This window comes from Periplaneta americana, chromosome 1 (assembly GCF_040183065.1).
Source record: "Periplaneta americana isolate PAMFEO1 chromosome 1, P.americana_PAMFEO1_priV1, whole genome shotgun sequence".
NCBI lineage: Eukaryota > Metazoa > Arthropoda > Insecta > Blattodea > Blattidae > Periplaneta > Periplaneta americana.
This window is the reverse complement of record NC_091117.1, coordinates 102101397-102346910: the sequence shown is the minus strand read 5'-3', so window position 1 is coordinate 102346910 and position 245514 is coordinate 102101397. Positions and strand designations below refer to the sequence as shown.

The following is a 245514-nucleotide window of genomic DNA, read 5'->3' as shown; positions in this document are numbered from 1 at the left end:
GCAATAGATTGACTATCATAGGAGCTATGACATGGTAATGTTTAACGTGTGGCAAATAGCATCCTCACCTACAGCTACAGCTACTGACTACTCTCCACTGATCGCCCGCACCAGCTACGGCAGCATTCTCCCTCTCCCTTCTGCACCATGGTGCATGTTCTGATACACTCCTTACCCAATACCCATTTCAGCAAGGGCTGACAACTACTGATCTAACAGATCTTTCTCTTTATAAATTCACAGCTAGGGTTGCAAACCTTCCCAATTTTAGAGAGAAATTCCTATTTTCATATTTGTTATCCTTCTCCCTTCTCCTGTAATAGCGAGAGGACCCCTTCTCAACATTCATCCAATATTTGTAATTCAGTGGCGAAGCTTCCTTAGAAATGCTGGAAGCACTGCTTTTAGGAGAAATAATATTTATTTTATATCTTTAAATTCATTTGGAAATATTCGCCATGTTGAAATGAAGATCACAACCTCATGTAATGCAGTGAATGCCAGCCAGGAACAAATGACCAGTGTTGCAAGCTCTACCAGTTATAAAATCAGAATATTCAAACATGGAAAAAACCGTAGACTGCAGTAGAAATTTCAAGTTACAGATTTTAAATTTCTATAATAAAATATAGCTGATAATTTCACAGCTGGTCTCAAGCAATTCAGTCTCATACAGGCCAGTTTTAGCCTTCTTCAGTAGCGAATGTGTTACATTAAATTAATGGTATTGGAATTTTGACACAAATCTCTTGACAACCAACACAATGTCTTTGCAGGTATTAGGTACGTATTCAATGTTCAATTATTACTAAGCTCTGATATGGCCACTATCATTGTATAAAAGACATTGTATGTGATTATGGAGCGAAGGGCATTGAGGGGATCGAAACATTCGTGAAGAGGGGTGACACACTCTGCTAGTTCGTGGAATCAACACCAGTCAATTTACAACGGATGGATAGTAGTCTGTTTCTTGTTTTTGTTTTAATGAAGTTCACTGATGAAGACACTCGTTCCACTGTAGCATTAACTTCGACAGGAGGGGGAATATTTGAGGAGTGTAGTTTCAAGAGCAATCTTAGCCCAAAAAATTTAAAATTGAGATATAAATTGATTTATATCCTGTTTGTACTTCTGCACTTTTCTGTTGAGTTTTTAAGTACGAAAATAAATTTTATCCCCTTGAAATTTCAATGATAATTTTGAGTTTACTTAAAGATTGAATCAGGTTTTATAACTGTACCTTGCTATTTACTCAAAACTATGTCAGACGGACAACAGTGTCTTTGAATCTGAATGCCTCATTTATTATGGATCTCATATGATTTTTTCCGGACATCATTCCAGAAATCTTCAACTGTACTGCTACTAGGGACACCAACTTTTTTTTGAAGAAAATACGGGAGACTAAGGAATCTGTTCGGTTTCGCCTCGCGAAATTGTTATTATTATTATTATTTTTTTTTTTTTACAAATTGAAAAAATTATCTTTAGTTGAAGTTGATTGCCATTTTTAGTTCTCAGTTGATTATATGTGTCGCGCTCATGTTTTAAATATCTGCCCACTTATTGTTCATGAGAGAAAACACCATACCTCTCTCTGTCACCATTGTTACCTGGTAAGCTTAAAACAAAACCCACCAGTTTTTTTTCTTCAAATTACCAATGTTAACATTTTTTATTTTAACATTATCAGAATTGAAAACCATTTCTGCCAAGTATTTACCTTCTATATAGACTGCACATTTTAATTAATCTCTAGAACAACAAAATTCATTGTGTGAATCATCTTCGTTCATGGCAAAATTAAATATTTGAAATAAAGCTTCTACATTAGTTCTTTAGTTGAAGTTGATTGCGATTTTCAGTATCAGTTGATTATATGTGTCGCGCTCATGTTTTAAATATCTGTTCACTTATTGTTCATTCTCCCTTCTAAAAAGACTAGCAGGAAAGAAATGGGGATGCTCTAGGAATACTTGGAACACTACATACAAAATGTTTATACAGCCAGTGCTGACATACTGCGGAGAAATTTTAATTACTTCACCTTTCATAAACGACATAGAATATGTTCAAAACCAAGCTCTCAGACTCATTACTGGTGGAATCAAAACAACTCCAATAGATTCTATGAGACTCCTCACTAACATTAACAGCATCAAAATGACAATAGAAGAAAAAGCACTGATTCAATATGAAAAACTTATCAGATTACCAGGAAACAATTGGCATTCATACAGTCCTCTCTGTAGATTGAAAACTCAAAAAAGTTTCATATCCATTGTTCAAGAATTAAAACAGAAAATCAATATCCCGAATTTAAAAGAAAACTTACAAATTAAATCAAACCCTTTAACTCTATTAAATATAGAATATAATCTAAATTTAACAGAAGAAATACTGAAATCAGAAGTAAACACTGAAATACTGAAACAATTGTCTTTAGAGACAATTAATATTAGGTACCCTCCACAAAACTGGCTTCATTTATACACCGACAGATCCTTGATCTCCAGAGAACAAGGTGCCAGTGCAGGTGTTACGTGCTGTCTCTTCTCACTTTATAGATCTCTTGGATATGGAACAGCAAGTTTTGATGGTGAAATCATTGCAATAAGGGAAAGTCTCAGGAATCTTCTATGCCACATCAATAAATTTAGGAATGCAGTTATATTGTCAGACTCCAAAGCAGCTATTCTATCAATAGTCTCTAAACACACACCTTCATCTCAAACAGAGAAATAACTAAAATGCTCTCTCAATTAATATCACTCAATAAAAGAATTGTATTCCAATGGATACCATCCCATTGTGGAATCCTGGGAAACGAGAATACGGATGCTTTAGCAAAGAAGGGCAGCACTGCTACTTACACACCTGTTACTAAATCTACGTATTACTCTGTGAAAAGATTTATTAAATCTACATACTTAGACTTCAACAAACAAAATTTAATAACACAATCCCAAGGGAAAAAATGGAACTCTCTGCATCAAAATCCACAGTTAATTCCCGATTTACCACGAAAATCGTCTGTAGCTGCATTTAGATTGGCAACAGGCCATGATTGTTTGGACAAACACCTGCATAGAATTGGAATATATCAGTCCCCTAACTGTCCAGTGTGCAACTCAAACCAAGAAATGGATTCGGAACATCTCAGAATCTGTGTTTCAGTGGCTGGTCATGATAATATCTTTGAAAAATATTGGAGTGCAAGAGGTCAAATGACTTCATTGTCAAATGCCTGGCATTAGAAAACAACAACACTTATTGTTCATGAGAGAAAACACCATACCTCTCTCTGTCATCATTGCTACCTGGTAAGCTTAAAACAAAACCCACCAGTTATTATTTATTTTTTTTTTTCAAATTTCCAATGTTAACATTTTTTATTTTAACATGGTCAGGATTGAAAACCATTTCTGCCAAGTATTTACCTTCTATATAGACTGCACATTTTAATTAATCTCTAGAACAACAAAATTCATTGTGTGAATCATCTTCGTTCATGGCAAAATTAAATATTTGAAATAGAGCTTCTACATTATGAAAAAATAAGGGAAGAAAATACTCGAAGAGAAGAAAAATACGGGAGCCACGAGACTATTGAAAATTACTGCCAAATACGGGAGATTCCGGGAAATACGGGAGGGTTGGCAACCCTAACTGATATTAGAGACCCAATGTCAGTGTTACATAACAATCACCATTCTGTGTCAATTTGTTGAATTTCATAAATTAATAATAATAATAATAATAATAATAATAATAATAATAATAATAATAATAATAATAATAATACACGCGTATAATGTTTGCGTTAATATACATACCATTTTTGAAGTAGAGTTATCCCTACCTACTGGGAGAGAGCATTGTTTAGACTTATTTTTATATAAATGAAAACAAGAGATTTCTTTAAATTTTTCATTCAGCATTTGATGTTCAACATTTTATAAATGCTTGAAACTGAACTAAAGTAATTTGAATGTGTCAAATTCATGATCGATGAGGCAACCCTCTGAATTCATGGCAATAACTTCACGAGTTTCTGCCTTTTATCAAATTTTAAAGGTGTAATACATATTGTGCTAGTGAAGTCCATGTGTGCAGAAAATCTATATGCAATCCTGAAGAAAGTGATAATACTCGTAACTTTGGAAGAAATAGAATTTTATGGTATTTGTGTTATTAGTGATAACAACAGTATCAACAGGAAATGTATGCAACTATTTTCTCAGAATAAAGAGCTAAAAGTGTATATCCTCATCTCGTTGATGAGAGTAGGCCTATGTTCTTTGTTTTTGATTCAGTGCACATTTTAAAATGCATCAGAAATAACTGGCTTAACCAAAGAGATGAACAAATTTATATAAATTTTCCTGATTTTGTGTCAGAAAATCAACAGCAAGTGTTAGGAAACTACAAGAATTAGAGTGTGACAAACTTGTAAAATATGCGTAGGGCCTATAGGCTATGAAGACATTACACCCATCTTCAATGGAAAGGCAAAATGTTAAACTTGTGCTTCAGATTTTCAATGAAAATGTAATTCAAGGTCTGAAAATTTCAGGTGAGAAACATGATGTAAGGAAACTGCATTGTACATTCAAATCATGTTAGATTGGTGGGAGATTGTGAATGTAAAAACTTCAGGCAAGGACAAGAGATTAAATAATGTCTTAATGTGTTCTATTTCAGGGGAAAATGATGAACACGTCCAATACTTGATTACATTTTTGAGTTGGCTGCATAAATGGAACAAAATGCATGCAATATTGTGGAATCACTGTCAAATGAATCCATGAATAATGTAATAATTACAACAGATGATTTACTAAGATTGGTAAAATATTGTCTTGAAGATGTTAAATTTAAATATGTTTTGCTTAGAAAGATTCAGACAAACTCGCTAGAGTGTAGGTCCCACAGTACAGACAACTTAATGGTTCCCAGTACAATGTTTCTATAAGACAAATACTTATTTAGTTCTCAATACAGTCAAATCTAGGGGAATAAAGAAAAATATTGTTATAAAGGGATGTATTCTTATAAGGAGGGTTTTAAAAATAAGAGTTAAATTGGTAAGAGGCTTTCTAATCAGCTTACTTGGTGTGTATATTATGGTACAAAGTGTTAAAATTATCAATGAAACCCTCTTAATATGCTGCCCATTGTACTGTACTACTTTTTGAAAAAAAAAAATCACTTATATCAGTTTGTTTCAGAACTCTCTTCACGGAAATTGACACACATAAAGACCATATTAAATTCAAAGACACTAAGTGCTGTACTCTTCTGGAACATCACTAACACTAGATAGGAACTGCTGAAGTCATTCACACGCTGCCCAGTGTATTGTCCTACAAAATTTTTGAAAAAAAAAAAAAAATCACTTATGCCAGTTTGTTTCAGAGCTCTCTTCACGGAAATTGACACACATAAAGACCTTATTAAATTCAAAGACACTAAGTGCTGTACTCTTCTGGAACATCACTAACACTAGATAGGAACTGCTAAGTGATTCACATGCTGCCCAGTGTATTGTCCTACAAAATTTTTGAAAAAAAAAAAAAAATCACTTATGCCAGTTTGTTTCAGAGCTCTCTTCACGGAAATTGACACACATAAAGACCTTATTAAATTCAAAGACACTAAGTGCTGTACTCTTCTGGAACATCACTAACACTAGATAGGAACTGCTAAGTGATTCACATGCTGCCCAGTGTATTGTCCTACAAAATTTTTGAAAAAAAAAAAAAAATCACTTATGCCAGTTTGTTTCAGAGCTCTCTTCACGGAAATTGACACACATAAAGACCTTATTAAATTCAAAGACACTAAGTGCTGTACTCTTCTGGAACATCACTAACACTAGATAGGAACTGCTAAGTGATTCACATGCTGCCCAGTGTATTGTCCTACAAAATTTTTGAAAAAAAAAAAAAATCACTTATACCAGTTTGTTTCAGAGCTCTCTTAACGGAAATTGACATACATAAAGACCTTATTAAATTCAAAGATACTAAGTGCTGTATTCTTCTGGAACATCACTAACACTAGATAGGAACTGTTAAGTGATTCATATGCTGCCCATTGTACTGTCCTACATAAAAAAAATCACTTATTTATATCAGTTTGTTTCAGAACTCTCTTCACGGAAATTGACACACATAAAGACCTTATTAAATTCAAAGACATTAAGTGCTGTACTCTTCTGGAATATCACTAACACTAGATAGGAACTGCTGAAGTGATTCATGTGCTGCCCATTGTACTGTCCTACATTTAAAAAAAAAATCACTTATATCGGTTTGTTTCAGAGCTCTCATCACGGAAATTGATACACATATTAAATCCAAAGCCACTAAATACGCAATGGTCAGTTAAACTGAGATTTCCATCAAGTAAGATCACATACTTACTGTATCACTTGGCAACAAACATTTCATTTTTACCAGGCTTTATCATAGTAGAGAGAGAATATACTAACATACACATTAAAGTATATCGTTTAATAAAGATATATTGCAATAGAGTGAACTGTATTGGGTCACTAATAACTGCTATTCGGTCATGAACCCTTGAAAAAGATGAATATCCCATTGGAATGGGAAGGAATTAACAATAAAAAAAAAATTAAACATTTACTTCAATAACAAATTTATTAGCCTAAAACCGAGGTAATAACAAACTTCAAAAATAGTAACATGAAAATATAACAATAAAATAATGTGACAGCCGAAAGTCGATCGCGCGTCCCACAGAGGGCGGGGAGCACGAGAGACGGGCAGCGCGGTGAGGGAGGTTGTGTGCGCATCTGGTGCATGGGCATTTGCGGTGTGGTACGAAGCAAAGGGGACGCAAAGCTGCAGGTGCTTCGCTGTGTGAGGTGAAGGGGGGGGACGAAACCTCCCGAACAGAATCGTCCAGGAAGAAGCAGCGAGAACACAAGTCTGTAGAAGTAGAAATTTCGAGCATCGTAGTTTCTGGAAACTATGGTTTAGTGATAAAAAGGAGATGCGAAGAAGGAGCCAGCCAGTCAGTTGTTGTTAGTATTGGACAGCGAATTGAGGTTGTGAATCAGAGCGTCAGGAGTCTAGAGTTCGACACGCGAGTGAACTTGAGCAGCATCCAGGCGGAAGCAACGCAGTTGGAAGACTTGAGTTCGAGTGCATTGGACTGGACTGCCTCCAAAAGTCTTGAGTTCGAAGTTCAGTGGACTGACTCTGCAAGTCTTGGGTTCGATATACTGTGAACTTGAGTGACTGAGCTATTAGCCAAGGCAAACGAACTGTGAACTGACAGTTTTGTGTTGTAAATAGTGCTTTGTGAACTTTAGTTGAGATTAGGAGTGAATGGTCATTGTCGTCCATAGAGTGCAATAACGAATACGGTGTTGATATGTGGAGTTTATTTTATTTTATTGGGTTATTTGATACGACGCTGTATCAACATCTAGGTTATTTAGCGTCTGAATGAAATGAAGGTGATAATGCCGGTGAAATGAATCCGGGGTCCAGCACCGAAAGTTACCCAGCATTTGCTCGTATTGGGTTGAGGGAAAACCCCGGAAAAAACCTCAACCAGGTAACTTGCCCCGACCAGGATTCGAACCCGGGCCACCTGGTTTCGCGGTCAGATGCGCTGACCGTTACTCCACAGGTGTGGACGATATGTGGAGTGAAATACCTATTGTTGATGGGAGTGTTTAAATTCAGTATAGAAAGTGATTATTGTTGTGAATAAAAGCAACATTGATGTGTGAAATAAAAGTCACAATATATATATATATATATATAAATCTGTACCATGGGGCGATACTATGGTACTAGTGTAGAGGCGATACGAGAATGGCTCATGGAAAATCGAAAAAGGAATAATAAATTCACCCACATTCACTATTAAAAAACCCCATAATAATTAATGTAGATTAGTCAATGAAAACATGAAAATATCATACAAAATTCTAGAGTTGGTTACATACATAAGATACACAACTATAAAGTAATTCCTTGAAACATAACTCAATTCAGGATCTCAGTCACATCTGGTATAAATCTATAGAATTCTGAATAATATGGGGCAGTGAATCTAACATATAAACAGATATGAAAAATTAGTGAATGGAAGTGAAATAAGCAATATGAATACACGAAACAAAATAGACTAATAATAATAATAATAATAATAATAATAATAATAATAATAATAATAATAATAATGATGATGAAAAATGAAGTGCAAATGAAATTGCAAACTCAGAGTTAAATAAAAATAAACCTCTCACGATACTCTTAAGTCGAAACCCATGGCTTGCTGTTCTCCAAAACCAGCAGTCCAGTAATCCAAGACTGTTTTTGATGTCGCCCCACTGAAATCCTACTCTCTGAGAGTAGAACCCGTGGTCCCTCTTTAAGAAGCCTCATGTCTCACTGATGTCCTATCTCCAACAGACATGCCGTCCTATCTCTGACTCTCTGCAGAGTCCATCTCTCACTGACATCTCATCTCTGACTGACACGCCGTCCTATTTCTGACTCTCTCCAGAGCCCGTCTCTGACTGACTACCAGCTCCACTTGACACGCCGTCGTATCTCTGACTGACTTTCTGCTCCACTGAGTCACTTCACTCACAAGAGCTAAAACCCAACCAATGACAAACAGAAAGAAATTTTAAATTTAACCAATCAAAAAGACATTATGAACCGAACCAATAAACAACAGAAAAAACCCGGAAATAAACTCGTTCTCCACATACGTATAAGAAGATAAAAAAAATAAATAAAACAAGATTGGGCAAAAGACATCTAGCGGGGAAAGAAAGAAAATAAGGAAACCAGCCATGATGGATGGATAAAAAAAAATCAATACTACAGAAATAGAAGAAAAAGACAGGTTGGTCCAAAATATCGGCACAAGAGCATATCGTTATATCGGGAGAAATTTTTACATTGAAGGAATACATTTTATGCGGAGAATTATATTTTTAATTGCAATAGAGGGATTTATCGTCATAATGATAATCATTATACGGAGATTTGACTGTACATGTGTCCAGCTATAAGCTGATTATACGATGTCCACAGTAAATTAAATAAACAATTTTCCAGAACTGTGGATTGGTGAGTGGTTTTTTTTATTCTTTCCTGCAGTTTATGGTTGATGTTATTACAATGAAGTAGGATGTGTTCTATTATTTCTTCTTCTGTTAAAAATTTTTTTTACATAATGGTGACTGATAATTTAAAGCAGTGCAGGTAAGCTTCCGTAACAAAGTGTCCAATTCTAGCCTATGCAACAAAAGTTTGTACGTGTCTGAGAACATCACTGTAGATTTTAACATCGTTGGGTTTAAAATTTTCCATAGTGCTCTTCCTGTTTGTCCACTTAACCAATCTTCTGTCCATTGCTTATTTATCATGTTATGAACATTACTTATTATCAGGGAACGGATTTATATGGACTAAAAATATATGAAATATGTAAATATATATGTAGTTATTTTTACCAAAATATGGAATTAAATATGGATTTTTACCAAAATATGGAATTAAATATGGACTTAAAATTATAAAAAAATGACTATGTACGTTAAATATTGGTACATTTTAATCAAACTAAACAAAAAATATAATGGACGTACCTTATCTTCCAATGTAGTTTCAACAAAACACAATTTTTATTGTCTGTTACCATAACAATAGGTTACAAACATTTCTTTCAAGTGCTGAAAAGTGAATCTTCTTCTATTGTCTCTGAGGATAGATTTATACTGACTAAAAGAGCGTTCGACGTCACAAGAAGTAACTGGTACATAATTCAATTTCACAATGTCTGCTGGGGATAAGTCCAAGTTAATCTTCACTGTTGATTCACCACTCATCACAGCAACAACCTTTTGTAGTTCTTCATATCCAGGGTTTTTTGAAAGTACAGTGTCCACCTTAGCTCTTACTGCATCTGCAACTTTACCTCTACCACGATTCAGTTGTTCCACAGTACTATTTATAATTTCAAAACTTTCAGATAGTGAAAGGTGCCTATTTTGGAGACTTTTGAGCGTTTTTATGATGCATGAAAATGTATGCTGAATGTGAGCTAAGTCATTCTTCACACTTATGTCACAGGTAACTGTTTTCGCAGTATCAATTGAGACTGCATCTTCAGAGTCCAATGCAAGGAGAACATTGTTAATAGAGTCTATATGTTCGGCATAATATTCAACTGCTTCTAGCCATGTACCCCATCTAGTTAAAATTGGCTTTGGTGGCAATGGAATTTCAGGGTACATTTCTTTCAACACGTTAACTCTACTGGGAGCTTTGAGAAATACTTTTTTCACTGATGAAATCAACAAATCTACTTTAGGGAAATTGTCTCTGACCACTTCTGCCACACGATGAAATGCATGCGCCACACAAGTAAAATGAGTCAATTTAGGATATACAACAGATAATGCTTGTCCAGCTTTGACCATATAAGGGGCAGCATCGCTAATAAAGAATAACACATTATCGTACATAATACCCTTTGGCCACAGGATACCCATAGCTTCGTTGAACAGTTTAACTATAGTTTTGTTATTGCACTTTTCTAGAACATCACAATGTAAAAGAATTCGTTCAGAATATTGTTCACTTAACAAACCGATAACTACATTACCAACAAGTCTACCTTCTTTGTCGGGAGTCTCATCAATGGAAACCCAAATTGAACTATCTTTAATTTCATCTCTTATCTTCTGTATTGTCTCATCGTAGATGGATGGAGCATACGTCTTCCTAAGTGTTGACTCATCCGGGATTGTATGTTGAGTATATTTTTCAAGGAATTCCCTGAAGACCTTATTCTTTAGTTTGTAGAGAGGAATATCAGCAGAGATGAGAGAACGGCACAGGTCGATGTTAAACTCAGATCTTACATTCGATGTTGTTGGTTGTGTTAAAAACAATTGTCTCTGCTTGGAATTTAGTTGTTTGTTGGCCTGATGTTTACTAGTTGTAATGTGTTGTTGCACCAGGAACTTTTGTGTAGATGATACTGCACACTGACACAAATTACAAAATAATATTTTATTGTCAGTTGATAAACCATCTTCTTTAAATTCTGAAATGTAACTTGTTAGTTTTGATTTTAAATTGACTGAATGACGTACTTTTGGCATATTTACCGTCTTTATAGTATGATTTACAAAACTGAACCTATGTGTACTCTGACTGGCATTTAACTGTTGAGCTGCACAACTGAAGTCTGTTAAAAATTTTAAATTAAATTAATACAGTTTTGTAACTTACTTTCCCATTGTTGATAGGACTGCTAATTTTCAAATAACTCTGATGTTAAAGGGATTACTGAACATGTGTTTAAATCTCTATTGTTGAAATGTATTTTTAAAAGTTAATGGAATTTTGTTTTGTTTTATTGTTAAACCTAATATAATATGGACTGTTTTATATGAAATATGGAAAATATATGGAAATTAACGAAAATATGTACTAAACTCTAAAATATGGAAAAATATGGAAAATAAAAGTAGGATTTTTCAACCCTACACATTGTGAAACATAAAGATAATGCAAAATATAAATTATATTAGCTTTATAAGTAAATATGTATTTACATATAAATCCTTTCCCTGCTTATTATTCTGTCAAGGGAATCTGTAGGTTGTGGTATTGGTAAAAGGTTTAATGCAGTTTTTGCTATTTCACCTGCTATCATGTTACCTTGCACCCTGCAGTGGCCTGGTATCCATTGAAAGGTGATATATTTACCATTTTTAGAAAGCAGATTTATTAATTGCACAATAGGTATAACTCTGAATGCATAAGCAGTTGGTGTGTATTTGATTAGTGTTTGAAGGGCTGGTTTTGAATCTGTGAATATGCATATTTGTCTATAATAAAAAGCTTTGCAGTATTGGAGAGCTGCATCAGTAGCAAGTAACTCTGTGTCAAGGCTTGAGACAGAAGAGCATGGGATGAAGTACTTTTCATGTGTTGAAGGGATGTAGTATCCAGCTCCAGACTTGCCTTCTTCAGATAGTGATCCGTCTGTATATATATGAAAGTGATCATCGTATATTTCGTTGAGCATCTCAAGTACTTCTGCCTTTAATATTTGATTGTTGGTTTGTTTTGTATTGTTGCTTGGCACATCTTGGTTTCTTTCATTCCCAGGAAGGTATGTCATGAGCCACTGGGATCTTTGCTATATTGTGTTCATTATGGTGGGTGCTTGACTGATTGCATATCTGAAGGATTGTTTTGGAGCTTTGGGATCTGGATTCGATGCATGTAGTGGATGTTGTGGTGATGTTAACTGTAGTTTTTTTTTTTAATTTTATGAATATTCTTTTTTTCTTTTTGTATATGGTAGGTAAGAGGTTCAACATTCAATTCAATTTCCATAAAGTTGATAGGCGTTGTTTTGGGACATCCTAAGTAAAGTCTTAGTGCCGAGTTTTGTATTGTTATCAATTTCACTATATTTGAATGTGCTATATGTCCCCATATTTTACATCCCTATATTAATTTTGCTTTGATATAATATATGCAAGATAGAATTGCCTCATGACTAAGTTGTCCGATCCCCACTGCCTGCTTGCTATAATTTTCATACACTGTTGTATGATTTTATATAAATATGATATTTTCATAATCATTTTCCATCCAGTGTGATGCCAAGAAGTTTGGAATTTCTATTGAATGCTAATTGTTCATTATTTATGGTTAAAGTTGACTGATAGTTTTTAAGAGTACTTTCGTGTAAGAACTGTGTATTCTGTTTTCTTTGAAAAAATGGTGAGATTCCATTTAGAAATTATATTTAAAACCATTTGTAATCTATATATTATTATAATGTACCGAAGTACATATGATATTTCCATGCAGGTATTCTGCGTTATCATATGACGGCGCTTATTCCGTCTGATCCCGGCCAACTAGTCACTCATTACGAGTGAACCTCAGCACATGTGTGGACTTCGGTCCTAGGTTCATAGATATCTATGACGTAGTGCAGAGGGCGGCCACTAGAGGGAACCCAAGAGTTGGAACTTAAAACTGAGACGATTCTTCCGATGCCGGGGTGGAATCCGGTGTGGCTTAGTGGATAAAGCGTCAGCACGTAGAGCTGAAAACCCGGGTTCAAATCTCGGCGCTGGAGAGAATTTTTCTCCATCGCATTTGTAATCTGCTTCTGGCAACTTCTGGGGTAAAGTGTGTGGACCAGATAGTGATGACATCTGCATAAATACTCATTTTTATGTCTGCAGGTAACTGTGTTGAGATCTCGTACAACATGACATTAAACAGAATTGGATTAAGAATAGAGCCCTTGAAAATTCCATTTTGTATTTTCTGTAGTTTAGATGTTTTGTTGTTTACTCATGTTTTTATGTATCTTTCATTCAAAAAATTGTGTATGGATCTTAAGATTTTCCCTCTGATTCTTATCTTCATTATGGATTTAGGAGGGATTCTGTCAAAGGCTGCTTCCTAATGTAACATTGCAGCGACTGTAGTTTCTTTATTCTTGAATCCAGAATATATACTTTCTGTAAAATATGAAACTACATCTATTGTGCTCTTTGATGATCTAAAACCGAATTGCTAATTAAGTAAATTTTCAGATTCCAGTATCCATGTTAGTCTTCTATTGACTATTCACTCTAATAATTTTGAAAGGCATGATGTTAAGAATATGGACCTGTATGAGTTCTCTTTTTATTAGGTTTCAGTAGAGGAATAATAGTTGCTATTTTTCAATCTTCAGGGTAATGTCCAGTTTCCCAGATGTTATTGAAAATGTTAAGTATCTCTTGTAACAAGGATTCTGATGCATTCTGTAACATAGCATTATGAATCAGGTCATCTGCTGCTGCTGAATTCTGACATTCTTAAATATCAATCATTAATTCATCTTTGATGATCATGCTGTCAGCTTGATGTTTGTGAGTGATTAAAAAATGTAGGATGTTGCCTGACAGTTCTTGTTCTTAGTAGCAGTGTCTGGGATATGCAGTTAGTGACGCCTTCCCACTCCTAATTGCTACTTCATTCGGTCCAAAGCATCTTCTTCTTGAAGTCCCATAGCACTGAGGACCTCTCAAGTGCTGCAATACCATGTTTTTCTTGGCGTAACCCGCACTCCTCTTCCATTTGGTGACCAGTCAAATATCCTTTAAGGTCAGCGTTGTTGATCCATCCTCCCTAGATGTCCGAACTATCGCAGTATTCTTCTTTCAATCCTTTCTAGAATTGTTTCTTCTGCCTGCATCCATCTTATTTCTTCATTCCTGATTCTTTGCATCCGAGATACTCCTGCACTCCTTCGTAAATAATCCATCTCCACTGCTAAAAATTTTCTTCTACATTCAGCATTCGGAGTCCATACTTCACAGTTATAACAAAAGACTGTCTCAACCAAAGTTTTTCCTATAAGTATCTTAGTTTTCCTGGCTATGTAAGTCCCATCATATTGAATTCAAGGCTCCCAAAATTATCCTTGTCTCTTTAATTCTAATTTTAATATCTGCAGATCCTCGTCCTTTCTTTTTAACTGTAGTGCCTAAATATTTAAATTTATCTACCTGCTTAATTGGTTCTCCATTAGCAATAGCAATTTCATATTTACTATTCGAATTAGCGACCAAATATTCTGTTTTTATAATATTAATTTCCATTCCATATTCTTGATATTTTTGTACAATTTCTTAAGCATAAATTCTAGGTCATCGTCATCTTGAGCGAAAATCACCTGGTCATCTGCAAAATTCAGAGTGAGTAAATAATCATTACCAATAGGTATACCCATTCCTCTGCAAATTCTCTTCCAGTGTTGTACCTTTTTCCAAAAATAAATTAAATAGCAATGGTGAAAGGCTGCACCCTTGTCTTTAGACCTTTAGTAGTGCAGAAGGATTGTGATAACCATTTACCCTGTTTAATATATCGTTGTCGTTCCTGCAATAACTCCTATGTAACATATTTATCGATTTTCAGATTTTTGCTCTCTTAAATAACTTAAATAGTGACACAGGACATAATAAAATCTCCTATATGTAATTATACATCTTTGTTTCGAAAATGTAAGAATTCACAGCCTCCTATGTATGGCTGCCATAGGATGAATAAATGTGTTTTTCCTTCCTCCTGAAAGATTTTATAGTTTGCAGGAACAACGACGATATGCTTGATTATTATTGTATAATTCTTGAATAATATTTATAAGCCAATTATCTAATTGCAGATTTCTCAGAACTTCCCATGATAGGTGTCGTGGAACAGAGTCATAGACTTTTTCCAAGTCATTGGAAGCCATATGTATATTCTAATTCTCTAGATCTTCTCTTCCTTGTAATTTGTTGCATCACAAAAATCCATACAAGATTTTCTTTGAGTAAAATCATTCTCTTCTTCACTAATAGTATCCCTGATTGCTCGTTCCAATTTCCTTTTTAATATTTTACTAAAAGGCCTCCTCATTTAACAGTAGACACTCAATCCTCTGTAATTACAAGGTTCTTTCCTGCTTCCCTGTTTGTAAATTAATGTAATATGAGGTTTTCCATTCAGTTCTTGTTCTTCCTTTGTCACATATTTTTGCCATGTCACTGTATTTCCCGACTCTTCAGCATAATGTCTGCATAGTAGTTTAGCTTTGTCATGATCATCATCAATGATATTTTGTGTATAGTCTTGCAAATGAGTTATTGTTTTGTAGGAATCTCCTTCTCAATGGCTTTAAATCGTTTCCACACTGTAGATGATGGAGTGTGTGAATTTATTGAATTTACAAATTGTATCCAGCTTGTCCTTTTGGCTTGTGTTACAAGTTTTATTAATTTTACTTTTGTTTTGTTGTATTTTGAACGAGCTTCAGGTGTTTTATGTTTTAGCCATTTTTTATGGGAAACAATTTTTTCCTTCCTTGCTCTAGTTAGATCTTCGCTCCACCAAATGTTCAGAGGTTTATTAGGTTTTTGTTTTATTATGGATATGTTGTGCTTCGCTGCTTCTGTAATGACTTTAGTGATGACTTTGACAACTTCTTTCTCGGAAGTATTTCCTGAAGGTGATATTCTTAATATATTTTGGTCTACTTGTTTTCTAACAAAATTCCCAATCTGCCATCTTAATTTTCCATCTTGTTCATGGTAAACTCAGTGATGAGTGGGTTCCTTGTTTAATTTCTATTGTTGTAGACAAATTGTGTAATACAAATAATTTGAAGTGAAAAAGAAAAAAAAAGAATACAGTCTTCGATGTCATTCAAATTAAAATCAAACATATTTGGTGAGAGAAAAATGACTGAGAAATGTTAGCCTACATGTGAATGAACACGGTGTATAATTGTATGAAGATGACATGCCTATATTGTTTTATTTATCAGAATATTGCCGTCATTCCTTCTGAACAAATTAAATAGAGTATGTTGTAAGGAAATAATTGATTAGTTATCAATTTATCGATGCTGATGATGAGGCTTAGTCTAAAAAGAAACAAAAGTAGAGGTAGGTTCTTGCATCCTCGTTACCAATTGTCAATTTTATAATAGTTTTCAAACTTTGTACTGTATTAGAATCCAAATTTCTTAAAGTCAGATATCAAAGAGAGGTTGGATTTAATACGATAATGCAGATAATAAATAAGAAAGATATTCTCTGGGAACCAGAAATATGTGCAAATGGATACAGTGCAGAGGATGTGTGCAAGGAAATGGTTTGGGTATCAACCAACATTTCTTTGAATAAGTATTGCAAGAAAGAAAATGTGTCAATCAAAAGTTAATCTATGAGAAAGCACTCTATTTTCTGTAATAAGCAATAATATTCATTTAAATTTCTCACAGTCAACACCCAGTTTGTTATATGTAAAAGAATATCTTGTTCCTGTTAAACTGTACATAATCCAGAAATTTGCTCCTTTCCTCATTACTTAACATTTATTTATTTATTTATTTTTTTTTGCAAAACTGGCAAAAGTGAATTAAAATGCTGTTCTTTTTGTTTGTATTCCCCATTGTAATTAATTATCCTATATACATTTCTATCTTATTAATAAAAGATGATTTATTTTAAATATTTAATCATTTATCCACAAGTGTGTGTGTGTTTAAATTTTGATTTATAAATAGTTTTAATAAAATAAAGTTGGTTATTCTGTATTGTGAATAATTTATTTTAAATTGTTAAATTATGATACTTTCAGCCACACAAAATATTTTATTGCAGGCAAGTTTATGGTGTGTACAAATAAAGTGTGGTAATTAGCCTATTATTTCATTGTCATACAGTGGCGGCTCGTGTGTATTGAATTCAGGGGGACTGCATATAAAAATTAACCATGCAACTTACCTTATTTAAAGATTAGTTCCGTGGGCCTTGTCTAGCAGGTTGCAAACTTTCGAATCATCTTCTTATTAAAATCCGATATGTCATTTAACATAGTCTTTACAATGGAAAACATAGGTAATGCGGTCAGTCTCTCTTCTCTCATCGTATTTCTAAGATAGAATTTTACTCTCTTCAAACACGAAAAGCAACATTCTGGTTCGGAAGTTGTCATTGGTATGGTGATAGCTATGCGTAGTAGGTAGTTTCACAACTTCTGAAAATGAGGCCTGCAAGTTCTCAGATAGAAGAAACTGCAAGAGCTTGACTGCGTCACTGATATTTCTGAATTCTTGTCTCTGATACAACACAGTGAGTTCCGTTTTTAGTTTGTCTTTATAGAACATTAGAAAAAGCTTCACACATACATTTAGTTCATTTTCAGTAAATGAGCTTTTGTAGCATTCAAATTTTTCTTGACAAAGAAGAGAAGATAATATCAAATGATCTATGAACTGGAATCGGGTGTTAGCGTGTGTGATAATGAGGTCACACACTTCCTTGACTGCTGCAACCCTTGTCTGAATCCCTTCGACCTTACGACGCTTTTTAGGGTTTTCATTTTCACAGATCTCGCTGCTCAACTGTGCACTGTTCTGCATTGTCCGTATGGCATTAACAAAGTTTGATATGCAGAGTCGGCCTTGGTAGCATAGTCGGTTGCGGTTCGATCCCGGCCCAGGTCGATGGCATATAAGTGTGTTTAAATGAACAGGCACATGTCAGTAGATTTACGGGTATTTAAAAATTCCAGCACACCAGCGACGCTGATATAACCCCTGTACTTGCGAATGTCGTTAAATAAACCATAATTTAATTTTTTTGTATGCAGCTTTGAACCTTAGAAATATCTAACTGGCGATGTTGTAGTTGGTTGTATAATATATCTACATGATACATCAATAAATGAAAAAAACTGAGCCAGAAATTGAATTCAGGATCTTCAAGGATATGCACCAGGGTGCTTGCCTCATTTATTGTGATGCTGTTAGATGTTTCAGATTCCATTATGGTTTGAAAACATTGTTGTTTTTGTTTTCTAATGCCAGGCATTTGACAATAAAGTCATTTGACCTCTTGCACTCCAATATTTTTCAAAGATATTATCATGACCAGCCACTGAAGCACAGATTTTGAGGTGTTCCGAATCCATTTCTTGGTTTGAGTTGCACAATGGACAGTTAGGGGACTAATATATTCCAATTCTATGCAGGTGTTTGGCCAAACAATCATGGCCTGTTGCCAATCTAAATGCAGCTACAGACGATTTTCGTGGTAAATCGGGAATTAACTGTGGATTTTGATGCAGAGAGTTCCATTTTTTCCCTTGGGATTGTGTTATCAAATTTGGTTTGAAAACATTCTAGCAATGGCTCCTTCTTCTCATGAACAACATTTACTGTTCTTATTTTAAAACTCCATCTTGTTGCTCCAGCTGATGGAATTGTCTTTGAAACACATTAATCTAATACAGACTGTGTGAAGATCGAGAAAAGAAAACAGGGATAGGCTTACTGGATAAATCAGCAAAAAATATACGAGCCTTTGTATTTTGTTTAGCGGCTCTTTCCATTATGAGATTCAATTGATGGGCACTTAATTTCACATTTCTCCTGAATTGTTAAGGTACTGAACTGAATAGACTGTAAATATTGTACAGAATTAAACATTGTTGCACTTGTTATACTCACAACATTAAAGAAAATGTATTTAAAACTGTGCGCTACTGACAAAGCTGCTGCAAATTTTGCAGCACCTGGAAACTCTGGATTCATGGCGAGGGGGAGCAGGGAGAGGGGTAAAACTAATGCGCAAAGCATCCGAGACGACACTGGCAGCTCCAGAGAAGGAAGTGGCTTCACTAACGACTGCGTGCATGTCAATGAGAGTGAAATTAAAAAAAATTGGAGCCGCTAAATAGAGACTGTATAATAAATGTATTTCACAACATAAAACGAGATAAGATCCACAAATGTCTGCGGGTGCTGCAGCTCCACAGCCCTCCTTCGAAAGCCGCCCCTGTTGTCATATGATTGCCTACCATGGCGGCCATTTTTTTCACCCTCTTTCGCCACTTTGGGAAACAGAGAAGCCACGTGGGCAATAGACTTAACAGCTAAGACTTTAGTGGAATCTAAGACTAAACTTCTAATGATCTGATAATCTAAACGTCAAGAGGAAAACGAGCTATTCTCTGGTTCACTGATTATAACTCAAGGCAACATAATTTAAAAATTATAAATTATAATGGTAAATAATTGATTTTGTCAAAAATAGTTGCACCTTTGCGCCAAAATAGGCTACATATTTTCTACAGGAAACGAAAATCGTGGATCCTGGTACTCGAATTTTTCGGTCTCTGCTGATCTTAAATGTTCAGGTTTAACATAACAAGCAAGGACAGTTCGTAAGGCAGAAACAACAATGGCTCTCAAATAATGAATTTGGGGCTTTTCTCTTTGCAATTGTGTATTCCAGAACATTGAAAATGGGTAAAACAAGCTCAAGATGTAACTTATAAGTGTAGCTTATTTTAATTTCGGATGCGAACAATTTGTCTTGTGAGGCAGATGGGTGAAGAAAAGAGTGAGGATATTATATACTGGTACACTGTTCTAACGTATGAGTTTTCTGAGTACAGTTACTGCCACACTGTCTGTTGTGAAAATTCAAATCTTGGAAATTTAATGCAGAAAAAATTTCCAACAGAGTGATAATTTAAGAATAATTCGGCACTTTTTATGTACCTCTGTGCGTGCTTGTTTAAGAGAATAGGAATTCAGAAAATTTCTACAAAACTTTTAAGAGAGATAGCTGGCGACCTGCAACATATCAAAGGAGGGAAGTGTCCTTTTGTCAGACATTCTCAGCTAGCAAGAAGTGGCCAGTGATCTTGGTGTTGACTGTATGTGGTTGGAGTAGGTGTGTAGTGCGCTCATAAGTAATTTTGTACGTTTTATGGTACCTGTGTGCATGCTTGTTTAAAGAAATAGGAACTCAGATAAACACTGCGAATCTTTTAAGAAGGTCTTGCTTGCAGCATGTAATGCATTAAAGAATGCTTCCATTCATATTGCATTTCAATAAATGTTTTGTTGAAAATACGCTGCAAAAGGACAAGAAACAGCAGATTTTATTAATTTTTCGATTTCCAGAAGTAGATCAGTAAATTTCTAAAAAAGCAGGAGATCTATTGCAAAATCAGTAGGCCTGGCAACACTGGTATGGCCACTTGTCTGAATTGAAAGAGAGAGAAATGGGAGGAGAAACTTTAAAAGGTACACGAAAACGCGTCCTGGCAAGGGAAGTTGAGGCTGAGAAAACTGAATATGTGAGCTCCGAGTTTCGCTGCTCCACTGAAGAAACTCTAGAGAATTCTGAAGGAAAAAAGCCGAATATGGATGTATCCTAATAGCTACCACATAAATGGGGGGAGGGAAGGGGGAACTGTTATACAAGCTGACTGCAGGATCAGAAGAAGAAATGCTGAAAGGTGTAAGACTGCATAATGAAGAGTACTTCCACTTGTCTCTCTGCTGACTTGCTTCTATATGCTCCAGCTGAGATTCGTCATGTCGGACAGGGAAGAGGGAGAGAAAACTTCTTCCATAAGCGCCCCCTTGGGAGTTTCAGTGGAAACAAGCATCTGAGGGTCGCACTGCAGCATGCTGCCATTCAGCGGGTTTACTCATCCTCTCAAGTAAAGGAAGCAGGAGTCGTATACAGCTGGCTGCTGCCATATTTCAACCAATTAAGTTTTACAAAACTAATGCTAGGACATTCGAGGTAAGGCCGCAAGAACCATAAAGAATGAATCACAACAAGGATGTGACGTTATAGCACAAAATTTCTATACAGACTGTTAACAAATATATGGGAAATCTTTGAGGAATGCATAGAGGACCTAAAATAGCTGTTTCTTGTTTTTTTAAGAGGATTCGGGAATTTACTTCATGCAAGTAAAGAGACAGGTTTGGAAGTAAATCCCAAAAAGACAAAGTATATGATTATGTCTCATGACCAAAACATTGTAAACCATTAATTGTAATCTTATTGTTCATGTTATAGTTGTAATCCCCTGGTAGAGGGGCAGAGAAGGCCTGACGGCCTTATCTCTACCAGGTTAAATAAATAAATCTAATCTAATCTAATCTAATAGTACGAAATGGAAATATAAAAATTGGAAATTTATCCTTTGAAAAGGTGGAAAAGTTCAAATATCTTGAAGCAAGAGTACCAAATATAAATGATACTCAGGACGAAATTAAACACAGAAGAAATATGGGAAATGCCTATTATTATTCGTCATACAGTCTGCTCTCGAATAGTTGAAAGTTAGAATTTATAAAAGTTATATTACCGGTTGTTCTGTATGGTTGTGAAACTTGGAGAGAGGAACAGAGGTTAAGGGTGTTTGAGAATGAGGTGCTTAGGAAAATATTTGAAGCTAAGAGGGATGAAGTTACAGGAGAATGGAGAAAGTTACACAACGTAGAACTGCATGCATTGTATTCTTCACCTGACATAATAAAATTAGGAACATTAAATCGAGACATCTGAGGTGGATAGGGCATGCAGCACGTATGGGCGAATCCAGAAATGCATATAGAGTGTTAGTTGGGAGGCCAGAGGGAAAAAGACCTTTTAGGAAGCTGAGACGTAGACAGGAGGATAATATAAAATGGATTTGAGGAAATGGGATATGATGGTAAAGGCTGGATTGATATTTTTAAATTTTTTTTAGTTGGTTATTTAACGACGCTGTATCAACTACGAGGTTATTTAGCGTCGGTGAATTAGTGATAACGAGATGGTATTTGGCGAGATGAGGCAGAGGATTCGCCATAGATTACCTGGCATTTACCTTATGGTTGGGAAAAACCTCGGAAAAAACCCAACCAGGTAATCAGCCCAAGCGGGGATCGAACCCGCGCCCGAGCGCAACTTCAGACCAGTAGGCAAGCGCCTTAACCGACTGAGCCACGCCGATGGCTGGATTGAACTTGCTCAGGATAGGGACTGATGGCGGGCTTATTTGAGGGCATTTGTAAGTAAGTATAGAGGACCTAAAAATAAGCATAAAAGTTCAAGTAAATATATAGTCAATTATTTCCCTTTGTCTTTTTTTTTTTTTTAAATTACAGGTACTTTCTAGTTCGTACATGTTTACTTATTATAACTTTACTTTTACATATTTGTTTATAAAGTCAATGCAGAAGTCTACAGATACTGTAGTGATCAACTTTTGTTTTTTGACTAAAAATAAAATTCACGCATGCTCTTAATTCTTCCATGGAATATTTTACATTAATAGAAATCTCAAACTGAATAACCCGCTATTTTCGGACGACATAGTTCATTCTTTCAGATTCGGGGGATAGTTTTCCTTTTCAAAATCAGAACCCGGGACAGATCCTTGCACTTGTGCGCCCTATGTAGGTAATGATTGTCCAAGTCCGACAGTTGGTTTGGGTGACATTCATGAATCTGATGCTGACGGTGATCATCCTTCATCAGTCCTAACAACTGGATCCCATCCCCAGACGAGTATCTAATAAGCCTCAGGACCTGGAGTCCTAAGCCCTTCCTATATCAGCATCGGAAATCCATACTACACACAAATTCCACCATCACCTAGCTGGTGATTGAACCTGTGGCACCTAGATGGAAGACCAGCATGGTAGTGGTTGAGTGAGATGTGGACGGGGATCATGTACAACGTTCTGTGCATGAGTTTCTACTCCTGGAAGAATTATATAGCACAGAAATTTCAATGTGTAAATCAAAGTCGTGGCATTTAGAAAAAAAAAAAAAAGAAATCCATTCGTAGTAAAGTATGGATGCATGATAAAATAATTCAAAAGTATCTTGGTATCTACAATAATTAAAACAGTGTGATTCACAACTTGGTTGACATATTTTGTACTGGTCATTCCAAGCTGTCTGTAAGACTTTGTGACAGTAGCTATCGGAGATTTCATGAGATGTGTCTACTTTCATCTATTAAGAATACATCATTCGTACTGACGAGGAGCAAGTGAGGATTCTTAGATATAAGGATAAAGTTAGGCTTGGAGAATGTTCCATTTACTACAATTCTCGCATAGAGAAGTGAGATTCGTGAATGCTTTCAATCTAGGAAGTTTACTCCTTTTATGCTGCGTATATGCAACGATAAGAGTTGTTGCTGTATCGAACCAGGAAGAGTAATTTTCTGCCATTCTCATGGTATGTTTAACTCGAAAAATTATTTTTTTGAGTTGTTGTCTTTTTGAATTGGCCTGTCAATTTATGCAAAACTGAGACAGACATGCACAAAGCATCTTCTTCAGAAATGCATTTCAGAGGGAAACTGGGACAGATCAAACACAAACGACCGCCCTTATAGCTTTGTGTAGTAACAACTAGGCTTTAATTGTCTCTCACATATGTACAAACAATGGACAACACCATATTTACATACAGATGTAGTTTCAGTTCGCACTGTGAACCAAGTCCTTATTCACATGTATGCAGGCAACCTGTATATGAAGGGAGTAACTCAAATAATAATTATACAAAACTATTTTTATAATGACAAATTAGACATGAAGATTACCACAAATATTTACAGACACTGAATTCCATGTTCAGTAAATATGAATAGAGATTTCACAAAAATGTTGACAATTGACATAACGTAGCAGCACATTCAACAGTGACGACGCTGGAGAAACATCGTATTATGATCGAACTCACAGTCTTGGCAACCTCGGTTTTGTCTAATGTTGTTAGTGGCAACAGTTAGCACTTTTGTTGCCTACCAACAAGTTTCTTCCATGAAGGAGATACTGTAGGGTAGCTAAAAACATAAATAATGAGAATTTTATGACCTTCGCACTAAATAGGCATCATAAAAATAATTATTGCGGTCAAAACAAGAGTGTGATTGATTACCAATGTCATCACCACGAACTTTTCGAGCTGTTGAAAGAAACAATAACAACTCTTTGTGACAACCATATCTGTGACCATGCTCCTCTTACTGACATAAAAAGTCATTCTCTGACAAGTTCTAACTTAAAAAATCCTTGACATATTAAGAATGCTTGAACAAAAAAATAAATATATAACTGATTAACTTGACGTAATAACAAAACAGGAAATCAACACAAATCAATTTTCTCAATATCGTACATATCACCTGCTTTTTCGTAATATAATATTCTGGCGACTTTAGATTATTGCGAATGACTAAATGATGATTACTCTGTTTACATATCCTTAATATTTTCTAATAGCCTGTGAAACTGAATTCCACACTTGCATAGAATGTTCAAATTCATTCTAATAGAATTGTTATGATATTTCAATGTTCAGTTATACCATACAATGGCAGGACATCCTGCTACTTTTCTGTACAATATTGTTTAAACAATCACTTCCACTTTCTAATGCCCGTAGGAATTAGTTTCCTTTTTCTGTTTTGAAATCAGATAGTGTACAGTATCATTCTGTAATGATAAGTGACATTTTATTCAACACTTAATATTTTTGAGAAATGGAACAATTGAAATACCGAGTTTCAGTTTATGAAAGAACATACAGACGAAGAAGAAATACTCACCTCATATTATATGAGCATGGCGAAGCAAGGACAGATCCTTATATTATTTTATTGCCATGTGAAGAAATGTTATTTTATTATTAAACATCACAATTAAAGAATCTTATCATGAAACAACTCTTCAGCAGATATTGATAATGTTTTACAATTCAAGGAGTATGGTAACATAGCTGAGGTGAGTTAGTACCAGTACCCAAAGATCTCCACATTCATACACATGCTCTGCAGACAACTGAATGGCAAACATTTGACAAACACGTAATGCTCTGTTTGCACAAAAACAGACCACAATAACAGCCTCATAGCCTCCACACTGCAGGGCACTAGTGCCATTGTAACTAGTAGCAGTTTTGAGTTTATAGGTGCACTGCTCTTCCACTCTGTATCATGCATGACATGCATCACTATAACATTTCTAACCTGTTTGTTATCTAATTATCCTAATAAAAACTACTTCGTAATTTTACATGTGGGAATTTGCATATCAGAGACACCAATTTGTTTCTGCCTAAAGAACAGTCATGAATCATATTGCGTAATTTCAAGAAACAATTCTACTTGTTATTATTGTCCAAGTTCTTATGTGTAAATAACACAACCGAAATCAAATCTTTTATATGCCCTAGACCTCCAGTTAAGTATTCCCATATACTGTGGGAAGCTTATAAGCCTTAATAGCAAAGAATTACAATCTTACAATTTCTACTCCAACATTAATCTTCATTTCATACAAGGTGATTCTACATGTAAAAAAATGCACGTGTCTAATTGGCTGCAGGACAAAAAACCTCTTTATGGCGCCTAGAATGCTAAGCTAATTAGTTCCCAGTCTGAAAACACAACCTCTTCTACATTTTCGGAGACTTAATAGGAAACTGGTTTTTCCTAAATACGAAAAGACAATACAGTATATCAATCAATCAATCAATCAATCAATCAATCAATCAATCAATCAATCAATCAATCAATCAATCAATCAATCAATCAATCAATCAATCAATCAATCAATCAATCTTCTTCTTAATGTATCCAGCTGTTTGCTGACAACGTAAAGTCCACTATAGACTACTATAGTCTATAAAATATAGTATATGAAGCAGTTGAAAAATTAATTACTAACTGTGTGAAGAAAGAATATAATTTGTAGGCAGGACGAGGAGGGATGTTGTTGGAAATGAGGCATAATAAGATGGCATGAAGCTGCGTCACCACTCACAACATAACCCAAATACAGGAAATGGGAACAAAGGAACCAATCTGTGGTCGGGGTGTGACATGATTTTGTTTGTTGTTGATATGCAGAGTCACCTTGTATGGAATTAAGACTATATTTTCGCAGACAATCAGATTCTACTAGCAGAAAAAGAGGCTGACCTATAGTGGGAAATAACTTATTTAAATATATTATAGTAATGAAAGGAAACATATAATATGAAAATATCCAACAGTAAAACAAGTCAGGACGAAAATAAGTCAGGGTAAAGGTAGCCATATATAATAAAGTTATTTGGGATGTAAAATATCAATAGAAACGAATGTGGACATAGATCAGAACATTATAAATCAAGAATAGACTAATGGTTGTATTAAAAATAATTCTGGAGCAAGTATGAGGAAGGATGTATAACAAAGAATATATAATATACTGTCAAAACCAGCTCTCAAGGACGCCAATAAAACATGGATATTAAGAGCACAAGATAAGCAAAGATTAGAAACAGCCCAAATTATCTTTATGAGAGCATTGTGTGAAGTGAAAAACGTGACAGACAGAGAAATGTCGACAAGAGGAAGAAACAGGGAGAATTCAACATCGTGGAAGATGTATAGGTCTATCAGGCAATGGAAAGAACATTTGCTTAGGATGTCATTGACAAATATCCTCAGCAAGCACTTTTTATAGACCTACAGGACAGAGAGTTTTGGGTCGACCTCGTAGAAGGTAGAACAATCAGTTTTAGCCTTGGAACAGGTCATTTGTGGCCTAAATATTATTTCTGAAGAAGGAGAAATTTCTATATGAAAAATATAAAAAAGCAAACACGAGAAAAGATAGATAAAACTTGTCGAAAATTTTCTGTATCGCATGATGATTTTGATAACAAAGGTCGTTAAAGTGGATAATTAGGTAGGCCTACAGAAGCTTTCAACTGTGCTGTTACGATGAGAGCCAATTGAAACTAAGTATACAAACATGATGAACATGATATTTACCTGTGGCATCGGTTTTTCTCTCTCCTCAGTAATTCTTAATATTACTGAGAGATAGCACCACTGTTTGTTACAAGGTTAGGTAGGGTTTGGTGAGATATATTAGTATCAATTAGACGCACTGTTAGTGTTAAGGTTAGATAGAGTTTGATGACGGTATTCATACATTAGTGACAAGTAGGCCCACTATCAGTGTCAAGGTTAGGTAGGGTTTGGTGAGGAGATATATTAGTGATAAGTGCTTTGCGCAAAAATGATACAAGTCCATTATCCCCTGATATAATATTAATATAACATAAATGAGGGAGGTTGATCTTGCATAGGATAGGAACCGATGGCGGGCTTACGTGAGGGCAGAAATGAACCTGCAGGTTCCTTAAAAGCTACTTGTAAGTAAGTAAGTAACAATATAAATGAGGGGATAGCTAAGTGACATGAGGCCGAAGTATGTGACAAAGTAGGTTAGTTGCGGGGATATTTAACCCTTTATTAGACATGTAGGGTACAGCTGTATCCCACTGCTTTAATTCAAATTATTAAGTTCTCTTGAAGCTCAACTGATGTCTATATATTATTTTTAGTTTATTTTCGTGTTCTACATTGCAACTGGTACATAAAATTAGTGTTATTGTTACGATATTCATTATATTGTTCAATAATATTAATGTCTAATCTCAGTATGTGAATAAACTCAGACTGAACACTGAAGTACTGTTATTTGAAACTCTATAGATAGTCATAATCAACTTCTTCCTCTTCTTTTTCATTACCTTGGTTCGGTTTAGGTCTTATAAGACCTGTTTCTTTGCAGCTCTTGAGGGTGTTCTTGATCTTGCCACCTTTGTCTTGATCAGCCCAAATCTCTCTTGCCTGTAGGTTTGTATTTTAGAGCTAATTTTGAGATGCAGTTTATGTTCATTCTTTCATTTTCTATGATGAAATTTGATATCATTGTATTATCTATTACCTATTTTTAATTTCTTCCAGATGTTGTAGGCTATTTTTGAAGTAGCTTCCCGCCAAACTGTCTATAAGAGATTTGTTCTACTTCCATATTTGAAATTGTCATTTTCGTGTGTAAAAATGAGGGGATACACCTGTACCACAGTCTAGTATATACAGTCACGAAGCTCAATATGTAGTAAATATGCATCCATAGATAGTTGCTAACCACTAGGATCGCTAATATCGCCTCATTACAGATAATGCGAAAAGTATTGGCACAGTCTATTGTTCCTAGCACCCTCACAACTCAAGCTTCATGACTGTATATACTAGATTGTGCCTGTACTCCATGCGCCTAACGAAGGGTTAAGTGACGTGAGGCTGAGGAAAATATTTCAATGATTTAAGTACATTTTCTCTCCCGTATATAATGTGAGCAGATACCTTATTTAACCCTGCAATGACGTCTCCTAGCAAATTACCAATATTTTCGTTTCTCAGATTAGTGGAATTCTATGATATTCTCTTGGCCACAAAATATTTTTTCTTCATTTTGCTGTGATAACGTGTTATATCTTCGAAAACGTGCATTTTTGTTTTTTGAAATTTATTTATTTATTTATTTATTTTTTTAATTACAAATTCCTTGTTATACTCCGTAAATCTTGCACTTGACTGGTTCAGTGATTCTTAAAAAATATAGTCATGCATTTTACTAGCAACATTTCGATTCTCTTTTGTTTGACATGGCTCAGTACATCCCAGTGATAAGTGGCGAGCGTAGTCAACGTTGTTATACTGTCTGAATTCTCCACTTGTTCCACAAAGGTAATGCCACAGTCTAATATATACAGTCGCGAAACTCAATACATAGTAAATATGCATCCATAGATAGTTGCTAATCACTAGGATCGCTAATATCGCCTCATTACAGACAATGTGAAATAGTACAGGCACAGTCTATTGTTCCTAGCACCCTCATAACTCAGCTTCGTGACTATATATACTAGACTGTGGCAATACATACTGACATTCATAGGTTTGTTCCACCACGGTTCAGAATCGATTCTGAACTACCTGCTCATGCGCAGTATCTCATATGCTTTCCAACAAGACTTGAACTGATTCTAAACCAATTTTGAACTTCCAGTTCCCTGTTCCAAAGTGCTTTGGAACTCGTTCGGAATGAGTGAAATTTGTTCTCGATTAGAGCAGGAACTGGGAATTCTGAACTGCTGACGCATGTGCACATGGTTTAATCTGAGGTTGAGGTTAAAATGCTTCGAGACTGGTCAGGTTAAAATTAAAAAATAGTCGATCATGAGTGATTTGGAAGGTGATAGTGATATATATTATGACGAATTAATATAATTTTAATATGAGAAGAAACTCTGAAGGTCGTAAAAGAACAGTTCAAGAAACGTTCCAACAATGTCAAATCTCGAACTAGTTCTTAGAATGTACTCAACTAGCACATGCGTCGAAAGATGTTCGGTATCAGTTCGTAATGCATTCTGAATTGCTTGCTGAAACAAACCTATTATTAACAATAAAATGAATATTACCCGTACTGAAAAAAAGATCATAACAATACAATATTACGTTTTATAAAACAATGCCATATATCACAATAATGGAGAGAAAATTTACACTAGTGAGTCAAGTAAAATTGTTACATTTTTTCCCTAAAATAAATATCAAAGGTTACTTTCTGAAACAAAAACTACGTTGGCATCTCTGAAGTGCATTCCTGCAACCCAGTCAGGTTTGTGCCTTGATCTCTTGTTTCTACTGTACATATTGTTTTCCAAAGCAATAGTGCCACAAAACTGTGTTGAGTCATCAGCATAAGTTAAAACCATCACATCATTCAATAATTCATCAGATAAAATTAGGGGATAAAAGCAATGGAAAATCTACGAAAAGTTGAGTCTATATTAATAATTTATTTAATAAATGTAGTTTAATACGACAACGCATACTGAAAGATGTTACATTTAAACCTTTCAGGCCAACTGCAGTCAAAAAGGGTAAAATTCAAGATTCTGGAACAGAAAGTTAAAAGTAACCAGACTGTACATTTTACATTAATTTTTTTTTGTCTCACATATAAACGAATGACTTATAAAAAAGTATACCATAATAAGATATTTTATAATCATACATATTTCAGAAATTAGCATTTGCATAGAAATACTAGTTGGCAGTGATAAACACTTAAGCTAATAACAAATTATGGACAATAGCTTCAGGCAAAAAATTTCAAAATAATTTATTTCTGGAAATGATGAGTGTTTTCGGAAAAGTAAGGTAACAACAGGAGTAAGCATTGTAAGTACCACTTTCCTACTTTCACATCCTCCCCTCCACAAATTATGAAACCACAGATGAATATGCTACGTCAACTGCGAGGTGTGGTTTTATCCAGTGTGTAAGCTTGTAAGCTATGGGAACAGACCACCAACATTGGCAAACATCTTGTACTCTTTTGATTTAATTAAAACCAGGTTCACTTTATGCGCATAGCAATGGACAAATATGATGTAATTAAATTTAGTTTTAACCTAAGCTTGTAAGCAACCATGTTACCCAGACATAATCATAGTAATGCTTAGTGTCATATCTGTGATTTTTTTTAACGCTGATATTCCTTTAGAGTTTCAAAAACATGCTCAGCTAATGCCAACACTGCGCAGTTCTACTGAAAGTACTGAAACCAACTAACATTTCTCCTGAATGTCAATGGTTTTGTTAACAACAATGTACAAACTTAGCATTTCTGTGTAATATCAGTGGTCCTTCGGTTATGTTATAAGTGCTATAAACAGGCATAATTGATCTCTGCAAATCTGACTTTCAGGTAAAAGCTCCCTGTGAAGCAGGCTTGAATAATGAACATTGATCTCTGTTTTAATTTCCGTTTTCAACACCTGTGAAACTGAATTGATCAAGTTACTTCTAATACAATATTTTTTTCTTCTATTCCCCATTGACAGGCAGCATTTCTTAGTCCGTTTGCTAACTGAAATCTTCATCTATGAAACGACAGTCTCACACTATCAGTGATAAAACAGCTCGAGTCTATTGCAGTGGTGTAGCCAGCGTGTGGGCCAGGTGGGCCCAGGCCCACCCAAAAATATGCGAATTTTTTAGTTTTTATAGAAAATACTCAACATTAAAACTAAACCATGGATCCAAAGCAATAGTTACAGTCGATAGCATTAAGGTAAGAAATCAAAAATGCGTTCATTTCTTCAAGAGCCAATGTAACTGTGTTGGGTTGGGCCTAAAAAATTGTCTGGCAGGGATAAAAAGAAGAAGCCGTGGAGGCTACTGAATTGTTACATCAGCTAGAAAAATTTGACATATTATTTTATTTGGTATGTTTAGACAATATTCTTGCTCTTGCAAATTCATTATTGGAAGCAGCCAGTCTCCAAAAATGGATATTAGTATATGTTCGTCCTTCATTAAGGCAATGATATAAAACTTACCCTGCATATCTGGCCCATCCAAAATAATTAGTCTGGCTACGTCACTGGTCTATTGGTTTTATGATTTTAAGACTAGTTACAGATAATCATAAAACAAATGTGAACATGATGAGACTATCCAACAGAAAGACAATAAATATTAGAATTAGTGACCCAAATAATCCATAACAGCCTCTCTTCTTAGCTTTCGACCAGTGCCACATTTTGAAAAATACAAGAACAGCTATTTTACAAAAGATAATGTATGATGGAAAGAAAGAAATTGGCGGCAGTCACATTAAAAACTTACATAAAATGCAGTCGAAAGAAATAGTTAAACCAGTTCCTTTCCAGTAGAAAACATGTAGCACCAACCAATTTCGAAAAGATGAATGTGAAAAGGGCTAAAGATATATTTTCTTCTGAGGTAATAACTGCTCTGCAATGTTTGACAGAGAACAGCAGCCACTTCAAAGCGCAGGGTTTTCAAAGCTGTGGTGCCACTATCACTTTTCTGAAAATTATGAAGAAGTGGTTCTAAATCCATGATGTGAGAAGCACTTCTTTGCAGCACTTAATGCCAGAGAAAATGCACTTTTTCAATATAAGTGACGAGAGACTGGAATGGTTAGTTTATTTACTTGGTTATTTAACGACGCTGTATCAACTAAGAGGTTATTTAGCGTTGATGGAATTGGTGATAGTGAGATGATATTTTGCGAGATGAGGCCGAAGATTCGCCACATTTGCCTGACGATTGGGGAAAACCTCGGAAAAAACCCACCCAGGTAATCAGTCCACATGGGAATCGAACCCGCACCTAAGTGCAACTCCAGATCGGCAGGCAAGCGCCTTAGCCGACAGAGCTATGCTGGTGGCTGGGAATGGTTAGAAAATGATTTTTCATCATACCTTGCAGAAATTAGAAATGCAATAAGCAGGGAATGGAATTTTTAAGAAAAAACACCTATGAAGCTGTTCTCCTGACATCTTCCTCCACTGTCCAGTGAACGAAGTATCTGCTTTCATCTGGCTTCCATTTCGTTCTCACACAAGCACTTAATAGTGATCCTATAGAGCATTTCTTCAGTAAGCTGAGACAGATATCTGGGAGTAATGACATGTTAGACTGTAGAGCAGTAATATTTAGCACGAACAGAATATTAAAAACTGGATTAACTACCGAGAAATAATAAGAGAATTCCTATAGTGATGCTTTCGTCAGGAACTAATCTACAGAAAGTTGAGACTTCGATTCCAGAAAGTGTGATGTCTATATTAAGCAAACTTCACCAACCTCCATTTAAGTAAAGTTGTTTATCAATAAACTTTAAATAAATTCATTGACCAAAGGTTAGCGACATACTTTAACTTATTATAACTCTATACAAAATTTAAATTTTCACGCCTTAGATTTGTGACAATGCAGTTGGCGTTTCTGACTTACATTGGGGGTTTCGTAGTACAGCAAATACAGAAGGCAATCGAATGTAGACTTGTCAGCTGGCTTGCAAGCAAAATGCAGTTCACTTATGATCTACCTAATCTACAAAAGAGATATTTTTGATAAGATACATTGTCCATCTGAAATGTTTGTGTGATTACTAAGAACAATTTTCAAATTTTTGTGCGAGGCTGCAAAGTTGGTGACTTGTGAAACACTATCTAAACTTACTTTTACTGTGCTTCGATAGTAGTCTTTACTCAAATGCCCTGCCTCTTTGGACAATAGTCACATGAAAAATTTTAGCATGTTCGTGTGTAAATTTGCAATTTCCATATTTCTGAAAATTACTGCTTCAGAAACAACAGAACGTTTTTTTAAGTATGTTAAATTTCTGAACTCAAAACCAACAAGTCTGAAAATATTGTGAGTGTAACCTGCCTCCATACTGTCAACGTCAAGTTGAGCTGCGAAGGACATCAATGTAGTGCTCTGAGGTGAGTAGTGGAGAAACTTTGCACTATTTCAATGTACGGACTTTAGGTCAAAGTGAGAAGGCATATAAGAATAGCAGATGGCGATGCTACTATGATGCGAGCATGAACTTGATGGAGGCCTATGGCGATTGGCTACCATTTTGGATGTGTGCGAAAATTTCCGGGCAGTAAGCCTTTATCTTGCAACTCTAATATGCTAGCGCCCTGATTTTGGTAACAAACGAAAGCTCTCGTTTATATCTGTTTTTCCCTTCACTTGTACATGTGACCTGCTTGGCACATGGACTACACCAAGTAGCAGAGAAAATCAGAGTAGAATTTTCGAAAATAAACAAACTGATCTCTTGTGTTAAGAAAGTCTTCGTGAAAGCTCCATTAAGAGTGTAGGCTTTTCGGCAGAACATTCAGATGTTTCTCTTCCTCCAGAACCTGTCCTCACTCGCTGGGGAACTTGGCTGACCGCTTGACTACTATGGTGAACACTTTCAAGAAATCAAAGAACTTGTAGCAACTTTAAGGATAATGCAGTTTGTTATCCAAAGCCAAGAAAATTGTGGATGACTCTAGTGTTCATAATGATTTGGTATATGTCAAATCCCATTTTACATTCATTGCAAACTTGATTACTGGTCTCGAAAGTAATGGAAAATTTCTTTATGACAACTTGAGCTACTCAACAAAACAAAACAAAACAGAAGCTTTGTGAAGTACCTGCAACTGCTGGAGAAAAGGTGAAAAACAAGTGAATAAGGTGTTGCAGAAAAACACAGAACTGAAGACTTTATTCACTGCCGCTAACATTTTGATGGGAAAGGATAATGAAGCTGAAATTGAATTAACAGTTCGTCTCGTTCCAAATGTAAACTATTGCCCCGTTTCTTCAGTCGATGTAGAATGCTCTTTTTTGGCTTAAAAATTAATTCTAAGTGACTAACACTATAACTTCTTTGTGGATAATTTAGAAAAAGTGCTGATCATCTACTGTGAAGCAAACTACGGAAATGTGATTGATGAATGAAACACACTAACATAAAGATAGAATGTCTTCATTTTATGTATGCATGTATAGCCTACCCTTGTAAAATGTGAAATGTGTGGCAGTTTCTTTCAATCCTAGAATTCTGCATTAAATAAATCTTGAATCTTATATTAGTGACATTCTTTAACAAAAAAAGTCTATTTTTTATTTTATAGAGCTTAAATAAAGGAGTTTAAGAGCCTATTTTAGGCACTTAAAATGCCACTTTTTAGGGCCTAAAATTCTGCTCTCTACTGATATCCTACAACAATGGATTCTTTGCATCACTGCATTCATCTATTCATAGCAGTATACAAATCCAATGGATACAGAGCCAATGTAACGAAAATTAAAAAAATTTACGTAAGTACATGAACGATTTACAAATGTTATAATCTGGAGTAAGTTTTTTTAGGCTTTTATTGTTTATTTATTTATTTATTTAATACTTTACACTTGTGCTACATTAGGCATTGCAGCCCGGAAGAGCAGAAGCTCGTGCTCAGATCCAAAATTCAATTTATAACATAATTAAATGCCCAATTACTCTTGTGTTCAATAAAATGTTTTATTTCGCATTCATTTATTTTATCAATAACTAATTTAATTAAAAATCGTATAAATTCTAGAGATGCTACAAGCAATGTCCAATTACGAAAAAAAAAAAAAAAAAAAAAAAAAAAAAAAAAAAAAAAAAAAAAAAAAAGAGAGAGTTTCCAACTCTCAGAAACTAAGTCTGATTTCAATTTGCTGGGGATAATCAAAGAGGTGAAACACTGCTACAGACAATAACATAATATGTTTTATATTCAACTGACAAATTATGAGAGTGATATTCCTAATTGGAAGACAAAACAATACAAATCCATTGCACAACAGCCGTGGAGGGCCAAGCCCATTAGCAACTGCTGGCCTCACGTCTACATGGTGAAAGACAATCCAACAAGTACAGGGGCAAGCTAGGCTTGGCACAATCATCGCCCCCAGCTGTTATAGCCGGCTTGCAAAATCGGATTTCGGTACTCAATGTAGTTCCGCACATTCACCACGATGCTGGATGGGCACCAGTACCATACATTGGCCGAGATTTCATGACAAAATTTCTTTCATCATGAAGACTCAAACCAGCATTCTTTCCACAATGTTAGTTCAAAGCATGACACTAGGCATTCCTTGAAATAATAACTTAAAGTATGTTACGTTATTTTTCTGTTCCCAGCATATATTAAAACCTTAATAACATATCTTCCTCCCTAACAAAATATTATTTACCACCATTAAACACGGCACCCTTTAGTAAGATTTTTTTTTTCCTTCAGAGGAGGGCCCATAGGCAAGTACTGCTTGTGCAACCTTCTTTATTGGGATTATTTTGAAGTTCTTAGGATCGCTCATCAAGCACGTGATTCACTTTCTGGTGCCATCTTATCGATTCAGCCACAGCATCCAGGTCTGACAGAGTCTGCGTGAACAGAAACGCTTCTCTGCCTCCCTGTGATGCTCCTCTGCAGCCTCCTCAGGTCGATGGCATCTGTTCGTAATTCACATGCATGAATCTGCAGTATCCTTAGCCAGAGAGACATGTCACCATCAATTCCACGACTCACCAAGGCACCATCTATCTGAGGGAGCTACACTCCTCCTGTCTACTGCAGTCTGCTGATTGAAGCCCCTGCAACTTCTCTGGGATATGTGCAGCTCCTGCAGACAGATGCAACCTGCAGGTGAATCCTGGAACTACATCCACCATGTCCTCCTGGTCAATCTGTAACTACTGAAGATGATTAATGAGATGATGCTAATGAAGGCAAAATGAATCCGAGATCCAACGCCGAAAGTTACCCAGCAATTCTGCTTCAAGTGGTTGAGGAAAACCTCGGAAAAAAACCCAACCACGTAACTTGCCCCAACCAGGATTTGAACCCAGGCCCACTCGTTTCACAGTCAGGAAGGCTATCTGATACTCCACAGAATGTCTTTCCATGCAATGCTGTTATACCAGATCAAAAATGTATCTCAAATCCAAGATTTTGTAGTTAAGTACTTGTTCCAGAGAATGCCTCAATTGCAGCTGATGAAATTCCATTCTAATTTACCATTAATTCATTGGTTTATTAGCTTTGACCTTAATAATATCTATTAAAGATTATTTTTGTAAATGTTACCACTTAAATGTTACGGTATCTGAAATGAACAATTGAAGACCTCTGTGCAAAAGCTGGTCAAGTCCAGAAATTAAAATTTTACAGGAGATAAAAATAACGTTCTGCAAAAATTGAATGTGTATTAATTTGAAACTGTTTTTTTACACGATAATTTAGAAAATTAGTGAGTATTTTATGAGGTTACAATATTCTTTTTCGTACATAGATTTTTTTTTAAATTATGTACTATTGTACTTGAATGTTTTCTGTCCCGAAAATACAACAGATTTCTTTGTCATGCTTAAACTTCATTTATTTCTCATTTGAAAATAAATCTAAGAAATTTGCTTCATTCTCAGGTGAGTTCCCATTGAGTAATTGATCAATGCATATGTTACATAAATATTTCCAAACATTAATATTCTGTAATGTGTTATACTTTCCTACAGGCATCTGATCTTGGAGACCAAAGCTGTAGTTAAAGTTGGTATTGAATATACAGTATACTGTAGGAAAAGAATACTGACTTATCGTCCAGATAGCAGGAAAATCTCGGAACAAGAATCAGCCGGACATACCTGTTTTCTTGACGCAAATCATGAAGCAGACAAGTCCTTTTCAACTGAAGAGATTTTATTACAAGTCAAATTTGACAGATTCTTGTACCCAGGGTTGGGACTTTACGCGTAAAAAAGGTTATTTAGATTACAGTAAAATACGTGTAAATAATGCGTAATTAACGTAATACATGTAAAATACGTAAAAACCTACAAGAACTTTTAATTTACTCTTTCTTTGTTCAGTTTGTGATAAAAATTTACCATTTGAATTGCCAACAAAAATAGTTTATAATTCGAGGCTATAACCCATCTGACGAAACATTGAAGTTTTCAGGTGAGGACGCTCGTGTGTCGTGAATGTGATCCGCTCAGTCTCGATGCTTGGCGAGTCAGGTGAAGAAATGTTGGTACAGTATGACAATAAAAACATCAACAGCTGTTATGAACATAATCAAATACAATTACCAATACCATAATTTAATTTACTTTTTCTGTCATATGTATGGTATATACACGTACCTTATTCCAGAAGTAGCTGTATGTCCGAGGCAGAGGTCTCAATTTCATCTGCACTATCAGTTGAACTGCCTTTGTCTGCTGTATCTGTGCCCCTACCTGGCCTATCATAATCCATCTCATCTTCATCACACTCTTCATCACTACTCACAATGCCTATGTTTATTACTATCCTTTCAACTTCCTCTTCCATTAAAGCGTCACAACACCAATATTCGTCCTCGATATGTTTAACAGAGTGACAGCATTTTATCCAGTCTTCTTTGCTGATTTCGCTTATTGATTGTGCGGTCATTTGTTTCAAAACTGGCAGGGAAATGGAACCAGCATTTTTAGATTCTATGTTTTGTTTCACCAAATTCCAAACAAGTTCTATTGGGTTTAGGTCACAGTGATAGGGTGGTAGTCGGAGGACAGTAAACCCATGGCCCATGTTCTCTTAAAATCCTGTCCACTGTGTATACAGCTTGCGGCTTGTTTTGTCTGTTTATATCAATTCTCGTTTGGTTACTTCTGAGTCTGCAGTGAGATTTAATTCTTTAACCATGAAATTATGTCCGCTTTTCTACAGGCCATTGTTGGTACTTTATTTTCTTGTACTGTGTGATAAGATGCATTATCTAACACAACAATGCGTTCATTTCATCATGATAATATGCAGATTGAGATTTGGAATCATATATCAACTAGGCCCCTTCGATGAATCCCATTTCACCACCAGCATGAACAACAATAGCCCTTTACCCAACACTTTGGTTTACATGCACACCTTGCACTTCATTACGCTGCCAACACTTTTTTACAGTATAATGAGTATGGACCCATGTTTCATTGTATAAACAATTGGCTTCTTTGGCCCCTTTTCGTTTTGTTTTAGCATTCTCAGGTATGCTGCACGACATGCAACAATGTTCGACCACTCCATTAAAACATGTCGCATGTTTTTTGCATTTCTTAAATTTGTATCCCATGATTTCAGCTGCCTCCGGAATGTATCTTTTCCGCCATTAAACTATGTCTTTTCCTTAACAGATTTCAGAAGCTTGCATAGGGTCGGAATTTCTTTTCTCTTCTCATAAAACTCCAAAAAAGTTCTGCGGATGACACATTTTGCAAAATCATCAAGTACAATTTCCTTGGATGTGGGCGGTTTTTACCAGAAGTTTGAAAATTGTCCTCCAATGCACTTTGCTTCCTCACCCTCCTTAGCTACAGTATAATATGTAATGTTCTTTCACTCTTCCCCACCGCTGTTGCTGTTCTTTTCACAGCGTTCGTTAATGGAATGATAAGACTTTTCTTTTTCTCTTCTTTACAAAATTTTAGCACATTGTATATAATCTTTCTGCTTTGCAAGTGTAAGCTTTCGCGTGACGAGTGTCTCAAAGGAGTTTCCATTTGCTCTTGTGTACACACACTTCCGATACTGACTAGCAGACTGAACAAACTGAACTGAGGCATTTCTTTACTGCAGCACTGTGCATAGTACGTCAGAACAGGGTGACGTAATGTAGTATCGATCGCATGTTTATGTCTAAGCTTACTATACCTGCCATCTGCAATGATTCTTCAGATGGGTTATACCAATTAACGTTAAAAAAATGGAGACCTTAAGAAGATTTTGCAGTACATACCGAATGAAATGAAAGGTTTATACACAGAACTGTACACATGGCCTACAACCAACAAAGATAGTAATGATAGTGGAAGCGAAGATTGAAAAAATAAGTTTATTAATGTTCTGACGTACAAAAAGTCTATTCAGCCATGCTGCCCAACTCTTTGATGATTAGTCATTTACCACATAAATTATGTTTAAATCATAATAATTATCTTAAACTGTTATATTACAAAAAGGCCTTTATCACTAGAATCGTTTATTTTTAAAACCCAACAAGTGACAAAAACAAAACTTTAGTGAAATCAATAAAAATTATTTAGTTTAATTAATTTTATTTTAATTGTGAAAATGTATTTAACAAGTGATATTAATTGCTAAATGTTAGGTTTATTCACTATTAGTTGCCTTTTATAAAATATGTAAAGTCTCCCAAAAAATAAATTAGTTAGGATGTTATGGGGTTTTTCCAACAAGCAAACTGAAAGTAAGCAAAGCAATGCTATTTTTCTAACAAGTGATGTTGAACTCGCTCAGGAACATGCAGTTCTCAAACTTCGTTAACTGGTACAGCTCCCATATGTAAGTGAACACACAAAAAATTACCTGCCGATACAAATTAATAAACTCTTAAAACTTATTGGGAATGTTGGGTGGAATGCATTGTTCAATATCCCTCCTGAGGTGTTCTTTCTGCAACCCGCTCATTGCTAGAGCATGGGGCAGTGCGGAATCTGTCCTATCACTGCATGCAGTGTGATTCAGCTTGTCTTCAATTTCTTTTACAAAACATAATCCAAAGTATGAATGTCTGTTACTTATTCAAGACACAGTGATTAGTGAGTACTTATTTTACTCTATAAATGTGTAACATAAGTGGCAATGCTCAATTGAGTGAATAAAACACAAATGCATTTTACACATGCACACCGAACTAGCGCACTTATATCACAATTATTTTGTTCACAATTTGTATTTATATTGTCAAGGCAAAACTGTTGGTGTCAGGAATTCTGATGGTCTTTATAATGTATAGTGTGTAGCATGAATATTTTATCATGTTGCGAAATTTAGTGCACAAAACTGACAATGCAGGAAAGATTTTAATTTCAACATATTATCCCTGTGGAACAGTTCAAATTTTACACTTTCGTTTGACGATTTTAGTTCAGACAAGCAGCGATAGAATGATTTCCAATTACGGAAAAAGAACTTATTCAGAGGCTGAACTATTCCCATCGTTCCGGATGAATCTGAACTAGTTCAATTATTTTACCAAGAAGAATACTTTCTAGACACGCTGTATCATTCTATGCTGTCCACAAATCCAAAATCAAGGCGAACTTATCACCTGTAAATGGAAAGAAAGTTCTTCGTACCACTCCTTTAGTTCCTTTTTCCCCCCGTTTTTTTTTTTTTAAGCCTTAACAATAATGTTTTCAGTCTTAAACATTTTTTTGGAAACTATAGGGCCGAAAGTTCCTGCCGGTTCTTGCAATACAATAAAAAGTTTCGGAAAGAGAACTCCATCCATACTTATGGTACACATAATCGTGTAGGAGTGAGTAACAGCTGCAATAGACTGGACCCTGCTATTGGAATGCTATTCATCAACAAAAGACAATGTGCGTTTGATGCTCATTTCCTTTTCAAAGCCACTCTAATCTGCATTATATATAGCAGAGGGTGAATGATGAATAAGTTTATGTTTTGTTGCATTTAGAAAGTCATCTACCGATGTCTGTATTTCTGTCTCATCCTTTGCATGCCAACAGGAGACGAATTTCGTGATTTTTCTGCTTTTGATCTTGTAGCATTTTTTTAAATCATAAATCCTGGATCTCGAAGTCTTAAATGTACCCTCTGATAATATTGTTCTTGAAATGTCTACCGACCACACGTTTAAATCAGCATCAGATACAGTTTATTTATTTTGTCTGCCATGCACAAATCTTGACAATAGTGCTTCATACATGACCTTTTTGAACTGTACGGAATGTGGTTTTACATCCTCTATATTGTAATTTCCAAAGATACAGTTGCTGTTCCGACGTAACTGCCTGAAAACCTTTTCCGAACTTGCTAACGAATACTTCTTTTTACCACTTTCATTCAGCTAATATTTTACTGCTTTTGTCTTACAATCGGCACTTACACTCTTTGCTGCTTGTTTCTGTGAACTTGGTGCATAACTTGACGATGATGATTATCAAATAGAAAACAAAAAGTAGAAATAAATGTACCAAATAGTCATAAAGTTACTTATTCAGAATTTAGAAATATTAAACATGGTGTTCCGCAGGGGTCAATTTTAGGTCCATTGTTGTTTCTAGTTTATATTAATGATTTAGCCTTGACCATAAACAATTCATCCCATGTAATTTTATTTGCAGATGATACAAGTGTAATTATTTCAAGCAAACAATACGATCATTTTATAAACACTTCTAATACAGTGCTGAATCTAATGAATGAATGGTTCCATGCAAATAAACTAGCACTTAATGTTGATAAAACCAGTGCAGTCAAATTTAGTACACACAATAGTGCTCAGGTTTCCTACAGTATTCGATTAAATGGAACTCATCTCAAAGAATCTATAAGCACAAAGTTTCTTGGTTTAGAATTGGATAATCACTTGAACTGGAAAACGCATATAGAATGTATTACTCGTAAATTGAGCTCTGCCTGTTATGCATTAAGATCCTTATCTACTATTGGTGATATAAACTTACTTAAAATGTCATACTTTGCATATTTTCACTCTGTAATGAAATATGGATTAATATTCTGGGGTAACTCGTCTGAAGCTAAACACATTTTTGTTTTACAAAAGAAAGCTATAAGAATAATGGCCGGTGTGCATAAAAGGACCTCATGCAAAAATATTTTCCGAAACTTAGAAATCTTGACTTTACCTTGTGAATACATTCTTTCCCTAATGCTGCTGTATATTAAGAACCAAGATAAATTCAGTACTAATCAAGACATTCATCATTTTAATACAAGACATAAATCAGACCTTCATCTACCCTCTGTTAGTCTAAGCTGTTTTAAAAATGGAGTTCGCTATTCATGTATAACAGTCTTCAATGCACTGCCTAATTATCTTAAAGATTTGAAGAACAACGAGAAAAGGTTCAGAAAAGAATTAACCAAATTTCTACATACTCATACCTTCTATACAATTGATGAATTGTTTATGCTTGTGAATTGAATTATTCTACTTAAATGACATGTACAATTTTATATAGCTCAACTAAAATATGTTTTTATATTGACTTAATCTGTTTACTATGTATTATATTTTTTTGTTTAGCATAACTGATGAATTGTATGTACTGTAAATTGAATAGTATACTGTATAGGTCAACTGATGAATTGTTTAAGCTTATAAATTGAATTAATCTACTTCATATGAATTGTATAGCTTAACGAAAATAAGTTTGTAAATTGAACTAATTTGATTGTATATGTTTGTATAGTTTGGCTGATGAATTGTATATGTTCTTAAAATGATGACTAGTCTGTGTAGCTCTACTGATGAATTGTATATAGATCTATTGTAAATTGAATGGTAATATGTATAGCTCAACTGATGAATTGTTTATGATTATAAATTGAATTAATCTATTTGATATTAATTGCACAAATTTGTATAGCTTAATGAAAGTATGCTACTTTGTATTGTATATATTTGTATAGTTTTGGCCGATGAATTGTATATGCTTTAAATTGAATAGTAATCTATATAGCTCTACTGATAAATTGTTTGTGTTTGTAATTTGAAGTAGTTTGCATGATATGTATTATCAATTTCTGTATATCACAACTGGTTGAATTGTTTATGCCTTAAATTTAATTAACTTGTTTTGTATTATACATATAGCTCAACTTATGAATGATTGTTTGCGTTTGTAAATTTAATAATCTGATTGGCTATGTATTGTATACTTTTAGTAGAGCCATCGATGTAGCTCAGTCGGCAGACTCGCTGGGCTGCTGATCCGGAGCTGCATTCGGGCTTGGGTTGGATCCCCCTTTGGTCTTTGGTTTCTTCCGAGGTTTTCCCCAGCTGTGGGACTGAAGCCGGATGGTCTATGGCGAGTCCTTGGCATCAACCCCTTTGATTTGATTACCTGGTTGGGTTTTTCCGAGGTTTCCCCCACCAAATGGCAAATGCCGAGTAATATTTTGGCGAATCCTCGGACCTCATCTCATCTCACTACATCTCGCCAAAATGTAAAAAAAAAAAAAAAAAAATGTAAAAAAATGTAAAAAATTGCACACAATTGTAAAAATTGTAGAAAATTACTAAATTGTAAAACTATAAAAATTTGTAAAAACTGTAATTGTAATATTGTAAAATGTTGACTTGTTCCACATCTTAAAGCTTCATTGCTCATGTAAGATCTATGGAATAAAATAAATAAAAAAAAAATAAAAAAAAAATGAAAAAAAAAATTGGTGATGAAGTATGATAATAATCCGAATCACTATCAGATCTGTTAGGCTCAAATTCTACAGATGAGGAATGGGGGTTCTGGTTGTGGGTATTAAATTCTGAAGATGAGGTATCAATGCCACTTTCTTCATCTGGAGATTCTTCATTAGTCATCTCTAAAGTCTCGTCAACAGTGTAATTCGCCCCAAATGGATGATCTTCTATAAATTTTATAATATATTCTGCCATTTGTCTCTTTGTATAGTGATTTCACTTGCAGCACAATTACACTTGCGAAAATAATTTGTCGCACATAAGAAAACATTGACAGGATTGAACGATGTTTGAGAGTACATTCTTATGTCCCACTGATAGCACTCACTGCTACAAACTAACATGCGGTCGTGTTTATTTGCACCCTGCGATGCAGTGGCAGCTCACCTACAGTCAGCTGATAAGCCACTCACGGCCAATTATTATTTTAGCAGCTGTATCACATTCACATAGTAATTTCAGACCTTTGCATTGGGTATCGGCAGGTAATTTTTTGTGTGTTCACTTACATATGGGAGCTGTATTAGTTAACGAAGTTTGACGGTTGTACCTTTCTGAGCGAGTTCAAACATCCCTTGTAAGTATTAGAGTGAATGAAAGAAAGTATCAACAATGTTATAATCTATTTGAAAACTACAGTATAAAATTACAAAAAAAAAAATTACTTTTTTTTCTGCTGCAACAGACAAGATTTAAAAGGAATAGAGTACCTAATTGATGTTTAGATTGTCAAACTAATAAATGTTAATTTCAGTTGCATTTCCTTGGGGAAGGGAAGAGAGGAACGTCTTCCTCACATTTTTTCTGTTGAAAGTAAATACCAAATAAAATATGTGCCTTGAAATTCGAGGAAGATTCGATCATTTTTAAGTTCACAGCTATCAGAAAACCTCGGTTAATCGAGTTTTAAATTACGTGTGCTCATGTGCTGTGCGGAAACTGTAAGAAGAATGCGAGATTGTTTGTGAGGAGGAAAGTCAATTCTTTCCTCCTTTACTGCAGTTAACACACATAGCGGCCAGAGAAAGAAGGAAAGTTTTAAAGCAAGTAAATGAACTGATATAGAGGAGATCTTCCTCTGATTCTGTGCATGGGCGGGAAATAATGTAGCAGACAGAAACTGACTGGTAGTGCAGCAAGCTCGCTACCGATGCCATCTAGAGATGTTGCATCCAACCAGACACATAGGAGGCATAATAAAAACAGTTTTAAATTATAAATCAAATATTATTCATTGCACTTTATATAGGTTTGAAACTTTCGAGGATATTTGAAAGTTAAAGTCAGGTTTACATAAAACAAAGAGGAAGTAGTTCTATGTTAATATCGCAGATCTTCTGCCTCCTGAAATTCACTTTCATTCGTCGTCTACTAGATTGGGCGACAGCCAAGTTGTCAGTTTTGTACAAATATATTTGAAATTGAAAGTACTACGAACTACATTATTTTTAACATAAAAAATTAATCAGCCACTAGCAGCTCACTAAAACCTTAAATGCTTAAACTATATTTTAACAATAATGGTAGTACGACTTTACAAGAACTGACATTCTTCAAAAGCATGTGATACTGAATAGAAATTCAAATATAATTAATTTTAGAAATATTAATTAAAATTACAAATACACGTAATAACCACATGTGGCAACACTTATCACGTGAGTGCAATGTTCTCGCTTTCCTAACAGATTTCCATTCCCACTTCTGTAAAACGGTTCTGGTTATATGTTAATAGCTAGTCTCTTCCAACACGTGTGATGCTGTAGTGTGCGCGAAGTTGTGAATTTCCTTGTAATTATTAATTTGTGCAATTATTCAACAATGGATGGAAGCGAAAACATATTATATTTTGGACAATTTAGGAAACTCAGTTTACAAGAACAGATTATTGCTATACAAAAGGGAAGGCCAACCTCAACACTACCTGGGGCCTGTTTCTCAAAACTCACGGACTAGTAATACTAGTCTGTACAGTAGTAATAATAGTTTGTTTTACAAGTCTGTGTTTCTAGAAACTACAAGGGTAAAGTAGTAGTTACCAGTTCACAGACTAGTAATATTGGTCGATTTCACCAGTTCCTAAGAGATTCTGTTTCTCAAAATGCTAATCTAGTTGATTATACTAGTATTCCACAGGAATATTCCTACAAGACTCTAAAGACTGGTGATTTCTATATTATCAGTTACCAGTGGCAATCTTTCTCAGATAATCAAAACAAAATATTGTAGTAATTTTTTTAATATGTGGTTTAGTGATTCCGATTGAAGTAGTAAAGAAGTTGTTGTGAGAAGAGCTAAAACTATATCGAGAAAGAACAATTATTATTCCTTTACGGGAGCATTGTTTAAATATAATGAATGGTTTAAATAAAGTGCTGAAAAGCTTGGAGAGTTGTTCAATATAGTGGGACCTGCCATAACAAGACAAACAAATAGAAGTCATGCATTATCAGCAAAGCTTCAAATACAAATTGTTCTACAAATCGGGATGTTGATTATTTTCCAATGCCATCTGGTTTTTCTGCCCTAGACCAGCAACACATGCAGAATTTTTTTCCTAATAATCTGATACCAATTCATCAACTGCAGTAATTTTTGCTGGCTTTCTTCCTCCACTGCCAGTTCTTCTGACATTGTCAACTTTAGCCTACAAATTAAATACAAAACGACACTAATTTACAAATAGATCAAACGTAAAACTGAAAAAAAAAAAAAAAAAAAAAAAAATTAGCGAATTTTTCAAGTCATAAGTAGCATTCATGTCGCCAGTAGACCCAGTAGCTACATAATGTGTTCATATTATGATACTGTGAACTTGAATTTGTACTCGTCAAAGTTGCTTTCTTAATGTTGGGCCAGTAAGTGTCCCTAACGTATGCATAATCTTTGTTCTGAGGTATCAGTTCCATAGCCTCACATATTACAAATTTTTTTGTCCATTCGTTTACTTTATCATTTTTTGTTACTATGCTTGAAAAAGCACCAAATAATATATCCTTTGATTCATTAATCATATTGAGTATAGTTAATTTGCTTTCAATTGATGGAATTTCAAGAAAAGAGAGAAGTAAGAACCAAAACACAAACAACTTAGCCTTCTAAACTCAAATAACAATACCTACCAATTTATTTATTTATTTATTTATTTATTTATTTATTCTGGTGTAGTTAAGGCCATCAGGCCTTCTCTTCCACAACACCAGGAATACAAATACAATGGCTATAAACAAATGAACTCAATCAGTTGACTAGTGAAATAGATCATGTGACTAGTGAAAAATTGTCACAAGTTAATAGACTGGTAAAATAGTTTGAGAAACAGAATCTACTAGAGCTGATGAAATATACTCTGGTAACTAGTAACTGGTGAACTACTAAACTAGTATTTTTGAGAAACAGGCGGACGGTAGGTTATTACTGTTCACTGCACGGGAATTTTGTTGTTTTTAATCTCCTTTTCGTCCAACTAAGACTTTCGAGGTCTAAGCAGAATTCAAAGAAAGATAATATTAAAAACATAGTTATTCACACATATTTCGGTTCCATGATGAAAAATATAACAAAAAGGTATCGGAATGCCGTTCCAAAGCGTTCCGTCAGAAAAGAGCACTAATAAGAATTTCTATGTAGTGTCGGACATCCAGTGGTGTAAATAGGTCAATATTAGCACGCTATCTAAAATAAAATAAAATAAAAAAAAAAACAACAACTTGAGTGACATTAGAAAAGAAAACAAAGGTATATGTCAAAAATCTTACCCTGTCTATTCTGGTTGTCCGATAAAAGATTTTTATATCATTTTTGGAAAGTCATCTATTTAAATTAATGTGAAGTTTGTGCTTGGTGGGTTGCATAAATTTCCCTATACGTGGCCTTATGGTTGACAGACCAACATGTAAATCATCTTCAAGATGCAGCAGTCTGTTGTTTTGTTTAGAGTTCACTATTTTCATGGTAGAAAGTATGACGTTGGAAACTGCAGTTCTAAATGTCTTTTTAGTTTATTCGGCACCATCGACTGATTTGACAAAACATTTCCGCATATAAGATACTCGAGATTTTATTTATATTCATCTCCATGTCACATAAAACCATATTGCAAGTATTCATCACTGTAATATTTAAGAAACGCAGTATGTTTTTGTGAACCCTGAAGGGAACTTTCGCTCACATTACTTGAATTAGCATCTAACCCAGAACTTGATTCAGATTGATTAAAAATTTGTCCATAAAAATCTAAATAAAGCACTTTTGATAAAATAATCGAACTATCACTCGCTCATACGCATGTACTGAAACTGACCAATATGTTCCGACGATTCTAAACTCTGTTTATTACTAAGTGGGAAGAGTAAACCAATTACTAAGCATTGTTGGAGGTGTTCACTTTCATTCGAATTATCACCAGGCAAAAAAATTAAACGGAGCATTGTTGTTTTCACATTCCATTGGTAAATCTGTCTCAAAATAAAATGTACCATATCAAAGATTTCATTGTAAATAAAAAAATTCGTTATCAAGAGACTTCTTGGATGGCATAACAAATATTTTTCAATTTCAAAATTTCGCGACAAACTCCATGGAACTGAGCGACACACCGGTGTGTCGCGACACAGCAGTTGGGAACCACTGCGTTAGGGACACTTACTGGCCCAAAATTAAGAAAGCAACTTTGATAAGTACCTATTCAAGTTCACAGTATCATAATATGAACATATTACGTAACTAGTGAGTCTACTGCCAATATTAATGCCACTTGATGAAAAATTCACTAATATATATATTTTTTTTTAAGTTTTACATTTGATCTATTCATAAATTAGTGTCGTTTTATATTTAATTTGTAGGCTAAAGTTGACAATGTCAGAAGAACTGCAGTGATGGAGGAAAGCCAACAAAACTTACTACTGCACTTGATGAATTTGTATTAGATTATTATGAAAAAATTCTGTAAGTGTTGCTGGTCTACTATAGAAAGACCGACATTGGAAAGTAATCAACATCCCGATTTGTAGAGCAATTTGTATTTGAAGCTTTGTTGATAATGCATGACTTCTATTTGTTTGTCTTGTTATGGCAGGTCCCACTACATTTAACAACTCTTCCCTAAACTGTTCGTTATATTTAAACAATGCTCCCACAAAGGAATAATTGTTCTTTCTCGTTATAGTTTTAGCTCTTCTCACAACAACTTCATCACTTCAATCAGAATCACTAAACCACATATTAAAAAAAACTACAAAATTTTGTTTTGATTATCTGAGAAAGATTGTCACTGGTAACTGATAATATATAAACCACCAGTCTTTAGGGTCTTGTAGAAATATTCTTGTTGAGTACTAGTATAATCAACTAGATTAGCATTTTGAGAAACAGAATCACTTATGAACTAGTGAAATCGACCAATATTGCTAGTCTGTGAACTGGTAACTACTATTTCTACCCTTGTAGTTTCTAGAAACACAGACTTGTAAAATAAACTAATATTACTACTGTACAGACTAGTATTACTAGTCCATGAGTTTTGAGAAACAGGCCCCTGGTCTTATATGTAGTGCATGTAGGTTAATCTATAGCATGTTTATTTCAAGAAAGTGTCATTTTGTACTGTTAACTTCTTTCTTCCTCTTAAGAAATATGCAGGGCCGCCACTGGTTAGTTTATTACTCCGTGTATAAAACAGTTTTCTACAATACGTATTTTACATGTAAATTACCCGTAAAATACGTACAAGTAATTTACTCGCCCAATCCTGCTTGTACCAAAATATGCAGCATATATAGGGCTCCTACAAAAGATCTTTCCGGTTTCGAACACATGTAATTTACGTTCTATGAATCTGAGGTGCATGAAAATAGCACCAATGGAAAGAGAAACTCAAAAAGTTCAGTTATGGCAACATTGTTTTCCTACCTGGTAACAATGTATCATAATCACTGCCTGCTGGATAGCATCTTATTGATGCGTAACTGCCTGCTCATTCCTCTTGCTTAGCATTGAGTTTCGCGTGGACCATTATTGTCCAGTTTCGACACTAGAGTGCAGCAAGTAACTGCCGTTTGTAGGGCTCTGAGTTCTGCAGTCACAACTGGCCTACGTCTATGTTCATGATACAACGGAGTGGGCTATGGAAATTCAGCTCTCCTTGGCAACGGTTTTGTTGTGAATTGTTTTGTATCTTGTCTGACGAGAAATAAAAACTGTTCTTGAGTTTCATTTACTCAGTATATTGTATTCTAGCTACAATATTGGTGACCCCGACGTGATATGAACACGCACGAAGATACAGAGCAAAGTTCTTTACCAACTAGTAGTGGTGACAGAGTCGTTGTGTGTGCACAACGTATTGAGAAGCCTCCTCCATTCTACAAGGACGATCCAGATCTATGGTTTGCAGTAGTGGAAAATGCTCTCAGTTTCGCAGGGATTACTCGAGATCAAGCAAAATTCCAATATATAGTAACAGTGATCATACGTTTATTCCAATTATAGCTGATTTAATTAAATCTCCACCAGCCACGGGCAGGTATGACGCTATTAAAACACGTATCATTGCCGCTTTTGCTGAACCAATCAACAAAAGACTCAATAGATTATTGAGCGGCATACCTATAGGAGAGAAACGACCGTCGCACTATCTACAAGAGCTCAGAAGTTTAGCTTCCGGTCATTTAGGTGAAGAAGTCCTCAAGTCACTCTTCTTAGCACAACTAGCACCCACTATTAGAATGTCTTTGCTTTGCAGAGAAGAGGATAGTTTGGACAAGCTAGCATTTTTAGCTGACAAGATGCAGGAGACGAACGTAACAACTCAAATGTCAGTAGCTCGGCAAGAACCCTTTATATTATCGACTATTGTTGACGAGGTTACGTAATTGAAAAGCAAAGTAGACGAGTTATGCAAATTGTCAAAGTACAAATCTCCTCATCTTAAAAATAACGGCGGGTCGTCATCCGATACCCAACGAAGTAAACTTTACAAGCAGAAGAAAGATAAAGTTTGCTACTATCATTTTAAGTTTGGAGCTAACGCGAGACGATGTGTACAGCCTTGTTGCTGGAGCTTAGAGAAAAATTCGGAAAACTAGTGACGTCGTCTGGAATCGAGGCGGTCCATGACGAGAGATTTAAAAATCGTCTCATTGTTACAGACAAGATTAATCACTTGAACTTTCTCGTTGACACGGGAGCTGATTTATCTGTTCTTCCCTGTTCTAAGGCAAACTTCATCGGTAAGCAACCAGCTGATTTCAAACTATATGCAGCGAATGGGTCAGTCATAGATACCTATGGCGAGAGGCTCATTACACTGGACCTTAATCTAGGACGCCAATATCCATGGAAGTTCACAATTGCTAACATTTCTCAGCCTATACTTGGAGCTGATTTTTTGAAACACTATGGCATTCTAGTTAATCTCAAGCAGCGAAAGCTTACAGACCCTTCAACGGCCAGAGCTACAATTGGCAAGTTAACCACAGTTACTTTGTCAACCTTTTCTACGATAGCTAGCGGAAAATACGAGCTGTTATTGCGAGAATTTATTGACATAACTAAGGTTCCGCCATTTATTGGTCCAGCAAAACATGGTGTGGAACATCACATTAAAACGAAGGGCTCACCTATCAAAGAACGTGCTCGACGTCTTACATCTGAGAGGCTTAAGGTCGCTAAAGCGGAGTTTGATTATATGCTATCTCAAGGTATCTGTACTCCCTCGAGCAGTCCCTGGGCTAGTCCTCTTCATCTCGTTTCTAAAAAGAACGGAGGATGGAGACCCTGTGGGGATTACCGTCGTTTAAATGCTACAACTATCCCTGATAAGTATCCAGTTCCTCATATACATGACGTAACTCAACGGCTAAACGGTTGTACCATTTTCAGTACTCCTGACCTTACCAGAGCCTATCACCAAGTACCCATAGCTCCAGACGATCGCGCCAAGACAGCAGTAATAACGCCCGTCGGTCTTTTCGAATTCAACGTCATGACCTTTGGATTACGCAATGCTGCGCAGACTATGCAACGTCTAATGGATAGCGTACTTCGTGGACTTGACTTCTGCACGTGTTACATCGACGACTTATTGATAGCATCGAAAGACGAGGGGCAGCATGAACAGCATCTTCGTCTTGTTTTCCAGAGGTTGCGTGAACATGGACTTTCTATTAACTTATCCAAGTGTTCTTTCGGCGTCAGTGAAGTTAACTACTTAGGCTACACAATCAATAAACATGGTGTTAGGCCGCTTGAAGATCGTATTAAGGCAATTGCAGAATACCCCAAACCTAAGACCATCGCCGACTTGCGCAAGTTTCTCGGTATTATTAATTTTTACAGGCGTTTCCTCCGCAATGCGGCGCAGATACAAGCCCCGCTACATATTCATCTTCACGGTGCAAAAAAGAATGACAAGCGTCTTATTACGTGGGATAGAGAGGCTGAAGAGGCATTTGAGCTATGCAAACAACAATTAGCAAAAGCAACTCTCTTAGTTCACCCACGGGACAATGTTACTCTAGCTCTTCGCACGGATGCTTCTAATATTTCTTCTGGGGCTGTGCTCGAGCAGTACAATTTCGGTCGTTGGGAACCTTTGGGTTTTTTCTCTAAGAAACATACCAATGCGGAAATTAAATACAGCACATATGATCGTGAACTGTTAGCAATTTACAAAAGCCTTAAGTATTTTCGTTGTATGGTTGAAGGACGAAGACTGATTATCGTAACTGATCACAAACCACTGATTCACGCTTTTAATCAAAGTGCGGACAAAGCTTCGCCTAGGCAGCTCCGTCACTTGGATTTCATTAGTCAATTTACGACGCAAATCGTCCACGTTAAGGGTGCAGACAACACTGTAGCAGACTGTTTGTCACGTATAGGTGCCATAGACATGCCGACGCTAATATCCGCAGATGAACTCATGGCCGCACAGGCTGCTGATGAAGAACTTCAACATCTTCTTCAATCTAATTCGACCAGCTTAAAATTAACAAAAATTCCGCTGACTGAATCAAAGGAAGAAATTTATTGTGATGTTTCGACGCAGGTCATTCGACCTTACATCCCATCTTGTCTTCGTAAGAAAGTTTTCGATAACATTCACAACCTGTCTCACCCTAGCGGTAAAGCAACTAAGAAACTTATACAGCGCAAGTTTGTTTGGCCTAGAATGAATAAAGAAATTATGCTGTGGGCTCGTATGTGTCTTCAGTGCCAGAGAAGTAAAATAAGTCGTCACCACAAAAATGTGCCCCTACACATTCCTATGCCAAGCGCACGGTTCGCTCACGTACATATAGATATCATTGGTCCGCTTCCAGTTGTCAAAGGTTTTCAGTATTGCCTGACAATGATTGATAGATTCACAAGATGGCCTGAAGCGGTCCCGATATCTGAAGTTTCTGCAGAGACTATTGTAGACGCATTCTTCAGGACTTGGATCGCAAGATTCGGCGCACCTGCCACTATTACAACAGACAGAGGCTCGCAATTTGAATCAGCTATTTTTCGAGCGTTTTGTAATCTCATTGGTTCTACAAAAATACGCACGACAGCCTTTCATCCCGCCTCAAACGGCATGATAGAGCGTTGGCATAGGTCACTGAAAGCCGCTATCATGTGTCACACGGGATCTACATGTTGGCTCGATATCTTACCGGCTGTCCTTCTTGGATTGCGCTCCAGCATCAAAGAAGATTGTGACGCTTCGCCCGCAGAAATGGTTTACGGAGCGACACTAAGACTTCCGGGAGAGTTTTTCGTCGACGATCAAACCGAACTATCGCAGCGAGCCTTCGCTGAAAAACACAGACAGTTAATGCGCACTGTCAGATCGACTCCCGCTGCTCACCACTGCAACAGAAGAGCTTTTCAGCATAAGACATTATATACGTGTACGCATGTCTTTGTTCGTGTGGCAACTAAAGGATCCCTTGTACCACCGTATGAAGGACCGTATAGAATTCTTCGTAGGATATCTGACTACGTGTTCGAAGTCGATATTCACGGGAGCCCTAAAACCATTTCCACAGAAAGACTTAAGCCAGCTTTCTATGAAGTCTTCTCTGAAGATGATGGGAACAAGACCTCCGATCATCAACGACCAAGTTCTTCAAATCCCCCACCATTCCGAACTTATCCTGGTGCAAGAAAAGTTTCGTGACTCAGCGTCACTGGGAGGGGAGTACATGTAGGGCTCTGAGTTCTGCAGTCACAACTGGCCTACGTCTATGTTCATGATACAACGGAGTGGGCTATGGAAATTCAGCTCTCCTTGGCAACGGTTTTGTTGTGAATTGTTTTGTATCTTTTCTGACGAGAAATAAAAACTGTTCTTGAGTTTCATTTACTCAGTATATTGTATTCTAGCTACACGTTGGTTTGGCTGTACTAAATGTGTAGAAATAATTATAGTGTTTATTTGACATCTTATAAGTAATTACAGTGTTTGTAAGTGATTGTTTTATTAATGATATGATTTTCTTCTTTAAAATACATGGAAGGAAGGAACATTCGAGTTGAAATACATTTAATTTTGTGAGATATAAAACTTCGTTTCCTGAAATAACAATATTAATTTTATTATAATATATTTGCAATGGTGTCTTGTTGTGTTCCTTTCTGCAAAGAGCACAGAGGAAAATTGAAATTCAGAAGATTATCATTTCATGAATTTCCATCTAATAGTGAGCTGCGGGAAAAGTGGTTAAATATTATATCAAGAGAAGGTGACCATAGAACTAATACTGCTATGTTTAAGGGTTTAGGTGGCGGAGATCTACAGCCTTGCATAGTACACCCATGTAACTTGCAACGTAATGTAGGCCTATATTTAAGTTTTGATTACTGTCACATCATCAAAAACATCTGTTCACAGTTTCTAGACCATGATATGGCAGACAGAGAAGGAACGATCAATTCAAAATTCATCAAGGAAATATAGAGAATACAAAAGGACTTAGCTGTGAAAACCATTCGATTTCTAATGAGGAAGCATGTCGAACGCAGTTCCTTTGAGAAAATGAACGTTCTTTATACTGTACAGACATTTTCAAGGGAAGTTACAAGCACTTTGGACTATATGAAGGAGAATCATTTATGTCTGACATCTCGGGTAAATTTTTCAGAAGCAGGACCAACAATACGTTTCATGAAAAATGTCTACAAATTTTTCACTGTACACGACATAAGCGATAAAACACAACATCTACGACGAAGCAATCCAGATAGTATGATGTTCTATTCTGCAGCTGACGACCATCTCCGGTGGTTGAAAAATGATTTTTGTGACTTATTAATAAGCTACAAACTGAATAAAAAACCCGTAATATGAAAGGGTTGACAAAAGAAACTCATGGCATCCTAAATTTGACAGCTGAATCGACAGCTTCTTGCATCGTTCATCTTCTACAGAATGGCTTTTTCTATGTATTGACACGGGCTTTTTCTGGCGATCCAGTGGAAGCAATATTCATTGCTATAAGAATGGGTGGAGGATGGAATGACATGACAGACTCAAGGACAGCTCAAAATGCAATAAAAAGAATTTTAAAATCTGGCCTTTTGATTCCGGCATCAGATGCTAATATCGGTCATGAGGAGAGATCAGAGATGACTGGAAAGGGATTGTCTCGTGAAGAAAATAACTGTGATATATCTTCAAAGACTACTGTTATTCTTCCCCAGCATATCTCTGTTTCACACGAAAGCATTTCCGAGCCTTGTATGCCTGTCTCCATCAATCTGGAAACAGCATCCCAAGCATTGGTCTGCGGATATCTTGTGCGTGTGACAGAGGAAAAAACATCATGTGGTTCCTGCGTAAACAATGTATCGATCCCGCCAACAGCAGCGCCTTTGATGGGACTTATACATAAATTAGATAAAGGAGGTCTTCGATACCCAAAACCAGATTTTGTAAGATTAATTATAACCTTGCAGAAGTTCGTTGAAGGTGCATTACCTTACTGCGCGAAGTCTGCACACTTACTTCAGACAATAACAAACTACGTTCTTCCATCCATGGAACAGTGTGATATCCTAAAGTGTTCTAATGAGGAGAGCCATCAGGCGCTTGTAGCACGTATTGTACTGCAGAAGTTTGTGAAACCACTCCTCAGTAACATTGGAAAGAGACACACCAACAAAGTGTTTCGATTCTCTAGTCAAGTTAAACCGTTGTCCAGGAAGGTTCTCAAATTATAAACTTACATAAGGATGACAGGACAACATAAGTTCACTTACATAAATTTTCCTATTAAGATCTTAATAAAGGTAATTTCTTGTCATTTTAAGTGTAACTTATCTGTCCTCTATTACATTACAGCACCATGAAGTGGAAAGGATCAGAATACAATATTTCGTAAAGCACATTGAATTATAAATTAATATTTCCAAAAGTACGGGGTAAATTATCTGTTTGCAGTATTTTACTCGGCATTTCTTTTCGGGGAGGGGGGGAGAATTTTTTTATGAGCGCAAAATTTATCACACTTCAAATGGGCCTTTTTATATATGGGGAAGTTACTTTCTGGCAATACTGAACTTAATAAAACAGTAGACCAAGTATCCGTATAACAATTTCATGGATTGAAAGAAACTGCAGGAAGATACCACCATATTGTCGTTAATTCAAACCGTGATTTCCAATAATCTCCTAGCTCGGTTAAAGGAAGCATATATTTTTTCGTAAATATGATTAAACTTGTTGAAATATTTTATATAAGTTTCAGATATTATTTTTATTACGTTAATTGATTTTAATAATAATTTTAGTAACGCCTAAAGCAAGTATAGGCCTACTTGTTTGGATGTAGTATCACGTAGAAAAAATTAAGTTTTAAGTTCAGTATTAATAATATTACATATTAAGCATTGCAGAAGGATTCAGACACCCTGGGCCATCGTTTCCCTAAGCCCTTGTCTCTTCTGGTACTTAAGACTTCGTAATAACAGTTATTTTAGGGTACTTTGCATATACTGATAATGTTAATAGTGGTGTGCACTACCTGCCACCTAGCGGCAAAATAACTTTTTGCAAGACTTGCACATAAGCGTTGATTGAGCAGGCAGTGTAAACATCCATAGGATGTGATCCAGCAGGCAGTGATCATAATAACGCATATAAACAAATTTGTTCATTGTTGAGGCGAAATGGCTGCTATAGAGGACAGAAAAGTTTGATTTTCATGTGAACCAGTCGGTTATTAATGTGCAACGGCATTACCAAACAAAGTTTGGTGCAGATCTACCCATTGGGCCTACAATCCGTAAATGGTACACCGATTTTAAGGCAAGATTCTTTGCAAGCAGTTGCGATTTCATCCATACCAAATATAGTTGCTGCAAGCCAGAGGACAAAGTGCTACGAAGAAATCCCTGCTTAAGTATGCAGACTTTAATTGAAAATGATACATTTATTCGTTCCATGGTGTTTTCTGAGAAGCCACTTTTGATCTTTTATGGTAAGGTGAACAGACATAACCTCAATATCTGGAGGTCGGAAAATCCGCGTACTTACGTGAAACTTGACTATAGGGCTTGATGTGTGCACTGTTACCAACTGTTACCACTTTTTGAGTTTCTCTTTCCATTGGTACTATTTTCATGCACCTCAGACAAATAGAACGTAAATTACATGTGTTCGAAACTGGAAAAATCTTTTTTAGGAGCCCTGTATTTATCTATGCAATGCATACTAAATGTCGATTTTGAAAAAAAAATTGGACTTGACCTGTTTTTGCACCGAGCTCTTCAATTGTGATTGAAAGCATATGTTGTCAACCTGTGCGCTTTAGCTGTCAATCTGTCAGATTAGCTACACGCTTCAGTGTAAGAATTCTGATCTCACAAATGGGAGAGGCAGAGGGAGGTAGGGAGAGAGGAAGGAAGACGCAGGGAAGGAGAAAGGGAGGAACAGAGAGACAGACACAGAGTAGTAAGTGTTGGAAGGAGAGGAAAAAGAGAGGGGGAGAGAGAAAAATACAGAAAGGAAATTCAATAAAAGAAATGACGAGATTCGAACCCACATACCATCTTCCACTGTGGGCACAGAACAATCCTAACTAGGCCATTCGGTTACATTGTCAAGTTTAAGTTTTTATAATCACCGAGTTACTTTATATTTTAGACAGAAGTTCCGAACTTTCTCAACTTTCAGCAATTTCTTCATGGCAGCTCTCTGCCAAAATAAATATATGGCAGTTCCATGTATTAAGTTCTTAGGTTTTACAAACTTAAATGTTTACATACCTCCTAAAAGTTACCACGTTTAGGAGGTATGTAAACAGGTATCAGGAAGAGTAACACATATCAGTTCAAATTCACAATATTTTTATTTCATATACCTCTCACCTCCTAGCAAACATATGTATATAGGGTGATTTCGTTCAAAGTGTACAAATTGCAGGAGATGATTCCTGAAAGGATTAGGAACAAAAATTGTATAATGAACGTAGGTCGGGGATGCATGCTTTCCTCACTAGAGAGCGGTACTTTCCCCATGACGGTAGCGAGCATTTGTATCGGTAACATTACGTAGACATCCGCTTCAGGGTAGTGCCGACTAAAACTAACGTGGACGTGTTTGTGTAGGTAGTGCAGCGCTAAGTTACGATGGTCAGATACACCAATCGAGAACAGACTGACATGGTATTTACATATGGACAAGCACATGGCAATGGGCGGGCGGCTGCACGGCTGTACCGGGAAAACTACCCCCATCGACAGCACCCGCAACATACGTTTGCAAGAATCTTTCGTCGTTTGGGTGAGACAGGTTCGTTTATGGGACTGGATCACCATGAAGGACAGCTGTGTTCAGATACGTACCCCAACCTTGGAGAAGATGTGATAAATGCTGTGGAACAAGATCACCGTATCAGCACCAGGCAGGTGGCTCGCCAATGTGAGGTAAGCCAGACGACCGTGTGGAATATTCTCCATGAGAACTGTTACTAACTACCCTTATCAAGTGTAACATGTGCAGGACTTGTTACCGAGGGACTTTCCTCCGCTGGAACGGCTTTGTCGCTGGTTCCTTGGACAGGTCACCCGTAATCGGAACTTCCTGTCATCCATCCTATTCACAGATGATGTCACGTTTACGAGGGGTGGTATCATCAACCTCAACAACAATTATGTATGGGATATGCAGAATCCCCGTGCTATGATGAAAGTGAACCATCAGCACCGGTTCAGCCTCAATGTATGGGCGGAGATTGTTGGCGACCATCTTGTTGGACCAGTCGTCCTTCAGGACACCTCACAGGCAAGGCACATCTCGACTTCTTGTGGGTGACCCTCCCTCCCCTACTGGAAGATGTTCCTTTTGCAGTATGAATGGTTATGTGGATGTTACATGATGATGCTCCATCCCATTTCTGTATTACCATGTGGAGACATCTCAACATCATCTTCCCCGATCGATGGATTGGACGAGGAGGTCCAATTCCATGGCCTCCTAGGTCACCTGACCTCAACCCATTAGATTTATACCTGTGGGGGCATCTCAAAGCAGTCGTGTATGCTGAACCCATCCCGGACGTGCAGACACTGGAGCAACACATTCGCACTGCCTGTGACGCCATCTGGATGCAGCCTGGAATATTTGAAGGTGTGCGGCAGTCTCTGCTACGGCACGTCCACCCATGCCTTGAGGCCCTTAAGAGTCGCTTCGAACACCTCCTCCTGTGGCCTCATGACACTGCGTCGTGCATTGCATTGTAGTATTGTTGAAGGAATGAATAAATAAATGCTTATAGCACAGAACCTATGCATTTCCAGATGTATGTTCAATATACAATTTTGTTCCTTATCCTTTCAGGAATCATCTGCTGCAGTTTGTACACTTTGAACGAAATCAACCTGTATAGAGGTAGTATTGAGAAGTTCTTAGCCTAACATGGAAAAAGGTACTGTAGTTCTAAACAAAATTTTATTTATTAAATATAATCATATTTTAAATTATACACTTAACACAATGTCCATAAGGCAATCTTAAGCCTTTTAAAAAATTGTCTGTCTTGGTCTGCAAACCACTCTTCCACAGTACATTACTGTTTCACTTGATGAAAACTTCTTCCCTTTCAATTTTTTTTCTTTTTGGGTGACAGCCTAAGATGCTAAATCTGGCGAATATGGGGGATGATCAATCAATTCAACTTTATCAATTCTCTGGAACGCAATCAGGAACTTGTGAGAGGCAGGGCTGCCAAGTGCCAGCTTTAAAAACTGACAGAAGTATTTTCTAAGGTTTGTCAGCTTGTCAGCGCATGATACCTATTTGTCAGCTTTTTTCACAAGTGCTGCACCTGTCTCTAATTTGTATCATTCGGTTTATTTCAATTTTCAATCTACATTTTTATAGAGATGACAAAATAAAACTCAATTTCATTCCTCAATGAAGACAAACAGAACTTTCTCTTCCACTGTATGTTGCAAATTAAACTATGAGGGAAAGTGTTTGATGAAAAGTATTTTAATAAAGCCAGACATGCCACTAAAGAATATAATAAAAATAATTCATAGTAATCTGGCTGTATTTGTTGTGTTTCACATTTTCAATGCTGAATAATTTGTTACTGTACATATGGTAATGTATTTACTTATAATTTTTCTTATGAAAATAATAATTAGTGGTGTCAGCTTTTTTGGACACGATTATTTCAGAATTTTAACTTGGTAGCCCTGGAGAGGGTATATTGTTTTGCAAAAGTAGCACAGCTTTGGAAATTTTATCACGACGTTTCTCCATAGTTTTTCTCGAAGGTTAGTTAATAATGAAGAATAATATGCTCCCATCAAATTTTACTTTATTCTAAGTAGTCTGTCAGAATTACTCAGTCTTTGTCCTAAAAAACTGATACAAGGATCTTTCTTGTTTATTTTTGAAGGAGAAATTTTTTTATGATGGGAGAATCAATGTGTTTCCATTTTAATGACTGTTCTTGTGTTTTTGGATTGTAATGATGAATCTATATTCCATTCATTCATAGTTGTAATACAATCCAAAAAGTTAGAAAAATTCTCTTGAAAACAGCAGCAAAGCAACTTGGATACTATCACTCTGAGTTGTTTCTTATCAGTTTTCAGGCATTTAAGGAGCCATTTAGCAAGTAATTTTCTCATAACCAAAGCATGATACAGGATGTCAAAGATATGTTCATAGGAAATTTTCGAATTTTTTATATACAGTTGAGCCAAATCCACTGATCCTCCAAAATAATGTCATGGACAGCATCGATATTTTCTGGAGTGGTCACAGAAACACATCTTTCAATAATGTGTTCATCTTTGATCTCTTTTCTTCCCTTTTAAATTCCATAACACAATTTTTATAGTGGCGTACAAAGGACAATGATCCTTCAAATCCAATGTATTCATATATATACCAAATTCACATAAAATTTTCTTGTCAAACAACATTGATTGTGTACATTGTGACCTGATAGTGTATAAGAGAAGGCCCTTTGGCCTTAACTCTGCCAGTATAAATAAATAAAAATACATTTTCTAAAATAAGTACAGGACTAATACTCAAGTTTATCAAAACTGACCTTTTAATCTGACAATTTCTTAAAAAATCCACAAAATAAAATTGGCTGAACTTTTTATCACAAAACATAGAATAACTATATATCAAACAACATACTCTTTTCCATGGTAACAGCTTTCCCCTCTGTTTATAATGAAGGTCCAAGGCTAACTATATAGCGATACTCCTTAGTACACATACATGCAAATTACAATATAGAATAGAGACAACACAGACAACTTACGAACTATCTCGATGAACACAAACTCCTTGATGACTATCAATCGGGTTTTAGACCTGGGTACAGCACTACTACAGCCCTAGTTAAAGTGACTGAGGACATCCGTGAAGCTATGGATAGGGGTGAAGTAACGGCACTAACTCTTATCGATTTCAGCAATGCCTTTAGTTATGTTGATATCGACCTGCTTCTTGCAAAGATGAAGACTTTGCACCTGTCAGACAATACCTTGAGTTGGATGGACTCCTACCAACTGCCAACAGTGTGTTTCACTTGGTAATCAGTTCTCCCAATGGTGATGCACAAAGGCGGGAGTGCCGCAGGACTCCGTATTAGGACCACTACTCTTCTCTATCTACATTAATGACGTATCAAAGAACTTACAGTATTGCCGATATCACCTCTATGCCGATGACCTACAACTTTACATACATTCCAGACCCAATACGATCAATGAATCAATTGACAAGTTGAATTGTGACCTAGCTACTGTCTCCACTTGGGCGGCCAATTTCGGACTCGCACTTAATCCAAAACTCAAGCTATAATTATTGGCCATAAGCATTTAGCTAACTCTCTTAATAACAGTAATCTTTCAGTTGTTACCCTTAACAACACGCTAATCCCTTATTCATCTGTCGTAAAAAATCTTGGCTTCTTTTTCGATAATAATCTAAATTGGAATTTTCAAGTTAAAGAAACGATAAAAAAATCTGTTCCTCCATTTACTGTTTGAGTCGCTTAAGAAACTTCTTGCCCCAGCAACTAAAACTTACCCTAGTACAAACCCTAGTAATGTCGCATTTCGATTATTGTGACGTTTTGTTAAGTGACCTAAGTTCTGAACTGTCAGTTAAGTTACAGCAAGTTCAGAATATGTGCATCAGAAACGTATGCAACATCCGACGATATGATCACATATCATCATCCTTTGCAAGTCTTTCGTGGCTCCGACTTAAAGAACGTAGAACTTTACACTCCTTGTCATTGCTCTTTCGAATTCTGCACACTTCAACACCAAATTATCTTTCGTCTCGTTTCTCTTATCTATACTCTAACCACGACGTAAATACCAGATCACTTATCTGTGGCGCGTTAAGTATACCTCTTCATAGAACATCTCGTTATTCATCATCTTTTACAGTATCCACCTCGCGACAATGGAATTCCCTGTCACAAAGTATTAGGGGCTGCAAGACAATAAACACTTTTAAAAACAGCTTAAAAGATAACCTTCTTAGCATTTCACTCCAATCATACTGACTTAAACTATCACTGTCTACATTGTTACTCCTTCCTTTAGACATGCATCCTGATAGTGCTGTATTTTCAAAATTGTCTCATAATAATCTCTTTCTATTATCTAACATTATTTGAAATATATTAACATTCTATGTATTTTAGCTTAACTCTGCTACATAGTTTGTATTTCAGTGTTTAATTAATAGTTCATAGTATTTTGTTGTTTCATTCGTAAATAACTCTTGTATACATGTAGCTCTTATCTAAATCAAATTGTTGAATTCTTTGTAAGTTGATACATATGTATGTATACTTTTTGGTTGAGTGGAAGAGAAGGCCTTACAGCCTTAACTCTGCCAGCTAAAATAAATCATTATTATTATTATTATTATTATTATTATTATTATTATTATTATTATTATTATTATTATATAGAATAGAGAGATTTTTGCCATAATGTATTTCTTGTTACCATAAACTATAATGTCACATGACCAAATACAGTAAGTACAATACCGACGTTTTCCATAAAAATAATTTTTGCCCAGTCATGTCACTGAATACAATAAAGACAAGAAAAATGGAAGAAGAGCATACATTTTTCATTTTTATTCAATTTCGCATTTTATCGTGGATAAAAAATTACACTAATATAGGCCTCCCCAACATGTTTTAAACATAAAATTACTTATTTTAACAGCATTTGGCACATTTCACATTTATCGTGACAGTCATAAGCTTGTGGTAAGGCCAAGAAGAGTAGGGGATATCGATTCACTACTACAGCTCCTTAGGAAAGATGGCTAGCCTCAATACATATATAATACACTGTGCTATAATGGTCTTCTGTGAATATGCTGCACTGTTGAGTGTTAGTTTAATCAAAAGTGCATATCTGTGTGTGTGTGGTGTGTGTGTGTGTGTGTGTATGTATGTGTTACATACTAATTTTGTGTAAAATGTCTCATGCTGAGAGAACACTGACGTCATTATTTGTTGAATTGAAAGAGAAACAGTTGGACGTATGAAACAAATTGTGCTTACAAAGATAGGAGATCAACAACACATTTGCATATTACAATAGAAGATGGAGGAAAACAAAACAGAAAATTTCAATTCTCATGATATGAGAAATATTCTTGGATAAAAGGGTGCTCTGAGAAAAATAAGTTACATTATTATTATTATTATTATTATTATTATTATTATTATTATTATACCCGTATTCTGTCTGGAGGTGAAAATGAGTGATCATCATCTTCTTATGGGATCTGTGTCACAAAAAAATTCTGATAAAAAGCTGAGAAAAATCACAGTTAAAGAAGACATCTTCACAATGAGACTTTTCTCTCGTTTGGTCATGGAAGAATTGAACATACAATATCTGAAGAAGCCAAGCTTCAAGCCAACAAACATAATGCAATTGTGAAACAAAACAGATTTGTAATTGAGAGACTTATTGAAATTGTTTGCTTGTTAGGTAAGCAATAGCTTGAAGATGAAAGTTCCAACAACAAAGGGGATTATCTTGACTTATTATTGACACTTCTCTCCAGACAAGAACAGTTTATACGTCATCATTTGCAGTGCTCTTCCAGCTTTAAGGTTATGTCAAGTGCAAATGACTGTACAAATGGAAACATGTTTTGGAGATGTCAAAAGATAAAATGTGTTGAATTGCTAGATCAAAATAGCTATGTGGGATATAAACTAAATTTACCTGTTATGAAATTAAATAACCTTCTGTCCACATATCCATTTTTCAACAAAGAATGACTAGAAAATGAATTGAAGATATTTATGTAGATGAAGAAATGCATTTACTTGATGCAGACCTGAAATTCATAATTAGCAACAGTCTTCAAACCATTTATAAAGAAGTAATACGACTTATGTAGCATTCACTGTTACTACGGCTTCTTCCGAAAAGAGTATGAGCACATTGAAAAGGGTAAAAAATTATCTTCGTAATTCAATGAAGAATAAAGATTACGTTCTCTCAGTACAAACGCCATTAAAATGAAATTGGTTACACAACTTGCTATTGATCAGAGTTTCAAGGAATGAATAATTGATACTTTTGTAACCAATAAGAATTCATGCCTGGACATGATGTATAAAAATGTAAGGTAGGAGATTTTTTTCAGCCTACCCAGTATTTAGCTTCGCCACTGTGTCATATATTGGGTGGCACAGATAAAAGTAGCCTGCCTCCTGTTTGAATGCGAATGTGATATTTTGACTGCTTGAAATTCCATTAATCGTATTCTATTGTATCATATCATAATGAAACGAGTAAACAGCTACAACAATGGACAATTTTATGCAATAATCGATTACTGACATTCTTCCTGTCAGTATTTCAACAATCATCAATTGAATTACATGTGTCTGTTCGCATTCTGCAAAATGACTTATTTGATACAAAAAAGAGTGGAAATTGTGGAAGCATATGTGAGAACAGGTTCGATTAAAGAAACCCGTGAAATTTTCAGGAACAAGTTTCCAGATAGAGGACAACCAGTAAAGAGAGCAATATAGGGTTTGTTTAAAAAGTGGCATGCTATGGGATCTGTGCAAAATGCAAAAAGAGAAAGAGTTCCTTCAGTTTGCACACCAGAAGTTATTGAGGCCGTGTGTATCTGAACATGATTAGATGTGCAGAGCTGTGTATTGATGCTGCAGGAAGTCACTTTCAACATTTTCTGTAAAAGTGAGTCCTTTTCAGCACTTCGCTTCTGTATTTACTCTATATCTACATGGGCTACTTTTATCTGTGCCACCCTGTATTAAACCAAATATACATAATGTGATAAGCTAATACCATTATTGAACTGTTGTGAAGCAGTTTTGTTTCTTGCTTTGCACATTAATTCTGTCTTTATGGATGAAAATAATTTGATTTTATCGTAAATTTCCAGTGTCAGATTTCCACCATACTTTAATAAAATGATTCATAAGCTCTTTTATGGCTCGCAGGGAAGATGGTTTTCCAGTTACAGTCACTGTTTTCTCATATCTTTTCATAGGGATTAGTTGCAATATTACTTTATGCATTAACATTAAATCATCATTAATGCTGAAAGGTAGTCTTTCCATCGCCATTCTGCTCAGGATAAAGCTTCACAATAAACGAATGGGATTGTCTTGTCACTGTATCAGGATTTCTGGTAACGATAATATAATGCATGCGTAGAACATCGATCATGTGACTTTACAGTTTATCATAAATGAAAACTAGTGTGGCGAAATCTCTCTAATAAGTTATCGTAAAATAACTCATAGGTAAGGTCACCCAATTTTCGTGAATGATATTTTTTTCACGAATTTCTGCTAATTGAGTTAAGAGAGTTAAAACTGTTGTAGGTATTTACGAGACTCATTATGAGACAGGACTCTCGTTCATACCTATAACAATTTTAACTCTCCTGTTTCAATTATCCGTGAAAAAAAAAAATAAATAAATAAATAATTCGTCAAAACCCATAAGGCTTCAAGACGTACAGTTTGCAAACCTAAATTAATAACTGTTATCACGAATTGTGGCCTCATTTCATAAAGAGACTGTAAACAAAATATGCCATAAAAACGTGTTCAATGGAAATTTCAGTACTGCACACATTTTGGCTTCTACTCTAAATATTTCGTAGTGTAAATTTCGACTTTAAAAATATGTTCCACGTGTCACATACCTCTACAAATTTCAAATAAAATGTCTGCAGCAATACTTGGGGTTCACCCGGGGGGGGGGGGGGGAAACAACTCTCACTCCAATATAAGAACCATTATGTAAATGGTTAGAACAATATTACAATACACAAGTCCAACAACATAACAGACATATTGGTGTGTAGGTAATAATAAAAAAAAAAAAAACATAAAAATGTTAGGTATATATATATATATATATATATATATATATATATATATATATATATCAAATCTGCTCTGTATTTATATGCAACTGCTTCATGTTACATTCAAGTTCATTAATTTATAGGAGCTGGTAAATCTTCTAAGTTGCAAGTGTGACAACCTAATAGAGTAGTGTGTTACTTTAGATACACTGTACATTGTGCCACATAGCATATCATCACGAGAATAACTGAAATAAATTAAAGCTATATTTCAAATGTTTTGCTGGGTGATATATAGTAGTTACTTTTCAATGATTTAAATAGTACGCATTATGTAACAAAATTAAATAATAAAATAAAATCTTTTTAAAGTGGAAGAAAATTACCATCTTCACCATTATCACAGTAATGCCTACCAGGAATGGTTATGTTTACTACAGTCTTGGTCAAAAGGCATGTATTTTTGAGATTATTTTCCTCTTCTACTTTTCTTTATCAAGAGTTTAAACTTAGAGACAGTAATCTGGATCCTGCATGAAGACACCACAACACATATTATAAGATGTGATTTAACACATGATTAACTTGTTACAAAATGTATCAATATATCGATCATTTCAGTTATTTCAAGGCTTTTGCCATTTACAGCTTAATATTTTGTGTTATAATGTTTCTGATAATCATAAAACTGCCTCTGCACCTGTCTCAAAGTTACAGATGCCCGTTCTTAATAAAAACAAACTAATACATTGCAAATTGACTTTATCGAAGTCTATCAAAATATTTTTGGCATAATCTATCTGGATATCAAGGAAATAAATCGTGGGCTTATAAGAAAAATTTGGCAAGTCTCACTGTTTCCTGTGTACTTGTCACAAACTACTTGATGAAAGGTCACCACGCTGTAATTGCGGCAACGTTGCTTGTGGGCTCAGTATTGTGGCAGATTGGGAGATTGCTTACATAAGTTATCACTGTTATCAGTAATATTTATGTTTATCTGAAGAGAAAGTGAAAATACAGAATGGAAAAATCTGTTGGAAAACACTCGTCTAATCCTGGAACTTCCTCATAAATCTGCTGGCCATGATTGTTTAATTAAACATCTCCACAGAATCGGTATAGTGACTTCACCAAATTGTCTTTATGCTGTCAAGAATAGAAATGGATATGGATTATCTGGCAAGCTGCACAGCCCTTTAAATAGCTCAAGTCATCATGTCGAAATATTGGGAAGCACAAAGGAAAATGACTTCATTGTTAAATCAAGAGCATTACATACATATATGCCAGCGACATATTCTCCATAGGTGCTATGCGTGCGCCACAAGCCCTAAAATAAAGTCGAAAAAATATACTTCTTTCAAGTGAAATTATTGTAAACTTATTAATAAGTTTCACACACATTTGTATTAATTTTAGGTGGTTTTATATTGTGTATGAACCATTCTTACAATGTGATTGTTGAGATGAAAAATGCTGTGTGCTCACAGCTAAACAAGAGTTATGCACGGAATGCTGGGAGCTGGGAAAGCAGCCGCACACACTCTGCTTCCATGCTGCTTGTGTAGGGGAGCGAAGGGGGTGGCGGACACCATGTGAAAGGAGCATGGGATGCCGCAAAATAATAATGCTAGCACGCGGCTTCAGCCCCACACTTTACAGCTCTCAATGTGTTAACGTTATGTTCTTCGTATGGTGTCTGCTTTGCGTAACTTAACCTGCCATGTAATATAAGTGAAGTTAACTTCGGTGATATTAGTGTTTTAATGTTAGTGTGTTCACAGTTATTTTGCTGACAGTATGAGGGATCATAATTATGTTATCGATGATCTGTTAGTGAAAAACATTTTACATTGGAGTGCAAGAGGTCAAATGACTTTCTTGTCAAACGCCTGGCATTAGAAAACAAAAACAACAACAACATCATCATCATCTTGATTACACAACTTTTAACACTATATCACTTCGGAAAACTTTTCTTGTAGAAATTTTCAAGAAAAAGCAGACATTGTTGCTGATGGGAGACCATGTCCTGAAATGCCAAATTTAACTACTAAACATAAAGATATGATGAAAGAAGAATACACACATCATCTTTCAGTGTCGCAATACACGTTGATTCCTTGGTTGGTGGACTGCAGCAAGCTAAATTAACTCTTCTGTTGGCCATGTTTGCTTTTTCAAATGAAAAAGGTGCTTGGAAAAAAACTGCGTTTTTCGATCTTAGTCATTTAAATGTAACACAGCACCGACATGAAAGATCACAATCACATGTGGAATCGTTTTTTAAGTGCAAATTTTTTGTAAAACAAGAATCAACATTCTTGTTGAGTCCCACAACAGGGCTACTGTAAATAAGCATAATGAAGTAAAGAAAAACAGAGAGGTTCTAAGAAGACTGATTGATGCTGTTTGTTTCTTGGCTAAACAAGAACTTCCATTTAGGGTCCATGAAGAATCAAACGACTCTCTCAACAATGGAAATTACCAAGAATTTCTGGAGGTGCTTAGAACTATGACCCCATTCTACGTTCTCATCTTAAGACTGCTACTGTTTTCCGAGGGATGTCACCATCAATTCAGAATGACATTATAGACGCAATAAGGGATGTAATTATAGATAATATCAAGAAGATGTTAAGTCAGCCACTTTTGCGTCCATCATTTTAGATGAAACGTCTGATGTTGTGTCCAGATCTCAACTTTCAACTGTGCTACGATTTGTAAAGGATTGTAAGGCACGTGAGCAGTTTGTGAGGTTTACTGATGTCAGTTCTAACAGGATATCTGGACAGATTAAAAATGAAGATAAACATTATTCCTAATTTTTCTGCACTTACTACAGGACATGGGAAAACCAGAGCCTACTACCAAGGATTTAAAATTCTTGAGAACTCTATGTGCCTCTACAGCACTGGTGACCAAACAGTGGACCATATAATATTTCATTGTCTAATTTTACTAACGCAAAGAGACGTCTTCCAGAAGTGTATTTCACAACAAGATATATGACTGCTGAACAAGAGTGTGATAGTGAAAAAATATATGAGACGATTTGTATGCTTTGCACAATCAATAGCGTTTGAAAGACTTTGAAAAATGCTAAATCTATGAAATACATATAACGATTTGATGTGTAATAAAATTTAAAACCGTTTTGTACCATATAAATTTTATTTCTGCAACAGTGTAATGAAAGTAATGTAAATTTTGCATCAAGAATTCTAGAAAGAAGCATATTATTACTCCAAGTAATGGAGCATGCTGTAAATAAATCATTATAGAAAAAAAACACACATAAGATGGTGACAGAGTAAGTGTAGAGTCGTGGTAGCTGTGTAAGTGTTTATTGGTGTGAAAATATGGAAGTGAACAAATCCAGTGCTAATTATTTTGTAGATATACATATGTGAATAGGAAGTTGTAGAAATGTTTGTGACATTTTGTGCTTAATATTTGGAGAGAGACTAGGGTAGTATATAGAAATAAAGCGACGAATAAAAGTGAAGTAATTCACATACTATTAGATGATAACTAGTATCACAGTCTAATATCATACAGTCACGAAGCTTGAGGTGATTTTTTGCATTTCTCGCGATATTGCGCTCTAAGTGGTTAGCAATTGAGAGTGCTAGGAACAATAGAACTATTTCGAATTGTCTGTGATGAGACGATAGTAGCGATCCTAGTAGCTAGCAACTAAAGTTCAACTGTCATTGGATGCATATTCTCTACGTATTGAGCTTCTTGACTGTATGTACTAGACTGTGCTAATATTCCGAGTTCGCTTTGCCAATCAGTATACCTTCCTTTTATCCTCTCAGAGTATACCGAACAGTGCAAAAGGCAATCAGGGCAGTGGTGGCAGAGACAATCTATATTCCTGCATGATAGAGTGGCATTAAAAGAAGCTGTACCTGTGCATCAGCTTTGCGGTCGGAGAGAGGCCACATAAGTAATAGCTGCATGTTAGAGTTCCTGCGTAAGAAGTAGCAGTGCATCAGCTCTGCGGCCAGAGTGATAGCTGCATGTTGGAGTTCTGGCATAAGAAGAAGTAGCAGTGTGTCAACGCTGCGACAGGAGAGAAGGATACATCCAAGGTGGTCGAAATTGTGGAAGATGCTATCGAAAATGCGCTGAACATATTAGTGAACATAACCTAAAAGAGTGATAATCTCAGAAATGATTACAAGCGATGAGTGCTCTAAGAAAAACAGCAGCAGCATTGAAAAATGAAGTAGATGTGAAAAACGGTGTTATTTCTGACCTGGAAGCTAAAGCAATAGAGACGAAAGCTGCGATCAATCTTTGAGGGAAGGAGGAAACAACAGCAGGAGGACATATGCAGTGCCATCTTCCAGTGGCAAAGGGAAACATGTTCATAACGTGACACACAGTGGGATGTTCCCTGCTGGAGGTCCCCGGAAGCTTTACTTCCAGGTAATACGAAACGAGAAGGTTGAGCAACCCAAAAAATTTTAACTCTTTGTCAAGTCTATGGGAAATAAAAATCTAAAATGTATGAAGAAAAGAATCAAAGAGCATATTAACCTGACAGAAATGAAAGTAGGTATTTCCTCAGTAAAGGAATTGAGAGATGCCAGACTTGTCATAGAGAGTGAAAGCAAGGAAGAGATAAATAAAATAAACAACAAAATAAACGAGGAATGTGGACAACACATGGTCTCAACTACTCCAAAACTTCGAAATCCAACAATGGTAATTTACAATCTCCCTGATGACATCCCTATGGAGAATGCAGTGTGCGTCATAAGATCACAAAGTGAAGAACTCAATACACAGGAATCAGGACTCAAGACAAAATTTCTCTTCAGAAATAAAAAGAAAATCACCAACCTAGTTATAGAAGTGAACTCAGAAACGAAGAAACAATTACTACAAAAAAGATTGAAAATTAGGTGGCCTCTATGCTCGATTGAAGACTATATTGTGACTTTACGCTGCTTCAAATCCACTAAGTTCAGTCATAAGCTTTTAGACTGTAAAGGGAAAGAAACATGCCCTTTATGCACAGGAACTCACAAACTGAAAGAGTGTCATGCTGAACCAAGGAACTTCAAATGCTCAAACTGTGTAAACTATAACCATCACAATCATAACAACAAAGTAAGTACATGAAAGTCATTCTCTATGGGCAAAAATTGCCCCAGCTATCAAGAAGTAGGCTTACTGAAAAGATATAAATAAGACACAGATTACTAGCTATGTCAAAAGCTAAATCCACGTACAAAGGCTATCATCAATACAACCATCAAGGGACTTCAGATAAACCTACAACATTCGGGAGCTGCAACACATAATCTCATCCAAATGCTTGAAGATTAAGACCTAGACATTGTGTTAGTACAAGAACCGTATGTAATACAAAATAAACTTGTAGGAATTCCACGTGTTTACAAAATATTCAACAGCGGAAGTGGGAAATCTCGAGCAGCCATTTTTGCAACAAATAATAAAATAGATGCTATCCTAATAAATCAGCTAACAGATGAAGATATGGTTCTAGTTGAACTCAGTAGTGATAGACGCAAATTCTTCGTACTCAGCATGTATCTAGACATCGTGGCCTTGGTTTGATAAAGTTCTAACTGCTTTTTCCATACTTTTGAGATACAGAGCTTCAAAGTTTCAATTTATTGGAATATGAACATTTAGTTTCTTATACTTATGAAATGTTATGTATGGCATCTTAAAGCATTGAACTTATAAGTACATACTTTCATAGCCTAATTAGACCACTTATTCATTTCATTTAGAATATTTAATTTTGCAGTTAGAACTATGTCCTTCCAAAATGAATTTTCAGGGTGAGACAAGGTTCTAAGTGCTGATAGAACTTTGTCAAACTATATTTCTCTTCATTACTTAAAACATTATTATTTGTTACATAAAACATTTAAACTTTGAAAAAAATTGTTCTCTTTTAATTTATAATTAGATAATAATTGACATTAAATAAATTACAGAAATTAAAATTATATTTTTTTAAAACAATCAGATCTGTTATATCATCCTTCATGAAATACCAATCTCACTTGACATTATATGTGGAGGATGTCTACTTCGAATATTGTATTTCCATGACTGCGGATTAGACACTACTTTCTGTACCTTCTTTTTTGGTGTATTTTCTTCGTTATTTCTGAAATTAATAGTTACATATGTATTTTTTTTGTTACTTAGACCTATTATAATTTCAATGTCGCTTGTATTATTTAAATCTATTTATATATTTTATGTTGTTTATATTATATTTTTTAATTATACAAATTATTACACAATTAAAAATATTGGTTTAAGAAGGAGTTTCTTGAAAGTGAAGATAGTCATCAAATTTATTATTGACGAATAAAAAATGTACAGTATATGTTAAGTAATGGGGATGTGTAAATGTTATGAAACGTGAAAAAAATGGCTAAGTGGAAAACGAAGGGATTGAGCATAAAAATCATCTTAGGGTCTATGTATTGTTTGCCTGTCCTATATACTCAAAACTTTCTTCATCGTGTAAATATTTGTCCATCGAAATGCTATTGTTGGCATTATAATTCTGTGAAACAGTATGTCATCTAATTGAAGAAATTACATTTTTGGGGTGTTTCTTCATAATCTTCATTATCAGACGAAGTAGGAGGAATCTAATCATCAGGGTAGTCATCAGGAAACATATTAGAACTTTGATATCCCACTTTCATTATGCTGATAGCCGTTTCTTATGGGAAAAAAGTACTATTATACTGATATTTGTTTTCAATTAATCAATAATCTCAACACATTACTCATATATTTATCAACACGCCATGAAAATTACAAATAAAATATATCATGCTTAGCTGTGCATAACACAAATTAAATTCCTGGATCTTTGCGAGATAATAGTAGCAACTTGCAGTTAGAACTTTGTCAAAATAAATATTTTCAAAAGTTATCAGATAGAACTCTTTCACATTGGTAGTTCATTCATTTTTCAACAAATGGTGCTGAAATGTATTTATAAGCTAGACAGTATTATGAAGAATGATTACAAATGAAAAACACATTTTTACCAATTTTGTTAGTTAGAACCTTGCCAAACCAAAGCCACGATATTGAGAGAGAACTAGAGAATGACTTGAAGAAAATAGATAATGCATTGGGATACACAAAAGATCAAGGAATAATAATAGGAATGGACAGCAATTCTAGGTCAAGGACATGGCATGATGTGATATCCAATACAAGGGGCAACATCTTAGAAGAATTCCTAGTTGGCAAACAACTGTATATACTAAATGAAGACAGTGAATTGACAACCTTCGAGAGCAGGAGAGGAACCATCACAAATAACCACCTGATTAACGATATGAGAGGATGGAGAATTTATGAAATAGAAAGCTGTTCAGATCATAAGTTCATATCATTTGAAATAGGAGAGGAGGTACAACTAATTTTCATGGAATGATATATTTAACCAAAAATGAAAGATTAAAAAAATTTGAAAACCATCTCATTACGAATATGGTACAGAAAGTTTTGCAACATATACCTTCCACAGATGCTAGGGGATTAGATCAAGAACTCACAATCTGGTGCTAGAAAAAAACAGACATAGAAAGTACTGTGGAGGATTTTCCAGAAGCCCTACAAAGAGCCTGTAGACAGTGTTTCAAAACTTACAGTGCAAGTATAAAAAAGACTAAAAAGAAATCTGTTCCAAGGTGGATGTCGGAGCATGTAGAAGAAGATATCAAAAGACCAAGAACAATGATGTCTTAAGAGAAATACGCAAAGGACAGGACTTAGTTGTAAAGAGGGAATATGAAGGAACAATAGGATGGTAAAAATTCAGTTCATGGAAAGAATGCTGTAACATGACCACTTCAAGCAATCCTCGGAATGAAATATACAAGCTCGCATCTGGCAAAATAAGGAACACACCAGTATTTTCTACCTTGGTTAAAAGCAATGGAACGATTACTACTGGCATAGAAGATACTATGATAGTAATGCTAAATTACTAGAAGATATTATGAGAGTAATGCTAAATTACTTCACACCAGAAGACAATGATGAAGATAGTCAATACCCAAGGCTCTTATACTCCCAGGTTATCTCAATAATGTGATCTTTGGTGGCGGGAATGCAGGGAGAAGGGAAGGAAAATGATGTCACACGATTCCCGCTAAAGGCAACATGTTGAAATGATATAAAGTGATAGCTGATTCACACACTCAAAACCATGCCAGAGCAAAGCTGTGCTGTGGCTGTTTGCTGAAGTTTTTATAATCTGAAAAATAAAAATGCAAATGACGTATCATTTTTTACTTTTTATAAAGATGAAGAAATTCGCAAGCAGTGAATTGTTGCTTGCAAGAGAAAAGATAAATTTAATCCGCAAACAAGCAGAATATGTTCCCTCCATTACAACAAAAAGAAGATTTCGAACTGGACTTCAGGGCTCAATTGCTTAAAATTCAACCAAGGAAGCCAAGGATCTTAAAACCAACAGGTAAGTTAATATCTTAAATTCATGACTATAACAATAGGGCTGCCATATTATTACCGAAAGTTTTAATAGTACTTTCCATACTGGTATCTTATTAAGCCTATTATGGTTTAGATGGATTTGTTTTTTTTTTTTTTTTTCCGATATGCATTTTGTTGCTTTAACTATGTCACGCCTATATAAACAATTGTGGTTAAGAATACAGGCAACGATAATTTTTAATTTAAGAGTTCGTTTTGGCCTCATTCAGTGGTATTCCGAATGCAATAAACAATATCCGAATGCAATGAGAACATTTTTAACTTTATATATTTGAGAAATGAACCCTGCCCTGTAAAATCATTTCGTAAACTGATGAACAAATTTGAGAAAACTGCTGTAGTTACCAATAAAAAGTGATCGGGAAGACCGAAATTAGTAGAAAACGAGTGTTTCTTCTGTTACAATAAACTTCCACTTCTTTACGAAGAAGTTGGTGTTTTTATTGTTGCCAACTTTATGGCCATTTGAAATGGGGAACTTACTTTAGAATAACGTTATATTTTGTTATTAATAACCATAACAGAGATAGGATAAACAATTAATAATATCATTATATAGATCTAATGATCTAACATTAAGATTATATTTTTAGTTCATGCCTTTCTAAATTAATGATTTTTTACATTAAGACCATAGAATTGAAAAGGCTACCTGCCTTTATTGCCTTTTGCATATTATGATTCTTTACCCTTACAAGAGAAATAACAAATATACAGGATAAAAATAATATAAAGTCTGTGTAAATTCATATTAGAAATCTTGTGTGTGTGTGTTTGTGTGTAATTCTGACGAACCTATAAATTGTAACAGACTGTAAAGGGAATAAATAAATACAATTAGTAGGTAGGCCTACATTGCATAGGTGATACCTACTTAATTTGATAAACATATACTGTATATAATCATATTTTTGACTTGATAGTCTAGTGGTTGTGTTGTTAACTTTCAAAATCTCAAGGTTCTGGGTTCATATCCCTGTCAAAGAATAAGAATTGGAGTCGCAGTTCGACCTCAGTCTTGATCGGACGTCTGGGAGTGAGCTCCGCTACATGCTCACCAGTGCAGTGTAAGTGATGTAAGAATAAAGCTGCAAATGGTTTGAAATGTGTGGACTGTGATAGTTATTTCCACAATAGTTGTGCTAAACTGGTAACTAATATAATTTTATTGTTCTAGATGATGTTAGCGTAAAGTGCTGTGATAGTGGAATTGAAGAAGGAATCGCAGTATCTAATGACAGAAACATTCAAAACTCGGAGTTTGACAATGATATGTTTGAGGCTTTAAAAGAGGTTGGTGATTCTGAAAATGGAATAGTTATTAGAATATTCAACTATGTGGTGAAACAAAAAGACAGTATTATTTACGAACTGCATGTTCTTCATTGCATGTTTATAGATTAATGCCTGGAACAACAGCACAACAAATTGTTGAGTTTTTAAAACCTAAGTATCCTGAAGTTGTTTGTGAGAAACTGCAGTCTAGACATCCAAATCAATACGCTTCATTTAAGGTCGACATATATAATGAAAATGTGGACTCGGTAATGAATCCTGAATTGTGGGCTAAGGATACGTGTCTACGTCATTTTTTTCAAATAAGACAAAGGTCGAGTGTAGAAAAGTACCAAGTAATCCCAAATGTGAACAATTCTTGTGAAACTTTTAATATTTATTCTCAGAATGTACAGTCTATTTCTAATAAGATTAATGAACTAGAAGTTATTTTAAACGAATATAATTATTTAGCTGTATGTGTATTGGAACATTAGCTCACTTATAGTAATAGTGATCTTATTAATATTAATGGTTTTATTTGTGAAAGTGTTTATTATAGGACTGTTCAGTCTCATGGTGGAGTTGCAATTTTTTAAAAGAAGGTTGTCTATTTCAATTATTAAATAATGATAAATTTTGTATTGAAATTCACTTTGAGGCCTCTGCTGTTATTTAAAAAAAATTGACGTCATCTTAGTTTCCTTTAGGTGATGCTAATATGTTTTTCACACAGCTTGATAAATTGATTTTATTTCTTTTATTATTAAAAATGTCTATTGTAATATGTGGTGATATTAATACTTACGTACGACATAATTCTGCTATATCTTCACAATTAATTAATATTTTAAGATCTGTTGATTGTTATTTTACAAATACAAAGGTCACAAGGGGCAATTCATGCCTTGATAATATTATAACTAATATACATGGAGATTTAATTACTACAAATGTTGTTAAGGTACCTTTGTCAGACCACAATGCTCTTCGTAATGATATTAAAATGATTAGTAATAATGTACATAATAATGATTCTCCTATTTTTATGAATTTTCGTTGTTTTAGTGAATATAATTTTATTAACTAGTTTAGAGTAGTATTCAATGGTCTGAGATTTTTTGTGATAATGACTTTGAGTGTTTTTCTGATAAATTTATGGTAGTATTTCTAGATTGTTTTTAATTCATGTTTCCCTTTTAAACTTGTGAAATGTTCTAATCAGAGTCATTCATATGGCATAAATAACAAATTAAATTGGTACACTGATGACTTGAAAGCTTTTAAAGATCATGTATCTCAATTATATAGTTATATGCAGTGGGCAATTTATTACGATGTTAATCCTGATGAAGCTTGATGCTTATATGCCAATGCAACGAAAAAATATAAATGTGCACTTAAACAAGCTAAATTACGATTTAATGCTTCTTGTATATTCAATTCTACTAATAAATGTAAAGCGGCTTGGAAAATTATTAATGATAATAGATCTTCTGGTGGTAGAAGTAATTATATTAATCTTGAATCTGAGGATTTTGATTCTTATTCTGTTAACTTGGTCACAGCATTCAAAAATAGTGTAAAAAGTTGCACTCATCAGTCCTTATCTTTTTTGGCAAATACTAACATCTCTGGTAACCATTTTAAATGGAAACTTGTCTCACGGGACGAAGTGTTACTTATAGTCTATAAATTAAAAAATTCTAAATGTAGAGACATTTATGATGTAAGTGCTGACATAATACAGAGTGTTATTTATCTTATTATTGATCCTTTAACGTTTTGTATCAATCAATGTCTTATGAATGGTAAATTTCCGCAATATTTGAAATTATCTAAAGTTATTCCCATCTTGAAGAAAGGTGACTCATCTCAGGCTGTGAATTATCACCCCATTTCTATTGTACCTATTTTTGCTAAAATTATTGAAACTGTAATGCAAATTCAATTGCACGATTATTTTGAAAGTAATAATTTTTTCACTAAGAATCAATGTGGGTTTAGAAGAGGAAGTTCTACAATAGATGCTCTTGAGAATCTGATTTCTTCTATAATATCTGGTTTTGATAAATCCAATAATTCTTTTGGAGTTCTTTGTGACCTTACCAAAGCATTCGACTGTGTTTCACAGGATATCTTGATTAGGAAATTAAATTATTATGGAGTTTCAGGTATGAAATTCTACTTCAAAAATACAACATGGTTTTGGAAGAAAATAAGCAGCTATAACAGCAATGTTTGGAAAGTAGAGAGACTATTATTGGATACCAGAAACAAATTAACCAATTAGAAAAAACAGTTAAAGAATTAACAGCTAAAGTACAAAAGACACATCACTGACATTGAATGAACAAATCAAAAACACATTTTTAGGGGTGCTAAGTAAAGGCCAATTAGACATTATAATCAACAAAAAGAAGCATGTTAAATGGACATCAGATGATATTTCCACAGCATTTACCATCAGATACTTTAGCAAACGATGTTACTTTATATCTGAGACAAAAGTTACATTACCCATTACCAGGAATTTCTTTTCTTCAAAGATGGGCCTATAATTTAAATTTAAGACAATCTAATACACAGGTCATTAATATGACCTTCCCATGTCAACATAGAGTCAAGAACAACACCCAAGAGTTTAACCTGTTGAAAGGTATTATCACATACCTCTCTACCAGTATGGTGTTTCCCAAGGTTCTGTTTTGGGACCTTTGTTATTTCTTATTATGATCAATGATTTGCCATTTAATATTTATATCGAATCTATTTTATTTGCAGATGATACCACACTTTATGGTACTGACAGGAATGTGAATGAATTGAAACTAACAATCACTCAATCTTTTGATGAAGCTACTTCTTGGTTTTTGGCTAATGGTCTTTGCCTTAATGGCAACAAGACTCAGAGTATTTTATTTTCGTCTGTTGCTCGCAATGGCGAGGAAGCCAATCATGTCATACCCAAACCGTGTTCTGATTGGTCATTTAAAAATAATGATTTGCATATATGAATGAGGGCCCACAACTTCATCATTTTTTTATTATATTCATATATAGACAACACTTTCATTTCATCATAACACCGTTTCTTTTTCAAAATTACTCATACTATGACCCATAACTCTCATTATATGAATGACATCTTGCAGGACTAGTAAGTAAATTCTGTGAACAAAATACGAGACTGTTTCGCATTAGAAGCTTAAATAAAAACATTTAAGTTAATAATCTGACTATGGCATGAGGCATTAAAAATAATATACAAAGGAGCAATTCTACCTCTGCTCACATATGGAGCACCTGCATGGATAGATGTCATGGCACAATATAATCAAACAAAATACAAAAGGGTACAAAGACTCATAAATATAAGAGTAGCTAAAGCTTTTCGCACCACATCCACAGAAGCAGCTTCTATATACAAGAAAATAAAACAAAGGGAAATCGAAGGCTTACCACTTGACTTGCCCATGCCATTCGAAAACTGTCCGCACTCAGCAGACTTTACTACAATAAAGCAGGCAAACCCAAGCAAGAATGATGTTATTGAAGCATATACGAATGGAAGCAAAACAGAACAAGGAAATAGCAATATTCATTAACAATGAAGTAGTACATCACCTACAATATAAATTAGACAAATGATGTTCTAACAATCACGCAGAGCAGCTAGCAATCCTGAAGGCACTAGAAAAATTTGAGACAGTGGATCTAATGTTGAATAGCCAGAAACAATCAACGATATATACAGACAGTAAAATAACACTAGATTCACTACAGAACACTAAAAAACCTAAGCAATTAACAGAAGCAATTAGGGAGAAATTGAGAACACTAAATATACAAAATTGGATAATTGTATGAAGAGTCCAGGGGAAAAAGGGGGGATGTCCACTTTCAGGCAAAATTCAGATTTCCATTCGCTTATATACTTCATATGAAGCGTATTCATTCTACACTTAGAAAAGGGAAAGAAAGTTCTCAGTTACCGAATAATTGCTGTTAAATATTCCTTGTACAGGGAAAGAAGGGGGCATTTCCATTTCGAACAGTGAAAGAAGGGGGTCATACAATCAGTTTTTCATTTTTCCTTGCTATTGGATTGAATATTATAGCGTTTGAAATCACAATCTATTGTTCACAATAATCACTAATAAATTTAGCTTCAACAAAGGAATTATTATTATTATTCGTGCTAGTTTTACTAGAGCAACTGAAGTGCAAACATGTGTAACTCTGTACGGTATCAGAATCGCTTTGTACCAATATAAAAAGGGGAAAAGGTTTGGACGTGTTAATGATGCTTTCAAAAAGATAAGAACCCAAAGTTTTGAAGCCGGTAAAGAATGTTATTGCAGAAACAAATGTTTTGAAAAACTACAAGTCTTTCATATTCAGAAAATAATACATGACTTTAATGCACTGGTTGATTGGAATGCACATAGTTCTCACCTTGCTGGCCTCATCACTGTTCAAATAATATCACGAAGAAGGAGCAGGAAGAATGAAGATGATGCTGAAGACGGAAGAATTGGTGATTTTGTTGTGTGTCAGAAAGCCTTCTTATCTGTCCATGGAACAACGAAGAAGAGACTACAAACAATTCAGCGTTCTTTGAAATTTTCTGGATTAGCACCAACTGATGGCTGGAGAAAATATGGAAATCGTCCTCACAAACTATCCACAGGTACACATGACAGTCATTGAGCATATTAAATCTTTCAAAGATCGTTCAAGTCATTACTCAATGGAGAAAACTTCTAAAATGTATCTTCGTGAAACCCTCAATGTAAAGAGATTGTAGGCCTATAATGAACATTCTGAGACTTATGAAACTTATAGAACTATTCTCCACTGAGTTCAATATATAATTTGGGTACCCAAGATGTGACACGTGCAGTACTTGCGATGAATTTGCAGTCAAGTTAAAAGGATAAAGTACTGAGTTGTTAAAGCTTACCCATAAGAAATACAACCAGGAAGAATGAGATTGAACAGGAAATAAAGCATTTAGAAGTTCAAAACAAAGTACATCTTGCAAAGGCACAAACATTTTATCAGCGTAAGACTAAATCTAAAACCAGGTGCAGGAAATCAGAAGAAGTTGAGAGTTTAGTGATGGACTACCAGAAGAAACTGCCAACACCAAACATCTCATATTATAAGCACCAATTATCTTTTTATTCATTTAATGTGCACCAATTGTCTGATTCTAAACCAGTTTTCTATACTTACACAGGAAAAAAAAAAAAACTGGAAAAAATATTGCTAATGAAGTAATTTCATTCTTGATTCACTATTGCGAATTTGAATTATCTTCTAATGTTCGCCACCTAGAACTGTTCTGTGACTGCTGTAGTGGTCAAAACAAGAATTATACAGTAGTGAGATACAGTATCTCCATTACATGGTGCATGAGAAAAAGAGGTTCAGTTCAATCCATGTCACATTCCCTATTCGGGTACCTTCTTATATGGAATGCGACAAGAATATGAGACTTGTAAACACAATATCAAAAACTGAAATTCCTGACGACTGGAATAATATAATCAGATGTGCCAGAAATAAGCCCCATTATTTCAAGTCAATGATGTCGATAATCCCATGATTCGAGATTGGACTAGGCCTACAATCTTGGAATAATTTTACCTGAAGGAATGTCCATTCCAATCAAGGCCAGTGAGGGAACTGCGAATAGAAGAGAAGCATCCAAGAATGATGGTTAATAGGAATATGTACAACGGTACCTAGTACTCTTCTGTGATTCGACCTCCACTTAGAAAACGGCCAGTGAATACAAACTTATTGAGTGGAGAATTCTTGTATCCAGACAGAGCATATGAAGTTTTATTTACGTGGTTATTTAACGACGCTGTATCAACTACGAAGTTATTTAGCGTCGATGGAATTGGTGATAGTGAGATGATATTTGGCGATATGAGGTCGAAGATTCACCATAGATTACCTGATATTTGCCTTACGATTGGAGAAAATCTCGGAAAAAAAAACCAACCAGGCAATCAGCTTAAGTGGGAATCGAACCCGCCCCCGAGCGCAAATCTGGATCGGCAGACAAGCATCTAAAGCCTTGGTTTTCTGAACCGACACATGCGACGTGCGAGACGGGCCTCGCACCACGCACTTCCTATTGGTCGGTTCAGAAAAACCAAGGCTTTAGCCGACAGAGCTACGCCGGTGGCTGCATATCAAGGTGGGATTATATTTTTACAAAATAAATTTTAAGTAGGCCTTCTTATTAATTTATTATATTATAATATTATACGGTATTATTTTAGGAAAATTGCCGATATCACAAGAGAAGTGGCAGAATTTGAGAGAATTAAAGGTGTTATGTGGACCAAACGCTCAAAAATTCTACTCATAGTTCACAAAAAGTGGCTGTGCATGAACAGAAACAAACTGAAAGAGAACCAATTACTCAGTGTTATGAAGTGCTAATTTTATATTTAATTTTGTCTATTGATTTTATAGTTAACTAATATTTTGCTCTTTTTCTACGGTATTATTAATGCCATTATAGGAGTAGGACCCCCTTTATTCACTTTTTTAGTTGCCAGGGCCCCATTTTTCCCCTGTACGAGGTTACATCAAAACAGGTTTTTAATTACTGAAGTCATAATACTCCAGTGTTGTGCATCACACGTTGTATACTGATAGAATATATAACAATAAATATCACAAAATAAAATGGAGGTATTAGTCAATATTATTTTCGGAATGATAGAGTTTGAAACTTTAAAATTGATTTCCTCAAAATTGTTTAAAAGTGGACATCCCCCCTTTTTCCCCTGGACTCTTCATATAGGATAGGTTAAAGCTCATATAGGGATACAAGGGAACAAATTGGCCGACAAACTGATGAAAAGAGCAACAGTACTAGAAGATTTGGAGTGCTATAAATAAATCCCAAAAAGTGACGGGTCCAAGAAATATTAAGAGTGTAAAGTATAGGAAAATGAATGGAGAAACACTACAAAAGAAGACGAAACCAGACAATACTTTCCTACAATCGCACAGAGAATGAAACTAAGGATAACACTGACACCAAACCTCACTACAATGTTAACAGGTCATGGAAGGCTAAGAGCATACTACCAACGATTTCACATCACTGAAGACTCAACCTGTCCCTGTAGAGGAGGAGAGCAAACAGTTAATCACATCCTATATGAATGTAACAAACTAGATGAGGAGAGGAAGAAATTAAGAAGAAATGTAATTCAAAAGGGAGGAACATGGCCTGTAAATAAAAATCAACTAGTAGGAAAGTTTATAAATGAATATCGGAATTTATTAATGCTATTGATTTAGAGAATTTATGAAGTTATAATGTTAAATCAATAGATGTTCAACAATTATAGAGATAAAAGTGGTTTAGTTATTAATATTAGCATTAAGTCACCTCTTCATTATGGCTGACTTTATAACATTTTCACTAGGCTATAAAAAATGATAAAACTAGAAAAGATTCAAATTTCAAACTGTTAAAAAAGAAAAAACTATTACATCTTAAATACTAAATATGGTCGTTTTGAAGTGATATAATGCGTTGTCAGTGGTTCTGATGCTTCTATCTTGTACGTTATGAATCAGTGTCTCCTGTGGATGGAGGTAAATGAGTACCGGTATGGTGATGGGTGGTAGAGGAGGTGACGAAATTTTAACTGAAGTTGAATGGTGAATTAAGTGTGCATTGTGTGCGTGATGTAATACGTTTGTAATTTTCTTATTTATTTTAGCATGTTTTATTGTTCACTCGTTTGAAACATTTGTAAATAATTTATTCTCTCCTTGTGTTTGTTTGTTTTTTCTTTATTATCTTCTTTTGCTATGTTACTGTAAAACCTGTTTGTTTTGAATTATCAGGTTTTGTTACTGTAATATTTCCAATAGGTACCTATTTTAATAGGGAATGTAGGTCTATATTATCTGTATCAGTTTCAAATTTAGTCTGCATACTTGTTCTCTACATTATATACTATCATGTGTGCGTTGCATTGTAGGTATGAACATCTACGCTTATAGCTACAGTGCATATTGCTGATCTTAAGTCTTTCAGTTTGCATATTGTATTCGCTAGTGTATATAAAATAGTCAACTTTAGTGACCTATGCTCAAATTGCAACAAATTTATTTATTTATTTATTGCAGAAGTAATTGACAAATTTCATTAACCTTACAATGACTAAAACAAACGAAACAGAAAATATACAAGACAGCTGCAAGAGTACAACTTAAAAATAAATAGAATTGCAACAAATTGTTATTAGGGAACACATGGAAAATTGAACTGAAAGATGTCAGAATATTTTTCTATATTGTAGACTTCTTGGATATTCCAAAAGTAAGTGTGAGTGTACAAGTGAATGATAAAATGGTGTTATGTGTTTTTATGAATGGTTATATAATTTTGCAAGAGAAATTGAAGGAAATTCTACTTCAAAGCATAAAACTAGAAAGATGGTCCCAGCTACAGTGTGTTTTGAACAAGTATGGAGATTGTAATGAACATACAGTTTCATGTAATTCAGTTGTAGACACAATTAAGAAAGTACTGTCTTACTTACAAATATCATTGTAGATGCTGATCAAGATCTTGGTAAAAATGTGCTATTTCTATTCGAACAGATTGAATTATGTGTTACCAAAAAACTACGTCATTCTGTCAGAATGTTGATTTACGCATTCATGATTTATTACCAGTTGCCTTCATATTATTCAGTCTTAAGACGTAATACTTTATTGATTTTACCACATGAAAAACATTTACAAAAGTTATCATCTTTTACGATATCTTCAAATGATGTTTCTCTGAACCATCATTTTATAAAGTGTTCAGTAGATAAATTAACAGAAAGGGAGAAATATGTAGCTTTATAGATAGATGAAATTTACATCAAGGCAGGAATTCATTGTAAGGATGGGACAATTGTTGGTTATGCTAACAATGATGTGTCAGTACAAGCCAAAACAATTTTAACATTTATGGTGTCCTCTGTTTATGACAGTTTCGAAGAAGTAGTATCACTAACACCAGCAAGACAGTGAACAGGTACTGAGTTTATAAAATATGTAAATATGTTCTTGACGTGTTTAAGTGTGGCTTAACTGTTGTGACTATAATAACTGACAACAGGTACTCAACAGGCAACTTTTTTCGTGATTGACCAAGAATTCTGTTAATCATCATATGTTTCATTACCTAAAAATTTCCTATTTTTCTCATGTATGATACTGTACATATATTAAAAAATATCAGAAACAATTGGTTGAACCAAAAAGATTCCAACAAAACATTCTTGTTTCCTTCTTTTGATAATGATTCAGATGAAATTTTAATTGCACAATTTTCAGATGTACAGATTCTTTACAGGAAAAAAACAAACCAATTGTTGAAAACTGTTCCACGTTTTTCTTTCAAAAGCACCCACCCTTCTAACTTGAAGCAACAAAAGGTTAAATTAGTGATGGATATATTCAATGAAACAATGTTGCCTGCTATGACGACAGAATATAGTGAAAACTCTGGTGCAGTTGCCTTCATTAATATCACTGTGAAATGGTGGAGTATAATGAATATAAAGAGTTGCTCCAAGGAGTTGCTAAAAGAAATGAGCTCTGTTATCCTTTTACAGATTTGAATGACAGATTTAATTTTTTCACCAAATTCTTGAATTGGTCGAAAAGATGAAAATCTATCAACTTTGTTCATGGAAAACTAACAGCTAACAGTCATGCAGCTTTGTATCAAAGTACATATGTAATCTCTGAATTCATTAAATTATCACTGGAATGTAATGACGTACAATTTGTTCTACAAGGTAAACTGCAAACAGACTAACTAGAATCTCGCTTTTCTTGTTATCGATAGTTATCAGGAGAGAATTATAATATTTCAGTTGCCCAAGTCTTGGAATCTGAAAAAAAGTTGAGAGTAATGGTGTGTTAAGCATAAATTCAGCAAAATATGGGCAGCTTAAATTTCACTGTAGCATATTTCCTGATGATGTATCTTCAAATGGTAATAACGAACCGATCTTAATCTAGAACAGTACTCTAGTACGTTTGGTTAAACGTACCAATGCTCTATCAACTGAGCTACCCTGGAACTCTACCAGACACCAATCCAATTTTTCCCCTCTGTATCCACAGACCTCAAAGTGGACTGACGACCGTCAAGCAACCAACATTGAGTGCACACTAACTCTGTGTGACTTAAATTGTGCTTTTCTGTTAACGAACAGTGACGTGTATTATGCAAATCAAGCTTTCAGGTATAACTCCTTGTAAAGTTGATTTGAATAATTTCGAAGGAAAAATTGTTCCGGGGCCGGGTATCGAACCTGGGACCTTTGGTTAAACGTATCAACACTCTACCAACTGAGCTAGTGTGCACTCAATGTTGGTGCTTGACGGTCGTCAGCCCACTTTGAGGTCTGTGGATACAGAAGAAAAAATTGGATCAGTGTCTGGTAGAGTTCCTGGGTAGCTCAGTTGGTAGAGCGTTGGTATGTTTAACCAAAGGTCCTGGGTTCGATACCCGGCCCCGGAACAATTTTTCCTTCGAAATTATTCAAATCAACTTTATACGGAGTTATACCTGAAAGCTTGATTTGCATAATAACACGTCACTGTTCGTTAACAGAAAACCACAATTTAAGTCATACAGTTAGTGTGCACTCAATGTTGGTTGCTTGATGGTCGTCAGCCCACTTTGAGGTCTGTGGATACAGAGGGAAACATTGGATCAGTGTCTGGTAGAGTTCCTGGGTAGCTCAGTTGGTAGAGCGTTCGTACGTTTAACCAAAGGTCCTGGGTTCGATACCTGGCCCCGGAACAATTTTTCCTTCAAAATTATTCAAATCAACTTTACAGGGAGTTATACCTGAAAGCTTGATTTGCATAATATACGTCACTGTTCGTTAACAGAAAACCACAATTTAAGTCACACAGAGTTAGTGTGCACTCAATGTTGGTTGCTTGACGGTCGTCAGCCCACTTTGAGGTCTGTGGACACAGAAGGAAAAATTGGATCGGTGTCTGGTAGAGTTCCCAGGTAGCTCAGTTGGTACAGTGTTAGTACGCTTAACCAAAGGTCCCTGGTTCGATACCCGCCCCAGAACAATTTTTCCTTCGAAATTATTCAGTACTTTAGTATTTTAATTGATATTCCAGTGAATTTGAATGAAAACGTACTAATTTACATTACTGGTTATTCAGCTCACAAAGCTGTAAAAAAATTGAGTTGCAAATTATGCATAGCCTTTATCACTGGTGACCATGTGAATGATGAATATGTCAATAATTTCAATCGAGGTGGGTTAACTGTGGCATCAGATTTTGTGTTGTATTTAGGTTTGTTCGTGTGTGCTATTATGCAGAAATTAGTGTCTGAAGAGTATGAGAGTAAGTTCCTTTGTTGCAGCAGTCAAAAATTACTAACAAAATTGGTGGAACAAGAATCACATGAGGATGACAGTCTTAATATATTCGTTTCAGATGTCTGCACTTGTGGCAAACCAGTGTTCGATATTTGTAAGCAAATTGTATCTACCTTGTCTAACGTACTACTCAACAATTACTGTAAAATTAAAAAATGATCTTGCAAGTACTTGCTGCTCTGGCAAGAAAAGAAAATTAGAAACATTGTGTAGAATTCCATGATACATTGCAGAATCCTATTGAATAAAAATTTAAGAATTATGGGTGTTTTTTATTTTGAATAAATTAATGTGATGTTTGCAAATTCAGTCTGCAGGCCTTCCCGAGAAGATTTAGACAATAAAATGACTAGTGTTACCTCAATTTTGTATTTTTAAGTATTATTATTATTATTGTTATTATTGTCATTATTATTATTTGTACAGTTCATAACAAAATTATTTCGGAAAATAGTAACGAAGAGTAATATTATCGAGCCCATATGACGTTAGAAACTGAATTATTTCCTGAATTGTCATATATTAAGTACGCTATCTGCTGGAATCATCTTTAATTCACTCACTGAAACAACATGATTAATGTTTTATGAACACATATCCAACAAAATTTGAGAATCTACTTTTACTTCATGGTAGAATTTAGGAACATTTTACATCCAAGTAGATGTCCGCCCCCAAAAATACAGTGTAGCGGCATTGTCACATTCAGTATGGTGGCCTTTCATCAAGTCGGCTGTGGTATTCACCAACTTTTTCCAGTAAGCTCACGAAATTACAAATTCATTAACATATTGCAGCGATTTAAGAGTGAGTATATAGGGAAGTGAACAAGAGGAGTACAAACGTGAGTCATTTCTAATTTTCATGCTGATGATTTTCAGAAAAAAATAAGTTAATTTAATGAATAATAAAATCTCAAACTACGAAGAAATCAGCTGCCTAATGTAAGTTAAATGACATCAGACATAAGTTCATTATGAGTGTTTGCAATATAAACTAAAAATAAGCTGGCTAATGTAAGTTAAATGACATCAGACGTAAGTTTATTTCAAATGTTTGCAATATAAACTAAGAGGAGGGAGAAGCCTTCATAGATCCTGCAAGAGATGAAACATAAAACAGGTTTCTTCAGAAGAAGAAGCAGAAGAAGAAATGAATTTGGTACCACAGTTTTCTTTCAATCATTATTCTATTAAATTCAATTTGGGAAGACCGAATAAAAGACTGAGACCGTAACAGACCACGAGGCCTAAAATGGGAGATGATGATGATGAATTATGTTAAATCCATTTGCATAAGCGGAAACAAAGTTTGATGGTAATGTCTTGTTGATGCCCTAAGTTTTCGAAGAAATTTAAGGACTCTACTATATATTAAATCTATTCCCACTCAAATTAATATCTTGTAGAAGGATTTTCAAGTTTAAAGGCCACTTTATGTCACATAACTTCCTAATCATTTCTCCTTGTATAGACACTGTGTTATGTGCAGAACAAATACGTAATTTCCTGCAGATTATTTGTGTTCTTCTCTAAGCCTCACAATTATGCATATGAGAAGGAAAAGCTTGGCTCAAAAATAACATATGTTGAAATTTTAAATGTATTTTAGTGGTGAAAAATGTTTAAACCTCTTGGTCCCTTAAATTCTTGACTAATGAGATTGCACAGAATTGAGAATTTGAGAACGAATGTGTGCTACATACTTTAATTAAGCTGAGGTCTCAGCACAGGTCTTGCACTAGCTTGTGTTCATTGTAACTACCGACTGACAATTTTTTCCATGTCTTCAATAATAGCAGTAAGGCGCTGCCGTGTCTTCTTGTTGTTCTGACATGCACAACTCACGAGAGCCAGCAGCTGCTTGCATGAGTATTCCTGGAAATATATAGGAAAATAGTGTAAGTTGAAACAGTAAATATATTATAGATATTTATCAAGGTTGGGCCATTAAGCTTGGAATATAGTTTTTCTACCACCATGTAGACAGTAATACAGCGTCGTAAAATAACCAAATAAAATAAAAAAAATAGACAGTAATGTAAAATTAGTAACATAGCCTGTACAGAAAATTATAGAATTAAAGTTTGTTCATGTAATAATGCATTATAAGAGGAAGAATATCGGGCACTGGGAAAATTACATTGGCCAATTGAAAGCACTTTAAACATATTGTTAAAACATTGCAGCCCTGATATAAGCCTCCAATTCGAAAGACTCTTGCAACAACCATTCTCAACAAAGAATATGGAGATGTCTAAATAAGATATGGATGAGAGATGATGTACCAATTAGTAGGACAAAATCAATCATAGTTCTTATATTTAAAGGAGGAGATGTAAAATCATATAACTACAAAGCTATCAGTTTATTGAATACAGGATGTAAAATCTTTACTAGTGTAATCAAAAACAAATTACATAAACATTATGAAATACTCTTTGGAGAAGAACAAAATGGCTTCCGAAAGGAAAGATCATGTTTTGAGGATATTGTAACTTTTTATACTGAACAACAATGTAATTTTATTATCTCAACAATAACTCTTCACTTTCTACAATTTAATTTCACTCCAGTTAACAATGGGATTTGCTCTCTGCACAGCAACACAGCGTTTGTTATTGCACTCCACAAACGACAATGACAATTTACTTGGACTATTACGAAAAACAATGAACTGTTAATCTTAACTAATATTCACAAAGCACTATTTACAACACAGAACTGTCAGTTCTCAGTTCACAGCTCGTTTGTCTTGGCTAGTTCTTCTAGCTCAGTCACTCGCGTTCACAGAATCTCGAACCCCAGACCTTCAGAGATGATCCGCTGCACTTCGAACTCAGGTCCCCCAACTGCGGTCCACTGCACTCGAACTCCGGGCTTCAGGCTCCACAGTTACGGACACAACTCAAGTCGCGCTCTGGTCTCGAAGCTGGCTTCACTGCTACACAAGACTAACTCGCTTACTGTCCAAATCTGCCTGTAACAACACTGGCTTACTGACTGACTGACTCGCGTTCACTTGCACGTTGTATTTATAACTAAGCCATAGTTTCTGGAGAGTTCGCAGTCGGTCGACAGATGCCTAGAAGATAACGGATATCCAGACTTCTCTCGATCTTTCTCCTCAGTCACCAGCTGCTTTACTTCCCCAGTGCTCCGTGGAGCCCGTGTCGACTCACGCACGACTTGCTCTCTTGCGGACGCTGGTAGTGAGTTCGAATCTCACGTCGCTGTCACAATATTTTACATTAGAATTATTAATGGAAAAACATAGGGAATTCAACATGAAAACACATAATGCCTTTAGTGATTTTGAAAAATCATTCGATAGAGTGAACAGAAGTAAATTGCTAAGTGTACTAGCCACAGACCATGTATCACAACAACTTATAGTAAATATATATAATTTCTATAAAACAAATGTAATTGCATGAAATGTGACAATAAGTGATCAAAATGGACAGAAATGCATATAGAAGGAAGACAAGGATGAGTGTCTTTCATTATTGTTGTTCATTATATATATCTACATAAACCAGGTGTTTCAGACCACCAGTATCAGCCTTTTTCCTCGAAAACTATTATGATACTGGTTCTTCATAAAAAAATTTTGATAACCAAAACCTATGTAAAGAACCAATTGTTGGTAGTACCATTTCCCGTAACAAACCGGAAGTAGGGGTACCTGTGGTCAACTTTGAAATATCAAATGAGAACATGGGTCACTGAAGGTGCCATTGGAAACTACTTTTAAAAAGAAACAACTTTTACTCAAACTTTTCTTTTCAAACTTTTATTGTTTACACACAAAGAAACAAAAATGGTATTTCCTGAGAAATGTTGTATGTTGTTTATGTACGTACACTCTTCATAGTAAGTCTTCAAAATGTCCGCCACCCTGTGCTAAACAATATTCTGATCTCCTCCTAACATCCGTGATTGCACGGAGAACTTCAGCACAGCTGAGAGACACACATGGTGTGGCTTGTCTAATTCTTTGTTTCACGTCTTCTCTAGATGTTGGACGCACCTGGTAGATCATGTCTTTAATTCTCCCCCACAAGAAGGATTGCCTGTGACTTAGGATTGCATCATAATACATTGTTTAGAATTCTCAAAGACAACAAATTTCATTCATACCATATTTATCTCCATCTGGAACTTGGAAGACATGACTTCCACACTTGTGTTGATTTCTGCAACTGGTTTCCAAACATGGACCGTGATTTCGAGCTCAGAATTCTGTGGACTGATGAGGCAACTTTCAAAAGCCATGGTCAGGTAAATCTCTACAATGCCCATTAGTAGTCTCCGGTCAATCCACATTGCCTATTTGAAGTGGATTACCAGCACATGTGGAGCCTCAACACATGGTGTGGCCTCCTCAGAGTTGTAGGACCATATTTTTTTGAGGAGAACTTGAATGGTAGAATGCATGCTTCCTCCGAAACATGTTGCACCAGTTGCTTCATGATGTTCCCTTGTGCTTTGGTTAATGATATGGCTTCAGCAGGGTGGCTATCCGGCTCACTTTTCACGTAGGGCTTGGTGAGTTATTAACCAGTTATTCCCCTATGGTGAATTGGACGAGAAGGACCAGTATCTGGCCTGCCTGATCTCCTGATTTCGCTCCAAATGACTTCTTCTTGTGGGGGAGAATTAAAGACATGTTCTACCAGGTGCCTCCAACAACTAGAGAAGATATGAAACAAAGAATACAAAAGCCTGTACGTCTCTCAGCTGTGCTGAAGGTCTCTGTGCAATCACGGATGTTAGGAGATCAGAACATTGTTTTGCACAGGGTGGCGGACATTTTGAACACTTACTATGAAGAGTGTACATACATAAACAACATACAACATTTCTCAGAAAATACCATTTTGTTGCTTTGTGAGCAAACAATAAAAGTTAGAAAAAAAAGTTTGAGTAAAAGTTGTTTCCTTTTAAAAGTAGTTTCCAATGGCACCTTCAATGACCCATGTCCTCATTTGAAATTTCGAAGTTGACCACAGGTACACCTACTTCCAGTTTGTTACGGGAAACGGTACTGTCACCAATCGTCACATAGGTTTTGGTTATCAAAATTTTTTTATGAACAATCAGTATCATATAGTTTTCGAGAAAAATGGCTGATACGGGAAGTCTGAAAGAACCTTATATTATATATGTGTTGTTGTTGTTTTCTAATGCCAGGCGTTTGACAATAAAGTCATTTGACTTCTTGCACACCAATATTTTTCAAAGGTATTATCATGGCCAGCCTCTGAAGCACAGATTTTGAGGTGTTCCGAATCCATTTCTTGGTTTGAGTTGCACAATGGGCAGTTAGGGGACTGATATATTCCAATTCTATGCAGGTGCTTGGCCAAACAATCATGGCCTGTTGCCAATCTAAATGCAGCTGCAGACGATTTTCGTGGGAAATCGGGAATTAACTGTGGATTTTTATGCAGAGAGTTCCATTTTTTCCCTTGGGATTGTGTTATCAAATTTTGTTTGTTGAAGTCTAAGTATGTAGATTTAATAAATCTTTTCACAGAGTAATACGTAGATTTAGTAACAGGTCTGTAAGTAGCAGTGCTGCCCTTCTTTGTTAAAGCATCCACATTCTCGTTTCCCAGGATTCCACAATGGGATGGTATCCATTGGAATACAATTCTTTTATTGAGTGATATTAATTGAGAGAGCATTTTAGTTATTTCTGCGGTTTGAGATGAAGGTGTCTGTTTAGAGGCTATTGATAAAATAGCTGCTTTGGAGTCTGACAATATAACTGCATTATTAAATTTATTGATGTGGCATAGAAGATTCCTGAGACTTTCACTTATTGCAATGATTTCACCATCAAAACTTGTTGTTCCATATCCAAGAGATCTATAAAGTGAGAAGAGACAGCACGTAACACCTGCACCGGCACCTTGTTCTCTGGAGATCAAGGATCCGTCGGTGTATAAATGTAGCCAGTTTTATGGAGGGTACCTAATATTAATTGTCTCTAAAGACAATTGCTTCAGTATTTCAGTGTTTACTTCTGACTTCAGTATTTCTTCTGTTAAATTTAGATTATATTCTATATTTAATGGAGTTAAAGGGTTTGGTTTAATTTGTAAGTTTTCTTTTAAATTCGGGATATTGATTTTCTGTTTTAATTCTTCAACCATGGATATGAAACTTGTTTGAGTCTTTAATCTACAGAGAGGACTGTATGAATGCCAATTGTTTCCTGGTAATCTGATAAGTTTTTCATATTGAATCAGTGCTTTTTCTTCTATTGTCATTTTGATGCTGTTAATATTAGTGAGGGATCTCATAGAATCTATTGGAGTTGTTTTGATTCCACCAGTAATGAGTCTGAGAGCTTGGTTTTGAACATATTCTATTTCGTTTATGAAAGGTGAAGTAATTAAAATTTCTCTGCAGTATGTCAGCACTGGCTGTATAAACATTTTGTATGTAGTGTTCAAAGTATTCCTAGAGCATCCCCATTTCTTTCCTGCTAGTCTTTTTAGAAGGGAGAATCTTTTATGAGCTATATATATATATATATATATATATATATATATATATATATATATATATATATATATATATATATATCAGGCAATAAGGGGGTGAGAATGAGATAGTCCACAGCCACACTTTTAACAAAAATGGTTTTATGTGTGAATTCACTTCTTACACATATGAGGAAGCTACTATTAAAATATTATAAAAGTTACTCAATAAATTACGTGAATATACGTCAAAGAAATTATGATACCGCACCTACTAGTATTGGATTCTAAGCCTTTAACACACTTTCCTGTAAAACTTTCTTCGTGGCTTAGGACTATATCATTCTCACCTTTTCAATTAGAGTGTGGAAAAAATTGCCTCATGGATAAATAAAACTCAACAGAAACTTACAGTTAGATTCACTACTTTTTCAGACGATTTAGCTCTGATGTCATCTTCAGAAGATGATTTACAACGTTCGGTGTATAATTAAAAAAAAAAAAAATTGGACTTAAATATGATATGAAAATTAATAAAGAAAAAAACAAAAATTATGGTCTTCTACGGAATATACCCTGTGCCTAGCAAAATATGTTTGAATTCAAGAATATGTTGTTGTTGTTTTCTAACGCCAGGCGTTTGACAATAAAGTCATTTGACTTCTTGCACTCCAATATTTTTCAAAGATATTATCATGGCCAGCCTCTGAAGCACAGATTTTGAGGTGTTGCGAATCCATTTCTTGGTTTGAGTTGCACAATGGGCAGTTAGGGGACTGATATATTCCAATTCTATGCAGGTGTTTGGCCAAACAGTCATGGCCTGTTGCCAATCTAAATGCAGCTACAGACGATTTTCGTGGTAAATCGGGAATTAACTGTGGATTTTTATGCAGAGAGTTCCATTTTTTCCCTTGAAGTCTAAGTATGTAGATTTAATAAATCTTTTCACAGAGTAATACGTAGATTTAGTTTAGAATTCAAGAATATTAAAAGAGTATATTCATTTACATATCTCGGATACATAATATCCTTTTTTGACGAGATAGACATTCATTCTTCTATCCATCAATAAAGAAAACAGGATATTCACCATAATTTAGAGAGACTTTACTTCTTCTTTCCTCCCAGTATTAGTATGGCGTGTTACTGTACGATTTAGAATCTAACAGCAATGAAAAAAGTGGTCAGCCCGGGAATATCAATTCACTCTACAGTTCTACAGCACATGTTTGATGAAAACTTCATGAAACAAGTTGGTGAAAACATCAAACTATTCAACTATTTTATTCAACAAGTGTCAATAGACTAAATTCAAATTGCTGATGCAGTGGATAAGTGGATGTAATTGAAATTACCGGATGGATACTCAGAACTAAATGAAGTTGTTCCGAAGATACGAGAATATATTCTCATAATTTATGATTTCGCTGCAAACGTCTTACACCCAGACAAGAAAAAAAGAACAGAAAGAAGAGGTATGTATGAAGGCTAATCATAAAGTAACTTCCGTTTCCATATAAAGCAACTAGTAATCAGCTCAGCAACACCATCTTTGCAGTGAACGTTGTGTGATTCAGTACACTTCGAGCAGTGGTACAAAGAGGATTGTTACTGTTACAGTGCTACACATATTCAAAATGTATGCTCTATTGAGAATTCCGCCAGCTGTGAGATACACTCGGTGATACAATTTCTTGTGGCAAAAACTGCAAAGCGGCTGAAATCCATCATGCTGCGCTCTGGGATGATTTTTTTTTTTTGGTATGACAATGCCCTCCTCTAAACTGCGCAGCGTATTGTATCCAAACTGTAAAATTTCAACTGGGAAGTGTTTGGTAACCCTCCATATATCCCTGATTTAGTACCTAGTGATTAGCAACTTTTCATGCATATGAAGAAGTGGCTTGCATTGCAGCACTTTGATGATAACGAAGTATTACATTTCAGCATCATAGATTGGCTTCAGTTGCAGGAAAGAGACTTTTATAACTGCAGTATTCAAAATCTCATTAAAAACTATGCTAAGCATTTCAATTTAACCGAAAACTATCTACAATAATAAGTCGAAGTTTGTAGTTTCAAACTGATGTGAACAACTCCTGTAACCATACTGCCATTTTTATTACAATAAAACAGAAGTTACTTTATGAACACCACTCGTATATATGAACATTAAATTAGGAACCTCAATATCATGTTTAAATTAATGCAAAATAATAATGTCTCTACTCTAAAATCCAAAACCTGAGAAACTCTTGAAGTGCTTAACCATTATGTTGTGTACTGTGTTTTTGTTTAATGAACTCGGTGGAGCTGGATTGAAAGATCTAGCAAAATTCAACAATTCTAGGGCAAAATATATTTTTCTTAAATTAAGAAACAAAGGTGTTAATACTTCATCTGCTTCTAGGGCCTTGCTAATTGCAAGGGCCTTGTCAAGCTTGCAGAGAAATTGCTAAATGTTTCTGCTTCTTCTGCACAATTAAGAGTTTTCAGCGAATAGTCTTATATTCCAATGAATATATCCACGTAATGAATACTGATAAACTGAATTAAAACTAAAGCAGATACTTTAAAATGGCTGTAAACTGTAGTTTTTATTCTTATATTGTGAACTGAAATAGAAATAATTTAAGTCCCTACTATGCTCTTACTACAAATTAATATATTCTGTATTCTGTCCCTACAATCCTCTCAAATTCATTCCTGTAACATAAAGTTAATTTTCTGCGTACAGATTATGTAACAGTAAGTAATATCCTACATTACATACTCTTAGGGTTGCCAACTTTTTTTGAAGAAAATACGGGAGTCTAAAGAATCTGCAGAATTTCACATAGAAAATTGACAAATTATTCAGTTCGATTATAAAAAATAGAAGGAAAAAAAAAAAACGTTATTCTACACTTCAACAGTTAAGCTTAAATTAAGAGTATTTAGAGACAGGTTTTGGCTCGCGTAATGGTTTTTAATTTTTTTTTTTTTTCAAATTGAAAAAATTCTCTGTAATTTAAGTGATTGCGATTTGCAGTTGTCAGTTGATTAGATGTGTCTGCTCCTGTTTCAAACATCTGTTCACTTATTGTTCATGAGAGAAAACACCATTTCTCCCTCTCTCTCACTCTGTGTGCATTACTACCTGGTAAGCTTAGAATAAAACTCGCATGTTTTTCCAAATTACCAATATTAACATTTTTTATTTCAATCTGGTCAGCATTGAAACCCATTTCTGCCAAGTATTTAAATTCTATAGAAACTGCACATTTTAATGCATCTCTGGAACAACAAAATTTAACATGTAAATCATCTTCATTCACGGCAAAATTAAATGTTTGAAAAAATAAGGGAGGAAAATGCTCGAAGAGAAGAAAAATAAGGGAGCCAGTAGACTATTAAAACTTACTGCCAAATATGGGAGATCCCGGGAAATACGGGAGGGTTGGCAACCCTACATACTCTACAACAGAATACAGATGTAGACTACGTATTTACTACTGAGTATTTTCTACTGACTTAACTCTAATACGAGTATTTATAATATAAAACGACGAATTTTTCAAAATCTCTCTCTAAATTCATTTTCTTCCATAAGAATTGACCACATTGTACGTTCCAACAAATAATGTGTTTAACAACTTTCTCCTAACAGTTATATTACCGACTGTTCTGTATGGTTGTGAAACTTGGACTCTCACTTTGAAAGAGAAACAAAGGTTAAGGGTGTTCGAGAATAAGGTGATTAGGAAAATATTTGGGGCTAAGAGGGATGAAGTTAAAGGAGAATGGAGAAAGTTACACAACGTAGAACTGCACGCATTGTATTCTTCACCTGACACAATTAAGAACATTAAATCCAGATGTTTGAGATGGGCAGGGCATGTAACATGTATGGGTGAATCTAGAAATGCATATAGTGTGTTAGTTGGAAGACCTGAGAGGTAAAGTCCTTTGGTGAGACCGAGACGTAGATGGGAGGATAATATTAAAATGGATTTGAAGGAGATGGGATATGATGGTAAGGACTGGATTAATCTTGCTTGGAATAGGGACATCAGGATAGGGACTGATGGCAGGCTTATGTGAGGGCGGCAATAAATCTGCGGATTCCTTATAAGTCATTTATAAGTAACAAGGTTTCTCCTAAATTATTTAAGCTATCTAGGCCACATAACAGACAGAAAATGAAGTTATACACACAAAATAAACAACTTCAAAAGCAAACTAAAAACCCATTAGGCATCACAATACCAAATGACAAACTCCTCTTTAACCAATTACGTGCAGTAGTTGGTTATGTTCCAATAATTATTAATCCTTCAACAAACATCGCTTCTCCTGAACAAATTAATGTATCTAAATCATAAATAATAACAAAATATTAAACTATATACACAAGTAAAGAAGAACAAGATGTGTCAATGTTTACACCCAGAGCAGAATCCTAGATCATATATACCCAGATTGCTCGGCCTTATAGGCTTTGATGGTAACAACTTTTGTCAGGTTTACTATGCTCCCATCTAGTTGTTACATAGGGAGTCACGTCATAACTCCCATTTGAATTGCATTAGCAACTGTACTGCCATCTTGTGTTCGTTTATGGCGGATGAGTGGCGGTTGTTCTCTTCAAAGTGCTACCGATTTTAATATAGGGATGAGCAATCTGTTACACATGTGATCTGGGGCATAATGAAGTAGTATGAACTGCTACACATACTCCATGCACGATATTCACAAACAGATCAAACAAACTGACTCTGCGACTTATCAATCATTCTAAAAGTCTGGTATTTTATGAATCTCAAAGGCTTATTGTTATCTATGCCTAACACTGGACTCCATCCCAAATGAAAATTATTCATTTTCATTCCTCTTTACATTATCCTTCTACCTTCAATTCAGATATCTCGATAGTCTCACTTTAAATAAATATTTAGTAATCAAATCTGAATGTAGATGAAAGAGGTCCATGAATGCGAACATAAAGAATAAAACATAAAAAAGTTTTCATAAAATATAATGTCCTAAGAATCCAATGAAAGTAAATGTAGATAAAACCAAATACCAAAAAATATATTATCCACACAAGATAAGAAATCAATCAATATCCAGCTTAATAATAAAGGGATCCCATTAGAAAGTACAAGCAGTGGATATAATATTTGATACTGAATTCAATTGAAAACATCTTATTAACAACATCTTTGATAAGACACAATAGCATATTTAAATGAGTAAAATAATTAACTGAATCCAAATGTAGAAATCAAAGAAGAACTCTCAACATGGACTATCAAATGTAAGTGAAACTCACTATATAATGATGTAATGAAATTCTTTCCATGACAGCACCATCACACTACAAGAATGAAACAGTATAGAATCAAGTATTATGATTAATCACCAGTGCTGTCAAATTAACACCTATTGACGCCATAAGAGTCACAACAGAAAATAAATCACTAAAAATGAATAAAAAATGCATTTATTTAATACGAAACATTTAAAGAAATTACATAATACACTATTTTTTTAAAACTACTCTTGCTTCAGGTAGACTGAAGACAGAATAGAATTTGTCTGGAGTTGAAAAATTAAGAAATTAATTCAGTTCACCCCATCACACAGATAAATACCAGATATGCAAAAACACAATGGAATATACAATTTTTTTTTGTACAATGGCAGGGCCCTTAACTTGTCGTTATTCGTCCTGACTATGAACAGCTCCTAGATGTCACTAGTGCCAAGAAGACAGGACCACTTAGTTCGTCAGAGACTATCCAAAGTACACTGCAGGCAGTGGGTCTACATTACATTCATAATGAAAGATAAGAGAATTCTTGGAATGTTACATGGGAAGTGGAGTAACCGAAGAAAATCTGTGTGTTGCCTGGGCCACAGGCTTGCCCAATACAAATTATAAATTCAGGGTGAAGCAGAATTTGAACCCGGACCCCCTGGGTTATAATTCCAGTGCTCTAGCAATGAGCCACATTAGTGGATTCAATCATTCTCTATGTACACCCTTTGAGATGGAAATTGGTCGCTGTTCAGAGACAAAGTCTCACCCCGGAATAGCTCAGGAATCATGTTTGCTGTGTTGACAAGCATGCATTTTACAAAGAGAGATTCAAATCTCGGTCTTTGTAACAGAAAGGAAGAACTTTATCACCAAGCCATAAAGGCTTTGTAGGAAATATGTTCCTTTTTTCAAATTCCAGTAACTGTACGGTTGGTAATTAATACTAAATCTAAAGCCACTTTGATTATAAATAGTCTCATTATATAAATTATGGACTTAAAATGGATTTTGTATTATGACTCACGTTGTGTTCTTTAACCCAGGCTTCCAGGGCTGCTTCTGGAAGATAATAGGCCTTCACATACTGCTCCACATAATCCTTTCCAGGGATGGGGCGGATAGATGTCAGCTTTTCCAGTTTCGATAGGAACTGAGTGAAATCCAGTTGCATGAGACCACGTCCTCCATTTGAACACTTTTTAGCATTTGAGAACCTGAACCACACAATTAGACAATGAGCTGTACATGATGCCGACAGTAAGTGGGAAGCTCCACTCTGAGGATGAGGAGAAATATCTAATGATTGTAAATGTGTTCAGAATTGATCAGTTCAATTAATTTTTTGAAAAACAGCTTCAGTTAAAAAAAATTACAACAGGTGAATAGCTTTACATGCCTCATATCTTCACGAAAACTACGTGTGAGTGCAAACACCTGTCGACAGGTGCATAGCTTTATTATGCTGCATAGCTTTATTATGCAAACAATACGCAAAACAAAGAGGACAAGGAGAATTCAAGAACTAGAACTACAAGAGGAATGAAATACAAGGAGAAAGAGGGGAATACAAGGCACACAAGAGGAATATATGGAAACCAAGGGGAATAGAAGCACAACAAGGGAATACAAAGAGAACAACAAGAGGCGTTGCATTTTTAAGTGGCAGTGACAAGGGGAGGATAAGAAGACATGGAGAATACAAGGAGAACAAGGGGAATACAAGAAGAAGAATACAAGAAGAACAAGGGGAAAACAATAAGAATAAGGGAATATAAAGAGAACAAGGAAGGGTTGCATATGTATGTGACAGGATAAGGGGAGGCTAAGAAGACATGGGGAATACATGGAGAACGAGAGAAATACATGGTGAACAAAAAATCTTCTCAGACTCTGCTATCTAGGGTTTGTCCAGTTAATTCCTAAAATATAATTAAAATATAAATAAATAATTAAAACAGTTGTATGAACACATTAATTTATAAAACAGTTATATTACCGGTTCTTCTGTATGGTTGTGAAACTTGGACTCTCACTCTGAGAGAGGAACATAGGTTAAGGGTGTTTGAGAATACGGTGCTTAGGAAAATATTTGGGGCTAAGCGGGATGAAGTTACAGGAGAATGGAGAAAGTTACACAACGCAGAACTGCACGCATTGTATTCTTCACCTGACATAATTAGGAACATTAAATCCAGACGTTTGAGATGGGCAGGGCATGTAGCACGTATGGGCGAATCCAGAAATGCATATAGAGTGTTAGTTGGGAGACCGGAGGGAAAAAGACCTTTAGGGAGGCTGAGACGTAGATGGGAGGATAATATTAAAATGGATTTGAGGAAGGTGGGATATGATGATAGAGACTGGATTAATCTTGCACAGGATAGGGACCGATGGCGGGCTTATGTGAGGGCGGCAATGAACCTTCGGGTTCCTTAAAAGCCATTTGTAAGTAAGTAAGTATGAACACATTTCATGAAGGAATTGTTCTTTTTTTTATTAGACATGTTTCGGGGGTTATTAAGGAATTGTTCATACAACTGTTTCAATTTATTTATTGCATTTCAATTATATTTTAGGAATTAAATTCATGAACACAGTCGAATAGTGACCACATTTCATATATTAGTCCAGTTAAATTTAAATGACGCCTATATTCATTATGATGACAACCAAATCTATGCTTGACAATAAAATATTACTTATAGTGCATAAGCTCTAACTTACAAGCGTTAACAGATTAGAAGTGACTACATATTTGACATCTTTACAAAAATAAATAAATAAATAACATAAACAAATAGATAAATAAATAAATAAAGAGAGAAAAGACAGTATAACATTACACTGCAAAGAAACACAGTATATACTGTCTGTAATTTACGCATATTGTTAATATCTTTTATTTTTGTCTATAACAAGGTGTACAATAAGTGCATGGATCTGAACCAAGTGTATATCCAGTTACAGAATTTATTGGGTTGGTGCATAAGTTTGTAGCGCTTTTTTTTTTTTTTTTTGCATGTTGGTACTCCGGTTGCTTTGGGTTTATTTATCAATTGTCATTTTTTATTTGAAGTTCAATTGTTGTGCTTGAGTTTACATACTGAAGTTTTCATTTTTGCAAATAGTGAGTGGAGTCGTGGACGCTAGAAAATGGAGTGTCAAGTGGAAAAAGTGGAACATTTCCGACATATTTTTCTTTTTGAGTGGAGGCGGCCAGAAACATTTGTGCTGTGTATGGGGACAATGCTATTGGAGAGAGCACAGCAAGAAAATGGTTTTCTCGTTTTAAGGAGGGTTGTTTTGACATTAATGACACTCCACGTTCAGAAAGATCTTTGGGGTTTGATGAACACCATTTAAAAAATTAATCCACAATGATCCACGTCAGTGTACCCAAGGACTGACAAATGTGATGAACTGTGACCATTCCACCATCGTGCGACATTTGCATTCAAAGGGCAAGGTTAAAAAATCAGGTACATGCTCTAAGCCAAAATCACAAAAATCAGTGGGTGGTCATATGTGCATCTTTGCTTGCTCGTCAATGATTGACTCATGAACAACATCGAACATTCCTATTCAATATCATTACTGGTGACAAGAAATGGTGTCTTTATGCTAACATAAGGAAAAGAAAGGAAAGGTTGAGCCCGAACAAAAAAAAAGCAATTTCCCGTACAACGGTCAGCATGCATCCACAAAAGATAATGTTATGAATCTGGTGGAATTCCGAGGGTGTGCTGTACTACGAATTGCTTCCCTGACATGTAACCATCACTCCCGAAATTTATTGCCACCAACTGAGATGTCTTGCATATGCAATCCAAGAAAAACGATCAACAAGATTGTGTGAAGTGATGCTACTCCATGATAACACCTGCCCAGACTCTGCTAAACTGACATAAAACACTATTCAGAAGTTGGGATGGGAAGTCATTCCACACCCACCTTATTCATCTGATCTTGCGCCCTCAGATTTTCACCTTTTTCTGCTCTCTATCAAACAACCTTCATGGAACTTCCTTTCCAGATGAAAATGCGCTCCGAATATGGCTTGACGACTTCTTTAACACAAGACCACGCGAATTCTACAGGCATGGAATCGAAAAACTACTCCAGCGTTGGCAGACTGTTGTAAATAGTGAAGGAGAATATAATGTTGATGATTAATTTCTCTCTTACGTGTATCTGATGTGTTTAATAAACTTATGAAAAATCGCTACAGAATTATGCATATTATCATGATGTCATTATCGTTTCCATCATCCTCATCCTCCAGCAAATACAATGAACAAAAAACACAATGCAGTTTATGCCAATTCATTGTAATGGTTTTGGTAATCCAAATGTGGATACATTAATCAAAGAAGGTTCAAAATTGCTACTTCCGCTCAAGAAATTTGGAACTTTCAGTATTTGACTACCAACAAAATAATTACCAGTAATTTTTCTTCAGATGTGGATATAGTCATAACAAAATTCTGTTTCGAAAGAACATTGTACAGTGGTCCCAAAAAAAAAAAAAATGGCCAGCTGGAATTTTCTAAGTCTCAGAAAAGAGGATTTGGGAAGACCTGAGCTAAATTCACAAAAGAATATATTTTAAAGAGTTATGTCTTAATAGTTTAAATGTAGGTACACACTAATAAAGGGAAAATAATTTCTTTTAACATTTTGTATTGTAACAAAGATGAATAATGGTTTAAAATATTCAAATATTATAGTAACTTCGAAATGCTCCCTGTGATAGGTATACTCACTTAGGCGAGTGTCCGCAAGACTACAGAATAGTTCAGAAACATGAGTTCGAATTAGCATTGTGAGAGAATTATTTAATTTTTTTCAGCATAGGCCTATCCATATAGTTACAATATTATTAATTTAGTGATAATGTTTAGCTTACATAAGAACAGTCTAAACATTCCATATTTCTGTCAGTAGAAAATGGATTTTGGTTTTCAGAACTGAATTCAATAGGTAAATTATTAACTGTTATGTATCCTACATCTTAATATGATTTAATTTAAATCATTGAGCAGTGAAATGACGTGTTTCAAATTAAGATACCACAAGGAGGACTTGTTTCTGAAATTTATGTCTTTAAACTTTTATGACACAGCAGCAGGGTTCATATCATCATGATGAAAAGGCTCTAACTACAATGTGTTGTCCTACCTTCACGCACAGAGTTCCCAGTTTTGAGTCACATGAGTCTATGGATTTTTTAAAGGTAAGTTAGGTAATGCATGTTCTAAAATTTAAGTCATGAATTTTAAGGAATGACATAGGAAAATAGAAATGCAAGTATTTCTTTACAACAAAAACAAAAACACATAACCATGACACAAAATAAAATCATTTTCTATAAATGAAATAAAATAATTTAAAATAAAGTTTAAAAAAGCCACATTCTTAGTAGGAAATTCTCATTTCATGCCATTGGATGACTTTCCGCAATTCCTTGGACATGGACCATAACATAACCTAATTAAAATTAAATCTGTTCTTCCTGCCAGGACATCACAGACATTCTGAATTATCTGCCACTATAATTCATCTGCAGATGCAGGAAGTTTTTCCAACGTGTTGAGGAGAATGCATTTTAATATACACAGACATTTCAAGAGATAACCCTGTCTTTGAAAAGACTTTACCAGTGTAATTCAGTTTTAGAGTTTTTCTTAAAAAAAAAAAAAAAAAAAAAAAAAAACTATGGTGTGTTCATGATGTGCCATACAACACAAAAATATAAATTCAGAAATGACAAATCCCAGTGAATGAAAAATTATAAAATAAAAATATTTTTCTGTTAGGACTGAACCCCAATCTCCTGCATATGAGACAAGAGTTCTGTTCACTAGACCACAGACAGTGTTGTGAAGATCATCCGAGTGACAAATATTCACTTAACTTTTGATGATCGATTATCGATCAGGAAGCCAAATACCCATCTTCTTTTGAAATGGTAACAAGTGAACTGCACATTAAAACTTTAGATTTTTTCCCAAACAAGAATCCGGCCTTTTTTCTTGGGGCGACTGTACAGTGTTCTATAAATCCAAATAACACTTATAAAATCCTCTTATTCTTCTTTAGCTTTCCCTTATTGCCTTTCAGGTACTGGGTTCCCTAAGCCAGTTTTTAATTACTCTGGGTTAGTCTTTTTGCCTCCTGTAGGGTCTTTCCTCTTTTGTTTACTAATTGTTTAATGTACCTTTCCATTCTGTTTTAGGTCATTCTCTTCTTCTATCATTTACAAACTCAAAAACACAAATTTGAAATATTTGGAGCAAGAACAAGAATGAAACACACAGTGACAAAAACCTATCGTCATTGATTTCACATAACACACAATCTACTTTCCAATTGTCAAAATGGAACCACAGTCTATTTTTTTTATAGTATATACAGTCACGAAGCTTAATACTAACCTATTTTTCTTACAATTTATAGTACTACAAACGTCTCCTTGCCCCATATTATTATTCAAATTATTGTATTTTAGCCATTTACAGTTATTACAACCGATAACGAACATTTCACAGTTTACATAGCTTTTCACAAAAATGCGAAATACGGCACAGTCAATGCTTTTTCGATCAGGCCGTAATGTTTGTTCGGGTTTTCTATTTCAGTGTATGGAGCTCAGTGAAATATTATAACTTTATTGCTTATCATTGCTAAGCTTTATTTAGTGTAATGTGTCCATAAGTTCCGTTTACTTCTTGTTGCATAATATGTTGCAGAAATAATTACAAAACTGTGTTTTTACATGTTAACATAATCTGTTCACGTCAACATTTCAAGTTTAGAATAGAAGTTATTTTGAGGTTTAATAAAAAAGAATTTATATTGTGATTTGAATTTAGCACATCTACCTTCCTTAATTTTAGACATCCTAAGAAATTAATATACATACAGTTGTGTTACTTCGTCTCTTAAGTACGGTAGTAGATAAATACAATAATTCAGTACTCAATTGTAGTATTAAAATACAGACAAATTGAATGTCCGGGGTATCATACATGCCATTATGCTTAATTATAATGTATGATTGCGAATTTAGGAATATAAGTTATATATAGTAAACATAACCTATACTTTTCATATGAATGGCAAGGCATTGGAGAGCACTAAATTTGGACAGAAAGGTACAGTACAGTAAACATAACCTATAACTTCAACATATCTAAATATCCGTGCGGTGCAATTGAAAATCATTGAATCGTGCATAAATGAATGTACAAGAATTTCGCAATATTTAATCGAAATAAAGGCAGGTATTATACATACGAACAACGTAATTTTCACACCATAAATAATATTACATCTTAGTCGCAAGTGAATTATGTCTGAAGTGTCTCATAATCATTGTTTTAAATTTTATTAATGGAATTACATTACATTTTAGAGAAACATATGTTACTGTTTATGCATTCCAACTAATTTATATGGTTGAAACACCGCCCTTCGTGATCGGGTTAAGCGAGTTACACAGTCTGCCTTACGGCCTGTATTAGATCCCGATGGCTGTGGCACAGTCTATTGTTCCTAGTATTCACAGCGCTCCAAGTGGCTAGCAACTATCGCGAGATTTGCAAAAAATCACCCCAAGCTTCGTGACTGTATATAGCAGGGGCGTATTTTGCGGGCTACCGGTGGTAGCCCAAGGAAATTACAAAAGAAAAAGTTTATAATATAACATAATGTAATAATTTTGTATTATTAGTTTTACCATAGTAATTAAAATTAAAGTAATTATTAGATATATTTTGTGTAATAATAGGGTCAGCGGTAGCCCAAACCCTTTAACCAGTATACGCCCCTGGTATATAGTAGACTGTGATGGAACTCAACATATTCTATTTGAATATTTATATATGTCTCCCTGGCATTATGGTTTCTCTAGAGCCAGTGCCTCCCTTATTACTGAAGACCACTTTTTCCTGTCCTGAGTTCGTCTTCTTCAACACCTTATTCCCAATTATTTAATATCCTCCTCCACATCTTTCAACCATCTCTTCCTAGATTTGCCAATATATCTTTTAATACCTGTTTATCGCTGAACATCTTTTTTATTAGGGATCTGTCATTACTTCTTTCAATGTGCCCAATCCATCTAAGCTTTGCGCTTTTTATTTGTCCAGTAATCTGTAGGTTTCCATATAATTCATATAGTTGTTATTGCGAGCTTTCCATTCCCCATTTTAAAATTTTGGTCTATATATTCTTCGCAGAATTCTTTTTGCCCATGTTGCAATTTTTTTTTTGTCCTTAATAAACTCCATGTTTCAGATGCATAGTATGTCACCACTGGTCTAATTACTGTTCTGCAACTTAGATTTCATTAGATTTTGTAAAGCCCAATAATATCTATTATCCTATTTTAAAATTGGTGTGGAATGGAAAGAGAGGAGACTGTTGAGTAATCTTTATATGAAACAATGAGTCAAAGTCAGGATAGGAGAAGAAATGTCTGAAGGAAGTTAAATTGGGAGAGGAGTACGACAAGGATGTCCTTTATCACCTAGCCTGTTCAACATCTACTTGGAGGATTTAGTAAAAAATTGTTTTCAGAACATGGGAGGGGTGACAGTAGGAGGAAGAAGAATAAAGTGCATAAGATTTGCTGATGATATGGCATTGTTAGCAGAAGAGGAAATGATACTACAGGATATGCTACTGGAGCTAAATGACAGCTGTGAGCAGTATGGGATGAAGATAAATGCAAATAAGACGAAGAGCATGGTCATAGGAAGAAAAATGCAGAAGATAAACTTACGAATTCTAAATGAGTCAGTAGAGCAAGAGGACAGTTTCAAATACTTGGGGTGTACTATAAGCAGTATCATGAGCTGCTGCCAGGAAGTTAAAAAGAGGATAGCAATGGCAAAGGAAGCTTTTAATAGAAAAAGGAGCATCTTCTGCGGACCTCTGGAAAAAGAACTAAGGAAGAGCTAGTGAAGTGCTTTGTATGGAGTGTGGCATTGTATGGGTAAGAAACATGGACATTACGACGAAGTGATGAGAAGTGGATAGAAGCATTTGAAATGTGGATATGGAGAAGAATGGAATGTGTGAACTGGACAGACAGAATAAGAAATGAAACTGTGTTGAAAAGAGTGGGTGAAGAAAGAATGATGCTGAAACTGATCAGGAAGAGGAAAAGGAATTGGTTGGATCACTGGCTGAGAAGAAACTGCATACTGAAGGATGCACTGAAAAGAATGGTGAACGGGAGAAGAGTTCGAGGTAGAAGACGATATCAGATGATAGACAGTAAGATTTATGGATCATAAGAGGAAACGAAAAAGACAGCAGTAGACATGCTGAAATCATTTTCAAACTACAAAATTGTGCTGCCGCCACCACCACCGCCGCCGCCCCCCCACCACCGCCACTGCCGCTGCCACCGCCACTGCCGCTGCCACCGCCACCGCCACCATCATGGTAATGTTGGGGTGGTTGTGTTATCCATGGTAATGATGAAAGTGGTATTGCCAACTATGTTATATGCAGTGACTAAGGTACGATTCTGATACTGTATTATCCCCTTTGTGGACACTCACCTTGACATGGTGAAAGAGCTCAAACTTGTTTGTTTAGGTGAAAGACTTAAGGGGTTAGGTACAGCTTACGGCAGTAAAATTTTGGAAATATTAACATTTTTTTCCTCCATTACTGTAATTTGTACAATAATAAAAATTAGTAGGTGTAAAACACTGTATGAAAAAAAATATTTTTGCAATTTAAAAACAATTATTTATATATTCTTCAAAATCAAAATGGTGGCAGTTCACTGTGCAGTGATGAAGTGTTCCCTCATGACTCAGACACATTTCAACTCTCTCATGTTCTCTTGCTTTTATTTTATTGCTGAAATTCATGTTTGCAATATCATACTTTTTCAACTACATTCTTTAATAAATAATGATTTTTATTTTGTGTTAAAGCAATATACTGAAATTTTACCATTTTTTATAAGATTTTATTTTTTATCAGAAAATTTATCCAAGATATATGAACTGATTTTGCATCATTTAATGGATATGAAATCCATAAACACACACAAAAAATTCCATCTCAGAATGTTGGATAGTTTTTGAGTAATCAGGGAAACTATTTTTGGAAATGTAATTTACGGGAAATGAGCATTAAACATTTTTTATGTAGGCTGTAATTTCTTGAAACCAAAAATCACGTTCTTGTGTTTATAAACAAGCAGCCATTACTAAGATGGTTACGTAATTGTGAAAACTTTGTAACTAATTCAACAGTTCATAGCATAAATACACGTCAAAAAAATGACTTTCATACTCCATCGGCAAGTCTATCATGCTATCAAACAGGAGTGCGTTATATGGCAGTAAAAATTTTTAATAGCGATATAAAAAATGAAACTCAAAACATAAGATTATTTAGGGCCAAATTAAAGAAGTACCTAATTTCTCACGCCTTCTATTCTGTAGGTGAATTCATGACATTCAATAGCGCTTCATGAAATTGATACTAAAACTTTGTGTTGTACTACTAGACTATATTGTAAATCTCTTCTGTATATATTTCATCTAGACTGTGACTATAAATTAAGACTTTATAATAGTATTAAGTTTTTTGACTTGTTCCATATTCTAGCTGTGAAGCAATGCATGAATACCATGGAATGTTAATAAATACAATACAATACAATACCGGTGTGAGAAATTTAATTTCCAAACTCTTTCTCATCAGCTGGTATGAAAATACTGCTTCCAAACAAAATATAAAAATAAAAAATTTATTAGAGTGGGCGTGGCACTGTCAGGAGGAACTGAGGTTGCAGCATCTTGCCTTTTAAATCATAACTGAAAAACTATTGCCGATCAGTAGCAGCTGGTGGTCAAAATAATGAGTGTGCTACAATCTCTATAATGGCCTACTGTATACACTTATATGAAGGGTACACGGGAATAACGATCAAGGTCCATTTTAGAAAGTTTCGAGAAAAATGAATTTTAAAGTTTAAGCACTTAATAGTTAGTTATGTGTGTATTTAACAGAAATTGACGTAGTGGAATGTCAAAAACGATGATTTCTTATTACTAGCTAGACCATGTGATAGTACTTCCTTTCCACTATAAGATAGCATTATTAACTCAATTTCGATTTTTGATGGACCTTGATCGTTTTTCTCGTGTACCCTTCATATGTATTTATCTCAATTTGAGACTCACCTAGTGACGAAATATGAAGTCCATACGACGTTCCTTCCTAAACTACAGCTGGCAAGTCTCCGACTCTGACATTTCTCTTGGAAAGAGAAGAGAGAACGAGAGAAAAAGATAGTGACCAGCACTGCCAACCTGTGGCGTTTTGAAGTTGTGAAAATAATCTCGAAATTCCACTGTGAATGAAACTATTCTGCTAAATTTTAACCTTAAAACACTCTGGTTCGATTTAAAGTAATGTTTTTAATTCTATTGTAATTTGCTGTTACAAGACTTGAGTTCTGATATGCGAAGATTGATTCAATCGCAGTTTGCAATGCTGGGAGAGAGGCGGAACTAGAGGTTAAAGTTGTCTCCTAGAACCAACCAGCTATGAGCGTCTGATGTATTTAGCGCGATGTTGTCACTTCTTTTTTTTATGCAAAGCACGTGGAAAACGAATCGTTAGCTCTTTGTGTTAGCCTATAGTATAGGTGAATTATAGTTGTGTTGTTTTGTGCTTAAGCGATTTACGGTGCCCGTAAACTTTATTATTGATATACTAATATGGCCAGTGGTACGTCAGAATCTAAAAGGAAAAAATGGCTCTTTTAAGAGCCAAAGTCATGAATTTATATATTATGCAGATTGCGTGAATATTTTGAGAAGCAGCGAGACAATGGAGAACCTCTTCTCCCTGTTACGAAAGTAGTAGATAGAGTTTGTGATGCTTTGAAGGTGGGAAAACAACCGTTAAAAGTGTGAGTATTAACAGATTCTAATGAAAGTAGAGTCTGTTTCATTTGATACACTTTCATTATAATGATAATGATATTCCCACAGTCTGTGTTAATATACTGTAGGCCTATGTAAAATTTACATACGTGTTCGCATTAGTTTTTTTTTTTTTTTTTTTTTTTTTTTTTTTTTTTTTTTTTTTTTTTTTGGTGATCTACACTAGCTGTGTACATTAACGAAGGATGTGATCTTAGTTATATGTAAAATGATTTATAGGCATGCCTACGCGTTCGAATTAGTTTTTATTCCGCGCCACAAAATCGGCCGGTGAGAGCGTGACAGTTTTCATTCTATCTATACGTATCGGCAACACTGTCTCCGTCGGTCACGAGAAACGTCAGGGCTGGAGAACGACCGGCTGTACTGTAGTGCACAACTTGTCAATTACCCTGATAAATAAATGATGATAAAAAGAACCTTCATTTGTCTGTCAAATGAAGGTTCTTTTTTTTGTCATTTATTTGTTGGTACTGACTTGTCCATCCAATATGTTTTGTAAATTACCCTGGTGTTAAACCCCTCCATCTTGGACATCATACTCTTTTCTATTGACAGCATTGCAAGAGCAGTGAGACATCCTGGGACATAGTGTTCCTTAAAAACGTTTTTATGCGTTTCAAGAAAGAAAAACATCTTTCTTGCTCAGCAGTGGTCATTGGTGTTGTTACCAAAATATTTAACAACTTCGTTACTTCACAGAATGGATCCTGTAAATTGTTGGAGACTATGTATTGTAACTATTAAACAGCTCCATTTATATTTTGGAAGTCGGGTCTTCTGTATAGAACTCCAAGTTGTGTCTTTAACACTCTTTTGTTCAGTACAGTATAGCTGTTCACAGCAACTTCAAGTTTGCGTTCAGAAAAATTATGCGAAAAATTGTCAAAAAATTTGATATTTAACAATTTTGTTGCAACTAGGTAGCTTAAACACTGGAAACAGTGAGTAGCTTCCTAAATTATACGGTCACATACTTCCTTGGCTTCAATTTTCTGGGATTCCATTTTTCGTCACTTGCTGGCTGATTCAGGAGGAACCTCAAATAAACAGGTATATGACAGCAGCAGTCGGACACTTGAATTACCAAATACATTGTAAATAGTTCAAGGTTTTTCCAAAAACAAGCATTTTTTCATTACGCTTCACTTTTGCAATCTCCAAACTGTGTCGTGCTAAAGCTGACTACAGCACTTTCCCGCGTAAAAATAGCCAATCAGAGCAGTGATTTCAGCTTCGCACATCTCAAATAAACAGGTAGGTGACAGCAGCAGTCGGACACTTGAATTACCAAATAGATTGTAAATAGTCCAAGGTTCTTCCACAAACAAGCATTCTTTCATTACGCTTCACTTTTGCAATCTCCAAACTGTGTCGTGCTAAAGCTGACTACAGCACTTTCCCGCATAAAAATAGCCAATCAGAGCAGTGATTTCAGCTTTTCACATGTGCATAATTGTCTAAATTCTCATGTGGAGTTCTGAGTACACAACGAACTCCTTGAGACATTGAAGAGTAAAGATTAAACACTCTATAACCCGTCATGAACATAACCATAGGAAACTGTCAAGTGACAGATCAAATACTATGGTATTACAAAATACATTTGAGCAAAAATTATTATTGTACTGTAGCACATAAGGACGGGCTTCCTCTGTTGCAGATATTGACATATTTTTTCAATAAAATATACTGGAATAATTTGTGCATTAAACAGAAAATTTTGGAAAGTTCAATTTTTTTTTTAAGTTTCAAACTGTACTTAACCTCTTAAACTTATCTGTTTAGGTGAAAGGGCTTAAACTTGTTTAAGTAAACGTGAAACTATGAGGTACCTACAGAACATGCAGTAACACCAATGTAGCCACTCTTATTTTTCATTATACTCTCTAGATTTATGGAGTCCTTCAGTGTAAAATTCTCTGGAGATAAAATAGTCCCTCATTTGAATCTCTGGGCAGGGACTGCATTGAGAGAGGCAAAAAATAATGCAATATTTGGAACATCAAAAACAATACTGTTCAGTCCATCAGAGCAAGCTTGATGTCAAGTAACAGTCACATTAATATGAGAGAATATAAGTCTGCTGTCACTGCAGTTTCCTATGTTATCTCATTGTCAGCATCTTGCTGATCACGTGTCATATGCTGAATATTTTACAAATGTTAGTGTTGTTATTATTATTATATTAAAGATTTATCAATTTGTCCTACAGAATAATATCTGTAATATTGACAATTAATATTTGAGGAGAAAATCTCGCCCCAGCACCGGGGATCGAACCTGGGTCCTTGGTTCTATGTACCAAGCGCTCTGACCACTGAGCTACGCTGAATTCAATCCACAGCACCGGACCGAACCCCCCTCCTTCAATGTTTCCCTTTTGGCCTGATTCCAAGTTAGGCATGTATGTTGACGTTTTATGTCAAAGTCAACTGGCATTATACAAGGGGCACACTCAGCTGAGTGACTTATTTGGCTGGGATTCCGCAGTTAAGTGCACAGTAATCTGTACAGAAATATGCACTGCTAGCTATGGTAATATTAAAGATTTATCAATTTGTCCTACAGAATATCTGTAATATTGACAATTAATATTTGAGGAGAAAATCTCGCTCCAGTGCCGGGGATCGAACCCAGGTCCTTGGTTCTAAGTACCAAGCGCTCTGACCACTGAGCTACGCCGAATTCTCCTCAAATATTAATTGTCAATATTACAGATATTATTCTGTAGGACAAATTGATCAATCTTTAATATTCCCATAGCTACCAGTGCATATTTCTGTACAGATTACTGTGCACTTAACTGCGGAATCCCGGCCAAATAAGTCACTCAGCTGAGTGCGCCCCTTGTATAATGGCAGTCAACTTGGACACAAAACGTCAACATATATGTCTAACTTGGAGTCAGGCCAAAAGGGAAACATTGAAGGACGGGGGTTCAGACCGGTGCTGTGGATTGAATTCGGCGTAGCTCAGTGGTCAGAGCGCTTAGTACATAGAACCAAGGACACGGGTTCGATCCCTGGTGCCGGAGCGAGATTTTCTCCTCAAATATTAATTGTCAATATTACAGATATTATTCTGTAGGACAAACTGATAAATCTTTAATATTCCCATAGCCAGCAGTGCATATTTCTGTACAGATTACTGTGCACTTAACTGCGGAATCCTGGCCAAATAAGTCACACAGCTGATTGCGCCCCTTGTATAATGGCAGTTTGACTTGGACATAAAACGTCAACATATATGCCTAACTTGGGAGTCAGGCTAAAAGGGAAATATTGAAGGAGGAGAGTTCAGTCCGGTGTTGTGGATTGAATTCAGCATAGCTCAGTGGTCAGAGTGCTTGGTATGTAGAACCAAGGACCCGGGTTCGATCCCCGGCGCCGGGGCGAGATTTTCTCCTCAAATATTAATTATTAATAATTAGTGTTGTTACTTTTATTAAGAGAGATGGAACAGCAACACAGGTAGTACCACATCACTTACCCTTCCACAAAGGTGTTACTAGTGAGGTGGACGATATTTTCCCAAAGTGTAATGTACACCTCCCTTGGAATTGGAATGCGCATGGCAACTTCTTCCAGTCGCATACTGAACACCTGCAGCTCCTGTAATATAATCATTCAGCTTGCCCTTATTTGGATATAATGAGACAATATGAGTAGGTGCAATTGACATGTGAATCTTATACACACAATACCAGATTATGTTTAAAAGATTTCACTTCATATGACAAAATGTTTACTGATAAGAAGCAAAGTACGTTAGTGGGCGTCACAAACATGTTTTACATTAAGACTGAGGTTTAAAAATAGATGGTGCAGTATATTCTTTACAATTATAATCAATAATAATACCAATTGTATTTCATATTGATGACAAATTACAGCCACCGGCGTAGCTCAATCGACTAAGGCACTTGTCTGCTGATACAGAGTTGGGCTCAGGTGTGGGTTCAATTCCTGTTTGGGCTATTACCTGGTTGGGTTTTTTCGAGGTTTTCCCCAACCACAAGGCAAATGTGAGGTAATCTATGACGAATCCTCGCCCTCATCTCGCCAAATACCATCTCTATATCACCAATCTCATCGACATTAAATAACAGCGTAGTAAAAAAAAATTAAAACCATAAGCACAATATTCTCACAAACTACTGTACTTAGATAAATTTTACATACATATTTCCATGTATTTTCTTTTTCGTGCTTTTTTACTCTGCTTAACCTCCCCTTTCATCTCATTTACACACCACTGCAGTAGGAAAGGGAGATTCATTTGACCATACACTAGACATCTCACTATTACAGACCTCCTTGGTCATGGGATACACATGATGTAGGGCTACCACTGAGACATCTCAGAACAAACAAGACATGGACAAACATCCAGTCCTGTGTCCACAAGTTCTGTGCCTAGATATGAAGAGGTAGACTTCAAACTGCCTACATCAAAATGACAAGTTATGAGAAAAATGACAGAAACTGATTAAAGAAATGTGCCATTTTTCATGCCTGCATATTTCATTTCATTAGGCAGTTGAATTTGTTATACTCCATTTTATTTCAAGGAGTGCAGTTCGGTGGCTCCTTTGAACACCACTTACAGATTTATGACTTCCTACACAAACATCTCTGACAATTCCATACTGTCCCCTTGTCCCAACATTGCACAGTTGCCACAATCCTGGTGACCCTCGAAATGAGATAGTGAGAGTGACAGGATTCTTGGAATTCAGAAAAGATGCAGCAACTCTGCCTCCACGTGGATTTGACGGGAGCCTGTCAATTCTTCTGAACGAGGGTTGATTGGTTACTGACAGGAGAAGACAAGATTTCCGTCACAGTAAGGAAGACATTTATGACAACCAATTAGCAGGGAGCAGTAGAAGGTCTGTCGGCAAAGTCCTTTCTATGAAACTGCACTCCATGAAATAAAATACAGTATAAGACACTTCTCTGAAGTATTTACAGCCACTCTGCTTGTTATATAGATTTAATGAACTTAGTGTTTTTCAAACAGATAAAAGTCAGGGCTTAGGAGAGTCTCGAAAATAAACTGACACAGATGTATATGGGCTTGCAAAGGACAAATTAAAACTTGAATAAAAGAGTTTAAAACATTTTGAGATGAAGCAAATTTTTGTCCTAAATCATTCCTTTCATATTTCGACCTAAACTATAGTTTCTTAACACAGAACTCGGGGAAGATAGTTTCTTGCACTATTTTTCCCTGCCATAATGGTTGCCCCAACATTTAAATTTCGAAATAAATGCAAGGATCGAATCTGAGATGTGCACATCCCTTGCAGTTTGCCTGCTAACCCATCTTCTCTTTGATCTACTGTGACCTTGATTCATGAAAATACCCACACAGCATTCATTCTCTTTGTCCAACTTGGATGTAACATTTTAATGCAAACAGTAACAACTAAGTCATTCCAGACACTGTTCTGTAACCGTAGATTTATTTTAAAAATATGTTACATCATTATTTGTTAAAATTACTGTTATTACAACCGTCTGTTTCTTTATAAGAACAGGTTGTGATTGGTTTCCCTCTTGCATCTGAAACTGACCTATTTCTCGCATACTTATGGGGATTTGTACTGTACACCAATCAAATTCATTTCTTACTGGTCCTCTTCAACACTGCAAAACAGCATCACTGCATTCTTAAATATTAATTTCATTCATATTTTATGGATATCATGTGCGTCCTAGCCAATGGTGCCAGTGACATTACTTTGTGTACAGTCTATACTGCGCATAGCCGACTTAGATCAGTTTGGAAGCAATAAACAGAATACTTAGGACAGTTTGGAATAAATTTGATATTTCTCACTGCATGTAATGAATGCTTTATAGCATTATACAATATAAGTTTACCAAGAAGGCACCACTTATGAGGCAACTAGGTAAGGAGATAATGGGGTAGGGTGGCCAGTTCCTTTCCCCCTCATTGCATACATCGCCGACTAGCTACATATTACACTAGTCACACTTCAGATGCATACAAACAATTGTTCTTCCTCTGACACATATTGTCAAGTGAGATGTACTGCCTGATATGTGATAACAGATGTATATATCAGCCAGAACCTCAACCAGAGGATGTTGTGTTGGTGTAAAATGAAAAAGTTCCAAATCTAGACTCACCCTGAGTAGTATATCCACGTACTGACTATGTTGACTCATCACCTCCTTCACTTCCCAGTTGACCTTCGACATCAGCACCAAAGTCACTCTGAAATCAACTGCACAGGCTGACACACACATGTACACAGGACGACGGAGTTCAGATGTCGCAGCAACTGTCTGTAAATAACAAAACACGCTCTTCAATTTACACAATTCATATATTTAAAAGAAAGTCTTCTCAGCATGTAATATGTAAGAAAGTCATAACTGCAATATTATTCATTTAGTAGCAGGTCAGGGAATTACCCAAAATGGGGTTTTCAAGAAAATAACGTAATAAACGTATTTTGCCAGGATATGAAAGTTTCCAATATTTGGAATCTATTACACAAAGTTGATCATTTTAATACAATTAACTCATGTATGACTGTATAACTGGTACATTTATACAGTGGAAACATTAACAGGAAAATAAAGTCACTAGCTGTTAATACAAAAGAATGCTTCAATCAATTTTCTTAATGTATCCACCTCTTTGCTGACAACATAAAGTCCACTATAGTCCACTGTAGTCTAGTCAGTTTTTATTTTTCACGAGAAATAAGGGGTATTTTGATCGGTGTTCATTACAGATGCTTGTTGCTAGTAGCCAGAGTTGGGGTGCAGTCAATATATACTGCAGAGCTATGTCTTCTGCAACTGGTACTGATGATTTTAATTTACTTCTTTTGTGGTTTATGGATAGCCAGTATAGAAGAATGTGTTCTAGATCTTCATCATGATTATTACAGCACAGACAAGTAGGATTATCAGAAATGTGAAATTGGTGTAGGTACAATTGTGTGACAATGTGACCTCTTCTGGCTCTTGTTAAAAATGTTTGAACATGTCTGGGCAAATTTTTGTACATTTCCAGGCAATTTTGTTTCTTTTGTACAGACTGTAAAATTTTTTCTTTGTCAGAAGAGAGCCAATTGTTGATCCATAGGTTTATAAAATGAGACTTTACTGAAGCAAAAGCACTGGATAGAGATATCACTTGAAGAGGTCTTGGTTGCAAATATGTTGCCTATTTTGCAATGTTATCGACATTCTCGTTTCCAGGTATCCATTGAAATGTTATTTCCTTTTGGAGTTTTTTTAGTTTACTTAGTTGTTTCTGAATTGGAATAATTCTATGTGCGTATAGGTTTGGTACATATTTAATTATAGTAAATATAGCCCCCTTGGAGTCGGTAAGTATGCATGGAGTCCCTCAGTGTAAAATTCTCCAGAAGTAAAAAAGAATGCTCCAATAAACGGCTTACAAAGGAAACAGTGTAATGCATGTGATTTATATTAGGAAAGTATGACGACAAGTGGAGTCCTTCAAGAAACAAGTAATTATAAACACAAAACGTTGTACATAATTTTTTATTTTTGTATCCAACAAAAGAATAACTAAGAAAAGTCAAAATATAATTTTCAATTATGCATTAAAAAAAAAAAACGACTTAAGCATTAAACGTTAACAATTTCAATTTCAAAATAAAACAATGATCAATTTTCGTTGCAAATTTTAATTTCTATCAGCTATGCAGTGTCAAACTTCACGCATTGCACTACATTGGTATCGTTACCTGGGAGAAGAATTGCTGAAGGTAAGAAGAGCCTCCTTGTAGGTGTTCCAGATAGCTTTGCAGAAATTCAAGCTGCTTGGCAAGGAAGACAAGTGATTCCACTGCTACAACTCGCTCTGCCAGACCATGCAGACTTTCCTGCTGCCCAAGATCAACAACAGAGGAGATGTGGGGCTGAGGCACCTGGTGCAACAAGTTCTTTAATCAATATACAAACGCATAAATTAAATTTTGTAGAAAATACGGAACCAGGTGTCAATTAAGGACAAAATTCCTGTTACAACTGTGCTTCTGATTTCAAAATAATTCATTCAAAACTTAAGCCAACATTTATACAATATATTTCGTTACTTTCACTACATCTTCAGTCAGTAATACACACATAAGCATTTCGTCATTGTTTTACATTCGTAATCACATACAGTTAATAATACACTATAACAATGTACTTGTCAGACTTTTAGATGTACCTTATCTCGTGTGTTCTCTATATGATCAGAATCTGATTCTGCAAGTTGAGATGGGTCTGGAACAATCAAATTATCTTGTATCCTCTTCAGTGAAGCTTCAAGTTTCAGATTGTACAAGGAATGGCTTGACACAGGCTGCCAACAACAAGTACCACCAGAATATTAAATTGTTATATAAAACTTTACACAAACATTTTGTTTAGAAATGTAGGGATTAGGAAAACAACGAAACAGTTTTCTGATGATTGGAAGCAAACAGTTAAGTTTAGAAAGTGGCTGCATGTATGGCAGGAAGTTTGTCTGCAACTATAAGACTACAATTAACTATTTTTACTTTCACGTTACCACTACTTTAGAAAAGAAAATATGAACAAAGTGCTGCAAAAGTCATATTGCCAATTATTTCTTTTCTTTTATTACAACAAATTAAAATATATATTATCTATAATATCTACACATCACAAATACAGCAGATTTAAATACCTATATTATTAATATGAATTTTTTTTTTTATCAGTAGAAGTATTTTGTACAAAAATAAACGTAAAAACTGATTTTCTATTTTACAACAACAAACAGAAGCTATGTCAACATCTTAATAAGTTGAAAATGCAGTAAAATTCCGTTCATACATTTCTCACCTGTAGGTTTTTGTATTTGTACGTTAAATTTTTTACTTTCTTTCGATTTTCTATGTAAAACTGTTCCACTTGTAAGTTTTTCGTTTACACATTTTTTCTCACTTGTATGTCACTTTTTCCTGTTCTTCACAACATTAAATTAGCTAATTAAATTTGCCAAAACAAAATATATGTAGTAGACATATGGAGCAGATAAGGGAGGAGCAATGACACTAAAGAAAAGTATGCTCAGTTGCTTAGAAGAAATCGAGCTGTAGGTGAGATGCTGCCGATACTTTTTAAACTAAAATATAGCAGGCCTACTAAAAGGCAATAAATAAGAGAGATCATTCTCAATGTATACCATTTTATGAGTAAATAAGCAGAGTAGTAAAAAATAAGGTACAGAGAGTAGCAGAGGTAAACAAGGTGTCTTAACAAAAGGCGAAGAGGATTTTGCCTGAACAAAAATAACATAGAGGTAAAGGAACATCAATAGTGCACCAGGAAAGAAATGTCGATGGGAAAAGACTGCTACTAATACTGATGACTTTGACAAATGTGTGATGTGAAGAATGATTCACTAATTCCATCTTTTGTACAAAATTTCTTCTACAATTTCGAAGTTATTACCTATTCTACGCAAAATCACCCATCACTCTGTGGGAAGCATTAGTTTAAAGACTATTTCTAAGAGAATTAGGATTCAAGTATAGGCAGAAGGGGGGAAAAACAGAAGTGTACTGATCAAGAGACAAAAAATTTTCTGTCAGTCGTAAAGATTAGAGATAATGGGGAAGATAATTACAAACCTGTACATAGAAGGCACAATGATAGGAGGATTGGATGGAGTACTAAGTTACAATGAAAGCATTAGTGATAGTATAGTGACAAAAATTTCTTCCAACAATAAATATACTGTCAGTAAAGTTTCTTTTCAGATTTGTACAAGTTCTGAGTGTACTGCTATTGTCACAGTGATTGGCAGGCAAGTATCAGTTGTGTGCTGCAGCTGATTGGGAGACAACATACAAGTTAGATACCGACTCACTTCTTTGGTTAACATTAAAAATTTTAGGGACCCAAAAGATCTGCGATACTTAAAGCAAAAGGTAGGTTTATGTTGCAAGAAGGTATAAACTGTTACAAGAAACTAAGAAAGAGAAGTGAAATTGTTATCGGAACTTGATGTTTAGAAAAATAAAAGGTAAAACTTTTTTTTTCTAATGGCAGGTTTACATGATAGTATCATTAACCTCTTGGAAGAAAAAAAAAACAGATTAATTAGGATTCATATATTACACACTACTAAAATTACTACACATAATATAGATATATAAACAACAGTTATATTGTCCTTGTGAGGATTCATTGAGTATAAGAGTTAGTCATCATTTTTATTCTGGCTTCTCAGCAGCGATCTGTTTGGTAAGATGACACATTGTTTGAGGTGTTCTCTGTCTATGCTTTCCTGGAGTCCACATAGCATACAGACGAGATCTAGTCATATGCCAATGCGATGGAGATGCTTTCCTAAGCAACCACGTTTGAAAATGAGTCAGAATTCTGCGACAGCTCTTCTTCTTGACCAGCCAGGAACCTGAGCAACATCGTATTTCCAAGATTTATGAAGTAGCTTTTATTTTCTGATGATGTGATTTCTTGAACATTTACTTTATATACAATTTGGAGGAGTGGTATGAAGATTCTCGACGATATGTTGGTGTTCTTTAACTGCCTTTTGGCTAGGTTATCTGCTAATTCATTTCCTAAGACTTAACAATGTCCTGGTTTCTATTGTAAACTGAGTTATTATTTTCCTGGAGATCTTATATCAATCCTGACATTCTTTTGCTTCTGATGATATTGTGAAGAATCGGTAGAACAGAGAAAAATTCTCTCCGGCACAGGGACTCAAACCCAGGTTTCCAGAGGGTAGGGAGGGATTCAATCTGGCATTGGAACTTGAATCCGGTGTGACTTAGTGGATAAAGCGCCAGCACATAAAGCTGGAAACCTGGGTTCGAGTCCCAGTACCAGAGAGAATTTTTCTCCAATCTACCGATTCTTCACCATGTGGAAATGCAGAATTACTGCACTGAAACTCCATATGTACTCTGGTACATCATAGCAATCTGATGATATTACCTTCTCTGTAGAACCCACCAACAATATTGCTGCCTGTGAATCAACAAAAATGACAACCATTCTTTCAAATTTATTCAAATGTACTAGCGCAGCTGTTGGAGCGGAGTTCAAATACCTTTAATTTTCCCATCATAAGCAGTTGAATATTTATACCGTATAGTGGTAAGTAAAATGAAAATAATTTACAGTGAACGCCAGCTCCTGGAGTTGTGTATCTGTCTATTTTTGGAACTATCTGTGAAGATGCGCAGGCCATTCATCCCAGGGGTATCTGTGTTAATCGTTTTCAATGCCAGGGGTTTAAGTGTTTCTGTGCCTACTTCTGCCTTTGTTGTGCTTAGTATTAAAGGTGGTGTTCAATTTTTGTGAGTTCTGTTGGGTTATGAGTTAGTTCAGTGGTTATGGTTTACAAAGAATTTGATATTTTAACTTAATTTGTTTCATTCTCTGTATAAATCTGTATTTTGAAGAGAGAGAAAAATGTAGGCCTATTACAGAAGATTATGATCTGAGAGTACAATAGTAGTCATTCATTTGTGTGTCTGGAGTGCTGTGCAAAATGAATTCACTAGAAAAAAAAGTGTCTTTCAATTCAGGATGGACTAAAAATAATTGATGAGATGAGAAAAAACCCATATGAAGTGGAGGTGAGCATTACAAAGTGTCTTATTTTCCATATTCAGCATTGACTACGATTCTCAGCAAAAAAAAAAAGTTCGAATGCTTCTGAAGGTTGTTCGAGCAATAAAAACGTAAATAAATTCAGGAAGGAAAGTTCTCTGAATAGGAAAAATGCTTTAGGACTTGATTCTAGCAACAACACATTTCGAACATGCCTATATATGGCACAATTTTGAAAGAAACGACACAAGAATTAACAAGAAAATTGAACATTAGTAATTTCCAAGCATCTACAGGGTGGTTGCATTGCTTCGGGAGAGGTGCGAAGAGTCTGTGGTAAAGCAAATAGTGTTGAAGAGGTTACTACTGAACATTGGAAAAGTAACATGCCAATGATAATAGAGAAATATAGCCTGAAAGACATTTACAATATCGATGAATCTAATCTCTTTTTCAATCTGCGTTGGATATATTACTGACAGTAGTGTGATCCATGTCGCTGAGAAAAGAGAATGCTTTCTGCTACAAATGAAGATGAATCTGATAAAATATGGCCACTAGTTACTGGAAAATCAAAAAAGCCTCGATGTTTAAAGGGTGTGAAGACGCACCTTACTGGTTACGAGGCAAACAAGAATGTGTGGATGATCGGAACTCTGTTCACAAACAATCTGGAAAAGTTGAACACAGGTATAGTATAACACAAAAGCGCTAAACTGAAGAATTAGCTATGGTAGCTTTCAACTGTGCCATTACGGTTACGACCAAATGGAACTAAATACACAATGTCAACATAAAAGCATGTAGCATCATTAGAAGGGTAAATTTGGGAACAACTGGATAATACCCACAGTAGACCAAGATCAGTAGTCGACATTGCTCGCTAGCCACTAGTCATCGGGCTGTACCGAGCTGTGTGAAATAAAAGACAATCGAAATTATGATAGTGAAATTCGCGACTATATTCTTAAATAATTCACTCCATTAGTCAAGTGCAAGGTTTATGCAGTACAACTGCGGTGTTTTGAATGCACCAAAGAAAATGCAGATGTAGTAAGATCTTAAAGTAAGTTATCAGTTCACAACGAAATAAAGGAGGGAAAAGATGTGTTTCAAGGAATATCATTCAAATAAAGGAAAGTAAATTTCCGGTTAATGTTCACCAAAGCATTAAGTACGCAATTATGACCGCATTGTCGTTTTATTTGTGGTTTAGAGAAAATATCTCGACTTTTACAATGAAAACTTTTAGCGGCCATTAAATTATTCACCGCTTTCATCATATTATTGTTTAACAATATTACGAAACAAAAACTGACTTGGTTAATAAAAATCTAAACTAACCAAACCTAACCTAATCTTCGCATAATATGCAAGATGTGTAACTGGAGTAAGAAGGGATCTTCTTGATTTGATCTGGAATGTACACACGAAAATAAATTCAAGTAAGGATCACATTGCTACTGCATGAGAGGTCTGTACATGTGCCAAAGCAAAACTGTTCCTGTCGCGAGACCCTCACTTAAGCCACGTAATCTACTCGCAATATTTACGCAGTGCTATCTCTCAGTAATGTTCAGAACGAAGCAGGTAGAGAGAGAAAAAAAAAAACAAATTTCTCCTTCTAACGATGCCACAGATCAACGTCATGTCCTTATGTTGGCGACGTTGTGTATTTAGCTCAATTTGGTCGTAACCGTAACTGCACAATTCAAAGCTACTATAGCAAACTCTCCTATTTAGCGTAAATTTGTATTTTTTCTCTCTATCTCCTTCATTCTGAAGATTACTGAGAGATAGCACCACTATTAGCGACAAGGTTAGGTAGGGTTTGATGAGGAGATACATATATTAGTCTAAATTAGACACATGAACAATGATAAGGCTTATTAATATTTTGAAATAGGCCTATACTCTCTTTAGGATTATGTTGTTCTTTAAAAGTATTTTGAAATATATTCTCATTAGAATTATGTTGTTTCTTATCGATATTTTCAAACATATTGACATTAGTGTTAGATATTGTTATTTTTCTTATTAACAAAGAATCTTGTGTTCCACTTGTTTTACTCTCCCTCGGTATGTATTTGCGTAAATACTGTGAGTAGGTTACATGGCTTAGATGTGGGGATAGCTAAATAACATGAGGTTGTGAAATGTGACAAGGTTAGAAAGAGTTTGGTGATGGGATAGATAAGTGACATGAGGTCGAGGAATGTGACAAAGTTCAGTTAGGTTAGCTGAGGGGATATGCAAATGACAGGAGATTTTAATATATTCATGTACATATTATGCAGTACAAATGCTGCCATATTTTATGTGGCCGACAAAACTTACTAATTTAAACATAAGATTAATTATATCATACTGTACATAATAAATAATTTGTAACTTTAAGCATAAACTGTTTCATTTAGATATTACTCGTATGTAATACAAAAATGTTGTAGGATGAGGTATTTTCTCTAGACCAAAAATAAAACGGCAATGTGGTCATAATTACCTAGTTAACGCTTTGGCGAACATGAACAGCAAATTTACTTCCGTTCATTTCAATGATATTCCCTGAACAACACCTTTTTTTCCTTTATTTCGTTGTGATAACCTATTATAAGATCTTACTACATTTGCATTTTCTTTCAGGTATTCACAACACAGCCATTATACTCCGTAAACCTTGCACTTGACAAGTGGTGTCAATTATTTAAGAATATAGTCGCGAATTTTACTATCACCATTTCGATTGTCTTTTGTTTCACATGGCTCAGTACGGCTCAGTAACTAGTGGGCAGCGGAGTCGGTGTTGCTCTACTGTGTGCATTGTCCAGTTGTTCCCACAAAACAAAGTCCAATATAGACACTTTTGTCAAACACTTCTAGACAGGACAAGTATAAAATGTGTTTGTTTAAAATAGATTTCGTATGTTTCTATGGTTAAAATAGATTAAAGGTTTTTATGCTTAAAATAGATGAAATGTGTTTTACAAGGGTTCTATAACATATTTTTGTTTCATTGCCTAAGTATGTTATTCTCAATTATATGTTATTTCTGATGCCCCTCTTTAAAGACATTTAAACAGGATTTTACTGTATAAAGACTACTTAATACAGAACATATGAAAGAAAGGATAAAAAATAATAAACAAGATATTAGATTACATCAAAGCAAAAGCAACAAAAGATGACAAAGAACATGCAATGCGAAAGGTTGTCATTCTTGCAAGAACTTCACTGCCAAACTAAATGTATCCCAGGATAAAAAGTTTGAAATAAAAATGATTTCGTTTTTTCTCAAGGACAGCAAGGGGATCACGATTGCCCTTCAGTACTGTAATATTGCTTACCAGATCTGCTGTGAAGAATGTGTGTACTGCATACAAGTAATAATCAAAAAGTTGAGTCATGCAGATGATGACTTCGCAGGCAATTGGTCTGAGCAAGCGACTCATCTGCAGGTATTTGCCACACTGACGAAGAACTGTAAGTGTTGTATTAGTCAGGATGGGAGCCTTCATGAACTCTCTGCGACTTGTTCTTTTTGAGCTCGGTTTGGAATGTCTGCAATATATATCAGTAATATTAAGAGCTACACTTATTCAAAATACAGTAGAGAGCCCCAATTATCTGTCATCCTATTAATCAATGGCGGATTATCTGACTGCCTTCTTTCACTCCTTTTTTTTTGCTGCAGAAAAAAAAATGTAATACTGTACAGTACCTTACATACATTAGTATGTATTTTTTCTAGAGTGTGTTATTACAAGCCTTTACCCTTACACAATATTGCTGCTGCTGCTGCTGCCGCCAATAGGAACAGCTACTTGTGGGTGTTTTCCCAACTTGTAAAATAGTCACTTCCTGTTTTTAAAGAAATGACACCAAGAACTTCCTCACAATTTATAGAAACCCTGTGCACCATTCAGTCCTTATCCTACTGTTCCAGTGGTCGTACTATGTAATTTTTATGCAAAATGTCTTTCACGAGTGTTAAAAGACAACATGTTTGAATAAGTATAGAAAAAAGTGCAAATAATAATTAAGTGGTTTGGAAAAAGGGAAACCGTAACTCATCTCGCATCAGAATACGAGATTGGCGAGATTTAATAAAAAAGGACAGTGTATGAAGTGTGTAAATCCACAACATGAGACCTGTACTATTCCTACCTTTCTGCAGATAATCAATACAAGAAATTTCCTTGGCTCTTGAAAATCCATCACTGACAACCAGACTTACATTAGTAAACTTCTGGTCCACTATCTAGCATGTTAAACAAAAGACCACGGAGGAAATTACGAAACTGTATGTAATATGAACTTAGTTTATTAAAATATTTTATGGTACGAATTATCCGATTTTTTCGATTAACCGTTCAGTCCACCTCCTTCATTACCACGGATAATAGAGGTTCCACTGTATATCAACTATAATTATTGTAATAATTACAATTACAGTATGACTCTTTATGTTCTATTTAAACTGCAGAGGCTATTCAGTGATAATGAAAAGCAATACTGGGCGTAATAACAGAATGATAATTGTGGGGCAAACCAACATACTACATAGAAGAAAATTTACCTCACAGCTGCTCTGTCCAATACAAGTCTCAGAAGATATACGCTTTGGTGAGAAACCATCAGCTAAACAAATGAGTTACAATGGGGTTTAATTTATCAATATAATCTACATTAGCATTCCATATGTAGCTAATACATACTTATTAGTGACAGTGTCTCCTGCATTCTCGTCTACAAAGTCCTTTTTTAGTTCTTCAGGAATATCTTCATCACTCTCATCACTGAAGTACCCTGAAGGTTCATCCTGCAAAAGATACAATCTACTTACAGTTTGAAATGATAGTTGGTATCTAACGTTTAGCAGTTGATGTCTATTTGTTCTCTTGCATGCCAATATCTAGCAGGAAGACTGAAAAACAGAGTAAAAGATGGACAGTGAAGAAGATGATGTTGATCCATATCTTCATTAAGATTACAGGCAAGTCATATAGGAGATTCTGCAATACCAATTCTGTATAAATGTTTGCTGAGGCATCATGGCCTGCAAAATAATCTGAATGTCACCACTCACATTTTCATGGAAGTTCTCTTATTAAATTAGATGTAACGGTACTGCACAATATATTCCATTTTTTTCCATTTGCTTTAGAAGCATTGTAATTTTTAATTGAATTGTTATATTATGACCTTATTTTTCTTTTAATACAGTGGTAAGACAGAGATATATATGATTTTGGAGTAATTTCGATACCTTTCTTGGCCAAGAAATCAGTTGTCTCATTATCTCCCACTCTGCAATGTTCAAGGATCCACTGAAGTGTCAATCATTTATACAAAGGTTGAAAAGGGGTAATGAAGGGCACTGCATTATATAACCTCTCTTACAAAATTCTCTTCCTCATCTTCAGATGAGGCTCTAGGGATCGAGTCAAACTGTACAGAGTGAACAATAATGTCATTAATTTTAGGGGGTTATTCTTTGAGATATTTCAAACAAAAAGTTTAATACAATTTTGGTCATTCATTCTTTCTTTTCGAGATAAAAATTGTTTTATATGAAACATTTCATAGTGTGTTTTGGGAAAGCCATTGTTTTAATTCCCAATATGCTCAGTCAATTTAAGAGAGGAGTATATTATGATAATAAATGATTGAAAGAATTTTAGTTTTATCCTTTAAATATGCAGAAATTTTATTCGAACAAATGTAACATTTTAAAATTCCTTTTCAGAACGAAAAGTTACATTTGTTCAGATCAAATTTCTGCACATTTAAAGGACGAAACAAAAATTCTTTCAATCATTCATTATCATAATACACTGCTCTCTTAAACTGACTGAGCATATTGGGAATTACATTAATGGCTTTCCAAAAACACGCTATGAAATGTTTCATATAAAACCATTTTTATCTCTAAAAGGAAGTATAAACTAGCAAAATTGTATTAAACGTTTTTGTTTAAATATCTAAAAGAATAACGCCTTTAAATTAATGACATTACTTACGGTTCACCCTGTATACTGTCCCATGCTGTGTAAAGGAAATGCTGCAGTAAATCAGGATGATATAGCTGCCAAGTGTACAGTGTCAGTCAATAAACGGTAACATTTTTGTTCTTCAAAGTACTCCAAATATGATGCTTCTTGAAAAATAACTCACCAGCGCGCGCATGCACGCACGCACGCACGCACACACACACAGAGGAATCGTCCTGGTTGGTGCAGTTGGTATAGCGCTGGCCTTCTATGCCCGAGGTTGCGGGCTCGATCCCGGGACAGGTCGAGGTATTTAAGTGTGCTTAAATGCGACAGGCTCATGTCAGTAGATTTACTGGCATGTAAAAGAACTCCTACAGGACAAAATTCCGGCACACTGGCGACGCTGATACAATCTCGGCAGTTGTGAGCGTTGTTAAATAAAACATAACATTAACATTATACACAGAATGAGCCATAAGTATGTTTGGAAAATGCGTGAGCGTGCTCCTGGATAAAAAATAAGAACAATTCCTTATATGAAAATTTGACGGAAAATGCTTATTTATTGGAGAAATGGTCATACTTTGTTTTTGTTCTTTTTTTGTTGTGTCACAAGTACATGTTTGGAAACTTGTCATTTAACGTTTACAAAAGGTGCTCAATGTGTCCTTCTCCATTGTTTACACATACCTGCGCACGACGTACACACAACTGGCAAGTTCACTCAACACCATGTTGTCATCACGGATCAAGTGACATGCATTTTCAACACGTTGCAATAGTTCCTCTGCATCATTCATTGGTGTTGCATAGACGACAGCCTTCAAGTGACCCCAAAGGTAAAAATCTAATGGGGTGAGGTTGGGTGATATAGGGGACCAAGGCACTGAATCACCAAGTCCAATCAAAACAAAAACAATGTACTACTCTCTTGTCATTATGTTGTTTGTAAACAAGCACTGGTACAAAATCAAAACAAAAACAACACAATAATATTATGATCAGATACTTACGAAAACAAAAGTCACTATTACTATTTTTTCCAATAAATAAGCATTTTTCGTCAAATTTTCATATAAGGAATTGTTTTTATTTCTGATCCATGAGCACGCTCACGCATTTTGCAAACATACTTATGACTCACTCTGTACATATGGCGGTTACCACATTAGAAAGGTCCTGGGTTCAATATTAGGGACTGACTATCTTCACTTGGGTTCGGATTATCCCAAGTCTTTCCAGACGAATTTTGATGTGAGGTGCACAAAAAGAGTAACCAATGAAAAGTAGAAATGCTTAAGAAAGAAAAAAAAGAGTACAAGGAAAGCAAGGGGACTACAAAGAGAACAAGAGAAACACAAGGAGAAAAAAGGGAATACAATAAAAATGAAGGGAACAAAAGGAGAAAGGGGATACAAGGAGAACAAGGGGAGATAAGGACAACAAGGGTAAAACAAAGGAACAAATATAAGAAATGAGAACAAGAGGAAGACATGAAGAATAAGGGGAACACAGGGATAACAAGGGAAATACAAAGAAAGAAAGGCAAAGACAAGGGAAAATGGAAAACAATGAGAACAAGGGGAATACAAGAAAACAGGGGGGAAACAAGAGCAAAGGAATACAAAGAAAGGGAATGACAAGAAAAACTGTAAAACAAGGATAACAAGGAAAGTACAACAAGAACAAGAAGGTTGCATTTTTATGTGACGGTCAATTCCCAAGTTATCCTCACTCCACATTCAGCAAGGAGAAAGATGCAATTCTACATACAAAAATGTCTAGTAGCACAAGAATGGTAAGGAGTTCTTCAAAGATAATAGAAAATACTAATCCATTGTAGAAACTGCAAATTACATGTTCACTCCGAATAAAAGGAATACAGCAACTGAGGCAGTGATTATAATGACTCTTTCCTACCACTGCATTCCAGTAAATCAAATCACAATAATCTTCACCAGTCTGGTGAGGTGAAGATTTCCACCTTTCAGGTGAAGTCACATGCAAGCCAGATATCTTTACTATTTTGTAATGGAATGACAGAATGACTAGCAGAATTTAATTTTTACATGGGTGGGGAACAACTGAAGCTGTTATTGAAAAGCATATTGAATAATTATTTTACTTTTGTTAACAAAAGACTCGAAAGTTTCAAATCTTGTGTCTATTTCTGCATTTCCTTGACAAACATTTCGTAAAAGAAAAAGACATTTCTTGTTTATACTTGTTAAATTATGCTATTTTATACGCGCATTTTAAACTATAAAAAACTCATGTGGTACTATATAAATTTGTTCATTACTTACAGCAATAACTTAAGATCTTCCTATAAAATATAATTCAACATTACTTACAAAATGGTGAATGGGAGAAGAGTTCGGGACAGAAGAAGAAGATATCAGACGATAGACGACATTAAGATAAGTGGATCATATACGGAGGTAAAGAGGAAGGCAAAAAATAGTAAAGATAGGAGAATGCTGGAATTGCAGTGAAGACCTGCCCTTGGGCAGAAAACTATGAATGAATGAAATTAATTATAGTCACACTAAACATTGTTCTCTTTAATGAAGTGAATTTCTTCTTCTCTGTACTTATAACATATAATGTCGATCACATAGTGGTGACAATAAGCCAATAAATGACAAAAAGGGAATATGGCCGTAACATTTTCTTTGTGGAAGTAGTAAATTTCGCTTATACATTTTCCTAAAGGATTTCATAGATATACAGGCCATTCTGGTTAATTGATGGAGAATGGGTTTAATACACTTTGTTCCAATTATGCGAAGTTTCATCATTCATATTCATTTTACAGGGAGTCAGTAGAACAGATTATGAGTGTGCTCTTGCCCTGCTGGCAAAGTGAGTCCACAATTCTGCTCTCGGATCCAAGCTCATTGCATCAGTGGCGATAGAATTTTAGGACACAGAGTGTTTTAAAGTTCAAAGAGTATTACAAAACATAAACTATAATATTATCACAACTTACAAATGTGATCACACCAGTGACGCATTTTTTGTGTAAAATTCTTAATAAAGGTAATAATACAATATATTTCACGCGTATATATATATATATATATATATATATATATATATATATATATATATATATATCTTTTTTTTTTTCCTTATAAATTGACTTTTACATTTCTTTAGCAAAAAACATTTCTGTGTCTCAGTCCTGTGTGACATGGCAAAAGATTGATATATTTACTCTGTGTCCCTCGAAAAAGCAAAATATATTTAAAATGTAATAGATACACTGAGAGATATGATGATGATGATGATGATGATGGTGATGATGATGACGATGATGATAACATTCTCAATTTCGTGTCTTTCATGGGGTAACTGTGACTAAATCCCCCCTCCCCAAAGAGTTATTTTAAGTTAATTAAAACTTCTTTTGATAGCAGTGCTTCTCTGAGTTTATAAATTTCATTTGCAATTCATCTACATAGTCATAATATTGTTGGCTATGATATACAGAGTAACGTCTCTTAAGATTGAATTTCTTTGACTGAAGTTTTTGTACACATTAAATATTTTGCAAGTGTTTCAGATGCAATAAAGAACATTTCTTCCCAATCACACTTTAAAGTAGCATGGTAGATCTCTGCTTGGACTTGGTTGAGACATGTTCTTCCTCTGTACACTTGTAGGTTGATGTAATGGTTAACATTGTAATTCCACTGGTCTCATGGCAACTGACATTGCATGAGACAGCCCGACAACTTGCCACATGGGCACTCTTGTTGCTCTTTGCCTGTAGAACACTATCATGCATGAAGTTGGGTTAGAACCTCTTACGTGACACCAATAAGGCAACACTCATGAGGCAACTATGTCAGGAGATGATAGGGTAGGGTGGTCAGTTCCCTTCCCTCTCCACTAAGTTATTTAAAATTATTTCAGCACAAACATGAACAAATTATGGTAAAAAATAAACTCGCCTACTGTAATGTACAAACTCTGTAACCATCTATGATTCCTAGCACAGATAAAAGGACTGTCTTCGTTATCTTCTTGCAGTTTAGCATACGTTTTCTGGCATTGTGATTGATTAGGCACTCACTTATATCACTTTCCTCGTCTCAACTGCTGTATTTTTTCAACAATTACTTCATAAAAATCTGCATTTTCTTAGGATTTTGTTATAAAAACAACTTTCTAGTGTAAAATTGAAACTAAATTGAAATCATTTTCATTGCGCCACTGAGGACTTACCAATGCATAAAACTTCTTCGTAGTTTCCGACGTGAAGTAGATCCGAAAGTGCTTCATTTTGATTACAGATTGTATTTGGCATCTTCAACTTAGAATTCTTGAAACCACAGTAAGCAATGCAATTCTGAATTGTTTCGCTGCTTATTTCTCACCAGCTATTGGCAACAAATTGTATTATTTGTAAAATGTTAAGCCTAATGCTTACTTCTCAGACCTTTGAAGATTATGTTAGTAGATTTTAACTGCTTCTAGGATGTAGTTAACCAATCTTCCGTGATACAATGTCAGCCATTTGTTTTATAATTCCCATTTCCATTAGCTGAACTATGGATATGTTTTTGGGAGGAAGATATTCCCCATCTGCTTACATCACTGTCCCAGTTAAGCCAGATGGTGTCCAAAATAAGCAAATCAATCAAAGTTATACATTACTGATTTTATTTTAATTGATTTTACGACGCCTTATCAACTGCAATGGTTATCAAGTGTCTGTGTGAAATCAAGGTGATGATGCCAGCAAAATGAGTCCAGGGTCCAGTGCCGAAAGTTACCCAGTGTTTATTCTTAGTAGGGAAAAGAAAACACTGTAAAAAACCTCAACCAGGTAACTTGTCCCAACCAGGATTTGAACCTGGACCCACTTGTTTTACGATCAGATATGCTAACCGTTACTCCACAGTGGTAGGCTACATTATTGATATGTTTTCGTTCTTCAAAGGTGTTCTAAATAAATTAAATGAAGGCCCAATTATCAAGATTCTATTGCATCTTCTTTCTTTCCAAGATACATCCTAGAAGATTCATACTTTTACGTTTTGCTAAGGATCTACAAACCATGACTTCACCAAATGTTTTAACATGTTGGGTGCCACTTGACTATAAGCATCACATTGTCCTCGCAATATAAGATAATGATGTGCACAGTTTTCTTGCTTTCCCATGCATTATTTATCATTCAGTACTTTGGTGTCTGGTACTCTAATGTAGCATTACTGCTTCTTACAATTATTCTTGGTTTTTTCCTTCCGCCCATTAAGTGGAGGAATCATGAATGATAAATTAGATGATAATTTTGAGATGCCTCTAGATCCTTCAAATGCAAAAAATCTTAAACAGACATCAGTTAAAATTTGCAAGGCTGATGAAATTGTGATATCTATTTCTATTGAACACTTCAACCTCTATTTCGGACAGTGACAATGACTTCATTCCAAATAAAAGCGAAAGTGAAAATGAACATGAAAGTGAAACTGATTTTGATTCATCTAATAATTCAGGTACTATTCCAGTTGCTACTCCAGTTCAAAATTTGGATAGCTCTAACTCTGTTTGCTCTGATGGGCCACCTAATTTGAGAAATATAAACTTTAGTGGTGTTCCTGGGCTAAAGGTCGAACTTGCTAATGATAAGTCAGTGAATTTTTGGAATTTATTTGTGTGTGAGAGTTCTACAAATTACTAGTAACAGAAACTAATAATTATGCAGAAGAAGTTTTTCTTTAGATATACCGAATAATTATAATAATTTCATGGGTGTATGTTACAGTAGAAGAGATGAAGGTTTTTCTAGGTCTTTTGTTTCACATGGGTATGGTTCAGATGTCACATATCCAGGATTATGGGAAGAAAGACCCCTTGTTCACAATGGACTGCTTTTCGTCTAAAATGAGCAGGAATCGTTTCCTTCTAATATTACTGTGCCTCCATTTTACAGCAAATCCAAAACCTGGTGAAACTAATTCACATCAGCGACTAGTGAAAATAAAAGCATTGTTGGATCTCTTCAACGATACAATTGATAATGTGTAAGAAAGAACCTCTCACTAGATGAATCTAAGGTATTATGGAGAGGTCGACTAATTTTTGGGCAATACATAAAAGGGAAAAGGCACAAATATGGTATAAAATTGTACATGTTCACAAAAGACAATGTATGGTACTATGTATTTTAGTATACACAGGACAAATTGATAATTTGGGTGGCAAAGGACATGGCTCGAATGTTGCACTAAAACTGATAGATGGCAAGCTGAATGTGGATCATGCATTATACACGGAAAATTTTTACAACAGTTATAACCTGGCTTTACAGTTAATCTAAGCTGACATATACTGTACTGGAACATTACGCTCCAATTACAAAAACAACTCAGTTGAAGTAACGAAATCTAAGTGACAGAAGGAAGAATGTAGGTGTCAAAATGCTAATGGTGTTGTAACAAAGTGGAAATATAAGAGAGACGTCTTATTTATCTCGACTGAATTTGAAGACAATATTGTTGAAACAGTAAACAAGAGAGGGGAAAAAGTAAAAAAGTCACATGCAACTGAAAAGTATAATAAGCACATCTCAGGTGTCGATCGGAAGATCAAACGTTTTCGTATTACGCATGTAAAAGAAAAACAGTTCAGTGGTATAAAAAAAATTGGTATCCACCGCTTCCAAATAATGTTTTACTGAACACACAATAATCTTCATTCTCAGTACACACAAGGAACAGGATTTCGTTATATGATTTCAGATTTGCAGTAATACGATACTTGCTATCATTATGTAACATTCAGCACTCCAACTATCAAACAGGTATTACCAGCTGTGAAACATCTGTCAGCAAAACAAAGAGCTAATGAGAAATGAAAAGTAATGAGGAAATGCTGCAAAATATATTATGAAAATGACAAAAGAAAAGAATCAACATTCTACTGCTCTGATTGCCCTGGTCAATCTGGATTGTGTCAATCCCTGCTTCGGAATCTTCAAGAAATGAAGTAAGGTGAGCTCAATTATTTTTTTCCCTAACAATTTCAATATACAGCGACATAACACACAAAAAACGCGTCAAATGACACTGGACATGGTATTAATTACTCACTGACAGTGAAATGTAAATGAGTCATCAAGATTTCAAATATTGTTTGTATGCGAAAATTGTAAATGAGGCTAAATAATTATTCACAAACACTTTCATATGATAAACAAACATAAAAAACCAATTGGTTTCTGGAGATAGATTTTGCAACACTTCAATCGGCAGCGAACATATTAACTGGTTCAACTAAAATTTCATGTCGATCCTTTAATATTCGACCTTGTTATCGCTAGTATTTATCAAAGAAAAAAAAAAATATGTTTTCAGGTGCAGTACTAATTTCGTAACTATGAGGCTATTTCGTTGAAATCATTACATTTCGCAGTTAAATGCCACTTGTTTCCTAGAGAATATTTGTGTGAGATATGTGTTCTTTGCAAATATAATTAATTTTTCAAATAATTCGCGTACAGTGTTTCATTAATACCAAAAAATCACATCTCTATGTATGGCCTATACATTCCACATTCAAAAACTGCAGTTGTGCAGTGTATTTAAGGTAAGTTTAATAATGCGAAAAAAAAATAATTTTTCCGAATTATTTGAACCCCCAAGAAAGTTGGTCAAGAGCCTTCAATGTTCTCTTCCTTCTGCTTTCCAAATTAGGGCTTCTCTATTTAATCTATTTTCTTTTCTCATAACATGCCTGTACCGTCTTAGCTGCATTTCTTCTATTATTTTAACAATATATTTTATAACATCAATTTTCTCTCTTATCGACAAACCATCTCTGTAACCATCAAACTGTTTATATGGATTACAATTTAACACTAAAAGGTGAGTGGGCATAAAATCTTGGCTATGTTATTACTTATTAATAAACATTTCACTCTTTTGTTCATAAAACCTAGGAATCCTAAGTGTAACATTAATAGTGGTAATAATATTAGAAATAATAATAATAATAATAATAATAATAATAATAATAATAATAATAATAATAATAATAATAATAATACACAACGATGTAGTGTAATTTTACATGCTAACCCATTATGTCTTTCAACGAATTATTATCCAGCAATGAAAAATATTAACAGCTCTGCAGTTTGGTAAATTTTATACTTTTAAAAGCAATATAATGAAAACCATGCATATTCCTGTTCGTATGTTTATAAAAATGCGATACACATTATTTATTATTTCTAGGAATCCAGACACTGTAAGAAAAAAAAAAGTAATTAAATCATTAAATTATTACAAGCTAAAAGCTAAGTTATTCTGTGTTACTTACTCCAATGTTTGCTAGAATATCTTCCTCATGAACATCATCAAGTCCTATGTCAAATGGACTCCCACTTTCTGAGTAACGTGCAAAGTAGCCTCCAGTAATGGAACTACCATCTTGTGAGTGATTACTGCTGCTACAGTCGGGACTGCTGACAGTTGTCTGACCACCATCACTTCGAGGCTTCCAGCTCTTGAGCACATGTCGTAATGAACGGAACTCCTGCAGCAGAAGAAGAGAATTAGAAACTGTAACATACTACGAACCTGAGCAGATATATTAGCAGCAACAGCGTCACACACCTGCAGTTGAAGGATGGAGAAATCAGGTTTTACAGGACACAGTTCCCAGCTCTCGTTCTCTAAGAAGATGCGGAGTTCCTCCAGGCTGTCACGGTGGTAATTTCTGAAATAGTTACTGCTTTGCTTCTTTATAGAATTCTGAAGATCTTCAGACTTGCTGCCACAGAACTCCTCACCAACTTCAATCAACCTACACAACAACGTACACATAGTTTCAAAATAAAATTATCAATCTAACAAGGGAACTACTAAAGAAATCAAGTCGAAACCTCCCCTTATAAAGAGAGAAATTGCTGGGTTTTCAGAAGATGAAATGATGCATGCAAATGCCAATTTTCTTCAAACATGTCAGAAATGTGTCGATGTAGAAGGACATCATTTCCAACATCTCATGTGACAAAATACTTGCTTAATGTAACTGTAATTGTAATTTATAGTGTGCAAAATTAAATTAAAAGAAAGCCACAGTCTGAGGCACGGAAGAATACTATATCCGATTTTGCCAGGAGTCGGAACATTGGTGAATCACTAAGTTTGTCACTAACTAGTGGTTAAGTCCACAAGGGTGAACTGTACACCAAGCTCGGTAAAAGTAAGTTCATGGACACGAAAGTTATAATGGTAGCCCACACATAGTGGGTGGTCATATTATGATCACTTGACATTTTTATTCTTTTGGACATACTGTTACTCTAATTGAACATTTAAAGCAATAACAATAATTTATTTTTAGTACATTCTGAATATAATGCACCTAATCTATAACGTTCGCCAATCTACATAATAAATACCATAATATATGTTGCAAAGCAGCTGTTACGGCCATCTTCTAAAATTTAGTGTATCATGACTTTAAAAGGCACTGTTTTTTATTTTTATTATAACTGAATTGCAATTCAGTATTATTTTATAGTTCTAATGTTACTCCAGACAGCTTTTATCTATTCATTCATAGTGCTCTGCCCAAGGACAGGTCTTTCACTGCAAACCCAGCATTCTCCAATCTTTCCTATTTTCTGCCTTTCTCTTTGTCTCCTCATATGATCCATATATCTTAATGTCATCTAATATATTTGATATCTTCTTTTGCCCCAAACTCTTCTCCCATTCTCCATTCTTTCCGGTGCATCCTTCAGTAGGCCGTTTCTTCTCAGGTATGACCCTGCCAATTCCTTTTTCTCTTTTTGATCAGTTTCAGCATTATTCTTTCTTCACCCACTCTTTCCAATACAGATTCGTTTCTTATTCTGTTTGTCCATTTCACACATTCCATTCTCCTCCATATCCACATTTCAAATACTTCTAGTCACTTTTCTTCACTTCGTCGTAATGTCCTTATTTCTGCTCATAATAATATTACACTACACACAAAGCACTTCACTAGCCTCTTCATTAGTTCTTTTTCCAGAGGTCCACAGAAGATGATCCTTTTTCTATTAAAAGCTTCCTTTGCCATTGCTATTCTCCTTTTGACTTCCTGGCAGCCGATGCTTACGAGATTATACAAGCTGGCACATAGCGCTTGAAATACGGATCTAAATTGGTTCCCATGTGATGCCAATTCTGCCACTCGGAGCGCTGTTCGGTTCTAGACATTTGTAGCAGAACATTTAAAGGACAATGACACTGAGACATTTAAAGGCCTCACCGTTGCAGTAGCGGATGGTGGGTTTGAAAGTTGAGGAGGCAAAGACGTGAATGATGAGAATATAAAAATATAAGGCCTGTGACGTCCCTCATTACCAAGCGCAGAATTTATAGATTTTAAGAAATTAAAATTAGGTTTTCCAATTTATGTTTTAGGATTTTAAATCTTATGTTTAGGAATTTATATGATTTTACGGGAAAAAAAATAAAAATAAACACCATACTGTTAATATATTACAATGGCTTGGTAAAGATTGCCACTCTTTGGGGCACTTTAAGTCCTAACCTACGAATTAGGTCTTTTTAGGTCATATTACATTTAAGAATGTGCACAGTAAGCATTTAGGTGAATTCAGTACTCCAATACGATGGAGGTGTTTACTGAGGCAATCATGACCAGTAATCAATCTAAACATGGCCACGGCAGATTTTCGAGGTAGATCAGGAATTAGTTTTGGATCTTTGAATGATTCTTTCCTTTTTGAATTTTGATGTTTTGCCTGATCGCTGTAACTTATTCTTTTTATGACTCGCTTTATTGGTTCATATGGGAACTTGAAATTTGTTTTTAAGTTGATATAAGTTCCTTTCTTTGCTAACATATCTGCTTTCTCGTTACCGTTCAGTCCGCAGTGGGCAGGGATCCATTGGAAGACCACTTTTTTATTTAGCATTTGAATTTGTTTTACCATGCAATGAATTTCTTTTACTTTTTCCATTTTAGGGGTTGTAGTTGAGCTGATGGACTGGATTGCAGCTTTGGAGTCAGACAGGATGGCTATGTTTTTGTGCACTGGTTTAGCCAAACAAATACATTTTGAAGTGATGTATAAATGGCTTCAACTTCGCCATCAAAATTTGTTGTGTACTTGGCAACATTTTTATAAAGAGAAAAGTATTGGCAAGTAGCTCCTGCTCCAGCTCCTTCATTTTGATCCATGAGAGATCCATCAGTGTAAATGTACAACCAGTCCTTTTGTGGATATTTTCTATTAATTGTTTGTAGGGCAATGGCTTTTGCTATTTCTGGATTTATATCATTTTTTTTGTTGAAGACTTCATCAAGATCAAGGCAGCAATCTACTTTGAAGTTATTAAGTGGATTATATCGAGACATCAAGTTTTCCTTTTCACTTGGTATTTCTAGAATTTGCTTAAGCTTTTCTACCTCTTGTATGTATCCATTTTGAGGACATGGAGATGGAGCACCTGGCTAATTGTGAAACTCTTAGGACATTTGTGGACCTTCCATCAAAATATTGGGAAGCAAGAAGGATGATGACTTCACATGCACGCGCATGCACGCGCATGCACACGCACACACACTTAAGAATGTTACTCTTTGCTACATAAAACGAACAAGAAAAAAAATATTTCGAGAGTAACGAGATACCAACAAAATTGATTCGAACCTAAGAATCCGGGACTTGCTCATTACCATTACATAGTTTAATTTTACAGCAAAGTAACTGGACATTCCTCTTTCTTCGCAAACCGATCAAATAGGTCACAACATACTGAATAACTGCTATTACAAGAAGCTAGAGACAAATCTGCATTTGTTTCTAAACTCTCGATATATTTAAAATAATGTATAAGTAAATACATCTCGTAACACAAAAGAATAAAATGACAAGAACACCCGCAAACAAGAGAAAACTAACAACACGTCACTCAATTTTCTAAAACCAGAAGAGAGAAAGAGAGAGAGCTTCCCAATACAGCCGAAACCGGCCGTAACTATGAGCAGTACAGTTGTCAGCGGTGGGTAGGACGTCTCCAAATCGGCTCCCTTCACGCGTTCTAGTCAAGTTTAAACACTCCGCTAACCAGCTATCTTATTGGTTGAACTGCTGTTGTCATGGTTACCGGGGAGGAGCGTCATGTAACCGACTCCTCTCTCCCGCACTCGCATAGACACTGCAGGCTGCTAGATGTCGACTATACAGGTTACAGCGCTATCTGTTATTTTTCAGTACAAATTATTTGTGCTATCTACAGTATAGCAAGCAGGCATCATCAACTGAATGTGGTCGACTTTACGTAACTTACAACTTAGTCGTAGTGAATAGTAAAATTAATATAAAAGGAAAAATGTTCGTCATTTGCTGTAACTTGTCTGTGATCTTAATTCAGTTGAAATTGTTACTGCCATATTGTGTTCTGGTAAAATATTAGGGGAGGCTCGGCCTCCCTTGCCTCCCCTGAAAATCCGCCGCTGCACCGTTGCTTATTAAATGCTTCGTAGAATATTTTATGATCAATAGACGTAATTTCAAAACTTCGTCCAATTATATTAAAATAAATGGCTGTCATTCTTGATATTAAAAGATATTACATATTATAAACTAAGGCACTCCCTTCCTGTTGTTCAATTCATACACCACATACCTTTCGAAAATAATGAAAGAAACTTAATACATTTTACATGAACATTGTAGTCTACTCTTTTCACGTGTTAACTATTAAAGGTATCCCCGTAACATGCCATGAAGGCATTTGGGGGGCATGGAGGTAGAGCCCCATGCTTTCCATGACCTCGGCACTAGAATGAGGTGGTGTGGTCGGCACCACGCTCTGACCGCCTTTTACCCCCGGGAAAGACCCGGTACTCAATTTTATAGAAGGCTGAGTGAACCTCGGGGCCGTTCTGAAAGTTTGGCAACGAGAAAAAAATCCTGTCACCACCTGGGATCGAACCCCTGACCTTCCAGTCCGTAGCCAGCTGCTCTACCAACTGAGCTACCCGGCCGCCGTTAACTATTACTAATACTATTATTATTATTATTATTATTATTATTATTACTAGAAGAAACTGGCACAGAGATCAGCAAAAATATGATAGAATTTGTTGAAAAACTAAAATACAATATGTGATCAAAAGTATCCGGACACTCCGCAAAACGTGTTTTTATCACAGAAGGTGACACAGTAGTCAGCAGACATCAGACAGCACAAGACAGCAGAATGGGATGTTCTGAGGAACTCCGCACTTTCAACATGGTCAGGTGGTACTTGTGTAAGAAGTCTGTGCGCGAGATTTCCACTCTCCTAAGCATCCCTAGATCCATTGCTAGTGATGTTATACTGAAGTGGAAACGTGAAGGGATGTCTACAACTCAAAAGCATGCAGGTCGACCATCCACGACTTTCAGAGACCGTCGAGTGTTGAGAGTCGTACAGCGTAATCGTCAATCATCCACTGCCACCATGACACAGGAATTCTGAACTGTATCAGGATCTTCTTCAAGCACCATGATTGTTCAGCGCGAGGTGCATAAACTTGGTTCCCATGGTCGAGCAGTTGCCCGTAGCCACACATCACAAAGGGAAATGTCAAATGCCACCTCGCATGGTGTAAGGAGCATCGAAACTGGACCCTAGAAGAGTGGAAAACCATTGTGTGGAGTGATGAATCACGGTATATAATGTGGCGATCCGATAGTAGGATATGGGTGTGGTGAATGCCTAGTGAACGACATCTACCAGTGTTTATAGTGCCGACTGTTAAATTCGGGGGTGGTGGGATTACAGTGTTGTCATGTTTCTCCTGGAGGGAGCTTGTTTTACCTTGTAATGTCACAGCACAAGCTTACGTTGACATTTTAACTACTTTCATGCTGCCACCATCGAAGACCAGTTCAGGGATGACCATTGTGTCTTTCAATTCAACCAAGCACCCATCCATACTGTAGAGGAGTGGTTTGACGACAACAACGTCGCACTAATGAACTGACCTGTGCAGAGTCCTGATTTGTATCCGATAGAACATATCTGGGATGTTTTGGAACGTCAACATCATGCTAGAGCACACCAACCCACATCGATACCTCTTCTCATTTCGGCGCTCAGGGAGGAATGGGCGTCATTCCCCAGGAAACCTTTCGCTGCCCGATTGAGAGTATGCCTGCGAGAGTGAAGGCTGTCATGAAGGTTAAGGTTGACCAACACTATATTGACTGCAAGTGTTCCCAATGAAGGGCTGCCCAAACTTGTACTTCATTTTGAGGTGGGTTTCCAGATACTTTTGATTACATAGTGTATATATGGTAAAATAAAGTTTAAATTATTTTTTTAGTATGTATACACAATTTGTACAGTAATAAAACAACAACAGAATATATAAAAGCTATTGTCTATTATTCAAGAAAATATGAACAAATTACAAAGCAAAAACACCCTTTTGGGATGCTGAAAAAATGTTTTTTCCATCAAAATTGATTTATTGTAGCATCACTGTATACCAGTACTGCCTCTACACACAACTGACTTCATATGGGTGAATGACGAACAGATAAGTACCCGCCATTAGTGGGGGGGAAAACACACACACTTTGTATAATAAGAAATTAAAAACTGAACAGTAACCATCATTAAGTTAAAAGGAAAAACCTTCAGTATTAACTGATACATTAGCCTACTTCTAACTTAACACAACCTAGCCTATAGTGCAATTTAAAGCAATAAAACTAACATACAGATCAAGTATCTGCAATATCTTCATCCTGCCAGAAACAAAACTCATGACAAAGAAGTAGGGCAAAGTTGGATTTGTATCAATATATTATATGACTCACCCATTTCTTTTCAGTTGTCGGAAATATACTCCAACATCTAAGCATAACTGATAATTCCTTAAATAGTTCCAGTATACACAAACCTTTTTGGAGCTCACAAGAGAAATTTCTCTCCTGATAGTCTTTCATTTTTCTGAAGTGCATTGATTTTATTATACATTTTGTTCTTTACACTTCCCATAGACAAAAACCACATACAGATAATGTGAGATTAGGAGATTAAAGAGACTACATATCTTTCTTGATACATCGTTCCTAAACACTCTTCTTATTACTTTCAAAGAATTAACTGCAGTGTGTACTCCTATTGTTGAGTCTTTCTAAATGAATACAAAATTTTGTTCTTCTTCAATAAACTCAGTAAGAAGAGAGCCAAAATATCCCGGATGTATCTCTTCGAATTTACTGTGTCATTAAAAATTTTAGCACGTTAAAAATTAGATTTAGCATTTCATAGCATTATCAATGGTAAAATTTAGCATTTCGTACAGTTTGGGATGGAACATTTTTATGGAAAGTTTGGTAGTAGAAATTCAATATCATCAACGTCTTAACAGTCACATTTTCTAGATTTTCCAGTTAAAATACTTGAAAATAATTAATAGGCAAAATAACATATAAAATTACAGTGAAATTGTGAACAAGAAACGGTCTCCCCTCGCGGTAAAAACTCGCACCATGAGGACATCACGTCGATTCTAGAAGACAGTGCACATGATTTTTTGACAGAGATTGTCTGCTTGAATTGGTCCTCATAGGTGAACCACTATGCCGCCAATGCATGAATTGTTGTTTTGTTTATGGTGTGGTATGCAACACCCATGTTTCATCCCTAGTGACAACATTGTCGAGAAATTCGTCACCTTTCAGCTGATTTGGCACCCACCTTGCACACACTTTCCAAAAACCAAGCCACCAGGAGACGATTTCGTGCAGCAATGAGCAAGTCATCTGGAGAAATTCACCACAGAATTCCGAAAATGTGAAGTGCTGCTTCTGTAAAACTACTTGCCGCACACTTTCCAGTTCTGATGTCACCAGGGACAGTCGGCCACTACGGTCTTCGTCGTGCACATTGGTTTGGCCTTCAGTGAATTGTCTGCACCATCGTCTGACCATACTGTTGCTCATAATGTCGGGTCCATACACGTTGCACAATTGGCGGTGGATCTCTGCTGGAGATTGCTTCTGAGCATGCAGAAATCTGATAACTGCACGAATCTCGCAGTTGGCAGAAAAGATATCAGTGCAGCCATTTTGTTCTAGCGCTGTGCAATAACTACTGCCGTCACAAGATGTTGTTGTTGTTGTTTTCTAATGCCAGGTGTTTGACAATAAAGTCATTTGACCTCTTGCACTCCAATATTTTTCAAAGATATTATCATGACCAGCCAGTGAAGTACAGATTTTGAGGGCTGTCACAAGACTGAAACTGCACTGTATTATTCCCACATACCCCCTCTTTATTGCTACGCATGTGCATTCCCATCTGACTAGTCATGCTATCTCTGGACGCGATTGGAACTTACTTCTTGGATGAACTTCGTAGTTAATCACAATCACCTATTACCTTATACAAATTGTTTATAAGTGAAGATTGGACCTAAAGAAATCACATAGGTAACCAATATTCTACCACCAGCACAAGACCGATTAGGTGAAAACTCGAAATAATGGTAGAGTAGAGCTGGAGACGGAGCGAGTAGACTGTTGAGTAACTCAGTTCTAGCGGTTTAATGTGCTTGCAGCAGAGCACCGAAGTTACTCGGTTAACCATAGCCATTACCGGTCAGTTCACATTTCACTTAGATCTAGCAGACGACATAGGAACTATTGTACTTAAATATTTTCTATTGGAGGACAAATTATTTCCGACAGGAGATCATCCTTATCCCAAAGGCGGGCTGAAACTCTAGTATTGAAGAGTAATTCATCCTATATATTATGTCTACATGTCCTATCAAGTGGGCCTAATGAACACTGACAGTCTGTAGGCCTACATATTACTGTATATAATAATAATAATAATAATAATAATAATAATAATAATAATAATAATAATAATAATAATAATAATAGTAACAAATATAAATGACACTCGGGAGGAAATTAAAGCAGAATAAATATGGGAAATGCATGTTATTATTCGGTTGAGAAGCTTTTATCGTCCAGTCTACTCTCAAAAAAGCTAAAGTTAGAATTTATTAAAACAATTATATTACTAGTTCTTCTGTATGCTTGTGAAACTTGGACTCTCACTTTGGGAGAGGAACAGAGGTTAAGGGTGTTTGAGAATAAAGTGCTTAGGAAAATATATGGGGCCCAAGAGGGATGAAGTTGCAGAAGAATGGATAAAGTTACATAACGCAGAACTGCATGCATTTTATTCTTCACCTGACATAATTAGGAAGAACAGAACAACGCTTTTAAAACACATAATCCAGACGTCTGAGATGGGCAGGGCATGTAGCATGTATGGGCGAATCCAGAAATGCACACAGAATGTTAGTTGGGAGGTCTGAGGGAATAAGCCCTTTGGGGAGACCGAGACGTAGATGGGAGAATGTTAAAATGGATTTCAGGGAGGTGGGATATGATTGTAGAGAGTGGATTAATCTTGCTCAGGATAGGGACAAATGGCGGTTTATGCGAGGGCGACAATGAACCTCCGTGTTCCTTAAAAGCCATAAGTAAGTTATTATTATTATTATTATTATTATTATTATTATTATTATTATTATTATTATTATTATTATTATATTAGAGTGTTTCATTAATATTGAGATATGTTAAAAAAGTGTATTATATTTTTCTATTTGTGTTTATTGGATTTTACCTCTTCAGTCATCATTTTATTTGTATTTATTTCTGTGATTTATGTTACCTAATTAGCCTACTTTAATTTATCGATAATATTACTCTTCACCAAAGAGAACATGGTTATATGGAAGGCTACTCATGTTATAAAATAAATAAACATTATGTTCTTCAGTTCAAGGTTCCACATTTTATTGATTATTTTATCCACTTTCCGTAATAGTAAATAATTTTGTGTGCTATTTTAAGTGCTTTACGCAGCACTTCATGGAGCTTGTTTCTTCCTATCTTCTTTTTTACTTAACTGCAGCATTTAACATTTACCTCACATGTTAATTTATTAGCTGTTAGTATTATAAATCATTTTATCAATATTATTTCGTGTGTCATATATAACAACACTGAAGGTTAAATAGACCTTTCATATAAAATAACTCCACAAGTAGCTGTAATCACGTAAATAAAATTTGCATCCGCAATTTTGCAATGAAGAGAAGCACTTTTTTTCTCGTCAAATGGCAAAGCGAAAGCACTTTACTACAACGCTTTTAAAACACGGTTTGTTTCACTTTCATAGTACGTTCTAAAATCGACTTAATCTATCCAAATGTTCAATCTGCCGCCACAAATTTGTACCCGGATCAACCGAGTAATGACGTCACAGTAACTGCTCCGAACCGAACCGCTCCATCCCCAGCCCTACGGTAGAGATAGCAACAAGGAGGTTATCAAATAGGTCACATTCCTGTGCTATTCATACTGTAAAAGCTAACATGGAGAGGTGACCAAACTATTAAAAAAAGTAAGACCCTGTATTTGGCAGAGCCTTTAGATAGATTCGGATTTTCTTCACAAAGACACAAACATGTCTCATAAAAAGTAATTTCGTACAAACATATATTTCGCATTTTGTACTCAATTTCGTATTTTATAGCAGATTAAAAACTACAGTAATATACTTAACATGCTTTTATGTATAAAATTACTTACTTTAACAGCATGTTGGCACATTTCGCATTTATCGTGATTGTAAAAATCTACCATCTCTAATCATTATAAAACAAAAAGCAGACAATTCGATAAGCATTCACTGCACACCACCTACTACGTACATAATCATTACAAGATGTTTCACAATGATATTTCATTTACAGTACTTATGTTCAGGAATTTTCTCACTCATTTTCATGCAGGTATCCACTTTCACTGTATTCATTCCTATACTGTATACGTATATGTGGTTATATAACAAAGTAGCATAGTTCTTTAGTCACTTTCAAACTACAGAGGCAAATAAAATATATCATGATATGTTACGACAATAATAGAGGAATTATGGAATTAAGATGCAAGGAAAACTAAAATTCTCGAAGAATTCCTACTTCACAGTGGTTCTATATACACTCAAAGCATTTTTATGTATGGAGAAACTGTGCTGTTGGTGAAACACCGTAGCTCGCCAAGTTACTGCTAGACCATTCAGTGTATATGTGTGATTGAATAGACATTCACCTGTGAACTACGCTTAGAACCTGAAGGAACTCGTCAAACTTGTACCATGCCAGATCAGATCCAAGCAGGAATGTGGATATGCGAGCCTGAACATCATGCCAGATACGTGACAAGCCATTGCCCAGCTTCTGCCTCACATACTGCTTGTTGAAGCTAGCCTCAAAGTCCACAGGCTCACTCACTCCATCTACAACAACACAAGTAACACAGAACACAACATCCAATTTACATAAACGTGTACCACACTTTGGGTGACATAACACAGAGCTTTAGAAAGCATTGCACACGAATGTAGTGTGCCATGTTCTATAAATCTTAGAATAATAATGTACCATATCCAACTAGCTTAAGGCAAAGAGCTGCAAGAATAATAGAAAAGATTAATACAATACCAAAATGAGAAATTCCACACTATGCATTATAATGGTTGTAAGCCACCTATAATTATTGGAAGCTTCCTTTCTGTTCGTGGTGAAGTTTAAATAAATTATTATTGGCATTGAAATGGATTGACTCAATGATGAACTGGAACTCTATAATGGCAACAATAGACGTAGACTTTGTAAGCTAGAAGAAGAGACTATAGGATATATGATCTATGAATGTGTTTCATAAGCTTCAAAAGATATAAGCTATTTCGTTATACAAATCAGAAGATTGAAAACACCACCACACGTAACTGTCAGTAAGTTTCTGGAACTGATTCAGGTTCCAGAGCTGCTTAATTAATTCTGCCCTTTTGATGTAAAAGAAACAGACACACTACACCCAGAGATGCTGAAGTACTAACACAACCATTCTATACTATGATTCGTCAAATAAGAATAAAGTGGAAAGCATTCTTTTTCTCTCACACTCAACCTCCTCAACAAACTTCTCTACAATAAGAAAGGGGAACTTTTAATCAAAAGTGATGAAAATAAAATATTTTCTTCAACTTACCTAATGTCCAGGATGAGCCAATGGCATGTGACAGTTTTCATAACCTTGATGTGGGACACTTAAGTCGAATTAAAAGAAAACATTATTACTGGAAAAATTGTAGTACAATACAATTGAAGGGGTGAGAATGATATAGTCCTAAGGCACATGGACAAACTTTACAGGAGAGTGTGTTAAAGGTTTAGAAGCCAATGCTATTAGGTGTGGTGTCATAATTTCTTCAGCATATACTTACGTCATTTGTTGAGTAATTTTTATAATATTTTAATAGTAGCTTCCCCATATACTGTATGTAAGAAATGAACTCGCACAGAAAACCATTTCTGTTAAAAGTGTGGCTTTGTATTATCTCATTCTCACCTCTTCAATTTAGTAATCTGTACTTATTTCTTAAAAAGTGCATTACTGAAGTGGCCTCCAAGACATCGAATACATTCTAGGAAACAGTTCTGAAAGTTCACCATAACTCATTGCAACAGAGAAGTATCTATAGCTCTAATTTCGCTAGTTGTGTTCTCTTTTTCTCGACCAAAAAAGCTGAAGTATTATACTTTGATTTAAAAGAAGTGATCCTGTAAAAACCAAAATTATATTAAAAATAAAAGAGGTAAATAAGTTCAACTACCTTGGCTGCATTATTTTTTAAAGGGAGGCAAATGACAATGAAAAGAAATTATATACATTCCAACAACTAGTAGGTACAATAAGGAAAGTTATACCAGGCACAATAATAAAATTGTATAAAACCTTGGCCATTCCAACACTGACATATGGATCAGAAACCTGTGCACTCAAATCTCAACAGCTATAGAGGGTAGACGCTGTAGAAATGAAATTATTATGACCTTTGGCAGGATATAACCTACTAGTTCTTAAACGCAGTGAAGACATAAGGAAAGAACTTAATATCCAAAATATAACTGAAACAACCAGAGATTACGGAGAAAGGTGACAGAACATTCACTGCACATGGAAGAATACAGACTACCTAGACGACTATATAATTGCAGAGCAAAAGGAAAAAGAAGAATTGGAAGACCAAGGAAACATTGGAAGGACCAATTTTCAAACTTATGGAGTCGAAACAGGCCTTAAGGCTTAAACTGAATAGTTGGATGATGATGATGATGATGATGATGATGATGATGATGATGATGATGATGATGATGATGATGATGATGATGATTAGGATCCACATTTAAGTGCTAAAAACTTAAAAATATTTATTTTTTATGTGCTAAAATTTTGAAAAATATGTTACTAAAACTAAAAAAAAATATTTTCTGAAAATGAAAACAAAAACATCAGAATGTTCGTAACTTACTACAAAAAATTATATTGAAACCCACCAATTTCAGCTAAACATCAGATGTAAAATCCTGATTGGAGTTGCAGTACACAACAAATGTCATCTCCAGATTGTGCATCACAAATTCCTTCACCTATTATCCGAGAACAATGCCTTATATTGAGAAAAGGAACATTCTACATCACACGATGTTAACCTTGCACACACACAATCAAGTTCACTTATGTTTTGGCCTTCCAAAACTTGAGCGACTTTGTAGAGGGTTTGGTAGCCACTATTTTTCTCAAACACACCCTAAAATTTTTTTTCTTAGAACTTCTATTTTCGAATCTAAGATAGTGTTAAGTTGCCTTTCAACGTACTATTTTCTTTAACTGAATTAGCCTACTCAATAAATCTACATAAGTTTCTAGTTTCTTTATTGAATGAATCAAGAAACCGAAATTAGCAGATATGAATAAATCTGGATAATAATCTGAGTGTTTTGGAATGTTGGAAGATGAGGATGGTGTTGATTCTCTTATAAGAAATTGTCTTGACGAAACACAGCTGCACAGCTTCTATGTGCTTACTTTCTGACATATGTTGTATTACCTGGGATAGTTGGTCTGCACTTACTGATTTTGCACATGGCTTAATATTTTTCCATCAGTGGTAAAAGTGTTTTTGAACTCTAGTAAGTACTGTTGCAGATCCTTGTGTACACATGATTTCACTTCAGGCATTTTTAATTCACACAGCTATACTTTACAAAATAAACCAACTGCTCTAGTGATCTGGTTCTAACTAACAAACAAGCAAGAATATTTTACTCACTGCATTGAGTCACTGTTTACAGAAGTAGAAAAAAACATGCACATTAACACAGTGGTCACTGTATGACGTAATCTCGAGATTGGATTCTGTTCTTCCCTGATTAAGCACGTGCAAGTGAATCATTCTCACCTCGAGCTAAGTGAAGCATTCGTATTGGATTCTTTCGAAATGCAAATTTTTTGTTGTAAAATGTTAAAAGAGAATGAGAAAAAGTACTAAAATATATATTTACAGAGAAAATATCGAAAATATTTATTCACATAACTTTTTTTGTAAATTTGTATTTTTATGTAAATAAAATTTGGAATTTGCGTTTGCTGGAACTCGATATGGATATTAAACTTTGTTTTAGGAATGTACACATAAGGAAAAAAAAAATTACATACAAATCCGAGCCCTAATGATGATGATGACGACAGTGATAATGATGATTTCTTCTTTTAATTTTATGATGGTACCTGGTCAGTTACAGTACACTTCAGATTTAAAATGTCCCTGCATATAGGAAGTAGATGGCTGCTAACAGATCTGGAGACCTTGGCAGTCATATGGTGAAATTATACATCCAGGATAGGGTTACCAGACATCTGGATTTTGCCGAACATGTCCTGCTTTTTCGGTGTGTGTTCTGCACCTGGCAAAGCATTATAGAAAATCAGAAATTGTCCTGCTTTTCTCTCTAGTCAATTCTCAGTGGACCAAAGAGAAAAACAGTCTATGTCTGGAGTTCATTAGAGGAATTATGTTTGTAAAATTTAACTGTAATTTAACACATCTATCTTGTGTGTATTTCCACAAGTATTTACTGTATGACAAACACCAAATCATGCTCAAACAAATTTAGACATCAGAAAAGTATCACAATCAGGAAATTAAACAAGATATAAGTTTATCTATAATCTGTACAGTTAAATAATTAATTTAATTGATGATTATTAACACTTTTGTATCAATTTTATTGTATACTAAGACTAACAATTTACTTCATTATATAAAATATTGAAAATAAGCATGTGTCACAACAAGTGTCAAGTTATCATGTCCTTTTTTTTTTTTTTTTTTTTTTTTGTGGAAAACAGAGCTTTTTCATCTGGAAACAGGACCCACAGATAGTTAACAGATTCACGAACAGTGTGTGCTGTGGTGCCATTCTGTGGGAACCAAAACTATCACAATCCATCACAGGCAGTTCCTCTGTTACCAGCATCATTTGATATCATTGTGCATTGATGGTCACAGTGCAATTACGTTATTCAAAAAGCATGGAACAATAATTCAACAAGCAGAAATGTCATATCATGTCTTCGCACTGTGCAGTAGTTATTCGTGCATTTACATAGGTTGTTCATCAGTCCAGTATTGGAAATTCTATTTATGAACCCTGATACGTGGAAATCAGCTTTGTGCAACATAATGAGTTCGTTAAGAATTTGGGGGTCAGCATTCAACATTTCAATGAACTGTATATAAAATATCAATCGAACAGATCTATTAGTGGTACATACATTACTCACAATTTTAATTTTGTAGGTATGGAATCTGATGTCGCCATGTAGAATATGGTGAATGCCTGTGACCCATGCTTACCAAAAAATGCACCTATATTATTTTTAACTCTTATAGAAGTCTCACAGTAGGATCAGAATTTTATGCATGTGTCGAACCCTTATGGTTGTTTCTTTTATTATTTTAAGTATTTTGCACATTGCTCATTGGAATGTGTAACTAACCTGTAGAGAGCTTCTCAGAGTCGTTCCTTTGATGCCAGCTGATCACCTGGTGATAACTGTGCATGATACCCCACAAGGCCTTGCACAGGTCAATGAGGCATGGGATAAAACTCTCTGCCGTCACACACTATAACACATGTCCAACAGTACTCAAACCCAAATTTAAGTTAATATATTACATAACATTCACAATAAATGCAGACCACCTATTAACATGCACAGGACTAAACAGAGAAAAACAAACATCAAGCAATTAAATAATCTCATACTGGGAAGCACAAAAGAAAATGAAGCCAAGTCAAGATCCTGCCATTGGAAACTAAGCTAAACATATCACATATAATTCTTATGCATCACTTATTTTGTAAGAAAACATTAAGAAATTCCTTTAAAAATGTTCAGTATTATACCGGTACTAATTAACAAGGCAACAAACTTAAAAGTTATCTTTATTTTCGTATTGCTTATAATTTCATTGTAATAATTCATAAAAAATATCATTCAGAGCAGTAGGCTAATTAAGTCTTAAATATTTTCAATCATCATCATTCAAAACATGTTTAAGACTAGGTGATCTGGTACGGTCTCACATCAGTCCATCTCTTATCCGGGCAACCAACAGATCTTCTTCCACGAATAAGTTAGCATAATGCATAATTTGTTTTGGGATGCAAGTTCTATCCATCTTTCTGACATGATTTTCCCAGTTTTTCATTTGACTGTTGCTTAAAATTCTACATAATGATGGAGTACCGAAGCAAATGATCAACAGCATATCTAACTTATACAGAAACAACTTAATATCTGTTAAAGTAAATAAAGATCTCTCAGTCTGGAAACCAACTAACTGAGGAGTCCAACAAGGATGTGGACTACCCCTTTGTTATTCATAATTTAAATGAATACCAAAATTAAAGAATGGAGACAGCTACCTCATGGCAATGTACCAATTACATGCAGACTCAATTTAGACACTATGTTGTACTCATATGCAGATGACCAAGTATTATTTGCTAACTCTGAAGATGGCCTCCAAATATCACTACATAATTTAGAGACAATAACCAAAAAATATGATATGGAAATTTCATATGACAAAATTTCTTCAGAATGTTAGTTTTTAACACAAATAAGTCAACTGCACGTAAACCTATTTTTCAACATTATTACATTTTCTAATAATATTTTATACTCAATGTACAAATATTCATTGTTTAATAAGACAATAGTGTCAAACATTTCCGTTTTTCCAGAGAAGGAAATAAGGGTGAGAAAGATGAAAAAGGAGATGAGGAGGAATGAAGTAGAGGAAAAAATCATAATAACGGGATTGGGAAAGAAAATAAGATAACAGGAGGAAGTGTGAACAGAAGACAACAAAGAGAAAAAATAATAATAGAGCAATTGTAGTGAATGGTGGCAGTAGCACTGTTGGTGGCTCACAGAACAGTCAAAGGGAAGAAGTATTAGAAGTTACCAAAGGTAAACAAACCGTGCATAAATGTTTGTACTGTTTCTTGTGGAATGTGTTGCCTCCTGCCTGACCATCTTGGGCTGCACCTGAGCACAACTCCACATATCCATGTACAACATTGAATGCTGTATTATGGATAGCAGAAGAAAAATGCATATGCAGTTGGTCCATGGCCATCTGTGTCTTCCCTAGCAGGCGATATGCAGCTTGCACCTTACTGTAATGATCTGCGTCAAAGTGACTGCACACCTGCAACAATTGCATTTTTATATCAATCTCAATCACTATACGGCAGATGTCCAAACAGTGATTTTTTTTCTGTGGTATGCAACAATATGCTATACCGACATCATTTCATTAAATTTTTTTTTATTTGCTATTTAATGACAGAAAGCAAAATGTATTGTACCATAAAGGTGGTGGTAGAATCTGTATTCGAGAAATTAATATCCAGTTTTGAGTAGCCTATTCACAAGTTGTACTACCGTACTTTCTCGAATATCTCGCGCACTTTTTTTTCCGAAATAAACAAGTAAAAATACGGATGCATGGCTTATTCAAAATGAAGCTGGCAACATTAGCCAATTTTCCTAAGGTCAGTGGTGTATATTGTGGGCTATCAAGGCTATCACCGAAACCCATGTCTAATGAAGAGTAAGGGAAAACCAAAATTATTTATAATTTATAACTTTATATACGCTTTTCATCTGCAACTACTTTATAAATTTCGCGCGCAATACAAATCGCAGATTATGTTCAGTTCCAAGAAGAAGGTTTCGAATGGTTGTACCGTAGCTCTCTCAACAAGGAAGATTCATATGGCAGAAAACCTTCCCGTGCAGGTATTTCAATTGTTAACATTGTCAAACGGCATTCGGATTAGTAGTACATCTGTCAGAATCAAGTTCAAGTGTAATAAATGTAAAGTTTGTGTTCGTCTTATAATTTCAATTCTGAAAATGAGAACCACTAAAGGTATGAGATTGCAATCCTTTACTTGCAGTAAAAACTTAAAACAAACGGAACTATATTTGTGTTTCATTCTTTTTCATTTGTCGTGAATACATTTGTTGAAAGTTTAATTTTTTTAATTAATTAATTTATCTATTTATTTATATATTTATCTGTATATTTATGTTTATCTAATTATCTATTTATTTTTTGCCTTTTAAAAGTGGGGTGTGTGGCTTATTCGATGGTGTGAGGTATTCAAGAAAAAACAGTATATACATTCCATAAGTCGACCTGGTTGGCGAGTTGGTATAGTGCTGGCCTTCTATGCCCAAGGTTGCAGGTTCGATCCCGGGCCAGGTTGATGGCATTTAAATGTGCTTAAATGCGACAGGCTCATGTCAGTAGATTTACTGGCATGTAAAAGAACTCCTGCTGGACAAAATTCCAGCACATCTGGCGACGCTGATATAACCTCTGCAGTTGCAAGCATCGTTAAATAAAACATAACATTTAACATTTACATTCCATAATTTCCTGTTTTCATAGGTTGGTACACAACCAGGAATAAAAAGTTAAGTTCACTTCCGAAATAATATCAGTTTATCAATTCTATATCCATTTTTCAACAAGCAGGTGTTCATATGAGTTTTGAATTGATCCAAGTTAAATCAGTGCATCATTTTTCGAAGTGTCCAAAAAAAAAAGTAGTCATTTTATGCCAGTCAGTGCTAAAGAAGCAGAAAGTATTGGAATTATTTCCAATCCTTTAAAATATCATAAAACTAACACTGAAGATACACGTGGTCAAGAGGATTGCGAAACTATCGCTGAAAATGCACGTAGTCAAAAGTAAGGAAATTCTGGCAATGACTGATCCGAATATTGGACACAATTGCAGAAAAATGACATATCAGAAATGAGTGGCTGTATGTCAAGAATAAAATGTTGAGCTATAAAGTGTGCCAAAATGTAGGAAGTTTTCACATCGAAAAAAAGACAGGAATGAAAATTTCAGTAGAGTAGGCAAATTGTAAAATCAGACATTTTGGAGAATCTGAATCGAAATTACCACTGATTGCACTTTCTTCAATTGAGTTCCTTTTCTTAAGGAATGCAGTCAAAGTTGGTTGAAGAGTCCATATTTCATGAAATATCCACCTGCTCCATTCCTTCATCCAGATTCTTAATTGTAAGTAATTTTATTTTTAAATATATTCAATTTAAGATACATGGATCATATACGGAGTTGTGTATATCATCTTTTATGCCCGTGCAGTCTACTTAAGTTCGTTCTCTCTGCAAATGGGAAAATACACCCACACCTAGTAGAGGACGGGTAACATCGCTTTCTTTTTCTTTGTGGGTATAAACGAAGATAGATGACGCCGCCGGCTGTTTGCTTGCCAAGCGGCATAAGAGACAAAGAGCAGAAGTGAATGAACTCGGTGAAGCCAACTGCATGACGTCAACCTCGCTATCACGCTAAACAACGAAAATGCTTATTGACGTCATCTCCGAGGGGTGTATATAAGACGGTGCATTCCCGACAGAATCAGTCATTGCCTTAGATGGGGGATAGCTATCACGCTACCTTCGTCCAGTGCTCATTCTTCTCGCTTAGGCGCAGATACTTACTTTTTGTTTGTACGTGTCTCGGCACGTACATCACCCCCAGAAAGGAGGGCTGACTTGCGCTCCATTTCCCACTAGCCCTCACTCTCTCCCTCTCTCTTACTCTTCCCTATACAGTTCGCCACCTCATCTCTCCTTCCGTAGTTCCAAACACCCCTACACTTTCTCCCCATAAATCTTTCCAGCCTCAGTCTTCCCAACCCAAGTCCTACCTTCGAACCCCTTCTTCTGTCGAAAAGTCGCAAAGCATTCTTTGTTGATCCCTCGACAGAAGAGTTGTCCATTTTCCAGCTCCTGGTGTCGAAAAGTCGCGAAGCCAGGCTTGTTATGATCCCTCGACACCTATGGAGCTTGTTTTCTGTCGAAAAGTCACAAAGCATCTTTGTTGATCCGTCGATTGAGAGAACTAACCTCAAACCTGGTTCCATCTCTCTCGCTTTCCTCCCCTCCCCCCACATCGTGAAACTTCAGGCCACTCCCGTTTCCCCCATCCCCCAAGTACTCCCGTTTTCTCTCTCTTTTCTACGTTGTCATCCTGCTCACTTCCTACCAGCCCCACAGCTACTCTCTCCATGTCTCATCTTCAGTTCTCCCCAGGCACTCCCGTTATCCCTCTCATATATCGTCCTGACATCAGTATAACTTCGAGTAACTTCAGTCAGAGTCAGAGGGCCACACTTTCAATAACCTAGATTTCCTCAACGACACTCCCGTTTCCCCTGCTCACTAACTACAGAAGTATGCAAATTGTTTAAATAAACACCTACATCTGTAACAGAGTATTTTCTTCAGCATCATGGTATCATCATCTCCCCAAAACAAGCTTAGCCCTCTTGTCCCGTCTCTCCCGTTTCCACTCTCCCCACATCGATGACATATCAGAGAGGAACAACCACGGAGACCAACATACAACAACTGGCACCCAACATCGATAACTCATTACCCTTTACGCTTCGGCCATCTTGTTCAGTCATTCTCGTTTCCCCTCCCCACCTCGACAACACGTCGGAGAGGGACGACCACAGGAGTCAGGCGCATGACAAATGAATGAATGTATTGATTTTCTTTTGTCAGAATCCATGTTCCTTTACCAACATTCACTACAAATTCACTCTTCACAGCGAATAAAGTTTAACTTTTAAAGAGTAAAGGAGTGCAAAAGAATTTCTTTCATCTGCTTGCTAATGACAAATTTTATCTATCCAGTTGGCAAGGACAAACCTCGCATTATAAATACACTACTGTTTCACAGAAAGGGCAGTTGCAAAGAGTGAGATCTGGTGATAAATTCATAAAGCAGGCTTAAGCTACCTGTAATTACTTCAGTAAACAGGCAGCTGTCAATCGCTGCAATTTACTGCTTTGTAAGAAAATGGAAAAGTTATTAGGGTACCAATTCATGTGAAAAGGGTTGGCAGATGATGATTCCAGTAATTTAATTTGCTTTCTACCAAGGACAAAAGATAATGTATTAACAATTATTATTGAGCTTAAAATTCATCATTATAACAAGGTGATACTAAAATTGTTTTATCGCAGTAAAAAGCAGCATGTTTAATATGAAGTCAGGAAATATACTGGAACAAACTAAAATTATCGTTACATTCTGGTTTACTGTTATATTGGTCTTCATAATACAAAGGTTTGATTGTAAAGGATTAATTTACTCTGTTACTTTCTGTATCTGTTAGGAATTGTATCAGTTATTTGTAACAGATGGTTAAACACTACTTAGTTATTTTTCCACCCAACTACAATTGAAGACGTTACTTTTCATTTTCTTCTTCCGAAAACCAATACTTCTCAAATGGTGGGATATATGTTACTAGTTATACACAAGAGCTTTCATAGTGCCACGTAAATATAGAATACTTTATTTTCTATACAATTCAATAATTGTGACCCTCCTTTCCAAAACTCACTATCTCCAACATTTGAAGTTTTCAACTAAGAGTGGATTTATACAATGTTTGAGGTTAGATATTCACTAGTGACATTATTTTATGCAAAATAATACTAAATTCCTTCAAATTCTCAATGAAAAGAATGCTATTTTCTCCATAACTAACTAAATCCAGAGCAAAAATGAGCTACTTTCTTTCCATGAAACACTATATCGACAGGACCACAACAGAAATTCTTTAATGGAGCAAAATTGCATGAAAAATAATGTAAGTACAAATTTCTATTTGATTTTTGCTTGTAGCGATTGCAGCAGAAATTGCGTTTCCTCTAAAAACAAGTTTTTGAAGATAGTCAGTTTTGGAAAGAAAGCTCACAATAATTATGTTTGTATAACATCAATAACATGTCAATCTACATTAATACCTTCAAATGATTCAACATCAGAAACCACAGAAAAAAGTACAACTACAATGGATACCATTACATTCTGAAATCTCTGGCAACAAGACTGCTGATCTTCTTGCAAAGAGAGGCTGTGACCTACCTCAAAAGAATAATAAAAATTTACCCTTCATAATCTATAAAAACAACAATTAAAAGCAGATGCAAAGATCAACACAACAAAGTCAAGGACAAAAAGTGGATTATCATTATTAATAAACCAGAAATCATTCCTCAAGCACCATGCAAAACTCCAGTAGCAAAATTGAGACTAGTCACAGAATATGACTGTTTAGCGAAGCACTCAAACAAAACAGGAATTTACAATAACCCAAACTGTCCTCTTATCTGTGGCCTAGGCCCACTCAATAAAATTTGCGAATTTTTAGCTTTTTTTCTTTTTTTACGGAAAACACTCAACATTAAAAATAAACCATGGATCCAAAGCAATAATTGAGATAAGAAGTCAAAAATGCGTTCATTTCTTCAAGAGTCTATTTAACTGTGTTAGGTTGGGCCTAAAAAAACTGTCTGGTAGTGATAAAAAGAAGGAAGCTGTGGACGCTACTGGATTGTTACATCAGCTAGAAAAATTTGACACCTTATTTTATGAAAACAGCAGTTGCAGCCTTCAGACTATTGACAAATCATGACTGTCTAGCAAGTCATCTCTGCAGAATAGGTATCTCAGCTTCACCCATATGTGTCCTGTGTAACGATCCAGCAGAAATGAATGAAGACCACTTGAAGACCTGTGAAGCATTAAGATCAGAAGAAACTACAGTTCAAAAGTATTGGAAAGCACGACTGCTAATGGCTTCATTGCCAAATGCAAGGCACTAGACAACAACAACAACACCTTATTTTATTTGGCTTACTTAGAACGTATTCTTGCTCTTGTAAATTCATTATCGGAAGCACCTCATTCTTCAAAAATGGATATTAGTAAATGTTCGTCCCTGATTAAGGCAATGATAGAAAATTTTTCAAAGCTCCAAAACGAAGAGAAATTCGAAGAATTTTATTCTAGTGCTGTTTGTATGACAGAAGTTTTCGGAATCAGTGTCTCTGCACAAGAAAAAAGAAATCATCGATCACCTCAAATGTGGCAGGCTCATGTCAGTAGATTTACTTCCTGCGGGACAAAATTCCGGCACAACAGCAATGCTGATATAACCTCTGCAGTTGTCAGCGTTGTTAAATAAACCATAATTAAATTAAATCGACCACCTCAATCTCTGGTAAGAGACTATTTCGTTACTGATGATGGTGATGCTATGCTGAAGAGTTCCAATTCAGAGCAACAAGATAGGTTTTGCTGAGAGCAAGTTTATATAATACTAGTGGCTTGTGCAGCAAATGCTGCTGCAAACTAAGTTCGTTAGACGTTCAAATAAATATTTTTCAGATTTATTTTCAATGAAGAATACTTGTCTTTTTGATAGTTATTTGCATCCATAATAATGAAACATACTCCCTCTGAATGGATTTTTTTTAGGCGAAATACTTTTTCTGGAACCTATACAACTTCAGTTTTTGAGTTTCAACGCGAAAACGCAAGTATCAATGCCAGGACGATAGCAGTAGCTATTTCAGGTCATTGTGAATTGTAGGCAAAAGTTAAAAAAATGTCAGGTTTGCTAAGCTTTTGAACAATAGCATTTTCGTATAGCTGCTGCATGTAGAACTTGAAATGTAGAGCATAATATCATTTTATCCTACTAAGAGATCTTGCTGAAATGATCTGGAGACTACAAAATTTTCTAGGCCTCTTATTTTATCAGTAAGTAATACCTTTTGATATTTCCTTAGGAACTGTAATTTTTGCGCTCTCTCGAGCCAAAACTGAAGACAATGACACGTATCAATATCTACACTACACCACCATTAAGTATATGGAAAAAGACCCAACCCCACTGGGTTAATAAGTATAAAAATATTTGATTTTTAATAACAATATTATTACCTTACTTAAGTTTTGTAGTTATATATAGCAGCCACTCAGTAAATTATAGAAATGAAGATCTAAATTAAGATATTCTCTACATTTACTTACATAACCTCAAAACGTTTCGCTTTCATGTCATCAATATAGCATCAATATTATGTACAATTAATGAAAAATAGATACATCATGATATTAACTATAATAATATTTAATTTCTAATGGTAATAATGTCATCAAACCACCTCAAGTTTCGTAGATTTGAATATCCAATACACAGCTGTACTCAGAAAATTATACACTGCAGAATCAGTTTTCAATAACAAATTGAATGGAGCTCTAAATATGTCGGCAATCCTGCAGGTCATGGCCTTCGTGTAATAGCCTATTGTTTTTTGTAGTGTGTGTTTTGTTCTGAAATTCAATCAAGTCGGCCGTGATGCAATAAAATTAGTTCTCAAAACTGACAACAGATGGATTTTGGAAAATAGGAAAATTATGTAGTAAAATTGACATTTCACTGAAAACTACTACTTTTCCGAAAAACTTTGGGTTCCAAGCTTCAAAATGAGGGGCCATTTATTAAAATCCATTCAGCCGTTTTCCTGTAATTTCCATTACCAGTTCAAATTATATATAGATATATACATATATATATATATATATATATATATATATATAGATACTTCATAATGTGATATTAGAAATGAAAAGATGCTTTGAGGAAAATTCTGTTTTCTGTGAAGCAGTATCAGTTTGTGATCCGAAGTCTTCTGATTTCATGAACTTCAAGACACTGCCAGAACTGGCTGACTTGTATGGATCTTCAAATTTTGTGTTAAATATAAACAAGGAACTTCTAGAGAAACAGTGTTCCCTGTGAATATTAAATCAAAATATGTGTGTGACCTATATTCTAAACTACAAAACATAAGCATGGGTTTGGCATTCCAGGAACTACTCCAAGTTTTACAAATTACAGGCCTACTGATCTGTCCCATCACAACTGGATCTGCAGAAAGGAATTTTTCTGCATCACGACGAATAAAAACTTACACCAGGACAACCATGACAACCACAAGGCTTTGTAATCTAGCAATTTTATCCATCAAGAGGAAGAAAAGTTGGAATTTGTTGAAGGACCCATCATCAGTGGTCAACAGATTTGTGCTAGGAAATCTCGACAGCTCCAGTTCAACTTATGAAGCATTTGTATAGGTATGACTTGAATGATTTTTATCATAATTTTGCATGTTATTAAATAAGACTTCCGAGAATGAGTTTCAAGAGAGTTGACGACAGCGCCATTGTCAGGTACTTTATAAAACCTGCATATCTGACCCACCCAAAATAATTAGTCTGGCTACACCACTGTCCTCTATGTGATCAAGTAGAAGAAATGGCAGAAAACCATCTTCAAACCTGTAATGCCCTACCTGCTGGATCCATATTTGAAAAATACTGGAGAGCAAGAGCACTAATGGTTCACTGCCAAGGGCCGAGTATTAGACAACAATAACAACATACAGTATAAAGTCAAAGAAGCAGAAGCTATATGGCTGTATATTTCTTATACAAAGTATAATCATGTGGTGACAGTGCTTGTGAGAATGATTTGGTTCTATATACAGGAAGTATGTAATGTAGATGTCAGTAGGGCTTCCTGCTGTACGCCAATCAGGAACTAGTTCCTAGTCCTGACTGCCTGCCATGTTCTGCGCATCTCTGTTAAAATCGATAGTGTTATAGTGTTTTCCAAATATGTTCAAAGCAGAAGTAGGCTACTTAGAATGTGTTGCAAGGAAAAGGTACGAGGCTTTGGGTCACCATACTTACAGACCCAATTTGTCGCGACTTTCATTTGTTTGGACCCTTAAAGTTCTGACAGAGCACAGATTCCACAAACATGATGAAGTAAAGGCCACAGTGCTTTTACTGCATTCATTTATTCAGCTGACGGTACCTGATGTCTCCCTACATAATTGGATGCCTATGAAAATACTTCTAAGGAAATTTACTGCATTCATATATCCTTAAATACTAATATTTCTCTATCTCTCATAATTTTTATACGCCTTAATAAATAAATTAATTTATAAATGAGCTCGAATGGATTTCCTTGATCGTGTCTCGTAATGCATAGGGTTTCTTTTCCAACTGAAACGCATCAAAATGGCATTCCAAAGCATTCCTCTGAAACTGTTCTACCTGCAATGTTCTGTAGCCTTGCGGCATAGTAGGTAATTGTCATAACGAGCCTATCACTAAGAAAGGATTAAAGGATGAGAGAGAGAGAGGGAGGGAGAGGGGAAGAGGAGGAGAGAGGGGGAAGAGAGTGAGGGAGGGAGGGAGGGATTTTGTGTGTGTATGTGTGTGTGCGTGTGTGTCATACCTTTGCAAGGGCTTGGTCAAGCTGTTCTTCTGTCATTTCTAATGTGTCTTGCAGTTTCCCACTCAGTGCTGCCACACATGTGAAATGTCGGTATGTTGATGCAGCACTTTGGCACTCCAGTAGAAGAGCTATCGCACCTGGATAGTTCCCCTCATTCAACAGTTCTTGAAGACGTTCTTCTGTGCGTTGCTGGGAGAAAAAGAAAAGTTTAAATATACGTGCATACAAGTATACTGGTATAAAAGACTCCACCTGGTTCTTTTGAACAGTAATTTAATGATTGCCAATTAGGAATCATATTCAGCACCTTCACTTGGTTATTATATTATGGAAAGAGGGAGTACTATAATACTCAAAACTAATTTTTATATTGTCGGAATATGTAGTTTATTGCTTTCGCGTGTTAAATACTAAGTACAGTACTTTGTTGACTAGTTTCAGCCTTTGTGGGCCATCCTCAAAACTGGGGGAGGATACCCACAACAGGATGAAACTAGTCAACAAGGTAACATACTTAGTATTTAACATGTAAAAGCAATAAACTACATATTCCGAAGTGATATAGTGTTAAAAGTTGTGTAATCAAGATGTATAATTTTTATATTTTAACAGCAAGACAAGTTTTCAATTACTTTACACTGAAAAGTCTGTAGCATGTAATTTCTCTGTTCCTCTGTGTACAGTCTTCTTATCAATCTCGATATAATTTATCCATATTAAATATATACGAATACTTGTCAAGAAAGTTTGCACATGAAGTGTCACAATATTTTCAATGCAAACAATACAAAATTTATTTGGGTCCTGGACTGTACCAATTCGTGTTATAGTAAAGAAAACTGAATAATAAGGAACTATTAGTCATTACATGCGAATTCGAAATGAGGTAGAAGAACAAGTGCACAGCTTCAAATACTGGAGGTGTACTATAACCAGTAACACGAGCTGCTCTTAGCATGTCAGAATGAGGATAGCAATGGCAAAAGGAGTTCTTAATAGAAGAAGAAGAATCTTCTGCGCATCTCTGGAAAAGAATTAAGGAAGAGATTAGTGAAATGCTTTGTGTGGAATGTGGCATTTTATGGGGAAGAAACATGAACATTACAACGAAGAGAAACGACTGAGAGCATTTGAAATGTGGATATTGAAAATAATGGAACAAGTGAAGTGGACAGACAATAAAAATGAAGCTATACTAGAAAGATTGAGTGAACAAAGAATAATGCTGAAACTGATCAGGAAGAGGACAAGAAATTGGCTAGGCCACTGGTTAAGAAGAAACTGTCTACTGAAGGATGCACTGCAAAGAATGGTGAACACGAGGAAAGTTCGAGGCAGAAGAAGATATCAAACCCAAACAGGTAATCAGCCCAAGCGGAAATCGAACCCATCCCAATCTCAACTCCGGATCGGCAGGCACCCTGAGCTATGCTGATGGCTTTCATAATGTCATTCACTTGGCATATGATGAAAGGGTAAAGCTTCTATGAACATTTAATGAACCTCACCAACGTCTTGATGGTGTTCAGGGAATCCAGAAGACCCTGCACCAGTTGCCTCTTGCGATAGTTTGCAAGAATCCCAAGACTGGCTGTTGTGAACTGCCGCTTAGCCATGTTCAAGTCTCTGCGTCCTTCTCTGCATACTCCAAGGGTGATTTGCAGCTCATGCTGCACTTCCAGAATCCTATTGCAGAGGAGCAGATAATGTGACATTCAACATTTAAACCATTTATATAATAATAATAATAATAATAATAATAATAATAATAATAATAATAATAATAATAATAATAATAATAATATTTTACTGTCAGAACAAAGATACCTATTGCTCTTTATATAAAAACACTCTAGCACCCCAAGAAAGAGTGAGTTACATACTCGTGCTCAGGGGGCATTATACAGGGTGTTTAAAAAATACGGGGCATAATTTCAGGTATGTATTTCCCACATGTAGACAATCAAAATAGTTCATTACAACATGTGTCCGGAAATACTTCATTTCAGAGTTATGGCCTTCACAACATTGAAATTCACCGGAACGTTTTTCTTTCCGCAGGTCGTTGTCATTACAGAAGATGTTCAAAATGTCCACCTCCTACTTGAATACTGACCTCACATCGATGTCTCATTGACCTGCGAACACGATCCCAAACTCCAGGAGTATTGCATATGTCCTCAGAACATGCCACAATTCGATTCCGAAGGGATTCCAAATCAGACACCGGAGACGAATAAACCAATGATTTTAAATGGCCCCACAAGTAGAAATCGAGAGGGTTCATATCAGGTGAGCTTGGAGGCCAAGCAATTGGGCCACCTCTACCTATCCATCGATCCAAGTACCGGCGAGCCGTACGACTGAAGTGTGCAGGAGCGCCATCATGCAAGAAGTGAATGTGTTGACGATTGATCAGTGGAGTGTCTTCTAAAACATGAGGTATGGTGTTTTCCAGGAAGTTTGTGTACGTCTGCCCCGTAAGTCTGTTTACAAGTACATGGGGTCCAACTAATCAATCACCAATGATACCGGCCCACATGTTGAGGGAGAACCGCACCTGGTGATGAGATGGAACAGTTGCACGTGGGTTTTCATACGCCCATACATGCTGATTGTGGAAATTTGTTATGCCATCTCGTGTGAACTGTGCTTCATCTGTAAATAATACTAAGGCAGGAAAGTTCGGATTTACACCACACTGCTGCAAGAACCACTGACAGAACCTAACTCGTGCAGGGTAATCTGCTGGTGACAGGGCCTGCACACGTTGCAAATGATAAGGATACAATTGATACTCTTTCAACAGTCTCCAGACAGTCGTATGAGGAACATTGACTTGCAACGCTACCCTTCGTGTGCTGATAGAAGGAGTCATGTTCACAGCCTCCAGAATCTCCTCCTGTACTTCTGGAGTTGTAGATCTTGGTCGTCCCCTTCCCAAACCAGTAGAGTTAAATTTTCCATACTCGCACAGACTATAATGGAGACGTACAAATGTCTTCCGATCTGGACATTGTCGCTGTGGGTACCTCTCCTGGTACAAACAACGAGCCAGCGCAGCATTGCCGTCTGCCTTACCGTACATGAAGTGTATCTCTGCCAGCTCTTGATTTGAATACATGTCGCACAGTCTAACGCCTACACAACACTGAATGTAACCTTCGTCTCGGAATGAACTGTCAGAGTGCCCTCTTAATGTCTCCTTTGATGGCAACGACCTGCGGAAAGAAAAACGTTCCGGTGAATTTCAATGTTGTGAAGGCCATAACTCGGAAATAAAGCATTTCCGGACACATGTTGTAATGAACTATTTTGATTGTCTACATGTGGGAAATACATACCCGAAATTATGCCCCGTATTTTTTAAACACCCGTATAATATGATACAGTAAATTAAAAGCTTATTTAAAATATTTAAGTTATTTTCTTAAATAGTTTAAACAAGGCATATTTGTATCACTTGCATTTTTTAATGTCTTTATTTTAAGAAAACAAAAGAAATTGTAGAGTAGGACTTGAGGTTTTCCCGGCATTGGATATGGAATAATTCTTCTTGGATTCTCAGCCAGGTGAGTGATCAGCTTTTGATGACCAGTTCTGCCATTTTCTTCAGGGATTGAAGTGCCTTGGGACCAGTTAGGGACGACCTTGCTCTTAGGATATCTGGTGTCTACAAAATATCTTGTAAGTATGGGAAATGCTACATTAGCCAGATGGGACGCACCATTGTGGAATGCTGCAAGGAACATCAATGCAGCATAAGACTACATTATCCCGATAAGTCAGCAGTAGTGCAACACAGCCTGGAAACGGGTCACAAGATAGATTTCAATGCCACCACCATCTTGGACAAGACATCAAGTTACTGGGACCTGGTTATAAAGGAAGCCATCGAAATCCAACTAGATTGCAATAATTTCAACAGAGAAGAGGGGGACTACATTTGAGTACAGCATGGAAATCTGTAATCAACATGCTTCTACTAACAAGAACATGGCAGGCAGGCAGTCGGGACTAGAAACTAGTTCCTGATTGGCGTACAGCAGGAAGCCCTACTGACTGCTTATATACCAGCTGGACCTAGTCTCACAGCATTTCAATCCTTGAAGAAGATGGCAGAGCTAATCATCGAAAGCTTGGAAGCAACAATCCAATTCACCTGGCTGAGAACCCGAGAAGAATTATTCCATAAAAGAACTTGAAAAAAGAAAAAAATCCTTTGTTGAAATAATTGTTCTGATATTTTGGATAGTGTATTTCTCTTCTTTAAGAATAGATTGGAAATGTCTCTTATTTCCTTAGAAACAAGTACTGCTTTGTGCTACAGGAAAGAGCTCTGACGAAGTAGATTGTTTCACAGATGAGGCTATTTCAATGTATGATTAAAGGTACAATGTTGATGTAAGATCTATGGAATATAATACCATTTCTATTTTCAATCTGTTTCTTTCTTTGTTCCAAATAGTTTGAGTCACTGAACACCTGCTTAACAGATGAAATGGATGGTGACGCTGTTAAAACAAATTGTACAGTTCTCTACAAATTAGGGGCTTTGCCCATCAATTTGAAATGTTTCAGCCTAGCAGTTCCATAATGTAAGGTAAAATGTATTTTACTGCTTTCATTTCAGAAAATAACTCATTAGTTCATTAACATTTACACTTAGCTTGAAATAACACTGCTCTACAAAATTTGACTGACTTTTTGTTTATCTGACTTTTTCAATGTTATATTATCAATTTGATAGTGCTGATCGCGAATATAATATTCATTTTCCTGAAATGTCGATATTTTGCAAGAAAAATAAAAATCATACATTTTAGCATTTCTGCAATATACTAGTATCAGTATTCATAAAACAGATATTAAACAAAAAATAATACAAAATAATAAGGAAATACATACTGTACCTAAAATGCATGACACAGGATATATTTATCCTTAGTATTTCGTTAACAGTCATTCAAAAATGAACAGAACTTGTGCATTTCCATTTACGAGGATCTGAAGTGCTGCGAACTAGGTCCCAAATGTAGTTTCCCATAATAGCATCACATCGACCCTGGTATCTTTTTTCCATTGTTTCGATATCCTGATGGAAGCGTTCACCATGTTCTTCGCTAATGTCTCCCAAATTAGACCGAAAAAATTCTAGGTGGGAATGCAAGTAATGCAATTTTATTGACATTCTGCATCTCAGTGATCTGTAGTGTTCCAGTAAAGATGCAACTATTTCTTCATAGTTGTCACTTTTCTTGTTGCCTAGGAAGCCTGTCACCACTGCTCTGAAGGCCTTTCATGCATTCCTCTCAATATCAGTCATTTTCTGCTCAAGTTCTTGGGATGAAATCACCAAACGAATCTGTGGGCCAGTGAATATGCCACCTTTCACTTTTGCATCTGATAAATGAGGGAACATTTTCCTTATATGAAGGTAAGCAATAGAGATGGGTTCTAATGCCTTCACAAATTGCTTGACTAGTCCAAGTTTTATGTGAAGAGGTGGGAGTAAGATCTTCTCTCTCGGAACTAGAGCCTCGTGGATAACATTGTGTTTACCTGGAATTAGGTGTTCCCTTTGTGGCCATGTTTTCTGAGTATAGTGCTGGTCTGTGGCTCTACTATCCCAAAGGCAGAGAAAACACGAATATTTTGTGAAACCACCTTGTAAACCTAATATAAATCCCAACATCTTGAAGTCTCCACAGATATCCCACTTGTAACTAGTGTAATTTATCTACTCTAGCAGGAACCTTACATTTTCATAGTCCTTCTTCAAATGAGGGAGTAACCAAAAGGAATTGAAGGATACATATTTCCATTGTGAAGTAGGACAGCCTTAATGTTTCTCGTTGAACTATCTATGAACAGACGCCAATCTTCTGCAATATGGGGGACTCCAATAGCTTCAAACAACTCATTGATCTTAAAACAATAGCACAGTTTTTCTACTGTATGGAAAAAGGATGAGAACTCCTTATTCCGAGTTCTGTATGATATTATTTTACATGAAGGAAGGAGAAACCTCTATTCTTTGAAGCGTGAAGCAACTAGCTCAGCTTTACATTTTGGTAGCTCTAATTCTCTGATAAAATCATCAAGCTCTGATTGACTAAGAAGGTGGGGTCCTTCTTCTTCCTCACTAAGAAACGTTTCATCTGAATCACTTTTTATCGCACTTTCTTCGTCGGTTGAGTACTGATCAGGTGGTTTAGGAACTGGCAGGTCATTACTGTGTGGAATTGGGGCAATGGAAGAAGGTATACTAGGGTAATCTAAGTTTCTTCTGTTCTTGACACTTTTGTATTTCGATATGTCTACAATACAAAAGTAACGGTCATTGTGGTGGTTTGAAGGTTCTCTCCAGATCCAAGGTATGGCAAAAGGCATACTTTTTCTAGACCCACGCAGCCACCCTTCTAAGTTTGAACGACAACTACCACAGGAGACGTGGGGAGCCCATATTTTATCAAAATCTCCAACCGGCACTCCGAAGTAATGTTTGTACGCTTTGCAGAACTTTGTTCCAGGTAAAATGGCATGTTGTACTTGTTTAGGGCTTATATAGAAACCACAAACATAACAAAAAGAGTCTGTTGGAAGCTTACAGCTTCTTGTAGACGACATTTTTTACAATAAGAGGCAAAAGTTAGAAACTGCACACTACAGTTCACATATAATGAAGAAACAGACTTATTTGTCTTAAAATATTGATGACTGGGAGTAAATTCTATTCACTGATGTCTGCCAATCGTGAAAAAAAAGGAGAGGTCTGCAATTAGTTCGCACCTAGTGGCTCGTAATAAAACTAAATAGAGAATGTGTTTGGTTATGTTGTTTTTTTCGAAAACATAAATTATAAAATATTTTCCAAAATATTATCATTTCAGAAAAACCAGTGCCATATTCGTGTTCAGCAGGCAAATTTCATTCAGGAACGATAAAAAAATTAACATAAACAATTTCTTGTCGAGTAGTGTAATCGACTAGTTCCATTATATTCTATATTTTTTGGGGCTCTTCAAAGTTTAACTCAGAACAAAGACTGAAAAATGAATCTTCAGTAAAGTCAAACATTTTTTTCAAGGTAATGCAGTATCCTCTCTGGAGATTCTTTAAGAAATTTAGTTTGCTCAGACTGAGAAAGTTTTTTTTTTTTTTTTTTTTTATTCCTGTAACATCTTGAATCCAAATAAAGCATTCTTTTGACTGTTGATTATTTCTACACACAACTTTATAAGCACAGAATACAATTCAGTTATCAATATGTAATCATTTTCTCTAAAAGTGTTGCACTACTTTCTACTTTACTGGCATTGTCATGGGTTACAACAAATGTGCAAATAATTTTGAGAAATCTGTCTTCTCCCTCACTCAAAAAGTACATTTTAGTACTGCCAGTTCTTGATCAATCTGTCTATAGCAGGAAAAAAGAGTAAAAATAATCGTGTAGGAATATTGCAGAGTAGATTGAAATATTCAGTCTCCAAGTAGGCATGCCATATGAAAAAAAAAAAAACAACCAAACAAACAAAAAAAATAATGTTACCTAGTTTGCTGATTATTTTTCTACGTGAAGAAAATTAATATATACCATAGCTACCAATGATTCAATATCAAATGTCGGTAATTTAAGTCCATATTTGGTAGTGTTGCGTAGGTTGTATATATGGCAATATCCTGCAATTAATTAGATTTTGATTTTCAAATAACATCTTAAACTCCAAGAACAAACTTATTTTTCCTCTAATTGACAGAGTAATTGTTTCACTATACACTATCACTTGTGAACCTGAAAAACCAGTTTTCATAAAACACTCTTGAAACTTGCTGACTATTGCACTTTCGTCAGCATCCTTATAAAATCTGAAACTGCTGAAATGATTCCCACTTGTTGGTGAAAGTATTGGATAACAACTGGAAAGAATTTCATATTTATTTTATTTACGGCTTAACACGCAACTGATACGCAAAATGTACCTTTTCTTTCTCTCTTTTTATTGGGTTATTTTACGACGCTGTATCAACATCTAGGTTATTTAGCGTCTGAATGAAATTAAGGTGATAATGCCGGTGAAATGAGTCCGGGGTCCAGCACCAAAGGTTACCCAGCATTTGCTCGCATTAGGTTGAGGGAAAACCGCGGAAAAAACATCAACCAGGTAACTTGCTCCGACCAGGATTCGAACCCGGTCCACCTGGTTTCGCGGCCAGACGCGCTGACTGCGGAAAATGTACCAATATATTTCAGGATTAGTTGTGGTGAATGAAGTGCCAACATATTTTCAACCAGAACTTCAGCTTTAGTCCTTCCACAATCAATTTCAGATGCTAATTTCGAATCTTGGAACAAGAAGTTCGAGATGAGAGAATTTCCACAATCTTGTGAAAGAGAAAAGCGATAGTGTTTCACTGAGTAGTTAGTCAGTATTAATTTAATTCCCGACAATTCTTGTTCCTATGTTGTTCAATTTAAAATTTCTTATTACGTCCCAGAGCTTATCAATGCGAGTTTTTGAACTAGTGTGACACCATTTTTAATGAATTGTATTTTACTGCGAAACATAAGCAGCAAATTTTACAGACTTCTAAATGTGTATCTTGCTTTGAAAGCTACTTTGCAAATTCTACCCCTTTCAGCCATCTGTTATTAAAATGATAATTATGGAGTGAATTCTTTTATTGCTTATTTCAATGAACCTTCATAAAACATATTAGAAATCAGTCATAACCAAGCCCCGGATTTTTAGGTTTTTCCAATCTGCGGTTTAGGTTTTTTTTTTCTTTTTTTTTTTAGGATTCTAAATCTTGTATTTATGAATTTATATGTTTTTAAGGAAAAATTTAAAAATAAGCAACATACTATGAATATATTGCAATACTATTAAAATTACATTAAAATTTCCGTTATGATAACATTAAAACAGATTTATAATTTATAGGTCTAAGAAGTAGTCTCATGATTCACGTGGTGATTTTGTTTAGTCAACTGTCCGAAGACAGGTTTGAACCTCATAACTGACACCAATAAGGCATTACTCATAAGGCTGCTAGGCCAAGAGATAATGGGGTAGGGTGGCCAGTTCCTTTCCCCCTCCATTGCATACAATCACCGATTAGCTATATATTCAACTAATCAGACTTCAGATGCATACAAACAATTGTTCTTTCTCTGACACATATCATCAAGTGAGATGTACTGCCTGATAATAGATGTCAGTTTCCCTAGACAATTGAATATTCCTAAGTCTCAGATGTAAGACACTGCACATGATCGGAGCCCAGAGCACTGATACACAAGATAACGAATATTGAGTTACTTAAATTCAGGCTATTTGGTTTGTTATTAGCATCGTTCTGAAATTCACTTCAAAAACTGCAAAAAAATACGGTAATATAACGTAAATAATAGATAAATATATACATAAATCATGTAGTTAAATCGACATTGGACCTTCATGACTAGATCAACATTCCGCACAGAAAGGATAGCTTTCATGTCGTTTCAACAGCTCAGACGCTAAGACTTATGCGTGTTATGTAATTGTTGGTTTTTATATATATATATATATATATATATATATATATATATATATATATATATAAACCAACAATTAGAATGAAATTAAAAAATATTCCTAAGCCACACAAACTTTTCCAAAGGTTAAGAGTCATTAGGCCTATGTCATTTATTGAGTAATTATTACAATATTTTATTAGTAGCTTTCCCATATGTGTAAGAAATGCACTCGCACAAAACAATTTTTGTTAAAAGTATGGCTTTGAACTATTTCATTCTCACCCCTTCAGTTGATTTTAACTATTTCTATCTATGTGTTTGCAGTAGTGTTTAATTTAATGTGCATTCAATTTTATTCATGTTATGATTGAATGAAAAAGCACTGTTGCAGTTATTGACTATTTACTGTAGATATATTAATATTAATTATTAAATGTATCTGTTAAATAAAGAACTGCAGTACCTTTTGCAAAATCTTGAATGTTTAAGTTGTCAATAATATTTATGCACCATATACCCTAAGGCATTAAAAAAACAGGAGACGTTTCGGTTATACAGTGGAACCGACACATTACTGTAGTCGTATGAGCTACCAAGACAAGACATTGACATTAGCAGCAGTCCAGAATTTAGATCCCACAGCAGGCATTTGCCATTTGGTACACAGAAGCAATGATATTTCGTGATCCTTCTTCTGGTCCTTGTCCTTGTTGTGGTCCTTGTAACAATTCTTGTTGTATTTGTCATGGTACTTATCATGGTTCTTTCATATTCCTAGTCGTGAACCATATCGTAGTCGTTATTGTAATCTTTGTTGTGGTGCTTTCCATTGTCCATGTCGCCATCATTATCCTAGTCCTTGTCGTTTTTCTCGTGATTCTTATCGACATTTTATTGCCTTTGTTGTAGTCCTAATCATGGTCCTTGTTGTCTTTGTCATAGTTCTAATCGTGGCCTTGGTGCTTGTCATAATGCTTGTCATGGTCCTTGTTGTGTCCATGTCGTAGTCCTGATTGTTATCCATATCACGATGCATGTCCTGATCCTTACTGTGGTCGTTGTAATTCTTGTCTTTGTGTTTGTCCATTTCGTGGTCCTATAATGATCGTTGTTTCTTTGTCGTAATACTTGTCATGGTCATTATTGTTGTCCAAGCCATGGTGTCTTATTACGATCATTGTCGTGGTGCATGTCATGGTCCATGTCATATTTATCGTGATCCTTATAGTGGTCCTTGATGTCTTTGCCATGGTCTTTATCGTGGTCATTGTTGTCTCTGATGTGGTTATTCTCTGCTTTGTTGGGGTCCTTATCACAGTGCTTGTTTCCATTGTAATGCCTTTTCTGATCTTGATTTTGTCATGGTCCCTATCGTGGCTTTGGTCCTTATTGTGGTCCATGTCGTGATTCTTATAGTTGTCTCTGTCTCTGTCCGTTTCCCGTCCTTATATTGGTCCTAGTTGTCTCTAGCATGGTCCTTACCATGATAATTGTTGCCTTTGTCATATTTTTTTGTCGTGAACATTGTTGTCTTTGTCATGGTCCTAGTTGTCATTGTAATGGCCCTTATCGTTCTTTCTGTTTTCGTCAGGTTTCTTATCGTGATTCTTGTCTTCGTCCATGTTATGCTTCTTACATTGGTCCTTGTCGTCTCTGGCATAGTCCTTATCGTGATCCTTATTCTTTTTGTCATGTTTTTTATCGTGATCATTGTTGCCTTTGTCGTGATCTTTGTTGTCATTGTACTAGCCCTTATCTTACTTCTTGTCTTTGTCATGGTCTTGGTCCTTATCATAGTCAGTGTCGTGGTCCTTAAAGTGGTTCACGTTATGGTTCTTATCATCCTGAACCTTGTGGTGTGTGTCATGGACCATGTCGTGATCCTTATTGTAGTCCTCGTCCTTATCCTTATCGCGATTCTTATAGTGATCCGTATTCTCCTTCGCATAGTCCTTATCGCTGCCTTGGTCTTTATGAACCTTATGGTAGTGTTTGTCGTGGTCTTTATCGTGATACTTATCATAGTGTTGGTCGTAACCCATGTCGTTATTCTTATCGTGGTCCTTGTCTTTGTTTTGTTGTTGTCATAGGTCTTAACATCGTCCTTGTCTTTGACGAAGTCCTTATGATGATTATTCCGTGGTCCATGTCATGGTCCTTATTGTGATCATTGCCGTAGATCTTGTAATGATCCTTGTTATCTTTGCCATGGTCCTTATCGTGATCACTGTTGTCTTTGTCATGTTTATCGTAATCCTTGTCTTTGTTGTGGCCCTTAGCGTGGTATTTGTTGTCTTTGTTATCTTTGCCATGGTCCTTATCGTGATCACTGTTGTCTTTGTCATGTTTATCGTAATCCTTGTCTTTGTTGTGGCCCTTAGCGTGGTATTTGTTGTCTTTGTTATAAACCTTATCATGGTCTTGGTCCTTATCGTGGTTCATGTCGTGACTCTTATTATGAACCTTGTCCTTATCGTGGTCTAATTCGTAATTACTATCGTGACCCTTGTCTTTATCCATATCGCATTTCTTATATTAGTTCTTGTTTTCCTTGTCATGGTCCTTATCGTGATCCTTATTATTTTGTCGTGGTCCTTGTAGTCTTTGACATTTCCATTATCGTGATCTATGTTGTTTTTATTGTGGTCATTGTTGGCACTGTAATAGTCCTTATCATCCTCCTTGCTGCTTTTGTCATGATCCTTAATAAGTATTTGTTGTCTTTGTCATAGTCCTTATCTTGGTAAATTTTGAAGTAATCGTGGTCCATGTCGTGATATTTATCGTAATCCTTGTCGTAGTATATTATTATGAACCTGATTTTGGTCCTTATCATGTTCCTTGTTGTCTTTCTAATAGTCCTTTTCGTGGTCCTAGTCTTTTAATCCTTATGGTAGTCTATGTTGTGGCATAATCCTTGTCATGGTGTTTGTAGTGTTTCTTGTATGAAACCATGGTCCTGATCTTTGCCCTTGTCATGGTCCTTACAATGTTCCTTGCTGTCTTTGCCATATGTCTACATTTGTCGTTTCAAAATTAATATTGATTTTGCACTTTGGCGAATTACTTTCGTATTATTTGGTATATTTCAATCTTTCATTAAAGGTAAACGATCAAGGACGTAAAAAGAGACCTACACCAGAAATACACAGACAACTGATAACATTTTGCACTGGTGTGCACTTTGGAGAAGGATGAAAATAGGCCTATGCATGCAAGACCAGATATCTTCCTGGCTATGTTGATATCGAGTGAACCACGCTGTAGAACTTTAACTTTTGACGAAAAAGAGACATCTCATTCTTTTTAAGGGGAACTGTACATATTAGCCAGAGCCTCAATCAGAGGTAACGTGGTGATGATGAAATGTTTTATGGAATTATTTACCAATACATATTAATAGCCTGTTACATTTACAACAATGTATCATTATTAACTTATTACATCCGCAAACCACTCATTTAATCAGTGTTCCTAACATGATACTAAACTATGAAATATTCTGACAGATTTTCTGGAGTAAAACTCCACATATAAATCCTCAAAAAGTGGTCTATTGCGAGAATGAATTACTATTCATACAATATACAGACTGATTATTTAGTCCTGACAGCTTGGCGATGCGAAAAAGGGGAAGTAATAGGAGTAGTGGGGAGAGCTCCAGAGTAGAGATAAGGGCGAGTGGTCGGTAAAGGAATGCAGTACAGCTTAACTGTACTAGAAACATACAGCCCTACCACACGCATGACAACCGATCGCTCCGAAGGCAAGCAAGTGACTAACCCAAACACTCCTTGGCATAACTAAATGGACTCGCCTGACCAAGGCACACATTGCCGGCGACTGTCAGGACTAAATAATTGTACTGTAATTCAGTTTGCTGAATTAAAGGAAGCAAGCCTAATAAAAAAATGTTTTCAATTGATCAAATTGAATTATACTGTACAAATAAGAATGTTGAAGTCTGCATCACTAACTAGTAAACTACTGAATGATAATGATCAAACTTCTCACGTCTTAGGTGGAGAGAACACTGGCTATTCTTTGTCCATGTTATGATCACGTGACTGTGCCATGTCTGACTGTGATATGTGCTTTTTCTTTCAAAATTTGTTCGATGTTTATTAGGTCTTTTCAGGTCCTGACACGCAAAATAGTTAATATTAGGTCCTAACCTACAAAATAGATCTTTTTAGGTTCTAGAAAATTTAAGTACAGTGAAACCTCTCCTTACGGACACCCCCAAGATATGGACACTCCTCAAATACGGATAGATTTTTATGTCCCAACTGAAATATTATAGAAATAATGAAAAATTTAACTCTAGTTTACGGACACAGACAGCTGTTTCACAGTCCCTAATCTTGCTTTACCTCCTGACTGCGGACAGAACTTGGATTTCAAGACCTAATGTGTTACAAGAATGGAAAATTTAGTTTTGAAAACTGTACAGAAATTTCTTAAAACATGAAAGAAGACAATAAGGGTCTCGTAGGCTACCACTAGCCCAGCTGGCTACCCCTTGTTAGCTGGAAGCGGGTGGATAAACAAAGTCATAAAATTTAACCTGTCTGATGGGTCCAAGGCTTCCGCGATCGTGAAATTGTATTCGACACATGATAGGGCTAGTAGGATTATTCTCTTCACTTCAATCAGTTGTTCTGTTTCGAGAGACATGGCACCTGAGCGTAAAGGTTAAGTTGAAAACTGAAAATTACAGTACTGCATAATTGTAGACCTAGAATAAAACTGCATGGCACAGTACTGTATTCTCCTTTTTCGGTCTTATGTACTGTATAGTTCAAAGTTGCAAAGAATTTGCTGTAGTACAGTATACTGTATTTAGAATTGAACTACAGTAATACATTTCATTTAAAGCATGAAGGGATACATACTGCATATTATAAACTTACTGTTAGATTGGGGAGACTCCCTTCCAATAAAGGACACCTCCCAGATGCGGACAGATTGTTACGTCCCTTCGATGTCCGTAAATGAGAGGTTTCACTGTACAATATTTTATTCATTGGTACATAACATGGAAAAGAAAAGTGATATTTCGGGAGTAACGAGACAGCAACAGAACAGGTTCGAACCTAGAATCTGGGGCTTGAACTCATAACAATGAAACTTTCTGTGATCATTACAAGTACATGATCTGAACTGGCATGCAACAATGGTAATTACATAATTATTTTAAAAAATTACAACTTAAATTCCAAATGACTAATGAAAGAGCAACTCTAGTACCTAGTTGACTGATTAAACATGAACTAAAAGCTTAGAATTAATATGATGCAGTTTTAAGTGAAGTTACTGTGTAAGCAGATGACTTTCAACTTCAGCTATGAATGCAAGCCAAATAAAGAATTGTGTAACAAGCATTTAAAGGAAAATGATTCACATTTCAAACATATACAATTTATTTAAAATCATCATGGACAGCAGTTCTTTTGGCATCTGATAGTGTTCGTCCACACATCATAGTTCTGACTGCCCAGCCGAGAATGGACAATTGAGAATCCTAAATCATTAGACAGTTAATGTGGACAACTCTCGAAAAAACCTATGTCACACATTATCAGTATTTTGTAAGTCACATATTCTCTTACTGTCTATTATTATGTTCCAACATATAAGCATGACCTCAGAGATACTTAAATTTAATTGTTATATTATTCACTAACCTCGAAAATTCTTCATTGAAAGTAGACTGCTTCTGAAGAATGAGCTGAAGAACTTTTTTAGAGACTACCAACTGCTGCTGCCGTAACTTGTGGAGGTCTCGTTGAATAGCCTCACATTCTAGGGATTCAGGCAGTTTCTGTGGAAAGCATAAAATGCTACAACTCATAAAACATACAAGTTTATTTATTTATTCACTGACGATCACATACAAGTTTGCAATACCTAAATAACAAAACAGAGAAATTTGAATTCATCTGACCCGCAACTGTGAAGTATTCATAGCAAAATAGAATCTATTTAGATTTCTAATTTTTCTAACTCAATTTTAAATACAGCCAACTTCCAATAATTCGTGTGTGGTTAATTCACTTTATGGGTAATTCGCGACCCTTTCTTTTTTTGCAGGGCAACGGCGAAGTAACATTGTCATTTTCGTTTTTACTCAATTTACATGCCCTCCTTCCTCTAAAACTTCTCTCCACTCCCTTCCCACTCCATGTTGCATGGGCCTGGGCCAGTATCAACTGAGAAGCGTGGAAACCAGGTCTGTTCCTATGCTGTAAGTCTTTTTCATTTGAAAGGTTTATGTCTTGTTCGAATTTCAAATAGTGTTTGTGGTATGTAGTGCACTTTCAAAATGATTGGTCGTAAAATGAAACAGGTCTATAAAAGACTGTCAGTGAAAAATAATCCTTTAAAAAACAAACAAAAATGACATTATTTTTGTTAAACTAAAGTGTCTTATGATATTTTGTAAAACTTGTATTTATTGTTTTAAGATTCTACTCCAATGCAGTACTGCATAATATTATATTAATGTTTCAAAATGTGGTGAAGGTTACTTATGGACTTGGCACTAGAGGAAATTGCTGAAATACCTTCAAAATGCCCAGGAATATAGTATGGAGCAGTGGAAATTGGATGTGATCACTGGAAGAGCCATATGCCCACCCAGTCCACCCCAAATACATACCGTACTTATACAGTACAACCTCTATTATCACTAATTTAAGTTTGGTTGTCAAGGACGTGTTTTTAAGGGGCAAGGAAACTCCTTGTAATGGCTGTAAGTGGAAAGATAGGAATAGTAGAGGTCTCATGTTGTAGATTTACATACTCTATACACTCTATACTCTACATGCTCTATACTCTCCTTAATTTTTATTAAATCGCGCACAGTTGTATCATCAGTCTCATATTCTGATGTGAGATGAGCCACAGTTTCTCTTTCCCCAAATCACTCAATTATATGCATTTTTCGATACTTTCTTTTGATACTCATGGAATACATTTTATAGCCTATAGAAGTTGTATAGTACAGCAACTCGAACAGTAGACCAAACTGAAAGTGTAATGGCTTGTAATAACACTCTCTAGAAAAAAAATACATAGAAATATAACATACAGTAGTACTTCATATGTTTCTGTAGCAAAAAAAAAAAAAATGAACAAAAGACAGTCGGATAATCCGTCAATCAGTTAATAGGGTGTTGGATAATCAGGGTTCTACTGTATACCAAAATCGTGTATGAATGAAGAACACCATACTTCCTGAATGTAATGTAATTCGAGGGAGGGAATAAAGGGGTTTTCAGTGTCGCCAACACCTGACACAAGCTAATACTACAACAATATCATATGTGTGTGAAAAAGGTAGATCTATGCTCATTTTCCTTTGGAAACATTTGAATATTTGAGCCTATCTTAAATTACTCTCATTTAAGCAGTCTACATCCAACTTTATTGCGGCTAGAAGACACAAGCTAACACTACAATATCACACGTGTGTGAAAAAGGTAGGCCTATGCCCATTTTCTTTCAGAAACATCTGAATATTTCAACCCATCTTAAATCTACCCTCAGACAACCAATGTTACACAAAACTTCCTCGTGAATAGTACATTACATTCGTAATTTCTTAAAAAAATGTTGATTTTCTTTCCACAACCACCACTTTTTAAGTAGTGGTCAGTGTATCTGATTGTGAAACTATCAGGCTCAGGATCGAATCCTGGTCAGACCAAGTTACATGGCTGAGATTTTTTCTGGGATTATCCCTCAACCCATTAAGAGCAAATGCTGGGTAACTGCCAGATTCCGGGCTCATTTTGCTGTCATTATCATCTTCATCTTATCTAATTTCACACTCATATCATTCTACAATATGAGGCAAACAAAATCCGATCTAATGGTTGCCCCAACTTTAGAAGAGCATTCTTCACCATGATTGCAAAAAAAAAAAAAAAAAATAGTAGTCAGAGGCATGCCAATGTGCACGGCATTAAAAAAAAAAAGGTTTAAAACATTTTCAACACAGTCCCATTCAAACACCACATGTACAATCCATAAACATCAATTTCATCGAAGAGAGAGGACCACTGCTCAATACATTCAATACAGTTTGAAAAAAGGAATAAACATATTTCTTAAAATTTGAAATAACATACATTATATTGTACCAACTCGTTTTCTTAAAAAATGTTCAGTTTGATTAAATTACAAATGGTATAAGAACACAGTTACATCAGTCATTTAATCTTTGTTTAAATTCTGTAATTAGTGCTGAACATGGACATCTCTGGTGGGATGGGATATGTCAACTGCAATATTCTCTATTGGAAGGTACAGAGGGACATGTCTCTCAATGTATTTTGATCAATTATAGTTCCATATTTCTGCATTATCAGTGTTACTATTTGTGTAATTAGAATTGCATTTTTCTGCAGTTTTCGTTCTTACTAATCAAATTTTTCTGGTCATCAATGAAATAATGTTCAGAATGGACAATTATAGTCTCTTTACTTGCTATGAAAATATTCGAGCTCTTACAATCGAGTTTCACAATGGAAATTTTTATATATACCGGGTGTTTCAGACCACCCGTATCAGCCTTTTTTCTCAAAAGCTATATGATACTGGTAGTTCATAAAAAAATTTTGATAACCAAAACCTATGTAAAGAATCGATTGGGTGGCAGTACCATTTTCCGTAACAAACCAGAAGTAGGTTACCTGTGGCCGACTTTGAAATTTCAAATGAGAACATGGGTCATTGAAGGTGCCATTGGAAACTACTTTTAAAAAGAAACAACTTTTACTGTAACTTTTTTTTTTTTCTAACTTTTATTGTTTACTCACAAAGCAACAAAAATGGTATTTTCTGAGAAATGTTGTATGTTGTTTATGTACGTACACTCTTCATAGTAAGTGTTTAAAATGTACGCCACCCTGTGCAAAACAATGTTCTGATCTCCTCCTAACATCCGTGATTGCTCAGAGACCTTCAGCACTGCTGAGACATACAGGCTTCTCTAATTCTTTGTTTCATATCTTCTCTAGTTCTTGGATACACCTGGTAGAACATGTCTTTAATTCTCTCCCACAAGAAGAAGTCATTTGGAGTGAAGTCAGGAGATTGGACAGGCCAGGCTACTGGTCCTCCTTGTCCAACTCACCGTAGAGGAATAACAGGTTAATAACTCACCAAGCCCTACGAGAAAAGTGGGCCGGACAGCCGCCCTGCTGAAGCCACATTGTTAACCGAAGCGCAAGGGAAATATCATGAAGCAACTGGTGCAAAATGTTTCAGAGGAAACGTGCGTTCTACCATTCAAGTTCTCCTCAAAAAAGTATGGTCCTATGACTCGGTGTCCAAGGAGGCCACACCATGTGTTGAGGCTCCACATGTGCTGGTAATCCACTTCATGTAGCCAGTGTGGATTAACTGGAGACCAGTAATGGGCATTGTAGAGATTCACCTGGCCATTACTTTTGAAAGTTGCCTCACTAGTCCACAGAATTCTGAGCTCGAAGTCACGGTCCGTGTTTGGAAACCAGTTGCAGAAAACACGAGTCTGGAAGTCATGTCCTCCAAGTTCCTGATGGAGATAAATATGGTATGAATGAAATTTGTCTTTGAAAATTCTAAACACTGTATTATGGTGCAATCCTAAGTCACAGGCAATCCTTCTTGTGAAGGAGAATTAAAGACATGATCTACCAGGTGCTTCCAACAACTAGAGAAGGCATAAGAATTAGACAAGCCACATCATGTGTGTCTCTCATCTGTGCTGAAGTTTTCCGTGCAGTCACGGATGTTAGGAGAAGATCAGAATATTGTTTAGCACAGGTGGCGGACATTTTCAACACACTATGAAGAGTGTACATACATAAACAACATACATTTCTCAGAAAATACCATTTTTGTTGCTTTGTGAGTAAAAAATAAAAGTTAGAAAAAAAGTTTCAGTAAAAGTTGTTTCTTTTTAAAAGTAGTTTCCAATGGCACCTTCAATGACGCATGTTCTCATTTGAAATTTCGAAGTTGACTTCCGGTTTGTTATGGGAAATGGTACTACCACCAATCGATTCTTTACATAGGTTTCGGTTATCAAAATTTTTTTATGAACAACCAGTATCATATAGTTTTCGAGAAAAACGGCTGATACGGGTGATCTGAAACACCCAGTGTGTATATTTAGGAGTTCTTACGTACCTGAGGGGGAAAAAAATGTGACCCGTCCAATCCAAATAAAAGATACACAGGATTTATTTTAATTTTGACTTCTTGCACTTGCTTAAAAATAATAATAGATACAATAATATTGTTTGCATAACTATCGGTCATTTCAAAAAGGTCATGAGTCAAGAAACTGAAATTTTACAGGAGAAAGAAAAAACTACCTACAGCATAAACTACCTAATTTTTAATTCTCATCTGACTGTCAATGATTAAAGCGTTATTGAGGAAAATATTGCATTACATATTTTTCATTAAAAATTTTTTGTTTGAATAAAACGCATTTTCAAAATCAATGACTCATGACCTTTTTGCAATGAATGTTCACATTTTACCATTAATTAATAAAATATATTTCTAGCAAATAATGTTCTAATTACATAAATTGTTCAATGCACCAATATACAATGAATGAGAACACTTATGCGTACTATTTTCATATTATACAAGGTGATTCACAAGGATTTACCATCTTTTACGGAGGTTATTTCTGAAGACATTTTGAACAAAAAATGTGTAATATAATCATAGTTCCTATGCTCAATATTTTCAGAGTTACACTAATTTAAAGTTGTTTGTAAAATATGTTTTTTTCTTTAGTTTGAAGGTAAAAGAATAATACAAATAGAGAATGAACCATTCAGAACTAGCTAGCAGTTCTTTAATTGGCAAGTTTTATGAAGCTAAAAATGTGCTGTGAAGTCGTTATTATTGCTTCGTACAGACATCTTTTTATATTTTTAACTAAAAAATTACATTATTCTAACGCACCTATCACAACAGTTATTACAAATCACACCACTTTCACTGACTTAATTATTTGCAATTCAATTTTGCATCCTAATTTATAGTCTTCGAGAGTTTGCAACACATTTTAAAAAATGTCACTGCACACTTATAAATGGTACTCGTCATGCTATGTAACTGCATACGGCTATCTTTGATTTCCGTAGCGCTCGTGCTGGCTGCTGACTGCACGCACACCAAGATCACACCTTCACAGCAATGCGTTCCAATAACGAAACGTAACTCTGTAAATATTGAGAATAGGAGCCATGTTTATATGATATTTTTTTGCTTAGAATGTCTTCGGAAATAAGCTCCGTAAAGGATGGTAAATCCACGTAAATCACCCTGTATAGCTATATTTTATTTAGAACAAGAATGAACTCTAATGAAAATCTACACACTTTGGATAGAAGATAGATTGAGAAAGTAGTCTTTTGTTTGTTTGTTTTTAGTCCTCCTGATCATTTTCAACTTCTTTTCCTCCTTGTCTTCGCCTTTCCTGAAGTTGATCGTAAAACTCTGTATACTCAGTTGGAATATATGTACTTCTTCACCTTAAGAATGTTCATTGATAGGTATCTGTTTTGAAGGATAAGCCAACTCTGTAGGAAGTACAGGATTCTTGTTGTAACTGTGAAGGAGATTGAAATTCTCTTTGCCGGCATCATCGATGAACTGTAAAGTTTTTATTTGACCAGGGCAGCTTGAGTTGTATTCAAACGCCATCCACTTAGAAGGAGAAAAAAACATTTTATGTACCTTGGGAATTTTTCCCATACTTGATTCAGAGAGAAGAGTCTTCTTGTAATACATAGACCAACATCGCTTTAAGTCCAGTACAGGCACAGCATCATTGGTTTCTACTGAGAACTTACATGACACCTTTCTAATCACAACATATTCCTTAGGTAGATAGATCATATCACAACTTTTTATCAGTTTCTTTACAGTCCCAGAATCCCTGTCGTTTGGTAGGAAGCTGTGACCTCTTATTGGAAAGAGTAACGTTATATAATTTGGAATCACTTTGTTGTTACAGTGGATAAACAAAAGCAGATCTTTGTGTTGTTTTTATTTTGGCCAGTGCACCTGTCAGACAATAGATGCAGCTCAGTTACATTCTGTGGAATGTGGTTCTGGATGTAATGAAACAGAAATGAACACAAGTCATTTTCACCTTTGTGTGCTTCTTCTTCATGATATACATAAAAATGTGAGAGATTAGTTTTTTGATTAACTTATTTATGCCAAACACATAACTGTCTCAAATAAAAAATGTTCTATACAGGAATATTTGGCAGCGGCAAATTTTGCATAAAATCAAAGGTCAATCCACAAACATTATTCCCTTTTAGACTAAGTTCAGAAATTTTATTAATATTGGCATACAATTTTTTGGACCTTCTATGTGTGAATCATCAATTCTGCTATTGCAGTTCACTTGACAGACTGCAAGATGGGAACTGCGTATTTTAGCTGGTAAAACTTGAAGAATCGGATTCTGACATCTTTCCACAACAAAATCTTACCTTCAAATATGAATATTAAAGTTGAAATGAAAAGGATACATGAAACACTATTCATTCCCACTAATGAACATTTTGAATATAGACTACAGATTTAAAGTCAGTCATTGCAAAAAGGTCACGAGTCAAAGACTCATGACCTTTCTGCAAGAAGTGGAAATTTCAAGCTTCGATTTCAGCACTGTTTGAAAGTATATTCATGATCATCTTACATAGACTGGTCGGGCTACCCCTACATCACAATGTTCAATGCATAACTCATTTTCGTAAAAAAGTTGACTCATGACCTTTTTGCAATGACCGATTCTTATGAACATAGTGGTACACTAGCGAGCCACGAATGATTTGCTGGTATGCCACGAGAAAATGAAAGTAGTAAAGGTTATAGTAGTAAAAATTGGAGAAATAAAATAATTGAAGTAATAAAAACAAGGGAGCTCATAAAAGTAAACTTTCAGGGAACGTAGCAGAAGTCAACATTCAGTAAACACAGTGTATGTGAGAATGCCAGGGAAGAGAAAGACTGACTGCCACAACCTTTACAAATGTCGTATTTTACTTGTTTTTATGGAAACAGTTCCTCCCTGGTTAGGAACCACTCCTTTACATTACATGAGTGAAAGAAGATAACTTCATTATTAAATCCTGAGTGCATGTGCACGCATGCACGCACGCACGCACGCACTCACACACACACACACATACTACATAAGTGTGCCACAGAATTTTAAATTACAAATTTAGTGTGCCACGTGTTGAAAAAAGTTTAAAAACGCTGCTCTACATTAATTAAAATTCTGCTTTTATTATGGTGTAGTTGTTCCCTGTTGAAATACAATTTATTCTGAAAACATTACTTCTAAATTTTAAAATTCATATCCTACACCAGAGAAACATTCCATTTCACCCAAGTTTTGTATGAATTTCTAAAAATTTGCCAACCCCTATATCCTGCTGCCCAGGACAAAAGCCCAGCTTGGCACCACTTAAATAAGAGCCTGTGTATTTATATATATATATATATATATATTTCCCCCCACCCCCTTAGAATTTTGTAAGATGACATGTTTCAAGTTATTCAAGGTCAAAGATCAAATTGTGTTACATTGAACAGCAAATAATTACAACAAAGTTTGTGCTGTATGTTATTTGTATTATACTTCATTATTTTTTTTTACTGAGATCAAGTTAAATAATGCCCGAGTTAAACCAATAAATAGAAAGCTATCTGCACAGAAGTGGTTCATTTTTTCAAGTACGTACTTAAATTCTTATACTCTTATAGTATTATAATTTAGCATGGGTATTCACTTTTACAAGGTTTACAGATGTGCCAAATTTCAGTAAGATCAAAGAATGTAAGATTGTGGACTCAGCAATTGGACATAGAATGACTCAATACTAGTATTTATATGAAATATATGCCAGTATGTTGCAGCACCAATACTGCACCAGTGAACAGTGCTTCCTCTACATCATATTTCTAAGTTTCCTTATTTTGTAGATGAAGATTAAGAAACAGTTCAGATCACGTTCAGCCATGTCAGAAATCAACTTCTTACTGCACTGAACACGAAATATGCGCTCAACAGTTCATGTTGTGTTAAATTTGGCTGCGATAAATTAACCTTTATAGGCTAATTTTGTGATCCATTCTGTTGATGCAGAGTATCTTAATCAAGAGATCAAAGTGGCATTGAAGTAATGTGGTAGTTTTCTAATTTTTTAGTTTCTCAATTTACATGTTAGACATTTGACTTGTGTTTATCCATCCACTTGGTAATATAGATATTTATGATACAAGTGGTATAAGAGCATTATTAATATATGTGTGTGAAAGTTTGCATGGAGAGTGCTAGCAAGTATATGAATAGGGCATTACCACACATGTATTGTACAACATTTTATCTGCACCCGTTCAAAAAAAAAAATTAAGCAAAATACTTAATTTGACATTTAAAATTGTATCTTTTTTTTCTTTTGTGAGAAGCAGAAACTTGAAGCTACCTATCTAGGTAGCAGTTGAAATAATGTATTGTGACGCTATAATTCCATTACAAACACAATGTTACTATAAACAAAAGTTTGTTTTCGCTGCAAATTTCTAATTTGTAAGTTTTAAGATGAGTGATTCTCAAAGTTTGCCTTCAGACAGTGGCGCCAATTTAAATGGCTCCGTGGGACTCGAACCCAACCAATAATTTGTCGTGATATTATTATTATTATTATTATTATTATTATTATTATTATTATTTATGAAATTTATTTATTTTAACTTATAACTCGAGTGTTCGAGCCCACCCAATGTTTTCCAAAAGTTGGCGCCACTGCCTTCAGATATTGAAGACCAAGTTTTAAAAACTATATGCAGATAAAATAATTATTATGTTGTAATATTATGTTATACTTAGTTTCAATACATTTTGAAATATACTTGATACTGCAAATCAAGATTTCAGGTATAACTCCCTGTAAAGTTGATTTGAACAATTTCGAGAGAAAAATTGTTCCGGAGCCGGGTATCGAACCCGGGACCTTTGGTTTAACGTACCAACGCTCTACCACTGAGCTACCCGGGAACTCTAACCGACACCGATCCAATTTATCCCTCTATATCCACAGACCTCAAAGTGGGCTGACAACCGTCAAGCAACCAACTTCGAGTGCACACTAACTCCGTGTGACTTAAATTGTGGTTTTCTGTTAACGAACAGTGACGTGTATTATGCAAATCAAGATTTCAGGTATAACTCCCTGTAAAGTTGATTTGAATAATTTCGAGGGAAAAATTGGATATAGAGGGATAAATTGGATCGGTGTCGGTTAGAGTTCCCGGGTAGCTCAGTGGTAGAGCGTTGGTACGTTAAACCAAAGGTCCCGGGTTCGATACCCGGCTCCGGAACAATTTTTCCCTCGAAATTGTTCATACTTGATACTATCATTCATTCCTGAAAACGACTGGGATAAGAAAAACGAGTGTTGTAATAAATTTATCCCACTTAAAATGAATGGGATAAGACGCTATTATGTTATGGGTACGGGTGTAAACAAATAAACATACCACATCCCAGCGACTTGACATGCATACACTGTTCCGTTTTTTTCCTCAACTAATTAACAAGATAATCAAATAAGTTATATTACAACAACTTTAGAATTCACTAAATCTTCAATCTCGCTACACACCACATATGAGATGTGTATTATTTCATTATGAAATAGGTATATCTTGAAAAATAAATAAGTGAGTTTCTGTAAGGCCAAGGATCAGTAATAGGTTAGGTTTGATTTCTTCAGGCTTTTAGTGTGCCTTGCTTATAGGCTATGCTTTTTGGTATTAAGTAGACAAATAGGTTTGCCCTTGACCAAAGAATGGAGTGCTTTTCCCGCGTAATGTAACATAATGGTAGTAACACTGGATTACTTGATGATTTCGTGTGACAATGTCTGCAAAAATCATCGGTTCGGTATATAAGAAAAGAAGATATTTGCGGTGGGTTGGGTGGGTTTATGGCTTTCCCAGTGATCACATCGTGTCTCAGAGTGGTGAACTACAATTTTGAGATTATTTTCAATTATTTAAATATCTAAGTTTATTTCCCCCATATGTTGTGCATAGCGTGATCGAAGGTTCACCTAAAAGTCCACATCAGTGACTAATCTAACCTAATCCTCCCTTTACAACCATGAAGCTGTTTTGTCATTAGAGTATCGATACTTCTACTAAATGAGGACGAACGAGGGTAATTTCCAAGATTCGTTGCACGGAAGTGACGGCACTTACAGATGTGCGACAAGCAGTGAGCTCTATATTAAACTGGAGGCACCACTGCAATGCTATTTCCTGTCTGCAAACGGGCTGTCGGCGAGGGTATTGCTCTTTCTTTCTAACTAATGTGTTTCGATGGGTCTTTCGTGAAGATGATGTTGCACATGCGCAGTAAGCAATAAAAATACTGTTAGCGTAAGATAGTATTCACTGCAAGAGAGGCAAGGACAACACTATATTGCGTCTCCAGTTTAGTATAGAGCTCACTGTTAGTGGGTTAGTTCAGGGGATATCTAAGTAACGTCACTTCCGTGTAACGTATTTTGGAAATGACCAAAGTTACGTTTACACAACTGCGACGAAAACTTACTTTTATAGTATGATTACACGGATCAAAATCCCCATTGTTGAAATACTCTAATTCTATACTTTCAAGAATATCTTGGTCAGCTAAAGGATCCCGTTCGATTGTGTGTCTTGATTCCAATTGGCTTGTTCTACTGGGACCTATTCCCTCTTCTGATGGAGAACGAACTGGTTCCTCATTGGAAGGAGATGTTGGTGATGTCCTCGAGTGAAGACCCTATAAGTGGATATCAAAAGTATTTGAGGAATTTGTCTCATAAACAAAATATAAATTAAGCTAAATAAACAGCCATCGAATATCTTTTCTTATACGTTATACCTTTTCACCAAAATAGAAGTTCGACTAACCTGTTTATTTATAAAGATTAAAAACTTATGTTTCAGATCATCCATAACTCATTTCTTACACACAAAAAAATATTCACTATAACATTTATTTACACTGTGCTATCACCTTATAAATCATCAATAACTTTTATAATGTCAACCTGACAGCTCCATGTTGAATATTTCGGAATATTCCAAGTCTGCCAACATCACAGGCACAGCTTTACCTTCAACCAGTGAGCTCTATAACAACAGCTTTTTAAAATATCTCTATTTATTTGTCTATGATCGTGTTAACCAAAGACGTTTTATAGTTTAACCTAGACTCACTACGAGCGCTATTCCTCGACCCAAAAACACTTTCGCGCTTCGCCATCTTGAGGTCAAGAGCTACGTGACTGCTGCATGTTTATATCACGATCACGTTGATTTAAAATAACACAGAATATTATTTAATATGTTAGGAGTAAGTGTGTATTAATTTAATCAATAGGGCGTATGCAAACAGCGTTTGTATAGTTTATTGTAATCGTATTGTGATAAACGTGAAATTGTGGTGTACTATTGTGCTGTATATAACGGTAAAAATTGTATTTATATACGATAGTTTATTTTAGTCGGACTTCTGTGTTAAAGTGAAACCATCGCGTGTTCTTATGCTGCATACAACTGTACAAAAAGTGTTTATATAGTTATATAGTAAATTTATTTGCACTTCAGTGGGGTACGTGTAATCATGTTATATTCTAGTGCTGCATACAACTGGACGAATGTTGTATATATACTTACTTACTTACTTACAAATGGCTTTTAAGGAACCCGAAGGTTCATTGCCGCCCTCACATAAGCCCGCCATCGGTCCCTATCCTGAGCAAGATTAATCCAGTCTCTATCATCATATCCAACCTCCCTCAAATCCATTTTAATATTATCCTCCCATCTACGTCTCGGCCTCCCCAAAGGTCTTTTTCCCTCCGGTTTCCCAACTAACACTCTATATGCATTTCTGGATTCGCCCATACGTGCTACATGCCCTGCCCATCTCAAACGTCTGGATTTAATGTTCCTAATTATGTCAGGTGAAGAATACAATGCGTGCAGTTCTGTGTTGTGTAACTTTCTCCATTCTCCTGTAACTTCATCCTTCTTAGCCCCAAATATTTCCCTAAGCACCTTATTCTCAAACACCCTTAACCTATGTTCCTCTCTCAGAGTGAGAGTCCAAGTTTCACAACCGTACAGAATAACCGGTAATATAACTGTTTTATAAATTCTAACTTTCAGATTTTTTGACAGCAGAATAGATGATAAAAGCTTCTCAACAGAATAATAACACGCATTTCCCATATTTATTCTGCGTTTAATTTCCTCCCGAGTGTCATTTATATTTGTTACTGTTGCTCCAAGATATTTGAATTTTTCCACCTCTTCGAAGGATAAATCTCCAATTTTTATATTTCCATTTCGTACAATATTCTGGTCACGAGACATAATCATACACTTAGTCTTTTCGGGATTTACTTCCAAACCGATCGCTTTACTTGCTTCAAGTAAAATTTACGTGTTTTCCCTAATCGTTTGTGGATTTTCTCCTAACATATTCACGTCATCTGCATAGACAAGAAGCTGATGTAACCCGTTCAATTCCAAACCCTGCCTGTTATCCTGCACTTTCCTAATGGTATATTCTAAAGCGAAGTTAAAAAGTAAAGGTGATAGTGCATCTCCCTGCTTTAGCCCGCAGTGAATTGGAAAAGCATCAGATAGAAACTGACCTATACGGACTTTGCTGTATGTTTCACTGAGACACATTTTAATTAATCGAACTAGTTTCTTGGGAATACCAAATTCAATAAGAATATCATATAATACTTCCCTCTTAACAGAGTCATAACTTATGCTTTTTTGAAATCTATGAATAACTGATGTACTGTACCCTTATACTCCCATTTTTTCTCCATTATCTGTCGAATACAATAAATCTGATCAATAGTCCATCTATTACGCCTAAAACCGCACTGATGATCCACAATAATTTCATGTACGTACGGAGTTAATCTTCTCAAAAGAATATTGGACAAAATTTTGTACGACGTCAACAAAAGTGATATTCCTCGAAAGTTACCACAGTTGGTTTTGTCCCCCTTCTTAAAACTAGGTACAATTATGGACTCCTTCCATTGTTCTGGTACAATTTCCTTTTCCCAAATTGCAAGTACAAGTTTATAAATTTCGCTATATAATGCACTTCCACCCTCTTGTATTAATTCTGCTGGAATTTGATCGACACCTGGAGACTTGTACTTTGTCAGATTTTCTATCGCAATTTCGACTTCTGAAAGCGTGGGTTCGGGTGTACTGTAAATGGGTCAGCAGTTTGTATTTCAATTTCGTCCCGATCATTTCTATTTGGCCTATGTACATTTTTAATTGCGCAAAATAGTTTTTCCATCTGTTTAGGAGTGATGGAGAGTCTGCAAGCAAGTCACCATTCTCATCCTTGATCACGTTTACCCTTGGCTGATAACCGTCCTTAAATTCCTTTATACCCTTATATAAATCTCGAATGTTTTTATTCTTACTATTTGTTTCTACCTCATTCAGTTTTTCCTTCAAGTAACCTCTCTTTTTATTCCTAAGTGTACGACTTGCTTCCCGTCTTTCATTGAAATAATTATCTCTCTTCTCCTCAACTGGATCCTGTAACAATTTCAATTTTGCCTGTTTCCTTCTTTCTACTACCATGCAACAATCTTCATCAAACTACAGTTTATTTTTCTTAGTTTCATAATAACCTATCCTCTGCTCAGCTGCAATTTTGATACTATCTCTGATATTTTCCCACACTTTTTAATTTATTGTAGGGATTCGTAACAAGCTGTTTTTTTTACGGTGATGGGTTGTTAGCCCTTCGCCCAACCCCCAAGCTGGAGGACCACCCCTTATCGGCTGTCCACGACTGCTTATTCCATATATTCGCAGCTACCCTCCATATCTGGAGGCCGTCTCCTCTATCCGCAACCTGGGGACGCGCCATGCCGTGGTGATAGGGACCCACATTATATAGTTTATTTTATTGTACTACTGTTTAAAACTCCGTAGTGGAATCATATTGCATTCTTATGCTTCATATAACTGTACGAATCGATATAAGAAGAATTCGGGAATATCTTTTCACAAGTAAGTTGGTTACATATATTGCATTAGGATATTATAAAATGACTGAAAACCATCTGTTCATTTTTATTGACAATAAAAGGGAGTGTTTTGTAGGAATAAGCGCAAACGTTAGTTTTATATTTCCATTGCAAAATCCTGAGCTTCTCAGTAAAAGGTTATCTACTGTTAAACGCAACAAATTTGTACCACATTCTTTGCTCTTTTCATTTCATAGAATCGTGTTTCTGCAATTCTAATTGTAAAAAGTTACTGAAAAGCTAACACAGTTTCATCAGTTTTTAATTTTCCAGCCCATCTCATAAAGGTAATAATAAACCATGATCTAAAAATCATACTCTAGTTACAATTTCAACACTTTGAAATAATGATAAACGGGTATTTTATGCTTATTTATTCATATACAGAGTGTTTAAAAAATACGGGGCATAATTTCAGGTATGTATTTCCCACATGTAGACAATCAAAATAGTTCATTACAACATGTGTCCGGAAATGCTTTATTTCCGAGTTATGGCCTTCACAACATTGAAATTCACCGGAACGTTTTTCTTTCCGCAGGTCGTTGCCGTCAAAGGAGACATTAAGAGGGCACTCTAACAGTTCATTCCGAGACGAAGGTTACATTCAGTGTTGTGTAGGCGTTAGACTGTGCGACATGTATTCAAATCAAGAGCTGGCAGAGATACACTTCATGTACGGTAAGGCGGACGGCAATGCTGCGCTGGCTCGTCGTTTGTACCAGGAGAGGTACCCACAGCGACAATGTCCAGATCGGAAGACATTATAATTCTCCATTACCGTCTGTGCGAGTATGGAAAATTTAACTCTACTGGTTTAGGAAGGGGACGACCAAGATCTACAACTCCAGAAGTACAGGTGGAGATTCTGGAGGCTGTGAACATGACTCCTTCTATCAGCACACGAAGGGTAGCGTTGCAAGTCAATGTTCCTCATATGACTATCTGGAGATTGTTGAAAGAGTATCAATTGTATCCGTATCATTTGCAACGTGTACAGGCCCTGTCACCAGCAGATTACCCTGCAAGAGTTAGGTTCTGTCAATGGTTCTTGCAGCAGTGTGGTGTAAATCCGAACTTTTCTGCCTTAGTATTATTTACAGATGAAGCACAGTTCACACGAGATGGCATAACAAATTTCCACAATCAGCATGTATGGGCGTATGAAAACCCACGTGCAACTGTTCCATCACATCACCAGGTGCGGTTCTCCCTCAACATGTGGGCCGGTATCATTAGTGGTCGATTAGTTGGACCCCATGTATTTGTAAACAGACTTACGGGGCAGGCGTACACCAACTTCCTGGAAAACACCATACCTCATGTTTTAGAAGACACTCCACTGATCAATCGTCAACACATTCACTTCTTGCATGATGGCGCTCCCGCACACTTCAAATCGTACGGCTCGCCGATACTTGGATTGAAGGTTTCCTGATCGATGGATAGGTAGAGGTGGCCCAACTGCTTGGCCTCCACGCTCACCTGATCTGAACCCTCTCGATTTCTACTTGTGGGGCCATTTAAAATCATTGGTTTATTCGTCTCCGGTGCCTGATTTGGAATCGCTTCGGAATCGAATTGTGGCATGTTCTGAGGACATACGCAATACTCCTGGAGTTTGGGATCGTGTTCGCAGGTCAATGAGACATCGATGTGAGGTCTGCATTCAAGCAGGAGGTGGACATTTTGAACATCTTCTGTAATGACAAAGACCTGTGGAAAAAAAACGTTCCGGTGAATTTCAATGTTGTGAAGGCCATAACTCGGAAATGAAGCATTTCCGGACACATGTTGTGATGAACTATTTTGATTGTCTACATGTGGGAAATATATATCTGAAATTATGCCCCGTCTTTTTTAAACACCCTGCATATTTGAAGTACGGTGTTAAAAGTAATTTATAACAGATACATATTTCGAAATTCGTCGTAAGTAAAATGTTCATAAGTTAATGTTTTTGTACGTGATGAAATCTATATCCAAATTCAGCATTCTCACCACTTCTAAAAGTATATTAATATGGTACAATGATGGGAAGTTCTTTTTACAATATCGAGGAATAGTTTGAAAAACACAGAGCGAGTTTTTCAATTTCGGAGATTTTGTAATGCACTTCACAAGTGTGTATTATACATGTTTTGCACGATTGTATTTTTAAAATTGCAAATACTATATATTTTGAAATGAAAATTTATATTTTAGTATAGTTCTATGTTATGAAGAATGGAGGGGGTCCCGGCAAGAAAGTGCCAAGCCACATTTTTGGCCAAATTGAACTAATTTTGCCATCTCATGGGAAATAATACATTTAAAATTATGGTGTCAAGAGTTTCTTCAGAAAACCTAACAGATGGCTCTATTATTCGTTGTATGTTCTTCCCCTAATACTTCATGCATCTTATATAACGGAAAGACAATGTCAGCAACAAAGGTAGTTTGGAGAAAATGGTACATAGGAGGAAGCTTAAGTTTTATAATGAATCAAATGATGAAGGAAGTAATTCCAGCTCTGATTCTGAATATTTGCCACTTTCTGAAGAAGAATTAACATCAAAATCTGAAATATAGTTATATGTTGCTTGGCATTATATTGCCCTCAGAATGTTAAATGTAGATGTGTTGCTTGGACAAAGTACCCATTTCATTTCATAAAAGATGCTTCTAATTGCTTTTTAATTATTTATTTAAAGTAATATTACTGTCCATTAATGTCTAACGTTTTGTTCCTTTTATTACCTTATGTGAGTCAAGATATTCTTAAATTTAAAACTGTTGCTTGGCATTTTCTTGCCCTAAATTTTTGCAATATGTTGCTTGGCATTCTCTTGTCCTAAATATTTAATATTTATATAAGTGCGTTACCATATTATTAAATTACCATCACGTAGATATTTGAGTAGTATAAACATATGAACTAATTTGACTTTTATAATGCGGTATTTTATTTCTGGAAGAAAAAATTCATTATTAAAATATTGTTGGAACTATATCAGTAATGCATTTCCTTCAAGATGACAATAGAACTATCTTGCAACGAGAAGAATAAAAAGAGTTAGCTCATGGCAGATCTTCACTCAATAGTCCTGAAAAACAACCTACATTGAGGAAGCGGGTATCTCTTCGGCAGTATCGAGGCCGGTCATAGGGTCAGTGAGAGTTTTGAAAAAAATCATTTATGAGCATTGACGGTCTTCAAAATCATAGAGGACGAATGAACAACAATAGAATAAATATGGAGTTTGAAGAGGTTTCTTGGAAGAAAGGGAACGCAAGTACCATGATTGTAGACAGAAAAATGTGGGACTTCTGAAAATAAAGAAAATCAAACTTACAGATATAATGAAGCTAATGAATATGTCCCCCCAGTCCACCGTGGCTTTTACCTCAACTTGATATCTGATGATGATGGTAATGATGAGGAATATGATGTGAAAGATGTATAGGGTATTTCAAAAATCAGCTTAAACATTAAACCGCTATAAATATTATAATATTTGAGATAGGGAAAAAACAAAAACATCACAGTGCTGGGCAAACAACGGGGTTTACAAAACATTGGAAAGATGTCCGTCGTTCTCTTGTTAAACGTATAGCATTCTATCTGCGACAACATGCACATCATTTTGCAGATAATGTCTTGGAATATTGGCAATTTCTTGCTAGATGGGATCTTTCAGTTGGAGTAGGGTTGTTGGATGTGTCAGAAAAACTCGTTCTTTAAGATAATCCCACAACTAAAAGTCGGCCGAATTGAAATCTAGAGATCGTGGAGGCCACATTTTTGGAAAGTGCCTACTGATGACACAATCGTCAAACATCTGCGTAATTGTTTTGCAGGGATAAAGATGTGGGGTGAAGTGCCATCTTGCATGAAGATTATGTTTTCCATATCGTGATTCCTCTGTCTAGGGATGACGAAGTTCTGTAACACGCTGTAGTAGTGATCCCCGTTTACTGTAACAGTCTGTTTTATTCCAGTATTGTCCACACCTGTGGAGTAACGGTTAACGCATCTGGCCGGGAAACCAGGTGGCCCGGGTTCGATTCCCGGTCAGGGCAAGTTACCTGGGGTTTTCCCTCAACCCAATATGAGCAAATGCTGGGTAACTTTCGGTGCTGGACCCCAGGCTCATTTCATCGGCATTATCACATTCATCTCATTCAGACGCTAAATAACCTAAGATGTTGATAAAGCGTCGTAAAATAATCTATTAAAAATTAATGGTGGAGTTAACACGCGTAATTGAGGTTCGTTTTTCGACCAAAGTCATCAGTAAGCACTTTCCAACAATGTGGCCTCCGCGATCTCCAGATTTCAATCCGGCCGAGTTTTGGTTGTGGGGTTACATTAAAGAACGAGTTTTCCTAACTCATCCAACTACCCTAAAGATGTCATCTCGCAAGAAATTACCAATATTCCAAGACATTATCTGCAAAATGCTGTGCATAGTGTCACAGTCAGAATGCTGTACGTTGAACAAGAGAACAGCGGACATCTTCCCAATGTTTTGTAAACCTCGTTGTTTGCCCACACTGTGATGTTTTTGTTTTTTCCCTATCTCAAATATTATAATATTTATAGGGGTTTAATATTTGAACTGACTTTTGAAATACACTATATTTTAGGTTACTGTTTGTCTTTTGAGAAGTAACGAAATTAATATCAAGTTTGTTTGTCTTAAAAATGGTAAATAATAGTTGAAAATATAACATTTCTAATGTCAATAAAACTTCACACCATACATAATTAGTAATTATTTTGACCAAGACAGTGTCAAGCCACAGAACAGTATACGTTATACATTAAAATATAAATTTGTAATATAAAACAATAAAAAAATGTAAAATATATTTCATATTTTCATTAAAAATATAGCAGGGAAATTAATTATATCTATAGAATCAAAATTTAACTTTTTCTGTGAGTTGAGGATTTGATCAAACATTCAACTTGCATTATCTCAAAAGTGTAAAAATGTGGCTTGGCACTTTCTTGCCCGGACCCCCTCAATTGTTTCTCCAGGAACAAGTTTCTGTGTGGGAATTCTAACTTTCAAGGCCTAACGACAATAGCTGTAAATACAACAGAAAACACGATCGTGCAAAAAATATTGTTTCAAATTGTTCCATCACACCGCAGAGTATTAAAGAGATTATTAGAATCAGATAATCATGAAACGAACAAAAAATAACAGTTGTACTATATTAATAAATGAAGAGCACAGGAAAAGAACGTGCTTTGTCCACTTTATCAAATTTTTCAGGAGAGCAATTTCAAAGTTTGAAACCGAATTCCATGGATACTAACGGAGATATTAATGAACACTGAAGTCAGTATGAAAGAACAGGTTATCTGAATGAATTTGAATTTAAGTTTGCATCCTTATTTTTGAAAATTGTAGTTTTATTGACATTTACGTAAAGTAATGTCATAAGTTACAGGGAAAAAACGTGCTTCTTATGTACGGAGGAATTAATTTTAGATTAAATATTACAAGTAAAGCTGTTTTCTTCCGGAAACGTGTTTGTATGTCTGTTTGTGCGTATTGTGTGTATAGAAATTTTGAATTAACATTCAGAATTTCAAAATCACGGGATTGACAAACCTTTAAATGATAACATAACGTTAAACATTTTCTCTTTCCTTTTTTAACTTTTTCTGTAATGAAGTGGAGTGGGGCATAATAATAATAATAATAATAATAATAATAATAATAATAATAATAATAATAATAATAAAGATCACTTTTGTCACAAAATGCGCAGGGCCTCATAAGAATAAAACAAGATCAATTCTGTCCCAAAACACACAAGGTATAATAATAATAAAGATCACTTTTGGCTCAAAATACATATGAACTAATAATAATAAAAATCACTTTTGTCCCAAAATGCACAAAGCCTGATAATAATAATAATAATAATAATAATAATAATAATAATAATAATAATAATAATAATAATAATAATAAAGATCACTTTTGTGCAATTTTGTCCCAAAATGCACAGGACATAATAATAATAATAATAATAATAATAATAATAATAATAATAAAATAATAATAATAATTTATTTATTTATTTTTATTTATTTATAATATTAATGTGCGAAACAACAGCACAAGGCCAATACTTGCTCACTTTTGACTCAAAATGCACAGAGCCTAATAATAATAATAATAATAATAATAATAATAATAATAATAATAATAATAATAATAATAGTAATAATAACAATGATCACTTTTGTTCCTAACTGCACAGGACCTAATAACAATAAAAATCACTTTTGACCCAAAATGCACAGCCCAGTCTAGTGTGGAAGGTTTGTGTAAAACACTCTATCTTCGTGTCCACGAAATTCCTTCAAAATCTGGAGGTCCTAATACTTTTCCTTCGACATTACCAGAGAAGTTTCTTTGTTAGAAATAATGTTACCGATATTTAAATTATTAGCGGATATAAAATAAATTTTTCAAAATAATTTGTGTTTTGCCTCTGTAAGCAGGACATGGGTATTCTTCAGATTGCTGCTCTCGAAATCGCAGTGAAGCTCTCACCACCGATGAAATCCTAGTTCCATTACACATATCACGATGTTGAATGAGGTGAGGGTGTTCTTTTGTGATGATTACCCCTCTGATGGGCCTTGTGAGAAATGAATATTTCCTCAAATATTTCTTCTGCAGAAATGACTCCCAACTTCCCATCATATCTTGATTGAACACCACAACATCAAAAGGTGTAGGTTTACTTCGAGCTTGTACCATGATCCGCACCCAACCCATTGGAAGTTCTGCTACTGCTTTTGTATTAGTTAGTCCTATATTTTATTACATTCCATAAACGAATGTTTCATTCTCTTCATAAGTTGCAATTCGTTCACAAGATAATTAAGAAACTTCAGAACAATATAATTCTTGTTCTGGCCTGAACATGAATCACAAAAATTTTCAAGATATCCGCTTTGTTGTCCATTATTCCTGTCACAAAGTGATTTAAAAAGGATACGACTTCATTGGGTCCTTTTCTACCATTATCTTCAGTACAACTAAAAAACACTGAAGTTTCATCTGAAATTTGATGAATATTGAAAGAGTAAACAGATAAGTGCCTTCTGTAATACTAATAGACATCATTGATACTAATGTACGGTAAGCATACATTTTTTCGTAGTCCATGAAAATTGCTTCTGTTTCTTCAAACTTCCGACTTCTTAAACGAGCATTCCTCTTTCTGGTATAAAATATTTCAACTTTGAGTTTATGGACCTTGTTGTTACTGGTGATCTTATTAATTTATTCCAAAACTTGTTTCTTCATGTTGCCATCTAAATTATTTTCAGTCAGTCTTGCATTCAGCACTTCCATCTCAGCTGTGTACTTATCATATGCATGTATCACTCCTTGGATATCCAAATGCTATATTGAATTTGGTGTTGAACATTATTCTGTATGTTTCATATGAAATTATTAAATTTTGGTATTTTTTCTTGAACATTTCATACATCTTTTTCACTGATAGTTCTTCTGGGAGATACAATTTATTGGTCCTTCCATTGCTGTAATGACTGATCGCTTTCGATAAACTGGAATTATTGTAATGAGCCCAGTCATATGTAATGATTGTTGATTCCAGTCTTCTAAATCATTAAATTGCCTTATAATACTTGATCTTTCTTCAGCACTTACTTCCTCGAAACACTTTAACTAACAGTTGCAGTCTTCTCCTACTTCATGTGATTGAACCCTTAATTTCTTCATGACTGCAGTCATTCTCCCTCGTACTTTCTTTTTCTTAACACTGTTAGAAGTCGAAGGTCTCTGAGTTCCATCCTCAGATGAAGTATTCAACATTCAATAATATAATAATATTAATAATAATATTAAAATTTAAGTGACAAATTTACAATACTTATACTTCTAAACTGAATTTCTCAAACTAAAAAGATTTATACTTGTACATAAAGTTTATGCAACAAGAACGAATTTTCTCATTATAACAATAATGAAAAAATGGAATATTATTTTTACTCCAATTCCCTTCTTCCTGCTATAACATGCATGCCAATCCGTAAGGAAACTAAAAATTAAATCACAGAAACAGTGGACAGAGCACATTATTTTCTGTAGTGAGAGGACTTAGCACGTTCTTTCCCTGTACGCCAAATCTAAAATCTCTTGTAGCACTTCGACTATTCACATTATCACATTGGTCGATTAATAACTTTAAACTACATGGAATCCTGCATCTCATAGCATGCATAACTCATTTTTGAAAAAAAGTGGACAAGCACGTTCTTTTCCTGTGCTCTTCAAATACTATAGGCCCATACCCTTAGCCCTAATTCGCAAAGATGACGAGGATTACTGACTTACAGTTTTAGCATTACATCTTTAATTGTTTGCGGTATGCTTCAGGAATGCAGATCATTACGTTTTACTATATGTGTTTGTTTTTATCCTTGTTAATCTTTTAGCTCATGTTTGGTTGTTTTTATGATTTATAGTCAGGGTGCGAACTAAGATTTCTGATGATTTCCTAAATAGTGAATTCCATGCATAAAATTATTATTATTATTATTATTATTATTATTATTATTATTATTATTGACATTTACTGTGATGAAATGTAAATATTGGAAGTAAGAATAACAAAGTAATAATTGAATTAGACGGAGCTAACAGGAATTAAGTCACTTTTGACAACTTTTCAGTAGAAGCAAAAAATATTCTGCTAATAACACAAATATTATATTTTTATGTTATAGAAGACAAAATAGAGCAATTCCACGTGTAACTGACTGACATTTACAGTACACTTTGACAGCAAAATGTTTGCCTAAATTGTATAATGGGTTGAAATTAGACTGTGTCACCGCAGGATTTTATAGAGGGAAGTGTACACCTAAGATACAAATAAAAATAAACGTCTTTAATAGGAAAAGTACACTATTTATTTACGTCCAAAGTGTGTGTAACAGACTGACATAAATGTCAACTCTCTCTTCGGGTGAACATGGTTCTACACAGATTTCTCTGAATTGTCATTGCTGATACAATTTTGCAAAATATAGTTCGGAGAGGAAATTGTAATCTTCAGTTTAAGTTGAAAACGACCTCCAAATCACGATTAGTAATGGAGTTATGGCCGAAAAAGTGATGCGTAACAGACTGACCTCATTCTGTAACTGACTGACATCTCTGAATTATAAACTGAAGTTGCACTTACAGAACCGTAAATAGTACAAAATAATATGAAACTTGATAAATAGTAAATTAACATAACAATTAATTTAAATGAATAATATGTTTTCCAGAATACAAAAATTAGTTTGCTTAACCATGCATCTTAAATGACACACATTAATGCACATACAAGTATTACATAGGCCTACTTAATAACATATATAGTTCTTTCTCTGTGATTAAATACTGTATATAAAAGCCATATGCATTGGTGTTTAATTTTAGGACTATAAGAGTGTCACAGCAACCTTGACAGCGCTTATCACTCTGTATGGCATCAACTCCCCAGCGTAAGACAGTATGTTACGCTATTCAAACGCGTTCCTAATCATCTGGCACTGACCTCCTTATCGATTACGATAAGGTGACGCAGATCACAGTTTATATTTCCCATGCCTATGGCTGTTATGTATTATGTTCATAACAATAGATTAGAATGTTGAGTTCTACTTTTAGATTGAATTTGAACCATTGGAATTAAACACGTAGAAGCACTCCACGGCACTCGTTGACTCACTTATTTATTCTAACAAGTATGTACTGCAGGAATACTGTCAATATGTCACTTGTTATCTGAACAAACTTTAGTTTATTTTCACACACGGAACCTGTGGACCTTTCGCACTGATTGTTCACAAGACAGTTGTACATATTCTACAACATAGGGATCTAACACTTTCACGTAATGAACTCCATGAGATGCCGGAATAGGTGCAAGATGTTCAAATCGTTTTTCGAGATACTTTTTTCCTTCGTCTATCTCAATCTGTGCTACCTCCTTAACAATAATTTGGTTGTAAGAGTAATGGAACGGAGAAAAATTCTCTCCGGCGCCGGGATTTGAACCCGGGTTTTCAGCTCTACGTACTGATTCTTTATTCACTAAGCCACACCGGATGCCACCCCGGCGTCGGACAGAATCGTCTCAGATTAAGCTCCAACTCTTGGGTTCCCTCTAGTGGCCGCCCTCTGCACTACGTCATAGATGTCTATGAACGTAGGACCAAAGTCCACACATGTGCTGAGATGCTCGTTATGAGTGACTAGTTGGCCGGGATCCGACGGAATAAGCGCCATCTTAAATCACGAAGTTCAAATCCCGGCGCCGGAGAGAATTTTTCTCCGTTCCATTACTCTTACATCGTATGATGACGCAGAATATCTGCATGGAAATATCATATGTACTTCGGTACATTAAAATAATATATATAAATAATTTGGATGTTTTTATTGCTCACAATGTTACAAAATTCTGTAGCGCTTTGTATCTTCTTCCCCGATTTCGCAGGCATCCATGCCATCCTTTTTACTTGGCCTCCAATCACATCCACGGCCCCTTTGCCATGATGTGACTGAAAGAAGTTCCATTCTATGTTAAATCCAAATATGCGAGCAAGCAATGTCACATTGCTCAATGTTTACTTATGTTTAAAATGACTCGCTGCTTTATCTGAAAATATTTTTACCACCTCAATATTCGGAAGAATTGCCAAAATTTCCGAAAACACTTTTCGTAGACAAACATTCACTGCATAGCCTATTTGTCATGTGCTACATAATCTGACACTAATGCAGAGGATTTCTTCTGAACTTCCCTGTCACCTTCCTGTTTAAACCAAGCAACAGCAGTGAATATTGAGACCTGCTTATTGCTCCAATGAGCTGCCTGAATCTCATTTTGCTTTTTTCAGGTATAATTACTGCACACTTATCACCAGTTCACGTTTAACTCCACCAAGGCCTTCCAAGTAACTAAGCACACTGTGAGAATGAACAACATAACAGCTGAGAGCGCGACATGTCAGTAACTCACAATGCCGTAGACGAAAACGAAATCACTTTAGAAGAAAATGTTCTAATACTTTTTATTGGTCATGTAGTAATAACGCAGAATACCAAAGGAAATTTTAATCTGTCAATTATTGTGCTGTTTGGAAGAGTTTTTGTATGTTTCTTGTGACGGACTGACCGTAACTTACAGTACAAATAATTATAATGATTTTAAGTTATTTAGGATCTTAGGATACTTCAAGTAATTACATATTTACTTCAAGGAAAGACCAAAATATAGTATACAAAAAATACGGCTCGAAATAAAACAAATTTACCTGTCCAAATTGTGACACGAAACATAAGTATCTATACGTGTTTTTTTAAGCGTTTGGAATATGACATGATCTGCAGCAAGTTATAGACTAAAAGAAAGAGTATTTTAAACATTATCTTACGAAATAAGGCGATTTAAGGTATAAAGAAACATATTTCTTCAACAAAAATACTCCTACATCAATTTCAAGAAATTCACCTCAGTATGACATTTTCGTGGAATTGCTCAATAATATTTAAAAGTCTTAGTTCCTTCTTCCACCGTTCGTTGCGCGTGACATCAGTTGTTCAAATTGTTGCATAATCCAAAACTTCATATTTTGACTTAATTCCTTTTAGCTCCGACCAAGTCCCCACACTGCCGGCTACGCAGAAGATAGGACTGGACTCAAATTGAAGCGATCGCTCGCCGCCATCTTGGGGCCGTGACGATAGCGGACAGAAAGCAATGCTGATAGAACGCAATCGTAAAACAAACTAAGATTTATTACTATACAACATAAAAACAACCAAACATGAGCCTAAGAGTAACAAGGATAAAGACTAATATAAATAGTAAAACGTAATTACCTGCATTATTGTGGTATAACATCAAATGATCAAAGATATTAATCCTGCAACTGTCAGGCAATAATCTTCGTCGTCTTTATGAATTGGGCGTATTTCTATTTACATAATTCATCATATCCGTAGGATGGGCTTCCTGAAATATATTTCAATAACCGAGTGAGAACATTAACTTAATCTTGCACATTGTGTGCATCTTGCGGCCGTGAAAATAGCGGACGAAAAGTAATGCTGATAGAACGCAACCGCAAAAGACACTAAGATTTATTAGTACATTATAAAAAACAACCAAATATAAGCTAAAAGAGTAACAAGGATAAAAACAAATATAAATAGTGAAACGTAATCACCTGCATTCCTGTACTAGTCTACAACAACAAATAATTGAAGAAACTGGAACTGTCATTCAGTAATCGTCATCTTTGTGAACAACAAATATTAAGCTGTTATGCTAAAATTGTCAATTAAAAATTCTTGTCTTCGTGATTAGGCCTATTCATATTTACACAATTCATCAAATCTGTACCGATGGAGTTCCTGAAATATTTAATTAATCCAGTTAGGACATTAACTTAATCTTGCACACTGTGCGCATTTTGCTTAGGCCTAATAATAAATATTGCAATAAACAAGGAAATGCATCAAGTGTTATTATTAAATCGAATATGTGCAAGAATATCAAAATATTGTAACTAGGCCATATCTAGATAGTATGAAAATACTTAACCAGATTTATTTTGCACTCACCTATTGATTCATAAATAAAATTGATTTAGAGAGATGTTGTCTAACTATCTTCTTGTGCAAAGCAATACTGTGTGATTTTGCAGTGTGATGACATCTGATTTTCACATACAGATTTATTGTCAGATACATTATTCTTAAAATGTGGTTTTCGGGATATTCGTTGTCTAAAACATGGTCATGTAACTGGGGGAAAAGTATTGAAGAATTGAGCTGGTCCAGAACTAATTTTTTCACTTGACTTGCCAAAGATCCTTTTGGAGGCAGACCATTGTTTTCTTTTAACAATAACCTAACTGCCTTTTCACGACAGCGACATACTGTTATCACATCCTCAGATGGAATATGAAGGCCTCCATTATTTTCCTTCAACAAAAATGACATTTCCTTGCTGTAGTTTTCATTTTCATAAAGCGCTTCTTCACAAGTGTCACAATTTATCGTTCTACTAATTTGCTTTACTACATAACCAGCTATGTATGTTACTACACTTTTTAATTGACATCTCATCAAACATGAGAACAACCCATATTTGATTAGAAGAAAGCTTAGCACGTTCCTCTAATGCAACGAAAGCTTCCTGAGTAAAACCAGGATCCCCTCTTACTGTATTGTACCATGTGCGTAAGGTATTGACATGTGGTAAAGAATTATTTAGATTCTGCCTGAGATATTCATATGCAGCTGGTGAATAAAAGTGCATTGTTATGGCAAACTTCTTAAGTATATCAGAATATTCACCCTTCTGTTCACCAGCTGCTCTAGAAATGATATCTAACATCACATCCGAAAAATTATCATGCGTGACTGATAGTGTGTGCTCAGTGGCAAGATTTTTTTTCTTTCAGTTCTTACTGCTACTTTCAATTTGGTGATTGAACCCTCTTGTTTGTGAGTTTTCTTTCTGTATGTGGAATTTAGACATCTTAAATTTTCAATTTGTTCATTCTTTCTTTCCAGTTCTTTTCCCATTAATTTACACTTTTTTCTGGGACTAAGAGCATAGTTGTGCTCTGTTACGACCTGATCAGTATTTATTAAAATAGTACCACTGTTACTTTCTTCATTTGTTTCATGTTTGTCTGATTCTAATGATCTCTTTAATACTCTACGGGGTGGTTGTTCAATCTGAAATAAATTTTAGAAGTGGTAAGAATTCTGAATGTGGACATACGGGTTCCAACACATAAAAAACATTAACTTATGAGCATTTTAATTATGATTTGCAAAATATAGACATGGATCTATGTTATAAGTAACTTTCAGTACCGTACTTCAATATAAGTTACAAATAAATGAACATAGAAAAAACATTAATTTAAAGGTCAAAAATCTAACTAGGCTATGGCCTTTTAAACTTGTTTTGTAATTACCTTTGTGAGATGGGCTGGAAAATTAAAAACTGATGGAACTGCGTCAGGTTTCAGTAATTTATTACCATTAGTCTTCCAGAAACAAGATTCTATGAAATGAACTGAACAAAAACCTGTGGTGAATTGATGGTATAAATTTATCGCGTTTAACAGCAGATAACCATTTACTGAGAAGCTCAGGCTTTTGCAATAGAAACCTAAAAAGAAAGTTTGCGCTTACTCCTATAAAACATTCTCTTCTATTAACACAATAAATATGTACTAAAGTTCTCAGTCATTTCTGTGGTGTTCGGGTAAAGGGGTATAGTCATTTTTTTTGTCCAGGTGGAATTTTGTTCCCCAGATGAACACACAAATTAAATTATACAAGTGGGTGTGCAAAAATCAAAGAATAAAAGCAGTTGATGTGTTTTATTTGTGTAGAAAATTATTTGCAATAAGGGTTCCAAGTTTAATTTTCATTTATCTCCGAACTCATTTTTGTGACTTATCTCCCTTCACCCAAACACCACAGATTTTACAATATCCTAATATAATATATGTAACTAACTTACTTGTGAAAAGAAATTTCCGAATCCTTCGTACGTTGATTCGTACAGTTGTATGTAGCACATCTATACACCATGATTCCACTTGCGGAATTTATATAGGAGTACGATGAAAATAAATGATAAAAGAACACTATTTGTACAGTTGTATGCAGCACAAGAGCACACGATGGTTTCACTCATAACATGATTAAAATACTATATAAACACTATTGGCCGTGTGCACCATTCTCGATCATCTAGCCCGTTGATCAGCAATCACGGAAACATGGTTAATTCTTGACAATGATCAAGTTACAGATGCGGTGCACCGACATTTTCCCTCGATCAACTCAGTACCGTCAGCTGACGATACGCTCGCTTGAGAAGAATCATCTGAGCGCTAGGTTACCACGTATAAAACAGCGAACGAACGCACTCTGTCAATTATCGCTTCGTTTTTGTTTGTCGGACTGCTTTCACATATCCTCGCAGTTTTCATATAACAAGTTTCAATAATCATGGAAGAAAAAAAGAAAAGAGCACCGAACTTCTCACAGTTCGAAGTGGGAATTGCTTTAGAACTCCTCAGCAATTATGCATCCATATTACAGAATAAAAGTACTGACGGAAGTTCTCTAAGAGAAAAGCAGGCTACCTGGTTGGATTTAACCTCACAATACACACGAGTTATACGTGTTTACATAATTCCACATAATTTGTAACGTAATTTACACAGTGGTTATTTCATATTACTGATAGATAATAATTAGGAAAATTTCAGTATACGGATACCTCACTGACAATTGTCTTGAAATAGGCTACTAAAAAGAGCAGATTTGTGTTTGTTGAATTCTCATCTTGCTTACGAAAAGACACATTTCAGTGCCAATAATTTATTTGGGAAAATTTCAGTATACGGATACTTCACTGACAATTATTTTGAAATAGGCTACTAAAAAGAGCAGATTTGTATGCGTTTGTCAAATGCTCATCATCTTGCTTACGAAAAGACACATTTCAGTGCCAATAATTTATTTGGGAAAATTTCAGTATACGGATACCTCACTGACAATTATTTTGAAATAGGCTACTAAAAAGAGCAGATTTGTATGTGTTTGTCAAATGCTCATCATCTTGCTTACGAAAAGACACATTTCGGTGCCAATAATTTATTTGGGAAAATTTCAGTATACGGATATCTCACTGACAATTATTAAAAAAAAAAAAAAAAAAAAGCAATTCGTCTGTGTATGTCGAATACGCATCATCATGCATACGAAAAGGAAGTTTTTAGTGCCAATTTATTTTGTGTGCACAAGGTTGGAATTTTGGAGTAAGAGGAAAAAGAATGTATCTGAAATTTATCCATTTATTTTGTGTGCACAAGGTTGGAATTTTGGAGTAAGAGGAAAAAGAATGTATCTGAAATTTATCCATTTATTTTGTGTTCACAAGGTTGGAATTTTGGAGTAAGAGGGAAAGGAAGGTATCCGTATAATTTCTCTTAATTCAAGCGTAAATAGCCTAATTGTCCAAAACGTCATGTAGGTCCTAATAGTTTCAAACGGCAAATCTATAGCTAATAAGTGATAATCTCACATTCTACAAAATGATCATTTAGTTTTGCTATATTATTACCGGCATAGAATAACTACTTTATTATTATGTTAACAATATTGGACAATTAGGCCTAAATAATATTTTGTCCTCAAGTCAAGTCCCGATCTTCCAAAGCAGAAACATATATAAAACATTAGTCTATTTTGAGAGAAAAAAAAAACATTTTTATTATTCATCTACAAACTTACTCTTTCTACAATAACACCAATTCTATTATTTCCGCAGTGATTTGCGTTTTCAAGATACATCATTTCATCTTCAATTCCATGAAGCACGTCAAATCGTGCCGCCATTTTGGTTTTCTCGACTTGACCATGTTCAATTCAAGATAATCGGTCCCACACCCGTGATCAAATTTGATCATCATCAACTCGCTTGTTTAACTTTGATCGAGATTGATACTCCGCAAATTGGCTTTGAAGATGGTCAAGTGCCGACTTAACCATGGTCAAATTTTAATCGAGAATGGTGCACACGGGCATATATGTATAGACCTCCTATGTAGCAAAATAGTAGGCCTACACTGTGATTTCACGTATATCACAGGAGAACGATTCATTTAAACTATATAAACACTATACACACACACACACTATTGATTAAATTAATACGCACTTACTCCTAACACATTCAATAATACTGAATAACCTTCTATGTTATTTCAAATTAAGCGGAATTGTGATGTAAACATATTGTAATCACATGGCTCTCTGCCCCAAGATGGCTATGCGCGAAAGTGTTCAATTTTTGGTCGAGGAACAGCGCTCGTAGTGAGTCTAGGTTAAACTATAAAACGTCTTTGGCTCCGACCGATTCAATTATATTTTGTGAAGGGGATAAAAGTTATGCCTGGCAGGGATGTTAATATGAATTTATGAGAAGGGTATAACTTTCCAACAGGACGAAAATCCCCCGTTAATTCGCACCTTGTTTATAGTAATAAATCCTAGTGTGTTTTGCGATTGGGTTCTATCAGCGTTGCTTTTCGTCCGCTATTGTCACGACCGCAAGATGCAAACAATATACAATTTAAAGTTCTCACTCGGTTATTGAAATATTTAAGCCCATTATGCGGATGATGAATTATGCAAATACAGTATGAGTAGGCCTAATTCACAAAGTTGACTAGGATTGCTGACAGTTTCAGCATAACATCTTTAATTATGTGCAGGAATGTTGGTGATTACGTTTAGTTACCTATTTATAGGTTTATTTGTTTTTCTCGTCATTCTTTAGATTATGTTTCGTTGTTTTTATGATACACAGTAATAAATTCTCGTGTGTTTTACGATTGCGTTCTATAAGCATTGCTTTTCGTACGCTATCGTTAAGACCTCAAGATGGCGGCGAGCGATCGCTTCAATTTCAGTCTAGTCATATCTTCTGCGCAGCTGGCACTGTGGGGACTTGGTGTTGACCACAGTCTAATATATACAGTCGCACAACTCATACTTATAAAATATGCCAACATTTGACAGCTGGCGCGACAGGAGTCCTCTAGCGGCAGGCAAGTTAAAAGTGTGCACACGACATATGATAACACATCAGAAAACGGGTTTTGCGTAATTTATTTTATATTTTTATGCTATACAGTGAGTGTATAAGGTTCTTATTAATTTTACTTTACAATCCTAGAAGAATTTCACACGCAGTTACTCTACAAGTTTCAGAAGCTGGGAATAAACGTAATTCTTTCTGCTCCTTACAACTGAATCATGGCCCTGAACACGTATCATGGTTTGAAATAATATAATTTTTTGTACGTGGACGGTTAATTCAATTCATTCCTAAATATATTTATGAACCACTGGAACTCTGTATTTCCTGTGAGAAGAGTCAAAATTGTAGGGCATATCTCGTAGGGTGCATCGCGTGGTGAACTCCTCTCCCTATTTCCTGAGAAATTAACTATTTTCCATACCGCAAATTGGGGTAAACTCAGCCGCTGAGATAAACTTAAAAATAAAAAAAAGGGAAGATTTAAACCTTAATTTGACAGACAATGATTTATGAAGTTCATTATTTTTCAATTTTTTATTATTGTAATTTTGAGTCGCTAATAGTGCTGATATTATGGTTTAAATTTTTTTATGGAAAGTTTACCGCATTGTACGTTACATTTCCAGTTTTCACACATAAGCTGAATTTTAACTTACCCTACCTATATACTACGTAATTTACATGCACTTACTGTTATTATGACGTAGGTGAGAACAAATGAATACACAATTTTGTTAAAAAAAATTGTAACTTCAATTAACTCAGATAATGTAGGCCTAAATTTATTTTCAGAGCAGAAGTGGTGTAAGTCAAAAATGGGTAATGAGGGTTAAAGTAAACATTCTGTAAAATACAGCGCAAAGTAGCAGTTAATATTAAACTATTAGTAGTCAGTGAATAGCACGAAGGATATATTAATTGCTACTTTGCGCTGTATTTTACAGAATTTTTACTTTAAACGTCATTACCTAATTTTGACTTATACCACTTCTGCTCTGAACGACTCAAATAATCACTGGTAATGTAAAATCAACACCAATAACAGTCATGCAAATTATTACAGAAAAGATTGCTTTTTTATATTACATTTTAAAAGGCTCTTTTATTTCTTGAGAACCTAATACGTCTGCCACATGAATCTACACCAACACATCAGAAATTTATCGACACAGTCTGGATTTATTCAAGAAGTGAATATTTTGCAAAAGGATTATAATACGCCATGAATTCTTGAAAAATTAACACCATAATCCCTACTTGAACTCAAAATAACATTCAACTTTTCAAAAATATAAAGAAAAAAAACACGAATACAAAAATTATGGAATTACTTGCATTAAAAACTGTAGATACATTATCCAAAATCGGAATGGTTACACATTTACACATGATCTCTGCAAAACAATAATATAGTGTAACAGGTATTTACTATGTTGTTATTTAAACTCACCTTCCTGACATACAAATAGGTAACTGATAACTAATAAATGTTTTATAGAACACAATACGTAGTCTACCTACTGTACAGCGTGGATTATAGGTTATGACTGAGTTATGATTTTCTCTTGGTCTTTAGGGAATCTGAAGGACGACAAATTCGGAGATTTAAACTTGTTCTTACTGCAATTTTCGTCATTGCACACATTGCCTTTATTCCGACCTTAGAGGATAAAAAAGATTCCGACGCATGATTAAAACGTCATTAAAACATCTCGCATACCTTTAAAGACGTGCTTGCTGTATCAATCAGGGGGGTTTAACTCAAATGATAGATGTTGGATGCTCATAGATGTTCCATAGTTTGCCGCATGTGGTCAGGACAGCGCTGGCTGTATTTCGATCACAGAGTTTCTAAAATTAGCAGTACGAAACTCTTTGGTTTCGAAAGTTCTTTGGTTATAAGTTTTGCCAATATGACAGTTTTAAACAGATATTATTAATATCCATTATTTACAGAATGTGTCAGTTTTATAATATTCGGATTATTATTACTATTACTATATAGCTAATTTGCATTTTCATTCGAGGACAAAGTAGCCATATTAGTGTACTGTGTATTATCTATTAACCTCATTTGTTCAGTTGATCAATTGTTGGATATTGGGATTCCTATTCTGTTTAAATCTTGTATGAATTATGGAATGGACTAGAGATGGGTCGGAGTCGTTCATTGTTGCGAGCTAGCTCTTTGACTCCCGCTCCTTTTGAGGAGTCGTTCATAAGAGCGGAGCGGTACAGTGCCCTCCCTCTTTCTCAACCAGCTCGCTCCTAGTGATAACTCACCCCCAAAGAGTCTCACCCCACGCTTCACCACCGCACCGCTCCGACACTTCTACGATAACTGCAGAGCGGGGTTTTTTTTTTCTTTTCATTGATTGATTTTTCATAAGTACCAGGTCGAAATTGACCCTTTCCTTTTAAAAGAAGTGTAGGAGATCATATGACAAGTTATAAATTAAAATATTTCAAGGCACCGTAACTCTACCAATAGCAGAGTGAGCATGTTGATAATGTCATGTAAAAGGAACCGGTATATTTTTACTTATTAGTGGGTTTGGATTTTTATGGAGGGATGTTAGAAATTTTGTACGAAGAGTTTTGATATAAGCTGAGAAGTACAGTATGCCAAGATCGTCGTACAGTTGGCTATTTCGAATGAGATAGTCCGCTCCAATGATGGTTCGGCAGATGGCTCGTTGAAGTCCGTCCAGTCGTTGAAGATGTCGCGGATTTGCTTGAGCCCATATTTCACAACAGAATGTCATGTAGGATCGAACTAGAACTTTGTACAACATGGTTTTAACATTTAAAGATGTATAGCTCTTGAAAAATGAGTAAAGAAGCATATATCGTTGGAAGGCCTTCTCACGAATATGTAAGACATGATGTTTGAAAGTAAGTCTCTTATCAAGAAAAACTCCAAGATACTTGACGGTAGTTGTGAAAGGTATATTTTCATTTTGAATGGTTAAGGGTTGTGATTGCCGCGGAAATCTTCTTGTGAAAACAACTGCTTGCGACTTGGAGCCATTTATCTTAAGGCGCCATTTTGTGGACCATTGGGTAATAATATTTAAGGCTTCCTGCATTTGTAGACAAGCAAAATGAATGTTTATATGCTTCGTATAAATAAGAGTATCATCAGCGTATAGTGTAAGTTTACATTTTGGATGAATTGGTATATCACGGACATATGCACAGTACAGTGTTGGGCTTAAAACTGATCCTTGAGGAACTCCTGCTGTTATGACGTGAGCGTTTGAGAGACAGCGTCCGTTTTGAACACGAAAAGTTCTATCTGAAAGGTAGCTGGCGATAAGTTGAATATAATTTATAGGAATGTTAAGTTTGTGAAGTTTATATAATAAACCAGTGTGCCAGACAGTATCAAAAGCTTGCTGAATGTCGATAAATGTAGCTACTGTATGTTGTCCAAGTTGAAATCCTCTTTGAACGGATGTTGTTAATCTGTGAAGTGCTTCTCTGGGACTATGGTGGGGTTTAAATCCAAACTGTTCATGGTGGATGACATCTGGTGCAGTTAAATATGGCTTTAGTCGTGCCAGAATGATACGTTCAAAAATTTTTCCAAGGAAGTTGGTTAGGCTGATTGGTCTATAACTTTGGGGTAATGTTGGATCTTTTCCCGGTTTAACAATTGGTATAATATGTGCTGTTTTCCATGCTGTTGGAAAATAATTATGATGTAGACATGAGTTGAATATCTTCGTTAAATGTGTTATTGCTCTTTTTTGGTAATTTCTTCACTATGGCTGGTGTGATTTTATCCGGACCAGGTGTATTCTCCGGTGCTAGATTTCGAATTATGATCTTGATTTCTTGTGGTCGTACGTGAGGTGCATTTCCCGGTTCAGGGGGATGTAATATGGACTGTACATGTTGCGATATGGTTGTTGAAAAGTCTTGTAGTGAAGAGTGATGATGGGAGGAGAATCGGTTTTGAAAGGAGTTTGCAAGAGCTTCAGGCCTATCAATGGGATCATAGTTAAATGTACCACTTGAGTCTTTAATAGGTGTTGAATTTTTTATGATAGATTTTCCTAACATTCGTTTTGTAAACGACCAAAAGGTTTTTCCTGTAGGCTTTATGTTTTCCACTGTGTCGGCAAACTTATTGAATTTGTAAAGCTCATATTTTCTTCGGATAGCACGTTGATACCGATAAAAAGCTCTTTTTGCTTGAGGATCCGCATAAAGTTGCCACCGTTTTCGAGCTTGGTTTTTGGCTTTAAGAAGATACTTTAGTTCATTTTTACCATAAGCGTTGTTATCTGATTTCTCAAAAGACAATGTGGAGGACATTTCATCGAATGTATCTATGATAGTGTCTGAAAATATTTTTATAGCAGTTTCTATTTCTGAAGTTTTTAAAGTCGGTAGAATACCTGGGATGATTTGGTGCAAGCGTTTTGTGAAGCCATTCCAATCTGTAACTTTTTCTGTAGAAGGTTGATCTGATATCATATGGAAAGGGGCCTTGAAAGTCAGAAGTACTGGAATATGGTCGGAGTCAAGAGCGTTTAAGCAGATTTGTTGAACCGGGGAATATTTTGTGTTACATAAACAAATATCAAGTACATCTGGATGATGAGTGGTTATCCAGGGAAATCTTGTAGGTGCTTTTGGTCCTGTAATTGAGTAATGACATTTATTGGAATGTAATAACAAAGTTTCACCTTTCGGAGTATTCAGTCTAGAATTCCATGATTAATGTTTTGCATTGAGATCACCACAGAAAATGAAATGTTTGTGATGTGTGATAAGCGGGGTCAGGTCGTTTTCATTGAGTTGAGCGTATGGCGGGTAATAAACAGATGCTATGAGTATTTCTGTTCCTTCAAGCTGGATGAATACACCAGTGGCTTCAAGATTCTGAAAAATCGGTAGAATGGCTGTTCGATATGGTATGGAATTTTTAATGAGTATAGCAGTTCCTCCTCCAGGTCGGTTATTTCTATCTGTACGGATAACAGTATAGTTGCGTACACGAAATTTTATAGTGGGTTTTAGATGAGTTTCACTAATACATGCGAGGTCAATATCATAATTAAAGAGCAAGGCTTGTAGTTCGTAAGTCTGGTGGATTATTCCATTGGCATTGAAATTTAAGATGTTTAGTCCTCTGTGTTTGGAAAGCATTTAGGGGTCATTTATAGATTGTTGTAAATTGAAAAGATTAATGAAACCTTCAATGAATATTATGACCTTGGATATTGAGTCATTTGCATTTTGGATTTTATGAAGTGTTGTGCGGACAAGCTGAATTGTACGTTGAATGTTCAGTGAGCGTAAGATATTAACAATATCTTTGAAGGAGTCTGATATTGATTCAGATGATGTTGACTGGAAAGCTTTGGTGTTGCCAGGATTAGCAAGTAGAGGAAAGTCACTGTGTTTCCATGTCGGTGGTGTAGAACGTTCTTCGGAAAGAATTCTCCTGTTCCTCATCTTCTCTTGAAGTTCCGCTTTCTTCTTTAGTTGAATTGGGCACTGCCTGTAGCTGGCAGTATGAGCACCGTCACAATTTGCACATTTAGGGTTATGTACAGGGCCTTTCAGAGGACAATCGGCGAATAAGTGATTATTTCCGCATTTAACACATCGAGTAGGCAAATTACATCGACGTGAAGTGTGACCAAAACCCTGACACTTATGACATTGTGTAATATGCGGACGAGGTCTATATGACTCAATTTTTATGATATGATTGTTAATATCTTGCAATTGGTATATGGTTCGGGAGTGTTCATTATTTGGAAGTGTAATTATCCAGATGGGGAGGGGGCGTCGTGTCGGTATGCCATCAGTGTCGTAGCAAGGAACAGTAATTTGACGAATGTGTTCTATTTGGAAATCTAAGAGTTCAAGTTCTGATTTGAGAGTAGCAGATTCTACAAAAGCTGGAAGTCCTTTCAGAACTACTTGTAGTAATTTAGTTTCCCGAGGTTCGTGAGAATAAAACTGAAGGTTTTCAGTTTGCAAGATATTATATAACTTGTCATAGTCAGCGCAGCAACTAGTTAAATATTTCATTCCTTCAGCAGAGTATGTGATTTTCAGTGGCTGGCTAAGTAGTGACTGCAGTTTTTTATTATTTGCAAATAAATTTCCGGCTGGGATATTCTTCACAGTAATTGGCGGCATTCGAGTTGATTTGGGTCTAGGAAAATCTGTGTTGTTATCTTTTTGGTTTCCTACTTGAGGATTATTTTGGTTTTGTGGTGATATGTCGGTGTCCATTTCATGGACAAGAGGATCAAAAACATTTTGTAGTTTGATATCCGGATGAATTAATGTTTCATGAGATAATGTTGTTTGTGTATCGGAAACTGAAGAATTCGGTTTGGCTTTGTCCGTATTTAGTTTCTGTTTCTTAACGACATGATCTCTTACTTTACTTTTACTTGAAGTTGCGTTTTCCGCGGGATTAATTTGTTTGCTAGTTGAATTGGGTACGCGAGTAGAATCACATAATGTAGTCATTGTAGATGTAGGGGTACTGCTACTTGTTACAGATGTTGTGGTTGTTGTCGTATATGAAGTCACAATGTTAAATACACCAGGTTGATTTTCGATTAGACACCAGTCTTCAGTGTTTTGAGTCATTTTAACAGGCACCACGCTTGGCTCCGAGAGCCAAGCTAAAGTAATTACTACACAATCACTCGATTATGTTCGCGCACGTAACACAAAATGATGAAGAAATAATGTTATAACTTAAACAAACACCACACAATGTCGTTAAACTGTCAGATAATAATATAATTCCACTAAATATAACTTGAAAAAACTACGAAACTACGTAAACACAAATCAGGGCGGATCAATGTTCGATAAGATGCTTCTCCGATCAGCACTCGATGCGAACTCCCGCAGAGCGGGTTGTTAACTGTATGACATAATACACATGCTTCTCAATAGATGCCATTGCTATAGACATTCGAATCGGTTTGCATCGGTCTGTGAATGCGGAGAAATGCTTCTTGTACACGTACAGTAAGGTAAGTTTCCATGTTATCCCAGAGGGAGAGAGCCCATTTACATTACTTACGCTATTTTACGAACCAGTAACAATCGTGAAGTATCGGTATGTAGTATAAACAGAACAATTAAACACAGTTCTGAAAGTGTTGGTAAACAGTGACGTCGCTAGGGGGGTGCGAAAGGGTGCGCAAGCACCCCATAAAAAATCGCAGCACCCCTTTCCACACTCCAAAGGGCAACTTATTAACAAAATACTAGGCATAAATTATTTTGAAAAACAAAAACAAACAAACAATTTCTTGCATGGGAAAAAACTGCGACCCATAGTGTATCGTAATGGATTGAATAATAATAATAATAATAATAATAATAATAATAATAATAATAATAATAATAAACAGATGTATAGTATGCGCGCAAGTGCATGAAAGAACATTTTGAATTTTTTATGTACCACATTTTTACAGCTCGCACCCCATCCGCACCTCCCTTGCTCTGATCCTGGCGACGTTACTGGTGGTAAAGTAGTATAAATAGCAATTATGAAAGTGTTCAATGGTACATAAAAACGGCTAATGTGCAAACATGATCTAGGCCTATTTAGCAATAAGGAGAACAGAAACATGACAATAGGCAACGTTTAAATGTGTCTGCATTGAAGCGCATGACCACACTGACAGACGTGCTGCGTATCGTTGCGATCAGGGATTGTATACAGCTGTAAAGGAGCTGTGGAGCGCTGTGCTGTTGAGGAGGGAGCGGAGCGTTTTGAGTGAGCCATAAGCAATAGAGCGAGGTGAAGTTGCCTTGCTCTCCCAGGAGTAGGGAGCGAAATGCAATGAACGACTCGCTCTTTTGTAAGGAGGGAGCGAAGAGCCGCTCCAGAGCGGGAGTCGTTCATTCGAAACGACTCGCTCATGAGCGGCCCATCACTAGAATGGACGAACATGGCTGCTTAAGGAAGAAATTTGAACAGATCGAGTTAATTGAGAAGTTACTGGTGCTTTCCTGCAACAAGAAATCATTCGCAACGTTAAAGGTAAGAAAGAAATATGTTTGAGATTACATCTACACGGTTCAACTTTTCTTTCAACTTCACACATTCAAGCAATACCTGCAAGATTGGTATTTAATAATAACGGAAGTGCACACAATGTGCAGGATAATATATTATTCTAGCTTTCGCTGCTGCAGAACTTGGTCAGTGAAACCATAGATCATATATACTAACAGATAGCACTTTTATATAGACTTTAGGGTTTGCATTTTTTTTTCTTAAATTCGTCAACTTTTGGATACAGTATCGAAATCTTGGGTGATCTCCCGACTGTTCCTAATTACTTTTACTTATTGCTGAGAGGTAGTTCATTTATGATGCTGCACTCCCGTCATAACCAGGATGAACAGAGTGAAAAAAAAAATTGACATAACTATGAGAAGAGGAACAAAGGTATATGATGTCTTGTGTAGTACTGGGGGTTATAAGTTCCTAGTTTTGATACATACACATTTTGGTGGGAATGTGCCTGTTTATAAAATGTTTCAGCAAATCTCCTAATGATAACTGGGATACTTTCCACTTTTAGATCTTGATGTATCTCTTCGTTTCTTGTGTACCACCCGCTGTTATGAATTACACGTAATACTTTATTTTGTACAACTCGAATGGGATCTAATGTTGTCTTAGGTGCGTATCCCCATACTGTAGAACCATACAAAAGCACTGATCTAATCAGCAATTTATAAATTGTTACTCTTTTAGATGTTGACAATGCACGTGTTTTTAAAAGGGGATACAGTTGTACCATTCTTGCTATTGTTTTTGCTCGTATATTTGCAATGCTGGTATGCCATAACAGACGACTATCCAAATGGATTCCAAGATACTTAACAGAATCCTGAAATTCAAGGGCAGTACCATACAGTGTGAGTTTAGTTTGTGGTACACTTCGAGTTCTACTGAAGGCTATGACTTGACTCTTCATTGTATTTACAGTTAAGCGCCAATGCTGAAACCATTCTTCTATAAGGTGGACATGCCGTTGAAGTCGACCAATAGCTAGATCGGCATTACGATGTGTAGTGTATGCTAGTGTATCATCTGCATATAAGGCTAACCTGGTGACGTCAGTTTCTGGAAGATCTGAAGTATATGCACAATATAAGTAAGGGCCCAGTACTGAGCCTTGCGGAACTCCTCCTTGAATTTTCTTTTGTCTTGATAAACAGCTGTCTTCCTTAACACAGAAACGTCTGTTCCGAAGAAAATCAGCAATAATATGAATCAGTGCATGAGGAACCTCTGATTGGATTAATTTATAGATTATACCAGTATGCCACAGAGAGTCAAATGCACTTTTGACATCGAGAAATATTGCTACGGTAGTAGCTCTGTTGTTGAAACCATAGTTGTTTGTTCAACAAGACGCAGCAGTTGGTGTGTTGTAGAGAGACCTTGTTGATATGCAGCCTGATAGGGTGGAATAAGGTTTGGTGCACTTTGTAGAAGTCTGGTCATAAGAATTCGTTCAAATACTTTGCCAAGGGCATTAATCAAACTTATTGGTCTGCGATTTGCTGGAACCTTTGGATTTTTCTTTTGTTTGGGAATGGCAGTAATATATGCAAGTTTCCAAGCATCTGGAAAATATCGATGAGCTATACACTGATTGAAAAGCTTGGTAATATACATAAGTGCCTTTCTAGGTAAGTTTTTAAGTTCCATGTTGTTAATTTTATCAGGACCTGGTGCCTTTTTAGGTTTAAGGCGTTTAATAATGGTTTTGACTTCTGACGGGCTCGTTAAACAAATGTACTGGGATACAGGACATAGTAGGAATGTGCTGACAGTTTCCTCGACATGGCGATAATGTTCAACTAAGCTGTCACATTCATTAGCAGGTTTAAATTGGTTCTCAAAACAATCGGCTATCGGTTCAGCTTTTTCACAAGACTTATAAACTGGGCCATCTTTGCCATGTAAAGGTTGATTTTTAGAGTAGGAATCATGTTTGGTTAACCGTTTGGTGATTGTCCAAATTTTATTTGACTGTCCTGCATCAGCAACATCTTTTTCAAATTTCGAAACTTTGATTTCTAGTGCCATTTTGTGCACTCTATTTTTCATAATGTTATATACGTTTTTGTCAATTTGTGATCTAGTTTTTTGCCAGCGCTTACGAGCTCTCTGTTTAGCCATTCTTAGTAGACGTAAATTCGAGTTTTGATGGAGATAACTTTGTATTGGTTCTTTCTCTAGTGAAGCATATTTTGCTGCTTTCAAAGTATTTTCAAAGATTTTAATTCCTTCATCAATGTCTTCTTTTGTTGTAATCAATGGATTAGCAGAAATTGATTGTGAAATATATCCCCGATAGGACGACCAATCCATGCTGCTTAAGAAAGCTTGAGGAAATAGCCTCTCAGTAGTTGCTCTTTCAATGATTAAAACAACAGGGTTATGATCAGAGGACAGTTCTTGTAAATTGTCTATAAACAGGGGTACAGTATTACATCTGAAAAGAAATCCATCAAGTACATCTGGTTTATGATTTGCATTTTGAGGGTAGAAAGTAGGTTTGTTAGGAGCTAAGATTTGATAGCCGTGCTTGTCAGCATGTTTTGAGAGTATGCGACCTCTGGTTGTTGTTACGCGTGAATTCCACTCAATGTTCTTAGCGCTGAAGTCACCGCCAATTATAAAATTATTTGATATACAGGATATTGCATCAAGTTCTAAAACTAAGAAAGGCTTATTTGGAGAGCAATACATCGATCCAATTAAAATGGTTTCGTTATTGTACTGAATTTCAATTAAAGTTATAGATATGTGTGTAAGCTGGGGTGATTGTATTCTGTAGTGTCTAATACAATTTTTAATTAAGATAGCTGTTCCACCAAAAGGGCCATTATTTCCATCAGAGCGATACACTGTATAATTTTTAACGCTGAGTCTCTTATTAGGTGTTAATTGAGTTTCTGTGATTAAAAACACATCTATATCATGCTGATGTAAAAAGTCGTCAAGTACATTTTTATCCCTAGTTACTCCATTGGCATTCCAGGTCACTATTTTTAGTGGCTTGTGTAACTTTTGTCTGGGTTTATTTTGTTCCATTTCCAAACAGACTAGAAACACCATCAATGAACACTGATATTTTATTAAAAATATCATTTTGTTGCTTCACTTTCAAGAAGGTTTGATGTAAACATCTTAAATAATAACTGATATTGAATGTTTTTAAAAAGTTCTACCATTCTCTCAATTCATGAAAAAATTGACTAAAAGATGAACTGTCAGCAAATTGATCTGGTGCCTGTCGAGTATTGTTATCGATATTTACCTTTCGGAATCCTTTAATAACCTGTTGAGTGACAGGAAGTGGAGGAAAAGACTGGGCAGAAAGATCTGGCTGCTTCTTATGGGTAGGATTCCTGGTTTTCACTCCATTTACGTAAGCTTGGTATTTTGGACACTGTCTAAAATTAGCAGGATGATCCCCTCGGCAATTTGCACATTTTGCAGGAACAAAAGTAGGTTTTTGACAAGAATATGATTCATGGTTCTCACCACATTTAACACATCGTGGTTGGATGTGGCATGAATGAGCCTTGTGGCCAAACCCTTGACACTTGTAACATTGAATCGCCCCCTGCCGGGAGATGTAATCTTCAATTTCGACTCTAAGATTGTAAAGACTGCGTAACTGACGAATATCGGGTTTGTCTTGTAATTGATTTACTGTCAGGACCCAAATTGGCATAGGCAACCATGTCATTAAGCCTGTGTTTTCATCTTGGACTTTTTTTCTTAATTGTCGAACTGACTCAATAGGATAATTTAAACTCCGAAGTTCAGTTAGGATTTCTTCAGACGATGATTCATTTGGAAGTCCTTTTAGAACGACTTTCAATACTTTTGAAATGTTATAAGGAAAGGTATAGAAATTATATTTTTGCAGAATCAAATAATCTTGTAATTTCTCAAAATCATCTTTTGTTGAAACATTTAGTTTCAGACCGACAGGACTAAACTTCCCTTCTGCTAATATTTGAAGCGAGTTCTTCAAAGTTTGTTGCAACTTAAAGTAATCAACTTTACTTGTTACCACAATAGGGGGTGGTGGCTTATGTTTCCGACTTCCATTTTGGGAATTTGCAGATTTTTCTTCTGTGGTGGAAAAATCCATTTGTGATGTAGGTTGTTGTCTTATAGAATTATCTATTTCAATTTCTGGATCTTCTAATAGTGGTTGGAAAACATTGTTAGTTTTCACCGGAACTGTAGTTCCCATTTTCTTATACAAACGAGTAGCTGAAGTTCGGGGAAGAACTCTCTTCATTTTACTATGTACTGACTTGAATTTAAATTCATGTATGTCGGCTTCTCTAGCTGAGGACATTTTTCCGACTTTACGCCGTGTTCCAGAAGAGTTATGAACTTCATCAATATGCGAAGAAATGGCATTCTTTTCTAGTTGTGGATTTATAGCAGCATCATAGATGTCTGAATGAACCTGAGCAGTAGTTATAATTTCACTGAAATCACTCGAATTTTCATTAGAAGTCATATTGAATAAACAACACAATAGGTCCGTCTACAGACGCCCAAAAACGAAGAGAATGTAACTCAAATAAATATAATAATTGTAATTAACACACAAAAATTAAGAACTTGCTTTCAGCACAAATTTTAAATAATCTGAACACTAGTGAAAGTTAAACACAATGTGAGCACTGTACGCAAAAAGACGCAGCTACTAACTGACTAGCACTGCTCTCCACCGCGTACCACAGCCAACTTGTAGGGTTTGCAGTCGAGGCCGGCTTGATGTAGTTCAATAATCGTCAACAGATGGCACAATGACCAACACCATCACGAGACACGAACTCTAAATCGATTATTTCTTGCTTACGAGATAATCTCGGTATGTACTGTCGACAACTGATGACCATGGATAAATATTATTGGCCTATATGACCTTGGCAACTTGGCAAGTTCGGAACGAGGCAGCTATTTATAGTTGTCACGTGGGCGAAGCGAAGAGATAAGATAAAGTACGTCTTTGTATTGAATATAATTCAGAATCTCTGCCTGACTGCCAGGCAAAGCCAATGTACCGGTAAACAGAATATGTAGACCATGTTGTAATGGTACCGTATCGGGCGGCAATAATATGATTCGTTACCTCTTCTGTTTTTATATATTTGTCGTGAATATTATTTATATTATCAACTGAGTGTATAACATAATTTATCCGTTAATTGATATTTTATTAATGATAAATCCAAAGAACAATGGGAAATAAGGGACTAAACACTGAAAAATAAATAAAATAAGAGAATTTGACGTTCATGATTATAATGTTGTCGGAGTTTTGTTATACTTTACTTTGAATTATTTTAACTTGTACCACAAAAGCGTATGAAAATTAATGTTAACATTACCTATTTAGTTATGATAGTAGTATATTGGAAAATTGGTGTATATAGCCTGATTACAATATATAAATTATACTATCCTAACCTAAGCAATAGTAGTCTTGTTTATTTCAGACATGTTTGTATAATTATACAAACACAAGAATAATCTAGTTTGCAGCCTGTGATGTCTCGTTTACAGTATTATATAATATACATATTACGATATTTACTAGGTACTTTAACAATATATAGTTAATAATATTATAAAATATACAGGCCTAATCCATTACCAAGGAATACCCCTTCCCTCACATTTTCAATACCGTTTACCTCAAAAGGCCTTCACACCTTATTAGACACTGGATTAAAATAGTCATGTTGATGTAGGCCTACAACATTACATTTTTTGTCACTACTCCTGATCCCATTCTAACAGTTTCAGGTTTTGTAATTTGTAACAATACTATCAATACTGATGGGTCATTCCATAGTGACACACATATCATTTTCGAAGTAACTATGATCGTCACAGGATATTTAATTAAATACTAAAGAGTTTATGAAAGAGACATCACTGTCTTTTAACGTAAGCATTCCAAAATATAAACTGAAAATCTTAATGAAAAGGAATAATTAATAATGTAGAAAATATTAAATATTATATGGTGTGACATATGAACATTTTCTTGCCGCTTAATTTATTACCAAAATGGAAAATGTTCATATTATTGTGCCAAATGACATAAATAGTTGTTTTCCAAAGAATTAAGACACTTGTGTAGTACATGTAACTGCTGACGTAGCCTACTTTAATAAAAATAACAGTGCCATTAACGAATAAAATATTACGAATTATATTGTGACACACGAACATTTCTGCCAAGTTGATTACTATTTTTTTCAGATGCATATCGAGATTTATACACAGTGCCTACAGTTCTTATTATACAAAGCAGCACTTGATTACACTAAAATACACATTCAGATTTAAAATGTCCTTGGTTATTTACAACCATATGTGGTGATATCTCCTGTGTAATATCATGTGATGAATACACCAATATAGGCTATCTACTTTTCCTCCCATTTGTAGTACTTTCCTTTCTTGAACATCACGGAAACTTTAAATTCACCACCACAAGCTTTTGTAACTTCCTCTGCTTATCTGACGTCTTTTTTAAATTGATTATTTAACGATGTTGTATCAACTACTAGGTTATATAGCCTCGATGGGATTGGTGATAGTGAAATGATATTTGGCGAGATGAGGTTGAGGATTCGCCATAGATTACATGACATTCGCCTTACAATTGGGGAAAACCTCGGAAATAACCTCAACCAGGGAACTTGTCCCAATCAGGATTTGAACCCGGGCCCACTCATTTCACGGTCAGATGTGCCTACCATTACTCCACAGCAGTGGACTGAACATGGGTTATGTACAGTTACCCTTAAAAGGAATGAGACGACTCTTGGTCGTCGGAAGTTAAAGTTCTACAGCGCGGTTCACTCGATATCGACGTAACAATAAATACTATGACATATACAACAAGAATTGTTACAAGGACCACAACAAGGACAAGGACCAGAATAAGAATCACGAAGAAGATAGCGATTTAAGGCCACGATTTCACAACATAGCTCGAGTCACAAAATATCATTGCGTCTCTGTACCGAATGGCAAATGCCTGCTATGGGATCTACATTCTGGACTGCTGCTGTCACTGTCTTGTCTCGGTAGCTCATATAGTAACGTGTCGGTTCTACTATATAACCGAAACGTCTCGTGTTCGATCCCGGGTAAAACTTTTTTTATTGAGGTGTAATTAATTTCTTCACAGTTCCTCGACTGTCTAATTTGTCGAAAAATATGGAATAATTTATGCCCAAATTCTGGGTCTTACAAGTTGGTTGAACCTCGTCAAAAAAAAATCTTACTTGGAAGTTAAAAGTATTCTTCCTGAAACAATAATCATAAGAAACAAAACGAGACCTGTTAACTTAAAATCTTGTCCACATGCCATCAGCTTCTATTACAGCTCTAAGTCAATCCGGCATGGATGTCACGAGATTGTGGAACAGGTTCTGATCCTCGGCGAGATCTTCCCAGGTGTCAACAACTTGATTCCACAATTCGTCTCGATTTCGAGGGCGTCGGTGGGCATAGGTGGCTACTCTGTAGTGACATAAACATAGATTATCTCTCGGAACTTTTCCGTAAAAGTAAATTAAATTCACTCCTTGAAACTGACAACCTTAGTTGTAGCGTAATTTTCCTACCAGCATACAAGCTGAAGTAGCACAGCCATTGATAAAAGTTTTGTACACAGAATTAGACTGAATTTCTATTCGACAGAATCTATAATCAATGGCTTTTCTGAACATGATAAACAAATCCTAAGTGTTTCCAATGCCACTGAGCAATTTCAAGTATCTAGTGATTATTTACATTTATGTCTACAATATGAATCTTGGAAAAACGTATATGATACTGGTACTACTGGCATTAAGGGTAAATGTATTGTATCTTTCACTTAATTTCAGAATCACTTCAGTGGATGTTCTCCACTGAATGTTGTGAAAAAATTCAAAAGTAAAAAAATGTAGATAACGCAGGGACTTAAAAATCTAATGTATTAAAAAGAAGAATCTCTATGTAATGAGCTGAAATGTAATGACCCTCATGTTCTTAAATACTACAAGAAGCACAGTGTAATTTATGAAAAATAATGAAAGAGGGAAATAGAATATATTTGAATAGAAAAGTACAAAATTCAGATAATGCAATTAAAGCTATTCGGAATATTATTAAAGTTAAACTTGTAGATATTCTAAGAAAGAAAATATTTTTTCATTAAAACAAGTGATTATAAAGTAGAGGATTCCAAATCTATTGCAAATTCTTTTAACGTCTTATAGTATATGGTACAGAAATATTATTGACAACTCAAACATTCAAGATTTTGCAAAAGATACTGCAATTGGTTATTTAAGAGATGCATTTAATAATTAGTATTAATGTATGTAATTAGTCAATAACTGCAACAGTGCTTTTTCATTCAATCATAACATGAATAAAACTGAATGCACATTAAATTAAACACCATTGGAATCACGTAGATAAAATAGTTAAAATCAACTGAAGGGGTGAGAGTGAAATAATCCAAAGCCACACTTTTAACAAAAAGTGTTTTGTGCGAGTGCATTTCTTACACACATGGGAAAGCTACTAATAAAATATTGTATTAATTACTCGGCAAATGACATAGCCTAGGACTCTAAACCTTTGTAAAAGTTTGTCTGTGTGGCTTAGGAATATTTTTAAATTTAATTTTAATTGTTAGTTTTTAATATATATGCATTTACATTGTATATGTGTGTATGTAAATGCATTCACTAGATTAACGTTTATAATATTATAACTTGTAATTTTGTATTGTCTGTGATCAGTTTTAATTTCAGGACTTTGTAAAACTCTATTTTAACGTTACTTAACTATTTCAACATTATTTAGACAAAAAAAATCGTTGACGTAGACTAAGAATCGAACTCGCTCTCTTCTACACAACAGGCAGAAGTCTTAGCGTCTGAGCTATTGAAACGACACGAAAGATTTCCTTTCTGTGCGGAGTGTCGATCTAGTCATGAAGGTCCATTGTCGATTTTACTACACGATTTACGTATATATATTTATACTTTATTTACGTAATATTATCATATGTTTTGCAGTATTTGAAGTGAATTTCGGAACGATGGTAGTAACAAACCAAATAGCCTGCATTTAAGTAACTCAATATTCGTTATCTTGTGTATCAGTGCTCAGGTCTCTGATCATGCGCAGTGTCTTACATCTGAGACTTGGGGGGGGGGGATATTCAATCGCCTCATCCTTTTCCAGGGAAACTGTACATTAATTATTTTGAATTTCGGTTAGCTTTCTTAAGAATACGCATAAAGAAATGTAGTGCTTTCCAGGCTATCCTTGTAATATTAGTGACTTATTTCAACCAGTTTGTTACTAAAATATATACAGTAGCTAAGTTTTTACTTGTGGCACTGGTGATCCATTTAATTGGTATGTGAGACGAATTTAATTTTGTGTTTTACAGAAGGATACATATTGATTTACTTTTGCTCACATTGATTTTAATTTTATTTGTTGTAGTCCAGTTTTCAATAACGTCAAGCTAGTTTTGCAAGGTGGTGATATAAGATTTATCACTAATGTTTTCTATATATCATACAGTCATCCACCAATAACCTTGCCTGAGAAGTGGCATTTCTATTCAAATCCTACAATAATTTTCAGTAAATATTTTTCACCGAGAAGCTATTATACATTTAATTTTACTTCTGAGACCAGTGAAATATATGCCAATTTTATTAGAAAGGTGCATGTATAATTATCCAATAGCATGATGTCATCTGCAACAAAAACTAAAGGGCAAGAAAGAAAAGAAGAAAACATTAATGCTGTGGTTCTTAGAGTTCCATTAGAGTTACACGTTCATTGTCCACTGAAAGTTGTATTGAAGTGTAAAAGAGAAACTGTCATAAATTATGTCAGAAACAAAGAAAGGCACCACCCAAATATGTGGGATAATTAATTTAATAATGTTATTACCGGGACTTGAAAAAAGCTATCATATGTAATGGGTGGGGAAAAAAATACTTTTTAATCGCGCTTCTGTAGTTTGACAATGCTGACTATTCAGAGTTTTGCCTGACAGGTGAGCTACCATAAATTCCTTGAAGTCCTAGTTATTACTGAAGACAAATGTGTGTCTCTTGTCAAGAGTTCATTTTATTTATACTTGTTAAGACATCATTCATAGACTAGTTACCGCTTTCAGTTTTGATACTAAATACATTGAAATTAATCTATTATTATTCGTCCTATTTATACATTTATATTGAATGATTCGGTCTACCTTCATAACACATCTCATCAACAATACTCGATAAAGAGTTGAATTAGCTTCCATGCTGCGTTTTATTTATTTTGTCATGTTCCTATAGCAGGAATATTAAATAGGAATTCCTTAAAACAGATTTATATTCACTCCTATGCCTTTATATAGAATGCCAGTACATATACTGTATTTCTTAAGATTTGGTTACTTTATAAACAGTATGTTAGTGCAAGAACTCTTTTTTTTCATATTTAATAATTCTGGCATGTGTCAATAAATATGCTTGAGAACTCTGTCTCTCTGAATTACTCTTTATTAACTGGAAACATATTCCAAATTTATATTTAAAAAAAGTATTAAAATATCCTCACAATTTAGAGCATAACAATTCCCGAAATAATCATCCTACATTAAATTATTAAGATAAAAATGATTCAATCTATCGCTTGTAAAAATACCTTTTTGGTCCTAATAAATTAAGAAATAATTTACATCCAACAGATTTATTTTAAAATGGCCTGCAGTTATTATTTTGAATTTTATTGTACCTTAATAAATTGAGTTAAGGTACAATAAAATTTCATCAAGTTTCAAACAAAGTAATTCCATCTTTCCAACAGGGGGACAATAAATACTTAAAGTAATGCTAAACTCGAAAAACTTATTGATGCAACTTAATTTCATATTCTAACCACTGGCACCAAAAAAAAAAGTGTCCTATTGTTCATACTGATTCAAGATGAATAGTTTCTTAGTGTTTGTCCATTCCACTTCTTTATTGTCCTTCCCATTTCTATTTCTCTCATTTTTAGTAGGTACTTCACATGTAGTATATGTTTTACTTTAATACATATAATGACCATGAAGATATTTGGATATGTCTTACAAAATTCTTGCTGAAGACCACTGTGGTAACATTCTGCCGCATCTGTAGTTTGTACATTTTGAAATTTTCGTGCTTCAGCTCAGAATTCAGGCGGGGGGAGGGGAGGTTGATGTGCCAATGTAGTTTTCCAGAATATAATAATATTCAAAACATTCTCTAATAGGAGGGGCCTCTGATATTAGCTCTGCAAAAAATCTGATACTGGTACTTCTGTTGCTGGTAAATAAGAAAGAACGAAATATAAAAATTTTTAACCACTTTCGAATTTCAGGTGCTTTGTGTCTCAGCTGCTGGTTTGATATACTGTTTGTTTCCTTTAATTTTCCAGAGCAAAAACTGTCCTAAGCGAAATTTACACACTGTAATTTTAACACTGGGAACCAGTGGCGGTTCCTCTGGGGAGGGAAGGGAGGAACGTCCTCCTCATATTTTTCTTTTTTTGAAAGTAAATACCAAATGAAATATATGCCTTGAAATTCGAGGAAGATTCGATAATTTTTAAGTTCACAGCTATAAGAAAACCTCGGTTGATCGAAATTTAAACCACGAATACTCATGTGGTGCTAGAAAACTGTGAGAAGGATGCGAGATTGTTGTGTGGAGGAAAGTCAATCCATTCCTCCTTTACTGCAGTTAACACACATAGACAACAGCGCACTAGCGGCCAGAGAAAGAAGCAGAGTTTTAAAGCGAGTAAATGAACGGAGCGGGAGGAGATCCTCCTCTGAATCAGCGCATGGGCGGGAAATAGAAACCGACTGGTGTTGCAGCAAGCTCGCTACCGCTGCCATCTAACGATGTTGCATTCAACGAGACTATAACACATCTAGGAGGACACACAATAAAAACAGTTTCAACGCAAAGTTATGAAAGACACCATATAAACTTTTTTTTTTAATTATAAATTAAAATATATTATTCATTCCACTTTATATAAGCTATATTCATGGTTTGAAACTTTTGAGGATATCTGAAAGTTGAAGTTGGATTTATATAAAACAATGAGGAAGTAGTTATCAGTTAGTATCGCAGATCTTTTTGGCCTCTGAAATTCACTTCCATTCATTGTCTACTAGACAGGACAACAGCCAAGTTGTCAGCTTTGTACAAATATATTTGAAATTGAAGGTACTGCAAAGTACATTATTTTTAACATAAAAAATTAATCAGCCACCGGCAGCTTTGAACAATAATGGTAGTATGACTTTACAAGAGCTGATATTCTTCAAAAGCATGTGATACTGAACTTATAAAATGTACATGTGGCAACACAGACCACGTGGGTGGGTGCAGTGCTCTCGCTTTCCTAACAGAATTTTTACCATTCCCGTTTCCATTTCCGTAAAACGGTTCCGGTTACGTGTTAGTAGCTGGTCTCTTCCAACACGTGTGATGCTGTAGTGTGCGCGAAAAATGCTGCGAGGTTGTGAATTTCCTTGTAATCGTTAATTTGTGCAATTATTCAACAATGAATGGAAGTGAAAACATATTATATTTTGGACAATTTAGGAAACTCAGTTTACAAAAACAGATTATTGCTATACAAAAGGGAAGGCCAACCCTAACACTACCTGGTCTTACATGTATGCATGGAGGCTAATTTGTAGCATGTTTCTCTCAAGAAGGTGTCATTTTGCCCTGTTAACTTCTTTCCTCCTCTTAAGAAATATGCAGGAGCCGCCACTGCTGGGAACATTTATTTTGGTAGCATTGTGTGATGCTATTTCATAATATAACAAGAGCTTTGAAATGATTAACTGCGAACTACTACCAGGGTGAAAGTAGCACTGAAGCGGTTCCTGTGATTTCTGAAGTGAAAACCGTTCAATTTATAAGGAATTTTTTTTGTGGAGATGCAGTTGATTGTATATGCAAGGTGTAAAAGTGCCTAAACTAACTGACCCCAGTGCTGTCATGGAGGCCACACGAGGCCATATATCGTATGGAACCTACAATTTTTTTTTTAATTAATCGTATGGGGAAATGACAATTTTGTCTGTAAGGAGCCATACGGCATATGGGTTCCTAAGTTTTGTACGTGGAGATCTATACAGATCTTAGATCATTTCTTGCTGTTCCTACTGTACCTACCGGTATTTTGTTTGATGTTCATAAATAAAAAATTATCTACCTCTTTTCAGCACTGGAATCCAGAATTATACAAAATAATGGTTGAAAAACGAGAAGTGCTGCAAATATACACTCCAGGATTCATTGAGACAAGTGTGCATCAATGGTGGTGCTACATGGTGTATTCTTTAAATCAAACTTGTACAATTAAATTGTAAAGCAAAACAATTTTACTTCTTTAATATTAAAAAAAATAATTAAATGACAATTGGAGAGATAGAGAGAGGAGAGTAAAATATATTTCAAGGGAGAAAACAAGGGGTGGGGTGCATGGCCAAGAAAAAAATTACCATGACAGCACTGACCAAACCTAACCTGTTACAGACTCATGTATGCAAGGTGAAGAAGCTGAGTATGAAGAAAACTACCTCAGCGCTAATCAAGATTTTCAGGTATAACTCCCTGCAAAGTTGATTTGAATAATTTCTAGGGAAAAATTGTTCCGGGGCCGGGCATCGTACCTGGGACCTTTGGTTTAACGTACCAACGCTCTACCAACTGAGCTACCCGGGAACTCTACCCGGCACCGATATATTTCAAGGGAGAAAACAAGGGGTGGGGTGCATGGCACGGTGCAGCGCTAGTTTAACTCTTATAGATGAACTATATATATATAAATAAAGAACTTCAAGTGTCAATATTGTCTCAAAGGTTTCTGTGTAACAAACTTCATTTAGAAATGTCCATCTAAGATTATGTTAACTGCAGAAGAAGGAAGAAATATTGTCGTAATATGAAGTTACTCAAATTTTCAATTAAGGGCAAGGAAAGGCTACAAAAATTATTTTTGATTTCACCCTTATAAATTGAACGATTTTCACTTCAGAAATCACCGTAACTACCTCAGCACTAGTTTATGTCATTTAAGGACCAGTATAAATGAAATTTGATTAAAGTGAGAAAGAAATTCGTAAGGGAGGCGGTCAGGAGGGATTGAGGTTGTCTACTAATTCGTTACAAACAACTATTATAGACTATTTCATTTGACTAACGATGATTTGTAGAGAGCAAAATACCTACAGTAGGGTAAAGAATCTAAATCAGTACGTTTATGAGAACGGATATAAAAGTGTCAGGAAAATAACAGAATTACCGTATATTGCAATTAACTCTGCATTGGCAGAAAAACCGCACAGGGTATCGTAAATCTGCTGAAAATGAGAAAATTGTGTAAAAAAATGCATTCAGAGCGAATTTTCCAGCCTGATATCACCTCGCCCACGTTATGGACATAATTCAATACCGTAAGACTGATATGAAACGAATATTAGAACAATTTGTTAACCAAAGACGATGTTCAGTAATTGTTTAACAACATACAGAGCAAATAAAAACACAAACGCATATTCTAGCAATAGTTCAGATGAAAAGAAACTGATTAGTACGACCGCTTATTCGTAAAAAGAACACTGCCAGCTGTGTAGCCTACATGACGCAATATATGAGGCCTACGTTATGAACACGTTGAATTTAAAGTGGACGAGAAACGTACAGTTATTATTTATCTGCTTCCATATCGCATCATATAATACACCTGTAAAATGAAAACATGTAGGCCTAGCAAAGAGGAAACATGTTTGGGGGGGAGGGAGTTGTAATTCTTCCCCTATCGGATAAATTTCAGAAGAGGAATACCTGTTTTTCCTTCATATTAAAAAATTGTAATCTTGTGCACACAAAATAAATTAGTGCCTTTTCGTGAGCATGATTATGTGCATTCAACAAACGCAGACAAATCTGCTCTTTTTAGTATTTTGTGTTAATTGTTGCTAGTGAGGTATTGTATACTGAAAATTAAAAACAATTAGATATCGTACATCAAATGATGGCAGATTATATATTGAACGCAAACAACATTATATCAGCCATGTACCAAAATGTCATCTATGTGTGTTGATGAATTTGGGTAAAACAAGCTTCTGTATGCTACAATTTAGCGACACATCAAAGTAACATAACCTCACATTACAATGAGAAAGAAATTTGGAGGTGGCATGACGTAAAAAATCACCCCACAGTCGTATTACTCTATGTACTTTTCAGGTACTCTGCCATCTAGTGTTGGTTATTGCAAGCTCATTTCTCGACACTAGCGACGCATAGCGTCCGTTATTTTCCAGTTGCGTCCAAATTTAATATAAGCTTAGCTGATCTGTTTTATATATGATCTAGGGTGAAACTATAATCGGTTTTTACACTCCATCACATGGTATTTTAATATTAATATGGCGTACCTTGTAGATACAAAATCTTAATGTATCTTAATTCAACATGCGCTTTAAACTTAATTCTTTCAATATTCTTCCCAGACTGTGTGCGTACAAGCATGAAAAACTGAACCGTGTAGATGCAGCTTAACTGCACCGTCATGTTTTCTAATTTGGGAAAAACGTAATACGGCGAACGCAAAGCTCCGCCCACGTCCCCTTTCCACTTTTCCCCTACAAGCTCACCACACACCCTAGCGGGAAAGAGTGGAAATAGGGGTTTAGGGTGGGTTGACATCTAGTGTAGGAAAGTGGAACAAAAAGAGTAACGACATCTGCGAAGCAAAGGAGGAACTTCGTCCAGTCACTCTCTCTCTCTCTCTCTCTTTCTCTCCACAGCCTCTCTTTCTCTGTTCCTTGCTTAATGTCTCTCTTTTTTTTTTCTTACGACTTCGCAGGAGGGGAGATTCGATCCGAGGAAGTTCGTAACTAAACCTAAATGCACGCTTTTTATTCACGCCTTAGACCTCTCGGCTACCGAGGCGAGTTGGGGTAGAAGGGAAAATGAATCTATTTATGTTTAAGGTAACTGCCATAACGTATTGTAGAAGGGGACAATGACCGAATAGCGTGGGTAGAAACTGGTGGGCTTGTGAATGTCGCTTGGTAGGGGTTGACTACGGGGGTGGCTTCATTGTGTCCGTGTCCAACTTCGTGTACAGACGTAACCACGTGTAGTGATGATCCGTACCGAAGACGTGTACTCATTACGAGTGTCCAACCTGTGGGAAAAAAAGACTATTGTGTTACTTCGAGGACGTGCAAAGTTAACAGGTGAGTGTTGTTTAATGAAAACCACATTACATTGTGTTGTGTTGTGTTGTGTTGTGTCAGTACATGTTGTGGACAGTTGTCTAATGCGTATTGCATTGTGGTTGTGGACAGTTGTCTAATGCATATTGTCTAATGCGTATTGCATTGTGGTTGTGGACAGTTGTCTAATGCGTATTACATAGTGGTAGGCAGTGATCCATCGAAGCGGGACAGATAGTAGAGAGAGACAGTAGAGAGAGAGAGCATGCGAGCGAGGTGCCGAGCGGCGCGGGTGGGGATAACTTCCACTACTGGCTTTCGCCGTAATACGTTTTTGGCTCTAATTTAAACTGAATTCTTCCATCATATCTTAAACGTTTATTAAACTGAGATCTGTAATTGTTTTCAGGGATAAACTTCAGAACGCGATTACCTTTCTTCTACCACTACCACATGATGAACTGACTTCTGTGTTGAATTACAAGAGTGTATTAGGCCTAACTGCAATTACGCCAAGAGCTTTAAAGGTAAGCTAACAGAGTTAAAATACACTTTGGGTATGAACGAACATCTTATTTTTGTATATAGCTAAGTTAAGTTGGTCAGACATCTTAAAATTCGTGGAACAGAATCTGATATGACTAAATATGTTGTTCCCGGTGTAATTCTTTACAGTTGCTTTACCAAAGGATGGCGGGGTACCTTAGCTTGGTAACGCAATAGTAAAGAAGTGTTGTTCCCGAAAAGATATATTTTAGAAATTTGACTTTACAGTTAACAGTAGTACCTTTACTGGAATAATTTTGATAAAATAAAAAGAGTTAAATTGCCGGAGATATTTATTATTTTTATAGACTCGTGGATAGAATTCTTCCAGGAATATTTCACAAACGTTGATTATACTGCAATCCTGCAATTGTTCTATGAAATGTAGTGTTATTAATGCATTATATGATATTAGGCTACTACTGGTTTGTTTCAGTTAATAGAAAGACAAATGGCGGAGTTTTACACTGTGAATGTGCTGCAGTGTACTGTCAGAAATCGGATAGTAATGAGAAGACCTGGTTATTCCAGTGTCCTGCGCCAAGTAATGCAGCACAGCTTAAAAGGTAAGCAATGGCATTGGCATAAGCTCAATGCAAAGATATCCTTATATATCATCAGTATATAGTCAGGGTTGGTAAACTGTAGTGATTTTTAAATTTAAGTGAGAATTATTTGTCAAATTCATATTTGTTTATTAAAATGAGTTTTTGCCTTCTTTTGTAATTCATTTAAACTTAATTTGTGCATTAGTTCCTACATAATTGTGTAATTTGTTAATGTGTTATTTTAAGTAATTAACAACATCTCTTCAAAAATAATTTACTATGTTTACACATAGGCCTCATTATTAATACATGAAGAGTTACAGCACTAATAACCTGCACTTAATGATAATAATAATTAGCTTAGACTTAGGCAAGATATTATGCTCAGTTTGTTATTCATTAGAAAAGAATTCAACTATTTAGGGAGATTAATATTTACAAATAAATTTATCAGAAGAGCTTAGCATTGTGTGTTTTCAGAATAAATACGTAGTCCATTTGGCATTGTGCAACTTTTACTTTGAATATTGTTATGAGCTACAACTATTCATTTCAATCCTCAGCATCATACTGTGCTTTAATTAGGTGGTGATTCCGAAAGTAGGAAAGTAGGCTCTACTTGACTACCTGTACCATGTGTTCTGTTGCTCCTTAATTAGGAGTTGGGAAAAGACATATGAGAAGCAAACTTTCAAAACCTGTCCATTTCTTCAGAAAATTCTAGAATTATATGTCTGTAATAAACAAAGATTTTTCTGTGGTGAAATTTTATATGAATTCATAGGAAGAAAAATATATTTCACCATATAAAATATTTTGTTCATTGCAGAGATGCAAGTTTGCTACTCATATATATTGCTAATAGTTTTAAGAAGCAGCAGAACAGTCATATGTAAAAACGTTTATATATTTTTTTTCAGGAAGTTAATTTCTCATCTTAATCATGTTAGGTGCATATAATTTTAATCTGTGATTTAAGTAGTAACAATTATTTGATGTAAATAAAATGAAAATTATTTTATTTACATCATGATTAAATCATTAATTTAAATCAATACCAACCCTGGTTTGTGTATTTTTTTTAAGATAATAATAGAATTTTGATTGTAACAGGTACCACATGTGGGCAGCTGTGGCAGAAAATCCTCATCCTTACAGAAGGGCCTATATATGTGCAAGCCATTCTCGCAGTAATCAGTATAACGGTGACTTCAGATATAACTTACTAAGAGGGGCCATTCCATCAAGGGATGCTTGGTATCCCATTCAAGAACTACGACCCACTTCATCACCAGCCTACTTACATTAACCTATTTCACCACCTAACATAATTGCTTCATTCATTGCACTTCACTGTGGCATCAATTTGAACCTGTATTCTCTTTCATTGAGTGATTCATTCATTGTCTTTATCTTTTAACAAAATTATGTTTAATTTTGTTGACAAGTGTATGGTAATGGACTTCATTCATTATTATTATTATTATTATTATTATTATTATTATTATTATTATTATTATTATTATTATTATTATTATTAAAAGTAAAAGGTAAAGGTATCCCCGTAACATGCCAAGAAGGCATTTGGGGGGCATGGAGGTAGAGCCCCATGCTTTCCATGACCTCGGTACTAGAATGAATTATTATTATTATTATTATTATTATTATTATTATCATTGTCATCTCATTTCGTTTAATGTGTTGATTTCTTCAGTTAATTGAAGGAAAATAAGGGGAATTCATTCATTCATCTGAAAAAAAAAGTAGAGTACTTGACTTCTACATTATGAGCAATATAATTTTTGTAATATATAGGGCAATGATAAATCTAACGATCTTTAAGACCCTAAGTTAACATTACATAGTAATATAAATACAAATAATAATTACTAGTACAATGAGCATTTCAGTTGTGTCATCTATAGGGCATAGGAGGGAGTCCAGTGGCAGTGATACGAATCTGCAGCTTCTGCAACTGGTGAGATTTGGGTGCAGTATTTAGAATTTTTAGAGAGTAAATATGTTGTTTTCTAATGTCAGGCGTTTGACAATAAAGTCATTTGACCTCTTGCACTCCAATATTTTTCAAAGATATTATCATGACCAGAGTAAATATGTTGATGTTTTCTAATGCCAGGCATTTGACAATACAGTCATTTGACCTCTTGCACTCCAGTATTTTTCAAAATCATTGTCATGATCAGCCACTGAAGCACAGATTTTGAGGTGTTCCGAATCCATTTCTTGGTTTGAGTAGCACAATGGACAGTTAGGAGACTGATATATTCCAATTCTATGCAGCAAAATAGTCCCCCAATCGGATTTCTGGGCGGGACTACTTTAATGGTACAGAAGCAACTAAATTTTTTATAATGGAATGCTTGTCGTATAACATCAACTAAGAAGAGAGTAAATATGGTACAATATTTTGTGTCTTCTCACTTTATAGATCTCTTGGATATGGAACAACAAGTTTTGACGGAGAAATCATTGTAATAAGTGAAAGTCTCAGGAATCTTCTATGCCACATCAATAAATTTAAGAATTCAGTTATATTGTCACACTCCAAAGCAGCTATTCTATCAATAGTCTCTAAATACATACTTTCATCTCAAACAGCAGAAATAACTAAAATGCTCTCTCAATTAATATCACTCAATAAAAGAATTGTATTCCAGTGGATACCATCCCATTGTGGAATCCTGGAAAACGAGAATGCTGATGCTTTAGCAAAGAAGGGCAGCACTGCTACTTACAGACCTGTTACTAAATCTACGTATTACTCTGTGAAATGATTTATTAAATCTACATACTTAGACTTCAACAAACAAAATTTGATAACACAAATCTCAAGGGAAAAAATGGAACTCTCTGCATCATAATCCACAGTTAATTCCCGATTTACCACGAAAATCGTCTGTAGCTGCATTTAGATTGGTAACAGGCCATGACTGTCTGGCCAAACAAACACCTGCATAGAATTGGAATTTATCAGTCCCCTAACTACCCACTGTGCAACTCAAACCAAGAAATGGATTCGGAACACCTCATAATCTGTGCTTCATTGGCTGGCCATGATAATATCTTCCAAAAATATTGGAGTGCAAGAGGTCAAATGACTTTGTCAAACCCCTGGCATTAGAATACAACAACAACATATTTTGAGCAATGGGGCCACAACCAAATCAAACACTCAGTATCAAAGCTCAAAATTAGGAAATGTTGCGAAGTATAGACTTATCTCTAATAAATTGTATTGCACTTTTTCTAATATGTTCAGTGTTTTGAATCAACTATACATCAGAGAATGAAAAATAATTTTTTTTACTTGTATTTCTTAATGATGTTTTCATTAAAAGTCTAAGTTAATTTTATGTCTGTTGTAGACAAATAGTTTTCTTTGTATTCTTTATCAGTGGTGATTATTGATTACTTAGATTTTTAATATCCATATATTAAACTAATGGCAGTTACTTTTAAAAATAGATATTCAGCTCTGACGGTGTAAAACAAATAAAGTGGTGTTTTATAAATGTTTATGAACGTGCGTTGTACTATGTCACAGCAAAACATCTTATGACTATTTTCAAGCTAATGTTTGACATAAAAAAATTAAGAGCGAATTATAATTATATAACTGACCAATAGTAACTTCGAAATCAATATTCCAAAGTCAATCTTTGTTTTTATCTTCCAATACATGATACATAACATTATTTAAAAATAGTGCTTAAGGTGTTTTGGAGAGAAGTATCCTATCCTATTCGCATCCTGTATCTCAATTACATATTTGATCTATAAGATGCAAAAACTTTTATTACTCAAATTTGATAAATTAATTTAATAAAAGTTTTAAATGTCGGTGTTAAAAGAGGGAGTGTGTTAATGGTTTTCAGTTTCATGTTCAACCATTATACTTATATTCACATGTTAAAACAAAAATGTGATATAAATATTGTGGTTAAACATGTTATTTAAACTGATAAACCATTACACACTCCTTTGGCGATATGAAAAATACCAGTATGTGTTGGTGTAATAAGTATCTGCAGTACCGATCGTGCTCTAATGTTGGCATAACGGATACCTGTAATACCGATCGGGCCGTGTAATAAGGGATGTAGTTTCGCATTCTGCCGCTTTTTTTTTTCTTTTCATTGATTGATTTTTCATAAGTACCAGGTCGAAATTGACCCTTTCCTTTTAAAAGAAGTGTAGGAGATCATATGACAAGTTATAAATTAAAATATTTCAAGGCACCGTAACTCTACCAATAGCAGAGTGAGCATGTTGATAATGTCATGTAAAAGGAACCGGTATATTTTTACTTATTAGTGGGTTTGGATTTTTATGGAGGGATGTTAGAAATTTTGTACGAAGAGTTTTGATATAAGCTGAGAAGTACAGTATGCCAAGATCGTCGTACAGTTGGCTATTTCGAATGAGATAGTCCGCTCCAATGATGGTTCGGCAGATGGCTCGTTGAAGTCCGTCCAGTCGTTGAAGATGTCGCGGATTTGCTTGAGCCCATATTTCACAACAGAATGTCATGTAGGATCGAACTAGAACTTTGTACAACATGGTTTTAACATTTAAAGATGTATAGCTCTTGAAAAATGAGTAAAGAAGCATATATCGTTGGAAGGCCTTCTCACGAATATGTAAGACATGATGTTTGAAAGTAAGTCTCTTATCAAGAAAAACTCCAAGATACTTGACGGTAGTTGTGAAAGGTATATTTTCATTTTGAATGGTTAAGGGTTGTGATTGCCGCGGAAATCTTCTTGTGAAAACAACTGCTTGCGACTTGGAGCCATTTATCTTAAGGCGCCATTTTGTGGACCATTGGGTAATAATATTTAAGGCTTCCTGCATTTGTAGACAAGCAAAATGAATGTTTATATGCTTCGTATAAATAAGAGTATCATCAGCGTATAGTGTAAGTTTACATTTTGGATGAATTGGTATATCACGGACATATGCACAGTACAGTGTTGGGCTTAAAACTGATCCTTGAGGAACTCCTGCTGTTATGACGTGAGCGTTTGAGAGACAGCGTCCGTTTTGAACACGAAAAGTTCTATCTGAAAGGTAGCTGGCGATAAGTTGAATATAATTTATAGGAATGTTAAGTTTGTGAAGTTTATATAATAAACCAGTGTGCCAGACAGTATCAAAAGCTTGCTGAATGTCGATAAATGTAGCTACTGTATGTTGTCCAAGTTGAAATCCTCTTTGAACGGATGTTGTTAATCTGTGAAGTGCTTCTCTGGGACTATGGTGGGGTTTAAATCCAAACTGTTCATGGTGGATGACATCTGGTGCAGTTAAATATGGCTTTAGTCGTGCCAGAATGATACGTTCAAAAATTTTTCCAAGGAAGTTGGTTAGGCTGATTGGTCTATAACTTTGGGGTAATGTTGGATCTTTTCCCGGTTTAACAATTGGTATAATATGTGCTGTTTTCTATGCTGTTGGAAAATAATTATGATGTAGACATGAGTTGAATATCTTCGTTAAATGTGTTATTGCTCTTTTTGGTAATTTCTTCAGTATGGCTGATGTGATTTTATCCGGACCAGGTGTCTTCTTCGATGCTAGATTTCGAATTATGATCTTGATTTCTTGTGGTCGTACGTGAGGTGCATTTCCCGGTTCAGGGGGATGTAATATGGACTGTACATGTTGCGATATGGTTGTTGAAAAGTCTTGTAGTGAAGAGTGATGATGGGAGGAGAATCGGTTTTGAAAGGAGTTTGCAAGAGCTTCAAGCCTATCAATGGGATCATAATTAAATGTACCACTTGAGTCTTTAATAGGTGTTGAATTTTTTGTGATAGATTTTCCTAACATTCGTTTTGTAAACGACCAAAAGGTTTTTCCTGTAGGCTTTATGTTTTCCACTGTGTCGGCAAACTTATTGATTTTGTAAAGTTCATATTTTCTTCGGATAGCACGTTGATACCGATAAAAAGCTCTTTTAGCTTGAGGATCCGCATAAAGTTGCCACCGTTTTCGAGCTTGGTTTTTGGCTTTAAGAAGATATTTTAGTTCATTTTTACCATAAGCGTTGTTATCTGATTTCTCAAAAGTCAATGTGGAGGACATTTCATCGAATGTGTCTATGATAGTGTCTGAAAATATTTTTATAGCAGTTTCTATTTCTGAAGTTTTTAAAGTCGGTAGAGTACCTGGGATGATTTGGTGCAAGCGTTTTGTGAAGCCATTCCAATCTGTAACTTTTTCTGTAGAAGGTTGATCTGGTATCATATGGAAAGGGGCCTTGAAAGTCAGAAGTACTGGAATATGGTCGGAGTCAAGAGCGTTTAAGCAGATTTGTTGAACCGGGGAATATTTTGTGTTACATAAACAAATATCAAGTACATCTGGATGATGAGTGGTTATCCAGGGAAATCTTGTAGGTGCTTTTGGTCCTGTAATTGAGTAATGAAATTTATTGGAATGTGATAACAAAGTTTCACCTTTCGGAGTATTCAGTCTGGAATTCCATGATTTATGTTTTGCATTGAGATCACCACAGAAAATGAAATGTTTGTGATGTGTGATAAGCAGGGTCAGGTCGTTTTCATTGAGTTGAGCGTATGGCGGGTAATAGACAGATGCTATGAGTATTTCTGTTCCTTCAAGCTGGATGAATACACCAGTGGCTTCAAGATTCTGAAAAATCGGTAGAATGGCTGTTCGATATGGTATGGAATTTTTAATGAGTATAGCAGTTCCTCCTCCAGGTCGGTTGTTTCTATCTGTACGGATAACAGTATAGTTGCGTACACGAAATTTTATAGTGGGTTTTAGATGAGTTTCACTAATACATGCGAGGTCAATATCATAATTAAAGAGCAAGGCTTGTAGTTCGTAAGTCTGGTGGATTATTCCATTGGCATTGAAATTTAAGATGTTTAGTCCTCTGTGTTTGGAAAGCATTTAGGGGTCATTTATAGATTGTTATAAATTGAAAAGATTAATGAAACCTTCAATGAATATTATGACCTTGGATATTGAGTCATTTGCATTTTGGATTTTATGAAGTGTTGTGCGGACAAGCTGAATTGTACGTTGAATGTTCAGTGAGCGTAAGATATTAACAATATCTTTGAAGGAGTCTGATATTGATTCAGATGATGTTGACTGGAAAGCTTTGGTGTTGCCAGGATTAGCAAGTAGAGGAAAGTCACTGTGTTTCCATGTCGGTGGTGTAGAACGTTCTTCGGAAAGAATTCTCCTGTTCCTCATCTTCTCTTGAAGTTCCGCTTTCTTCTTTAGTTGAATTGGGCACTGCCTGTAGCTGGCAGTATGAGCACCGTCACAATTTGCACATTTAGGGTTATGTACAGGGCCTTTCAGAGGACAATCGGCGAATAAGTGATTATTTCTGCATTTAACACATCGAGTAGGCAAATTACATCGACGTGAAGTGTGACCGAAACCCTGACACTTATGACATTGTGTAATATGCGGACGAGGTCTATATGACTCAATTTTTATGATATGATTGTTAATATCTTGCAATTGGTATATGGTTCGGGAGTGTTCATTATTTGGAAGTGTAATTATCCAGATGGGGAGGGGGCGTCGTGTCGGTATGCCATCAGTGTCGTAGCAAGGAACAGTAATTTGACGAATGTGTTCTATTTGGAAATCTAAGAGTTCAAGTTCTGTTTTGAGAGTAGCAGATTCTACAAAAGCTGGAAGTCCTTTCAGTACTACTTGTAGTAATTTAGTTTCCCGAGGTTCGTGAGAATAAAACTGAAGGTTTTCAGTTTGCAAGATATTATATAACTTGTCATAGTCAGCGCGGCAACTAGTTAAATATTTCATTCCTTCAGCAGAGTATGTGATTTTCAGTGGCTGGCTAAGTAGTGACTGCAGTTTTTTATTATTTGCAAAGAAATTTCCGGCTGGGATATTCTTCACAATAATTGGCGGCATTCGAATTGATTTGGGTCTAGGAAAATCTGTGTTGTTGTTATCTTTTTGGCTTTCTACTTGAGGGTTATTTTGGTTTTGTGGTGATATGTCGGTGTCCATTTCATGGACAAGAGGATCAACAACATTTTGTAGTTTGATATCCGGATGAATTAATGTTTCATGAGATAATGTTGTTTGTGTATCGGAAACTGAAGAATTCGGTTTGGCTTTGTCCGTATTTAGTTTCTGTTTCTTAACGACATGATCTCTTACTTTACTTTTACTTGAAGTTGCGTTTTCCGCGGGATTAATTTGTTTGCTAGTTGAATTGGGTACGCGAGTAGGATCACATAACGTAGTCATTGTAGATGTAGGGGTACTACTACTTGTTACAGATGTTGTGGTTGTTGTCGTATTTGAAGTCACAATGTTAAATACACCAGGTTGATTTTCTATTAGACACCAGTTTTCAGTATTTTGAGTCAT

General features: G+C 35.5%; 1 protein-coding gene and 1 long non-coding RNA gene across 5 annotated transcripts; one reads left to right on the top strand and one right to left on the bottom strand.

The window, feature by feature from the left end:
* Positions 1–23793: 23793 nt before the first annotated feature.
* Vps50 (vacuolar protein sorting 50) lies at positions 23794–190961 on the bottom strand. 4 transcript variants are annotated; one of them, XR_011331986.1, is made up of 19 exons: positions 190762–190961; positions 190418–190630; positions 179445–179581; positions 165743–165920; positions 164235–164423; positions 154984–155214; positions 153492–153618; positions 148695–148881; positions 138142–138331; positions 137846–138061; positions 128231–128334; positions 126860–127073; positions 120127–120261; positions 119657–119854; positions 118056–118214; positions 115387–115508; positions 100935–101124; positions 89812–89983; positions 23794–24245 (listed from the first exon to the last, which is right to left on the bottom strand). XR_011331986.1 is itself a non-coding variant. In XM_069825148.1 (18 exons), exons 1-18 carry the CDS (start codon positions 190804–190806, stop codon positions 89867–89869), a joined length of 2952 nt encoding a protein of 983 aa, XP_069681249.1. In that variant the 5' UTR covers positions 190807–190961; the 3' UTR covers positions 89695–89866. The 4 variants fall into 4 exon arrangements, 2 of the variants coding, with proteins under 2 accessions (XP_069681249.1, XP_069681255.1); XR_011331987.1 differs by lacking the exon at positions 23794–24245 and adding an exon at positions 75432–86582; XM_069825148.1 differs by lacking the exon at positions 23794–24245 and having other exon boundaries at positions 89695–89983.
* A 45321-nt stretch (positions 190962–236282) lies between these two features.
* LOC138698942 (uncharacterized) lies at positions 236283–238998 on the top strand. Its single transcript, XR_011331985.1, has 2 exons — positions 236283–236532; positions 236988–238998. It is a non-coding gene; the product is annotated as an uncharacterized lncRNA (long non-coding RNA).
* The last annotated feature ends 6516 nt before the right edge of the window (positions 238999–245514 follow it).

Coding starts and splice junctions, on each gene's coding strand:
- Vps50 (XM_069825148.1), bottom strand. CDS start 190,806: ATGGATGATCTGAAACATAAGTTTTTAATCTTTATAAATAAACAG. Junction 138,332..148,694: donor GTTCTAAGCGTAGTTCACAG/GTGAATGTCTAT, acceptor GTTGTTGTGTAG/GTTGATTGAAGTTGGTGAGG. Junction 138,062..138,141: donor TCTCCATCCTTCAACTGCAG/GTGTGTGACGCT, acceptor CTTCTGCTGCAG/GAGTTCCGTTCATTACGACA.